A 240,531-nucleotide genomic window follows, 5' to 3' on the forward strand; every position below is an offset into this window, starting at 1 on the left:
AATGTAATCAGCCTTGCACCAGGTATTTGACTGGTCTATCTCTACTCCAAATATGGGACTCATCCCAAATTATATTAGGGACTCAGCGTTGTTCCCTATAAGCAGTTGACAGATCAGCCTTGGTGAGGGAAAGACAATATTTTTGAGCCCCTGCGTATCCTCCATCCCTGCTACTATGACCATTTGATCCATGAGCCCATTAAACAAGCCCCATTCATAAAAATTCTTATATGTATCTGATTATTGAGTACCTCCTTGGCAACAGCGGTAGGCAAAGTTCTTAATCCCTATGACCCATCCAGGGTGCTTGGTTATAAACAGGAAAATCTGACTCCGGTTAACTTAAACAGAAATAGATTTTATTGGATTGCTTTGGGTTGCTCACATTGTCTATATGAAGGCTTGTAAACGAGTCTAAGAAAAAGGCAGAAGCCAAGAAAAGCTTATAGCCGAGAACAGAACAGAGGTCATGCCAGAGAAACAATCAGGTCAGGACGCTGCGTCTGACAGTCCAGTTTTTGGATGCTTGATGCCATTTTCACTGCTAGACTTGAAATCTGCTGCAGCCTCTGAGAATATGCTCCACCTGTTGCCATGTCTTTGATTACTTCCACATGAGACTATATTCCTGGCAGAAGCATCTGTTTGGACAAACATGAGCCACATACCTCCTGCCAAAGAGCCGGGATAGGGATATCTGCCCACTTTACACCTAGTGGGAGCTGGGGTCTTGCCTCTTATCAAGTCCTAAGGGATGGGGGTATCCCACCATCTAGGAAGGTAGCTCCCAATCCTGGCAACAAATCGGCCATACCTTCCAAACCTCAGTTTTCTCATCTGTACAATGAAAAATATCCCTTTTTTACTGTTATCCTTTGCTATGTTTTAACCTAATATACTTTTTTTTAACCTAATGTACTTTTAATCCTTATCCATTGCTATGAGGATTAAATTAAATAATGCATGTGACATACAACAAATCTTGGTTGTTGTTATTTTGTTTCCATTTGTACCTCAGTATCTTTATCTCCTTGTCCTAAGATGTTTTCTGCAATTCCTAACCTTGGAACTGTCCTTTCCTTCAATTCCTGCTCCTAGACTGCTGAACACTGCTGGAAAATTTGACAAAATCTTTCTAGTTGATTCTGTTGCAAGTGAATAGTTTCTATATTCAGTGCTACTTGCATACCTCTTGTCCAACTCTGCTCCCATTTTCCCAAGCAAATGAACTTGTCTCCTTAGAGACAATTCCTTCCCCTCCAACTACAAAGTTATGTATGTCTACCCCAATCATTACTATCACCCCCAACCCCAAGTCTCAAATGATGTCAAGTGTCTCCTCCCTTTAAGGGTTAATCCTTTGTCTACACTCTTCTGCTTTCTCTGGGCCCTTGCTTGAGTTTTCATCCCCTGGATTTTCTCTATCTCTCAGTCCACTGGTTTCTTTCTTGTGGCTTGCAGTATCAAATGCTGCAGAGATACTTTTTTGTACTCATTGGACATCACTTGTTCTGGAATTATTTAAACAGAACACTTACTGTTTTTGTAGGTTTGATAAATAACTTTGTAAAAATTGAAAGCAACATAGAAAAATACGAGTAAAAATCCCTTGAAATCTCTAACCCAGAAGTAACCATTCTGAACATCCTTCTTGAACCTGTATCACTATCAAATATGTGTATTTTATGTCTGGTTTTACACAGAGAAAATTTATGTGCACTTTCTTTCCTGTATAATCATTTTTTCTTTCTATGCTGAATCACCTCCACCAGAATACATACATGCTGTTATCTTACTGTTATTTCTCCCATTAAAAAACCCCCTCTGTTATCACATTCCAATTCAACTATTACCTTATTACTCTATCCCCCTTGATAGAAACATTTCCTGAAAGAATGATCAATTCTCACTGTATTGGCTTCTTCTCAGCCTAATTTCTTCTTGTCAGTTTCCTTTGTGGCTTCCTCCTCACCTTCCCAGCGTTTACACATTTGAGTATCCCAGGTATCTGTCTTTAGATCTCTTCTCTTTTCTATCTACACTCATTTTCTGGGCAATCCCATGGGTTGTTCTGCATATCATTTTTATTCTGTTGACTCACAAACTTATATCTTGACCCAGGGCCTCTCTGATGACCTCCAAACTCTAAATTGCCTACTGGACATTTCCACCTCTGTGCCTGACAGGCATAGCACACCCCGAACTGAACTTTTGAGTTTCACCCTCCACCCCCAATCCTGCTTCTTCTGCAATATCCCCCAATCCCATTCTAATTACTCAGGCAGAAGACCTTGGAGTCATCCTTGATGCCTCTTTTTTGCTCACATCCCACATTTAAACCACCAGTAAATCCTGTTGACTCTATCTTCAAAATACATTCAATTTCCAACCACTCCTCATCCTCTCCAATGCTAACCTCCTGATCCAAACCGCCATCATATGTCCCTTGGGTTATTACAATACCATCTTTACCAGTGTTCCCATGTTGTGGGTTGACTTGTGTCCCCCCAAAAAAGATATGTTGAAATTCTAACCCCCAGTACATGTGAATGTGTTCTTATTTGGAAATAGGGTCTTTTCAGATGTAATCAATTTATGACGAGGTCATAATTCAATTAGGGTGGACCCTAATCCAATAAGACCGTTGTCCTCATAAGAAGAGAAAACAGACACAAGGAGGGCGAACAGCTCTGTGAAGAGTCAGAGACACATTGGGAGAACATCATTTGATGATGGAGGCAGAGACTGGAGTTAAGTGGTTGCAAGCCAATGAACACCAAGGATTGCCAGCCACAGTAGAAACGAGAAGAAAGGCACAGAAGAGACTCACCAGGTTTAAGAGCTGCTGAAAGAGAGTAAGCCTGCTGAAACCTTGATTCTGGACTTCTAACTTCATGTACTGTGAGAGAATAATTTTCTGTTGTTTTAAGTCACCCAGTTTGTGGTAATTTGTTAAAACAGCCCTAGGAAACTTATCCACCTTGCTTTTTCTTCTTCTCCTCTGAAGACTGTTTTTCACACAGCAAAAAATATATATAATTTATCTGATTGATGATGTCACTCAAAAACCTACATTTCCTCATAAAGTTAAACATAGAATTACCACATGATTCAGCAATTCCACTGCTACATATATGCCCCAAAGAATTTAAAGCAAGGATTCAAGTTATACTTGTACACCAGTGATCACAGCAGCATTATTCAGAATAGTCAAAAGGTGGAAACCCAAATGTCCATCAACAGGTGAATGGTATATTTTGTTTACAACTAACAAATGGTAACAATGGAATATTATTCAGACTTAAAAATGAAGTGCTGATGCATGCTACAACATAGATGAACCCTGAAGAGATTATGCTAAATGAAATAAGCCAAACACAGAAGGACAAATATTGTATGATTCCACATACACGAGGTACCTAGAATAGGAAAATTCATAGAGACAGAAAGTAAAATAGAATTTACCAGGGGCTGGAGGGAGGGTGGAATAGGAATTATTATTTAATGGGTATAGAGTTTCCATTTGGGATTATGCAAATGTTCTGGAAATAGTGATGATGGTTGTACAATATTGTGAATGAATTTAATTACACTGGATTGTACACTTAAAATATGGTTAAAATGGAAAATTTTATGTTCTGTATATTTTACCACGATTTTTAGAAATGCATGAAAAAAAGGTGGTTATTACTACATGTAAAGGAAAACAAACAAACACACAAACTCAAAACAAAAGAAACAAAAAAATCTCCAATGTCCTCAATTCACTCAGAGCCCAAGTCTTTATCTTGGCCCTAAGCCTTCTCAGGCCCTAAGCAATTTGGCTCCTGACTACCTCTCTGACCTTCTGTCTCCCTGAAACACTCTTTAACCACATTGGCATCTTAGTTTCTCAGCACATTTTAACCTCAGGGCCTTTGCACTTGCCGATTCCTCTGCTTTGACTCCTACTCTCCTATCCAACTCCCATCTTCAACCCATATCTACATAGTTCTCTCCTTCCTTCCCTTCAGAACTCTGATTAAAAATCACCTCATCAGTAAGGCCTTTCCTGACTCCCCTATATAAGATTACATAACAATCTTTCTATCTCTTACTCTGCTTTACTTTTCTCCATGCACTTCTCTCTGCATACTTGTTTATTGTCTGTATCCTCTCATTTGACAGCAAGCTCCAGGAAGCCAAGGACTTTGTTTTATTCACTGCTCTATCTAGAGCAGTGATAGTAGTAGCTGCTCAGTAAGTATTTGTTGAATGAATGAATGACTATTATAACATTCTTTTGTAACTTGCAAAATACACTTCTTGCTCCTTAAAAAAAAAAAAAAAGTCAAGGTGTACTTAATCAAAATTGTGTTGAAATAAAGGTATTTATAGAAATAAATGAATTGGATCATTTGAAACTTCATTTATAAATTCTTTATGTCAGTTTTTTTTTTCGGTGGGGAGAGAGGGGTGTTTAGTCCCCTGGTGCTATTGTTTTAAATGTTTTCAGGATGTGAAAACTTTTGAGAAATGATGTTGATCCTTTCTCCAGAAAAATATTCAAATAACACACAAAGTTTTGCATGTAATTTTATGGGCGCTATGGGCCACCTGAAGCCCATCTATTGAACCCTTTTAGATCTATAAACCTATCATATTTTATAGTTAGACTGGGCCTCCTATAATTCAAAGCCTGAGCTCTACTGAGAACATCATCTTCACTGCTAGGCCATCTTAGCTTATTCAGCTTCAGTGGGAAGTGTAGCTTAAGATTTGATCTCTCTGCAGGTCAGTTCTTTACCTTTCAGCATGATCACTAACCTCATTTGCTCAAGCAACAGTTTGACTTTATATTTATCACACATAATTCTAAGTTTTAGAAGAGTTACTTTGTGGTAAGTATAACTGTTCCCAAACTTAGAATTACATGTGATAAATATAAAGCGTTCAGACTCAGCACTTGTGAATTTCTAGATAAACTGCTGAGTACACTAGTAAATTCTCACTCATGGTCCTACAACATGCACACAGAGTAATGACAATTTAGGATATACAAAAACCAAATGCTGTACACTGCTCAGCCTTCTGTAGCCCTTCATGCTATGGAAGCTACTTTCTCTGAGGTCACTAGTAAGTCTTTAATTGCTAAAACCAATGGCTTAGAAGTCATCCTACTCAACCTCTCTATATCATCTGACAATGTTGATCACTGCTTCCTTGACACAATTTTCATCGTTTTATGGCTTCCTTGACACTTGCTTCTCCTCATTGTTTTGCTGCCCACTCTGGCCTCACCCCAGCCTCTTTCCTTGTCCCATCTTCTTTATCAGGCTCATACCTGGATGTTCCCTTGGACCCCTTTCCATTTCAGTGTATACTCTCTCCCTGGGCAGACTTACCAGGACTTAATCATCATCTAAAGGTGAATGGCTCCCCAGGCCTTCAGCGCTACCTTCTTCTTCCAGAGCTCTAGATCAGTATTTCCAACTGGAGTACTGTGTGTCTCACAAATTCTAACTATTTAACACATCCAACAATGCCCCAAACCTGCTCTCCACGTCCTTATCTCAGTTCGTGGCAGCAGCATCTACCCAGTCACTAGGGTTAGAGTCACACATCACACCTCCTTTCTGTCCATCACTATGGCTGGCTTGGGTTGTTGCATCAACAGTCAACATAACATGGTGGTTAAGAGTAAGGACTCTGGAGCTGGATTGCCAGGGTTCAAACCCAGCTCTACTACTTGTGAGTGGTTGACCTTGAGCAAGATTCTTAACTGCTCTGTCTCAGTTTACTCACATCTAAAATGAGATGAGTGATAGTAGCTACCTCCTGGGGTCTCTGTGGGGATTAAATAAGTTTGTATTTGTGAAGCATTTAGAACAGTGTCTGTCACAGAGTAAATGCTACATAGGTGCTTGTTAGTAAATTGGTTACTGGTTTGTCCCTACTCTAGTCCATTCTTCACACCGCTAACAGAGGTTTTCGAGGGGCTGCCAGTTACTGAGTGGTCAACCAGAGGTCAGTCATTATGCTAAGTGCTTTATGTACAGAATTTCATTTAATCTTCATAACTACCTGTCAGGGAAGTGCTATTATTCCCATTTGAGAGATGAGGAAACTGAGGCATTAAGCGCTAATGTACTTGGCCCAAAGTCACACACTATAAATTCCAGAGTTGGGATTTTAATTCAGGTCTGTCTATTCCCAGAGCCATAGTTCAAAACCAGGAAGCCATACTACACTGCTTTCCCAAGGCAGAGTTAGTCACTGCATAGACTTCAAAGATCCCGCACTGCCTATGCTGTCATGATCTATTCCTTTACAATTTTATTCCAACTTAACTTTGTTTCCTGCAACTTCCCTCTATGTGGCTGTCCTTTCCTTCCTCTTTCCTTCTCTCCTTCCCTTCTTTCCTTCCTTCTTTCTTTTCTTCGTCAACATTTATCGAATGCTTGAATGCCAGGCACCACGCTAAATTAAAGAAAACGAGAGAAAAGAGCAATTTGTCTTCAAGGAGCTCATAGTCTGACGCAAATTATTATTGACAATACAGTGAGGAGAGTGCACCAGGGGGATGCGGGAGCCAGAATGGGTAAGGGAGGTAAGGAGATGGGAACAGTTTCTTTGAGGCAGGGACATTTAGCTGCCTTAAAGGATATTCTGGTCAGACAACTTCTTGCCATTCTCTAACAGCCCTGAATTCTTTTGCTTTTTGCCTTTGAGATCTCTGGAGGTATCTTTCTCCCTGTCAGATAGTTGTTTAAGACTGTATTTGAAAGCCACTTTTTCTGGGATGCCCTCCTTCCCTTCCTAGTCAGCTGAATGTGTCCTCGTAGATACCTCAGTTACAGTGCATATCACATTGTAATCTAGATATTGGCCTATCTGCCTGTCTATCTGACTGGATTTTGATGTCCTCCAAGGAAAAGACAGAGTCTTATTTATTTATTTATTTTTATAAATTTCTTTATTTCCTTATTTATTTTTGGCTGCATTGGGTCTTTGTTGCTGCTCGTGGGCTTTCTCTAGTTGTGGTGAGTGGGGGCTACTATTGGTTGTGGTGCGCAGGCTTCTCATTGCAGTGGCTTCTCTTGTTGTAGAGCACGGGCTCTAGAGCGTAGGCTCAGTAGCTGTGGCGCAGGGGCTTAGTTGCTCTGCAGCATGTGGGATCTTCCCGGACCAGGGCTCGAACCCGTGTCCCCTGCATTGGCTGGTGGATTCTTAACCACTGCATCACCAGGGAAGCCCTATTTTTGAACTGTCCTTCATTCCCAAAGTGGCATGTCTGGCATATCATAGTGTTCAGTAAAATTTTGATGAATGAAGAGTTATTTGCCTATTTACAAAAGAAAGTGTAAGAGTTACTTCTGATTCAGACTAAAACTATTCAGATTATCATTCTTAGTACCTTAGCACAGTACTCTGTAGAAAGTAGGTTTTCAATAAATACTAAGTATTTGATTGTTCTGTCAATGAACTATCTGAAGTAATGCTAGGAATAGGAAACTTATTATTAAATTTAATTCTGTAGATAAACTAAGATTTTCAGGCCCAACTGAGTCTTGGGGCTCTGGCATAAGAAAAATTAAGAATTATTGGTAATAGTATTGAGGATTTCCTGTCTTCTCTGGGTTGAGTCATGGTTCCAGAATCTTGCGCACGGTTAAGGTACCAAGGTATGGTGCTGTTGGGAGCTGGATGCCACGGTCTACAGGAGTTGCTGCCAAGAGTCTACCATTCTTCCATCATCAAAGAGTCTACAAATAATAACTGCTGGAGAGGGTGTGGAGTAAAGAGAACCCTCCTACACTGTTGGTGGGAATGTAAATTGGTGCAGCCACTATGGAGAACAGTACGGAGATTCCTTAAAAAATTAAAAATAGAGCTACCATATGATCCTGTAATACCATTTCCCACTCCTGGGCATATATCTGGAGAAAACCATAATTTAAAACGATACATGCACCCCAATGTTCCCAGCAGCACTATTTACAATTATCGAGACATGGAAGCAACCTAAATGTCCATCAACAGATGAGTAAAGATGTGGGGTGTGTGTGTGTGTGTGTGTGTGTATAATGGAATATTACTCAGCCATAAAAAAGAATGAAATAATGCCATTTGCAGCAACATGGATGGAGCTAGAGATTATCATACGAAGTGAAGTAAGTCAGACAGAGAAAGATAAATACCATATGATGTCACTTATATGCAGAATCTAAAAAAATGATACAAAGGAACTTATTTACAAAACAGAAACAGACTCACAGACGTAGAAAACAAACTTATATAACCAAAGGGGAAACAGGCGGAGGGATAAATTAGGGATTTGGGATTAACAGATACACACTACTATACATAAAACAGATAAACAAGGACCTACTGTATAGCACAGGGAACTATATTCAATAGCTAGCTTCAATAGCTTGGAAAAGAATCTGAAAAAGAAGATTCTATATCTACATGTGAATCACTTTGCTGTACACCTGAAACATTGTAAATCAACTCTACTTCAATTAAAAAAAAAGAGTCTACCATTCTAGTCTATACTTGGTAAAGGCCCACAATCTCTTTTGCAGCTGCTCCTGGTTCTGTCTTCCTAGGCACACCATGCAGTTATTATCTCTCTGTGGTTGTGCCTCCTTCCTGGGAGCCTAGCCCTCTCTTGCTGTCTTTTTTCTCCTGACAACCTTTACCTCCAGTAGAGGGGAATTGTTATGGAGGGCAGCAGGGTATAGTGCTGAGCTGAGAGGAGTCCTCACTCCTTCTCCTATTCTTCTTCTTTTTTTGACCCTGATTACCCTTTCACCCAAGGTTGAGGCTTTTTTGTACAATAAAAGTCAGAAAGACTCATAGCCTATGCCTGTTTTCCATCATGCATCACCCCTGTCCTGAGGAAATAATTGCGGAATCCCTACTGGCATGAATTAAGAGGAAGGGGAAAGGGGAAAAAACACGTGGAAAAAAAAAAAAAGCCAACAGTAGATGTTGATAACTAAGAGTACTGTCTCGGCCATGGTTGTCCCCTAGTCTTTGGACATCCTCAAAATTGTGAGAATTAAAGGACAAGGTACTGTACGTATAAGGGGTTTAGAATAATGTTTGTTACATGGACAGTGAGTGCTTAACAAATGTTAGTTATTATTATCCAGGGCTCCTCTACTCAGGGAAGGACCTTGGTTAGTGTCCCAAATCAGGTCCTCCAGGACAATCACTCCCATGCTCAAAGTAGTGCCAAGCTGTGTGTGTGATCTATTCTCCATTCTCCTCGAGGACAGTCAGCCTGGGTGCTGGATCCATGTCTGGTCTCCCTGAGGGTAGAGATCCAACCGTAACTCTAGAGGATTCTCTTTCCTCCCAACATTGGTTACCCTCTCAGCCCCACTCCTAATCTCCAGGAAGCTAAGTCACAAGTCCAGCTGGTACCCACAATCCTGGTTTGGGCCCAGGTGTTGTTGCTGGCCTTTCTGGTAGCCCCGGGACTAGATAATTACATTGAAATTCAGAAGCAGCATGCAATTCTTGGCACTGATGTCTTTAATTAAATTCAACAAGCATTTATTGAGCACCTAGAGCATGTAAAATAGGATTCCTTTAAATACATGTGGCCCTTAACTATTTAGTCTGTTTTAGTTACTCAGTTTGGATTAATGTTGATCCATCATTGAGGGTTTTATGAAGAATAAATATCAAAATGGAAAAACGTTTGCACAAATCTTTTTTTTTTTAATATAGTTATTTATTTTATTTATTTTTGGTTGTCTTGGTTGCTGCTTTCTCTAGTTGTGGCGAGCGGGTGATACTCTTCGTTGTGGTGCGTGGGCTTCTCATTGTGGTGGCTTCTCTTGTTGCAGAGCACAGGCTCTAGGTGCATAGGCTTCAGTAGTTGTGGCACGCAGGCTCAGTAGTTGCCGCCCACTGGCTTAGTTGCTCCGAGCTTTGGAGATTTTCCTGGACCAGGGCTCGAACATGTGTCTGCTGAATTGGCAGGCAGATTCTTAACCACTGCGCCACCACAGAAGCCCTGCACAAATCTTTGAAAATATAAACGTCTTGTGTGGATTATTGTTGCTACAGTATTAATATTAATTGCAATAACAGCACTGCTGCTTCCCAGGCTGGCGGTAAAGAGCAGCTGTAAGGCCCACAGGCGCCAGACGTAAGAGGTCAGGGGAGGTGCCTTCAGCACGTCCGGCCCAGAAGGGGCGGAGCCTTGAGGAATGTACGCAAAGCCCGCCCCTTACTCCGCCCCCTTCGTCGGTGCGCGTAGGCGGTTACCATGGCGATGACGTATAGAGGGCGGGGCGGGGCGGGGCTATGGAGAGGAGGAGGAAGATGGCGGGAGGGCGGCTCTGAGGAGACCTCGGCGGCGGCGGAGGAGGAGAGAAGCGCATCGCCGCGCCGCGCCGGGGCCCATGTGGGGAGGAGTCGGAGTCGCTGTTGCCGCCGCCGCCGCCGCCGCCGCCTGTAACTGCTGGATCCGAGTGGGAGTGAGGGGGAGACGGCAGGATGAAGTTCGCCGAGCACCTCTCCGCGCACATCACTCCCGAGTGGAGGAAGCAATACATCCAGTATGAGGTACCGGCAGCGGCCGGGTAGTGGGAGGACTCGGAGGGGCCACCATCTCGCCAGTCCCGACCTCCACCGCCGCCTTCCGCTCCTGCTGCTTCCCCGCGGACTTTGACCCGGTGCGGCGGGGAGCCACTGCGGCATCCCCGCCGCGGCCGGCCCCCTCCGGGCCCCGCTGACCTTCCCCTCCCCCGCAGCCCCGCTGCCGCCGGAGTAACGGATATGCGGGCGGCGGACCGGGAGGGACGGCACAGCCGGTCGGGGCTGGGGAATGGTGGTGGGAGGGCGAGCCGCAGGTGGGGGAGTCGGGGTGTAAGGGTAGCCTGGGGTCGCGGCGGTTCCGCGCTAATCCCCTCCTCCCGCTCACCCTGACCTCTGGTTCCTACCCTGGGCGAGCGTCTCCTCGCCAAGGTTAGGTCTTGTTTCTCTCTGCTCACCTCTCACCAAGGAATCCTTCTCTTCCCAGATAAGCCCCTCTAGTGATTTCCTTCATTCTACAGAGCCCTTCAGCTTTCCCCCACTTGCCCACTGTTGACAAAGGCTTTGTTAACAGCGTTGAAACTTGATTTAAATGTGTATCACACATGCGGTGGTTACAGTATGCAAACGTATCGTAATCAACTATTTTGTTTTGATAAAAAGACGGTGATTCGTTTTTTCACTAATTTAATGAAGTATATAAAGTAATCATATCTTTGGTTTTGGCTCTTCTGTTGTTTTGGAATGGAGTGAAGGGGAAGAGGAAGGAAGAAAGAGAAGGGAATTATTAAAATTTTAAGGTTTTCTTTCCTAAAATTTTTGTTAGCTAGGGAGAAAAGTACCATCTTGTAAACAATGTACTTTGAAAACATACCTGTGTTATTACAGAAATCATGGCCCTCCTCACCCTTAATTTCTGTGATAACTGCTCCTGAAGGGTATTTAATAGATAGTGATAAGGAACCTTACACTAATAAAAAGAAAAGTGAAGATAACGAGCTCATTTATATTTTCAGAAGCCAAGATACCTGAAGGGCTTTAAGCATTGCAATAGGTTATTCTCAGTGGCTGGCAGTTCAGCTCCTGGATAGAGAAAGACTTAATCTGTAACCTCCAGGAATTCACATCTATGTTATGTGCAGGAACAAAGAGTATAAAATCAATATGAACACAAATATTCTAGCTAGGTTTTATAAATTGAGATATTTCGATTTTCTATTTAATTTCTGTTTTAAGTTCATTGATAGGATGTTTAGGCAACAACGCGGGTTTATTTATTCGTATAACAGTTGTAATAATTGAAGAAAAGGAAAGGGATGTAAGTAGGTTAAACAACCTTGAAGATTGTAAAATAAATTCACATTGTAACATACAGTATTTGAGTATTGCCAGAAGTGAAAGGCCTAAAATTATGAGTGCTTTCTTTAAACTTAATTTTCTTGTAGTGTTTTGTGGCTACATTTTGTAAGAATGAAATAAGGGATTAGCTTTTCAGCCTGTAGAGTTTTTGATTTATTGTTTCTAATAACATTTGGTCAGTTTTAAAACCTTGGCTAGAGTCCAGATGATGGTTTTTATTGAAAGGAAGGTATTGGTCTTTCATCTTTCTAGTAGTAATTTTCAGCACCACTGCTAGTTCTTCATAGAACACAGCATGCTGAAGCAACATCTTATACTTGTTATATAGTATGGAATGCTTCATTTGGGGAGAAGTAATAGTGGCTGATTGTATGCTATGATTCATTTTAAGTATTACAGCACTTAACTGTTTCACAGAATTGTATTAATCTGGAATACAGTTTCTGGGGCTGGAAGGAGAAGCATAAGATTTAGTTTGAAGATGAAATTACCTCTTGATTTATAATGTCAGCTTTGTGGCTGGAGTCATTCTGGGACTCTTCATTCACATACTCCATTTGGACATTAGTCCTAAATGGTTACTTTAGTTTGGTCAGAGAGGAGAGGAACACATTTCATATGTGTGACTGCGTTATCTTTCCTAGGCCAATTAGAAATTATTTTTTGAAAAATTCATTAACTGTTGAAATTTTATTCTGCAGAGGGTCCCTACTATGTGACTCCTGTTGTGGAAAAGCTCATTGTTTGGTAGGCAAAACTAATAAGGAGCACTTTTCTTTGTGAATTGGAGCCATTAAAGACATTTTTTATAGGGTTGGGGACTGTGTGTTGTATACTATTTCTCAAGAGCTGGTGCTGTTCCTTTAAAAATAGTTAAAGGGGCATAAATAAGCGTCTTTAGAGTCTAGGAATTTTGGCAGCTTAAAACTTTGGGGAAAAAAGGACATCATAAAAGATGTTAGCATTTACTAGAGAAAAGAACCTTCTCATAGTGCAGTAACATGTTTCTCATATGTGAAGATGATGCTCTTGAAACACTTAGTAGACCAGACACTTGAATTTGTTTTTCAAGTACTGGTGATGAAATTTGGGTGTATTACTCCTGATTTCTTGTGTAGGCTGCTTTCTAGTGCTGTGAACAACTATGAACTGTTCAGCTTCTTTGGTTTTATGTCATTTTGCTATATTAAATTTTACTTGCAATAAGCAGAGAATTAGGTTGAAGCTGAAAATGTTGTTTTACATCTCCGATTATATGTATTATTGTGTACACACGGTCATACAATAAGTGCTAGTTCTTATACACGTTCATCATGAGGCCATGGGGACAGTCTTTTTGCCTTTCCAGGGTTCTTTCCTTTTTCATAAAATAAGAATATAGGGCCAGAGCTTTTCAAGTTCTGTTGTAGTTCATAGGTTTTTTGTATTTTTTAAAATTAATTTAATTTATTTAGTGGCTGCGCTGGGTCTTCGCCTCTGTGTGCGGGCTCTCTCTAGCTGCGACGTGCAGCTTCGTTGCGGTGCGTGAGCCTTTCATTGTGGTGGCTTCTCTTGTTGCGGAGCACGGGCTCCAGGCACGTGCCCTCAGTAGTTGTGGATTGCGGGCTCCAGAGAAAAGACTCCGCAGTTGCGGCGCACGGCCTCAGTTGCTCCGCGGCATGTGGGATCTTCCCAGACCAGGGCTTGAACCCGTGTCCCCTGCATTGGCAGGCGGATTCTTAACCACTGCACTACCAGGGAAGTCCCAGTTCATAGGGTTTTTTTTTTTTTTTTTTTTTTGCGGTACGTGGGCCTCTCACTGCTGTGGCCTCTCCCGCCGCGGAGCACAGGCTCTGGATGCGCAGGCCCAGCGGCCATGTCTCACGGGCCCAGCCGCCCCGCGGCATGTGGGATCCTCCCGGACCGGGGCACGAACCCGTGTCCCCTGCATCAGCAGGCGGACTCTCAACCACTGCGCCACCAGGGAAGCCCACCCCCATAGGTTTTTGATTTAACTTTTAATGGATTTCGTTTTTTGGATTGTTAAAATTATTGTTAGTGATCCATCAATATCCTGAAAATTATCAGTTTCTAATTTAAAAATGAATTGTGGCGTTCACAGACTTGGTCTTCATAGGCAGAATAACAGAGCATAAAAGAATAGAGCAACATGGAGAAACCATATAAAGAAAATCAGTTTGATCCATTTGTGAATAGTTTTTACAAACAACAAACATAAATGGGAAGAGACTACTATCCCTGTTTCCAATAATCTATTTGAGTGTAAATCTTGGCATATAAGATAAGACATCAATAAAGCTTTATAAGAGTACTTTTTTTTCTTTTAATTTATTTATTTTTGGCTGCGTTGGGTCTTTGTTGCTGCATGCGGGCTTTCTCTGGTTGCCATGAGTGGGGGCTACTCTTTGTCGCGGTGTGTGGGCTTCTCATTGCAGTGGCTTCTCTTGTTGCAGAGCACAGTCTCTAGGCACGCAGACTTAAGTAGTTGTGGCTCGCGGTCTACTGAGCACAGGCTCAGTAGCTGTGGCGCACGGGCTTAGTTGCTCCACAGCATGTGGGATCTTCCTGGACCAGGGCTCGAACCCGTGTCCCCTGCGTTGGCAGGCGGATTCTTAACCACTGCGCCACCAGGGAAGCCCCAAAGAGTACTTTTTAAAATTTAGTATCAGTGATTGTATATTTTAGAGTTCTGTAATTGATTAATCAAAATTAATTTAGACCAGTTTCAACCAAATAGGCTAGTATGACCATGTTAATATTTTACAGAATATTAGCAAAAGAAGCAAATATATTTGGTGCCTTAGGCTGCTGACTTGTATTTTCTTCCCTAGGGTCCTGTGCTGCTTTGGTTTCTCAGGAACCAGGAATGGTTTTTTCAGTGTACGCTGTAGTTTTGTAAGGTACTAAAATAATGAGGTATCTAAATTTCAGGACTTTAGAGTTAAAAGGGAATTGAGAGATTATCTGCCTCCTTGTTTTTTTTCCAGGCAAGGAAACTAAGGTCCAGAAAGGTTAAGTTATTTATTTGTCCAGGATCATATATAGATAGCTAGTCTCTTGAGCACAGATGTGTAAGCATTGGGAGTCAGGTCACCCAGACTGTGTGACCCTGACGAAATCACTTCCTCTTTCTGGGCTTTAGGTTCTTCATCTGTAAAGTGAGAGAATTGGACTTGACGGTTTCTAAGCTCACAGCCCTCTATTTTCTAAGGACCCATATAGCTCCAAATTTCTGTACATTTTTATGGTTTCATTATGTTTTACATATGAAGAGGACAGAACTTAAAGCATTACTATTAATATCATCCTTTTAAATTAATAGTCTCCTTTCAAATAATTTAAATGATATTTTAATCTGTGACTGGAAAGCTGACCCAGTGAAGCTTTTATTTAACTTAAGTAAAAAGTGATGGTCATAGTTTAATTTTTTGTTGCAAGATTTGGGAAGGGATTTTCCATAAACTGTATATCCCTTATTTTCAAGTGTAAGGAAACACTGCCATAACATTATTGTGATTTTCATTTATAGAACTCTCCCATGAGAACACTTGTGTTGCAGGCTTCAATTTCCCAAAGGTATTATGTTGATTAGTTACGGTTAACTTGCCTTGCTGGAACTTGTTTGAAATTTCCAGTTTGGCCACCCGATGGGGCACAAACCACACTTCTTCTTTTAGGCACTTCGGCAAATGAAAGTACAATATAGCATATTTAAAATAACATTTGTAAATGAGTATGGCAGTAAGATGCCTGGCATATACAAATGTTTCTTAAGTGAGTGAATGAATGTTGTATAAAACAGGAAGTTATTACTATTCTTTATTATCTTTGTATAATAAAGTACGTTAGGTTAAGTGTCCTGGAAAGATTACACTTGTCCATCCATCCCTGAAGGTTGGTTTTGGATCAGTTTTTGAGTGAAGGCCCAGATCATAAGAACATAAGACTCTTATTTGACCCGAGGTGACCATGGAAAATCAGTCCTGACTTCAAATCCAATCCTAATCTGAAAAGCATTTGAGACTGATTGAGTTGTGCTGGCTAGATGTTGCAAGTATATTTGCATCATAGCCCCCGAAGGAGAGTACCCAACACTCCCATGGAGTAAGAGAAGGTAGTTTTAGAAGGCTTAATTATATTCATTTTTATGCATATGACAAGAAGAAATGAAATTTTACTTATATTGAATAAATGGATTGATGCAATGACCTTGTTTAGGAGGTAGTCTGAGGGAAAGAGAGACAAGAATTGCTAATAGTTTTCTCACTTGTTTGTTCACTTTCAGCAAATAGCAATTAATCCAGTTTATGGGTGCATAGTTAAGATGAATTTATGGATATTATTTAGTTTTGACTAAACTAACTCTTATAAAATGGATGTGACTTAAAAAGACTCTTGTAAAGAAGCCTCAACAGCAGTACCAGCCATAACAGCATAATGCAAGCACATGTGAACAACAAGAAAATGGCAGAGCTGACAATTCTACTTCTAGTACTAGCTTTTTGTCAACCAAATTACAGAAAAAACAATGGTACTTTAATAGACCTGACAAGACGTTTGCCAGAAAGTTTCAAAATAATTAAGATAATTCTTTGAAATAAGATTTTACATCCTTTGTCATCCACAGTGAACACCCTAAATGTATGTTATGTGTTAGAGTTTTCTGCCTTTGTGAGGTCTGTTTTCCAGCTTATAGCCATTATAATCAAGTTTCAAAATTAAGTGAATCCTGAAGTTTGAACTAGGCCTTTGAGATACTAAAAACTAAGATTTTAAAAAGTAATGAACTTTTTCTGTTAGGTTGTTCTTTAAAAGTATTGTTATTGATAATTTCTTAAGAGAAATTAAAAATATTTTCACATTATTCACAAATGAAAGTTTAAATTATTTATTTTATTATTGTCTCATCTTTTAAAACTTCCACTTAAAAAAGTTCTGAGTTTTATAATGTACACAGTTGTAGAAGGAGATAATTTATAAACAAAGGTACATATATTGGAGGCGCATAGTAAACTTTTTTTTTTTTTTTTTTTTGCGGTATGCGGGCCTCTCACTGCTGTGGCCTCTCCTGTTGCGGAGCACAGGCTCCAGATGCGCAGGCCCAGCGGCCTTGGCTCACGGGCCCAGCTGCTCCGCGGCATGCGGGATCCTCCCGGACCGGGGCACGAACCCGTGTCCCCTGCATCGGCAGGCGGACTCTCAACCACTGCGCCACCAGGGGAGCCCCCCTTTTTTTTTTAATAGTGATATGACATAAAAATAGTTTGGAAGATTTTTCTCAAGTTGTATAGCTTAACTGCAGGTGGTTTGTGGGTTGCTTGGTATTTAATTGGCCTTTGGGATTGAGAGATTGTCAGAATTCACTAGGATTCTTGCCCAGTTGTATTTTCCTTTTCAGTTCTTCCCCTTACCTAGTAAATGCTAAAAGAAGCCAAGTAGGGCCTTCCCTTGCGGTCCAGTGGTTGAGACGTCACCTTCCAGTGCAGGGGGTGTGGGTTCGATCCCTGGTCAGGGAGCTAAGGTTCCACATGCCTCGCGGCCAAAAAACAAAAACATAAAACAGAAGCAGTATTGTAACAAATTCGATAAAGACTTTTAAAAAAACGGTCCACATTTAAAAAAAAAAAATCTTTAAAAGAAGCCAAGTAGACAATGTTCGTGAACAAATGCCTTAAAAAATTATTCATTCATTCAACAAATATTTATAGGGGCTCTATTATGTCCTATAGGCTGATAGATTTGTCATTAAATTCTAGCTCTTTTGTTGTCTTAAAAATAGAAAAAAACAAAAAGCAGTATTTTATTTTTTATAAATTTATTTATTTATTTTTGGCTGCATTGGGTCTTCGTTGCTGCGTGCGATTTCTCTAGTTGCGGTGAGCGGGGGCTACTCTTCATTGTGCGGGCTTCTCATTGTGGTGGCTTCTCTTGTTGTGGAGCGTGGGCTCTAGGTGTGTGGGCTTCAGTAGTTGTGGCACATGGACTCAGTAGTTGTGGCTTGCGGGCTCTAGAGTGCAGACTCAGTAGTTGTGGTGCACGGGCTTACTTGTTCCGTGGCATGTGGGATCTTCCTGGACCAGGGATCAAACCCGTGTCCCTTGCATTGGCAGGCAGATTCTTATCCACTGCGCCACCAGGGAAGTCCCAATAAACAGTATTCCTGTGTGTGTGTGTGTATGTGTGTGTTTGGTTTTATATTTTAGTCAGCATAGTGCTTTCAAAATTAAAAATGGTGTAGAAAGGGAAAATTGTAGATTGTGGACTTGGAACATGGTGAAATTTGGATCACTTGTGTAAATAATATGGATTCATAATATGGATGAATTCTCCCTGGCTTTTCAAACGTTTTATGTTATATGCCTTTAAATTTAATTTCTTTATAGGAAGAAATTTGGTTACCTGTTTCTTCCCATCACTAGGCAGGTGTGGTATCTATGGGGACTGATCAGAAAATCCTTAAAAAGTTGTTTATTATAGGTCAGAGGAAAGTTTAATTAACCTGCTGTAAGCATAACTTACAATTTTCATATTGTCTGTAACAGGAGGGACAGTATGTTGATTAAGAAAACATAGTCATTCCTTATTGAAGATGACCTGCAGTATTTGGAAAGACTGTAGACCATGAATAAGGAGATGTAAGTCCTTAGACCCAGTTCTGTCACTGAATAGTCATAAATAATTAGTGAACAAGTGATTTTTTTGAAGATTGAAGGGGGAAATGTAATCATACAGGAAAATGAGAAGCTTTTAGATTATTGTGTGAATTACTTATTTAAGCTAAATTGGTAAAGTTGTAATTCACAGTAATCCAAGTGCTTTGTGTGCTTTTTCTATACCTAAGAGAAGTCCTTTAACTCTTTGGTCTTGGGACCATTTGAAACTCTTAAAAATTATTGAGGATTTCAATGTCTATTGATAATATGCTACATTAGAAATTAAAACTAAGAAATGTCTGAAACACAAGAGTATACAAGCACACCTCTACTAGCCATCAGAGACATGACATCACGTTTCATTTAGCCTCTGGAAAACTCCACTGTGTACTCATGAAAGAATGAGAGTGAAAAAAGCACATGAAGTTGTAGTATTATTATGAAAATAGTTTTGACCTTTTGGCTCCCCTGAAAGGGTTTCTGAGAGTTGCTGCCTTAGAGCACAGGACTCCTTTCAGAATGTTTGGAGATGGCCTGAGAAAAAGCTCTCTAGTCTTAGGAAGCACGTAAGAGGATAAAGGAAATCCCATAAGTGAGGATTCTCTGGTATATCCCACCTGCACAGGATGATAGAGAAAAGAAAGTTGTCTTTCCTGAGATTCCCACTTTCATTCTCTCTTCTTTGAATTGAACTAGTGGAAATGTGGTCATTTTGTCATTAAGGAGAAAGGAATTAACATTTATTGACCAGTTAGGAACCAGGTGTCATCAGTATGTTACTTCATTTAATCTTCACAACAGTTTTGTGAGATAGATGATTTATTATCTCCATTTTACTGATGAGGAAACCCAGGCTTAGAGAGACTAGTCAATTTGTTCATGCCACACATCTAGTAAGTAGTAGAGCCAGAATTTGAAATCAAATTTGTCACACTTTGGAACTCTTGCTTTTTTATATGCGAATTGTAAATAACAGTGGTGGCAGTAACAGTGCCAGTAACAGTAGCAGTAGCAGGAACAACAGCTGTTATTTATTTTATTTTATTTTTATTTTTGTGGTATACGGGCCTCTCACCGCTTCGGCCTCTCCCGTTGCGGAGCACAGGCTCTGGACGCGCAGGCCCAGCGGCCAACGCTCACGGACCCAGCCGCCGCACGGCACGTGGGATCCTCCCAGACAGGGGCACGAACCCGTGTCCCCTGCATCGGCAGGCGGACTCCCAACCACTGCGCCACCAGGGAATCCCCATCAGCTGTTATTTTTTGAGTGCTTATTTTGTCAGTCACTGTGACATTACTTTAAAAACGTTTTCTCTTTATAGTAAGCTGTTTAGGTAGGTTGTTATGTTAGTTATGTTTGTAGATGGGGAACCTGAGTCTTAGAGCCATTAAGTAACTGATTATGTTGAAACTGCTAATTGTGGTTAGCAGAGATGAGACTGAAAGAGCCCCTGCTTTTAATTCCTACATCATACTGCTTTATGAAAAATAAATAAATCCATCCATTTATATGTAAGTACATTTAGGCGTAGTCTTACCTGTTCTCCAGCACCTGCTGAAGTAATGGCTGGTCTATTTTTAGTCCCAGGTCTCAGTCTGCATGGTTTGGAGGTAGTAGAGTATGGTCTGGAGGTCAGAGTTCACCTGTGTTAATTTATTTTTTCCTCAAGATTATCAGTGTAACTATTATGAGGTAGGCAGCTGTTAAATAGAGGACCTTATAAAGATGAGCCATAAGAAAAAAATAATGAGATATAATGATAAGTGTAAGAAGAGGAAGATAAAGAACAGCGGATATAGCTGTTGCTATGCCACAGTCATGGCTTTTGGCTTTTAGATTCTTCCATAGATCATGGAACGTTAGACCTGTAAGGAATTTCAGATACTAATTAAGTCCAATTCCCTTTTTTACTTGAGTGGGAAATGAGGTCCAGAGAGGTTGTGATTCAGGGACACATGGCTTGGTTAGTGGCTGAGTGAACACAATCACCCTGATTCATTTTATTGTTTAACTATTTTGCATCATATGCTTATATGTCAATAACGCGTACAGAGAAGAAACTCTGAAGCCAGACTGCCTAGGTTCATATTCCATCTGGACAGTTTACTAGTTGAGTGACCTCAGGCAAGTCATTCTACCTCTCTGTGCTGCAGTTTCCTTATTTGTATAATCGGGACAGTAATAGTAGTTACAGGACTTTTTAAAAACATCTTTATTGGAGTATAATTGCTTTACAATGTTGTGTTAGTTTCTGCTGTATAACAAAGTGAATCAGCTATACGTATACATATATCCCCATATCCCCTCCCTCTTGAGCCTCCCTCCCACCCTCTCTATCCCACCCCTCTAGGTGGTCACAAAGCACTGAGGTGATCTCCCTGGGCTATGTGGCTGCTTCCCACTAGCTATCTATTTTACATTTGGTAGAGTATATATGTCCATGCCACTCTCTCACTTTGTCCCAGCTTACCCTTCCCCCTCCCCATGTCCTCAAGTCCATTCTCTAAGTCTGCGTCTTTATTCCTGTCCTGCCCCTACGTTCTTCAGAACCATTTTTTTTTTATTCCATATATATGTGTTAGCATATGGTATTTGTTTTTCTCTTTCTGACTTACTTCACTCTAGTTACAGGACTTTTGTGAGGATTATATGAATTAAAATATGAAAAGTGCTTAGACAATGCCTATGCCTATATTTGCTATTAAAATTATTTAGTTAATGCTAGGTTAACAGTACCTTTGTGAGGGAAACTGAGCCTCAAATTTTGTCCCTCTGGGCTTGTCCAGTTCATATTTTCTTGGAAAATGGCTTTGTTGATTTTAGGTATTACTCCTGTTATCTGTGATATTTTTATTAATAAATTGTCCTTTTTTATATACAGTAAGAAATTCAGGTGGGAACAATTATATGGTTTTGAAATAAATTAGTTCTCCTTGGTTACTTGTAACTTGCATTCATTTCAGTTATAGACTGTGCCTTCATATTCTTTTCTTTTTTAAAAATTGGGGTGAAATTCACATGTGCATTCCTAAGTATGTTTGAATAGCTTAAGTGAATCCTTTGAGTTTTCAGAGACTGTCTAGTTTTAGTTCTTTTCACTTCTGTAATGGAAATTTAATTTTTAATACTAGAATTAGTTTTAGAGTTGAAAAAGACCTTCTCAAGCCCTCTGTTTCACAGATGAATAAATCGAGGACAGAAAGGCCAAGATATGTGGTCAGTCTCACAACTAGCTGATAGGAGAGCCTGGAATAAAAGTATTGACCTCCTGCTCACTGCTATACCTTGCTGAGGCTTATCACTGCCATATAAACATTTCTTTACTTTTAATTTTAAGAATAAATTTTCTTTGTAAGAACCCATATAAATTTAAATGTTCTTGTTAATGATTACTTAAATACTCTGTTAATAACATTTATCTGAACCTAATCCATTAGTTCACATTAACGACCTCAAATAGTTCGTGTGTGTGTCAATTAAAAGACTAAGTAAGTTAAGAGACTCAAACCTTAAAAATGTTGTTTACTCAACTACAGAAAATTAGCCATTGCCCCATCTAGGTAGAAACCTATTGTAGGTGAGGAGACAGGACTGAGGAATTATGGTAAGGCTTGAGGAGTTAGGTAGAGATGAGAGCAAGACTCAGGAAAGTTGAAAAATCATTTGGGCATTTCTCTGTAGCATATCTGTTTGAATGTTAACACAGGTTACATGTACATGAAGAGCACCTCCCCTCCCCCCTGCCCCCCATCTCCCCATCTCTTATGCTGCCAAGCCAAAGTCAGGGCACATCTGACTAGAGGAGATTAGAATATGTATTAAACCAATTCGTTAAGTATTCATGAGTGTCCCCTTCCTTTTTTTAAAAAAATAATAAAACAATGATGATGATAAGAACAGCCAATATTTATTGAGTGTTTCCATTGTGCCAGGCATTTTACATTTAATCCTTACCCTCTAAGGTAGGTTTTGTTATCCCTGTTTTAAGAAGTCGCTGAGCCTTGGATTGAGTAGACTGCCCAAGGTCACATAGGTAGTGAATGGTTAAAACCAGAATTCAGACACAGGTTTGTCTTATTTCAGAACCTGGATTCTTTTTTGTAAGTTTATTTACTTATTTATTTTTGGCTGTGTTGGGTCTTCATTGCTGAGTGCGGGCTTTCTGTAGTTTCAGTGAGCAGGGGCTACTCTTCGTTGAGGTGCTTGGGGTTCTCATTGCGGTGGCTTCTCTTGTTGTGGAGCACGAGCTCTAGGCGTGTGGGCTTCCGTAGTTGTGGCTCGTGGGTTCTAGAGCGCAGGCTCAGTCGTTGTGGTGCACGGGCTTAGCTGCTCCGCAGCATGTGGGATCTTCCAGACAAGGGCTCGAGCCTTTGTCCCCTGCATTAGCAGGCAGATTCTTAACCACTGCGCCACCACGGAAGCCCCAGAACCTGGATTCTTAACATGGTGTTACATGGTCAGGATTTCATAGAACAGAAAGTTTATGTTACTACTTGTTAATGGTTATTTATGAAAGAAAAAAAAGGTTAATGTATACATTTTTGAAAGTTTCTTTGGTTTCGGTAGAGATGAAAAACTGGGAAGAAAATTGGTAACTTTTTCCTTTTTCTTTTGCACTTTTGTTGTACAGCCTTATTAGAATTTCTGAATTGATTTGTAAGCATAATGTATTAGAGAAGAAAATGTTTTAGGGAAAGAAATTACTATCAAATGCAGAATTTTGAAATTCCTCCTTGACCTTTCTTACTTCCATTTTAGAGACAGTGTTATTTAATATGATAGGTTTTATGTAAGGAAAACTTATTAAACCATTTTTTTGTTTGTGTTTATTTTAAATAAATTTGTTTTATTTATTTATTTTTGGCTGCACTGGGTCTTTGTTGCTGTGTGTGGGCTTTCTCTAGTGTGGCGAGCGGGGGCTACTCTTCATTGTGGTGCGGGGGCTTCTCATTGCAGTGGCTTCTCTTGTGGAGCGCGGGCTTCAGTAGTTGTGGCTCGCGGGCTCTAGAGTGCAGGCTCAGTAGTTGTGGCACACGGGCTTAGTTGCTCCACGGCATGTGGGATCTTCCCAGACCAGGGCTCGAACCCGTGTCCCCTGCATTGGCAGGTGGATTCTTAACCACTGTGTCACCAGGGAAGCCCTAAAACATTGTTTAAACAACTTTATGTTTAAAAAATTTTAGCAATGATATCAATAATTAATAATAATAATTTAATGCATATTTTGTGAACCTGCCCTGTTAAACACATAGTATCCTATTAAAGTAACATCTGCCTTCTTGGAATTGACCTATATACACTAATATGTATAAAATGGATAACTAATAAGAACCTGCTGTATAAAAAAATAAATAAAATAAAATTCAAAAATTCAAAAAAAAAAAGCAACACCTCCCTTCCAAGTTGTGTAATTGCAAGCATACACAATATTTTAGTAGTTAGATCTCTTTTTTTCTCATTAGTATTTGAAATTAAATAAAGATATTATTGGTAAAGGTAAAGTAATACCATTAAACTTTTTTTTTTTATTGGCTGCGCCGTGCGGCATGTGGTATCTTAGTTCCCTGACCAGGGATCAAACCTGTGCCCCCTGCATTGGGAGTATGGAGTCTTAAGCACTGGACCACCAGGGAAGTCCCTATTAAACATGTTTTAACGTATCTCTTTTTATTGCTTAGCACAGTGATTTATGTAGGTGCTTCGATATTTATACTTTAAATAACAGAAGTTGGATGAGTTGCCAGATATAGGGGTTGAAGGAGGGAAGAATTTAATATAGATATAATGGTTTATACCTAGGGAAACTGGTAGAGGAGAGCTACTTATGGGGGTGGTAAATTCATGAAATTAGATCTTAAGTATGCTGATTTCATACACAAAATGTCTATATGTAGAGATAAGTACTAGCTGGAATTTGAAAAATTGTATCAAAGATAAGATTTATTACAATTGAGATAGTAATTAAAGAATTAATTCACTAAGGGAAAGTATGTAATGCAGAAAAATAGAGACATAGAGGAAATCTTGGAAAAAACGTCATAGGAGTTAAGGGTCTTAAGGATAAATGGACTATCAGCAGTAACATACTTTGTAAACAGGTTCATGAGAATGACGATTAAGGATAGGCCTTTGGATTTGATAAACCTTGCTCATTAGTGAATTCTGAACGTAAATTGTCTTCTGCTAACTTTATTCCAGGTTTTAAGAGGTTAAAGTCATTGAGACAACATATGTGTACTTTTCATTTGAGAAATTTGTCTGTTAACAGAGTGAGGAAAATAGGATAGAACCTTTAGGAATGAGTAGGATAAAGTAAGATTCTTTGGAGGATATATGGGATCCATTCATCTTGAAGGCAGTAGAGAAAGTAGCTTTAATTTTATCTAAATTTTTTGCTTTAATTGCATTTCCCTCATTTATTGGCTGTGGACTTTTAAACAGTTATTTTATTTCTCTGAACCTCAATTTTCTTGCATGCAAAATGGGGATAATATTTACCTTTCAAGATTATTATGAGAATTAGCTATAATAATAATATGAAAGTGCCAGCAAGGGCCTGACCTATAGAAGATGCTTTTCAATAAAGTGTAGCTGTTAATTTCTGTCTTCATTAAAAATAAGCCATAGGAGTAACTTTTATTCATTTATTCAGCAGACGTTTATTTTAGGGTGTTGGTACTCAATCTTTTAGTATAACAAGACTCCTTCAACATCATGAAATTTCTTGGAAACCAAATGATGGTAGCTGGACTTTTAGAATCCATTGCTTGAGAAACCACATTTTGACCAATTACTGCATTTTGTAGATTCTAAGATGCACATTCCTTGTTCCACATTCCTACGCCTTTGAAATTGAGATTCATTTTACAGATGTCACATAGTTAATTGGTAATGTTTTTCTTTCTTAATGGTACGTAAAATAATGGTGCAGTGATACATAAATTAATGGTGTGTCTTAACAATTGACGGTATCTTAGACTCGATGAAATATGGTAGTATTTTATTAAGTACAAATACCTTCATGTATTTTGACAAGTAGTAATGTATTTGTGGGAAACATTATTTAGCCTACAGAGAATACCTAGTTTATAAGGTTTTACAGTATTGAAATTGGAGCTATGAAGTGGTCTGAACCTGATGGATTAGAAACCATTTTTATAAGTGTACAGGTGTATTGCAGAAGCTTTGGGTTCCTTTTTTTGTTTTCTTTCAGATAAACAGGCAAACTAAGAACAGAGTGAGAATTTTATGTTGCCATACTATTATATTTGGTCAAAATTCGACATGTTTTACCAACCTGTATAAACCTTATATATTAAAGAGGACTGGAAGCCAAACACACTAAGAACTTTTCTTGTGGCTAGTAAATGAAAGAGGTTTGAATCTTATGTAGAAATAAAAGATAATGAAAATTAGGAAAAATAAGAAATGACTTTGCATTTTGGTATTTCATGAAACTGGAAATGCTATAAAATAATTCAATAAAAATAACATGGTTACTTAAAAAATTAACTGATGTGCTCATTTTGGATATTTAGGCTTTGAAATAAAGCTTTTTTTTTTTTTTTTTTTTTTTTTTTGCGTTACGCGGGCCTCTCACCGTTGTGGCCTCTCCCGTTGCGGAGCACAGGCTCCGGACGCGCAGGCTCAGGGGCCATGGCGCACGGGCCCAGCCGCTCTGCGGCATGTGGGATATTCCCGGACCGGGGCACGAACCCGTGTCCCCTGCCTCGGCAGGCGGACTCTCAACCACTGCGCCACCAGGGAAGACCTGGATATTTAGGCTTTGTGTTGCAAAGTCTGTGCAATTGACAAATGTACTTTGAACCTGTACTGTGCTAGATGCTGTGGCCCATAAGAATTGAAGTGAGACTGCTCTCTGCCCTCAGAGAATTTACAGTTGTTACCATAGTAAATGTAAGAATGAGCCATACAGATTTAATTAGTTATAAAAGAGCATTTGTTATCAGCTTTATTTTATTGTCAGAATAGAATCCTTAGACAAGGAGGATGCTGATTTAATCTATCAGATTTATTCCGTCCCAGCTCAGAAGTGCAGCTATGTGACTTCTCAAGGGCATTCAAGGGTATAAGTTAAATTACAATATTGGTGGCTGTGGCTTATGGGAATGCAGTTTTGCTTGTTATTGCTAAATAAATCACTTACTTGAAATTGTCATAGTTTTCATTTCCATAGTTTTTGTATCTTTATAGGAATAAAACTTTTAGGTACTTTGATCAAGACAAGCCAGAGATGTTGGTTATGATCTAATAACATTACATTCTGTGATATAAAAATGTTTTTCAAATCTAGCCTCATGTATTAATTATCTGTTGCTCTATAACAAACTACCTAAAACTGCTGAACCAATAAGAAACATTAATTGTCTTACACTCTTGCTGTGTGTAAAGAGTTTGGAAACAGCTTAACTGGGTGATTCTGGCTAAGGATATTTTGTGAGGTTGTCGTCAAGATGCCAGTCAAGGCTGCAGTCATCTCAAGGCTTGCCTGGGGCTGGATCCAATTCTAGAATGGCACACTCGAATGGTTGACAAATTTGTGCTGGCTTTTTTCAGGAGGCCTCAGTTCCTTACCACTTGGACCTCTCCATAGGGCTGCTTCAGTTTTTTCATGGCTGGCTTTCCCCAGAGTGGGGAATCCAAGAGAGAATAAGATGAAAACCACAGTGCCTTTTATGACCTAGCCTTGGAAGTAGTACTCGGTCATTTATGCAATATTCTATTGGTTATAGAGGTCAGTCCTATTTAGTATGGGAGGGGATTGCACAAGAGCATTACTACCAGAAGTTAAGAATCATTGGGGGTTATTTCAGAGGCTAGTTACCACACCTGATATAAAAATCTAATGATTTAGAAAAGTTTTGGAAATGAAAGGAAGAGTATCAGAAAATTGAGAGGCCAAAATTAGAGGTAAATCTTAGAAAATAAGATTTCACTCCAAATAGTGGGCTATGTGTCTTTTTCTCAAAGAAGCGTGGATTAGAGAATGAGCAATACTTGGGCAAGATGATACTTTAATAACCTTTCTGAATTTCAGATCTTCAGTGGTAAAATGAAAATCATATTTACATTAAAGAGTTGTGGGCCTCTGTTAAAGTAGTGTGTTTCAAATACTCAAAACGATATCTGATAGTAGGCATTCAGTAAAGGTAACTATAATTACTTTTATTATCGATCAATATTTGTGGTCATCATATCCTCAGCTCTCGTGTACTCAAAGCAATCTAATCTAGTTTCTGCCCCATTACTCTACTGAAACCATTTTTTGAAGGTCACCAATGAGCTCCTGATCCTCAGACCTAATTATATCTCTTCTTAGTCTCTTCTTGATCTCTAAGCAGCTTTTAATTTTTCTTTCCTTTAACTTAAGGATATATTTTATTAATCTTACATATGAATAGTTTAAGTTATAGGCTCTAATGTTAGGCATTTTAATGTTAGCTATTTTTGTTTCTTTATAATTCAGTTGCAGCATTCCAATTAGATAGATAGATAGACAGACAGACAGACAGATGGATAGGTAGGTAAATAGGCATCTGTATTCACCTTCCAGCTGAAGAAACAGAATAATTGTTAGTATACTGAACCCTTCCTTGATAGCTGTTTTATTTAACTCAAATGTTCTCAGTTTTCTTTAAAATTTTTCTTCCAGTTTTACTGAGATATAATTGACACATGGTGTAAATTTAAGGTGTGCAGTGTGTTGATATGATACATTTATAGATTGCAGATGATTACCACTATAGCACTAGCTAACTCCTCCATTACATCACATAATTACCATTTCATATTTTTGGTGAAAACATTTAAGATCCATTGTTGCAATTTTCAAGTATATAATACAGTATTATTAGCTATAATCACCATGCTGTACGTTAGATGCTCAGAACTTGTTAATCTTATAACTGGAAGTTTGTACCCTTTTACCAGTATCTTCCCATTTCCCCCACCCCCCAGCCCTGGGTAACCATCATTCTACTCTTTGTTTCTTTGAGTTCGGCATTTTTCAATTCCACGTTTCAGTGATATCATATAGTATTTGTCTTTCTCTGACTTCACTTAGCATAATGCCCTCAAGGTTTATGCAAGTTATTGCAAATGGCTGGATTTCCTTCTTTCTCACGGCTGAATAATACTCCATCGTGTGTTTGTGTGTGTGTGTGTGTGTGTGTGTGTGTGTATCTCACATCTTCTTTACCCATTCATCTGTTGACAGACACTTAGGTTGTTTCCATGTCTTGGCTATTGTGAATAATGCTGCAGAAAACATGGAGGTACAGATATGTCTCCTCTAAGCAGCTTTTGATAATTTTTAATATATCTTCCTTCTTGAAATGCCCCTTTAATTCCTGTGGCACTCTATACATCTGGTGTTTTCCTTATTGTCTTCTCTGTTGCTTTGTATTCCAAAAGATTCTGTCCTTGGTCCACTTACTTTCTGAAAAATTTCATTTACTTAGGGCATAGGCAGTTTCAAATCACCTTATACACATAATTTCCAACTCTTAACCACTAGCTCTGACCTATTTTCCAAACTGTAGATCTCTGTTTTCATCTGTCTGCTGACCATCTCAGTTGTCCTGTGGATACCTGAAGTGGTTTGTTAACCCAAACTCCTGTCTTTTCTTTGCCCAGGTTTTTTCTTTGGTGTTTTTGCAGCTCGGTTAATAGTATCACTAAGCCTCTTTCTCTAGGTTTACCTATGCTCAAAATCTTAGAAATCTTTAATTCCCTTAGTTCATGTTTAGTTGTTTGTCTAATCTTCCTATTTTGCTTCTTGGTATCCCCCTCTTTCCCATATATCACCTTCTTTTTTTAAATTGCTACTATGTTAGTTAGGCCTTCAATATGCTTTGATCATTTTTAAAGTATTTAACATATTATATTAAAATGTATCTATTTATATGACTGTCTTTTCCTTGCTTGATCCACCATTATTTCTTTAGAGCCTGGCATAGTGCACAGAGTAGACATGCAGTAATGTTCATTTAATGACTAAAACTTAGTAACTTCTTTAATGATGATATTAAGTAATCTAGAAATGTTTATGATGAGCCTTTCTTATACAAGTACAAGCAAGGTGGCTAAAACCCTGACTTTACAGTCAAATGGTGAACAAGTGACACACATAAATAATTAAAACATAAGGTGGAAATATTAAGTGCTATAAATGGTTTCAAATAGAGTACTACAGGATTTCAGAGGAATGAGTAAAGACTTCCAGCTGGAGGAATCAGGACAAAACATAAAAGAGATTAAATTTGATCTGGACCTTGAAGGATGGTTAAGATTTGGAAATTAGATTGAAAAGATGGAAGTAGGGATAGGGGATTCCAGGTAGAGCTAATAGTTGTAAACAAAAGGCAAAGATGGAAGAAATATTGAAGTCTCTAAAGTGAGTAATAGGTAATTCATTTTGACTTGAGGGTCAGGTTGTGAAAATGAAATTGGCTTTCTTCAGTTCGGAAGATAAGCCTAGAAACATAGATTGGATCATTCTGGGTGCCTTATAGGCCAGCAGAGGAATATGGGCTTTATTTTGTGGCCATTGGGAAATCCTTGTAAGTTTTTAAGAGGAGAGTCAGACTGGTGCTTTGGAAAGATTGATATGGCAGTTGTTTGTGAGATGTGTTAGAGAGATGAAAACCTAAAGGTTGGTAAATCAGTGAAGAGTCCGTTGAAATAGTTCAGGTGAATGGATAGGAGAGAATGAATGTAAAAGAGGTTGTGGTGGTGGCATTGACGAATCAGATCACTAAACTTAGGAGTGGAAAGGAGGAGAATATAAGAATGTTAATTCAGCTAGGACAGGGATTTTTATTTTCCTTGTGATGTATCCCAGGTGCCTAGAACAGGCTTGGCACATAGCAGATACACAAATATTTGTTGAATGAGTGATACAATAGCTGAGATTGTGAATCTGTGTGATGTGGATACTGGCAGTGACATTAACAGAAATAAAGACATGAGAAGAGTAGGCTTTGGGAAGAAAATGAATTTTGGACATTTTGAGTATGTGTTAGCAAACGTGTGGCTGAGGATACAGATTTGGGAGATATCCACATAGAAATAGTAAAAGCCACGTCAGTGGATATCAGAGTATGTTAGTGAGGAAATTTATAAATGTGAATATAACGGGACGTATTCCAAATTAGTTCTTCCTATTATAAATTATATACATTTTATACATTTAACAAATTCAATAATAATTTAATGTTGTAACAACTTCTGTATATTGAATTGCCTTTGCTGATGGGGTACATTTAAATTCCATGAAAATTTTGAGTCATGCATAATGCTTCTAAAATACTACAGCCTTTGGATTGTTAAGTATGTACAAGAATACATTAATTTAAAATTTTAACATACTAGATTAAAAAAATTTGTATACGAGTTTCTTTTTACAGATCATTTCTATCATCTAAAACAGAGCTAGGTTAGTTTATTTGGGGATAGAAATGAAGATTAATTAGATGGTCATTCTTTGTACAGGACATATGAGAATGCTCAGTGCCCTCTTTTGAGGTTTATAATTTGATTTACAGAACTGTTCTTAGCACTTTAGTATCAGGAAAACATGACTGATTTCTAGATGACGAGACAAAGAAACCAGGTCAGATATAACTCACTTGCACATTATTCACATTATTTCTGGGGTATGTAGATCAGGCATAGTGTACATATTTTTAAGTATATATCAAAATTATAATAGTACCATTTGGAAAAACCTTCAGAATAAAAAAAAGTCTGATGTAAATTTTATCAAATAATTAAACACTGTTAACAGGGATTATGATTCCTTTAAAGGTTTATAATAAATATTCCTTGTCCTTCCTCTTCAAATGCCTGTGTTTATATTATTGTTCATTAATCCAATAATTAGATTGCCATATGCTGACTTTGAATGAATATTGAAGCAGACAGATGAGAACAACATAGATTAGATATTTTATTGATGGAGATGGTAATATTTATAGTATGTTATATGTGCGGCTAATAGTGAGTTGATAGGAAGTAGGAATCTTTCTAGCTTCTGATCCTTGTTCTGTGAAATGGTCTGTAAAACCCATGTGTTTGGAAAGGAGATTAGAGATGATCTACTGTGGGTTACTAAAAATTAACAACGTAAGAAATTTTTACTGGCGGTATTATTGAACATACATGTTAAGTTCGAACTATACCCTATTTTATACACTAGATATGTTGTAGAAAGTTTAAGTAATAAAATTAGGAGTCTTTGTTATTTAATGCGTTCGCAGATTGGGACTGCCTATATTTTCTTGGGAATCTATAGGTTTCTTATAAGAATTAAAAACTGTGTGTGCTCATGTCAGCTATCATCAGAAAATATAATAGCATATTCTAAATCATCTAGTTGACCATCTTTTAAGCTGGTAATGCCAGGAGATTGCAGTGCCTCTATTTATGTTTGTTTGGTCATGTTGGCTCCGGGTACTATTGTACTACTTTGTGAAGAGTTAGTTAAGAACTGAGGCATATCTAATGCATAAATGATGTATTCATGTCTAGTAGACCGCCAAATGATGCTACAGCCCACTACATGACATAAGTTTTGTGGTAGTTCACATTCTATTAGCTAACATTCTTTGAGCATCTTCTATGTTCTAGGCACTGTTCAAAGTACTCTTCATGTATAATAATGAAGCATAATTAATATAAGGATTTGTGTTTTAAATTCATACAGTAGACCTGTGAGGTATGTGTAATTACTATTCCTGTTTTACAGATGAAGGTACTGAAGTATAGAGAAGTTAATTTTCCTAAGGTTACACAGCTAATAAGTGGTAGAGTTGGTTTTCATACACGTTGTCTGACTCCATAGCTTCTAGCCACTGACTATACTGCCTTACAGTAGATCCCATCTGACGCAGTTATCTGGGCATTCCAAACTCAGAACAGGTAAATTGGCATTGTATTCATGTTATCAATTGAGATTTTGTTTCAGCAAACATCTTGTTTTCTGTCATGTTAATGTTGTTGATTGAATAATACTGGTTTTATGGTTGTATTTGGATTTAATTTGTAAGATTTTACTGTCATATGCATTGCTATAAACACTAAGAGTTTTGTCCTAGTTTATATATATTTCAATAACATCATAACAAAAATAACTTAATTTTTGTAACTCAGACATTACAGTAGAGATGCTGATTGCATCAGAATTGCTTTGAATCTTTTTTTGTTTGTTTGTTTTGCTTTTTTTTGCTTTTTTTGGCCGTGCCATGTGGCTTGTGGGATCTTAGTTCCCTGACCAGGGATTGAACCCTGGGCCCTTGGCAGTGATCAAAGAAATCTTTTGTAATGCACATGAATACATATTGATTTTATTTATTATACAAATTCAGAGTTTCATGTACAGTATTGGATTTTCTTGAAGTAAAACAGCATGAATTGAGGAAACTTTGAATTTGTTGTTTTGTGCATTTGGAGGTACTGCTCCCAACCCAGGTGACTCATATTACAGACGAACAATCCATAGGTATTAATATAGACAATACTTTGTAGGATTTTCCCCCACTGGTTCCCAGTTGGGGGCTATTCTCTAGTCACTGACAGGGAATGGTATCCTATAGAGTTCTTATAGAGCTCTCTAGAGTCTATTACTATCAAAAACATAGAGGGTCTCTTATTCAGAGGAAAACTGAAGTAGTAAGAAGCAAAAAAAGAGTTGTCCCTGATTTTACCGAGAGTTATCTTGACTTAAATGAAATTATGATTTATTTTTATAACCAAAATGAATACTATCGGGCTTCCTTGGTGGCGCAGTGGTTGGGAGTGCGCCTGCCGATGCAGGGGATGGTGGTTCGTGCCCCGGTCTGGGAGGATCCCACGTGCCGCGGAGCGGCTGGGCCCGTGAGCCATGGCCACTGGGCCTGCGCATCAGGAGCCTGTGCTCCGCGGCGGGAGAGGCCACAGCGGTGAGAGGCCCGCGTAAAGCAAAAAAAAAAAAAAAAACTATCATAATTTTTCTCTTTATAAAATTTAAATCATCTTTTTAAAACCTTAATTTGGTAAGCTTTCCTTTTGCAAATTTAATTCATTTTAATTGTGTACCAGAGATTCTACTTAGTGTGCTTTTTTCAGTGTGCTGAGAAACCCTTTTGAATTCAAGAACTATTTATTGAGCTCCTACTGCATACAAGCTACTCTGCTAGCCATTGGTGGTTTATTTGGTTACTGATAACTTCATTTGATTTTGGTAAACATGCCTATCATACTTCAGAAGTTGAAAAACTTCATTTAGATGTTTGAGTCTCTGGTATTACCTGCTTCCATGATAGCTTTATTTCCTTAAGTATTCTCTGGCTGGATTTTTTTGTTCCTTTCTTCTTATATTTTTCTATTTCTAGAGATTTACTCTGCTCTAAGCAATCTATTCATTTACCCTCTTAAAATATTCTGTGGAAGAACCATAACATAACTACTACTCGGCACTTGTTTTTTTTTAAATTTATGTATGTATGTATGTATGTATGTATGTATTGGCTGCGTTCGGTCTTCATTGCTGCCCACGGGCTTTCTCTAGTTCCGGAGAGCGGGGGCTACTCTTCATTGCGGTGCGCAGGCTTCTCAGAGCGCAAGCTCAGTAGTTGTGGCACACGGGCCCAGTTGCTCCGTGGCATGTGGGATCTTTCTGGACCAGGGATTGAACCTGTGTCCCCTGCATTGGCAGGCAGATTCTTAACCACTGCGCCACCAGGGAAGCTCCCTACTCTGCACTTGTATAGGACTTTAATATAAAATTCCAGTCTGTGAACTGAAATAAAGACTTTCTGATGTTTGATAAGATCTGAGCTAACTTCTTTTTTTAAACTGGACGTTAGTGGTTCCTGAGACATCTGAAATAGTAAAGAAAGTAGTGAGCATATATACATTTTTTCTTAAAAGAAGTTCTAGATCTTTGTTTTATTCACTTAGGGCTTTTGTATATTATCAGACTGGTTAGGGTTAGTCATGGAACTGACAGGTTGGTCATTAATTTAAAGTAAATGGTAATTTCATTGGGGAAGAATGTAATTTACTAGACTTGAATACAGAGTGGGTTACCTTGGAGGTTTGTTTCTTCTTTTTTGGTTTTATATGCTTGAATGACTCTAGGCCGGTGGTTCTGGGGAGGTGATTTTTGTCCTCTAGGGGCATTTGGTAGTGTCTGGAGACATTTTTGGTTGGTTGCTGCTGGTATCTAGTGAATCTCTAGATACCAGGGGTAGTGCCAAAAATCCTAATATGCACAGAACAGCCCCCACAACAAAGAATTATCTGGCCCCAAATGTCAGTTGTACTGAGGCTGAGGAATGCTGGAGGCCAATTTGGGAATCACCAGTGGTTGGTTAGATGGTATTTGAAGCTATGGGATAGGTAAAGTCACCTAAGCTTATGACTAGCTCTTCTGCTCTGGAGTTTATCCACTTAATTGATTCTACCATTTTGGTAGGTATGAAGAAGTACTTTTCATTCCTGTCCCAAAACCACTTATCAAGAGACCAAACTGCAACCATCTAAATTACCTAAATATGATTGTTAGTTAACTTATTGGTTTGGAAAAAACAATAAAAGCTCTACTATCTTTATAGTCCTGAACTCTTTTAACAGAGGACTTTCCAGACCTCCACTGAAAAGTATTTGTATCCAAGGTGAAAAGAATTCTGGAGATTGTCTACACAACAGTGTAACTTTACTTAACACTATGAACTGTGCACTTAAAACTGGTTAAGGGCTTCCCTGGTGGCGCAGTGGTTGAGAGTCCGCCTGCCGATGCAGGGGACACGGGTTTGTGCCCCGATCCGGGAGGATCCCACATGCCGCGGAGCGGCTGGGCCCGTGAGTCATGGCCGCTGAGCCTGCGCGTCCGGAGCCTGTGCTCCGTAATGGCAGAGGCCACAACAGTGAGAGGCCCACGTATGGCCAAAAAAAAAAAAAACTGGTTAAGATAGTGAATTTTATGTTCAGGTATATGATACCACAATTTAAAAAAATTTGTATCCAGCATTTTATATCTTCTTATGCAGTGTTCCATTGTATTCCTCTAGGACTGTTCTCAGTTTCTATCACTATTTTTTTTTTTTAGTCAAGAGATTTTATGATCTCTCAGGTGATTTTTCATTCTTTTCCAAATGCCCCTTAATTTTTAAAGTATACACATTAGCCCTCATCTTAAAGATGGGACAATACTGGGTTGATAAGAAAGTATAGTATATGGGTTTTAGCTTATTAAAGTATTTCACTAAATTCTCAATTTAGGGAACCGTATGTAGTCATTGTCTGGATATTGAAAAAGAAGTAATTGTTTAGCTCAAAATGCTTTTACTGTAAAGATTACTCATGATTCCATGTATGTTTTCTTTCTTTCTAATAGGCTTTTAAGGATATGCTGTACTCGGCTCAGGACCAGGCACCTTCTGTGGAAGGTAAGATGCATTAATCTCTACATTTAGCCACATAAAACTTTTTAAGAAAAGATATTTTAAACTGAACAGTATAAAACTAATATAACCTGCCCTACTATATAAATCTTTTTTGTTTTTTATAATATATATTATGATTACTTCGTGTTTCAATGAAACTTTTTTTTTTTGTTTAGCTCACATTTACTTTATGATGGATCTCTTATAATGTCCTCAAATCACCTTAGCATTGTGAATCATAGATATTGGTTTAGAGTTAAAGCTCTTATCTGTGTCATGCTCCCTCCCCCAAACAATGTATTTTTATATTTGTCTCTATTGTCTATTCATCCATCCATCCATCATTCAGTAAATCCTTAGTTTATAATTAGTCTGGGCAACACAGCTTTTTCTTTCTATTTATGTCATGTCTTTAGACTGGGACTAGTAAAACAATGAACCATATTTACTCTGTGTGTGTGTGTGTGTGTGTGTGTGTGTGTGTGTTTATAAGCATGTATATGTATGCCTGTGCAGAGTTTGGCAGTCATAAAATGACTCACCTAAGGATAGTGGTTATCTTTCCAGTTATCTTTATTGATCCTCTGTTACCTCAGCTTCTACTCACTAGCTCATTCTTTATGGGTTTAACCTTTGATAGGTTTGGAGAGTTGTAAGTTAAAGTTGTAGTTCTTGTGTCAGTAAATAATTAGCTAATTCGACAACTATTTCTTGAGGGAGTGTTCCTTCTGAGGCTGGATAGTCTTTTAAAATTTTGCATCACATATTTTCAGGAGAGATGAATATGAAGTTGTTTATTAAAACTACAGACCTGTAATTAAAAATCTCATTGTCTTTAATGACATAGAAGTGTATATCTTTCAGCTCTAACTGTTCTGAATTCAAAATATGCTTCCTTCAGCATCTCAAAATCTTTACTAGGGTATTGGCACCTGGGTATTACTTTTATAATATGTCACTAAATTTTGGATTATATTTAATATATTTAACATAGTTAATATAATTCTCTAATATTTAACTGAAGACAAATGTTTAGTTCTTTATTAGGTTATTATCTCTTATTTTATGTGTCTTAAAGAGTACCTCCTCAAAATATTTTAAGAATGTAAGAAAAATGAAATTGCGTGGAAGTTAAGCTGGTTTCCTCACCCTGTGTTACTTGCGTTAATATTGGTTCTTTTAATTTTATTCTCAAAGTTGGACTACTTATCCTTAATTTTTTTTTAAAGTTTTACCATCTGGTTTGTAACAAAGATATTCTGAGATATGTTGAAAGTTATGATCTTTATTCATCCCTCCATGCTGGATCATGTTGCTAGTAATTCTCATATACTTTTAGCTGTTATGGGAGAAAAACTGAATTCTGTCAAAGTATGCTAAAATGACAAATATTTATAGTTAATAACTTTTTCTTTATCTCATTGTCCAGAGACATTAACTTCTTTGGACCCTGTTATAAAGGGAGTACTCTAGGCTGATCATGCAGATATATGTACTGCTTTCATAAGGGAAATATTCTGTACTTGTTCATTCTTTCCATTCTCAGATAAACAAACTAAACCCATGTAGTTTTTGTCTTCTTAAAATGAATTTTTCTCTTTAGAGAAACTGGGGAATTGAAGGTATTGGAAGGTAGATTAAGGAAACATTCTATGTAGTATTGAGGTTAGAAAAAGTTATTTAAAGGGACTATAATTTTGTGTCTCATTTGCATTGTGATACTATATTAATTTACTCTCTTTTATATGGTGTTAAATTTAAATGATAATCATTTCTGTCATTCATTTATTCTTGCTATTGGGTTTGTATTTCTAGATTTTTATTTAGCAGTTATCTATAAAATAATGCAACGTCAGCAGATTTATCACAAAGTCCAAGATAGGACTTTCAACTTTTAACAATTTTTTAAAAAAATATAAATTTATTTATTTTTGGCTGCATTAGGTGTTCGTTGCTGCGCACGGGCTTTCTCTAGTTGCGGCGAGCAGGGGCCACTCCTCGTTGCGGTGCGCGGGCCTCTCATTGCGGTGGCCTCTCCTGCCATGGAGCACAGGCTCTAGATGCGTGGGCTTCAGTAGTTGTGGCACGCGGGCTCAGTAGTTGTGGCACACAGGCCCAGCTGCTCCGCAGCATGTGGGATCTTACCAGACCAGGGCTCGAACCCGTGTCCCCTGCATTGGCAGGCGGACTCACAACCACTGCACCACCAGGGAAGTCCCAACTTTTAACATTTTTAAAGGAAAAAAATGTTTGATTGGCCTTGATTTTTTTTTTTTTTTTTTTGCAGTACGTGGGCCTCTCACTGTTGTGGCCTCTCTCGTTGCGGAGCACAGGCTCAGCGGCCATGGCTCACGGGCGCGCAGGCTCAGCGGCCATGGCTCACGGGCCTAGCCGCTCCGCAGCATGTGGGATCTTCTCGGACTGGGGCACGAACCCTTGTCCCCTGCATCGGCAGGCGGACTCTCAACCACTGCGCCACCAGGGAAGCCCTGATTATTTTTTTGAATATTGTCTTTCTCTCTCTTCTTCATTCTCCTCTTTTTGTATACCTTAAGTTTTAGTAGACTTAAGACTTTTGGTGCCAGTAAGCAAGTTTTTTGTTTTAATCTTAAAACTGGAGTATACCATAAATTGGTGATTTTCAAATCTGCTACACAATTAACTCAGTTTACTTGTGTTTTGTTTGTATGATACTTAGTACCTTTCTCAGGCCAATTAAAATAGGATATGGGGAGTGGAGCCCAGGCATTGATTATAGTCTTTCTAGGTTATTCTAATAAAATAGCCAAAGTTGAGAACCCTTGCCATAAATAATCTTTTTTTAAAAAAATAAATTTTATTTATTTATTTATGGCTGCGTTGGGTCTTTTGTTGCTGCATGCGGGCTTTCTCTAGTTGCGGCGAGCAGGGGCCACTCTTCGTTGCGGTTCGCGGGCTTCTCATTGCGGTGGCTTCTCTTGTTGCAGAGCACGGCTCTAGGTGCACGGGCTTCAGTCATTGTGGCACAGGGGCTCAGTAGTTGTGGCTTGCGGGCTCTAGAGTGCAGGCTCAGTAGTTGTTGCACACGGGCTTAGTTGCTCCGTGGCATGTGGGATCTTCCCGGACCAGGGCTTGGACCTGTGTCCTCTGCGTTGGCAGGCGGATTCTTAACCACTGCGCTACTAGGGAAGTCCCCAGCCATAAATAATCTTAAAGAATTTTAGACCAGTATTGTTAATGCTAAATTTTTTCAGGCAATAACTAGCCAGTAGGTTTATAGGCTTCTTAAGTTCATCTATAGTCTGATTATTCTATTAGCATTTATAGGATGTTTATTTTTTAAATGTTTATTGCATTGAATTGAATATAAGTAATAGCTGTACTGATTATTTACATATATTAAATCGTTATAACTTAACATTGTTATTAGAATTAAAAAACATTTTTGTTGAATTATTACTTAAGATTAGTTATAGTAAAATAAGTAGCTTCATATTTTCACAGTACTTTTGTTTAAGATCGAGTGGATTTCTGATTATAGTGAAAGAAAGGTAACTTGAAATGGATTCTTAAAGAGTGAAGTGGTTTATTTGATAAAAGTACATTAGATAAAAGGCACAGTATATGAAAGTTTTTGTTGATTAGAAGTTGACTATTATTTTTTACACTAGTGGATTATTTTCTTATAATTTCAGGATAGTGCCTTTATTCTTCATAGATAAAGTGGTGCTTTTTTTCCCATTTAAAAGTAAACTAGGGCTTCCCTGGTGGCACAGTGGTTGAGTCCGCCTGCCGATGCAGGGGACACAGGTTCGTGCCCCGGTCCAGGAAGATCCCACATGCCGCAGAGCGGCTGGGCCCGTGAGCCATGGCTGCTGAGCCTGAGCATCGGGAGCGGGAGAGGCTGCAACAGTGAGAGGCCCGTGTACCGCAAAAAAAAAAAAAAAAAAAGTAAACCAACCAAACAAAATAATTTCAGTGTATTAAGATATCAAGGAGCATTTACTTAAAGTTGCTTTTATTATTCAAATAAATAAACATTCAGATTCTTGGTTATTTTGCTTGGTTATTTTGCTTCATTCGTCCTTTGAGAGTGAATTTCATGAATCATTCATACATTGATTCATGAAAAATAAAGGGTCTCTACTTTTATTTAAAATAAGTGTCTTATGGTTATAGCTAGGAAATGCTCATATTCTGAAATGATATATTTAAAGTGCTAACAGGCATTCCTTATCAATTTATATCTAATCTCCTTTGACATATATCATTACCTACGCTTCTGTGTAATCTTTGTTATTTTTGGTAGGCATTTACATTTAGAAATATGACTAAGAAGGTGAATTAAAATTCTATGTTAAAACTAACACAATGCATTGAATTTTAAATAATGGCATAGATAATTAAGAATTTTACTATTTATTTTATCTTTTTCTACAGAAAGAATTGTAGGGCATATGTGACCGTAGAATAAGGGTATTAAAGTGACTAAAATAGTGGATATATATTTTTTTCTGTGGAGGAGCAGGCACACTTAGGACCCTTAGAGTCAGTGTTTAATGAAATAATGTTTTGAGGAATTTTTGGAAATAGATGCTAAAAACCTTTCAACTATATTGTGTTTTTATAGTTCCTGCTGTCAATGTGGTATTTGGTATTTGGGTATTTGGGGCAGATTAAATTAAGCTGCCAACTGAAAGTCCCAGCATCAGTGAATCAGTCACATCTTGATAATCAGAATTGTTTCGAGGCAAGACAATTTATTATAGATATGACAACAGAACTCCTAATTGTGGTACCCATTTGACGTAGTCAAATTCTGTCAAATTTACTTAGGTAAATATTAACACCTGTTTTTGGGGAAACTTCCTCCTTCCTCAGGATATTTTTGATACATATGATTTTCATATATATATATATAATATATAAACTTATACACTTCATATAATTTATACACTAAATTTATTTTAGTTTGTACTCTGAATTATTTTCAAGTAAAGCTTAAAACTTTATTTTGCCATCTTCTTTTTAAAATGTAGTATCTTTTGTTTAGAAGCATTAATGTTTTCCACTCTTGTGATGCAAAAATATGAGAATCTGACAGTCAGCCTAGGTCACAGAATTAAGAAATCGACACTTCTAATTGAAAGAGACATTAAAAGATCATTTTGCTTCACCCTCATCTTAGATTTGTACAATCAGAGACCATGTTAAGGTTGCATGGATCAGTAAGAACAATCAGGATTACTAATGCTATATATGACAACAAAAGGAGAGAGAATTCAAGAGATTAATACTGAAACATAAAAATACTTTTTTTATATTGACTTTATATTTTTATCCAAACGATATCTTTGAGTTAAATTTTTAATTGGACATTTCCTTGAGTCTCTGTATTTTTAAAAGATTTATAAAGCATTACCTACTTTGAATAATACTGAACTACTTGACTTGTTGGGCAAAAGCTAATTGTGTCTTTCAAGAAATCTCTTTCTACTAATTTTTTTATTGCTCCACATAATTCCTAGAATTTTTGGGAAAGGTTTATAGAATTAAATAAAATAATTAGATAACAGTAGTTATAGAGGTTAGAATAAGGGGAAAATAAAGATAAAACAGTGATATAAAGCTCCAGTAAATTTAATATATAGAATAGATACCATAAAGATCCTGGAAGAAAAAGCACATCAGGTAAAAATTAAGGAAATCTGAGTAAATTATGGACTTTAGTTAATAATAATGTATCATTATTGGCTCATTAATTGTGACAAATGTACCATACTCATCATGTAAGATGTTAATGACAGGGGAAGCCGGGGGGTGGGGGGGAGTATATGGGAATGCTTTGTACTACTTTTGTAACTTTTCTGTAAATATAAAACTATTCTAAAATAAAAAGTTTATTAAAAAAGTAGATGCCATAAGATTTATACAGTTGCCAGAAACTAATTGTAAATTCAGCCCTGACTTTGCTGGAGTTCAGAGGATAGAGGAGAGCATGATTAATTTCAGAATTCACATAAGGTAAATTTATACCAGTTACTCAGAAAAAGATCAGCTCTTACTGAACATGAGATCTGAGAGAAACTCTTCCTTTGCACCTTCGTGAAGAGTATTTTGTTTGGTGTGGTGGATAGTATCCCCAACAGCTATTTTACAAAAAGCATGACAGTAAGTTTCATGAGGCTGCTTCTTACAGTCCAAGGGTATAATGTAAAAATTTATTACTCTGACCTACAAGGCCCTAAATAATGTGGTCCTATGTCTGTGACCTCACCTTCTGCCATTTTCCCCCTTGTTTACTAGGCTCCAGTCACATTGCCTTTTGTTGTGTACCTAAATCAGCCCAAGCTTGCTCTTACAATAGGGCCTAAGCTCTTGCCTTTTGTTTCGTTAGATCGTTCCATAGCTGTGTCCTTCAAGAGGCCTTTTGAATACCCAATCCTATGTAGCCACGCAGTCACTTTGTATTACATCACCCTATTTTATTTATTTATTTTTGCATACAGTTTTTTTATATCTTGTGTTTTTTCATTGATTTATTAATTTTGAGATAAGTCCTTTGAGACCAGAGATTTTGTCTTTCTTTTTGGACCATTTTATACTTAGTATCTAAAATAGGCACATACCTTACATATTTACTGAGCACATCAATGAATAGGAATAAAAATGAATCCTTTCTCTCAATCTTCCTTAAAGCCAAAGTACCATTTATTTTAAAATTCACCTAGTTTGCTCCTTTGTTTTTATTTATTTTTTTTAATTTTTAACTTCTCTTGATTTTTAGATGCAGAATTTTACCTTCTGGTTAGATGGCTAAGCATACTGTTTGTTGTTGTCTTATGATGCTGACTGTAATTTCATAAGATATAGTCTGAGGTGACACACATAGCATTTCTTTAAAACTGAGCGAGAAGCAGATGATATGAGATCTTAGTTTATAAAGATTTTTTGGCATTGTGTTGTCTTGATGCCAAGCATAGAGTTTCCTTTGATTGCTGAGAAATCATATTTTATAAGCTACTGGGTGACTGTATATTTTTTGTAAGACACTAAACCACTTCTTTTTGTTTGGGTATGTTTCCTTTCAAAGGTACATGAAATAGGCATAGATCTGAAAAATACATATATGAATTGTTGGAGAATTTTTTCCATATATGTCTACTTAGTGGAATATATGTTTTTATATTATTTGAATTAAAATGGAAAGACCTAGAGGTGCTTTGGTTGTTTCCCTTTCACATTTTGCCTCTTTTGTTATTTTATAAAATATTCCTTTTGATGGGGAGTATATAGCTAATGTTAGCCTAATATAGCTCTCTGATTCAGTTAGCTTAATACAGCTATCTGACTTTCTAAAATGGAATGAATAGATATATTTAAGGATATAAGTCACTGACCACTGCTGCGTTAGTCTCTGGTTTTCGGCCAGTTCTTTTTAGTCCCCCATCCCCTTCCCCAATCTTATGAACAGGTTTGTTGGATCATTTTTGCTTAGGTCTCCTCTGCATATTCAACCTGGTTAGCAGATGTTTTACAGTCTCCCTAAGCTCCTTAGAATTCAGCTCTTAGTGGCACTGAAGATGAAAGTATGCTTGTAAATTATTCATTCTGATTATACGCTTGAACGGACAGAGTCCACTTCAGGCATCTTCTTCCACCTCACCTCTCTCCATAGGTCTTTGTTGTTTTAACAGATGTGAGCTTCAAGAGGATGGAAGACCGAATTGCATTTCTAAAATACATGAAGTAGTTTTCGCATGTATAGGATTACTGTTAAATCTATGCATTCATAATACATTACTTTTCTTATGTTGTTTTTAATCTTGTGTCTCCCCTCCCCCCAGTTTTCCTTTTTGCTATCCTGTATCACTGTCTCTTTAAAAATTTTTTTTCTGACCTAGAAATAAAACCTTTTGATATTTGTAATAGGGAGAACTATATGTAATTTGTTACATTTTCAGCTGGGCAGTGGCAGGAGAGTATCTTTTCTAAGTTCCACTTTTCTATTAGTGTTGTTTTGTTTAGTCACTTACTGTCAATTTTCAGAAGTCCTTCTGCTAGTAGTAGGTTTATATTGCATGAGAAGACTATAGATGAGTAGAGAGTTTAACCTCCAGAATGAAATGCTGGATTCATTTGTAGCCACTGCAACCTTGTTTTGAAATAAAGAAATACAGGTGGCTAAGAAGTGGAAGTTGAGACAGGAGCCAAGCCAAAAAAATAATTGTCATCTCTTTAAGAATGATATATTTTCTATTCCCCATTAACTTCTTTTAGAAGGGATCAAAAGACCTGACTGATATTCAGAGACATATAATGGAGTTTTTTCTTCTGAAGGGTGTGCTTATTTCATGTTTACTTTGGAAAAGGATTGCATATTCATTTGTACTGTGGAAATGACAACTTCTAGGTAAAAAATATTATCACCTTCAAAAATGTACTTGTGTATTCTTTAAAGATGTCACTAACCTCAAACTAGTTCATGAATAGGAAAGATGTGCTTCTGGATAATAAATAACATTACTATTCGAGTTGACAAAATATCTACTTCTCTTTCACAGAGAATTAAACATAATTTAATGCTCATTGTTAGGACATAAGATGACAATATAAATAGGTAGTAAATTATGTGATTAAAAATATGTATCAACTTTGAGTAGCATATAGGTGGGAAGCTAGAAGAAATGAAGAAGTGCTTTGAATAGGCTTTTAATCCTTTCTTTGCGACACTGCAGAGTATTTAAAATATTTTCAGTGTTTAAAATTTTCCTTTGCGTATAAAAGTCAATAACACATAAGGGCACTGTGTCATTTGTCACATAGTGGTATTTCTTTTTTTATTGGTAAGTTTGAGGGAAGGTCATAAAGTAGAGAAGGAATAAATATAAAACATTAAGTCATGAAGCAGAAATGTTCTGGGAATTATTGGTGTATACTCTACATTGTATATAAAGGGTACTATAACACAGGAGTATTGAATATGATGATTTCAGATAGAATTTTCTAAACTAGTGTTAGAAAACTGGAACAATTGTTAAGGCTTAAAGTTGACAGAATTTAAAGTTAAGGGAAGTTTTTCTTTATGCTCTTATTTCTTTAGGTAGAACCACCTTAGGTTTTTAGTAAAAGAACACCAATGAGAAAGGTAGAAAGAAGCATAAAAAGCTATGATCAGGGTCTTCCCAGGTGGTGCAATGGTTGAGAGTCCGCCTGCCGATGCAGGGGACACGGGTTCGTGCCCTGGTCCGGGAAGATCCCACATGCCGCGGAGCGGCTGGGCCCGTGAGCCAAGGCCGCTGAGCCTGCGCGTCCGGAGCCTGTGCTCCGCAACGGGAGAGGCCACAACAGTGAGAGGCCCGCATACCACCAAAAAAAAAAAAAAAGCTATGATCAGAGAGTAGTTTTCCAGCACTAGGTTACATCATTGAATAAAAGAAACAAAAATTCCTGACCTCAAAATGGAAAAGATGCTCTAAAAATCATTTAGATTCTCAATAATGTTTAATTATTGAGGCAATATGAAGAAGGAATAAGGTATTCAGTGGTTGAAAGAGTAGATAATCCCCTTTGTTAGTTTTCTGTGTCTGCTGTAACAATTTATCACAAACTTGGTGGCTTAAAGTAAGAGAAATTTGTTCTCTCACAGTTCTGGAGGCCACAGTGTCAATCAAGGTATTGGCAGGGCTGCACTCCTGGAATTTTGGGGGGATAATCTACCTCTTGCAGCCTCTGGTGGTTGCTGGCTTCCTTGGCTTGTGGCCACCTCAGTCCAATATCTGCCTCGTCACTTTTTTTTCTCCTCTATCTATTCTCTGTGTATCTAAGGACATTTCTCATTGGATTTAAGGGCATCTAGGTAATTCAGGATGATTTCATCTCAGGATCCTTAATTACATTGCAAAGACCCTTTTTCCAAATAAGATAACATCACAGGTTCCAGAGGTTTGACAAGGATAGCATTTGCCTCCGGTGGGGGTGGTCGTGGTCAGTTTTGGCCTACCATATCCCTAATCCAAATTGAAAAAAAAATACATTGTGATTAATGTTCTTCCTTCAAATTTTGTGCTAGAGCTAGAGCTACAACTGAGGCATTTGCATTCATATTCTAATCTACCCATGTTGAAAGGAGCAGTCAAATGATGTCAAAGAAAAGTTCAAGTATGATACCCAGAAAGTGAAAAGCTGTCCAGTAGATAGTCAGGCTTGAGTGTATAAAATATAGTATAGGACAGTTTATCTGCCTCTAACCAAACTATCTTTCTTAAGAATTTCTTTTATATTTCTGGTATCCTTCCTGGGGGAAACAGAAAGGCAAACCTCTTCCTAGCATGCAGGTTAAGTGTCCTCTCCTCCCCCCAAAATTTTTATTATGGAAAATTTCAAAGGTATACAAAAGTAGAGAGAATGTATACAGAATCCCATTTATCCATCGCCCAGCTTCAGTCCTTATCAATTCAATGCCTAGTCTTGTTTTATCCCCCTTGATTATTTTGAAGCAAATTCCAGAAATTATATCATTTCTCTGTAAATATTTCTTTCTTTTTTTAAGGTACATTAAAAAAAATTGAAGAATAGTTGATTTACAATGTTGTGTTTCAGGTGTACAGCAAAGTGATTCAGTTATACATATATGTATGTACATATATATATTCTTTTTCAGATTCTTTTCCCTTATAGGTTATTACAAAATATTGAGTATAGTTCCCTGTGCCCTACAGTAGGTCCTTCTTATTTATCTATTTTATACATAGCTGTGTGTATGTGTTAATCCCAAACTCCTAATTTATCCCCCCGCTTCCCTGTTGGTAATCATCAGTTTGTTTTCTGTCTGTGGGTCTATCTCTGTTTTGTATATAAGTTCATTTGTATCATTTTTTTTTTTTTAGATTCCACATATAAGCGATATCTGACTTACTTCACTCAGTATATTAATCTCTAGGTCCATCCATGTTGCTGCAAATGGCCTTGTTTCATTCTTTTTTATGGCTGAGTAATATTCCATTGTGTATATGTGTGTGTGTGTATGTATGTATGTGTGTGTGTGTGAATATATACACACACACACACACACACACACAGCACGTCTTTGTCTGTTCATCTGTTGATGAACATTTAGGTTGCCTCCATGTCTTGGCTGTTGCAAATAGTGCTGCTATGAACATTAGAGTGCGTGTATCTTTTCGAATTATGGTTTTCTCTGGTGTAAATATTTCTAAAGGATAGTTTCTGCCCTAATTACCAAAATACAGTTATCACACATAAAAAATATTAATAGTAATTTCTTAATATTATTAAGAATATCAGACAGATATTTAATACTATTAAGAAATTTCTAGTAATATATATTTTAAAAAATTTATTACTTTGACTAGAGATGCAAATAAGATCAATCATATGATATACTGTGATTAATAAGTCTCTTAATTCTCCATTGATCAATAGTGGTACCATCCAATATGGTAGCCACTAGCCACAAGTAGCTATTTAAATTTAAATTAATTACAATTAAAATGAAATAGTGTGATCTTCAGTCACACTGCCTACATATCAAGTACCCAGGAGCCACATGAGATTAGGGGCTACCATACTGGACAGCATAGAGCATTTCACTCATTGAAGAATGTTTTATTAGTTAGAGCTGATCTATAGATTTCCCCTCCAACTCTTTTATTTTTCTTGTGTTTTCTATTTTCTTTAAAAAATGTTTATTATCATTTTTACTTGATGGAACAAACTGGCTTGCTTGGTTTTTTTGGTCTCCCAGAGCCTGGATTTTACTGATTGTACTCCTGTGGTATACCTTAACATGGTATCTGTTCTCCGTATTTCCTGTAAATTTGTATTTAAATCTAGAGACTTGATCTAAATCAGGTTAAATATTATGTATATATACTTTTTCCCAAGAACACTTTATAGGTGCTGGTGTGTACCTCTTTTAGGAGGGATATATAATGTCAGATTGTTTCTCTTTGTAATCTTACTAGCTATTGATGATCATTGCCTAGCCCCAGATCCATGAATTTGTTAAGGTTTACAAAATGGTGATATGTATATTTTTAAATTTTATTATTATTTATTTTATTTATGTATTTTTGTCTGCATTGGGTCTTTGTTGCTGTGCGCAGGCTTTCTCTAGTTGCTGTGCGTGGGCTTTCTCTAGTTGCTGTGAGCGGGGACTACTTTTCGTTGCGGTGTGTGGGCTTCTCATTACGGTGGCTTCTCTTGTTGCAGAGCACGGGCTCCAGGAGTTGTGGCTCGCAGGCTCTGGAGCGCAGGCTCAGTAGTTGTGGCACACGGGCTTAGTTGCTCCGCGGCATGTGGGATCTTCCCGGACCAGGGCTCAAATCCGTGTCCCCTGCATTGGCAGGCGGATTCTTAACCACTGGCCACCAGGGAAGCCTAGTGGTGATATCTTAATGCTCTTGTGTTTATTAGCCAGCCTTCTATAAAGAGAAACTTACCTTTGTTAACTCTTTGCATAGGAAAGGTAGGATGATTGCCTAATTCTTTTATTTTATAGTTTTCAAAATAATATTGCTGCTCTAACATTTTCCAAAGATGACCAGTGAAATGTTTTTAAGTGTTTTAATGAATTAATATGTTTAAACCTGTTTAGTATGTTTTGGTCCATTGTAGTTTTTATCCGTATTAATGATCTGATTTTTAACTTTGACCCAGTAGGAGCCTTTTCAAGTGGTTTCCTCATTCCTTTTGATATGACCCTCATAGTCTTTGATAGCTTCCTTTCTGTCTGATATGACACAACTTTCCAGACTCATCTAACATATTTCCAGCCTGGGAGCTGGAATCAACCATTTTGCCAAGGAGTCTTGATTCTTTTCGTGATAACCAAGGAGTCTTAATTCCTTTAGAAGCCACATATAAGCACTTCTTTCAGAGTATCATTGCTACTGAGTTATTCATTGTTTTAGGCTTTGTTTTTCAGTGGGGAGAAATATATACATACATACCCACATATGCATAAATACATATATGTATATATATGTTTATATTTTAAGATAAAATACCTCATTCATTAAAACTTAGATTCTTAGTATACTTTAGACTTGAAAGTGTCTGCTACAGCTGAAAAGGTGAACTGTGATGAATTTTAGGATTGAATAATACTCTTTAGGCATGGGAACCACAAGTACACCTCTTTGGCATTAGAGTATTGGGGGTAGGGAATCTGCCTATACAGATTAAATTTTCATTTTCTTTATTGAAGTTTGAGAGGGAAAACATAGTTTATCACTATGAGACTGAGTGCCAATTTGTGGTTCCTGATGAGAAATTGATCAGCTATGTTCTTGTTACAAAAGGTGCAATCAGTGAGATTGGAAAAGGAAATTGAATTTATATTGGTGTGTTATCACATGCAATTAACTTCGCATATACTCCCGAGGCACATGAATCTTGAGGTTGAAATATCTATACTTTGAATCAGGGCATTGCAAATCTAGTGTGATTAAATATATTTAAGAGTTTCTGTTGTTCCACAATTGGTGTGCAGTTCTAAAGTATGTTCTTATTAGGCTATTCAAAAAGGAATCTTTTGGTCATTATAATGGGAAAGTGAAATAGCTGAATTTGTGCATTTCTTTTATAAAGGATGGAGCAGAATAAGGAAATTTATATTGTATGATTTATTATTTTTATACTCTTTATTTTTTCTTTATGACATCTCTGTCATCTTAGTAGAACGAGGTTGTTATCCTTTTAGAAGACTACGACTGGTCTTTCTACTTAAGGAAAAATATGATACCGTTCACTCATGATGTGGTAAATAAGTTGGGGTATTTATAGCAGAGAGGAACTTTAAACAATACAAGAATAGCACAGCATATTAGGTAGATATCCTCAGGAACAGTTTTATCTGTTGTGTACACAAAATAATCTTCATAAACGAAGTAGTAAGGGAATGATTAATGGAGGAGTTGAGATTTGATTTGGGTCTTGAAGCATAGTTATAGGAGTTGTAGGAGAGGGCCTTCTAGGCACAGAGAAGCAACAGGACAAAACCAAAGGGGTGCAAGTACATAAGACGTTCGGGGGGATTCAATAGAACACTTTAAATGAAGCAGAGGGTTATTATAGGAGAATAGTGAACTCTAAGGATGAGCCCAAATTTCCAAGAAGCTTAAATTTTTTAAAAAGTTGGACTTTATTTGGGAGACCAGTATATCTTAACATTTGGGGCTGTTAGTCTAATGCAGGTGAGAATTTAGAGATCATTGTGAATGCTTTGCTCTAGTTTAGCAGTATCCAAAAATAGAAGTCCAGAGGAATGCAGGCTTTAGGTATGGTGGTACCATCCAGTCTTCAGCTCTGCTAAATATTTTTATGATTCCTGTAATTGTGTCCTCTTCCATGTTGGGAGTCTTCCAGCTGTCTGCCATCAACAGTTAGGGTCAGGCTTCCCTGGTGGCGCAGTGGTTAGGAATCCGCCTGCCAATGCAGGGGACACGGGTTCAAGCCATGGTCTAGGAAGATCCCACATGCCACGGAGCAACTAAGCCCATGAGCCACAACTGCTGAGCCCACGTGCCACAACTGCTGAAGCCCACGTGCCTAGAACCCGTGCTCCGCAACAAGAGAAGCCACAACAATGAGAAGCCTGTGCACCGCAATGAAGAGTAGCCCCCCCTCACCACAACTAGAGAAAGCCCACGTGCAGCAGTGAAGACCCAAGGTGGCCAAAAATAAGTAATAAAATAAAATAAATAAATTTATAAAACAAAAAACAATTAGGGTTACATGCTCCCTTCAAGATATTGGAAAAAGCAGATTCATAATTAAAAAAAATTATTATTGAAATATAGTGATTTACAATATTGTTAGTTTCAGGTGTACAGCATAGTGATTCAGTATTTTTGCAGATTATATTCTGTTATACATTATTACAAGGTAATGGGTATAATTCCCCATGCTATATAGTATATCCTTGTTGCTTGTCTATTTTGTATATAGTAGTTAGTATCTGTTAATCCCATACCCTAATTTGTCCCTCCCCCTTCCCTCTCCCCTTTGGTAACCACAGGTTTGTTTTCTATAGCAGATTCATAATTTTTAATTAGCTACATGACCCATTCTGGGTCATGCACAGAAGCATTTTTTTTTTCTGAGATAAATTGACGTAAGATAAAATTAACCATTTTAAAGTGTACTGTCATCCAGTGGCATTTAATACGTTCACAGTGTTGTTCAACCATCACCTTTATCAAGACACAGAGCATTTTTAAATGGAATTTACTTAAACTGAAAACGAGGTTTACTACAAAGTAATTTTTGGCAGATGTTTTTGCTTGCTAGTTCTTCAGTCAGTCTATATTGTAGAAATATATTTCTTTTTAAATTCTCCCTTGCATTCATATTTAAGTTTTATAATTTGGGGGAATCAAAGAATTAACTTAAGGATAGAATTTTTCTTGTTTTGATAGTAGTTGGAAAATAAAGAAGGTCAGAAAACCTGAATAGAATTTTTGTTCACTTTTGAATAGAACGAAGTAGTTTAACTTAGAATTGTTTTTTCAAATTAGAACTATGAAGAGAGGCATTTAGAGTTGGTAAATTCTAGTTTTTTTTTTTTTTTTTTTTTTTGCAATATGCGGGCCTCTCACTGTTGTGGCCTCTCCCGTTGCGGAGCACAGTCTCCGGACGCCCAGGCTCAGTGGCCATGGCTCACGGACCCAGCCGCTCTGCGGCATGTGGGATCTTCCCGGACCGGGGCACGAACCCGTGTCCCCTGCATGGGCAGGCAGACTCTCAACCTCTGCGCCACCAGAGAAGCCCCGGTAAATTCTAGTGTTTAAAGTGCCTACACAACACCATCTGAATAGGGCTTGGGGATATAGGACCTCATTCTTCTCTGTTCTTACTTATACGTTGTGTGTTATGGACCTAGAAAGGTGAAGGTTGTGCTTCCTGATTTTAGTTTTCTTTTTCTGGTTCTTACCCTAACTCTCCAAAAACTCTATACATTGTTAATTTGGAACATCCCAGTAGAAGCAGAGTGTTGATTGTTGCAAACATGAATTCTGGGCATTTATGCAAAATATTTTAGATTTTAACTTTTAATTCTTAGAAGAGGTCTTTCGGGGTTCTGATTTTGCTCGTGAATGTCTTTAATCTGTATACTAATTTTTTCTCATGGTCACTTGTTCCTTCTGTGGAGGTGGTAGTGTTGGTGCTAAAGTAGTAACATGAGGAGGATGGCAGTGATATTTCTAATTAGTGTTTCTTAGTTCTTTTAGGACCCCTAGTGAGAAACAATTAGGTCAAATTAATTTAGAAAAGCTAAGAAGACTATTTAAGGCACTATATTCAGTCAGTATGATACTATGCAGCTTAATTGAACATGTATTTACAAATATGAATTTTCAGAATTATCAGATGGGTTTAATAATTAGCCAGTAGTTTTTGCCTGCTGTTCCTATAAATAGTAGCATCTCAGTTTCACATCTTTTATGATTTAAAAGACTGAGTCTAAAGAAGTATCTTTAATTTCCTGCTTTTGTTTCACTTAACAAATACTTAGTGATTATGTACTGTGTTCATTTGAGGTAGTGCAAAGGATTGGAAATAGATAATGGTGATGGTTGCACAACATTGTAAATATACTTAATACCACTGAATTGTACACTTAAAATTGGTTAGAATGGTAAAATTTATGTTACCATATAAAGAAAAGGAAGAAAAATCTCATCAGTAAATATATATTTCTGGCATGATTTCTTTGTAGTTATGAAATTTTTTAGTGAAGATTTTATTACAAGATTATTTTTAATCCTATACTCCTGGTGTAACTGATTCCTACTTTTAGCCATAAGTATTTAGAAGAAGAACAGGAAAATATAATCTCGTTATGACTTTTCTTAGTTTTGAAAGTCCTAGCCATGGCAGTCAGAGAAGAAAAAGGAATCCAAATTGGAAAGAAGTAAAACTGTCACTGTTTGCAGATGACATGGTACTATACATAGAGAATCCTAGAGATGCTACCAGAAAACTACTACAGCTAATCAGTGAATTTAGTAAAGTCACAGGATACAAAATTAATACACAGAAATCTCTTGCATTCCTATACACTAACAATGAAAAATCAGAAAGAGAAATTAAGGAAACAATCCCATTTACCATTGCAACAAAAAAAATAAAATACCTAGGAATAAACCTACCTAAGGAGGCAAAAGACACTGATGAAAGAAATCAAAGACGACACAAACAGATGGAGAGATATACCATGTTCTTGGATGGGAAGAATCAACATTGTGAAAATGATGATACTACCCAAAGCAATCTACAGATTCAATGCAATCCCTATCAAATTACCAGTGGCATTTTTCACAGCACTAGAACAAAAAGTTTTACAATTTGTATGGAAACACAAAAGACCCCCAAAAGCCAAAACAATCTTGAGAAAGAAAAATGGAGCTGGAGGAATCAGGCTCCCTGACTTCAGACTACCGTAATCAAGGCAGAATGGTACTGGCACAAAAACAGAAATATAGATCAATGGAACAGGATAGAAAGCCTAGAGATAAACACACACACCTACGGTCACCTTATCTTTGACAAAGGAGGGAAGAATATACAATGGAGAAAAGACAGCCTCTTCAATAAGTGGTGCTGGGAAAACTGGACAGCTACATGTAAAAGAATGAAATTAGAACACTTCCTAACACCATACACAAAAAAAAACTCAAAATGGATTAAAGACCTAAATGTAAGACCAGACACTATAAAACTCTTAGAAGAAAACATAGGCAGAACACTCTTGGACATAAATCACAGCAAGATCCTTTTTGATCCACCTCCTAGAGTAATGAAAATAAAAACAAAAATAAACAAATGGGACCTAATGAAGCTTAAAAGCTTTTGCACAGCAAAGGAAACCATAAACAAGCCAAAAAGACAACCCTCAGAATGGGAGAAAATATTTGCAAACGAAGCAACTGATAAAGGATTAATCCCCAAATATACAAGCAGCTCATGCAGCTCAATATCAAAGAAAACAACCCAATCAAAAAATGGGTGGAAGACCTAAATAGACATTTCTCCAGGGAAGACACACAGATTGCCAACAAACACATGAAAAGATGCTCAACATCACTAATTATTAGAGAAAAGGAAATCAAAACCACAATGAGGTATCACCTCACACCAGTCAGAATGGCCATCATCAAAAAATCTACAAACAATAAATGCTGGAAAGAGTGTGGAGAAAAGGGAACCCTCTTGCCCTGTTGGTGGGAATGTAAATTGATACAGCCACTTTGGAGAGCAATATGGAGGTTCCTTAAAAAACAAAAAATAGAACTACCATATGACCCAGCAGTCCCACTGCTGGGCATATACTCTGAGAAAAACATAGTTCAAAAAGATACATGGGGGGCTTCCCTGATGGCGCAGTGGTTGAGAGTCCGCCTGCCGATGCAGGGGACACGGGTTCGTGCCCCGGTCCGGAAAGATCCCACATGCCGCGGAGTGGCTAGGCCCGTGAGCCATGGTCGCTGAGCCTGCGTGTCCGGAACCTGTGCTCCGCAACGGGAAAGGCCACAGCAGTGAGAGGCCAGCGTACTGCAAAAAAAAAAAAAAAAAAAAAAAAGATACATGTACCCCAGTGTTCATTGCAGCACTATTTACAATAGCCAGGACATGGAAGCACACCTAAATGTTTGACAGATGAATGGATAAAGAAGATGTGATACATATATACAGTGGAATAGTAGCCATAAAAAGGAACGAAATTGGGTCATTTGTAGTGATGTGGATGAACCTAGAGTCTGTCATACAGAGTGAAGCAAGTCAGAAAGAGAACAACAAATATTGTACATTAATGTGTATATATGGAATCTAGAAAAATGGTACTGATGAACTTATTTGCAGGGCAGGAAAAGAGACACAGAAGTAGAGAATGGACTTGTGGACACAGGGTGGGAAGGGGAGGGTGGGACGAATTGAGAGAGTAGCATTGACATATATACACTACCATGTGTAAAACAGATAGCTAGCGGGAAGCTTCTGCATAGCACAGGGAGCTCAGCTTCGTGCTCTGTCATGATCTAGAGGGGTGGGATGGGGGCTGGGAAGGAGGCTCAAGAGGGAGGGGATATATGTATACATACAGCTGATTCACTTTGTTCTACAGCAGAAACTAACACAACATTGTAAAGCAATTATACTCCAATAAAGAAAAAAAGATTATTGAGAAGTATAAAAATTTTTTTTAAATGAATGTATTATTTAAAATATCATGCCATTAAAAATTACAAACTATTTCATAAAGATAACATTTAATTTTCTAAGTCATAAAATTAAACATTTTGTTTTTATACAAAAAGTTTCCCCCCAAATGAAATGAAGTCTAATTTGCATTTACAAGAAATCTTCTAATACCTGTAGTCCTAACCAGCATGTAAAGCGACAAGAAAAGCAGTTTTTCTCTTTTTTTTCCCCTGGTTAATATATGTTTTTAAAAGCTTTATTGTGGTATAATTGATATTCAAGAAACTGTACATATTTAAAGTGTAGAGTTGATGTTATGATATTTGTATACACTGATGAAACCACCACTTAATCAAGATAGTGAACTATCACTCCCCAAAGTTTCCTCATACCTTTTTATAATCCCTCTTTCCCACTCCACCCCATCCTACCCCTCCTCAATCAGTGATCTGCTTTTTTTCACTATCAATCATTTGCATTTTCTAAAGTTTTATGTAATTGTATTTATTTATGTAGCATGTACCCTTGTTTTGCTTTTTTCATTCAGCCTAATTATTTTGAGATCTACAGTGATTGTTCCATCTTACATTCCCTCTTACAGTGTATAAACATTCTGTTTTTCCTGTGTCCTCACCAATACTTGGTATAGTCAGTCTAATGTTAACTATTTTAATAGGAACATAGTGATATTTCATTGCAGGTTAATTTGCATTTCTCTAATGACTAACAATATTGAACATTTTCCTTGTGCTTATTTGCCATTTGTATATCTTCTTTGATGAAGTGTCTGTTCAAATCTTTTGCCCATTTTTAAAATGAGGTCGTTCGTTTTCTTATTCGTTAGTTTTGAGAATTCTCTTTATATTCTGGATACCAGATCTTTATCAGATGTAACCTTTGCAGAGGTTATCTCCCAGTCTGTAGCTTGTCTTTTCATTCTCTTACAAGTGTTTTCTCCAGAGTGGAGTTTTAAAATTTTGATGTAGTCTAATTCATCAGCTTGTTCTTATATGGATCAGGCTTTTGGTCAACTCTAAGAATTCTTTGTTTAATTCAAGGTACTGTGGACCGAATGTTTGTATTCCTCCCAATTCTTATGTTTAAGCCTAATCCTTAGTGTGATGACATTTGGGGTGAGGCCTTTGGGAGGTAATAGGTCTTGAGAGAAGAGCCCTCATGAATTAGATTATTGCCTTTATAAAAAGAGACATGAGAGAGCTTGCTTCCTTTCTCTACTCTCTGCTTTGTGAAGATGCAACAAGAAGGCACCCTATTGCAAGCCAGAAGTAGTCTCACCAGAATCTGAGCATGCTGGCACCACGATCTCAGACTTCCCAGCTTCCAGAACTGTGAGAAATAAATTTCTGCTGTTTAAGCCACCCAATCTATGGCACTTTGTTATAGTAGTCCAAACTAAGACACGAGGTCACAAATATTTTCTTCTATGTTTTCATAACTAAAAGCGTTATAATTTTAGGTTTTGCATTTAGGTCTGTGGTCCATTTTGAATTAATTTTTTGTATATGATATGATTTATGGGAAAAAAATTAACTTTTGCATACTGCTGTCAATTATTCCAATACCATTTTTTGAAAAAGCTATCCTTTTCTTCAGTATATTGTCTTTGCATGTTTGTCAAAAATGTGTGGGTCTATATTTCTTGATTACCAAAGCTTTAGTAAGTCTTGAAATCAGATTGTGTTAGTCCTCCAGTTTGTTCTTTTCCAAAGTTGTTTTGGTTATTCTACGTCTTTTGCAATTCCATGTGAATTTTATAACAAGGTGTACATTTTTATTAAAAAAAAAAAAGCCTGCTGGGATTTGGGATTATGTTGAATCTTTAAATTTGGGGAAAATTGACATCTTAACTATATGCTGTCAGTTCTGTTTAATCTTCCATATGATGAATAAAGTATATCTCTTCATTTATGTATTTTTAAATTTCTTTCAGCAGTGTTTTGTAGTTTTCAGTACACAGGTTTTTTACATCTTCAGTCAGATTTATCCCTAAGTATTTAACATTTTTTGATGCTACTGTAATGGTTTTGTCTTTCCATTTCAGTTTCTAATTATTTGCTGTTAGTATACAGAAGTACAGTTGACTTGTATATATTGATCTTATATCCTGCAACTTGGCTAAACCCACTTCTTAGTTCTGGTAGCTTTTTTGTAGATTCCATCAGATTTTCTATACAGACCATAATGCCATCTGCTAGTAAAGACAGTTCTACCTCTACCTTGCCAATCTGGATGTCTTTTGTTTCTTTTTCTTGACTGATTACACCAGGTAGAATCACTAATATAATGTTGGATAGAAGTGGTGAGATTGGACATCTCTTCTACTGCTCATTTGATGAGAGTTTTTATCAAGAGTAAGTAATGTTACTATTGGTGGGAATGTAAGTTGGTGCAGCCACTATGGAAAACAGTATGGAAGTACCTCAAAAAAACTAAAAATAGAGTTGCTGTATGATCCAACAATCCCACCCCTGGGCATATATCCAGACAGAACTATAATTCAAAAAGATACATGCACCTGTATGTTCATAGTAGCACTATTCACAATAGCCAAGTCATGGAAACAACCTAAATGTCCATTGACAGATGAATGGATAAAGAAGTCGTGGTACATACATACAATGGAATACTACTCAGCCATAAAAAAGAATGAGGGGCTTCCCTGGTGGTGCAGTGGTTAAGAATCCGCCTGCCAATGCAGGGGACACAGGTTCGAGCCCTGGTCTGGGAAGATCCCACATGCCACAGAGCAACTAAGCCCGTGCACCACAACTACTGAGCCTGCACTCTAGAGCCTGTGAGCCACAACTAGTGAGCTCTCATGCCACAGCTACTGAAGCCCGTGCACCTGGAGCCCATGCTCTGCAACAAGAGAAGCCACTGCAATGAGAAGCCCGCGCACTGCAACGAAGAGTAGCCCCCGCTCGCCACAACTAGAGAAAGCCTGCACATAGCAACAAAGACCCAACACAGCCAAAAATAAAAACAAGTAAATTAAAAAAAAAAAAAAACAACGAAACAATGTCATTTGCAGCAACATGAATGGAACTAGAGATTATCATACTCGGTGGAGAAAGTAACAGAAAGACAAGTGCCATATGATATCACTTATATGTGGAATCTAAAATATGACACAAATGAACTTATTTATGAAATGGAAACAGACTCACAGACATAGAGAACAGACTTGTGGTTGCCAAGTGGGAGGGGAAATGGGGGAGAGATGGACTGGGAGTTTGGGATTAGCAGATGCAAACTATTATATATAGAATGGATAAACAACAAGGTCCTACTATATAGCACAGGAAACATATTCAATATCCAGTGATAAACCATAACGGAAAAAGAATATAAAAAAAGAATATGTATATGTATAACCGGAACACTTTTCTGTACAGCAGAAATTAACACAACATTGTAAATCAACTATACTTCAATAAAACTTTTAAAAAAGAGTAGTAGTGTTAGACTTTGTCAAGTGCTTTTTCCACATCTGTTGAGATGATCATATAACTTTTGTTTTTTTAGTTTGTTAACATGGTGAATTAAATTGCTTGATTTTCAAATGTTAAATCAACCATTCATTCCCAGGATAAACCCCGTGTCTTAGTCTGTTTAGGCTGCTGTACCAAAATATTATAAACTGAGTGGCTTCTAAACAACAATTTTTCACAGTTCTGGGGCCTGGGAAGTCCAAAATCAATGACCTGACAGATTTGGTGTCTGTTGAAGACCCGCTTCCTCTTTGACAGTCATTTTCTTACCGGAACCTCATGTGGTGGCAGGGATGAGGGATCTCTGTGGGTTCTCTTTTATAAGAGCACTAATCCCATTCATGAGGGCTCAACCGTTAGGACCTAAACACCCTCCAAAGACCCCACCTCCTAATATCTTCACATTGGGCATTAAGATTCATATGAATTTGGGGGGGGGACAAAAATATTCGGTCTATAGCACCCCACTTTGTCACCACATACCTTTTTTATATATTGCTGAATTAGATTCACTAAAATTTCATTAGAATTGTTACATCTGGGACTTCCCTGGTGGTCCAGTAGTAAAGAATCCGCCTTCCAATGCGGGGAACGCAGTTTTGATCCCTGGTCTGGGAACTAAGATCCCACATGCTGCGGGGCAGCTAAGCCCATGTGCCACAACTACTGAGCTCGCGTGCCTCAACAGAGAGCCCGCATGCTGCAAACTGCAGAGCCCATGCATCCTGGAACCCACGCGCCGCAACTAGGGAGAGAAAACCCACGCATCACAGCAGAGAGCCCCGTGCGCCGCAACGAAGAACATCTCGCATGCCTCAACGAAGATCCCATGTGCTGCAATTAAGACCTAACTCAGCCAAAAATAAATAAATAAATAAATAAAAGTAGAATATTTACATCTATATTCATTAGGATATTTGTCTATAGATATCTTTTCTGGTAATGTCTTTGTCATGTTTTGGCATCAGGGTAATGTTGGCATCATAGAATGAGTTGGGAAAAAATTCTTTTCTCTTTAATTTTCTGGAAGGGTTTCTATTGAATTGGGATTATTCTTCCTTAAATGTTCGATAAAATTCAGCAATGAAGTCATTTGGGCCTGCAGTTTTCTCTGTGCAAAGGTTTAAATAAGGGTATTTAGATTATCCATTCTTCTTGAGTGAACTTTGGTAGTTGATGTCTTTTAAGGAATTAGCATATTTAAATTGTTGAACTTATAAGTATGAAGTTGCTCATAATATTCCCATATCATTATTTTACTAGCTGTAGAATCTGTAGCTGTGTTACCTTGTTCATTCCTGTTACTGGCAATTTGTGTCTTCTTTTTTATTAACTTACAGTCTGGCTAGAGGTTTATCAATTTTATTGTTCTCCTCAAAGAACCAGCCTTCGGTTTCATTGATTTTTCTCTCTCTGTTTTGTTTTGTTTTTTTTTGGTTTTCTATTTCATTGCTTTCCTTGTTGATCTTTATTATTTCCTTTTTTTCTGTTTACTTTGAGTTTAATTTGCTCTTCTTTTTCTAGTTTTTTAAGGTGGAAGCTTTATTTCCAGTGTTACCCTTTTCTGTTGATCAGCCCTTCTGATCAGCATTTTAATCAGTGTCTTTGTTGATAATGCTAATAATAGTATTTCAACCACTTATTGAGTTGGAAAGAGTAGCTAATATTATGAAGTATCAATTTGATCCCATCTTAGGCTAAGATGGTGGCCTAAACAAATCAAGATACATGCTAATTAAGAAAAATCTCAAATCTTATATTCAGTGCCAAAAAATCAATTTGGGAAGTATGGGATAAGGGAGATCAACTTTAGTGCAGTATTGCTTAAGAGTAGTCAGTAGGATCCACAGTGCTGGATAACCAGGTATAGTTATCTGAATGTAATGTGGCCACAGAAAATCTAATTTGAGCAAAATCTTTATTAATGTAAATATAGTGTTTAGAAAAAAGAAGGTAATAAACCCACTCTTCTTTACTGAATTGACCATTTCTAGAATCTCGTATTTAATTCTGAGCACCACACACTAATGGATTTAGACTCATTAGCACTCTTGGCCAGAGTAAGCAGATTTGTAAGTGGACAAACCATGCCATAATGAGTCTTGGAATCATAAGATGTTAGAGTGTTTATGGATCTTGGAGACTGCTTTATTTTTCAGTTTAAGAAATCAAAGTTAGGAGCTGTCTTTTGGTTAACTCAATGTTACACACATAATCAGTGGCAAGTGTTCGATTTTCAGTTTCCAGAGATCATTTCAGCATTCTTTCCACTGACCCATCTTGTCATCAAAATATGGTCAGAAGAGGTGTGGGAGGTTTTGAAATGAGGAAAGATCAATGATCAACAATAAAGTGTTGTAATAAAATTGTTTTAATCTTAACAAAAAAGATTGAGCTATCTGTGTGGTTCCCGGTTCCTGTAGATAGTCAGTGGGAGACTGGACTGAGCATCCCTAGTGTGAAATATTGTAGATGGATTCATGTGTCAGGTAAGCTATAGGCTATATCAGCTGCAGAAATCTTTCTGAGTCCATTTCTTCTTTTGGTAGCTGCCATAGTCACTCTTACGAGCATTCTCATACTGCTGCCATTTCCCCCAATACTAAAGTAGTGCTGCCACCAGCTTGGAATTCCTAGGGGTGACTTGTGAAAGACAGGCACTTTTTTCAGTTGTAAGGCAGGCTTATCTCTTCCTGTCCATATTAGGGCCATTTTCTTTTCCCTTTTTTGGATGTCAGGCATGTTCTTTGGGAAGTTTCGTTACTTCTACTTTATAAGAAGAAACAGGTTTTTCTCTCTGCTTTGTTTAGAAGATGACTTCCTTTCTTCCAGAGCATTTGTGCTTCTACCCTAGCCCTGTTTCCCAAGTTGAAGTCTCAATTTCATTGCTCTTTATATGTATTTGAGTGCTAAAATCAGTACTTTCTAATGGTGACATTTAGCGGCATATATGATAAATATAAACCGACTCATAGATATGAGTAATGAGATTTTAGATGTTTCATAAAGAGTGTTTTCTGATCTGTTGAATTATTTTACGACTTATGAGCAGAAAGTGTTTTGTGGCCAAATAAGGTTGTAAAACATTTAATAAAAATAGAATTTTCTACTGTTCTTTATTAATATTATTATTATTTTTAATTCTAGGGCATTTTAGGGCTTTTCTTACTTACTATTTAGTTTACATTGTGACCATCAAAGAGGAAGAGATATAGTATTTAATGTTTCCCAAATTTATTTGACCTTGAAACCCTTTTTTCTTTTTAGGGACTAAAGTTCTGTGAGGCACTTTGGGAAAAGTTGACCTTGTCTGTTCCCCTTAATTTAGAAGATGAGGTTACTAGGACCTAGAGAGATGAACCAAATTTCAAATTTCCAGGGTCACTAGTTAGTGATTAAGGAATTACAGTTCTTCTGATCAATTTTAGGACTCTTGCAACTAAAAGGTAGTGTACCATCTTTTTATATTTGATATATTTCTCATTGTTATTTTTTCCCCTACCTCTTACCCATTCTTTTTCCTTCTTCCTTACTTTTTTGCTCTCTTGTCAGTCCTCTCTCATTCCCTTACATGTTTAAGACATTTGAAATTGTGGTTTTATATGGCTTTGCAAATCATTCTTTTTCTCTTAGAATTAAGCTTTCATTTTTGTTGGTTGAAACCTAAATATATTGTTTTTCAAAAGCAACCTCCATTGTGCAATTTTTTTTTTTTTTTTTTGCGGTATGCGGGCCTCTCATTGTTATGGCCTCTCCCGTTGCAGAGCACAGGCTCCGGACGCACAGGCTCAGCTCAGGGGCCATGGCTCACAGGCCCAGCCACTCCGCGGCATGTGGGATCCTCCTGGACTGGGGCACGAACCCGTACCCCCTGCATCGGCAGGCAGACTCTCAACCACTGCACCACCAGGGAAGCCCCCATTGTGCAATTTTTAAAAAGCATCCTCAGAATTGTAGAAATCTTCAAATGTATACGAATCATTTTAATTTTCTGTAACTTCTAACTGTGCAAAGTGTGACTCTAAGGTTACTTTCATTCTAACATTTAATGTAGGGGCTAAATATGGACGTTTTCATTGGTTGCTGAGGTAAGTAGGTATATGAAGTAATTTGGGAGCATGAGTTGCTTTGAGGAGTGTAGGTCTGAGTGAAGGGTGGATCTTATTGACATTTAAAATTAGTTAACTTGGGAGGCTGTCTTTTCTCCTTGCCATTTACAATGAGAAAAATGAAATAAAATGTACTTTGTTTTACTAAAATAGTAATGCTGATATATGTAAAAATATTTTTAATGTGAATAATTTTTATTTTCTGGGTATTATAAATTACACTTGTTTAGTTTTTTTATGGTGAAATATAAGTATCAATACCTCCTCAAGGTACAGTTCCAACTTTATAACTGTGGAACACTGAGTAGGCTCAAATGCTTATTGTGGTTACTTTTTAATTTAATGAAGTCTTTGACAAGTAATTAAAATTCGGGGTGCACTGGATGTTGCTTGTCAATACTTGTTTCTTGGTATCTTTGGCCTGTAGACACTGTCTGACTTGTCCATTTTTATGAGAATTTAAGTTACAGTAAACATGAGTTAGTTAATTTAGTGGATGGTGACAATAGGATATTGGGGAATAGTGAGCCAGTATTTGGAAGAAAACGAGTTGAGATTAATTTCAATTCAGAGGCACAATTGTTAGTGCCATTAATGGATTAAAAAATATTGAAGAGGGCTTCCCTGGTGGTGCAGTGGTTGAGAGTCCGCCTGCCGATGCAGGGGACACGGGTTCGTGCCCCGGTCCGGGAAGATCCCACATGCCGCGGAGCGGCTGGGCCCCGTGAGCCATGGCCGCTGAGCCTGCGCGTCCGGAGCCTGTGCTCCGCAACGGGAAAGGCCACAGCAGTGAGAGGCCTGCGTACCGCAAAAAAAAAAAAAAAAGTATTAAAGAATAAAACACTTTGTTCCATAGGTATAAATAAAAGCTGTCTATTGATAAATGTAATGAAGTGAATTTGTAACTTTTTGAAGAACTTGTTAACTTGTTTTGTTACCTTACAAATTCATTTTTGTCAGTTGTGCTTTTTTATACCTTGTTAAAGTATGTTTGTGTTTATTTAAAAATAATTACACAGGGAGCTCAGCTCAGTGCTCTGTGATGACCTAGATGAGCAGCATGGGATGGGGGAGGGGGTGTTGGAGGGAGGTCCAAGAGAGAGGGGATATATGTATGCATATAGCTGATTCACTTCGTGTACAGCAGAAACTAACACAACATTGTAAAGCGATTATAGTCCAATTAAAAAAAAATGTATAGGACAACCTAAAAAAAAAAATTGTGCTTTTAGCATAGTTACTCCAATCCTTGGCTTCTATCCTGCTGTCGTATAGATTGTGAATGTAGTCGACACTTTAAAGATTATAGAGTAGGATTCCAGATTATTTTATGTGAATTGATAAAGTACTTATCATGAATATTTCTTAAATTTTCTGTTATGGTAAATAGTTATAGATGTTATTCATATAAACTGAGCTTTTTGTGGGTCTTTAATAATTTTTAAAAGTGTGTAAGAGGTCGTGAGACTAAAACAGTTTTTAAATTATTGGTCTAAGCCACTGTTTGATTTAGGAATGAGCTTGTGACCATTTTGCCAAATAAAACCTGAGGTGAGGATTTCTACAATATGGATTTCTGTGTAGGTTTCCTTGCTTTTATAAAAAGAGATAGAAGAGAAGAAGTAAATTCTTTTCCACCTAGATATTTGTTGTGTGGTGATATTATGCCTGAAACTGCTGCAGCCATCTTCTTATTATGAGGGGGAACAGCTGACATGCTGAGGGTGGCTGAGCAAAAAGATGGAAAGAATCTGAATCCTTGATGATGTGATGATGTTGACCTGAAATTAATTCTGGAATTGCCCTACTTCCAGATTTCTTGTGATGTGAGATAATGAATTTCTTTCTTGTTTAAGCCATTTCTTCTTTAAGTCTTATTTGCAGTTAAAAGCATTTATCTGAAATAGCTTCATTCTGACCCAGCAAATTCACTAGTATTTCTATTTATAGCGTGTATGTTTTAAATACCTGAGACATATTTCTGTGTCAGAAACTTTATTTTCAGAGAGAGGAATAGGGATGTGGATATCTGGATAAACCAATTACTTTTGCCTTCTTGATTTTGTGCATCCTAGTTCTATGGTTTTGGAATGCCCTTTGTTTTGAAATGTAACAAAAAAACTCCTACTCCCAGCTAAATGTCATGTCTTTTTCTGATCTTTCTTCATTTGTCTTCTCATGAAACATTTATGTATAATTTTCTTATAGTACTGATAATATCATTATAATTATTTTTGTACTTTCTTCTAATAATTCAAGAATTCCTGAAAGATAGGGCTTTATTTTATTCAGCTTCATATTATGGTTTCCGATACATAGTAGATAGACCATTATAGAAAATGTTTTAATAAAATTGTGGGGTACTGTTGGGCAACTGGCTTGGCCACATCTCACTGAACCAATTAGGTTAATCCTTAAATAAAGTGACAAAGGCCAGGGAGTTTGAAACCATTGCCTGAATTTTTGTACTGGATTATCTCAGAAAAATCCTGAGGGATATACTCACATGTATGTCCTTAAACATGTAGAGGGAGATATGAGTGGTCAGCCATGGGCAGACAAACTTTATAGAGGAAGATGTAGGGAGATTTGAGCATATGTGAGAATACATAATTTATAAACATAATCAACATTATGAAAAATGGTAAAATAATAGTATGGAGAGAATTTGTAGACTGGTAGGTAAGAGAGTTAGTAGGAGGCATTGAGTGATATAGGTAGTGTGGTATAAGCAATTTTGTCTAAGAAATAGGAATAAAGAGAGTGAGCCAGGTTTGAAATAAGTCAAATAATAAATTTGGCTTTGTGTAACATGTATGTAACTGATTAAGATGAACTTTTGATAGTTCTTTATTTGTTGTTAAAGTTTAAAATAGTTTAAAGTTTAAAACCTCATGTTTATGTTAATGTTTATATTTGTCTCTCTAAATAGATTATTAGCTTATTGAGACTGGCAGCAGTGCAACTTAAACTTCATTATGTCTCCTTTGCTTTGCTTTGAGGATTTAGTGAATGCCAACTGATGAATTTTGTTGATCAGCAAAGCACCTGATAACCTTTCACTCAGAGGCTAATAAGTATGCTTGGCCTCCCAAACGTCTTGTTAAGAGTGGAATCAGACTCAGTTTAGTTTCAGAATCTCAGAACATTTTTAAAAAGAGGTGTGAGCCAATAAGAAGGAAGAGAAGAAATTTATCAGGAGCTTACCTGTTATCAAGCCCTTATAATGAGCTTGCTCCACAAATAAGGTAATGATACAGTTTGCAAAATAAAATAGTATAATTCTAATTTATTGTTATAGTTACTACTGTTGCTGTTACACCCATTTTTAGATCCGTTGTAAACCTCCTGAATATCACTCTGAAGAAATAATTCTTTTCTTTTTTTTCCAGAAAATCTTGAATTATTTTGTGTGTGTCCTCATGAAATGTGTAATACTTTGTGTGCTGTATGTTTTTTATAATTGAATTTATTTTATTTTTTTATTATTGGGGTATAGTTGTTTTACAGTGTTGTATTAGTTTCTACTGTACAGAGTAGTGGAGTTCCCTGTGCTATACAGCAGGTTCTTATTAGTTATCTATTTTATACATATTAGTGTATATATGTCAATCCCAACCTCCCAATTCATCCCACTGACACCCCCCCCACCCCCAGCTTTCAATAAGTTTTCTTTTCTTTTCAATAAGTTTTAGAAGTAAGTAAGGAGACAGTTGTGGAACAGGTTGCTGTAGATGTTTGTTGATAATCTAGTGTACTGAGAAAGTAGCCTTCCATTCCTAATTTACTGAGTGATTTTTATCAGCAATGAGTGTTGGAGTTTGTCAAAAATTTTTTCTGCATCAATTGAGATAATTGTACTTTTTTTCTTTTTTCTTTTGTTAATATGGTGAACTACATTGATTTATTTTTAAATGTTAAACCCAACCTTGCATTCCTGGGATAATCCTACTTTGTCATGGCATTATTTTTTAATATTTTGCTGAATTAGATTTGCTAAAATTTAGTGAAAGATTTTTGTGTCTGTGTTCATGAGGTATATTGCTCTATAGTTTTCTTTTTTTGTAATATCTTTGGTTTGGGGATCAGGTAATGTTGGCCTCATAGAATGAATTGAGACTTGTTTCCTCTTCTTTTATGTTGTAGAAGAGTTTGTATATCTAGCCCTATAGTGTTCTGTATGAGAAAATTTTTTCTTTTTTTACTATAAGTTAAATTTTTTGCATAGGTATTATAGATATATTTCTTCTTGAGTGAGCTTTGGTAGTTTTTGTCTTTCAAGGAATTTGATCATTGCCTCTAAGTGGTCAGATTTATTTACAAAAGGTGTTCACAGTATTCCCCTTAGTAACGTTTTAATGTTTCCAGGATCTGTAGTTACAACTCCTGTTTAATTTTGATATTGGAAATTTGTATATTATCTTTTTTCCTGATCAGTATGAATAAAGCTTTATCAATTTTATTGATGTCTTCAAAGTACAACATTTTGGTTTCATTGTTTGTCTTTATTGTTTGCCTGATTGTATTTTATTGATTTCTGCTCTTTATTTTCTTCCTTCTTCCCTGTTTGGGTTTAATGTATTCTTCTTTTCTTAGTTTCTTGAAATGTAAGCTTTTGTCTGCTAAAAACTTTGTTGCTTTATTTGGCTCCCAGAAGCAGTCCTCTGCATGTGTAAGTCCAGGTTCTTGGCTTCATGCATGGAACATCAAATAACAAACGTACAAGGCTCAGCGGCTACAGAAGGTAAACTCACCACTCTAAGGTTCTTCCCTCTCTGGAATTAGGTCCTTTTCCTTCAGTTTTTGCTTTTTCAGCAGCTGTTTGCTCCTTGGTAGTGATTACTTATGTATATTATTCAGTTTACCAGTTTAATGTGAGGGTGCTAGTTGGCTTCCAGCTACTCTTCCAGCCCAGAAGTGGACCTTCCTTAAGTGGATTATGTTTGAGTGTTCAGTAATTTGGTCGTCTTCTAGGAGTGCATATTGGTTCCCAAAAGCAAGTTATTCCAAGCTCACCTAATTTTTTTTTTGAAGTTAGTTCTCATAATTGAATAGCAGAATGCCATAGGCATACAATCTCAGGAAGACAGTTTTTTAAACCTTTTATGCTATGCCTGTGGCCAGGATGGAAAAATATAAGATGAATGGTAATATATTTAAGGGGATTTGTAGCTGATTGAAATACTTATAATAAAGACTATTGACAGATTTGTGCCAGTTGTAAGGGAAAGTTTTAGTTTAATATTTTTAGTAATTATTTTAATGAAAACAAGGCATGGTTTAAAATTTTTGTTTTGTGAAGGAATAAAAAAAATTTGTTTCTCTTGATGGAAGACACCTAAAAAAAGATCTTGATGAGTTAAAAAGATCTTGATTGTTTTTACCTGACTGTGTACTTCAGAACTACCTGATTTAAACTACAGATTGTTTAAAACAGGGGTCCCCAACCCCTGGGCCACAGACTGGTACCAGTCCACACAGCAGGAGATGAGTGGCTGGTGAGTGAGTGAAGCTTCATCTGCCTTTCCCCATGGCTCGCATTACTGCCTGCACCATCCACCCCTCCCCCCACCCTACCCCCCACCCCCCATGGAAAAAGTGTCTTCCAAGAAACTGACGAAACTGGTCCCTGGTGCCAAAAAGGTTGGGGAACGCTGCTTTAAAATATAGAAATACTTGGATTCCAGTCTGTATACGTACTGCATCAAAATCTTAAGGATGGACTGGGTTGGGAAAAATTTTTTCAAAACAGGATTCTAAAGATTGTGATGGAGGGACTTCCCTGGTGGTCCAGTGGTTAAGAATCCTCCTTCCAGTGCAGGGAACGCGTGTTCAATCCCTGGCCTGGGAACTAAGATCCCACATGCTGTGGGGCAACTAAGCCCGTGGGCCACAACTGCAGAGCCCACGCGCTCTGGACCCCAAGCGCCACAACTAGAGAGAAGCCTGCATGCCACAAGAGATCCTGTGTGCCACAACTAAGACCCGATGCAGCCATAAATAAATATTTAAAAATGAACAAAAAAATAATATTGTTTTTCCATTGTTGCTTTTAATAATTTTTCTTTGTCTTTAATTTTTGTCAATTTGATTACTATGTGTCTCGGCGTGTTTCTCCTTGGGTGTATCCTGCCTGGGACTCTCTGTGCTTCCTGGACTTGGGTGGCTATTTCCTTTCTCATGTTAGGGAAGTTTTTGACTGTTATAATCTCTTCAGACATTTTCTCGGGTCCTTTCTCTCTCTCTTCTCCTTCTGGGACCCCTATAATGTGAATGTTGTTGCGTTTAATGTTGTCCCAGAGGTCTCCTAGGCTGTCTTCATTTATTTTCATTCTTTTTTCTTTATTTTGTTCCATGGTAGTGAAATCCACCACTCTGTCTTCCAGGTCACTTATCCGTTCTTCTGCCTGTTATTCTGCTATTGATTCCTTCTCGTGTCTTTTTCATTTCAGTTATTGTATTGTTCATCTCTGATTGTTTGTTCTTTTATTCTTCTAGGTATTTGTTCTTTAATTCTTCTGGGTCTTTGTCAAACATTTCTTGCATCTTCTCCATCTTTCCCTTCATTCTTTTTCCGAGGTCCTGGATCGTCTTCACTATCAGTATTCTGAATTCTTTTGGAAGGTTGGCTGTCTCCACTTCATTTAGTTGTTTTTCTGGGGTTTTATCTTGTTCCTTCATCTGGTACATAGTCCTCTGCCTTTTCATTTTGTCTATCTTTCTGTGAATGTGATTTTTGTTCCACAGGCTGCAGGGTTGTAGTTATTCTTGCTTCTGCTGTCTGCCCTCTGGATGAGGCTATCTCAAAAAAATAATAATGATTGTGATGGAAACTTCCAGTTAAGAATTATGAATTATATGTAGTGGTATGCTGAAGCTGTCTCACATAGGCTTGTGATGATTATCTGCATCTCTTCCCAATCCTGTGTTCAGTGTTGGTAGCTTGAAATTGGCCATGATGGGAGTATTTACATTATAGAAATTGGCAAATGCTACAGATTAGTCCCGTCAAATTGGAGAACATTTACCAACACACTACTAGTTAAATGTAATAGAATGGGTTAGATGTGAAGTTTAAAAAAACTGTAGGATGGAAGAATGGGAGCATAATTACAGTTAATATTAAAAAAAAACCCTTAGGGATTTACCTGTTTCTTTGATTTGAGCCAGTAGTAAGATATAACTTTCAAAAAACGTTAATGCTTTATATTAAGTTGTGTAGAACAGACAAAAGTAATAATACTACTATGCAAAGCCCTAATCAGACCATCCTTTTCCTGGAGTATGAGGAATGATTATAGGTGCTATGTTTTTAAAAGGATATTGAACTTTTCTAGAAATGAACCACTAGTATATGGAAATGAGTTTGAAAACTGTTCTAGGGGTAAATGAATGAAGAAAAGTTGAGCATAGAGTACTTAGAGTAGCTCTGATGATGAACAAGAATAAGAATTATTTTATATGACCTAGATAAGTTAGAACTTGGATTGGTGGGTATGGAGTGGCATATTTTGCTTGTTAGAACTTTCAAATAATTAAAATTACCCTAAAGTTAAACTGACTGAGATATACTGAGTTGGGAATTGGTTGTCAGGTGGTTACTATACACAGTTATTGGAGGGAATTTTTGCATTTGGTAGGAAGCTGGACTAGATCAGTGATTTTTAACCATGGTTGCGTATTGGAATCACCTGGGGAACATTAAAAACAAAACAAAAAAACCCTCAGTATACAGGCTGTATCCCAAATTGACTAAATCAGAATCTTGGGACTTGGGCATCTGTATATTTTAAAGCTCTTTAGGTCATTATTATGTGAAGCCAAGTGTGAGAATCCCTGGATTAGACAAACTGTAATATATTTTCCAACTTAATTTTCCAACATAATTTTGACCATTGGATGGTAACACTTTGTTTTCCTGGAATAGATTGTGAATAATCTACATTTATAAAATATTTAGAAGACCTGGGATATATAGGTATCTGGGAAATGTGTAGACATAGACTTATTGAATCTAAGAACAGAGGGTCTGATTCTGGAAACACTAGTGAAACATTTGTACGATAATTTCATAATGATTAGTATTAAAATAATTGATTTAAAGTCCAACATGTTTAAGTTGAAACGTATTTAAAAATTATGGAACAATAAAGGAAAAAGTTGAATATATTTAGAGTTTTATTTCCTATTTCACATTTTTAAATGTGATGACGATATTAGCAAGATGTTAATCATTGTTGAAGCTGGGCTTTGGGCATGTTGGGGCTTATATTATTCTCTACTTTCTGCTTTATTAATTTTGAAATTTCAATAAATAGTTTTTAAAAACCCAGACTAATGCTATTCTTATAATACATTGAAAGGGTATGCATAGCTGGTTTGTCCTGAAAACATAACACATTAGAATTCAGTAGTTTCCTCTTTTAAAATTGCTTACTATGTAATTTTATGCTGTTACAGTCTTTCTAGGAAAAACAAATTATTGGTACATTAGATTGTTTGATTGGAGCAGAGACCTTTGGAAGCTCACAAAGCTCCATGAAATTCTGTCAATGAGAATATTAATACCTGAAGTAAGAAAGTAGATTATATTAGCTAATAATATGCAGAGAGAGAATGTTTCCCCTATGGCCAGAAAAACCTCTGGAGTGCAGAGCTCAGCGTTAAGAATGGTTGTGCTAATTCCTGCTTCTTTTTTATGCATTAGTAGACTGTAGGGGTCATGCTTAAAGTAATGAATGAAATGATGAATAAAATCCCTGTTCCCCTGGGTGGAGGTGGTGTGAGGGGAAGACTCTTTTTCCTTCCCCTACCACCCTCTCTTGAGTTCCTTTCTTGATTTCCTTTTTCCTCTACTTCTGTGCCCACTGCCTCTCTGTATCTCTCTTTCTTAGTATTTTTCCCTTTTACCTGCCCCTTCTCTGTCCTGATATCTGGGTCTATCCTTGCCTGTCTTTCTCTTTCTTCCTGACAGTTTCTCCTTGTCTCTCTGACTCACTCTTTCCCCCTTTTTCTCTCACTTTCTTTCTAATGCTGTCGTACCCTTTCTGATCCTCTCTTCTGTGTTTACCCCCCATCTGTCCATCTGCTTCTGTCTGTTTCTCTCTCCCGCCATCAGTATCTCCCTGTCCTTGACTGTTCATCAGTCTGTTTCTCTGTCTGTCTGCCTTTTGGTCTTTCTCTTCATCTGACAGTTTGTCTCTTGTTCATCATTTTGTCTCTCCTTATTTGTCTTTCTCTCTTTGTGCATCTGTCTTCCTCTCACCATCTGTCTCTGTCTCTTCCTGTTTTTGTGGTTTTCTTTTTATTGTTCTCTCTGCTGTGTTCTGTTCTAAGCTCTCCTTGTTGCTCACGCTCTCCCAAACCTCCTGTCTGTGCCTCACTCTCTTTCTCTCCATTGCTTATTATCTGTTACTTGTTCACTCTCTATTAATAACCTTTTACTCATTCTTTTATAGAGTAGTCATTGTTAATATTTTATGTACCTGAGGTGCCCAAACTGTGCACAGAGATATTTTACATTTCTGAGGGAAATACAGCATTACTTGACATCTGTTGGAAACTGCTCAAACTACTGGCACTAAGTAGTTCACAATTTCATTGTTAGATCTCACTGCCTTCCTTTTGATGTTATATATTTGTGAAGATGAATTTTCAGTGGCTTTTGAGATAAAATGCAAGTACTGTATGAAAACTACTGAAATCAGGGAATGAAGATGGTGGTGTCCAATGTGATATCAGTGTTTGAGAAGGTAGGTAGTGCCCAACACGACACAAATACTTATTAACTTATTTTGACCTAACCATTTAGTAAATGGAAAGTATTAGGTGTTTTCCTGGGTCTGAGGTCACCATGATAAAATTACTGGGACAGATTGTGGTATGATTCAAGTAGGTTCTGAAACTGTTTCCAAAGTGGATACAAACCGAGGTATATTATGTGACCCATGGTTATAATGGGGGACTTGATAAAAGCACAAATCCCTTGTATGGAACACACTTCAAGTTAAGAGGTGAGTGTAATTCCTGAATATAGTTCCTGAGTAGGAAAAACTCACTTCTCCTGTGTGTCACTACTTGCCCAGAACACTTCATTTCTGATGCTTCTGGTCACCAAATGTATGCCTCCCACCCCCTAGCAGTTCTCTGTGATACCAGCTAGTTGTCCTATAATTCCATTCAATTCTGACACTACCTATTTGGAGTTAGTGTCAGATCCCACAAGTTAAGGACTCAGTCGCATGAGACTGGCCCAACATTCCCCCCACTTCAGACGCCAATCCCAGGTTGTCATCTGTTCTTCTGACTGAATGACTATAAATCAGGGTTCCCACAACCCCCTCCTTGGGTCCTATAATTTGCTAGAGTAGCTCACAGAACTTAGGGAAACACTTACTTAATGTTTACTGGTTTATTATAAAAGGATATGATAGAGGATACAGATGAACATCTAGATGGAAGAGATACATAGGGCAAGGTGTGTGAGAAGGAGTGCAGAACTTCCATGCCCTCTCCAAGCACACCAGTCTCCTAGCAACCTGGAAGCTTTCTGAACCTCGTACCTTTGGGATTTTTATACAGACTTCATATCATGTAGGCATGATCCATCACTGACTCAATTTCCAGCACTTCTCCCTTTCCTGAAGGGGAGGGAATGGGGCTGAAAATTCCAAGCTTCTAATCACAGCTTGGTCTTTCTGGTGATCAGTTGCCATCCAGGAGCCCACCAAACATTGCATCATTGGCAGAAAAGATGTTCCCATCACCCAGGAAATTCCAAGGGATTTAGGAGCTCTGTGTCAGGAACCAGGATCAAAGGCCAAACATTAGAACAGAAGATGCTCCTAATGCTCTTGTCACTTAAGAGATTGCAAGGGTTTTAGGAGCTCTGTGCTAGGAACCAGGGAAAGAGATATGTGTGTGTGTGTGTGTGTGTGTGTGTGTGTGTGTATGTATATATATTTTTTCTATTATTTCACAGTTCCCAAAATGTATCATCTTAAAGTTTTCCTATTGACCTAGAGCAGAACTTTGGTAATTATGTGATTCTAATCACTCTTAGTTCTTAGAGTACATCTCTTTTTTTGGTTCTGTGTGCAATTTACTACCCTCTATGCCCAAAGACTTAACAGCCACTTTTCTCCAGTAGTTGTCCTGGTATACTAACCATCAGCTGTAGGTCTCCTTGGATCAGCTGTAATCAGAGACCAAATTTAGGGATGTCACAGTGCCTGTGTGACTGTGGAATAAATATGTCTTACCACCATCATTTCCTCTTGATTATAGTGTTAGACTGTCTTTGTTCAGGTGACTCTGCCAACTTATGTTCTATCTTTTTATGGCTGTCAGCCTGAGTACATCTATGTTGTATTTATAACAGTTCTTTAGTTTTATATCTGAAATCTTTCTCTCAGGATAAAAGGTTTCTACTGGACTTTTACTCCATCAAATTTTGTTAATTTTTGCAAGTTCACATCAACAATCATTTGTTTGGCTTTGAGATTATGCTTTATGTATTATAATTAACTCTGAGATGCTTTCCAGTTACATAATTTATGGTTTTATGATGGCAGATCTATAACGTTTGCATTTTTCTAGAAACTGATGCATATTAAATTCTTTTAACACTGGCAATTACAAAATGCATTCTTGAATTATTAACTCTATTACAAAATATTACTTTTATTCCCCAGTAGAACCTTAGGACCTTTATCTTTCACCCTCCACTTTTTATATGGTTGTTGCACATTTTGGTTCTACACATATTTTATAAATTTATTTATTTATTATTTATTTTTGGCTGCATTGGGTCTTCTTTGCTGTGTGCGGGCTTTCTCTAGTTACGGTGAGTGCGTAAGCTTCTCATTGTGGTGGCTTATCGTTGCGGAGCACGGGCTCTAGGCACATGGGCTTCAGTAGTTGTGGCTTGCGGACTCTAGAGCGCAGACTCAGTAGTTGTGGCGCACGGGCTTACTTACTCTGCGGCATGTGGGATCTTCCCGGACCAGGGCTCGAACCCGTGTCCCCTGCATTGGCAGGCAGATTCTTAACCACTATGCCACCAGGGAACTCCCACCTTGATATTCTTAAAAGGGTATTTAAAAGTCAAAATAATCCTTCTGAATACTTACTGTTTCATTTTCAATTCAAAAATGAAAGGATCTTTAAAATAGATTATTTATAAAGTCCTTCTCTTATAAATCCAATATCTGAATGATCAGTGAGTCTGCGTTATGGTTTGTTTTTTTTCTCTTGGTTATCATGTTTTCTTGCCTATTTCATTATATGCAGAACATTGTATTGATATATATAAAAGAAGCTTAGAGAATTCAGATGATGTCATCCTTGACTAGGGAGGATTCTCCCTTTTCTCTGTTAGGCAGATAGGTGAGTGGCTGAGTACCTCAATCCAGTCAGGGATTGAGCCAGGTTTGAGCTTGGGTGCACTTTTCATAGTTTCACTAAAACTATAGTTGGTCTTTTTCCTAAGCCCTGGTGATTTTGATTGAGAACCTGGCTTATCTCTGTCCCCTTGGCCCTGAAATGCTGTAGGAAATCAGCTCTGCTTTTCAGAGGTTCTCAGCCCTCCTGCCACCCATGTACCTTTAAAACCTGGCAGATGTCTTGAGGAGCAAGTGTACTGATGTGAGTTATGTACTTGAGGCAAGGCCCCTCCCTCTGTCAGGCTTTTGTGTCCTAAACTACTATACCCTCAAGTTTTATCCCATATAACTACTAGAAGCTTTGTGGGTTTCTTTTTCCCCCATCACAGATTCCCTGTCTGGGTCAAAGCCAATCCATAGCCCATGCCTAAGTCAGAAATTAGTGAGTTTGGAAACAAAAAAGCAACTGGTGATCATCAGCTCTACTCTGAACAGTTTTCCTTGGTCTATAAGTCTTTGTGGCTCCCACAGCTCTCTGTTACTTGTACAAATAAGATTTTAAAACTTATCCAGCCTTTTCTAGTTGTTGCATTGTAAGTGTTTGTTTTGACCTACTACATTCTTATTGAAAGTAGGAGTTTGTAATTATTTTTTTGAATTAAAAGGATGCTATAGTGAGTCATTTTTTAAAATATAAGCTTATTTCTCACATATAATACGATTTAGATGAATCATTTATCTGTCCTCATATACATTTTTTGACCTTTACTCTAGTAAAATCAGTCATTTTTTTGTTCCTCAAGATACAGAATATATTAATGATTGCAGAGGTGACTTCGGTAGGGAAGGGTAGCAGCAGATGTAACATAAATTTTGCAAAGGAGCTGTTGGACAGATGTAATGAGAAAAGACAAGTAAGCGGGAATTGAAGATTGTGCTCACTGTAAAGTAAGCATTTTTGAAGATTTTTGAAGTCAGAATATTCTAAAGAATCAAAAGTTCCAGTAAGGCATAGTTTCTCTCCTCCAGATGCTTTATTCTAATTGGGAGATTTGAGTTTAGGACTGAGTATATTTTAAGTGCCATTTGAAAAAAGGACATGCAACAGGTAAGTTTATTGATAAGAAGATGGTAGGGAGAAACAGTATATATAATTGGTCTGGCTGAAAGGTCAAAAAATGATATTTTCTTATACTAGTTCTTTCTTAGTAGTTAAATCATTTTATTAGTCTTTCATTCTTTTAGCATTATTTATTGAGTACTTGTCCTATGCGAGGAGATAAAATTGTAAGTAAGACAGATAACGTCCCTGTAATTGTAGAGTTTATAGTCTAATAGAGAAGCATCAGAATGGTACTCAACTCTGTTTGTAATAAGGAATCTGAGAAAGTACAGGGTTCTTTGTGAGTGTATGGTGGAAAATTTGATGAATTGGGGGGTGGATAATTTGAGAGGGTTTCTTTGAGGAAGTGGCCTTTGAATTGAGGGATGTAGAGGAATTAACTGGCAAGGAGTATAATTAAGGAGTTTTTATACATTGTAGGACTGGGTTCAAAGATATATCCCAAATGTGAGAATACCTAAAAATGCAGTCTAAACTAATAAGAACCTGCTGTATATTAAAAAAAAAAAAAATGCAGTCTAGACATCTCTCACAAAAGTCTCTGCTATGGAATTTAATCAAATAATTAATTTACATTATTCTTGCATACTACAAAAATGTGTACATTTCTTAAGTAGAGTATGTTACATGATTTTCATTGCAGCAGGCAATCTTGTGGGACATACACCTTTTTTTAGGTGTTTAACAAATTTCTTAATAACTGGAAAAACAATGTAAAAATTTGACTTTAGCAGTTTACTCATTTATCAAATACATAATGCATATTATAAATTTGATACCATCTATTACAAAAGTTAAAATTTATTAGGCTCTACACAGATAGGCCTTAATATTGGCAGCCATCAGTTAATTAGTCATCAAAATAAATATAGATTCCACTGGAGTTTTGGAAATTTATTTTGGTTCTAGCTCTACCTTGTAGAAACTTTCCCATATTAGGGAAAGTTTAGATTGTTAAATTTACTTTTTTTTTGGCTTTGTTTTATTTGGCTAAGCAAAGGAAGCAGCTATAAACTTTTCTGCAGAAATAATTAAATAAACCTTTAGAAATCAAGATTAACCTGTTCAGTAGGCACTCTAGTATAAATTCTGTTGACTTTTATACCAACTTTGTTTCTGCTACCCTTGTAAATCACCTCGAATTGTATCCTATTGAAAGTTGTGGGTTCCTTTGTTTTTTTAATTGATGTTGGCTACGTGTAAGCTTAATAGCATTGATGCTCTATGTGATTTTTATGACTGCTTAAGAATTGTATAATGAATTGATTTTTTTTTTTTTTTTTGCTGTACACGGGCCTCTCACTGCTGTGGCCTCTCCCGTTGTGGAGCGCAGGCTCAGCGGCCATGGCCCACGGGCCCAGCCGCTCCGCGGCATGTGGGATCTTCCCGGACCAGGGCGCGAGCCCGTGTCCCCTGCATCGGCAGGCGGACTCTCAACCACTGCGCCACCAGGGAAGCCCATGAATTGATATTTTATAGATAGTTAACTAATATGCCCAGAAGAGACAAAAGGAATATACAAATGATAGATATAAGATTAACTGATGTACAGTAGAAGCCTTATGTATCATTAACAGATAGATGGTAGTGTTTAAATATTAATCAAAAATATTTGTTGAGTGCCAGACATTTGGATGTTACTTCTCCCTTAAAGGATCTGTTTATTTCTTCAGGGAGATAAGGCTGTGTAATTAGATGACTACTTGGGCACTCCATGTTTTTGTAGTTCTCTGCCTGGAATGACCTATCAACGTGGATATACAAATAGTAGTATTAAATCAGATTGAATACAGTGACTTATTTTCTTGGACTCTTATTTTTCCCTTTTTTCTGCTACATTCTTTCATTGTGCAGAAAAATTTGAAATATTCCTCGTTTCATAACTTGATTCTTCCCCTCTGTGAGCACCCCAGAATTTATCTTCTAATTGCCATGTTCACCTTTACCACATTGTATTATAATTAGGTTTGATCATGTAAGATAATTCTATAAGATATCTCTGTGTAAGATAATTTTGGATGTTTTTTGCTTCTTTTATCTATAACACAATAATATAATATTAATGATCGATTAATTTGATCAGATGCCTTTTCAGTATCTATTAATATGATCATATGGGTGTTCTATTTTAATTTGTTAGTATAATTGATTATTGATAGATTTATTGATGTTTTACTCGCCCCCCTTTACATTTCTAGAATAAACCATGCCTGGTAATAGTATATTAATTACTCTTTTGAACGTCTCTAGTTTTATTTTATGTGGGTTTTTCTACCTATATATGTAAGCAGCACACAAGTTACTTAGGCTCTCTGTGCCTCAGTTTCTTCACCTATAAAATATAGATTATAGTAGTTACTATTTCTAATTTTGTATGAAGATTAATTGAGGTAACATATGAAAGTCCTTAGAACAGTGCCATGCCGATAACATGCTCAGATAAGTTTCAGCTATCATAACTATCATTTTTTCCCTAAGTGGGGGGTGAATGAGATGGTGAAGCCATCTGATCTTGAATGGTAACTTTCCAATCACTTTTCAATCATTTCTATAGTAATTTGACTATTCAAATTTAGTACTTATTATTGAATCATTTTGGTGATTCATATTTTGTTGGAAAGTTATTCATATTGTTTACGTTGACAAATAATGCCATACAATCACTTGGGGTATATGTTTTATGTCTTTTAAACTCTCCTCTATCTGTGCTTATGTGTCCTTTCTCCTTCTTCGTCTGTTTTGCTATCCCTGTTTTCCTAATAAGTCTTTTGGATTTATTTAACACCCCCTACACCTTTTTTTTTTTTTATTGGATTAATTTTATCTTTTATCTTTATTGTTTAGGCTTAATAGGTTTTGGTCCAAATTAGTCTCTTTTGCTTTTTATTGCTTTCTACATTCTTTGAAATTTCCTTTTGATATCTTCTTTTAACCAAGGGTTACCCAAGAGTATGTTTCTTTTTTTTTTTAAAGATTTAATTTTATTTATTTTTGGCTTTGTTTGGTCTTTGTTGCTGCGCACGGGCTTTCTCTGGTTGTGGCGAGCAGGAGCTACTCTTCGTTGTGGTGCGCCAGCTTCTCATTGTGGTGGCTTCTCTTGTTGTGGAGCATGGACTCTAGGCATGCGGTCTTCAGTAGTTGTGGTGCCAGGGCTCAGTAGTTGTGGCACGCAGGTCTAGAGCGCAGGCTCAGTAGTTGTGGTGCACGGGCTTAGTTGCTCTGTGGCATGTGGGGTCTTCCCAGACCAGGGATTGAACCCGTGTTCCCTGCACTGGCAGGCGGATTCTTAACCACTGTGCCATCAGGGAAGTCCCAAGAGTATGTTTCTTAATTCCTAAGTAGTTAGAAATTGCTTTGCTTTCAAGTATGTTTTTTATTTCTTTTAAGCATTTTTTTTTTTGTCTATTTCTTTTATTTGTTTGTCTTTTGCTCTATTAGCTCCTGATGTAGAGAGCAGGAATTTTACAGGATATGTTCATGTGTGGGACTTTTTTCTCGTTAGTAGTGAGTCCTTTCAGTCTGGACATCCAGGTCTTTATATAATTTGTTTAAATTTGTTTATATATATGTGTGTGTTTATATATATATATACACATATATATGTGTTTAGATTTGTTTAAATTGTCTCTCCCTTTAGACTCCTACCATTTGCATTTTAGGTCTCCTGGATATGTCTTTAAAGTGTCATGTTTTTACTCATGTTTTCTGCTTCAGACTTTTTGTTCTGGGCTTAGAGAGATTTTTTCCACTGTCTCTTCCAGGATACAAATTTGGGTTTGAGTGGTGAACATCAACTGAATCATTAATTAGGAAATCATGTTTTTTTTTTTTTTTTTTTTACAGATTGAAAGAATTTATTATTCCTTATACAGAATTTAGTTGTCTAATTATGTTATTCATTGTTTTATCTTTCTCCTCCAGCATTTTATTTCACTGAGTCTTCTTATTATTCTATATGCTGATTATTCTACTTGTTATTTGCTCTACTGGATCCCTTTGTCTTTGTGGACCTTTTGAATTTAGGTCTAGCGGTTAGACAGTATGAATTGGTGGGAATCCTGTGGTTGGTTGAAAGCAAATGAGTTCCTACCCCCATGGATCTACAGGGGTATAGACAGGCAGGTTATTGTCAGTTTTCTTCTGATGCAACTAGAGGAATACTTTTATTTGCTGTTCTCTCTGTATTCTCTGTAGGGATACTCAATCCACCCATTTATTTTTGTGAGGTTAAGGAGGTGTGGATCACTAATACTAGGCTGATGTTGATCTTTTACGTTTCCACAGTGTTCTAAATGCTGAGGGCCTCCCAGAACGGCCTGATTTTTCTTCCTCTTCCTAGACTCCAGTGCTCTTCAACAATTGCATATCCAGCCCATGAGGGAGAAGACCACACCAGTTCTCTCTGCAAGGATCTCAACAGTTATCAAGTCCTGAGTTACACTCAATTGCCCATGGGTGACAACAGTCATATGTTTCAGGAAGGTCAAATTACTTGGAGTTAGTAGGGAGCAGAAGGAAGCCTGCATTCAGGTTATCCCTGTTCCCAGAATCAAATTGGCTAAAGTCTTGATTGCTGAAATCATCACTATCCATTCAGCTTCCCCACTCCCCACCTACCAAGGAGAAAATGACTTAACAGTGACCATATACAAGTTTGGAAAGTTGAAAGTATCTTTCTTGAAAAGTATTTTATGTTTTCCAAAAGGTATGGCCTTGGATTGTCCAACTTACAAATACTTTTTTGATGTTCTTCCATCTTACTTAAAGTACTGATATTATTGATAGTTACCATATTTTCTCAGTGACAGGCCTACATATATGTAGTTATGTGTGTGTTTTTACTCACAGGAACTGACAAACTATGGCCTGTCTGTTAAATGTTTAATGTCTTTAACATTAAACATACTTTAAAGTATCCACCATTCTTTAATAGACATTTTCTCAAAAATGAACAGAGTATCACTTCAAGAAAAGCAACTGACAATATTAGTTACCAATAAAAAATTTTGAGCTTTTAAGTGAAAATAAGAATTTGGAAAAACTTTTATCTGCCAGTGTAAGCTTGACAGCTTCCCACTACTTAACACTTTTCTTTTGAGACCAGACGTAATATTAACTGATGTCATTTTAAAATGAAATGTGTCAACTTTTGGAAGATCTGTATAACTCAGTGAACTAATATTTTCCAAATGACCAGTGCATGTTATTACGCAATGATGATTGGATATAAGATCTATTCAAAGTAGAGGGTAGACAAATGGATTTTAATGTTAACAGTATGAAAAAAGATACTTACACATTGCAACTAACCTTTAAGACAAGTTACTACTTGCTGACTTTTGGTGTGGTGTCAAAAAAGAATATACACAATTATCTGAAAAGGATATTAAGATACTTTTCCAACTACATATGTGAGAGACTTAATTTTCTTTAATCATAATATATTGCAACTGACTGCATGCAGAAGCAGATAGGAGCATCCAGCTATCTTATATTAAGCCAGGCATTGCTTTTTTTTTTTTTTCTTGTCCTTAACCTTTTAAGTCACGAGTTTAACATTATCTGTCTCAGCTTTGAGACTTATAAGTCACATTATATGTGACTTTAACGTGCAACAGAAAAAATAAAACCAGCACATCATGAATTCATCGAGAGTTGTGTATTTTTTTTACAAACATGTTCCAGAAATTATTAATAGTTTTAATCTGGCTTATCCTTTTTTGGTATGATGAGGCTAAATAAATTATGGCAAAGAAATAAGTATTTTATGATTATCATATTTTCCTTAGCATATCAGACACTTTAAAAAGTATAATGCATTGAAATGAAATAATGCAAACAAGGAAGAAATATTACCCTTTTTTTAAAAATGCTTGCTTATTATTATCATTATCATCCCTCTTTTATAGAGCAGGGAAACTGAAGGGAAAAAGTGGCATACTTCTCACAGTTTTACTCTTTCTTACCTGTATCAAGTACTTTGCTCTGTAAAACTCATTGCAACTTTTATTACCAAAGAATCAAATAGGACAGACATGGGTTTTTTTCAGCTCAGTGACTACAACACTTTCTTTATGATGTGTAATGCATTCAGTAACATACCAGAAATTGTTTCTTTGGTTTCTTTAATTCTTTACTAATGTGATTTAATTATCACTTTTTCTCCATGAATTACAGACAATGTTCATATATGGACTACAGGGAACAGGTTAAACTTGTATCAGAAATAAGTGTATTATCTCTGTTTTGTAACTTGATGCATTCCCATGTTCATTCTCTGGTCTTAATAGGTGACTGGAGTTTTACTCTCACCTCCTAAATGTCATGAAAACTTAAGTATGTATCAGTATTACTCTTACTAGCTTTTCATGTTGAAGATGCTGTCATTCTTCTTTTATTTTGTAAGGGGTTTTGGGCTTAGTTAGGTTTAGCTAGTTTGAAGACAATAAATCAAGAATTACATTACGGTCAAAAAGAATCCTTAGTTTAATCTCAGCTTTGCCTTGAACTAGCTATATGATTATCCGTGGGCCTCAGTTGCTTTATCTGTAAAATAAGAGAAATGGATTCGATGCTTGATAAAGTCCATTCTAGATTCAAAATCTTATGTTTTGACTGTTCAACCAGAAGAGTTGAGAGGGTTGTGAATGTGTAGTTCTAGACATAAGCCTTGAAACTCTCAATCCATAATAATTATAATGAGGACCCTCGTTAAGACTGATTAGCTGTCTGCTAGCAGTGCACTGGCAAATACACACGTGGGCATAACATCTTATAATGGCCCATATAAATTAGCCATAATTTAGAGAAAATGATAAGATAATAATAGTAGTAATCCTAGCTTATATATTTAGTCATTCCATCACTTTGAGTTATTATAAACATTCTTCTCTGATGAGATAAAATAGGTTTATAAAAGACTGACAGGTCTATAAAGATTTGTTAAAGTTATTGTTTTTTATCCCCTTCCCATATACATTTTTTTTTTGAATTTTAGAATTTTATTTATTTTTTTATACAGCAGGTTCTTATTAGTTATCCATTTTATACATATTAGTACATATACATATTTCTTTCTCCTAAATTTATTTTAAAAATAGTTTTCTCTTAGCCCTTAGATGACTTATCTGCCATGTACACCCTTAAATCAGTCATCCAAAACTAACTGAACTACAGTATCACAAATTTTGCTCTAAGGCTATTTCTTAGGTTTTAGTTAGCCAGTAGATGGTAGGACTTAACAAGTTTCCTGAATACATTCTGGATTTCTTCACCAACACTAATGTAATGGTTTTCATTAAAGTCTTTAACCATTATTTTCACTCTTAGTATTAACTAACTGTTATGTAATAGATTATGGGGGTAAAAGTTTTGGGGAGGTGAAGCCCATTTTGAGACATGCTCTGCCTATTTAATAGAGCTTTATAGTTTTCTTTGCAGTAGGAAGTGACCTGTTAATTTTTAATTTCTTTACCTTCAGAAAGGCACATTTTGTTAGGAACATTTTATCTTGTTGATAAAATTTATAAGGCCAGGCAGCTAATAAAACTGAGGGCTGTAACAAAAAAAGAAAGACAGAAAACTAGGAAAAAATGTTTTTCTTTCAAATTAAAAAATAGATGCACTCACTGAGCAGAAAGTAACAAAGGGAAAAATTTGGACTTTACATAAGATGCTGTGTTAGGATATCTTCCTGGTTTCCTTGCTGATACTTATACATCTTAAATAGTGTTTTAATTTTTTTACTCCAGGTGGTTTGTATATTTGAAAGTATTTTCCGTTTGGGGGAAGTTTTTTTTTAAACCAAGAGATTAAATAATTTTGATGGTTTAAATTAGAATTCAATTGGAATTGTTCTTAGTTCAGTTTTTCTATTATCTGTATCAAATGGTGTGTATGTGTGTTTGTGTGTGTGTGTTAGTGTAATATAATTTTCAACAGTGGTACTTAGATGACTATTAAAGAAAGTGTTTTGACTGTTTATTTTGGATCAGGATAGTATGATGGAACATGGTGACACAGGTAAGTGTGGCTTAAAAGTTAAGACTTGTTCTCTGCTAAATGGAATCAACCTATTCTGGTCACAGTATTAGTTGTTTTTGTCGCTTTTATAATTGAAAAATTTACTTTGTCTGCATAGCTCTTAAAAGTAAAGCCCTCATGAGGGGTTCAGATATAGTGTAGTTCTGTTTCTAAGATGAATGAAATATTATAAGTGCTCTCTCTAGTAATAAATATTGTGTAAGAAATGATTTTCAAATAAATTTTAAATGTCACAACATATCATCTACTTCGTTATACTGTACATAATCTACTGTAATATTGAATATAGTGAAGGAACATTGATGAATGAATAAAGGCTATTAATATTTCACGTTGTACTTAGGACAATGTACAGTTTAGTTAAATTGCTGGGAAATTGTATAAAAGGATTTCTTTAATTTCCTAAACATTATAGTCCATGTTAATATCAGTAGTGCTAATTTTGTATCAAATCAGTCCAAATTTCAGTGTAACATAATGAAGGTTAATTCTCATTCACACAAAATCTAATATGGGTATGCCTGATCAGGACATTCTCCTAGATAAGTTTTTTCCAAAAAGTGATTTAAGGATCCAGGCTTCTTCATACGTATTTCTACCATTTTCAGTCTGTGATTTCAGATGTCACCACAGAAACAGAGAGTGTAGGATACTGTGTGGGAGATTTTAATTGCCCAGGCCTAGAGGTAGAATATATCACTCTCACCTGCATTCTGCTGATCAGAACTTGGTTATGTGACCCTGCCTAATTGCAGAGGAACTCAAAGATATTGTTTATTTGTGTGCCAGGCAGAAGAGAAGATACAGTTTATTGGGAAGCACTAACATTCCCTTCCACACTGATATTTAGTAAACTTGTTTATTTGTCAAAGTTGTGGTATTTAGTAAGCATATATTGCATGCCATCTTATATGGAATATAGTTTTCTTTAAATGAAGGAATCAAAAGAAATCAAAGAACTTCACAGTTTTTGGGAACAAGAAAATACACACTGAATGATTGGAAAACAGTTTTTTGAAAGGTACAAAACAATATAGTTCAAACATAATGTGTGTTTGCCGATCAAAAATGATCAGAATGAATTGAATGCAGTCAGGGAAAAATGAATTAATACCTGATTCACACTGGTTTTAAAGGTGATATGAATTGAAAGAGGAGAACATAGAGCTTTACAGTTGAGAAGGATGAAATCTGGAGGAAAGTTAGCAGATAGACTTGCAAGAACAGGGATTGTGTAAGAGAATCTGAGTTGGAGAGGTATGTTAGGGTCTTGTCTAGTGGATTATAATGTTTGATTTTGATATTTAATAAATATTCATGTGTTTTAGCATCTTTCTAACAGTTTTGTTTCTTAGAAGTCAATAGAGCCAATGTATGGTTTATGAAATGATAAGTGGTTCTGACAGGAGAGAGTGCTAGGAGATAGGAGAGAAGCTGCTTTTTTATATGGTAATAAAGTTTATTAGATTATCTTTCAAGAAATATTAAAAGGAAAACAAATTTAGTTATATAAACCAAACCAAAGCATAGTGTCTTAGAGAATAAACCTGATTAATGGCAAATGTAATTATGCAGTGACATAGGACAGAATTTCTGAAGCCTTTCAAGTTCCATTGTATTAAAGCAGTAGGTAGTGCGATAGTCCTTTAGCCTTTTTGGAAGCTTTTCTTTTTTGGTAGATGTGAAACATAAAAAAGACTTGAGGAAATAGGCCACCATGGTGATTATTTATCATCTAATAAAAGAAATTTGAAAACTGTTTACATAAAGTAACTTTTAAAAATTAATGAATTAGAGCAATCTAAGGTATGATTTTGTGTGTAGGATATGAAAATGCATATTATGATTTAACATTAGATCAGTGATTTTCAGGTGTGGTCCCTGGACTAATAGCATCAGTATCACCTAGGCACTTGTTAGAAATGTATATTCTTAGACCTCACTTCAGCCCTATTGAATCAGGAGGTGGGGCCTGGCCATCTGTGTTTTAATAAGCTCTTCATGGGATTCTGATGCATGCTAAAGTTTAAAAACCACACACTTAGAATGTTATTGTCCTTTTTTGTACTAGCCAGTAAGCAAAATTGTATACGTGTTATTCTGTTCAAGAGATGTACCCTTCTAGAGTGCCTTATTAATCAGTTGTACTGTCCATTTCAGAATATTTAAAAGGTGGAATTGATCAGAGAGTAAAACCAGAGCATGTGGTAGTTAGATGTCATTAGAATTTAGAAGGAAATTACTCCATTTCAGTGCTGACACTGGAGAAATCTAGGTTGTAAGATTTCTTTGTTTTCTGTGTTTTTTCTTTTTGGTACCATTTGTTGACATTTAGCCAACAAGTATGAGAGTGTTGAGTTTGCCAGACTGAGGGTAGACTTAGGTAGTTGTTAGTAATTGGTCTGGAATGTTACTTAGGACAGTATCAAAGTGGGTCTTTGAGAGAGGTGAGGAAAGAAGTTGTGCCTATCTTGAGTTTGAGCAGGGATTGGAACAGTCATTTTACTATTGGTTATGTGTGTCATAGTTTGAAAGTCATTGTCTTAATAAATTGTGTCTTTCTAAGACACATTATTAGGGCTTAGGTTTTTTTTGTTGTTGTTGTTTTATTTTTTTATATACAATGAACATTTGAATAGGAACGCTTAGAGAAAGTTAAGCCTTAAACTAGAAACATTTATATTAAATTTATACATTCAATTGTATGTTTTAAATTATTTTAGAACTCTCATTTTAAGAAAGGACTAAAAAAAATTGTAGAAATTAGTTGAGAAATCGGCCAGTGGTGAAAATGATCTGATGTATAATGTAACTTAATTGAACAAAAATGTAATTTTATTGTTTCTAACTGATAAATTCATTTATGCTTATTAATCTGGGATTTGACTGTTCTTTGAAAAATCCTGCCTGAGAAAGCAAAAAGTTTGACCCTCAGAACACTCGTCCCAAAATAGAGTTCAGACTGTTTTTCAACTTGACACAGTTGTCTCTCTTGCCTTGCTTTCCTCCTGAAATGATGTTTCCATTTTGGGGATGGGAAGAGCTATGATTATTTATAGACTAGTGTGTTTTGGACAGGTGGTGTGCTTGCACACATCAGTGGAATTATCAAGTGTCCCCCAAGGCCTTTAATGTGAATACATTTTATTTTATCATCACTCTTTGTATTTTTAAGAACAAAATAATTATGTTGGGTGGGGAGAACATTCTCTTTAATTTTATATTTTAACACAGCAGTTGTCCTCTATATATTAGGGATTTTTCAGTTTTGGAATGATAAAGTTTCTGGTAAACCACAAAGCTTTGTCATTGAAAAAATTTAAAGGCTGCTTTGTATTTTCTTAAAGAGCATATAAATTATAAACATCTTTCCCCCTTTTCCACTTTCTGCTATTTGACAGGAGTTTTTTAGGGAGTCAGACCCTGTAGAAACCTAAAGCATTAATAAATTATTGAAGCTTTTCATATCATGTAATTCCAAAATTATAATAAAGTCATAAAGTATCTGTTGGCAATACTACATAACAAAAATGTTACAACTTAAAAAACTCCTGAAGTTGTAGCATGTGGACATATTTTTCATCTCTAAAACCATCGTTATTATCAATTAAGTAACCGTAGAGTCAATATTCCAATTATTGTACTAGGGCCATTTTGCCACAAAAGGCACCAAAGAAAATTCTTTCAGTCACTGTGTATATGATAGCTGTCTTCTCTAGTAAGAGTGCACATAAGGAACTGCTTTCACTTCCTCCTTGTAGTAGGCCGGGACTCCTTTCATTTTCTTCTGTTTTGAGAGTCCCTGCCTCTTGAGAACCTACTCCTATCTGCTTAGGGACTGGATGGTATAATATAGTCCCATTCAGAAAACTACTGATGGTAAAATAGTCTCCTCCTCTTTTCTTCCCCTTACCTGTCTTCAGCTCCTTTCTGGAATCTCTTTGTTCTCTATCCTTCAGGCCCTGGTCATTTAAAACCATGTTTAAACGCAGTTTTCTGCTTTCTTCATTATACTGAATTAACAACTCATTGTAGGATCATCCAGATGCTTTGACTAGAGGTATTTAGCATGCCTCTTGAGGCATTTGGCTATTTCATGATTTGCATCACATGGTTAAAAACCTCTTTCTATCTGGATAATGTACGTGACCATAGTGTTTAACAGTCTTTTCTGTTCTTACAGTTCCTACTTTACCCTTCTTTCTACAAACAAAAGTGGAAAGAAGAGTGGATTCTTTCCTGAGTATGTTAACACTTAGTTTAATAAAAAAACAGAATTGTCTGCTAAATTTGGTGGTGAAAAAAAATGAGTAAGCCATGGTAGGTGAGAAGATTAAGTGTCTACTTTAATAAGATAAATATTATAAGAGGAAAGAGAACCAAGTGCTGTGAGAGTAAGAAGATGACATTCTGCCTTGAGCCAAGTTTGGGAGGAGATCAAAGAATGTCTAGAAGAGGTGACATTGAAGCAGGACCTAGAAAAAAGGCTGATTTATCCATTAAGCACTGTAAGTACAGTGCCTAGGGCCCACAGTTCTCTTAGGAGCCCACAAAAAATGTTTCCATTTTAATTTACTTTAAAATCAGAAGAAAAAGAAAGCAGTATAAGAATAATGAGGGACTTCCCTGGTGGCTCAGTGGTTAAGAATCCGCCTGCCAATGCAGGGGACACAGGTTCGAGCCTTGGTCTGGGAAGATCCCACATGCTGTGGAGCAGCTAAGCCTGTGTGCCACAACTACTGAGCCTGCACTCTAGAGCCCGTGAGCCACAGCTGCTGAAGCCTGCACGCCCTAGAGCCCGCACGCTGCAACTACTGAGCCCACGCGCCGCAACTACTGAGCCCACATGCATAGAGCCCATGCTCCACAACAAGAAAAGCCACTGCAATGAGAAGCCCACATGCTGCAACAGAGTAGCCCCTGCTCACTGCAACTAGAGAAAGCCCGTTTGCAGCAACGAAGACCCAATGCAGCCAAAAATAAACTAAAAAAAAAAAAAAAAAAAAGAATGAATATGTAATAATAAATCCAGCCTGGATTATATTCCTCTTTATACTAATGCAATTGTAAAATATAATTTTCAATATTTTTTAAAATAGAGGTAGTGGCTTACGAAGGCAGAAGTGCCTGGGTGGGACTTGGAAAAATTAAAATGTGGCCTGCCTTGAAGGGTAAGTAAGGGTTTGTGGGTGCTAGAGGCTGAGATTAGCAAAATCCTGAGTAGGAAGTTGATAATTAAACCACAGATTCACTTTAAGGAACTTTAATAAATGTGGTATCTCTTACACATGCTGCTACTAGTTGAAGTGCAGTGATGACTAGAGAAATAAACAGTACTTAGCTAGAATAAACAACACTTGGTATGCTAAACCCCAAATAAAGATGCCATTAATTAGTCAAAGAGATAATCATTATGTTGAGAGGCAATATCTACTTTAATATTTCCTTAGTTATCAATTTAATGTCAGTTTTTCAAAAAATATTTTAAGATGTACACATCATTGGTAACAGAAATGTGGTTAAAATGTGGTGGTATGGAAAATACATCTTTGATTCTAAGAAGCACTGTAGTTTTTTGGTTTCACAAATGCATTGTCATGAAACTCACATCTCAACATAGCATGAACCTCCATGGTGAAACGAGGATTGACCGTTTCAGACCTTGATTTTATTCACTGTCATAAACTATAACCTGTCAGTGTGGGATAGTTTTAATTATTATTTCTATTTTACAGATGAGAGAAACAGTCAAAGAAATATTGGAGTATCTTTTCCAGGGTCAGACATTTAATAAGAAAGAGGCAGGGCCAGGATTTCAACCCAGGTAGTCTTCATTCCAGAACCTTTGCCTCCTAACCATTATACTTCCAAGTTGCTAAATTCAGTTTTGGACATGTTGAGTTCAAGGTGTTTGTGGGAGGGCCAATGGCAGATGTTCAGTATGGTGTATAAGTTTGGGGCTCAATAAGTAGTGAAATTGTTGTCGAACCCAAGTTCGTGTGCCCGACCCACAGTGAGGCCAAACAAACCAAAACGTGGAATTGGGAGCGGAGAAAGGTTTATTGCAAGGGCCATGCAAGGAGAACAGGGCAGCTTGTGCTCAAAAGACCTGAACTCCGCAAAGGGTCTCAGGGAAGAGTTTTTAAGGGAAGGTGAAGGAGGGGAGTTGCAGGGTGTGTGATCAGCTTGTGCACAGTTCTCTGACTGGTTGATGGTGAGGTAACAGGGCAGCGTCACAGGGGTTAACATTATTAGTTCTCAGGCTCCAGTAGGTCTGCTGTGTGCTCATGGTCATCAAGTAGTTAACTTCTTCCATTTGGTGGAGGTTTTAGCATCTGTAAAACAACAGTTCTACTGGCCCAACTGCTATTTTTTGTCGCTGCATGTTCATATCCTTTCACTCAATTCTTGAGGCAGGCTTATGTGACTCAGGGAAGGCCTGATAGACTACAGCTTTTCTACAAACAAGAGTCAGGCAGAGGATATGTGAGACGGGGGTCTGTTGCAGGAAGGCCCCACAGGATCTTGCTGGTGACAGTATGGGCCAGAGATGAAGATTTTGGTGTCTTAATCACATAGGTGGTGGACTTTTAGTAGGAAGAACCAACCATGAAGATTAGTATCTTGGAAACCAAGATGGAGGGATAGGGTGTCAAGAACTATGAGTGGTCAGTATTGTGAAATGCAGTGGAGGGGGTCTCATAAGATAAGGACTGAAAAGTCTATTGCCTTAGCAGCAACAAGGATATCATTGGTGTCTGTGGAAAAAGTTAACATTTTATTTAATCAGCACTACCTCTTTCATATTAGAGGGGAAGTTGGAGCACAGAAAGATTAACTTCAGAGTGTGACCTTATTTGAAAATAGGGTCTTTGCAGATGTAATTAGTTAAGGATCTCGAGAATCTTGTCTATAGTGAGCCAGTGAGGAATGACAGAGATGCAGCTTAGTTCCCTTGACTACTCATGAGGGAGAGTTGATCTTTAATGTGTTTTTATTGTGGCTTCATTGAATAATGCCTGTTGCAGTGCAGAAACACACTTAAATTTGGAAGTACATGTTGTCAGACAGAATGTGTCTGTTCTGTATTTAATAGTCCACGTCTGTTTGAAAACTAATCAAATAGTGTCTTTTTAAATGGTTTTAAACAGATTTGGGTATTCCATTATGGCTCTCTCTAGACATTAACTTGTTGAAACTTAAGAAAAATTGATTTCCAATTAACACCAGATTTCATAAGAAAGCAAATATTAGCTAAATAATTAATTCCATGAAATGACATGTATTCCAAACAAAAACAGGCAACATCTGTTAATTCAATTGGGAGGACAGGATTGAGTTTCGTCCTTTAATTTTTAAGTTTTGTTCAGAATTTTTATTTCAAGCATCTTTTAAGGACATTTATTGATCAATACTGTGTCACACCAGAACTTGAATAGTGTAGAATAGATTATACTCAGAATAGTTCAGTTGTATTCTAATTATTTGAAAATTTGTTATTCACATTATAATAAAATATTTCAGAGGATTTTGAAGGTCCTCTAGTTTCAACTCCCATCCTTTGTGTGAATCTCTTTTACATTATTACTGAGAGGGTCCTATAACCTCCTTTTTATACCTCCAGGGATAGGGAGATTATTACCTCTGAGAGGCATGCAGCAACCAGTCATGTGTGTCTACCATATACTAGATGCCAGAGATATGATATGGCAGTGAACAAAATAGACACTTGCCCTGTCTTCATGGAGTCTGTAACCTAGCAGTGATTTCGAATAAGTAATTAGAAGTACGTAAGCGCTGCAAAGAAGAAATACAGAGTGCTAGAAGAATTTAACATAATCTGGGAGCGTCAGAGGATGTTGCCTTAAATTATTAATGTTTTAGCTGACACTTGTAGGATGAATTAGCTAGGAAAAAGGTGGGGAAGTTTTTCAAGTTGAGGAAACAGCATGCACCAAGATCTTGAGTTGAGAGCATGGCACGGTCAAGGAACCTGAAATAATTACGAGAGGGCATTCTCCTCATCTCTGCAAGAACCTAGCATGCCTCTTATGTATTGAGGACTAAAGGAATTCTTTAAGGATTTGCAGCTTTGGAAGGTCAGCATGAGAAATGGTGAAGCGCTTCTGTTAAATGAATTTGTAAGAGTCAGACCTCAACAAAATAGGGACAGGATGTGGAGAACATAAGAACACCTGTGAGACATCTGTGGCCTCCCATAAATAACTGGGGTCAGGGATGGGGTGGGGAATGGAGGCCAAAAGGAGATATGAGACATTATGCAAGTGAGGGCAACAAGCAGTAAATAGTGGAGTTAACACTAATACACTTCAAGCTGGTAAGGCTGGAGAAAATTTAGGTTATATATTACCTAACATAGCATTTTCTGAAACAAACGATTTGATTTAAGCTATTTTCTTTCTCTTTGTTTCATTTCCCTCTTGCAGTAGTGATAATATAAATTGATACTGTTATTTGATTGCTAAACATTTTTTTTTAATTAATTAATTAATTTATTTATTTAGGGCTGTGTCGGGTCTTTGCTGCTGTGCACGGGCTTCTCATTGTGGTGACTTCTCTTGTTGCAGAGCACAGGCTCTAGGCCCGCGGGCTTTAGTAGTTGTGGCTCGCAGGCTTTATAGCGCAGGCTCAGTAGTTGTGGCGCACGGGCTTAGTTGCTCTGCGGCATGTGGGATCTTCCTGGACCAGGGATCAGTTCTGTGTCCCCTTCATTGGCAGGCAGATTCTTAACCACTGCGCCACCAGGGAAGCCCTGATTGCTTAACATTTTAAATTTATTTTTTAAGTTAACATACTTAAAGGTGTATGTATGTTTTTGGGGTGTACAGTTCTATGAATTTTAACACATGTATAAATCCATGTAACTACCACCACGATCAGGATACAGAACAGCTCCATCACCCCCAAAAAACTCCTTGAGCTATCCCTTTATAGTCACACTCTCCTCCTACACATTACCCTCATCAACCACTGATCTGTTTCCATTACTATATTTTTGTCTTTTTGAGGATGTCATATAAATAGAATAATACAGTATATAATTTTTGATACTGGCTCCTTTCATACAGCGTAATTCCTTTGAGATTCATGCAAGTTGTTGCTTGTATCAATAATTTATTCCTTTTTATTGCTGAATAGTATTCCACTGTAATGGATATACTACAGTTTGTTTCTATTCACCTGCTGAAGGAAGTTAGGGTTGTTTCCAGTTTTTGGTGACTATGGAAAAAAGCTGCTTTAAACATTTGTGTACAGGTTTTTGTGTGAATGTAAGTTTTTATTTCTCTAGATACTCAGGAGTAGGATTGCTGGGTCATTTGGTAAGACTGCATTTAATTTTATAAGAAACTGTGAAGTTGTTTTCCAGAGTGGCTGTACCATTCTACATTCCTGCCAGCAACACATGAGGTCGAATTGTTCTACATCCTCACCAACGCTTGACATTGTTAGTATTTTTTATTTTTACATTTGAATACGTATGTAAATGGTATCTTGTGGTTTTATTTTTTAGTGTCTTTATTATAACTTATATAACATAAAATTTACTCATGTAAAGTGTATAATTTAGTGGTTTTTAGTATATTCATAGAGTTGTGCAACCATTACCATAGTCTTATGTTTAGAACATTTTCATCACTGTGGTTTTATTTTGCATTTCTCTAATGGCTAATGGTGTTGAACATCTTTTTATGTGTTGTTTGCCATCTTTTCCTAGTCTTTTGCCCATTTTTTATTTGTATTGTTTATATTCTTACTATTGAGTTTTGAGAGTTCCTTATATATGTATTCTGGATACAAGTCCTTTGTTGATTATGTGACTTGCAAATATTTTCCCCCAGCCTATAGCTTGTCTCTTTTTTAAATTCTCTTAACAGCATCCTTCGCACAGTAAAAGTTTTTAATTTTGTTGAAGTTCATTTTATCAGTTTTTTCATTTTTGGTATCGTGCCTAATATCTTTTTGCCAAACCTCTGGTCACAAATATTTCCTCCTTTGTTTTCTTCTGAAAGATTTATAGTTTTATATTTAGTTCTGTTATCCTTTTGAGTTTATTTTTGTAGAAAGTGTGAGGTTTAGGCCAGTTCATTTTCTTAGGTATGGATGTCCAGTTGTTCTAATATGATTTGTTGGAAAGACTCTCTTTTCTCTTTCGAATTGCCTTTGTACCTTTGCAAGAAATCAATTGGCCATATTTGCTTGGGTCTATTTCTGGACTCTATTCTGTTTCCTTGTTCTGTGTGTATATCCTTTTGCCAGTACCGCACTGTCAACATATGATTATGTCTTAAAACTAGATAATGTGATTTCTCTGACTTTGTTATTCTTTTTCAAAAATTTAATACTTGTTTCAGTCCTTTGACCTTTCCATATAAAGTTTAGACTCAATTTATCTGTATTTATCTATCTACCAAGAAAGTCTCCTGGCATATTGATTGGAAGTGTGTTAAATCTATGGAGCAATTTAGGGAGAGTTGACATCTTTACTGTTTAGTTTTTCAATCCATGATCAATGGTAAGTCTCTCCATTTAGGTCTTCTTTTACATATTTTATCAGTGGTTTATAGTTGTCAGGATACAGATCCTATACATACTTTGTTATATTTATGCCTAATTATTTCCTTTTGTTAAAGCTATTGTAAATGATACTGGTTTTTTAATTTAATTTTACAGTTCATTGCTGGTGTATAAAAATATGCTTGATTTTTAAAAAGTGTTGACCTTGTATCTGTGTCTTTGAAAACTCATTCTAGGGGTTTTTGGTAGATTCTTTGGCATTGTCTATATGAGCAATTATGATATCTGAGAATAGGGGTAGTTTTATGTCTTCCTTTCCAATTTATATGCCTCTTCTTCTTCTTCTTTTTTTTTTTTACATTATTACATTGATAAGGACTTCTAATATGATGTCAAATAAGTGTGAGAGTGACCATCCTTTTTCCTTGTTCACATCTTAGTCTTCACCATTAAGTGTACTAGTATAATGTTAGCTGCAGTTCACCTCTGCTCCACACCCCTCTGCCCTTCAGATGCCTTTTATTAGGTTGTGGAAGTTCCCTTCCATTTCTAGTTTGCTAGGAATTTTATTGTTGAAGGACATGAAATTTTTTCAGTTACTTTTTCTGAATAAAATGATATGATCGTGTGGTTTTTATTTTTTATATTGTTAATATGGTGGACTACATTGCTTGATTTTCAGATATTGAGCTAGTTTTGCATTTTTGGTATCTACCCTACTTGGTCATGGTCCTTCTGTACATTGCTAGGTTCAATTATCTAATATTTTGTTGAGGGTTTTTTATATCTCTATCCAAGAGAGATATTGGTCTGTAGTTTTCTTTGCTAAATGTTTTGTAGAATCCACCATTGAAACCATTTGGGTCTAGAGATTTCTTTTTTGGAAGGTTTTTAGTGATGATTCAATTTCTTTAGAAGTTAGAAGAGTCTTCAGGTTATCTAATTCCTTTAGGGTGAATTTTGGTAGTTTGTGATTTTTCAGGAATTGGTCCATTTCATATAAGTTGTTGAATTTACGTGCATATAGTTATTTGTATTATTCCTCTGTTAGCTTTTTAATGTTTGGGGTCTTTAGTTATATCCTCCATTTTATTTTAAATCTTGGTAATTTATCTTCTTTTTTCTGTTAGTCTTGCTTGAGGTGTTTTTGTTTTTTAATCAGTTTTATTACCCTTTATAAAGAGCTAGCTTTTGATTTTACTCAGTATTTCTGTTGAGTTTTTTGTTTTCAGTTTCAATGACTTCTGCTTTTCTTTTTTCTGATTGCTTTGGGTTTATTTTGTTCATTTTTTAAGTTACTTAATGTGGAAGTTTAGATTATTGATTTGAGACCTTTCTTTTCTCATATAAACATTTTATACCATAAATTTCCCTCTAAGCACTACTTTGCTGTATCCCAGAAATTTTGATATGTTGTATTTTCATTTTCATTCACTTCAAAATATTTTCTAATTTCCCTTGATGCTCCTTTTAGACCTGTGAGTTATCTGGAAATATGTTTAATTTCTAAGTGTTTGGAGATTTTACTGTTATCTTTTTATTATTGATTTCTAATTCTTTTATAGTTTAGAGGAACATATGTCATATAATTTCATTTCTTGTAAATTTGCTAAGGCTTATTTTATAACCCAGGATATGATCTATCTTGGTGAATGTTCCATGTGCATTTTGAAAAGAATAAAAATGTATAGTTGTTGGGTAGAGTGTTCTTTAAATTTCAAAGACCCAGTTTGTTGATGCTATTGTTCAGTTCTTCCATATTCTTTTTTTTTTTAATAAATGTATTTATTTTATGGGTTTTTTTGTTTGTTTGTTTGTTTTGTTTTTTTTCGGTACGCGGGCCTCTCACTGTTGTGGCCTCTCCCGTTGTGGAGCACAGGCTCTGGACGCGCAGGCTCAGCGGCCATGGCTCACGGGCCCAGCCGCTCCACAGCATGTGGGATCTTCCCGGACCGGGGCACGAACTGGCGTCCCCTGCATCGGCAGGCGGACTCTCAACCACTGTGCCACCAGGGAAGCCCTATTTTATGTATTTTTATTTTTGGCTGCGTTGGTGTGTGCGGGCTTTCTCTGGTTGCGGCGAGCAGGGGCTACTCTTTGTTGCAGTGCACGGGCTTCTCATTGCAGTGGCTTCTCTTATTGCGGAGCACAGGCTCTAGGCGCGCGGGCTTCAGTAGTTGCGGCACACAAGCTTAGTTGCTCTGTGGCATGTGGGATCTTCCCAGGTCAGGGCTCGAACCCATGTCCCCTGCATTGGCAGGCAGATTCTTAACCACCGTGCCACCAGGGAAGCCCAGTTCTTCCATATTCTTGCTGATTTTCTATCTGCTCATTTTATTGATTAGTGAAAGAGATCTGTTGAAGCCTCCAACTATAATTGTGGATTTGTCTATTTCTCCTTTCAGTTCTGTAAGTGTTTGCTTCATGTATTTTGAAGCTCTCTTGTTAGGTGCATACACATTTAGGAATTGATAAATTCTTGATGAATTGACTCATTTTTCTTTATATGGTGTCTCTTTTTGTCCCTGGTAATTTTCTTTGCTCTGAATTTTACTTTGATATGGAAACTTAATCTTCCTTTTGATTAGTGTTTGCATGGTGTATCTTTTTATATCCTTTTACTTTAAAACTATATCATTATATTTAAGGTGACTTTCTTGTAGACAAAATATAGTTGGATCACTTTTTAAAACCCATTGTGACAATCTGTCTTTTAACTGATGTGTTTTAGATAGGTCATTTACACTTAATGGGATCATTGTTATGTTTGGATTTTGATCTACCATTTTATTATTTGATTTTTGGTTTTTCCCTATGCTTTTCATTCATTTTCCCTTTGCTGTTTTTTTTGGGGGAGGGTGGGTAAAGGGCAGGTTATTTGATTTTTTTTTTTTTTTTTTGCGGTACTCGGGCCTCTCACTGTTGTGGCCTCTCCCGTTGCGGAGCACGGGCTCCGGACGCGCAGGCTCAGTGGCCATGGCTCACGGGCCCAGCCGCTCCGCAGCATGTGGGATCTTCCCTGAGTGGGGCACGAACCCGCGTCCCCTGCATCGGCAGGCGGGCTCTCAACCACTACGCCACCAGGGAAGCCCTATTTGAATATTTTTAGTATTTTATTTTATCTATTGTATTTTGTACTATATATATTTCTACAGTTTTGGATTTTTAAAAATGATTGCTCTATGAATTACAATATATAAACTTCACTTTTCACAGTCTACTTAGAATCAGTGTTTTACAATTTTATTTGGAATGTAGAAACCTTAACACCAAATAGGTCTCTTTCCCTTTTCCCCTTTATGCTGTAGTTGTCTTATTTATTACATCAACATACATTGAAAACCCCTTCAGACAAGGTTATAATTTTTTCTTTCAACTGTCAAACATTTTTTTTTCAACTGTCAAACATTTTAAGGAACTCAAGAGAAGTATAGTTCGTTACGTGTATCCAGATACTATCATGTCTGTTCCTTTTTCTTCATTCCTGAGTTTCCCATTTTCCTGATGGTATTATTTATCTTCTATCCAAAGAACTCTCTTTAGCAATTTTTTTTTAAGAGTAGTCTGCTGCTGACAAATTCTCTTAGGTTTTCTCCTGTTGATATTACTTTTATTCCACCTTCATTCCTAAAGGATATATATGCTAGATATATTTTCTGAGTTGACAGATCTCTTCTTGGTGTATTTGAAAATATTACTCCCTCTCCATGGCTGGTCTCTCTGATTTCTGATAAGAAATCTGCAGTCATTAAAATTATTGTTACTCTCTAAGTAATCAGTTGTTTTTTCTCTTGCTACTTTCAGGAGTTTATTTTAATCTTTAGTTTTCTGCAGTTTGATTATGGTCTGTTTGGGCATGAATTTGTTTGGATTTATCCCATTTGAGGTTAAAGGAAAACTTTTTCTACTCATAACTCTTCTGACACCAAGGGTTTTCCACATCAAGCAATTTTCTAATTCTTTGTGAACACCACCTGGTTTCCTACAGTTGAATTAAGTTCTAACACTACCTTCCTGGTGTTAGCACAAAACCCATATGTAGGTTAAGGCCTTAGTCCTACAAGACTGTCCCCACTTTAGATATCAATAGCAAGTAGTGGGTCCCCAGGTTACCCACACTTCTGTCTGATTTGACTACAAATCAAGGGTCTCCACAATCCCCTCCTCAAGTTCAGTTATTTGCTATAACAGCTTATAGAACTCAGGGAAACACTACTTACCACCACCAGTTTATTATAAAGGGTACAGATGAACAGCCAGATGAAGTGATATATATAAGCAAGGTCTGGAAGCATCCTGAGCACAGGAATTCCCATGGGATAGGGGTGCACCGCTCTCTTGGCATGTAGATGCACTCACCAATCTGAAGCTTGCTGAACCCCTTCATTTGGGTTTTTTTAAGGAGGTTCCATTATGATGACATGTTTAATTAAATCATTGGCCATTGGTGATGAGTACCCAGTCTCTTCCCATCTTGGAGGTTGGGGGTGGGGTGGAGTGTGACTGAAAGTTATAACCCTCTAATCACATGGTTGGTTCCTTTGGCAACCAGCCCTAATCCTTAAGCTATCTGGGGTCTTCCAGCCACCAGTCATTTAAAGTGGTTTGTTATATATATACACTAATATGTATAAAATAGATAGCTAATAAGAACCTGCTGTATAGCACAGGGACCTCTACTTCACTTCGCTGTACAGTAGAAACTAACACAACATTGTAAAACAACTATACTCCAATTAAAAAAAAATAAACAAAAGAGAGTTGGGGGACATGGTGGGGAGCTGGGGGTATATTCCCAGGAAGGCCCCGCAGGATTCTGCTCAGTTTCAATATCACCCCTCTCTAGCCATGGGACTCTCCTTACTGATGCTTCTTGCATTAACCACAACATAAAAGAAAACTTACAATCCTTATTGTCAAGAAAAACTCAATTCATCTGGACTCTTGATATTATTTTAATATGTATGTGGTTGATTTTATAATGATTTTTATAATGATTTCTGAAGATATTTTCTCTTGATTATATATTTTTGTTTTGTTATCCAACTTTCTTAGTTTATCTACACAGTTTTACCATTGAATGAGAAAATAAGCTGACATTGTTAAATGCACACCCAGGGAAATTCTCTATGCTAGATGTTCATATTGTATTCCTTTAATCCTCTAAACAACCTTGTGAGGTCAATATTATTATCTCTGAATTGTATCTGAAGAAACTTATATCTATAGATTAATAATTTGCCTAGGTTCACACAGGGAATACATTGTGGCACTGAAATTTTATATAGACCTATATGAATTCATAGTCTGAAGTGGAAAAGACAAAGAATTCACCTTGGATATCAGGAGAAATGATGGAACAAGGTCAATATTGGATTTTATAGGGGTAAAAGACTTATTTGGGCAGCAACAATGGAGGCACTGAGGCAAGATGTATATTACCAAATCTATAGGAAAAGTGGGTCATGACTATATCACAAAAAACATTTAATTTCACATACAATATTAATATTAGACTACTTACTAAAATAGGAAAGTGACTACATAGGGGCTAGACAACAAAAGTAATAACACTGTGGCAAAGAAAATAAGATGTAGCTATCCATTCCCCCACCCCGCGCCCCAAGTATCCTACCCCAGAGGCTTAAGTGGACAAAGAGAAGAGGTTGGGGCTATCCAAAAATAAAGTGGTTTGTTATAAATTACAAAAGATGCTCCTCTCACCCCTGTCACTCAGGAAATTACAAGAGTTTTAGGAGCTCTGTGCCAGGAACGAGGAAGGAAGACTAAATATATATTTCTTAGTTATATCACAGCATCATATATTTGTTTTTGTAACATAATTTCAACATCTTTGTCATCTTGGAGTTGATGTCTGTTGTCTTTCTTATGAGTATTGAGATTTTCCTGGTTATTTATACGCAAGGTAATTTTGGATTGTTTCTTAGGCATTTTGAATATTATGTTATAAGATGCAGGATCATGCTTACATCCTGTGTGCGTGCGTGTGTGTGTGTGCGTGTGTGTGTGTATTTTTAAGATTACTGGTAATCTTAACAATTTATTCTCATGGGGTTATTGTTGTAGCCTATAAGGAGCTTTTATCTTAGTTTTTGTCTTCACTGACTATTAGGATATGCATTGATTTTTACGAGATGTTAAGAGTATGGGAAAAAAAGGAAACTGATTTTAAGGCTCTTATTGTTCAAAGCTCTTATCCATTAATTTGTTAATGAATTGCTTATTTGTACTTTTTAGCCCATAAAAGTTCACAGGTGAATCCACTGTTTAGTTTGTAATTTACTTTGCTTTAATTGTTGTATTTTTAATGTTCTTAAATATAGGGATTATTTGCTGTTTCTTTAGTATTGATACATACTATTTCCCACTCAGTAAATACTCAGTGAATAAGTTATCTAGAATTTGGATAGTGAAGGGTTTTTTTTTAAAGGTAATAGTGGAAGCTTTATTACTAATTAAATATGATGTAATACAGAAATACTCTGATTTTAATTGAACCCTACAAGGTAGAAACAATGAGCAGATGTACCCAGAAAAGTTGAGACCATATAACCATAAGAGATAAGAAGACTGGCCAGTGCCTCAGTTGCCATGACTTTCCAATTCCCATGAGGCACACCTCTAATCAAGATTTTTATGGGTGGGTCCCTAGCTTTTCAACCCAAATCCTTATGTCCATGCAGCAAACCTTCCCTTATTTAAAGTTATGAGACTCTCTGTTCTTCCAAATCAGAAGAGCATACCAAAACCAGGTTTCCACTTAAAATTTGCAAAGAAAAACATCCTTATTTGAATTTTAATATTAAAGTTTGGTATAAAGTATATCTTTGATAACCTAGTATAATAGAGCACAGGTTTAGAGTCAGTCATACCCCAGCTTGGAGCACAGTATTACCATTTACCAACTGTGGGATCTTTTTTTTTTTTTAATTTTTTTCAAATTTGTTTATTTTATTTTTGGCTACATCAGGTCTTAGTTGCGGCATGTGAGATCTTTTGTTGCGGCACAGGGGCTCCTCTCTACTTGTGGTGCATGGGCTCCAGAGTGTGTGGGCTCTGTAGTTTGCAGCATGTGAGCTCTCTAGTTGAGGCGCATGTGCTCAGTAGTTGTGGCATGTGGGCTTAGTTGCCCCATAGCATGTAAAATATTAGTTCACTGACCAGGGATTGAACCCGCATCCCCTGCATTGGAAGGCGGATTCCCAACCACTGGACCATCAGAGAAGTCCCTAACTGTGGGATCTTGAATGAACCACTGCTGAATTTCAGTTCCTTCGTCTGTGAAACATTTATATGGTATCCAGCCAATACTCTACTGGAGCTGGCTTGTACCAGCTCATAAGAGCTGATTAAGTTTTTTAAAATCTTATGAGCTGATTGTTAAATACAGTCATCATTAAAAATTAAATTATGTAAACTTATAATTAAATAACTTATGTTAAAAGCAATGTCATATAAATGCTCAAAACTCATCACTTCCTAATTATTTTGCTATACTGTACTATTATTTATGTCTGCTGTATCTGTATGGTGAAATATATAATGATGTGCTATTGCATATCTCTTCCCAGCTTTGTGTTTGGTGCTTTCACATTGGTAGCTTGACAGAAATCGGTCACGGTAGTATTTATACCATGGAAATTGGTAAATACTATAAATCACAGCTTGGTTTATTGTTTTGTTGATTGTCTAGATTTAAGAAAGTGACAGAGAAAATGCCAGTAAAGCAGATTAAACAGTCTGTTGCCTGTTGTTGTGAGTAACACAAAAAGAAATTAAAGAAATATTCTAAATTACTATCTAATTCAGCAAAGAAGTTGCTCATTTCATTGATGAACAAGTGTGAGGTTATGACATATGTCTTTGTTGTTTTACTTTCCTCTTATTCTTTCACATAAATGAAAATATGAAACAACATTAAGGTTGGAACTACACTCATTCATAAGTTGCAACCCTAGGTTGGCTTCTTATGACATTTGCAAAATCAACAAGAGCATTTTGTCAGAATCACTTGGCTCTATGGAATTTATAATAAAGAGTATTGCATATTTTATTGATATTATAATTGTAAATTGTGTCCTATACGTCCTTTATATTGGTAAAATTTATAATAAACACATATAAATTTCACACACATACACGCACACATTGAGAACTGATTATTAGACATTTATTAGTGAAACACTGTGTCTGGCACAGAGCAGACATTCATTAAATACTTTCCCCTTTCCTTTTCTCCCCTTTGGCCTTTTCAAACAAAATACCTGCCATAATTAGAGTAAGCAGGGTTGGTGAAAGAAAATCTTAACATTGGCTTTAACTTCAAGGTTAGTATATCCTCCGGTATTATCACTTTCACCATTATTAAAAACATACCTTAGTTTGAAGGAAAAATGTGGGGTGAGGGAGTATGGTTTTCTTTTGAATTCCATATCCTGGGAGCTTTCAGGTCTAAAAATACCAATACTTCATTTTATTTCAAAGAGGGACATTAGAAGCTTAAAGAATATATTTACTGAATATTGAAAAACAACTATGAATTGTAGCACTTATCAACATTTGCTTGAAAATGTTTTCCCAAGAAATGGGAATAATTTAAATTTTGGTTTTAATTTTGAAACTTTTCATTCTTTTTCATCCTTTGTCCCCCTTCCAGTATTAATAAGGAAATGATTTTATAAAAAGCATTTCAGCATTGGGTACAGCACAGACTGATTCTCATTTTCAGTCACTCGAAAGATATATTATGGATTATTTGACATTACATTTTCCATCATTATGATGGCTTTTCTTCCCATTTTTAGTCTGGAATAAAACATTTTTTTAAGGCTCCTGTTTTGTTTTTTGTATGCATTCAGAATATATTCTAAGAGTCATGTAGTCAGTGTTCTCACTTCTGTCCCTTGATCTAGTTTAGATAAGAGAAAAGCAGCTGTATTTCTGTAGTGCATAGCTGATTGTGTTCCAGCTCCCAAAGGAGAGGAACTAATTGCTGAACATAGAGAAGATAAAACATTGAGATACCTTTCTGTGTGTATTTAATATGCTACTAATCAGGGGAAAGTAAACCTTTACACGTTTTAATCCTATTATTTCCAAAAGAATAACATGGAGTAATAGTGTTTCCGCCTCACGTATGTTTGAAAATATATACGGGAAGGGTTGAATTATATTTGTATCTTTATGGAAAACCAATTAACCACGCATATGTGGGTCTATTTCTGGGCTATTGTATTCCATAGGGTTTGTCCTTATGCCAGTGTAGTATTTGTTTTCATGATTATAGCTTCATAGTAAGTCCTCAAAATTGGACAGTATAGGGCTTCCCTGGTGGTGGCAGTGGTTAAGAAACCGCCTGCCAATGCAACGGACACAGGTTCAATCCCTGGACCAGGAAGATCCCACATGTGGCGGAGCAACTAAGCCCGAGTGCCACAACTACTGACCCTGTGCTCTAGAGCCCGTGAGCCACAACTACTGAACCCCATGCACCTAGAGCCCGTGCTCCGCAATAAGAGAAGCCACCACAATGAGAAGCCCACACACCGCAACAAAGAGTAGCCCCTGCTCACCGCAACTAGAGAAAGCCCATGCACAGCAACAAAGACCTAACACAGCCAAAAATAAATAAATGAATAAATAAAAATTTAAAAATTGGACAGTATAAATCTTCCAGCTTTTATTTTCATTTTCAAAATTCTTTGGCTATTCTAGGTTTTTTGGCACTCCCAAATAAATTTTAAAACCTACTTGTCAAGTTTTGCAAAACAGCCTGCAGGGATTTTGTTTGGGATTGCATTGAATCTGTAAGCCATTTTGGTGAGAATTGACATATTAACAGTGTTGAATATTGTAATCAACGAACATGATATAGTTCTCCACTTACTTAGGTCTTCCTTACTTAGTCTTTGCGGTGTTTTTAGTTTTCCATGTAGTTTTAGTTTTCCATATTTGTATGTACAGGTCTGGAACATATTTCACTAAATTTATCCCTAAGTATTTCATGTTTTGATGCTATCATAGAGAGTAATGTTTTAAAATTTTATTTTCTAATCATTTGTTGCTAGTATATAGAGATATAGTTAAATTTTGTATATTGTCCTTATAATCTGAAACCTAGTTCAGTTCAGTTATTAGTTCTAGCAGTGCTTTTGTAGATTTCTTAGGATGTGGTACATACACGTTGTGTTGTCTGTGAATAAGAACAGTTTTAAGTTTTTTCATTTCTGATCCATATGCTTTATATTTTTAAATTGTTAACCCACAGTTACAAGGCATTTCTTACTCATTTATGTATCTTGTCTAATCATTGGTAAGTTCCTTAATTTGAAAGCATATGACCAAATTTTCTTGATGTTAGTAACTAGAGGAACTCTGGTATAGCTTTTCTAATGAGACCAGTCATTCAAAACATGCCTTTCATATCAGTACCTAATAAATAATACTTGGAATGAATTTATTAGAAAATGAGAGTTTCTAATTTTTACAGAAAACTGAGGCTCTTTTAAGCTATGTCTTTTACCTGCTACTGTTTAAAAAATTAATACATTTTATGTTAGATTTACTTTGTGAGCATTAACATCAGTTTTATATATAAAATAGCAATAAAAGAGAAGCCAAATCTGCTGAAAGCATTTAAAAATTTTGTGTGTTCTTCCATGGTATTATAGTTGTCAGAATGCATTACTGTTTTATACATTTCCTAGAAAATTAAATATAGGTCACTTTCAGAGGTAGAATAATTTAAATGAACCAGTAGTTCAATTTGTAGTGGCAGTCCCTCTTTCCTGTAGAATAGAAAGAGCAGATGGCAATAATCATTGAAATAAATCTCACCAACATGTCTATAATTTTAAGTGTGTAAGGGATGGTGAGCTCATCTTTCACATAGACCGTTGAAAATTGTTTCCCTCAAGAGGAAGAAGAAAGGAAGAGTTAATGTCTAAAGGGAATAAATGTGTCGCCCGTAAGTCTGGGGATATGAGCTTCGACCCTTATAAATACAGAAAGCAATGTAATGATAGCATCATCTGTGACACTTAGTAATGGAAAAAGAGGAAGGAGATAGTATGAGTATGCGTGAAAATAAGATTGAAGCTTCAAGTGAAAGTTGAATGTTTATGTCATTAATATTTACTTGCAGACTCAATTGCTAACCGTGGATGGCAGAAGATACAATGTATTGGAAAAGGAACTTTGGTTATAAATAAGAACAGAAGAAATGTGACAAAATAAAGGGTAGTAGTTAGCTTAGAAGATGACAAAATTTTTTAAAAGATTATTCTTTTCTCTTTTTGGAATTATATGACTAAATTTGTTGTTCTCTTTGGTATACTTCTGTTGTAGATGCTAAAATTATTTGGATATTGAAACTTTACCATAAAACATTAGATGATATTGGTATCTCCCTATTCTTATCTTGATCTTTTCGGAGGGTTTTAGAAATAGCAGTTTTTACCAAAGTCTTACGTGCTTGATTTTTGGCATTTGAAACTTGCCTGATTTTCATCTTCTATAGTAACTATTACTGTCATTTTTCTTTGAAGACTTTAGGAATTTCCCCATTGCTTGACCACACACCTTGGTTAAACAGCTAGATTGTGGTGAAGACGCTTGATTGACTATAATTTTAACCGAAGATTAACCAATTTTGATTTAACAGATCCCAGAGGAAGAATGCTCTTCCACATACTGCCTCTGAAATGTCTGATTGTGTAGGAAAATTGAACATTCAGTAATTACATTTTTTAGAAATATAACAATTTCCAAATCACAGATCTTCTGGCTTGTCACTGGATCATCATAGACAGTATCAATGTACTTTTAAAGAGTGCTCGAATATATAAAGATAAGGTTACTGATAATGATCTTAAATAGGCACAGTGAATCATAGAACTAAAAATTAGTTCTCCAATTTGCTATTGAAACATTAAGTTTTAGAAGTTGATAGGCGTACCACATAGAAAAGAAGTAGCAGGTATCTAAACGTTGCTTTTAATGATTTAAAAAACAAAAGTAGGAGTTAGTTTAGCCGTGCCTTACTTAGAAAGAATACTGTGGTTAGCAGCAGAATCTGAGTTTGAATCCAAACTCTGCTACTTAGTTGACTTTTGGCAGATCTCTTTGAACCTAACTTTGCTCTGTACAAAATAGTAATTGGAGTTCTGACAGTTCAAGATTGCTGTGTGCACAGGACCTAGCAAATTGTAGACACTGAAAAATTATAGTTGAATCTCTCCTGAAAAAAAAGTAGAACAAATAGAACATGTAAAGGTAATCAACTTTAAAGAGGCAGTACTGAAAATGTAGAACTGTCACTTCAGTTGTACTACTAATAAATAAGCTCAGAGGAAAACTAATTTTCTTCTTTATTTTGTAGTAACATAGTCTTCATTTCATCACTTAATTTTGTATCATTTGTATTGCTATCAATTTGATACATCTATAAAATCAACATAACCGTATTTTGGCTGAGAGAATGTAATGTCTTCTACTTTTAGTTTAGTTCTAGCTAGCACAGTCCTAAGTGTATGTTCATATGTGTGGTTAACAAATGGGTGAATATGTATTTGAAATTGCACTATTATTTCCTCAAATTGCACGTTATTTCCTCAACTTTTATTGTGGGTCCTGTAGTTCTCTTACTATTTCCCACCACTGAAATCTGTCTGTCCTCAAATCTGTCTGCCACTCTTGCTTTAGAGCCTTTGTCTTTTCTGTTCCTTTGTTCTCACATCTTTGCAAGGTTAACTCCTTTTGTCATTCAGGTCTCAACTCAAATGCCACTTCTTCAGAAAGGTGTTCTCTGACCATCCATTCTAAAGTCATTCTCCCTGCATGTGTTACACTATCATATTACTCAGTTTCATTTTCCTCATAACCATTATAGTATTCTGAAAGTATCTTTTTTAATTTAATTACTTATTTATCCTTTGTATAGAACATGAGTTCCATAAGAGCAGGGCCCTAGTATGTCTTACACTATGTCAGTGACCCCTTGTGGAAAAGTTAATATCATTTATTTTGACTATTAGTTTCTTTATGTCCAATATACTTGTTGTATTCCTGTTAATTGATAGGTCTGTAAGAGCTTGTTTTATATATTGTTCTCTCTTGTTTTGTATACGTTTGAAATTTTCTACAATATAAAGTGTTATAAAGGATAAAGCATATTTATATTACAGAAAAATACTTAATGTTGTGGAACCCAATTTTGTCCTTTACTCTTCTCCTTTCTTATATTTTAAAATAACTTTGTAAGAGTAGGCTCTTCTCCTCCCTCAAAATTTTTCAGGGCTCTTTTTTCTTTAAAAAGTCTTTTGTTTTCTCCTCCTCTCCCATACTCCCCATTTCCCCAATATTTTAGTCCAAAAGTCCAGTGCATGGTATTGGAGTCTGAATGGGATGAGGAGGACACCTGCATGGACAGGAGTGGATTGCTGTAGCCGTAGAATACTGGTTACACACAGGGGATTGATCAAATAAGTAAATATGTTGAAGGTAATAGGAGCTAGGTATCTAACTTATAGGGAAGGAAATTTCAGATACGGAGAAGAATAAAACTGGAATGAACCTTATGGTTTTGGGTTGGCATTGGAGATATTATGATGAACTCATGGTTTTCAACATATATAGATAGACATGGTAGGTGGATGTGTATACATATATACCTTAGTTCTGTCTACTCCCAATAACAGTGAAGTACACTGAGCATCCAGATGTTAGTTTCTAAGTATAATTAGTTCTGCTCTAACACTTGTTTTGAAATTATGCGTTTGTTCCAATGCAGTTAATATATTAGGGAACAGGTAGAAAATGAAGTGAATTTTGTGTTTATTTATGTATGATTTTGCCTTAGGTGAACTCAGAATACTACACACAGCTGAACCAAGCTGTGTAGAGATACACAAGATGCACGCATGTGCACACCTCAAACATTTACCAGCTATCTCATTTTACCACTTGTGTTATCCACCACACCAGTCCACATCTGTTATAAACTTTCCGTAATTTCATACAGCTAGCCCTCTTTACCAGTTCACAATAATTCAAAAACTATAGCCCTTCAGACAACCACTTCCACGAGCAAATTTGAGATCTTTTTTTTCTAGGTAAAATGCTGCGTTTACTGCAGCATTTATGTATTTCTTAGCCATTTAACATATATAAAACTGTGATACTATTTTTATTAGGTTCCTGTTTTTTAAATGTGCCCTGATGAAGGTTTTGAGTTTTGTGCTCCTAATCCCACTTTACCCATCAGCCTTGTGGTTGTTACTGAACAACTTTGCATAGTGTAGTGATTTTGGGGAACTTGTATATCACCGTGCAGAAGTGACTGAACCTTTCTTCACTAAGACAAACCAGAATTCCTTGGAGAAGTGGTTGATTCCAAGGCTGGGAGAGAGAGTGTACAAGATGAGCCTAGAATACTCTGTTGTGCCTGAAAGTAAGGAAGTGCTTGAAGAATGATGGGGACATGTCAAAGTGACAGAGAAGCCTGGTCCAAGAGGCTTCCACTGGCCAAATCTAGGACATTTTAGGCGTCAAAGTGAATAACGATAGTAACAAATAGAGATCCATAAGTGCATACTGATATAAATTTTAGATTGAATACATTTGATTCTGATTAAGAATAGGATATTTACACGGTCTCAAGCTACCTCTCTATAAAATACTTCTTGATTACAAAGGGGGAAAATGAAAATAAATCAGTAAATTTAAATTTTGATTAGGAATAGGATATTAATGTAGTCTCGAAGTACATGCTTCACAAAATGCTTATTAATTACAAAGGGGAAAAAATTCATTTACAGTGGAGAAGCCTACCACTTAAGGCACCACCTTAAGTAATCAGTTAACATTACCCGTAATTGGACAAACCTAAGTCATCTGCCATCTGATCAAATGCAGTAAGGAGAACACAGCATCAGTTCTGTGAGGTTCCTGCTGAAGATGCATAACTTGAATCTAATCATGAGGAATCGCCAGATAAACCCAAATTGAGAGACATTTTATAAAATAACTGCGTGCAATCTTCTAAAGTGTAAAGGTCATTGAAGTCCGGGAAAGACTGAAGAGTTGTTTCAGATCAAAGGAATCTTAAGAGACATGGCAACTAAATGTAATTCTGGACTGGATCTTTGGAGAAACTTGAATAGGATCTGAGGATTAAATGATAGTATGTATCATTATTAACTTTCTGATTTTGTTGTTTACATTGTGGTTATGCAGGAAATGGTATTATTAGAAATACATTCTAAATTATATGAGGATGATGTCATCATTTTGAAACTTATTCTCAGATGGTTCAGGGAAATAAATCATTTTTCTATTTGTTTGGATTTTTAAGTATATTCACAGAGTTGTACAGCCAGCACCATAGTCAATTTTGGAACATTTTCATCACTCCCCCCAAATCCCTGTACCATTAGCACTCACTCTTCCCTCCTCTTCATCTCTGTCAATCCTAGATAACACTAATCTGCTTTCTGTCTCTGGATTTGCCCGTTCTGGACATTTAATACAAATGCAGTCATACACTATGTGGTCTTTTGTGACTAGCTTCTTTCACTTAGCAAAACGTTTTCCTACTTCATCGATGTTGTAGCATGTATCAGTACTTCATTCTTTTTAATTGCCAAATAATATTCTATCAGTTGATGGACATTTGGGTTGCTTCCACCTTTTGACCATTATAAATAATGCTGCTATGAACATTTGCATACAAATTTTTGCATGCCTTTAAGTTTTCAGTTCTCTTGCATATATGCCTAGATGTGGAATATTTTTGGGTCATAAGGTAACTCTGTGTTTAAGCAGCTGTACCATTCTACATTCCCATCAGCAGCGTATGAGGGTTCCAATTTCTCATATCCTTGCCACTTGTTGTTTTCCAAATTTTTGATTATCACCATCTTAGGGATGTGAAGTAGTATATGTCATTGTGGGTTTTTTTCTGTACAGGTCAGTGCTGATGGGAAGGATTGAAATTTAAATTAGCAAGAATGAGATAGTTTTGGTAAATCACATTACTTTTCTGATACACACAGTATATTATGATATCATGAAGGAAAGGAACACTGAACCTGGTGTGTAATAAACATGCACTAGTTGGGTATGTTTAGTTGTCAAATATAATTCTAAGTAGGAGATAAACTTTTGTGCTTCTGGTCCAGGTAATGAAATATACGTTCAAAAAATTTTTTTAAAGAAATTACACTCAGAAGTGAGTTGTAAAGTATTTCCAGCAGTTAAAAAAAAACTTTTTAGTGAAATTGTTATCTGAAAATAAGTGTGGTAAATAGGTTTACAGTGCTGGTGGCTTAAAACTAAGAACACATTTGTTCTGGAGGGAGGAAGTGATTTCAGGGGAAAAAATGTAAGTAAAAATTACCAGTAAGTTTTCATTTTGTATCCCCAAATTAACATGTTTATATCTTATGCCTTTTATTTCTTATTTTGGGGTGAAAAAATGAAGGAATGAACAATAATCTACAAATTTATTGGCTACTTTTATTTCCTAATAGCCTTTAACAAAAGTTTTATTTGTAGCCCTGTTTAATATAGGTTTTGTTATCAAATAAATTTGTCCCCTATACATGGTGGCCCAAGAGTCATGACGCTCCATATAGTTTCTATGTTCTAAGGAAATTGTGTATATTATCTCCCTTAACATTTACAAACACAGGGCAGATAATATTTTTATTCCCAGTTTAAAAATGGGGAAACAAGCCTAAAGAAATTAGGAAATTTGTACGTGGGCACAAGGCTAACAAGGGGCAGAGCTAGGGTTAGAGCCTAGGTCTTGAGCTCAAACTTTTAACTGCTACAATAACCTGTTTCTCAGTGTTCTTAATGAGGTGATGAATGTAAAAGCATTTTTTATCACAAGAAACTTAAAAAAATTTTTTTCATCTAAACTGAGTGTGTAGAGGTTTGGCTTGAGACTCAGGTTTACCTATGAAGTTTTATTTAGTTTGAGTACTACATAAACACTAGAGATTGTACATTATGTTTTGTTCATAGCTTTCTAGGAGGATCTCCTTCATTCATAGAAGATTCATAGGTCTGTTTCCGGATTCTATGTGCCAAAAATAAATGGTCAGAATTGATGTTTCTTTATGAAACCCTCAAGCCCTATAATTCTGTTATAACCTTCTTTTGGGGAATGCCACCTGAGTTTAGATTGGAAACATGACCAAGATTATATTTGTGCAGTTCCTTGTGACTCTGAGGACAAAAGATGAAGAGGATATTGCACAATTAAATCATAATCAGGTATTTCCCTCTGCAGGATTTATGCACATTACCCTTTAACAGAATTAAACAGAAAATATTAAATGTAAGTCTGAAGAGTATATAAACTTTGCTACAAGAATTAAAGGCTTCTCATTTCACTGAATATATTCCAGCCTATTAGACATTTCAGATTCCTTCTTTTAGTAACTAGAGCCATTTCTCAGTGTCCTTAAGGCTCTAAGATGTTATTGTTCATAATGATTCTCAGAATATTGCCCAATAAAAGAACTTTATTTCCCTCTATGTGAATAAAAATTCTATGACTAAAGATTTCAGTAAGTTCAGAAAAAAGCAGTGCTTTTCACTGTCTAACATTCAGTAAGCTCAGTCAACTGCAGTCTACTTGGACTAATTTGTTCCAAGCATCCTGGAACAGGGACGAATTGCTGCTGTATTCTCTTCTCTTTACTTCAGAGATTTTAGCATTCTGAAGCAGTAAGTCTTAACTTTCTTTAAGGTAAATAAATCACTTTACATATTTTATGAAAAATGTAGATAGATGTCTCCTGGAATCTCTAATATTTTACATCTAGTTTTAGAAGGAATTCTTTATAGTTTATCTGTGAACTTCTGGTTAAGAATGCCAGTTTTAGGAGTGTCTTTGACTTTCTTTGTGTCTTTATTTTTATGTCTTGGGAACTCATTTTGAATATTGTTTGTCCCTTTCTAAAGGAGAATTCCCACCCTGTTGCTTCTTAGTAATATTGTATTATTTATATTTTAATACCAATTTTCCTTAATTTGATGCTTTCCAAATGTTAAACAAAAGGTCTCATTTTCTTATGAGTCAGTGAAGTACTAATGCATGTTCAGAATTTAACATGGAGGTTATAGAGTTAAAACACTGTACGCACAAAGCGTCCTCCTGTTTTGCAGAGGAGCAAATCATTACTTTGAGGTTGACAAAGCAAAGGTAGGATTAATACCTCTTACTCTCAAATTAAGTGTAATCTTATTGGAATAATTATTCCAATATCTTTATTGGAATAATTATCATATAATAATAATTATCTCTCCTAGTACTTATTGAGCAACAAGTATATGCTAACATCAGGCCCCTGGAAGAAATACGGCAGCCAAGACACAAAAGTGGCCTTGGCATAAGACACAAAAGAAAGCTAAAAGATGTTTAGATGAATTGAGTTTATAATAAATAAGTCACCTGAAGACAATTACTAAAGAGTTTACTCATTTGTTTTAATATCTAAATTGTATAATAAAGTTGCCTAAACTTTAGTAGTGGAAGTAGTAGTAATAGAAGTTAAGCTTATACTGTCTTGACTCCCCTAAACATGTGCTGTGATTCACTTGGTAACAGATATCCTAAATGTAGGTAGAAATTATTCATCTCCATGGATGTATGATATGTTCTACTTTAAGTGTAGAAATGATTATCAGTTGAGTTCTTTCATTGCAAGCAATTGAAGTTGAATGAATGAATAAAATGGGAATTTATTGAAAGCTGTTATGGTGGTGCATAGAATTGAAAGAACAGAATAGCTGGATCAACTAGAAAGAAAAAACAGGTCAGCTTTTGGTGCTTCCAGCACTAGGCTGTGGACTTTTAGAGCTTGTCTCTCAAATTATCTATGGTGAAGGACATCTATATCTGTTGGTTTTTTAATTCAGTATTCTTTCTTTTAAATAATTATTTTGGTTTTGAGCTTATTACTGTGTTTATATGTAAATACTGTTTAATTTAGATAGTTTATTACTTCATTAATCAGCTTCTCTCTACAGCTGTCCTTGGGATAGCTTTTTGCTTCAGTGTTCAGTTCCTTCATGGATTTGTGTTTTCTCTTAGGTTTTTGGCTTCTGAAGATGTCTCTTACTTTCTTTCAGCTATGCATGTAAATAAATGGTTTTTAAATTTTATTCAGCATTTTTAGGTGTTCTGTACTGTGAAAGGTTCTCAGCATGTCTAATCTGCTTTGCTTCTAGAAATACATCTCAGTCTCTTCATCTTCACCTTCTTGTTAAAAGTTCATCAGACTATACTACTCCCCTACTTGTTATCTTTTATAGGTTTCACCTAGCCCTAGTCTTATCTGCTCCCTGCCTTTGCCTTCAGGTTTATTTTAGATTACTTTCACTTGGTGTGGTCCAGCAGTACTGGATATTTTTCTCAAGTCAGCCATACTCTCAACTCTTGCATATATACTATGACTTCTTCCTTCCCCACATCCTTTCATTTCTTCTTTATATCTCATCTGAAGTGTGATTTCCTCAGAAAGACTTGCTTGATCACTTTACACTGGCTTAGTGCCCGTTGTCATGCTCCCCTAGCATCCTGTGCTTTCCTTTTTATTACGTACTTTGCTCTTCTAATTACTTAATTAGTATCAGTTTTCTCTGAAAGTGTAGAGACTATGTTAGCCTTCTTGATCACTATATTCCTAGTCAATAGCACATTGCCTGGCACATAGTAGATATTTTAAAAATATTTACTGTTTAATATATAACATTGATATTTAACACTTGTTATTGGACTGTCTTATTAATTAAATAGTATGGGGAATGCTATTACAATTAAATCATTCTCTTGACTAGGTTTAGTTGTTTTTTATTTTTTAATTGGTTTGCCTTCAAACCCTAGACATTTTGAATTAATCTTTTTTATTTTGAAATAATTTTAAACTTCCAGAAACATTGCAAAAAGAGTACAGAGAGTTCATGTATACCCTTCATCTAGTTTTCCCTGATGTTGACAGCTTACTTAACCGTAGTGCAATTATCAAAACCAGGAAATTAACAAGTTGGTACAATACTGTTGAATAAACTACAGACCTTACTGGAATTCTACCAGATTTTCTCTTTGTGTCCTTTTCTGTACAAGAATCCAATTCAGGATCCCACATTACACTGAGTTGTTTGTCTGTTTAGTCTCCTTCAATCTGTAACATTTCTTTAGTCATGACTTTGACACTTTGATGAATACTGTACTTTGATGAGTTATGTTTTTTTTTTTTACAATATCTCTAGGTTTACTTTTGTCAGATGTTTTTTTCATTAATAGATTCAGATTATGCCTTTTTGTCAAGAATACCACAGAAGTGATATGTCCTTCAACAGTACATGATGTTGATATGTCGTATTTTATTGGTGATATTAACGCTGATTACTTGCTTAAAGTGTCACCCAGTTTCTGCACTGTAAAGCTACTATTTCTCCCTTTGTATTGATAAATATCTTCCTGCTCCTCAAACTTTTGCCCACTGATCTTAGCATCTGTGGGTGGGTCTTGCCTGCAACAGTTTAACACTGTGGTATTTGCCTGATGGTGAGTTTGTATTTTTCTCATTCCTTCTACCTTTATTAATTAAAATTCTTCTATAAGGGAGAGTTGCCCTTTCTCCCACATTTATTTACTTATTCAATTATTTATATCAATATGGACCTGTGGATATTTGTTTTATTCTATGAATTATCATTTATTCTATCATTTACTTTATTGCTTTGGTCATTGGGAACTTCTTCAGGATGGTTTCTGTGTCATTTTGACATCCCTCAATCCTTTTGTGAGAATTTCTTATTTTTTATCACAAGATATTCCAAGGTCATCTTGTATTTTCTGTGCTCCAGCCCTGGAATCAACCTCCTTTCCTAAGAGCCCTGACTCCTATTAATTGGGGAATGGTACTTAGAAGTCAAGATCTGAGTGCTGGGTGTTCTCATTGTCATTAGAGTATCGTTTTCCTATACTCTGACAGCAGATAGAGCCAGGAAGTGTGTGTGTGTGTGTGTGTGTGTGTGTGTGTGTGTGTGTGTGTGTGTGTTAACCCTTGCATATATACGTATCTATACTGCTATGTCTATCTACCTATGTATATATTAACAACCATGAGTTCACACTGATATCTCTGATTCTACTCTAACCCATAAGGTTCATTGTAGCTTTTTCCCTTTTCTAGCCCCCTAAGACTTAGTTCCCTTATATCCTTTCTCCTATTCTATGCCTGAAATTTACCTGATACTCCTTGTCCCAAGAGACATAGACTATTTACAGTCAATAATTTAATGTGTTAAATATGCTCAGGGTTGGGCTTCCCTGGTGGCGCAGTGGTTGAGAAGTCCGCCTGCCGATGCGGGGGACACGGGTTCGTGCCCCAGTCCGGGAAGATCCCACATGCCGTGGAGCAGCTGGGCCCGTGAGCCATGGCTGCTGAGCCTGCGCGTCCGGAGCCTGTGCTCCGCAGCGGGAGAGGCCACAACAGTGAGAGGCCCGCGTACTGCAAAAAAAAAAAAAAAAAAATGCTCAGGGCTGTTCTGGCCAGTAATATCTCTGAGAAGGGTTTTTGAAGGGGGTAAGTGTCAGGGAACAAGGGAGATAGTGTGCATATGAATGTTGGGGCTGGGGAAAGAGACAGTTTTCGGGTGCTGAGGGGGAAAATGTTCAGGCAGAAGTACAGCTCATGTTAAGGTCCAAAGGTAAGAAAAGTATGGCTGGTTCAGGGAACTGAATATAGTTCAAGATAGCTATAGGGGTTGAGACATAGAGGTTCCAATTTCATACTAGAACTAGTTTCATAGTAGTTGGAAAAGATGCTTGATATGATTTCAACCTTCTTACATTTATTAAGATTTGTTTTCTTGCTTACCATATGATCTATCCTGGAGAATGTTCCATGTATAATATATACTTGAGAAGAATACGTATAGGCATACCTCGGAGATATTGCAGGTTTGCTTCCAGACCACCGTAGTAAAGTGAATATTGCAACAAAGCGAGTCACAATTTTTTGATTTCCTAGTGCATATAAAAATTATGTTTATACTATACTGTAGTCTGTTAAATGTGCAATAGCATTATGTCTAAAAAATGTACATACCTCAATTTAGAAAATACTTTATTGCTAAATATATGCTAATCATCATCTGAACCTTCAGCAAGTCATAATCCTTTTGCTGGTGGAGGATCTTGCCTGGATGTTGATGGCTGCTGACTGATTAGATTGTGGTTGCTGAAAGCTGTGGTGGTTCTGGCAATTTCTTAAAATAAGACGACAATGAAGTTTGCCTCATCGATTGACTCTTTGTTTCACAGATGATTTTTCTGTAGCATGCATTGCTGTTTTACCTACAGAATTTCTTTCAAAATTGGAGTCAGTCCTCTCAAATCGTGCCACTGCTTTATCAACTAAGTTTAAGTAATATTCTAAGTCCTTTGTTGCCACTTTACCAATCTTCACAGCATCTTCACGAGGACTAGATTCCATCTCAAGAAACTATTTTCTTTGCTCATCCATAAAAAGCAACTTCTCATTCATTCAAATTTTATCATGAGATTGCAGCAATTCAGTCACATCTTTTAGGTTCCACTTTTTTTTTTTTTTTGTGGTATGCGGGCCTCTCACTGTTGTTGTCTCCCCCGTTGCGGAGCACAGGCTCCAGACGTGCAGGCTCAACGGCCATGGCTCACGGGCCTAGGCACTCCGGGGCATGTGGGATCTTCCCGGACCAGGGCACGAACCCGTGTCCCCTGCATTGGCAGGCGGACTCTCAACCACTGCACCAGCAGGGAAGCCCCTAGGTTCCACTTTTAATTCTAGTTCTTTTGCTGTTTCCATTATAGCTGTTAGTTACTTCCTCCACTGAAGTCTTGAACGCGTCAAGTCATCCCTGAGGGTTGGAGTCAACTTCTTCCAAATTCATGTTAATGTTAATATTTTGACCTCTTTCCATTAATCACAAAGAATGGTGAATCGTTTCCAGAAGGTTTTCAATTTACTTTGCTCGTATCCATCAAATGAATCACTATTTATAACAGCTGTAGCCTTACAAAATGTTATTTCTTAAATACTAAGACCTGAAAGTCAAAATTACTCTTGATCCATGGGCTACAGAATGAATGTTGTGTCAGCAGGCATGAAAACAACATTGATCTCATTGCACATCTCCTTCAGAGCTCTTGGGTGCCCAGGTGCATTGTCAGTGAGCAGTAATATTTTGAAAGAAATCTTTTTTTTACTGAGCAATAGATCTCAATAGTGGGCTTAAAATATTTAGTAAACTATGTTGTAAACAGATGTCCTGTCATCCAGGCTTTGGTTGTTCCATTTACAGAACACAGGCAGAGTAGATTTAGCATAATTTTTAAGGGCCCTAGGATTTTTGAAATGGTAAATAATCATTGCTTCAACTTCAAGTATTCTGCTGCATTCACCCCTAATGAGAGAGTCCCCCCATCCCTTGAAGCTTTGAAGCCAAGCATTGACTTCTCTCTAGCTGTGAAAGTCCTAGATAGCATCTTCTTCCAATAGAAGGTTGTTTTTTCATCTACACTGAAAATCTGTTTTATAGTATAGCTACTTTCATTCGTTATCTTAGCTAGATCTTCTGGATAACTTGCTGCAACTTCTACATCAGCACTTGCTACTTCACCTTGTACTTTAATGTTATGGAGATGGCTTCTTTCCTTAAACCTCTTGAACCAAAACCTCTGCTAGCTTCAAACTTTTGCAGTTTCCTCACCCCTCAGGCTTCATAGAGTTGAAGAGACTTAGGGTCTTCCTCTGGAGTAGGCTTCGGCTTAAGGGAGGGTTGTGGCTGGTTTGACCTTCTTTCCAGATGAGTGAAACTTTCTCCATATCAGCAATAAGCTGTTTTGCTTTCTTATCATTCATGTGCTCACTGGAGTAGTACTTTTCATTTCCTTCCAGAATTTTTCCTTTGCATTTACAGTTTGGCTAACTGGCACAAGAGGCCTAGCTTTCGGCCTTTCTTGGCTTTTGACAAGGCTTCTTCACTAAACTTAATTATTTCTAGCTTTTAATTTAAAGTTAGATGTGTGACTCTTTCACCTGAGCACTTAGAGGCCATTGTAGGGTTATTAATTGGCATATTTTCAACATGGTTGTGTCTCAGGGAATAGCACAGCCTGAGGAGAAGGAGAGAGACTGGGGAACAGCCAGTTGCTTGAGCAGTCAGAACACAAGCAACATTTTTTTTTAATTTAATTTAATTTAATTTATTTTTTATACAGCAGGTTCTTATTAGTTATCCATTTTATACACATCAGTGTATACATGTCAATCCCAATCTCCCAGTTCATCCCACCACCCCACCCCCCGCCACTTTCCCCACTTGGCGTCCATACGTTTGTTCTCTACATCTGTATCTGTTTCTGCCCTGCAAACCGTATACACAACATTTAATGGTAAAATTTGCTGTCTTATATGGGTGCGGTTCATAGTGCCCCAAAACAATTACAACAGTAACATCAAACATCACAGATCACCATAACAAATACAATAATACTGAAAAAGTTTGAAATATTGTGAGAATTACCAAAATGTGACACAGAAACATGAAGTGAGCAAATGCTGTTGGAAAAATGGCACCAATAGACTTGCTCAATGCAAGGTTGCCACAAACTTTCAATTTGTAAAAATGAACTATCTGCAAAGTGCAGTAAAACTAAAATGAGGTATGCCTGTATTCTGCTGCTGTTGGATGGGAAGTTCTGTAAGTCTGGTTTGACTTGTTCAAATCCAATGTTTCCTTCTTGATGTTCTGTCTGGATGACCTGTGCATTGTTGGAAGTGAGTTATTGAAGTACCCTACTGTTATTGTATTGCTTTCGATTTCTCCCTTAGATGTGGGGTCCAACCCCTTCTCTCCTCTGGGTGAAGCTGGGAATTGGAGTTGGGAGTTCCCTCCCCATTGTCTGGTGCTTGACCAGGGGTGGGGTTTATGGTGAGAGTGTGTCTCAGCCTTTCCTAACGATTTCAAGTGGGTGATGTGGGCATTTTCTCCTTCACTTGGTATGTGAGAGTCACTCAACTAGTTTCTGATTTCTTTCAGAGGAAATTGCTCTGTGAGTAGCTATAGATTCAGTGTGTCTGTGGGAGGAGGTGAATTCAAGAGTTGTCTATGTTGCCGTCTTGGACTAGAACCCTCAATCCATGTTTTCTTTTAAGACAGATGCAGCTATAAAGTATGCTTTAGTTGTTTAGGTGGTAAATTTATCTATATGTAATTAAGAGCCCAAACTGTGATTTTTGGATCAGAAATTAGGTAAGGGATGTTTCTTTAATTGAATTGAATATGTTCTTTTCTCCTCAAGAAAATAGAAACTTTACCACCTTCCATTACCAAGCCTTCTATTTAAACATATAAAATCACTAAGCTTTTTAAAAAATTGATTTTAGTAGCCAGTTTATTTCCTTAATTTAATTGCTTTATATACTTTTCCTTTGTTATCTCATCTTAGTGTGATTCTGGAATGCATTTTTAAAAAATTTTCTATCAGTCATTGGAATAGTCTTTATCAGTGGCTATTTTTCTGCTCTAATTTGAAGAATACTAAACAGTCTCAGAATATAGAGGAGGAGGGAAGCATATAAAATTCTGGCTTTGAGTTAATTGGAGCTAAGAGTTTAATTTTTTTTAGTTGATATGTTGCTATGAAATCAGAATAAAATTTGGGAATATTAGGGAAGCTTTTCAACAAAGATGTAATTTACGGATCTTAAAAGATTAACAAAGAGTACAACATACTTGATTTTTCAATGATTTTTTGTTAGAAAGCTGTGTGGCCTAGCTTTTTATATCTAACTGGAATATTGATGTTATGTCATTATAAATGCATTCTATCTTTAGCTACCTGCCTGCCACATCAGAGGGAAATGAGATAGCTACATAACTGTCATTCTTTGAAAGCTTTATTCTTGGAATAAGTAACCAGAGTGGTTATAATTCTTATGGTTTGTTCTTGTATTCATCTTTGTAAAAAAAAAAGAAGACTGAAAATTCAGTTAAACTAATACTTCTCAGGCAATCATCAATCATCAGATATCTTGTATTTGGTTTGTTTATAGTAAACCCAGTCTTAATAATATATATGACCTGTTCGTTGCTTTACAGAAGTGAAAAAACTATGATTAGTAATAATTCAGCTAAAGGTAGATTTAAACTACATAGATTTGATTAATAAAGTGGCTTTAAATAATGGCATATACTTTCTAGTTATGTGAAATAATTAGGCTAACAGAATTAGCAAATGGAAGTCATTCAGTAAAGAATAGATAATTCTCTTAAAAATATTATCTATATACAAATTAGCATTTTGTCATATTGGTTAAATGAAGGAACAGTGCTGGAAAAAAGTTATTTTCTATTGTCTTTTAGGGGAATCCATTTCCAGATCTTCCATATATACTAATTCCTGAAATTGATTTGCCTAGGTAATTGCCAGGCAGTTGTCCAGGATTTCTCTTTCAAATGGTCTTTCTCTGGTTTTATAAAAGAAAGGCTTGTTTATTATTAAATCTGAATAGCCTCTCTGGCTCCCAAACAAAGGAATAGTCTGAACTACTCAAATGGTGTAGATGTTGAGAAAGTGAGTGATTAACAGGGAAACAAATCTTTTTGAACTCAAATTGTTTTCACTGAAATTGAAGAATGGCTTATTTGTTACCTTATATATTATTAAAACTAATTTTTAACAATAGATCCCTATGCAGTTTTTGGAAAACACTTGGAAGGAGTTCAAAGAATTGACATTGCTAGAACATACTTTTATTCCAGTCTACTTATTTATGTGAACAAGATTTCTCAGAACTTACATCTATAAAATGAAGAATAAGGATAGCAATGCCTCTTAATTGTCTCACTCTACAATATTCTTAATATTCTAGCAAATAATGTAATATTCATCATTTTAGCAAATAATGTAATATTTATCTTTCTAGCAATGAAGTAACATTTATCAATGGATATGTGAACTAATTGGGAGAAAAAGTTTTATCCAATTAAAGATGAAATTTATTTGCCAATTGCCAATAGCATTTTACTTTTTATATCTCATGTTTACCAAGCTTATTACATGTTTATGTTGTATTGATGTAGTATGTTCTAATAATAGTAATAATAGCCCAATCCAGAAGAAATTTTAATATTTGAGCTTTATGGTTCAGAAAGTTTTTGTATTTAAATTTTCATTTATATACATTTAATGGCTAGGAACTATAATAAGATAATCAATAAATGACTTTCAAATCCAAAAATATATTAGAATAAATTTTGTAATCTAAATAGAATGGAAATACAAGTTCAAGAAGAAAATGAAATGATATAAAAGTGTTTGATAATGAATGGATGACAGTTATCATATTGCTATGGCATTTAAATTCCATTAACTATATTTAAAACAATGTCATACTAATTTAAAATGCAAATAATTATAATGCATCACAAATTTCATTGTTTATAACTATTTAAATGTGTTCAAAGTCTTTCGTCATAACTTTAAAATATTCAAGATAGTTTTTCAAAAGTTTTGCTTTACCACTGAATTATGCCCTTGTTGGAATTATTTATTGCTATTTCATATATTGGTGTTTTTTGACTAGCAGACATTAGGTAAGCATTCATTGGGGCTGATAAATAGTTCCAATTATATCAAAGCTAGTGCTAATGAGATTAATTTCATCTCAATTATATGTCACTAATGTGAATTAAAAGAATTTTTTGTTGTTGTTCTACCAGGACTATTTAAAGAGCACATTTAGTTAGATATTATATGATGAAATGTCAAGGTAGCTCAGAAAATCTTGTTTAGGACCACTTCATCTTAGTGGGATTCAGAATCATTTTGCAGAAATTAACAACTTTAATTGCAGAATATGAAATTTGGAACTTGAGGAAGACTTAGAGATTTCCTATTGAAATGCCCTCATTTGTCAAAGAGAAAACACAGAGCCAGAGAGTCACTTACTCAAGCTAATACAGGGAGTACGCAACAGAACCATATCCAATCTGTCAGTAAAACCTATAGATTTTATCTCCAGTATCTCTACTGAGTTTCTGTACTTCTTCTCAGGCTCCAGTGCCCTCACCCTTGTTCAGGCAATCATGATCTCTCATCTGATACCTACTGTACTAGATCTGATTAGTCTCCCCACATCACCTCATTTACAAACCATATCTGATCACAATTATTCCTCTGCTTAAAATCCTTCAAAGATGTCTCATTGGTCATAGGAAGAAGGCTAGTCCTTTGTTCTGCAAGGCCTGACTGATCAGGCCTCTGCTTGCCTGTCTAGCCTTAACTGCCACCACTGTCCCCTTTGCTCCCTGGATTCCAGTCACACAGGCCTCTTCAGTTTCTCAAAAGTACCATGCTCGTTTCTTTTTACAGTATCATGTTATATGCTGTTCCTGCTGCTTGGAGTGCTTCTGCTGCTCTAGCGAATGCTTACTTATCTGTCAGATTTCATCTCAAATGACACTTTCAGAGACTCCCACACTGCCCCTCCCCCAGTCCTTGCAGACTAGATTGGTCCCACTGCTGTTTTTTTCTCATCTATACTTTTTTCTTCAAAACCCATACTACACTTTGTATATTTGTGTGAGTATTTGATTAAAGTCTGTTTCCTTGGGTAGAGTGAGGGCAGAGTTTATGTGTATTTTGCTTATCATTATATCCCTAGCACCTGCCTCATTGCCTGGTACATGCAAGGAACTTAATGCTTGTTGAATGAATGATGCCCGATTAGTTCTATTTCTACTTCACCAATGATTTTAGAGTAACATTTCAGTGTTTGAAATCTTCTTTGCCATATGCTTTATATAACTTACCCATCTGTTGATGAAGTAGCATTTGGGAAAAAATAGAATTTCAAGTTATTTATTCCTAATTTGTAAATCACACTTTAAAAAAAAAAACTCAGAACACCTTTTTTTTTCTTAAAAGCATGAAACCAATAGTGCTAAATGTTCTTCCTATATTTGATGGAACCTAGTCACATGTTAATTTTTATTTATCAGCTGTCTTCATTTATGTGTAGTTTCTGAGAAACTAAGAAGCCATAGAAACTATTACATATGGAGTGTAATAAAAATGCAAAGAGATGGTGGTAATATTAAAGTTCGTGCCTCTCAACCACAGAACCATATTACTGGAAATTGTAATAGATATTCTTCACCCCCTTCCCCATCCTCCCCCAGCCATTCCCCCTCCACCCCCAAGAAGGATTGTGTTCTTGTAAATAACTTAAGAAACACAGTATACTACTTCTCCTTCTTGAAGAATAATAACAATGTTTGTTAGCATAGTAAAGCTTCTTTTGCCTTAAAGCAAAGTTTCTCACCTTTGGTGATGGTGACATTTTGGGTTGGATAATTCTTTGTTGAGGAAAAGGGGAGAGAGAAGATGATATACTGAGTATTATAGGGTGTTTAGCAGCATCCATGGCCTCTATCCACTAGACTCCAGTAACACCCTCTCAGTTTTGACAACCAAAAATGCCTCCAGACATTGCCAGATGACCCCCAGGAGACAAAATCATCCCCAGTTGAGAACTACTACATTAAAGGGATCAGTTTAACTCTAGACTCATATTTCCAAACTTATTTGAATTCCTTGAAGTTCTTCTCCTTCTTTCCCTTCATCTACATACTAATGTCCTGGGAAATGCTATTTTAAATTATCTTTTAGTAAAGCTAAACTAATTCTACCTTTTTATTCTACTTTTTTAGACTCCCCCTTAAAACTCTTCAAAACTTTCCATTGCACTTTGAATAAAATTCAGACTCCTTAACGTGGCCTTCCTGCATGTAAAGGCCTTTGCCTACTTCCCTAACCTTATTTCCTATCACATCATGCTGTCAGTCCCATTGTGACCTGCTTTCAGGTCCTCAGGCACCCGAGTTTCTTTCCTAATGTGCTGTTCCTTCTGTTGGTAATCATTTTGCCCTTGCTCTTCCTTATCTTTTAGGTTCAGGTTTCAGATTAAATGTCATCTCCTATGGAGAAGTCTTTTCTGACCATCTCTTACCCTGCCAAAAAGGATAGTCATCCATCCCAATACCTACCTTCTATCTCAATACCCTGTTTGTTGCCTTCACAATACTTTACAGTTTGTAATTATTTGTTTATTTGTGTGGATTTTTTTTTTCTGCCTTAGTCATTAGAATGCAAACTCTGTGAGGGCAGGCACCACATCTATCTTGTTCATCATTATATATTCAGCATTTAGTACAGAGCCTGTCATCTAACAGGCACAATAATTATTTGTTGAATAAATAAATAAATATGCTTTAATTTATCAGTGTGTTTCTTTTATAGGGTTAACCTTGGAGTTAAATTATTTTTATTGAGATATAATTCAGATACCATAAAATTTCACCCGTCAAAAGTGTGTAATTTAGTGGTTTCTAATATATTCACAAGCTTGCACAACCATCACCACTATCTAATTCCAAGGCATTTTCATCACTCCCCATCCCCGCTTCCCCCAGCCCCTGCCAACCACTAGTCTACTTTCTGTCTTTATGGATTTGCCTGTTCTGGACATACCATATAAGTGGAATTTTATAATATGTGGTCTTTAGTGTCTAGCTTCTTTTCCTTTGCATAATATTTTCAAGGTTCATCCATGCTGTAGCATGAAATACTGCTACATTCTATCTTATGGCTGAATAATATTTTTTTATATGGATATGCCATGTTTTGTGTATCCATTCATCAGTTGCTAGACACTTGGATTGTTTCCACTTTTTGGCTATTATGAATAATGCTGCCATGGGCATTCATGTATAAGTTTTTGTTTTCACTTCTCTTGGGTATATACCTAGAAGTGGAATTGCTGGATCATATGGTAGCTCTATATTTAATTTTATGAGGAACTCCCAGACTGTTTTCCCAAGTGCCTACACCATTTTACATTCCTACCAGCAGTATATGAGGGTTCCAATTTCTCTTCACCCTTGCCAACACTTAATATTGTCTTTTATTATAGCCATCCTACTGGGTATGAAGTGGCATTTTTGTTTTGATTTGCATTTCCCCAATGACTGATGATGTTGGAATGTGCTATTGGTCATTTGTATATCTTTTTTTGAGAAATGTCTATTCAGATCCTTTGCCCATTTTTTAATTGGGTTCTTTGTCTTTTAATTGTTGAGTTTTAAGAGTTCTTTATGTATGCTGGGTATTAGATTCTTATCTGACATATGGTTTGCACATATTTTTTCCCATTCTGTGGTTGTCTTTTCACTTTATTGATAGTGCCCTTTTATACACAAAAGTTTTTAATTTTGATGAACTCCAATTTAATCAATATTTTCTTTTATCACTTATGCTTTAGGTGTTTTATCTAAGAAACCATTGCCTCATCTAAGGACATGAAGATTTATGCCTGTTTTCCTTTGAGAGTTTTAATACTTTACAATTTTATATTTAAATCTTTGATCCATTCAGTTTTTGTATATGATGTGAGGTGGGGGTGCAACTTCATTCCTTTGTGTACAAATATTTAATTGTTGGAGTTTTGTCTTTTTAAACTTTAATAAAGAATCATAATTTTCTCAAAATTATTATGAAACAAGTATGTTTCATTTTTACAGTTAAAAAAAGTAATGTATGGAGCACATACTATGTACCAGACATTATGTTGGGCATAGGATCTGTAAAGAAAAAAAGATAATTCTTACCTTCAGTCTCTCACAGATCTGGAAATTAAGAAACTTGAAAGTATTGATAGTAATAAAAATGTGAATGGAACATATAAGATATTTGAAGAAGTTACTAGTGGTTTTAAAGAATTGGTTTTTGAGAGATTGCATGTGAAAATAAGATGACATGGTAAAAAATAAAAATATTCCTGAAAATTGCTGTAAAAAGCACTTGATGGTGGTTGCTATGCAGTAGGAATATTTTACCTTGATTAGTACTCATCCATAAATGCAAGGTAAAGATAAGACCATAACAGAAATGACAAAGAAATCTTTCACTCATTCTCTCTCTCCCTCCTCTCTCTCTCTCTTTAGTATAACTGAATGAATTAATATTTATTTAACTAAGAGCAAAGGGTTCTTTACAGCAGTGCTCTCTGAGTCATTCTTTGCCAATTCTGTGTTTTTTCTCACCCCTTTGTCTTCCTTTTTTTTTCCTCTTGATGCTAATCTTATATTTGTTGATATATCTTGCTAAGATTTGCACTTATTTACAACAGCTTTCTTTGAACTGAGTTTAGTCTTTTGTGACTAATTATTGAGTTAATAGTTTTGTGACTAATTGACATTAGGACATGTTAGATTCGTTGTATTAGTCTGCACGGGCTACCATAACAGAATACCAAAGACTGGGGGTCTTAAACAACAGAAATTTATGTTCTTAAAGTTCTAGAGGCTTGAAATGCAAGATCAAGGTACCAGCTCTTCTGGTAAGACCCTTCCTGGCTTGCAGAGGGCCTTTTCGCTGTTTCTCACATGGTCTTTACTCTGTGTGCACGTGCAGGGGAGAGAGGTGGGGAGGGAGGGAGAGGGACATCTCTGATGTCTCTTCCTCTTCTTATAAGGACAGGAGTCCTTTTGGAATAAAGCCCCACCCTTATGACCTCATTTAACCTTAATTACCTCGTCAGTGTCCTATCTCCATATCCAGTCATATTGGGATAATTTGCGTGGAGAGCACAATTCAGTTCATAACACCCATGTAACACATTGTAGTCACTTTGATATTCTTTATTTTACAATAAGAAAGTACAGTTAGTCTCTGTAAAACTTACATTGTTGCTGGAGGGGGTGAAAAAAAAACCTTACATTATCTAGGCTCTCTACACCTATATTTCCTCACCTATACAACAAGAAACTTGGACGAGTTGATTTCTGAATGCTGAAATTCTCTGTTCCTTCAATTTAGTTACTGATTTCTAATATTATTCAGCAGATAGATTTTAGGAAGCATCTTATAATAGAAATTCATGTTCTGTAAATCAGCATTCTACCAACTCATTACTGAAGTGAAAGTCTTAGTCATTCTATGTACCTCTAAATTCTGACATAGATATTTTTTTCAACAAGCTATGCTGGTTAGGTTTTTACTATATTCTTTTAAACTAGCTATGCTGGTTAGGTATAATTTAAAGAATTGAATGTGACATGTTTCTTTTTTCTTCCAGTTAATAATACCTTTTATTTATACAATAAAGTTTATCCTTCATAAATACATTTCATTGTAATGGATACAATAAATACAACATAATAAGTGTAGACAGTAAAATGTGAGAATCCCTCTCATACTTACTCCTCTTTCAAAGGAGTTAACCACAATTAACAGTTTAGTATGCATCCTTCTACTCTTCTTTCTATGAATGTACATATGAATATTAATTTATATTTTTTCATAAATGAAATCATACTGTATATATTCTGTTATTTAAATTTTTTCCTCAGCATTGTGTCTTGGGATTTTCATAAATACCAAGATATATGCATATCATATTTAAAATGGCTGCATGGTGTTATATAATGTTATTGTAATTTATGTAACTGTTCCCCTTTTGTTGGATATCACTTTGTTTTCTTTATCACTATTAAAAGTAATGTGCAGAGATTCCTTTAGAATATACTTCCTACATGTGGGATTAAACACATTGAAAATTTTGATAGTTACTGTCTTCCTAAAAGGCTTTACAGATTTACATTCCACCAACAGGGAGTGATAGTGTTCATTTACTTTCACCACTGCCAAGATAATACCACTATTTTAAAATTGCTTCCAATCCAATGGTTGAAAAATTATATTTTCATTGTTTTAAAGTTGCATTTATCTGATATCTGGAATGTTGAACATCCTTTCACTTGTACACTGTATATTTTTCCATAAATTTCTCTAGTTTACCCATCTTTCTTATGGAGTATCTTTTTAATATTGATTTGTAAGAGTTTTGTAAAATATATTTTGCATGTGAATTCTTTATTTTAAATGTTGCAGGTATGTTTTCCCTGTCGTTCATCTTTTAACTTTGCTTTTGGTATCTTTTGATATGGAGATTTTTCATTTTGTGAGAATGTCAGTCATTCTCTTTATCCTCTCTGTTTTGTGTACTGTGTAGGAAGCTTCTTCATGTAGAGTTATTTAATTTTTTGTAGTATTTTATGTTTCTTTAACTCCATTTGGAGTTTATTTAAGTGGGTAGCCAATTCACCCAACCTTACTTGCTATGTAGTCCATTCTTACTGATTTGATACCATTTTATCTCAGTCTAAATTTGTGTTATGCCGATCTATTTCTGGACTCTCTATTCTCTTCTTTTTGTTGTGTTTTCCTAATTTCTTTACCAATAGTGTACTTCTAATTACAGTAGATTACTGTGTCTTTTGAAATCTGAGATGACAAGAACATTTTCCTTCATTTAATTTATTTTACACAGCTATTCTTGCTACTTTTATCTATAGTTTTTTTCCTCTTCTCTCTCTGTTTGCTATTACTTCTTAGTGTTGCTGTAATCTTACTCGACCCTCTTCTGATTTGTGGCTGTTAAGTTATATGTGAACTAGAAAACTAGATAACAGACTGCTGGTATTTTAGATAAAATAGTCTCTAGATCGAGGAAATGAAGAATTCATATGACATTGATTCGTGGGTAGAATGTTCATGCTTTAATACATAAAATTTATTGCACGCGTTTTAATTTCTCAGAGGCTTAGATTTTTTGTTGTTTCTAGGTTCTTAGTAATATTTTGAATAGTTGATGTTGCTGAATATGCAACATCATATAGAAACATTCATATATGTTAAAATTATTTTTTTAATTGAAGTATATAGTTAATTTACAATACTGTGTTACTCTCAGGTATACAGCAAAGTAATTTAGTTATATATGCGTATATTCTTTTTCAGATTCTTTTCCATTATAGGTTATTACAAGATACTGAATATAGTTCCCTGTGCTATACAGTAAATCTTTGTTGTTTATCTATTTTATATATAGTAGTGTGTATCTGTTAAGCCCATACTCCTAATTTATTCCTCCCCTGCAAAATTATTTTTTAAACAGAAACTACATTTAAATCACTTTGAGGGACAACTTTCTTTATTTCCATCATTTTATGGTAATGAAAGTTGTCTATTAATAGGGAAACAAAGTAAATATGACCAAGCCCACTTTTTGCTTTGGGGTTTTCTTCTCTAACAATACAATAGAGAACAAAATTAAAATTAAAAAAAAAAGAGTAGGTAAAGTAGAGTAAGATTTACTCTTATTCTATATCAACTAGAACCAGATGTATTATAAGAGCAGCATCTGGAGAATTTCCTGGCTGTCCAGTTGTTAGGACTCTGTGCTTTCTCTGTGGGGCCCTGAGTTCAATCCCTGGTCTGGGAACGAAGATCCTGCAAGCCACACAGCATGGTCCCCCAGCCCCACCCTGCCACCAAAAAACAAGAGCAGCATATGTTACCATGGAGCATCTTTAACTCAAGGTCAGCTTTAAAAAAAGCTTTGACCTGCTTTATGGTTTGGAAAAATAATTCTCACTGGCCTTGGGCAATTATAGCCTTTATTGTACCTAAATTGCTAAGCTTACATGAGGTACTTAAAGTAGCTGTCCCTTCTTTACTGCACAATCAGTAGAATCCTGCATTGGCTGTTCCGTTCTAAAGCATAAGAAATAGAGAAGTAGTAGTGCTATTTTTTTTTTTACATTTGTATATTCAAATTAAATGAATAGATTCAACATGCTTTTTTAAACTTCGTTTTAAGCTTTTGTTTTCTTTAAAATATCTCTGGTACTATGAGTTTGTGTGTATGTGTGTTACATATTACTTAGGGAAATACTGTTTCTCTTATTACTGGACAGGTGAATTATTTAAGGGTTTCCAGGATTGCACTAAGATTTGGAGCATCTGAGGGTTGTAAAAGAACCTGTACTTTTTGTAGACATTTCAAGCTTAGAGTGCCCCAGAGATCCAGAAATAGGGTAGTTCTAAATTATGATTAGCATCTGGAGTCTAGTCAGAGCTTACTTGGGCAAGAAACATACCCTTTTTAGGCTTGGGGTTCCTGAAGCTATATATATCTATACTACGAGATTCAGTAAATCAGTATGCTATATGACAGCTCACAAAGTGGATCCTGCCTGCAAAGACATATATTGATTGGCCCACACAGTGTTTTTAAAATACCTAGATTTATGGCTTCTGACTGAAAAATTGGAAGATCTGACAACCTGAGCAGCAACTAGCTAGATGGACTTGTGCTCTCCGCTTCACCAGAATCCATACCACTACTTATCCTGAATGTGTCAGTTGCCATTTGTCACCATACTTGCACAATTACCCACTTACTTAACTCATTTATGTTCCTACCCAGCAACTGAAGGTTTGGAATATCTAATTTATAACTATCAGTCTACATCTCTTTCTCTGTGTCTGGTGCAGCTAAGGTAAAAATGAGTAGATAGCAATTTAATATAGTTAGAACAATCAACTCATTTTTTCCAGAAACACATTACATATTCATGTCTTCATTATCTGTTGCATTTTGTGAATGCAGTACTTAATCCTGAGATACTTTATTTACTCTCTGCTGAATCCTACTCACTTCACCTCCCAGCACCTAGTTTCCCTTGATCACCTCTGCAGTAGTGTCTTCTGAAGTCTTAGGAACACGTATTTTGTCCACCACTATAAGTTTATTATAGTAGAGATTCAGAAAACTTCATTCAATTAAAAAATAATTGTGTTCCTGTGAAGAGGCCTTTGATTAGCCTTTTCTTAATATAGTTCACAGTTCATTTTTTTCAAAGAAATACATATATTGACATTCAAAGACTAAGAAAGTAGTAATTTAAATTTTTATTTCCATAATTTTCCTAGTTGGCCTTTGGACACTAAATTTTAATATTGTTTTCCTTGCTTTCAGTTACAGATGAGGACACAGTAAAGAGGTATTTTGCCAAGTTTGAAGAAAAATTTTTCCAAACCTGTGAAAAAGAACTTGCCAAAATCAACACATTTTATTCAGGTAAGTAGTTGTTTGGTACAATATACAAGAGACAATTTCTGCTGCTAAGGAAGTAGGAACTCTACCGTGTCATTGTTGAAACTTCTGATCATTTTAAAATTGGGGCTTTTCTTACTATATTGCAATTAAAGGATATTTTCTTTAGCTGAGGTAGGAATGCATCTGGTACTTCACTGTTTGAGCCTTATATGGTCATTGCCTAGTTCTCTTGCAGTTGCAAGGATTTCAGGACCTCATTATGACTCAATACCTTGAGCTTCACTGTGGCCCAGTCCAAAGCATTAAAGAGTCAGAAACTTGGTTTTATCATTTCTCTCAGAGCTGAATGACACAGTTGCAGCTTATTAATTATGTCACTTTTATGCCTTTCCGTTGTGTGGAACACTCATATCTGTCTCTCTAGGGTATGGTCTCCAGAGTAGCATCTACAAGATGCTCTTGAGAAGAAAAGAAAATATTAGAACTTCTATTTATTTATGTCTGACCCTTTAAATTGTTGTTTTTTTAATATATGTTTACTCCCCTACTCCTTTAACATCTGTTTTTTCATTGCATAGAACTCACCTTTTTTGACTACCTCATTCTGTTCCATTTGACCAGGCCCCTCCCCGAATTACTTTCATTTCCATCAGTCCTTGAGCTTTTAATCCCTTTACCCTCATTGCCTTGTGTTGATTGCCTCTGCCTGGCAAAACTCCAACCGTGGACCAGTCCAACCTTTTACCTTCTTCATGCCTACCCCCAGGCTGCTTAGGACAGCCGGGGGAAAAAAAAATCACAGCAGAACAAATTTGAACCACTGTAAATTCATTATTGCATTCTTAACTGTGTTCTCAAAGCTGCCTGTGGATCCTGATCAGTGCCCTTTTTCATATTTCAAAGTGCTTTTCTAAACCCTATGCCATTCTCTTGAATTCTCTGACCCAAGCATCTTCCCCATCATGTTCATTATACCTCCTACTTTACAAATAAATATAAAGGCCTTCAATTCCTGTTGGTGTGTAATACTTATGCAGATCTGTGCCACTCCCCTCCCACCAAATACCTATAGATATTCTTACCCTTATTTATTTTCCTCCAATATTTGTAGAAAAGATATACCTCTTCAATCTATGGAAAATTCTATAACTACTGACTGAATTTCAGCTCCTGGAGACTTTGTTCCAGAAATTATTTCCTCTAAGAAAATAACTTTCCTCTAACTTCCCTTTTCAATGGATTAGTTTCCTTAGCAAGTCACTCCCTTTAAACAGAAAATAAATAAATAAATAAAGGAAGCAAGGACTTCCCTGGTGGTGCAGTGGTTAAGAATCCGCTTGCCAGTGCAGGGGGACGTGGGTTCGAGCTCTGGTCCAGGGAGATCCCACATGACGCGGAGCAGCTAAGCCCGTGCGCCGCAACTGCTGAGCCTGCACTCTAGAGCCCGCAAGCCACAACTGCTGAGCCCGCATGCCACAACTACTGAAGCCTGCGCACCTAGAGCCTGTGCTCCGCAACAAGAGAAGTCACTGCAGTGAAGAGTAACCCCCACTCGCCACAACTAGAGAAAGCCCACGCGCAGCACCAAAGACCCAACACGGCCAAAAATAAATTAATTAATTAATTTAAAAAAAATAAAAAAAAATAAATGGGATCACCTCATCTTGAAAAAAAGGGAAGCAAATATCTTAACTCTGTGTTCTCCTTCTCATCTTTCATTTATGGCTGGATTTCTTCCTAGGCAGAGGAAGTAGTTTATGCAAAGGCACAGAGCTGTGAAAGGGCATAGCATATATGCACGTCCTTTTCACTATGTTACAAGCACTTAGAAGGCAGAGACAAAACAGAAATATTATTTGAAACCATGCAAATGCAAAGATTTTCAGCAAGGGAAAAATGTACAGAAGGAATTAACAGTGTTCAAGGACAAAAATAATTTCGACAATTAGGAGGTAAGAGGATAAAGAGGAACCAGCAATGTAGACAGAGGAGAGGGCAGCCATATAATGTAGAATGAGGAAGAGGAGACTAAAAGAGGAAGGCATTTGCAGTGGAAAGAGTATTTCGACTGAGAAAAGTCTATTGGGTATGATCTAAGGTTGTAAATGAGAAATATAAAGGTCAAGTTTATTAGCATTTTTCTTTTACTATGATTGTTCTGGGAAGGATCTCTGAACCCAACTCTAATTGGATAAATTAGATTACAAAAAGTAGATAAAGCTTCTTGATTTACAAAGAAAAATATCTGCTCTTAACAATAGATACATACTTTATATATTTTGAGTTAACAGTAAAAAATACATACAAATTATGACCTCATTACACAGACAGATGTGTGTGTTTTATATGTTTGCATGCATCTGTATATGTGTGTATGTGCAATATATTTGATTAAAAATATTTTCTCATGAAACAATACTTATTCTTACTACTTATATTCTGTATTCTCTAATTGTTTCTATTTGATTTTTTAAATGCTGATTTATGATACACTAAATTGCTTTCATGATCTCATATTGAGTTACAACCCTCAGTTTGCAAAATGGTATTTTAGACTTGGTTACTTTTCAAAGATAATTTTAGACTTTCTACTATTAAAAATTTGGGGGCTATGATTTAATGACTTCCTTTCTCTGTGCTTATTGGCAGAGCCATTAGGGCATGTCTCTTGATGTCATCAAGGAGTAGGTACAAATTGGTAGTCTTCAGACTGACTTTTTGCCAGGTCAGGAAATGATGGGTAATATGAAGACATGATTGACAGAAGTAGAATTGGTGCTTGTCCTAGATTGTGTCATTTTTCTCCTTATTTAGCCACTTTCTCCATGGCAGATTGTCTTGTATACTACAATCCTCAGATACTAGGGCACATGAAGAACTATAAATAATATAGGGGTGAGTTCATCTTATAAACCCTACCTCCACCCAGTTACATCTCACAAATTATTTAATGGTCAGTTAAAAATGGTTATTTTTTAGGTGAGATATAGTATTGACTGAAACCTTGAAGTACCCCCTGCCCAAATGCTATAAAAGCTAAACCAACAAAACAGAATGAATACTACTAAAATATGGATGTATTTATTTTCATAAAAGTCTATTACCTATCAATTACATTTTGGATTTTTGAACCTTATTATTTTTTTTGAAAACGTTTACCATGTAACCTTCCTTGACCTCTACGTACTTACTTGTAAAATGAGCAAATTGATTCCCAGCCCTCTGGGATTTCACATGTAAGGAGTCAGAAGCTATTTTCAATATTTCACAAAACCTAATGTAAGTTATTTTATTGTTCTTTTTTTATTACATATTTTTTGGCTAATAAGATATAGGTATTTATTTAGATTTATAGATAAAATCTTCAAACATTTGAAGACCATGGGAAGAGAGGGAAATTTTTTAAAGGAGGTATCCTTTTGGTGATAACATTGCTGATCACTGACCTAGAGTTCTCCCAGGTGTCTTCTCGCACTGAAAATGGTATCAGTCAATACAAACTGAAGGTTGTAGTGCTAGAAACTTTTTTTTATGATGACCAGTAATGTCCTTTTCCATTGGGAGTACAAATTACTTCATGTCACATCTTTCTCTTTTCTCGAACCAGTTTGCTTTCTCCCTCCATTCAAAATATTTGGCTTCTAAGCAGTATTTCTATGCACCTACATTTTTTTTTTTTTTTTTTTTTTTGCGGTACATGGGCCTCTCACCTTTGTGGCCTTTCCCGTCGCGGAGCACAGGCTCCAGACATGCAGGCTCAGCGGCCATGGCTCACGGGCCCAGCCGCTCCGCAGCATGTGCGATCTTCCCAGACCAGGGCACGAACCCATGTCCCCTGCATCGGCAGGTGGACTCTCAACCACTGCACCACCAGGGAAGTCCCAATGCACCTACATTTAAAAAAAACTCTTAGACTACATCTGTTGCTTTTAATATTCCACAATTAAAACAGGCAAGCCCTTTTTATTGGTTGGAATATTTTAAATATCTAAATGCTTTTTCCTTTGTTTCTAAAGGAAATAATTTCAGGGTTTTTATCTGGCTTGTCCTAATTTTTGACTTCAGATTTTATGTTAGGAACTCACAACACTGTTATGTGCTTTTCCTTTCTTTACCAAAAAGGAGGGAGGAAAGGTAGGAAATCACAGTAGTGTTACTCATAAGTAGGAAAATAATGGTAATAGAAACAGATTTATTTCTTGGCTGTAAAATATTTTCAGTCTCCATGTAAATGTAAGACCAATTGGATAATAGTTACTCAAAACTATTCCTATTATACAGTTATTCCTGTAATCCTATTATACAGTATCTTGCTATATGTTTACTTTTCTTTATTCTTATTGAATTTGAGGCACTGTATAATAATGAAACATAAGAAACTCTCTCACTGAAATACTAAATGTTCATTTCACAGGTGATTATATGTGTCTAGTACCCACAACTGTGACTTAATGGCTAGTTTTGTTCTTTGCTTATTCATGTGTTAAAATGTGGATTAAATATATTTAGTTAAGTAGGGTGACCATAGGTTTGTAATATTGTTTAAAATTCTATTGTCTTAGCGTTTCTTCCTACATCATTACAACAAAATCAGTTACTTTTTTTTTTTAATATTTATTTATTTATTTGGCTGCATCGGGTCTTAGTTGTGGCATGTGGGATCTTCATTGTGGCATATGGGATCCTCTGCTGCGGTGCCTGGGCTCCTCTCTAGTTGTGGCGTGCGGGCTCCAGAGTGTGCGGGCTCAGTAGTTGTGGCGTGCAGGCTCTCTAGTTGTGGCATGCGGGCGGCATGTAGGATCTTTGTTCCCCAACCAGGGATCGAACCCACATCCCCTGCATTGAAAGGTGTATTCCCAACCACTGGACCACCAGGGAAGTCCCCAGAATAAGTTACTTAAAAGCTATTAAAGGATGGGAGGTTAGGGGAAGTTGGGGAAGTGAATTAAAGCAGCTAGAGTGGCTTGCTTTCTTTCTAACACATCTGATGAAAATTAAAATTACAATTATTTACGTTCTATGTACAATAAATGTTGCTTTCTTCATTTTCTTTAAAAAAGTGATCGGGGCTTCCCTGGTGGTGCAGTGGTTGAGAGTCCACCTGCCGATGCAGGGGACGCGGGTTCGTGCCCCGGTCTGGGGGGATCCCGCATACCGCGGAGCGGCTGGGCCCGTGAGCCATGGCTGCTGAGCCTGCGCGTCCGGAGCCTGTGCTCTGCAACGGGAGAAGCCGCAGTGGTGAGAGGCCCGCGTACCGCAAAAAAACCCCAAACAAAAAATCAAAAACAAGCCATGGGAAACCAACCTTTTCTTTGTCTTTTCTTCTTTCTTTCCTCCTCCTTCCCTCCTAGCTTTTCTTTTCGTTTCTTTCTTTCTAAGACTGAAAGCATGGGCAATGCCCATAGTCATGGGGTAACAGGTTTTTAGGATGGCATCTTCACAAAAAAGCAGACTATCATCTAAATTAGTGTTCTTTTAAACAATTGTAGGTTGCAACCCAATAAATGACTCACAGGGTCAATAAGTGACCCACAGGGTCAGCACATTTTTTAAAAATATGAATAGAATATAGTAGAATGGAAAATATCAGAGTACATCTAATATATTTCTTTACTAATTATATCTTTAAAAAAATTTATGATATTTGTTATTGTAGAGTTGTACAACGTACTGTGGAAGCGAACATGAAGAAGCATAAATGGAAACGTTTAAATTTGCCATATCCTCTTGGAGGAGTGTGTTCGGGAATGGCTGTGTGGGGAGTAGGGAGAGCTGGAGTATGGTGTTCTAGGACAAGGGAAAAACCTATCCAGATGTGTAATGCATTAAAGTCCGTGACATATTTGGGGGTGAGGAGGATAACAAATAGTCAGCTGAGGCTGGAGTTGTAAGAAAATAAGGAGTGTTATTGATTAGAGAGAAAAGTGGAATGGAAGAATAGGATGCTATTTTCACACATGGAGGTTTTAGACTTAAGTATTTGAGGTTGTCAGAATTTCAGGTAAGAACTCCAGAAAAAGCCGTGCAAAAATAGGATGTAATGCAACAAGATTAACTATCCTGAATCACCTATAATGGGTCAACATTCTTATAAACTTACTTTGTATTTCAGGTAACAGTGAAATCCATAAATTGAATCAGAAAGATGATAACATTGAAAGACAATAAAAGTATTCTAAGACATTAACTTTATCAAGAAATGTTCTTCAGTTGCATAACATGATAGCTTTGCTATTTTGAAGATACCTTGTATTTCTAAAATAACTTTTCTAAAAGTAAAAATATGTATACAAATCTCGTTAAAACTAAAGATCTTGATAATCTTTTTTTAGCTCTTTGAGGGACACATAGGTACTTTGAAAGTCTTGAATGGTTATTGGAAATTTTTATCAAATATTTTATTATCAGTGTATGAGAGCTTATGGCATTAAACAAATATTATTAAGATAATAATCTGTTCATATTTAGAGTGACTTGATTCACTGGCATGAATAGAAATTGGAATTTATTGCCAAAATAGGCTGTTTTCATCAGTATTTATAAAATTGCTTAGGAATATTCATTTTTATTTTTTATAACTGTATTTGTAGATTTTCATTCATAGACCAAAATAAGTTTTATATACACATTTAATACCTCTTTTTAGGTTCTGTGCTGTTCCATGTATTTGAGCTTTTTGGAGATCTAACTTTAGAAAACTGAGGTATCATTGCAAAATAGACTTGGACACTTGGTGTCAAAAGCAGTGTTTCTCATCCTTTTTAAACCTATGCCCCTTTGATAAGTTAAAAAATCTCACACCATAACTGTAGTAATATTGAATTTTTTTTTTCAAGTAACATATGCTTTATCCTCGACACTCCCACGTAGAGATTCTCTTTCATTATGCTCTTCTAGACAGTCGTGCCTTAAGGAAGAGAATCACTAATTTAAAGAAAGTAGCAAAATACCCTTGAAAGTTTTATTTTTCCTTATTTCTACATAGGAACTTGGATTACTAGAGAGAACTTTTTTCCTACATATCCATTCATTCAGCAAACATGGATTGAACCTACTATTGCAAAGATGAAGATGATAGTCCACACAAAAAAAGTGTATGTGAATGTTAATAGCCGCATAATTTATATAGTAAAAAGACTAAAAACAATCCAAATGTCCATGAACTGATGAACATTTAAACAAAATGTGGTGTATCCATACAGTGAAAAACAGTTCATCAATGAAAGGAACAAACTACTGATAATGAAAAGTAGTTTCATACAAAATGAATGAACCTCAAAATCATGCTAAGTTAAAGAAGCCAGACAGACACATAAGACTACATATTGTATGATTCCTTTATATAAGGTGTCCAGAAAAGGCAAATCTGTAGACAGAGAAAGCAGATCAGTGGTTACCTGGGGGTGGGAGTGAGGATCAACAGCCAGCAACCATGACAGAAGTGTATGAGGTAATGGAACTGTTCTAAAATTGGATTGTGGTGATGATTGTACAACTCTACAGATTTACTAAAAAATCAGCAAACTTTATGCTTACAGTGGGTGAATTTTATGGTATGTAAAACATACCTGAAGAAAAGATATTAGGGGCTTCCCTGGTGGTGCAGTGGTTGAGAGTCTGCTTGCTAATGCAGGGGACACGGGTTCGAGCCCTGGTCTGGGAGGATCCCACATGCCGTGGAGCAACTAGGCCCGTGAGCCACAACTACTGAGCCTGCGCATCTGGAGCTTGTGCTCTGCAACGAGAGAGCCCGCGATAGTGAGAGGTCCGTGCACCGCAACGAAGAGTGGCCCCCGCTTGCCACAACTGGAGAAAGCCCTCACATAGAGGCGAAGACCCAACACAGCAAAAATAAATAAATTAATTGATGGACTTCTACCCCCAACATCTAAAAAAAAAAAAGGATTTAACAAAAAGAGTAAAAAAATTGTTCATCATAAAAGATGAGGATTATAGAACCATTGCCCTCAGAGAGCTCACAGTTAGTAAATAAAGCAAAAATATAAACAAAGAATTGTATGCAGTGTTCTATGTATGCATATATGTAGTCCCATGAGAGCCTTGAAGGAGCTTCAAATTGTGACTGAGAGTTGTTAGACAAGAAGAATTTTACATAGAAAATGATATTTATGATTAACCATGTAAAATGAGTAAGGAGTTTGCCAGATGGAGAGGCTGTTTGTTGGCTTATTGCTGGCATACAGGTTCTTTTTCTATCCATTTTTTGGGGCTTCTTACATTTTTAATATCCTTGTACTGAAAGATGTAAATAATTACAAAATTTATGTATTGACAACTCTGGCTAAGGAAGCTAAACAAATAGCAAACTCATGTTTTAATGTTTTAACAACAAAAGTTGATCATTCATGCTACTTAGGATATTCTGGCTTTTCGATCTTACTAAATTACCTGAGGCTTTTAATTAGCATAATAATTTATAGTGGACTTTGGATAAACCTTCACATTCTTTCATTATATATGTGTTTGTATTTGTGTATAATATTTTTGCAAATAGCTATGAAGTGGTTGGGACGTAAATACTTAAGTTGTTTGAACCTAACTACTTAATAGAAGTGTTTGGTATATTTTTCGGCCTAGGAGCATCATGAAAAAATTGCTGAGATGTAAAGTGCACTGTGAACCAAGAAGTTCTATACTGTTTTTGATCATGAGGATAATAAGACAAACACATATGCAATAGAAATGCTTAACTTGTATTTTAAAAAAACCCTAGATTCATTTTCCCTTTGACTTAAATGTGAAATTTGAATATAGGTGAATAGTTCCATTTCTTACAATTATGGAAGACTACAAAACACTTAAAAGCTGTATAGCAGTGGTCCCCAACCTTTTTTGGCACCAGGGACCGGTTTCACAGAAGACAGTTTTTCCACGGACTGGGGGGGCAGGGGATGGTTTGGGGATGATTCAAGCATATTACATTTATTGTGCACTTTATTTCATTATATATTACAACGTAACAATAATAGAAATAATTATACAACTCACCATAATGCAGAATCAGTGGGAGCCCTGAGCTTGTTTTCACTTGACACTCACTGATAGGGTTTTGATATGAGTCTGCAAGCAGTTGATTTTTTATGGTCTCTGTGCAGTCAAACCTCTCTGCTAATGATAATCTGTATTTGCAGCCGCTCCCCAGCACTAGCATCACTGCCTCAGCTCCACCTCTCATCAGGCATTAGATTCTCATAAGGAGCGCGCAACCTAGATCCCTCGCGTGTGTAGTTCACAGTAGGGTTTGCACTTCTATGAGAATCTAATGCCGCCACTGATCTGACAGGAGGCGCAGCTCAGGCAGTAATGCGAGTGATGGGGAGCGGCTGTAAATACAGATGAAGCTTTGCTGGCTTGCTCGCTGCTCACCTCCTGCTGTGTGGCCCAGTTCCCTGGGGGTTGGGGACTCCTGCTGTATAGGATATGCAAATTATCAGGTACAAAATAAAACATATACTTAATATGGCTATAGACATAAAAGAAAGTATCAAAACCATGAGCAAAGAATAAGAAACTATCAAAATTGACTTTTAAAAATAACCAATTAGGGCTTCCCTGGTGGCGCAGTGGTTGAGAGTCCGCCTGTCGATGCAGAGGACATGGGTTCGGGCCCTGGTCCGGGAAGATCCCACATGCCGCGGAGCGGCTGGGCCCGTGAGCCATGGCCGCTGAGCCTGTGCGTCCGGAGCCTGTGCTCCGCAACGGGAGAGGCCACAACAGTGAGAGGCCCATGTACGCAAAAAAAAAAAAAAAAAAAAAAAAATTAGAAATTTTTAAATGACAATATAATTACTTAAATTAATATCTTAATCAATTAAACTGTAAGTTAGTTAGACCTTAAAAGAGAATTTATAAACTGGTAGTGTTGAAGTAGTAACTCAGAATGCAGCACAGAGATAGAGAGGAAAATACAAGGTATGTAAAAGACAGAACAAGAAGGTCAAGAAGTGATAGTTGATATCTGTTATTTGCTTTTTCCCATTCCATATTTCCTTTGCCCTCAGCCAGTACCTTAGTTGGTGAGGGTTCTTTACTGGGTGGGATAACCGAAACTTTAATTCCTGAAGGGGCTGAATCCTTAGTAATTCTGTCTTTTTTTGATTGCTTTAGTTTTCCATTAACTTCTGTTATTGGTCATGGAAGTACTAGGATGTGTTCCAGGAAGTCTCCTGGGTGGCAGACACAATGCTCATTGCTACTGTTGTGTTATCTATTCCCCTTGGTAATCAGAATCACTTTAACTAGTAAACACCTTCTTTGCCTACTGGTTCAATGGTATGATGAGTCCAAAAAAGGCCAGGTGGCAGTCTCATCTTCCAATTCAACAGAACCATTGTTGTATTCCTATGATAGAAGCATTTCCTCTTGAGGACTAACCAACAGGCAGAGCTCAAGTTGCAGGTTGAGTGGATTATTAGATATAATAGTGAAAGGAGCCACTCCTACTTCCACCCCTTCATTCCTAGACTGAATTTTGGCTGTGGTTAGGATAGAACCAAATAATGGTCTCAGTACTGCATTCTGAAAGACAGAACCCCAACCTTTGAGAGTTTTGTCTCCCAACTCATTTCAGTAAGCCTTTATGTTAGGCCAGCTATTTCTGGGTATGTGATAAAACCGTTTTATTCCATAGATATGCTCATTGCTTTACCACCTTGAAAATGGATAAGGCATTCCAGTTGATAGTGGTGCTAGCAGAAGCATTAGAAGCAGGGAAGGCACATCCGTATAAAGAAAGCACTTGTTCCAAAGAGGACAAATCTCTGCCCCCTGCATCCAGTGCATGCAACCTGCCGCTAGGTGGTTAGTCAGTTCCAATGAGGAATGGTATCATTTCTGGAGCTCATTGCTAGCCTCTGCTGCCAGGTAAGTAGCTGCATTATTTGATGCATAGTTTCATACCAGGTGCTAGAGGCTGTGTTGATTTGCACCAGTGATAATACCACATCTAGAATAGCAGCTGCCTTCAGGGTGACCATTATTGATTAAGTTTAACAATAATCCACACTCATTCTTCAAGATTCGTCCAACTTCTGCACAGACTAACCAGATGAGTTAAATGGAGATGTGATAGATAACATCATCCCTGGTGGTGGCACTAATCTCTGAAGTTCCCCTAGGGATATGTTTGTGCTTTTGGCTTACTATCTTGATAGGGAGAAATTCCAGAACTTCCACTAGCCCTTCCTCTCCTGGGTCAGAGTCAAATGTGGAGATTCCACCAGTAGCCCAGTATTTGTATTCCAGTTATACATTCCAGAACTGGAAATATAATCATAGTGTGAGCCTGTGAACCAACTGGGTCCACTGAGTTAAACTTGGGCTAATATTCCATCTATCACTTGAACAACTGTATATCTCCATTTTGACTGCGGGACCAAATGGCATTTGGAGTCTTCAGAAATTTGCATCAGTTCAAAGTATGTGGTAGGCATAATTCTAAGGTGCCCTCCAAAATCCCTTCCCCCTGATATACACATACTTTCTCTCAGTTATTCAATCAAACACTAACCTAGGTGCTGCTATAAAGGATTTTGCAGGTATAATTAAGGTCTCAAATCAATTGACTTTAAGAAAGTGAGATTATTCCAGGTAAGCCTGACTTACTCATGTGAGCTCTTAAAAGGGAATGAGCTATTCCTGAGGAGAGAGATTCAAAGCATAAATACTCACAAGGTTGTACAACCATCACCACAATCTAATTCCAGAACATTCATCACCCCAAAAAGACCCTGTACCCATTAGCAGTCACTCCTCATTCCTCCCTCCCCCCAGGCCCTGCCAACCACTCATCTGCTCTCTGTCTCTGTGGACTTGTCTGTTCTAGACATTTCATATAAGTGGAATCACACAATTTTGTGGCATTTTATGTCTGGTGTCTTTCACTTAGAGCATTATATCTTCAATATTCATCCATGTTTTAGCATGTATCAATACTTCATTCTTTTTTTATGGCTGAACAATATTCCATTGTACATATATACCATATTTTGCTTATCCATTCATCAGTTAATGGACATTAGGTTTGTTGCCACTTTTTTGACTATTATGAGTCCCAGTTTGTGTTATGTGTACAAGTTTTTGTGTGCATGTATATTTTCAGTTTTCTTGGTTATATACCTAGGAGTGGAATTGCTGGATCTTAAGGTAACTCTATGTTTAACTTTTTAAGAACTGCCAGACTGTTTTCCAAATTACAGTGCGGCTGTACCATTTTGTATTCTCACTCTTCACGGCTTTTAAATTCTGTGTCTTCAGTCTTCATCTGTAAAAAGAAAGGGTACACTTGAGGTTTTGCTGAGGGGAAGTGTGGGGTAGAATGAAAGGAGGGTATTACACTGAAACATGTTTTTCCTATCTAGTTCTAAATATTAAATGTAGCATTTTTTTCCCTAGAAATTTTAGGGAAACAGACTAATTAGTAAAAATTCAGACGTCAGTGAGAACTTTTACCAGCTTTTTTATCTTGATGATTTGACAGTTCTGTTTTACTTCTTACAGAAAAGCTCGCAGAGGCTCAGCGCAGGTTTGCTACACTTCAGAATGAACTTCAGTCATCACTGGATGCACAGAAAGAAAGCACTGGTGTTACTACACTGCGACAACGCAGAAAGCCAGTCTTCCACCTGTCCCATGAGGAACGTGTCCAACATAGGAATCTTAAAGACCTTAAACTGGCCTTCAGCGAGTTCTACCTCAGTCTTATCCTGCTGCAGAACTATCAGGTACTTCATTTTTTACTGTGGAGGATAGAACCTTTAAATGATTGAGAAATTAAAATAAATGGAATTTCCTTGAGCTCTACTAATGGGTCAATCCAAAAAGGGAAATTCTTAGCATGTCATTATTCTTTCTGTTCTTATTGGGATTTCAAAGGTTCTTAATTGGCTAAAAACCAGGTTATCAGAGATGGTAAAATAATGTTAACAAAACTTCTGTTTTTGAAGATCAGTTTTCCAAAACCTTTTTGTACGGTATTCAGGAGTAGCCCTTGACTCAAAGAGTAATAGTTTGCTTCCTATTTTTAGAGGCATCTCTAAGTAATGAGTAGAAATAAGAAATAATGTATGTCTACCCAACCGCTGCTGGCTATGTAAGAACTTTTATATTCCACCACAGCAAAATTTCCATGAAAGCAGCTGTATAGTTAACTTTCCTGCAACTAACACTAATAGTGTAAAAGATACTGACTTTTCAACTTTCCACTGAGAACCCTTTCAGTTTTATTATCCACAGGCTGCAATATGACTGTATTTAAAACAAAAACTAAAACAAAACTTGGGAAAGAAAAGAAATTTTAAAACCCAACCTAAAAAGTTGAATTACCAGGTATGCTAAATTATGGAGATGCTTGGCATTTATTCATTTGTAATTCTTTATAGATTTGTTCACATAGTTAAATCTATAAAGAATATATTGAAAAACAGATTATTCATTAAATAATAAACATTTAAATGGGCAAAAGCATCTCCCTAATCTTTAAAGAGACCTTATGTGCTATTATTTTTCCATTTTATTCTTTTGATTATTACTTCTAATCTGGTTAAGATCATCACAGGATCATACACTATATAAAAACTAGAGGTTATATAATACAAGTATTACCATGGGTAAATATTGGAATTTTAAAATAAAAAGTAATTATAGGGCTTCCCTGGTGGCACAGTGGTTGAGAGTCCGCCTGCCGATGCAGGAGACACGGGTTCGTGCCCCGGTCTGGGAAGATCTGACATGCCGCAGAGTGGCTGGGCCCGTGAGCCATGGCCACTCACCTTGCACTTCCGGAGCCTGTGCTCCGCAACGGGAGAGGCCACAACAGTGAGAGGCCTGCGTACCGCCAAAAAAAAAAAAAAAAAGTAATTATAGTGCCGTATCTGTAGTAATCTAAGTTTAATGCATGTACTTATTTCCATCTTTCCCTTTCATAATTCTGCTTTCTTTTTTGGTGATTTAATATTTTAACATTTAACATTTAATATTTTAACATTCAACATTAATATTTTAACATTTAATATTTTAACATGTTAATATTTAACATAATAATATTTTAACATTAACATTCAATGTTAATATTTAACATTCATATTTAACATTTAACATAACTCAGAAAATAACTTTAGAAGAATAGGAAAGTAATTATATAAGATATATATGATGGGAAATTCCTTTCCTTTGAAATTTACCCATAGCTTTATAATTTATCTTTAAAAAGAAACAGAAATGTGTTTCTTCTTGCTTGTAGTGATATAAAATATTAACATTTCATATTCCTGTGTAATATTACACAGGAATTCCTGTGTAATATTACAGGGAAATACCCTTGTTAAATTTTACTTTATTAACTTTGCCAGAAGTTTTTGTTTTGGGTCATTATAAAAAGCTTCTTGAAAATAATTGTTAATTATAAAAGTTACAGGGAAATACCCTTGTTAAATTTTACAGGGAAATACCCTTGTTAAATTTTACTTTATTAACTTTGCCAGAAGTTTTTGTTTTGGGTCATTATAAAAAGCTTCTTGAAAATAATTGTTAATTATAAAAGTTCTGATCTGTCCTTTATCCTTTGAGACTGTCTATCCTGTAAGAATACATTTATTTTGAAAATGATGAGAAAGGAAAATGAATTGAAAGCAGTCTCCAGGAAGATGGCGGAAGAGTAAGACGCGGAGATCACGTTCCTCCCCACAGATACACCAGAAATACAGCTACGCATGGAACAACTCCTACAGAGCATCTACTGAACGCTGGCAGAAGACCTCAGACCTCCCAAAAGGCAAGAAACCCCCCACGTACCTGGGTAGGACAAAAGAAAAAACTAAACAGAGACAAAAGGATAGGGACGGGTCCTGCACCAGCGGGAGAGAGCTGTGAAGGAGGAAAAGTGTCCACACACTAGGAAGCCCCTTCGCGGGTGGAGGCTTCGGGAGGCGGAGTGGGGGAGCTTGGGAGCCGCGGAGGAGAGCACAGCAACAGGGGTGCGGAGGACAAAGCGGACAGATTCCAGCGCAGAGGATCGGGCCGACCGGAACTCGCCAGCCGAGAGGCTTGTCTGCTCGCCCGCCGGGGCGGGCGGGACTGGGAGCTGAGGCTCCGGCTTTTGTCGGAGCGCCGGGAGAGGACTGAGGTTGGCGGCGAACACAGCCTGCAGGGCGTTAGTGCACCGCGGCTGGCCGGGAGAGAGTCCGGGGAGAAGTCTGGAACTGCCGAAGAGGCAAGAGACTTTTACGTCCCTCTTTGTTTCCTGGTGCACGAGGAGAGGGGATTGGGAACGCTGCTTGGGAGAGCTCCAGGGACGGGCGCGGGCTGCGGCTAAGAGTGCGGAGCCCGGGGGCAGACGTGGGACGCTGGGGCCGCTGCTGCCGCCACCGGGAGGCCTGTGTGCGAACACAGGTCACTAGCCACGCGCCCTTCCAGGGAGCCTGTGCAGCCCGCCACTGCCAGGGTCCCGGGATCCAGGGACGACTCCCCCGGGAGAGCGCACAGGCGCGCCTCAGGCTGCAACGTCTCGCCGGCCTCTGCCGCCGCAGGCCCGCCCCACACTCCGTGCCCCTCCCTACCCCCGGGCCTGAGTGAGCCAGAGCCCCCGAATCAGCGGCTCCTTTAACCCCGTCCTGTCTGAGCAAAGAACAGACGCCCTCCGGCGACCTACACGCACAGGCGGGGCTAAATCCAAAGCTGAGCCCCTGGGAGCTGTGAGAACAAAGAAGAGAAAGGGAAATCTCTCCCAGCAGCATCAGAAGCAGCGGATTAAAGCTCCACAATCAACTTGATGTACCCTGCATCTGTGGAATACCTGAATAGACAACCAATCACCCCAAATTAAGGAGCCGTGTGGATGAAAGGCTCTTGGTGCTGCAGCCAGGAGTCAGTGCTGTGCCTCTGAGGTGGGAGAGCCAACTTCAGGACACTGATCCACAAGAGACCTCCCAGCTGCACATAATATCAAACAGCAAAAATTTCCGAGAGATCTCCATCTCAACGCCAGCACCCAGCTTCACTCAACGACCAGCAAGCTACAGTGCTGGACATCCTATGCCAAACAACTAGCAAGACAGGAACACAACCCCACCCATTAGCAGAGAGGCGGCCCAAAATCATAATAAGTCTACAGACACCCCAAAACACACCACCAGACGTGGACCTGCCCACCAGAAAGACAAGATCTAGCCTCATCCACCAGAACACAGGCACTAGTACCCTCCACCAGGAAGCCTACACAACCCACTGAACCAACCTTAGCCACTGGGGACAGACACAAAAAACAACAGGAACTACGAACCTTCAGCCTGCAAAAAAGGAGACCCCAAACACAGTAAGATAAGCAAAATGAAAAGACAGAAAAACACACCGCAGATGAAGGAGCAAGATAAAAACCCATCAGACCTAACAAATGAAGAGGAAATAGGCAGTCTACCTGAAAAAGAATTCAAAATAATGATAGTAAGGTTGATCCGAAATCTTGGAGATAGAATGGACAATAGAATGGACAAAATGCAAGAATCAGTTAACAAGGACCTAGAAGAACTAAAGATGAAACAAGCAACGATGAACAACACAATAAATGAAATTAAAAGTACTCTAGATGGGATCAATAGCAGAATAACTGAGGCAGAAGAACGGATAAGTGACCTGGAAGATAAAATAGTGGAAATAAATACTGCAGAGCAGAATAAAGAAAAAAGAATGAAAAGAACTGAGGACAGTCTCAGAGACCTCTGGGACAACATTAAACGCACCAACATTCGAATTATAGGGGTTCCAGAAGAAGAAGAGAAAAAGAAAGGGACTGAGAAAATAGTTGAAGAGATTATAGTTGAAAACTTCCCTAATATGGGAAAGGAAATAGTTAATCAAGTCCAGGAAGCACAGAGAGTCCCATACAGGATAAATACAAGGAGAAATACGCCAAGACACATATTAATCAAACTGTCAAAAATTAAATACAAAGAAAACATATTAAAAGCAGCAAGGGAAAAACAACAAATAACACACAAGGGAATCCCCATAAGGTTAACAGCTGATCTTTCAGCAGAAACTCTGCAAGCCAGAAGGGAGTGGCAGGACATATTGAAAGTGTTGAAGGAGAAAAACCTGCAACCAAGATTACTCTACCCAGCAAGGATCTCATTCAGATTTGATGGAGAAATTAAAACCTTTAGAGACAAGCAAAAGCTGAGAGAGTTCAGCACCACCAAACCAGCTTTACAACAACTGCTAAAGGAACTTCTCTAGGCAAGAAACACAAAAGAAGGAAAAGACCTACAATAACAAACCCAAAACAATTAAGAAAATGGGAATGGGAACACACATATCGATAATTACCTTAAATGTAAATGGACTAAATGCTCCCACCAAAAGACACAGATTGGCTGAATGGATACAAAAACAAGACCCATATATTTGCTGTCTACAAGAGACCCGTATGCTAACACATATATATGGAATTTAAGAAAAAAAAAATGTCATGAAAAACCTAGGGGTGAAACAGGAATAAAGACACAGACTTACTAGAGAATGGACTTGAGGCTATGGGGAGGGGGAAGGGTAAACGGTGACAAAGCAATAAAGAGGCATGGACATGTATACACTACCAAACGTAAGGTAGATAGCTAGTGGGAAGCAGCCGCATAGCACAGGGAGATCAGCTCGGTGCTTTGTGACCGCCTGGAGGGGTGGGATAGGGAGGGTGGGAGGGAGGGTGACGCAAGCGGGAAGAGATATGGGAACATATGTATATATATAACTGATTCATTTTGTTGTGAAGCTGAAACTAACATACCATTGTAAAGCAATTATGCTCCAATAAAGATGTTTAAAAAAAAAAAAAAAAAGAAAGCAGTCTCCAAATCATGGTGTATACACGCAAGGAGAGTTTAAGATGACCCATTAAAGTATGAAAAAAAATATTAACAAACAGGCAAGCAAGCAAAACCTAATTTGGAGTGACTGCTCAATTTTTTTTTTTACTGATGGTGATATATGGTCAAATTTGGGAGACCTCTGATTTAAAGAACCTTGCAAATCCACAGTTTCGTGCTTTTTTGTCTGTTGATTAAAGAACAACAGGATTTGAGAATATAGAAAAGTATAGTATTTTGATATTGTAGAAATGCAGGAAAAGTACAAGCTCCTACCCGTTATCAGCAAAACCCTGTAAGTATGATCACTTCTTCTTTTCCACTGACTCTTTGCACACCCATCCCCAAACAGAATGGATGGAAACAAAAGTTAAGAAAGATAGATGATTATCCATTTCCTGTGCTTGTTCATACATAGCAGGGGGAAATACATAGCTATACCAGGCCTGCAAAAAGCAAAGAACTAATAAATGTATTCAGTTCATGATAAATCCAGAGGATTTTCTGAATATATGCTTTTGATCAAAGAAGCAAAATAACATAAATTAACTATTTTGAAAACAGTTGTACATAGGAAAATGGAAATAAAAATGTTTTGAGTTTAAGACTTCCATTAATTTACATGAAATAGAAATAATAGGGTTCATAATCCAGAGTTTCTTTGTATTACTGATAGCATACTACCTTGAAATGAATAAATGAAATAAGAAAGAAGAGTCTTATCTTTTTATAGTACATGCTTTTATGAAAGCATTGCCATTTCCCTCAGTACTCAATCTTCAGTCAACTCAGTCAACACAAAGGGCTTATTATTTTTCATCTTCTCTCATGGTGGTGGAAATTATAGTAGTGTTTCTCATTTCTTTCTGTAGAATCTGAATTTTACAGGGTTCCGAAAAATCCTTAAAAAGCATGACAAGATCCTGGAAACATCTCGTGGAGCAGATTGGCGAGTGGCTCATGTAGAAGTAGCCCCATTTTATACATGCAAGAAAATCAACCAGCTCATCTCTGAAACTGAGGTACAGGAATCTCACTTATATACCACATATTTTCAATAATATTAATGTCTTATTTTTAATGAAATAACTCCTCATTTTTATTCTCCTTTTGTTATTAGTTGCTTGCTTTAAATACATACATTCTTACTCATGATTTTTTCTTCTGCTTTATTCAGTATATATTCACCAGGGGGTTATCAGAATACCATATGTATAAATGGTTCAGAATTATTTATGCAATACTCAAGTTCAGTATAACCTGTGTTAAAAGTTAACAATGTGTCTTTTAGGCTGTAGTGACCAATGAACTTGAAGATGGTGACAGACAAAAAGCTATGAAGCGTTTACGTGTTCCCCCTTTGGGAGCTGCTCAGGTTCGTATTTGTTTCCAGTTGTTTGGTTGGTTCATTTTACCTATTGAATAATCAACATGATCTGTTAGCTGATAAAATATACTAGTTTCATTACTTTAAAAAAGGTTTCAGCCAAAGTTTATAAGTGTTTATTACTATTGCTATTTTCACTTTAAAAAATTAGTTGCCAGATCTCACTTCATAATAAATTGTAATGTCTTCCCACCTTTCTCTTCTTATCCTGTACTACTTCTCTTGTTTATTCTTACTGACATGCTAACTTCGTCAGACCAACTGATTAAGATGAGATATTTATCTGATGATATGGGAGTGGGAGGGCTTCAGATAGTCTGGGCTACTACATACTTTCCTCTAAAATGCAATCGTTGTGCCTAAAAAAGCATTTGTTAAATGATATCTACATAGTAGTTATACCAAAAGACATTTAAGTGGTATCTTCTGTGTCATAAACTAAATCTCAGTAAATTTAAAAGGATTTAAATCATAGAAAATATGTTCTGTGACCAGAATGGAATGGAAATGAATAACAGAAAGATCTTCCTCATCCCAATAAAAGGTATTTATGAAAAACCTAAAACTAATATCATACTTAATGATGAAACACTGAATGCTTTCTCCCTAACTAGGGACAAGTGTATTCACTCTTACCACTTCTATTCAGCATTGTACTGGAGATTATGGCCAGTGTAGTAAGGTAAGAAAAAGAAATAAAAGGCATTTAGATTAGAAAGAAAGAAGTAAAACTGGTGGGGTTTGTTTCGTTTGTTTTTTTTTGCCAATGACATGATGACCTATTTAGAAAATCCAGTGACTCTATAGAATAGCTACTAGAGCTAATTACTGACTTTATTAGCAAGATTGCAGAATACAAGATCAATACATAGATATTTAGGGTTAAATCTGACAAAAGATGTGCAATACTTTTACATTGAAAACTATAAAACACTATTGAGAAATTAAAGAAGACAGATACATGAGAGAAGTTAGAAAACCCAGTATTTTTAAAATATCATTTCTTCCTAAATGGATTCATAGATACAACACAAACTAACTCAAAATCTCAACAGGGCTTTTAAAAAATAATTATTAAGCAAATTTTTAAATTTATATGAAAGTACAAAGGACCAAGAATAGCCAGAACAACTTTGGAACAACTAAGTTGAAGGATTAACACTATGTGGTATCAATCTTATTAAAGCTATGGTAATCAAGACAGTGTGTTATTAGTGTCAGGATAGGCAAATAGATTAATGGAACAGAATAGAGAATCCAAAAGTAGACCAATAAATATATGAACAATTAATTTTCAATAAATATGCAAAGGCAGTTCACTGGAGAAAGGATAGTCTTTTCAACAAATGGGGCTGGAGCAATTGGCTTTCATATGCTAAAAAAAAAACCAAACGCACAACTTCCATACATTCTTCATACCATGTATAGAAATTAATTTTACATGTACCATTGACCTAAATGAAAACCTAAAACTACAAATTTTTGAAGAAAATATAGGAGAAAGTCCTGGTGACTTTGGGTTATGCAAAGATTTTTTAGAAATGACACCAAAAGCACTTCACCAAGATTAAAAACTCCTGCTCTTCAAAAGACAACGTTAAGAGAATGAAAAGCAACAGACTAGGAGAAAATATTTTAAAAATATATCTGATAAAAGACTTGTACCCAGAACATATAAAGAACTCTAGTACTCAATAATAAGAAAACAAACAACCCAACTTAAAAATCGTCAGAAGATCTTAACCAAAGATGTCTGGGTGGCAGATAAGCATGTGAATAGATGCTTAGTATCATTAATAGGGAAATGCAAATAAAACCACAATGGGATAACACACACCTATTAGGATGACTGAAATTAAAAAGATTGACATACTGAAACTTGGAGGACCAAGAACTCTGATATCGCATATGCTGCTGGTGGAGTATAAAATGATATAACCACACTGGAAAAGAATTTGGCAGTTTCTTAAAAAGTTAAACCTTCGCCTGCAGTGAGATCTAGCCATTACACTCCTTAGTATTTACCCAAGACAAATGAAGCATATGTTCATATAAAAACAAACGTTCATAGCAGCTTTATTCATAATAGCCTAGAACCGGTAACAACCCAAATGTCTATCAGTAGGTGAATAGGTAAACAATGTGGTATATCCATACAATGGAATACTACTCAGCAATAAAAAAATAAACCTTGATATATGGAACAACATGATGCATCTCAAAATAATTATTCTGAAAAAATAAGCCAGACCAAAAAAGAATATATATATTATGGTTTTGTTTACCTAAGACTCTGGAAAATGCCAACTAACATATAGTGGCAGAAAGCAGGTTTGCAGTTGCCTGGAGGTGGGATGGGATGTGGTAAGAGGAAAAGAATTACAGAAGGCCAAAAGGAAACTCTTGGGGATGATAGACAATGTTCATTGCCTTGGTTATGGTGATAGTTTCATAGGCATTTACATATGTCAAAATATCAGATTTTGTACACCTTAAATATGTACAGTTTATTGTATGTCAATTTAGTCAGAAAAACAGTTAAAAAAAAACACACATGAGGCTTCCCTGGTGGCACAGTGGTTGAGAGTCCACCTGCCGATGCAGGGGACACAGGTTCATGCCCCGGTCTGGGAAGATCCCACGTGCCGCGGAGCGGCTAGGCCCGTGAGCCATGGCCGCTGAGCCTGCGCATCCGGAGCCTGTGCTCCACAACGGGAGAGGCCACAACAGTGAGAGGCCCGCATACTGCAAAAAAAACCAAAAAAACACAGGCATATTATAGTCACACTGCTTGAAAATTAAAGAAAAATCTTAAAAGCATCCAGAGAGGAAAGACACAAATTTTATACTTTAAATATGTGCAGTTCATTGTATGTCAATTATATTTCAATAAAGCTGTTAAAAATAAGGAAATTAATTTTGAAAAATTAAGTCTTTAGGACTGCATGTAGAAGGGATAGAGCTAAAGAAAACATGGAAATGGTTATCTCTGGTGAGGAGGGAAGGATTTTGGATCTGGAAGGGGTAAGGATTTCAAAGAAATGGAAATGTGCTCTTCTAAAGATGGGTGATAGGTTTAGGTACCTTTTATTATTGTCTCTAATAGTCCAAATACATTATTTATATGTATATGTGTGTGTATACACACACACACACACACACACACACACACACACACACTTTTGTAAATATGATAAATTACACAATTAAAAAATTTTTTTTTGAAAAAGACAAATGACCATCTTCCTTCTGAATGCTTTCAGTCCTAAACTAATATAGAGTTATCTATTACTGATGAATAATAAGTCAGAGTAAGTCTCAGTGTTTTTTTTCATTTAAAGTGTTTTAGAAAACATTTGAAGAATCTTAAATGTAATATCACCTACTACAATTTCTCTTATAACATTCATAGCAAATATTTAAATTGATAAGATCATCTCTCCATTTTTCTCATCTATTTATGTTTAAAGTATCAGGCACTTTTATTTATTTTGGAAAGCAGTAGATTTCTTTTTATTATTTTCTAAATTTAAAATTACATTTATAATAGAGAAAAATAATTTTTGCATGTACACATTCTGGAGATTCTTTTTCTTTTTTTTTGGCTGCGTTGGGTCTTTGTTGCTGTATGTGGGCTTTCTCCAGTTGGGGCAATCGGGGGCTACTCTTCATTGCGGTGTGTGGGCTTCTTATTGCAATGGCTTCTCTTATTGCGGAGCACGGGCTCTAGGCATGTGGGCTTCAGTAGTTGCAGCACGTGGGCTCAGTAGTTGTGGCATGAAGGCCCTAGGGGGTGTGGGCTTCAGTAGTTGTGGTGTGAGAGCTCTAGAGCACAGGCTCAGTAGTTGTGGCACACGGGCTTAGTTGCTCCATGGCACGTAGATTCTTCCAAGACCAGGGCTCAAACCGGTGTCCCCTGCATTGGCAGGCGGATTCTTAACACTGTGCCACCAGGAAAGCCCCCATCCTGGAGATTCTGACATGAGTGTATATTTAAAAATTCACTTTAAGGTACTCCAATATAATACTGTAAGTACTCAGAAAATGAGTATTCTTATTTTTATCATTGTCTTTAATTATATAGTACCAAATATGTGAACTCTAATTGAGTAATACTGACTTACAAAATTTAAATATGTACACACTGTAAAAGTGAAATTGCACTTTAATCTCTCCTATAAGAAAACTCAGTATATATATAATTTGATGCCTGAGATTCTAATTCTCTTTATTTAGTGACACAGATTTCTGTAAAATAATTAGAATAAACTGGCACTTCAATTCTAGTGTTATTGGATAATGAAGGATGATTCCCTGGTCCAGATTTACAAAACTTCAGATCATAAAATATGTTCATGGTAGAACTTTGAGGCTTATAGTGCTAATTTATTACACTGTATACTAAATGTATTCAATATTTTGCCCTTTACTCAAAATGCTATTTTTCTGTCCACAGCCTGCACCAGCATGGACTACTTTTAGAGTTGGCCTATTTTGTGGAATATTCATTGTACTGAATATTACCCTTGTGCTTGCCGGTGAGTAGTTTAAATTTTGAATTAAATTATTACTAATCTGCTTATGTCATATTCTGTCCCTCTACCAAACTACCAAAGCTACTGAAAGAGAAATCTGTCAGGGCTAAGTTTTTTGTTTTTATAAATGATGGGAGGGTGGGTGTTGGTTATTTTGGTTTGTTTTCCCCTTTGGATATAATTATCCCTTTAAACATTGCTAGATTGTGACTCCTTATTCTCCATCATTTTCAGCGTTTAGTTATCAATAACCTCAGCTCCCTTGATCACAGATGAGAGTAAATAAGATTTTACAAAATTTATGCACTAAGGTCATTTACTTTGCTTTTTGGAGACACTCTCACATCCTTTCCAGAACCTATTTACAATTACTTCGCATGTAATTTTAAGAAAATTAATTATATAATATTCTATTCTATAGCAGTTAAAAATTGTAAAGAGGTAGGAGGAATTGCTAGAAACAAGTACATTCCCAACATCAAGAAATGATGTAACAACAAGGGAGGCATAATCTTACTAAACCTCCCAACAGAATTTGACTTACCTCTCAGCAGCATTTTGACATTGTGGATCATTCCTTCTTGAAACTCTTCAGTTGATTTTGATGGGAAACCACACTCTGCTGGTTTTCTTATTAAACTTTGCTGGCAGTTTTTTCCCAGACTCCTTTCTAGCTTTCTTTTGGCATCTAAATGTTAGGAAGTACCACTGGGTTCAGTGCTCAGATCTTTCTCTGTCTACATTCATTTCCTAGCTAGGCAATCTTATTGAAGCCTATGGCTATAAATATCATCTATATGCTAATAACTCCCAAATTATATACTGTTTCCTCTGAATGATATCTGATTGGTTACTTAGATGTCTAATAGGCATCTTAAACTTATGTGAACAAATTTATTTTATCACTAAATGTGCTTTCTCTTCCATATAGCATCACCTCTCATCAGTTTCTCAGGCCAGAAACCTTTAGCCTCTCTTTTCCCTCATACCTCATCTCCAGTCCATCAGCAAATCCTGTTGCTCTGTCTTCAAAACATGCTCTGAATCTGACCATCTCCACCAGTGCCATCCTTGTCTAGCAACCATTTCTTTCTTAGTACACTGCAGCAGCCTCCTGAATTTGTCTCCATACAGCCACTCTTGCCTCTCTATAGTCAACAGTATCTTTTTGATGCAAGTTAGATCACGTCACTCTCCTCTTCAAAATCCATTAAATGGCTTCTCTTACAATAAAATTGAAAGTTCCTACTATGGTATGCAAGATCTCGTCCCTTTGGGCCTTTCTAACTTCATATTCTGTCATCCTCCCCACACTCAGTTTCACTTGGTTTCACTGTTTCCATCCACATTTGTTTTGTTACTATTCCTTGAACACACCAAGCCCATCTATGAGCCCTTTCAATTGCCTAAAAGGCCCTTCCCCAAGATGTCTACATAGCTTACTCCCTCACTTCATGTAGTGTCTACTCAAATGCCACCTCCTTAGTAAGGCCTTCCCTGATCAGCCTACCCTAAAATAGCCTGTTCTATCCCTTTAGCCTACATTAGTTTTCTTTGGAGCACTTGTGACATATTTTGTTTCATATTATCTGCTTTCCCATTGGAATATAAATTCCTTAATGCCTTGGCTTTTGTCTCTCCTGTTCACCATTGTATCTCCAGCACCTAAAACATTGCCTGGGATATAGCAGGGTTCAAAAAATGTTGGTTGAAGTTTGAGTGGATGGAAGAGAAGGACAGAGATGAAATGATATACAGAAAACACACAAACAGCAAAAAAACACATATCTCAAAGATTCTTGAATTTGAGGGCTTTTACTTTAAGGGCAGATAATCCTGGTATACCCCAAGAGTCTGTGTACTTGGGGCTTCCCTGGTGGTGTAGTGGTTAAGAATCTGCCTGCCAATGCAGGGGGACATGGGTTCGAGCCCTGGTCCGGGAGGATCCCACATGCCACGGAGCAACTAAGCCCGTGCACCACAACTACTGAGCCTGTGCTCTAGAGCCTGCAAGCCACAACTACTGAGCCCACGTGCCACAACTACTGAAGCCCGCATGCCTAGAGCTCCACAAGAGAAGCCACCGCAATGAGAAGCCCTTGCACCTCAACAAAGAGTAGACCCCACTCGCCACAACTAGAGAAAGCCTGCACGCAGCAATGAAGACCCAATGCAGCCAAAAATAAATAAAAATAAATAAACTTATTTTTTTAAAAAAGAGTCTGTGTATTTGTGCTTATAATAACTGTGAGTCATTAATAAAGGATTAAATTCTGTTCAGTGAAGTCTGCACAGAAAATGACTTAGAAATAGATGTTATTGTATAAATATCCATTATAATCTGTTTTGGACTTTTAGTAATTATAATGCTGCTTGAACAAGGAAGGTTTATATCACTGTCACACTTAAACTATTCTCGATTCCAGGGACTATGTATTTTTCACTTTTGTATTTCAAGTTCCTAAGGCAGTGCCAGACATATAGATGTTCAAGAAGTAATTTACTGAATTCATTATTCCTCATAAACATTCTTCTTAATTAAGATTGTCAAATTGCATATTACAAAATTATAGCCCAGGTTGTAATGGCTTTTAGATAGTGTGTGAACTTTACGTATTAACAGTGTATTTTCATTTGTATGTTTAGAGTTCTCCTTCCCACCAATTTTACTAAAAATTAACTGTGTTATTGTCTACTGTAAGCTCATGTTTTAATATTGGTATACTTTATGTTCATATTTAAATCTAGCTCTGTGTCTTCAGGGATGAATGCAGTTTACTTATATAGAATGCATGGAAATACTACAATAAAAAGCCCAGCCCTAGATTATCAAGCTAGCTGTTATGGAAAGAACACTGACTTATCTACAAAAGGCCTTGCCTGGTTGCAGTCCCAGCTCAACTGTTTCTTAATTGTTTTGGCTTTAAAGACATGACTTCTCTGAAACAATTTCCTCATTTGTTAAATGAGCTTAATACCTTACAAGAACAGGGTTGTATTAGAATTCATTCAACAAGTAAATTTTATGTATCTATGATTATGCTTGATTATGCTTGATAATCTTGAGTCTAAAGATAGATAAGAGAATTCCTTTCCTTATGAAGCTTATTACACGAGGGAGATTAAGATATATTAAAACGATAATAATACACTACAAAATAGAAGTGTTTTCTAAGCAGCTCAAGAGAACAAGTGATTACTTTCAAATGAGAGCATCAGGGAAGACTTTACTCATCTGTGTGTGAAATTTTTTCTTTTCTTTCCAAAATGAGCATGGTGTTATCATCGTCACCATCATTAAATAAGACATAAGAATAGATAAATAAACTTCATTCTTTTTATGTGAATGAATTGAAATGAAGTTTTCTTAAATTCAGGGGCAAGTTGGGGTTTTGTTTTCTTTCATATGTATAGCCTACATTTTTGTGAGATGATCTGATTTATTTTCTAATGTGTGTGCTTTATGCATTTAGTGTTGCGTATTTATGTTCTCTCACCTCAGAACCCGTCTTTGTTTAATCTTTGTGTGTCTATGGGGGGAGGCAGGGTAAATACAGTTAAAGCCAGCTGTCTATCCTTATTTATCTCCCAGTGGTTGTGTAAATGATAACAGAGTTGAAAATTGAGAGAGAAACACAGCAGTAGTAATGCATGTACAATCATGATTCTTTTTTTTTCAAACATTCACATTAAAAAAAATAATGTGTGGGCTTCTCTGGTGGCGCAGTGATTGAGAGTCCACCTGCCGATGCAGGGGACACGGATTCATGCCCCGGTCCAGGAAGATCCCACGTGCCGCAGAGCGGCTGGGCCCGTGAGCCATGGCCACTGAGCCTGCGCGTCCGGAGCCTGTGCTCCGCAACGGGAGAGGCCACAGCAGTGAGAGGCCCGCGTACTGCAAAAATAATAATAATAATAATAATGTGCATAATTGCTATGGTTTCTCAAGGGGACATGACCTGATATTTAATAATTTGTCTGAAATTCACATATTCCAGATATTTAGTGTTATGAAGATGAAAAGTTACCTGTTCAGATTTTTTAAAACTTGTTCTTATAGTTTCCTAGTAACCTGTACTGAATTGATATAATAATAATATATCATATTTCACTTTCTGGTTTGACAAAGACAAGAGTTTGACCATTTAAACTGCCTATAAGAGAACCCTTCTACATTGTTGGTGGGAATGTAAATTGGTACAGCCACTATGGAGAACAGTATGGAGGTTCCTTAAAAACTGAAAAAAGAGCTACCATATGATCCAGCAATCCCACTCCTGGGCATATACACAGAGAAAACCATAATTAGAAAAGATACATGCACCCCAGTGTTCATTGCAGCACTATTTACAATAGCCAGGACATGGAAGCAACCTAACGTCCATCAACAGAGAAATGGGTAAAGAAGATGTGGTACATATATATGCAATGGAATATTACTCAGCCATAAAAAAAGAATGAAATAATGCCATTTGCAATAACATGGATGGACCTAAAGATTGTCATTGAGTGAAGTAAGTCAGACAGAGAAGGACAAATATCGTATGATATTGCTTGTATGTGAAATCTAAAAAATTGGTACAAATGAACTTATTTACAAAACAGAAATAGAGTTACAGATGTAGAAAACAATCTTATGGTTACCAGGGGGGATTGACATGTACACCCTACTATATATAAAATAGATAGCTAATAAGTACCTACTGTATAGAACAGGGAATTCTACTCAATGCTCTGTAATGACCTATATGGGAAAAGAATCTTAAGAAGAGTGGATATGTGTATATGTATAACTGATTCACTTTGCTGTACAGCAGAAAGTAGCACAACATTGTAAATCAACTATATTCCAGTAAATTTTTTTTTTTAAGTGCGTATAAGGGGCTTCCCTGGTGGCGCAGTGGTTGAGAGTCCGCCTGCCGATGCAGGGGACACGGGTTTGTGCCCCGGTCCGGGAAGATCCCACATGCGGCGGAGCAGCTGGGCCCATGAGCCATGGCCGCTGAGCCTGCGCGTCCGGAGCCTGTGCTCCGCAACGGGAGAGGCCACAACAGTGAGGCCTGCGTACCGCAAAAAAAATAAATAAGTAAAAAAAAAAATAAGTGCATATAAGAGTGTGAAATAGCAAGCACTCATACACTAGTGGTAAAGTATTAATTGTCACAGTCTCTTTAGAGGATAATTTGGCAGCATATGTAAAAATTTTTTAGTACAATCACTTTGATTAAGCAATTTTATTTCTAAAAGTTTATCTTATAAACATACTTGTACATGGGTGCAAAGACATATATGAAAGGGGGGTATTCACCACTATTTTGTTTATAATAGCAAAATCCTAGGAACAGCTCAAATGTCTATCAGGAACTGTTTAAGAAAATAAATGACATTACCCCTATACAATGGAATACCATGAAGATATGAAAGTGAATGAGTGGAAGTGGCTATAGTACTTCGGAGAACTGTTTGGTAGTATCACCAAAACTGAATATAACTATGCTGTGTTGTTTCTACCTTTTGGCTAATGTGAGTTTTGCTGTTGTGAACATGCATATACATGGATTTGTTTGGGTACCCATTTTCAGTTTTTTCGGATATATACCTAGGAGTGGAATTGCTTAATTATATGATAATGCTTTTTAACCTTCTGAGGTACCACCAAATTGTTTTCCACAGAGGCTCCATCATTTTCTGTTTCCACCAGCAATTTATGAGGGTTCCATTTTCTCCACATTCCCATCAACACTTGTGATTTCCCTTTTTTTTTCTTAATTATAGCCATCCTAGTGGGTTTGAAGTAGTATCTTGTTATGGTTTTGATTTGCATTTTTCTAATGACATTGACCATCTTTTCATGTGCTTATTGGCTATATGTATATTTTCTTTGGAAAAATATCTACCCAAGTCTTTGCCCATCTTTAAATTGAGTTGTCTTCTTATAGCTAAGTTACTAGAGTTCTTTATATATTCTGAATACTAGACCCTTATCAGATATATAATTTGCAAATATTTTCTCCCATTCTATAGATTGTCATTTTACTTTCTTGATAATGTCCTTTGATGCACAAAATTTTTTAACTTGGTGAAATCCAGTTTATCTGTTTTTGTTGTTGTATTATTCATGCTTTTGGTGTCATATCTAAGACTTCCATTGCCAAATCCAAGGTCCTGAAGGTTTACCCTTATATTTTCTTCCAAGAGTTTTATGGTTTTAGCTCTTATATTTAGCTCATTGATTCATTTTGAACTAATTTTTGTACATGCTGTGAAGTATGGATTCAACTTCATTCTTTTGCATGTGAGTATCCAAATGTCTCAGCACCATTTGTTGAAGAGAATATTCTTTTTCATTGAATAGTCTTGGTTCTCTTATTGAAAATCCATCAGCCATAGATGTATAAGTTTATTTCTGAGCTCTCAATCTATTCCATTTGTCTATATATCTTTTTTTATGCCAGTACCACACTATTTTGTAGTACAGTTTGAAATCATAAATTGTGAGTTCTCCAACTTTGTTCTTTTTTCAATATTGTTTTGGCTCTCTGGGGCCTCTTACAATTCCATATGAATTTGAGTATCGATTTGACATTTCTGCAAAAAAAGGCCATTAGAATTTTTATATGGATTGTATTGAATCTGTAGAATACTTTGGGTAACATTGCCATTTGAACAAGTCTTCCAATCCATGAACATGGGATTTCTTTCAGCAGTGTTTTGTAATTTTCAATGTACAAATCTTTCACCTCCTTGGTTAGATTTATTCCTTGGTGTTCTATTCTTTTGTTTGCTGTTATAATTGGAATTGTTTTTTTAATTTCATTTCAGATTGTTCATTGGTGGTTTATATAAGGACAACTGAATTTTGTGTGTTGATCTTTTTTTTTTTTTTTTGGCTGTGTTGGGTCTTCATTGCTACATGCGGGCTTTCTCTAGTTGCGGCGAGTGGGGGCTACTCTTCGTTACGGTGCTTGGGCTTCTCATTGTGGTGGCTTCTCTTATTGCGGATCACAGGCTCTAGGCGTGCAGGCTTCAATAGTTGTGGCATACGGGCTCAGTAGTTGTGGCACACAGGCTTAGTTGCTCCATGGCATGTGGGATCTTCCTGGACCAGGGCTCGAACGCGTGTCCCCTGCATTGACAGGAGGATTCTTAACCACTGTGCCCCCAGGGAAGTCCCTTTGTGTTGATCTTGTACTCTGCAACTTTGTTGATTTTATTAGCTCTAGTAGTTTAATTGTGTATTCTTTGGGATTTATACTTATTATTTTTGTTTCCTGACTGTTATATATGTGGTCTTTGGTTAGGAATCAGGATGTAAGACCATATATATATATTTTTATTTTCAACCTCCTAACTAATCTTCTTGCTACCATACTTGTTCCTTTGCAGTCTGTCCTTCACATGACAGCTAGAATAGTCCTTTAAAATTATTAATCTGGTCATACCAATTATGTGGAAAACCTTTCATTGGCTTTATACATCTGAGTAAAATCTTAAGTCTTGACAAAGTCCTACCTGATCTGCCTGTAGGTAACTTTTTGCCACTTTACCTCTCATTCATTCCAGTCATAGTGCCCTGGCCTTCTTCCTGTTCCTGGACTACACAAGGCTTATACCTATCTTAAGGCCCTTTGTACTTTCCCTCTACTTGGAGCCCTGTTCCTCCAGAGAGTCACATGATTGAGTCTCTATTTCCTTAAGGTTCCTGCAAATGTCATCTTCTGAGAAGTTTTCTTGATCACCCTACCTAAAATAGCACCTAACATTCTTTATCTCTTTACGTTTTTTTCCGTCAAAATACTTATCTCACTATCTGACATTATACAGAATAGAAGTTGCCTGAAGACAGGTATTTTGTCTGTTGTTCATTACTGAATCTCCAGCTTTTAGAATGGTGTCACACATAATGGGCACCCAATAAATATTTGTCAAATTAATGAAAAAATGAATTTTCATCAAGTAAAAAGAAACTGATATATACTGAATATTCAAAAATGGGCCAAACGTACTGTTTTAGGCATTTAGTATACATTGTTCAGATTTAATCTTCTTAACAAACTTACGAGAATAGATATTCTCCCCATTGACCAACAAAGAAACTGAGACTTAGAAAAATTTAATAATTTGCCCTAGTAAAGCTAGGATTTGAAATCTGGTCTGTAGTATTTGACTCCAAAGCAAAGGCTTAAACCTTGTTATTTTTAAATTATTAAATGTGCTATGTGCTATAGAGAATACAAAGATAAATAATAAATGGTTATTTAAGTATATAAGATGTATATAATTAAATTTCAAATGAGTAGCGCTAACAGTAAATTTTATAGTTATTTGGAAAATTGAGAAATTGGTAGCCAAATTGAAATGTTTGGCACAGAATAGGCTCAAAATGAAACATATTGATTCAATAAATTTATGAACAGATGAGAATCTGGTTCTTAAGTAATAAGTAGAAATAGAATTGGTCAAAAGAAAGAGCAAGGCCATTTTAGGTACAGGGGACAACATAAGCAAAATTAGTTTGTTAAAAGGATAATAAAATTTATCAGGAAATAAGAATTTAGGGGCACTATAAGTTTGGGAAACTTAATTGGAGATCAGATTATGAAGAACTTGAATTGTGAGGCCGAAACGTTTGAATGTTATAATTATTGGCGATCTATAGGATAGTAGTGATACTGAACGTTTGTATGGGCATATGAGCAATTGAATGTAGTAATTAAGAGTATGGGCTTTGGAGCAAAACTGTCTGAGTTAAAATCCTGGCTCTGCTTTATCCTAGCTTGGTAAACCTGAGCAAATTACTTAACCTCTCTGCTGTAGTTTTCTCATCAATCAAATGGAGATAATAGTTTTTAACTCACAGAGCCATTGTGAAGATTAGATGAATTGTTATATGTAAAAATACAATCCTTAGCACATAGTAAGCATTCTATAAATACTAATTGTTGTCATTTATATGACATTTCAATTTTCACATTGCTTTCATATATACTCTTTCTTATAATTTTCATAGTAACGCTGTGAGCTAGGCATTACTATATCCAGTTCAGTGATGGACAAAACAAAGCCAAAGAAGTTGTGTCATGCCAGAAATCCCCAGCTGACAGAACTGATCTGATGGTTCTAAATTATTTCACCATGGACTAATATGCTGAAAGTCAAATTTTAGGAAAATTTTTCTGGTGGAATTTTGCAGAGTGAAATGAAGAAGAGAAAGAACCTCTAAGCAAGTTTATCAGGCTCTTGAGATAACCTAGGTTTATGTTTTATTTATTAAAAATTCTTATGCCAGGGTTATATCCTTGAGAATTAAGAGAAAGACAATTAATGGAGACATTATAAATTTTCTAACTAACCAATTAGTTGATATTCTTTCAGCTGTATTTAAACTTGAAACAGATAGAAGTATTTGGCCCTTGATAAGAATCTATCGCGGTGGCTTTCTTCTGATTGAATTCCTTTTTCTACTGGGCATCAACACGTATGGTTGGAGACAGGCTGGAGTAAATCATGTGCTCATCTTTGAACTTAATCCGAGAAGCAATTTGTCTCATCAGCATCTCTTTGAGGTAATCAAAGCAAGACATAAAATCCCATGGATATAGTTTACATTAGCCATATAGCTGGTTTAGTGGGTACTAAAATCTATTTTCTATTTGAAGAGGATTGTTGATGTAATAATTAAACATTTTTCTTACCTCTGTTTTATTAAAGATTTTTTAAGTAATGGTAGAGATAAAAATAATTTTCTTTCTTTTTGTCTTTCCCATCCTTTATCAGATTGCTGGATTCCTCGGGATATTGTGGTGCCTGAGCCTTCTGGCATGCTTCTTTGCTCCAGTTAGTGTCATCCCCACATATGTGTACCCACTTGTCCTTTATGGGTTTATGGTTTTCTTTCTCATCAACCCCACCAAAACTTTCTATTATAAATCCCGGTTTTGGCTGCTTAAACTGCTGGTAAGTCCAGAAATTTGTGTATCATTTTTAGAGTGGTATATTGATCATTGGCTTCCTCCAGAATGAAAACAAAACTCCTGTATTGCACAACTTCAGAAGGCATGTTCACATTGTAGTCTAAATGAGTGGTACCCCAGCTCCAGGGGCAAAGAATGCAGTATGGCGGGTACACCTGATGTTGTGCAGTAACAGTGGCCCTAGGAAAAGCACTCATGCATTTTTTCCTCCAAAATGGAATATGAAGTATCGAGATATTGAAATGACTTTGCAAATTAGTAATTCATAATTAATTACTTTAAAGATTAATCAACTGTGATAACATGTAGAATTTTCCCTTTTTTTAAGTGGTAAAACTATTACTTTCCTGTTAAATTGCTATAAGTAGTCAATCAAACATTTTTATTTTATGAAATATTGGTTCTCTAAAAGCAGTAGGAATATCTTGTCAGATCACCAAGTTTAATTTGAGAAATTGACTTTATAAATTCCATTTCTTCTTCCACTTTACCTATTTCTTAATGATCTCAAAATCAAGCAGTCTCAGCATTAGGATATAGAATTTCCTGCAAAAATGGTAGCTATGTTTTTTGGGATATTGTAGATTGCTCTGGAAAGGAACTTCTGCTTACTTCCAAATTTAACCAGCTCTATTTTGAAAATCAATTGGGAATGCTTTCGTATAATTATTTCTTAGATTACAAATTACAACTAACAGTAGAGTGATGGTTAGTAATTAAATTGACCAATCTCCACAGACTTCCAGAATTCTCATAATTATCGTCTCACTTTTTTTTCACCTTATAAAGTATATTGCCTTGAAAACTATAGTTTTAATTTCTTTTTCTTTTGTATGCCCCTTAGGTTTAGGATAATTTTTGTTGTTGTTCTTAGCAATATGCTCTCTTTAGCATTAACTAAATTTTTACAATCTGAAGAAATAAAATATGACCTTCCAATTAAAAAAACATAGTAAGCAGTCAACAAATAAAAGCAGCCTATGTTCCAATGTAGGCAGGTATTTATAGCAATCTGAAAAAGAAAATGGCCCAAATCTTGATTTTTTCCCCCCAAAGTTAATTGTTCATTTATTTGTATTTCTTCTTTCTTCCACTAGGATTTTTATCACAAACTGAGAATCTCCCTCTTTTCCACCAACTTCATTCAATATAAATAAATAAATAAGCAAGCAAACAAGGAAGCAAATCATTCCCTTAAAGTATAGCACCACTAGGCCTAATTTTGAGTTTGAATTCTGAGTGTGGAACTTAGATGTTCAAGCATGTTTTAGTAAGTCATAAGTTATACCATCACCTTTAATGTGTTTTGTCATCATCTAGAAAACATGCTTTTTAGATTTTTTTTTAATTTAAGACAAAAGAAAAAATTGAGCCATTTTTTTCTCTTGAAATTTATACTAAAAATAAATCATTTCCAGTTAGTACAACAATATTAGATTACCTTTCTTATTTTGAGATTGTCATTTTATTTCTAGATTTTGTGGAGTTTCTAAACTGTTATTTGCATAAAAAATGTTAATATTCTTCTGGTTACAAGGAAATAACTACAAGATTATAAACACCTATTTTTCCTTCCTAAATTATTGTGAAATCTCTATAAAGTTATTTTCAAATGAGATTTGAAAGACTTAGAAAACTCAGTTGTTAAGATGATTGCATCATTACAATAACAAAATAATACAGTTGTGTACATTATGTGCTAAGTGAACATTTCCCCATTGCATCCTTCTTTGTTTAAATAGGAAGTGGGTATGATTCATGAATGACCAGTTATTCTTATTAGCAGAACGATTCCCCATTGAGTAGACATTTATCTGTGCATCTGTTGTGTGTTAATAAATGAGGACTGTTGATGGAATGGGTTGGCAGGGGTGTAATAAGAAATAAGAGAATAGTAAAATATACTCTCAGAAGCAGTGAAATACGGAAGCAAGCATTGTGATTTGGTATGTTTGTAATAATTGTAAATACTAAAAATGTTATTTATAGAATATTTTACTATTAATTGACCTATTGACTTATTTTAATTCAAATCTCACTGAGAAAATTTACCCTTAGAGTTATTTCTAGTGATTTAACAAGAACGTTTCTACCCTAGTTATGTTTTTCTGATACAGCTTTTCTTAAAGCTTCATCCTAAAGTAAACTACATTTCCCTTTTTCTTTTTTTCCTTAATTTTTGGTGGAAAAAGAACATATGTCACTTGGCCATAGTGGTAGGCACTGGGCACCACTTATATTCACATTTAAATTTGAATCTATGGAATTGATATGTTACTCCTCTCCCCAAAAGAAGCTAAAAAAATTTTTTTAAGAAATTGATTTGTTTTGATATTAGTATTGTATGTCAGATTAATACAGTTTATTTACATTCATTAGGTCATATATCCTCTCTCCAGATCTGTATTTGTCCTACTTGGAAATCCAGTTAGGAAGCATAAACAATGCCTCAGATTTTCTAAACAAAAGTATCAAGTTATTCTTATAGAAGGCTGCATAAAGTTTTTAAATTATAGTCTTTTGCTATATTATTTTGGAATTGGTTTTTCCAGTATTTTCTTTAGTTGTATAATAAAAGTTTTACACGTGTCTATTATAAGAATAGATTAGAGAAATGTTCTCATTTAATAATGTACTATTCTGGACATTTTATATGTATCAACTTATTTAATCCTTTTAATAAACCATGAGGTTGGAGCTACTATTAATCCACAGTTTATAAATGAGGAAACCTAGGTTCAGGGAAGTTAAATAAGGTCACAAAGCCAGGATGTAATGGAGATGGGATATGAACCCAGGCATTCTGGCTCCATAATCTGTGTTCTTAAACACTACCATTTAACAGTTAGACCTGGTGGTCACTTTATCTACATGTTTAACTTTGATTAGTGGATCACCTAACAGGAATCTTAAAATCAGATTTGGAAAGAATGTGATTATCCACAAGTAGAAATTAAGACTTCATCTCCTTAACTGTTTATCTCCTTAACTTCATCATCTTAACTTAGAAGATAACATACATTCTTTGTAATAACTTGTTAGTGGTCTTTTTGTGTATGTGGGTAAAACATCAGATATCCAGGTTGTCTGTAGCTTTCTTAATACAGTTACTCAGTGAATTGTTATCATTTTATTAAATCACAACAAAGTAGAGGTTGAAAGACCTTAGCCAGAATAAGAAAGGAAGGAGAATTCTCACTCAAAAAGGGGAATTCAGGGCTTCCCTGGTGGCGCAGTGGTTGAGAATCTGCCTGCCAATGCAGGGAACACGGGTTCGAGCCCTGGTCTGGGAAGATCCCGCATGCCGCGGAGCAACTGGGCCCGTGAGCCACAGCTACTGAGCCTGCACGTCTGGAGCTTGTGCTCCACAACAAGAGAGGCTGCGACAGTGAGAGGCCCGCGTACCGCGATGAAGAGTGGCCCCCGCTCCCCGCAACTAGAGAAAGCCCACGCACAGACACGAAGACCCAACACAGCCAAAAATAATAAATAAATAAATTTTTTTTTAAAAAGGAGGCATTCAGATAAATCTAAGATGAATTTGACTATGTGTTAATGTCAGGGAGTTAAGTATGATCTGTTTATTTTCATTTCCACTCACCCTACCTCTGACCAAACTACTTGTTCCTTTCTTTGTATTTCCAGGGTATTTTGTATGCCTATCTGTAATAGCAGTTACCACATGGTGCTGTCATTATTTCTTTAGGTATTTATTATTTGACCAAAGGGATTGTGGGTCTTTAAGGATACAGGCCATGTTTTATTTATTTAGTACCTCCACAATGCCTGACATATAGTAAATACTTAATAATCTTTGTTAAATGTATGAATGACTGTAATTATGTTCTTACCTTCATTAGTTGTCTTATACCAATATTTACCACTCCCTTCTTTCTTTCTTTTTTCATCTTCTCTCTTCTGTAAATTTTCCCTTCCTTCCAATTTTTATTTTATGTCACTCTTTTCCTTTTCTAGTGCATCCCTCTATCTCTTTGTTTCTTATTTAATACAGTGTCCTCCCCTTCTGCTCTTACAGAGGTTTTCTGTAATAGCCAGGTTTTGAGGCTGGGTGTGGCAGGTTGTGACAGTAATGGTAGTCTGTCTAACATCAGTGAGAAATGAGAAGTTTGCCCTAGGCTACCAGTTTCACAAAAGTCCATGACTAGACTGAGTAAGACTTCCTGATCCTTTGTTGTTATATCCTAAATTATTCTCTTGTTTCTGTCTCTTTGAATCTTTTAAATCCATTCTGTACCTAGAGTTTCTTAAAATATTATATAAACTGGTACCAGAACCTCTTTGTGCATAAATGATTAACATCTCAATCCCTAATACCTCCTACCCCACCCTACCCTGAAAAAAAAAATAAAGTTTGCTGTATCTGGAGCCTATGGTTGCAAATGGTAACATCTCATCTGGCTTACTGAACAGCTTTCTGAAAGAGTAAGCGAGTGATCAGAGATTGAACCGTGGACACAAAATATATCAGCTCCAGAAAGTAATGTCTTAAAGCCTGTGTTGTGTCCTGTAGACCCCTGGTCTAAATTCCAAAGCTCCAAGACAATACCTGTCATAGATAGTTGACACCCAGGATTGATTTGTAATATAGTCATTTATTATTTCCCTGAAATAATCAAAGGAATTATTTAGAGAAAGAATAGAAAGAACCAGCCAAGTCTGAGAGAAGAGAGCCATAGTCTCCCAGGCTGGATATGTCCATTAAATGAATATACCTAGATGGCAGAGAGCTATAGCTTTAGACTCATTTTCTCAAAACTGTTGCTTAGCCAGAATTCCTTGTTTTAGGAGTCCATTTTCACCTGTGTAAGATAGAAAGGGTCTAACAGGGTGAGGAGGAAAGCTGCCTTCATCCCATCTTCACTTCACTCAAGGCCTTTCAAGGCAGTCTGTACAATTTGAGCTTATTTCTGATGATTAGTATCTAATTCTTTCTCTCTCTGCAATGCCAGAATTTTCCTTTGCAGTAGTAAACAGGCTTCCACAGAATAGAGTCAGGAGGAGTTATTGTTATAGGTCTTCTGTAAAATGGGGATATGGATAACACCTAGCTCAGAATTGTTATAGTTAATGGATTATAAGAAATGCATTATGAGAAAAATACACAGAGTGGATTAGTGCTCAAGACATGTAACCTGAATTTATTTATCATTGTTTTTGTAACAGTAGGATGTGGGCTGATTTTTGTGGCATAATTTGAAGACAAATACAATTATCACCATGGCATTAGTGAAATGAAAGTGACTTTGGTTAGAGAATAATACATACTTCAGACGAGGCGCTATCCTCCCCTTCCTGTCCTGTGTAGGCAAAGAAGAGCTTTGTATTCAGTTAGCTAAGATGGGAGAATATTCCAGAAATTATCATAGCACATGGGTCTCCAGCAAAATTTAATTTAGACTAACGCTAAATGTCCTCTCGGTGCATTTGTGCCATTCTCTGTGCTTTCCACTTCAGCTCTTCCCACCTCTCTGCTTTCTGTTTTCTGACTGTAGCTATTCCTGCCTTCCCCCTGCCCCACCCTTTTAATTCCTTTCTTAGTTGTCCATTCAACTCATTCCCTTCATTACTAATTCTCAACCTAGCCACTGTTGCCAGGTCCCTGTGTTTGTGATTGGTTCATTGGTTTCCATTTTATCAACTAAAGTAATCATGCTGCAGGGTCAGACATGAATTAGAGAAATTTAATATGAACTTTCTTGTTTCTGTGTTTTCTGATTTTTTTTCTTTCTCCCAGTTTCGAGTATTTACAGCCCCCTTCCATAAGGTAGGCTTTGCTGATTTCTGGCTGGCCGATCAGCTGAACAGCCTGTCAGTGATACTGATGGACCTGGAATATATGATCTGCTTCTACAGTTTTGAGCTCAAATGGGATGAAAGTGGGGGCCTGTTGCCAAATGATTCAGAAGGTAGGGTATGAATGTGCATCCACACTACTGAACTGCCAGTGTAAACCAAGAAATACTGGGAATGATAACTGAGAAATTTAAGATCATCCAATAATATTACAAATTTAATTAAATGTACTTGGCACTCCTTTAGCAATCTCTTTATCTGATACAATTTGGCTCTTAAATTATATATTATAATTTTAGCTATTCATTTGCCAGGAGATTTACAACTTACACTTAAAGAATTCTAAAACTAAAAAACTTCTAATACATTGGTAATTAAATCACAGATGCTTTAGTGTCAACAATTGCTATCACAGTATTGCTTTACTATGATCAAAAATACTGATAATTTAGAAATTAGATCAAGTGCTTTGAGAAAGTCATAGATGTTTTTTAATTCTTCTTGGGGACCTTATTTTTCTTTTGGCTCTTTTTATCACTCTTTGTTTATGCCAGGTGTTCAAGTTACTAAGGAATTTTGCCTTAATGACAAAGACCAACTTTAGACAGATTATGTAACATCTGACTAACAAAAGTTAATGAAGCCAGTGCCAACACATTTTCATTGATGCCAGCAGATCACAATTCTATTGTATGTTGAACCACTCTGATACATTTCCAGAATTTGAAGAAAATTGATTTACGAACTCTATTCTTCTCATTTTAAAAGTATAAACTCTGCTGTTTGTTTTCTTTGTTCGTTTTATTTAAAGAACAAGAGTGTGAACAACCTATAGTGGATATATTGTAGTGGTTTGGAGTTCATGAAATTGACTGGAGTCACCAGTGATATATATAGGTTTTCCAGATGTTTCAGAGCTAATTTTTTTCTCCTTGATTAGTGTACTCATCTTCTAATTGTCTTATAGTTTTACCACACTCCAAAGAAGGTGATTCCAGAATACATAGTCAGAAATCTGAGCCAGCAGATTTTTCTAAGTTCCCACTGTGTATTTTACCTTCTCTTCTCAGCTTATCAACCACTAAAAAGTTTAAGAATATAATAGTTGCAAAGAAAAAAGTGATTCTGAAACCCAGGTTCCTTGCTTTTATGGACTTCCTAGTGGTTACAATATATGACTCTAAATGATGTGAACAAGTTATTTTTTTTTAATTGTAGTCTTTTCTTCTTTGAAATCTTCACAGAACCAGAAATTTGCCACAATTACTCATATGGTGTGCGGGCTATTGTTCAGTGCATTCCTGCTTGGCTTCGCTTTATCCAGTGCCTGCGCCGATACCGAGACACAAAAAGGGCCTTTCCTCATTTAGTTAATGCTGGGAAATACTCCACGACTTTCTTCACGGTGACGTTTGCAGCCCTTTACAGCACTCACAAAGGTATTCATTGATTGTGAAAAGATTTTTCAAAATCTGGATTTTCACCACTTGAATCTGTTTCTTACTCTGGTTCCCTTTCCATTTGTCATGCTTCTTTTTTTTCCATTGATGCTCCAGTCCCGTCAGGTATACTACTTTGTTCTTGAACACAATTTTAGTCTCATTTCAGTATTTACTAACAAGTACCGTTAAAAAGAATCAAAGTCATCTGGAAGAGAAAGGATTTTGATAACGTTTGAAGTCCTGAATTTGTTTAATGGGTTCAATCCAAGACACCTTGGGTTTGCATTTGGTTTTTTAGACTTCTTGTTCATTAATGAGGTTAGGAAATGCTACGTGAAGAAGATTCCCTCTGGCAATCATGTATATTTTTAATCGCTTTCCTTCACCAAGTAGTAAGGATTGTTTCCAGCCTATTTAACTGCAAATTGAGTTCTCTGATCTCTCTAGTTTCTTATCTCCATGGCAACCAGTTATTACTTGAGACTGTTCTTCTGTTGGGAGGAGAAAAAGGCTTTTAGGTTCTGAGCCACATACAGGCACTCCTTTTGAATTTTTAACCTTCTCCTAAGAGCTGTCAATCAAAGATCTCACTTCCTTTTACTAAAATGCCTTCCTTCTTTGTCTATTTAAATCAGTATCAGCCTACACCTTAGAGGCTGCACTCTCATCTGTGAGTGGTAAAGAAATGTTACCAATTGAAATTATTACAATTATTTTTAGATACTTTGATAAAAAGTTCTTTTTCTGTGATTTTTTTTTTTTAATTGAGATGCTGTATTTAGGAGCCTTAGCTAGTGCTCCAGAACTGCTGCTGTGTGTCTGATGGTCTTGAAAGATTAGGCTGGTTGTTTTTTGTAAAGCTTGTGATTTGGTCCAGTAGAACACTTTCCAGTAATATTGATAATGCAGCCAATAACTTTACCACTGTGGAGGCACTCTTGTTAAATGATATAATTTAACTAAGTACCTCAGTGAAAGAAATACATCCTGAAGCTCCCTTAATTTTTTTTTTTTTAACTCCTCTCTCATGTGCACCTACTGTTTGGCTAGCTCCTCAGACTCTCCATTGTACATGCTTACCCATTGGTCGGCCTGGGATACTGGTAGATTTTGTACTCAGATTTTGCATTTTACCCTTTCTGCAGGTCTCTCCCTTCAAGGATTACCCCTTTAAATTTCTAGCTATTCCATCAACCCTGACTCTGTCCTGGAGGCAGTAAGACTGATTTTTCTGTGACTGGAGTAGAGAGAGGGTATTGGGAGCACCCTCAGGCAAAAAGCCACAAACTCACAATTCTTACTCTTTATGCCAACATCTTTTCAAAGTAAGCTCAGGCTTTTTGCCTGCTTTTGGTGGCTTTCCAGTGCCTTCTAATAGTTTTTTTTTTTTCCTTGAAGTATAATTGACTTAACAATATTATATTAGTTTCAGGTGTACAACATAGTGACTCAGTATTTCTATATAATACAAAGTGATCATGATAAGTCTAGTTACTGTCTGTCACCATAAGAAGTTATCACAATATTATTGACTGTAATTACTATGCTGTACATTAGATCCCCATGACTTATTTATTTTATAACTAGAATTTTATACCTCTTAATCTCCCTCACCTATTTCACTCATCCCCTAACCCGCCTCCCTTCTGGCAACCACCAGTTTGTTCTCTGTATGTATGTCTGCTTTTGTTTTGTTATGTTTGTTCTTTTTTTGGTTTGGTTTTTAGATTCCACTTATAAGTGAAATCATATACTATTTGTCTTTCTCTGTCTGACTTATTTCACTTAGCATAATACCCTCTAGGTCCATTCATGTTGTGGCAAATGGCAAGATTTCATTCTTTTTTATGGCTGAGTAATATTCCATTGTGTGTGTGTGTGTCTCTGTGTGTGTGTGTGTATACCCTCCACATCTTTATCCATTCATCTATCAATGGACACTTAGATTGCTTTCATACCTTGGCTGTTATAAATAATACTGCAGTAAACACAGTGGTGCATATGTCTTTTCAAATTAATGCTTTTATTTTCTTCAGAAAAATTCCCAGAAGTGGAATTCCTGGATTGTGTGGTAGTCCTATTTTTAATTTTTTGAGGAATCTCCATACTGTTTTCCATAGTGGCTGCACCAATTTAAATTCCCACCTACAGTGCACAAGGGATCCCTTTTCTCCACACCCTCTCCAACACTTGTTTTTCATTGTCTTTTTGATAATAGTGATTCTGACAGGTGTGAGGTGATATATCATTGTGGTTTTGATTTGCATTTCCATGATGATTAATGATGTTGAGCATCTTTTCATGTGCCTGATGTCCATCTGAATGTCTTCTTTGGAAAAATTTCTGTTCAGGTCCTCTGCCCATTTTTTAATCAGGTTGGGTTTTTCTGCATGTTGAGATGTATGAGTTACTTGTATATTTTGGATATTAACCCCTTACCTCATATATCCTTTGCAAATATCTTGTCCCATTCAATAGGCAGCACTTTCGTTTTGTTGATAGCTTCCTTCCCTGTGCAAATGCTTTTTAGTTTGATTAGGTCCCGTTTATTTTTGCATTTGTCTCCCTTTCTAAGGAGACATATCCAAAAAAATATTGCTAAGACTGATGTCAAGAGCATACCGCCTATGTTTTCTTTTAGGAGTTTTAATGTTTTGGGTTTTACATTTAAGTCTTTAATTCATTTGGGGTGTATTTTTGTATATGATGTGAAAAGGTAGTACAGTTTGATTCTTTTGCCTATAGCTGTCCAGTTTTCCCAGCACCATTTATTGAAGAGGCTTTCTTTTCCCCATTGTATATTCTTGCCTCCTTTGTCATAGTTTAATTGATCATAAGTATTGGGTTGGCCAAAAAGTTTGTTCGGGTTTTTCATAAGCTGTTATGGAAAACCCGAACGAACTTTTTGGCCAACCCAATACATGGGTTTATTTCTGGGCTCTCTGTTCTACTAATCATGTATCTGTTTTTGTGCCAGTACCATATTGTTTTGATTATTGTAGCTTTATAGTATAGTTTGAAATCAGGGCACGTGTTACCTCCAGCTTTGCTCTTTCTCAAGATTGTTTTGGCTGTTTGGGGGGGGTCTTTTGTGTTTCCATACAAATTTGGGTTTTTTGTTTTTCTAGCTTTGCAGAAAATGCCATTGGTATTTTGATAGGGATTGCATCGAATCTGTAGATTGCCTTGGGTAGTATGGTCATTTTAACAATATTAATTCTTCCTATCCATGAAAACTCCCCAAATTTTAACTCTTGGTGAAGAATGCTATTTTTCAGTCCAGGCATGCATCATGATTCAGAAGGTTGTTAATAGAGAATTTCTAAGTCAGGCAGTTAATTTGATACATGCTACCCTATGGCTTAATAACCCTTTACTTTTCTCCCATCCTGGGTAAAATTGAGTACTGGTTTTTCTTTTCTTTTTTTTTTTTTTTGGTTGAATATTTTAGGATATAACATGTCTTTAACTATACTGATACCATTCAGTAAGAAGCTGAAAATCTGAATTCCTCGAATCTGCAAACACTCCAAATCTGAACACCTAAAGCTAGAAGCAGTGGTTTGGATAGTATTGTCCTTAGATTTTTTTTTGTTGTTCATGTACCCATTCAAATAATCTTTTAAACTATTGATATATTGCTTTATTATCTTTATTTTATTATTTTAAATTATATTACTTTTCAGACATTTTTAAGTTTATGTCTGAAATTTTTTGTCTTAAATTTAAATAATTACAAAAAAATCTTTTCCAGTAAATTTTAAATATTCACATTTTTTTTTAAAGCTGCTAAGTGTTTCTACTAAGTGTACCCAGGTAATCTAAATATAGAGGCATTATACCATGATTTAATTTTTTTTAATGAAGCAATTCTACAATAGTCAGAAATTTTACATCTCTGTCCCATTGAACTTTATTTTAGTATAATATACTTTTGTTTTAATGACTTTTGTCTGATACATAGCATGTAAATTGAAATTAAATTATTAATTTCCTATTAGTAGGAAAATTAGTTACTAGGAAGATAAATTCCTATTATTAGGAAAAATACTTGTTAGAATAATTTTTTTCTTTCTGTGTTGTAATTATCATTACTCTGATTTTATCTATAGTTGTCAACATAACATTACAAATTTTAATAATTATTACACAAATATTTCTTTTTTAAAAAATATTTATTTATTTATTTTTGGCTGTGTTGGGTCTTCATTGCTGCACACAGGCTTTCTCTAGTTGCGGCAAGTGGGGGCTACTCTTCCTTGCAGTGTGCGGGCTTCTCATTGCAGTGGCTTCTCTTATTGCAGAGCACAGGCTCTAGGTGCACGGGCTCAGTAGTTGCTGCTCGTGGACTCTAGAGCACAGGCTCAGTAGTTGTGGCACTCGGGCTTAGTTGCTCCGCAGCATGTGGGATCTTCCTGGACCAGGGCTCAAACCTGTGTCCCCTGCATTGGCAGGCAGATTCTTAACCACTCTGCCACCAGGGAAGTCCCAATGTTTCTTAATGAGGTAAATTTATATTACTTATTACTCTTCCATTTTTCAGTTTTTATATAAGTAAATCCTGAGAAACTTTGTTAGCATTGCTATATACATAAGAATGGAAATTTTGTTGTTGCATTGTCCCTCAGTTTTTTGGACAAATTCTGAATTATATGGCCCCCAAAATTGCATAGTAAACTATTATTAATAATTATTTTTTGTGATCTATCAAGTTTTCTTTGTTGAAAGCAAAGAGTTGAAAATAAACTGAGTAAAGAATTGAACATAAACTGAATGAAAAATGATTTGTTAACTAGTCACTAGAGTCATTCACTTTCTCTTTTTCTGGAGAGTATACCAAAACGCTTGAGTAGGACCAATCATACATTTAGTTTTAAAGGCTCCTTGTTTAGTTCAACATACTCAAGAAACAATTAGGAAAATTAAAATATTGTTAATTTTAATACACTTTTCAATGCAGTGTTTTTGATGAAATGCTTTAACACATTTTTTAAATGTATTTTTGAAAACAAATTTTGGAGCTGCAGATTACACTCATCCAATTTATAGAGAATATCTGCTATATACCCTAATTAGAAAACCAGTCAGCCAAATCAGAAAAAGTTCTGACTTTACATACCTTAATTTAAAATACTTTACTGTTAGGGGATATCTGTATGTGTATGGCTGATTCATTTTGTTGTGCAGTGGAGGCTAACACAACGTTGTAAAGCAACCATACTCCAATAAAAATTTAAAAAATAATAATAATAAATAAAATAAAATACTTTACCATTAAAAATGCTAACCATCATCTGAGACTTCAATGAGCCTTCTCATGCTTTTGCATTAGAAACATCAAAGATCACTGATCATCATAACAATTATTATAATAATGAAAAAGTTTGTGAAATATTGCAAGAATTAACAAAATTTGACAGAAATATGAAGTAAGCAAAAGGAAAAATAGTGCCTGTAGACTTGCTCAACACAATTTGTAAAAAACACTGTCTGCAAAGCGCAATAAATCGATACACGACAACAACAGTTTTGAAAGCGTAGTAAATCGATACACGACAACAACAGAGTTTTGACTGAAATTAATATACTTATGTATACCCCTGTGTAAACACCTCATTTTTTAGTTTTAATTCTGAATTAGGTAGGGAGGTGAGTGGGTAAGTAGGTGCATAGATTAAGAATTATTGAGAATATTCTATGTATCAGGCTGTGCCAGGCAGTAAAAAAAGAGCAACAAACAAGACACGATTCTTGCCCTTAAGAATTTATGATCTAGTAGGGGAAATAGGTAAAAAGGCATTCATTGGTTGCACAACAATGTGAATATAATTAAAACTTCTGAACTGTACACTGAGAAATGGTTAAGGTGGTAGATTTTATGCTGTGCTTTTTAGCACAATTTAAAAAAGAGAGACGTTAAAATAGAGGGTAAAGAGATGGCAGGGTTACCAGAACAGCCTACATACAGCTTAAGTTCCTAACCCAGCCTCTAGGCCTCAGGAAGGGAAGCGTAGAGAAGACTTCCCAGAGGTTATGGTTAAGCTGTATCTTATTGTCTATATTAAGTTAGGGAGGATTCCACTTATCCCATTATGTGTCAGATCACAAGTCCGTGTAACTTATGAGTGATAGAAGTGTTACAAGTGTTACTGTTTCCCAGTTTTGTTCATCTTTATCCGTAGGGCGTTCCCCCACCCCAACCCCAGATAAAACCCTACCTTTAAAGCAGAGATCATAGTATCTGTTCTGTTTATGTCACAGATTTGTTGTAAGGATCAAATAAGGTAGCGCACATGAAATCAAGAAATTCTGACTTGCTGTACAAGTGGAATTTATCTTTAAATGAAATATAATTCTCTTTACTGTCTAGAGCTAGTATATGTGTGTCTTCCTTTATGGAAAGTCTTTTCACAAGAAACACTTAGGATCACCTTGAGTGTGTGTGTGTGTGGATAAGGGTGTTGTACTGGGTAAGTATCAATTAGGAATGTGTTTGGTTTTTTATTCAAGTAACACAGCTGTTTACTGACTGAACTTGATTCATGTGCCCACAGTCAAACTTTTAAAAACACAAGCATTTTTTAGAGGGACCATTGGTTGTAGTTTAATGATATCCCTAAAATTAAAAAAAAACACTTTTTATAGTTGCTACATATTAAATATTTATATCACTAAATTTTTTTACCAAAAAGACAAAGGAACCCATGACAGAAAATTTGACATTGAATGGTGATCAAAAGCAGAATTTGATTTCTATTGTTTCCTTGGACAATATTCCAAGAGAAATGTATCAGAAAACATAGACTAGAAATGATCATTAAGTTAAAAAGAATAGATTCTGCATGGTTAATGAGGTTGATCTTTTTCAATTGAATGTGTATGTGCTATTGCAAAGGATAAATTTTCTCGGTGGGGGGAGAAGTGTAGAAAATGGTGAGGTAACTTTGTTCAGACTCAGGAATCTGAGTCTTTTCAGAGAACTAGCCTACAAGAGTTACCATAGTAACAGCATTATTGGAGGCATTTTCAAGATTGTTTCAAAGGTTATGTCTTATGCCACATGATTTGTAAAAATGGAGACGCAAGGGTTAACGCTATACTTAGAATCACTTTTTAAAAGGTGAGGGAGGGGGGTTAGGCCCATTATTGGGAGAATAAGTATGATAATACTGCAACTAGCCCTTGTAGTAAGAAGGAAACACTTTAAACATTTCAGTATATTTTATTTTCTATCTTTGATTTTAGAAACAAAGGATTTAGCTCTCAGCCAATCTTATTTTAAGAATTCGCATTTCGTTACAAGCCTAAATTAGAAGCCAATTCCTACAAGTTTTTTGTTGGAATTGCGAGTGGAGGAGACAGGAAAGTACTTTAAATGGTTTTTGTGTGTCCTTGAGGTTTCTTGGCCTTGGCAAGGAAAAGCCTGTGGGAGGTACAGTAATAAAAAAGCCATTGTGTTATTATTTCTAATCTATTGATGGGGAGAGAGTACTTCATTAGATTTTCTGGTTTTCATTTACAGTTTCTAACATTCTAAAATATTTATAAATTCTTAGTGGATTTTGCTCTTTGCTGTTCTCTGAATACATAGAAGAAAAAAAAACTTCTCTTAAAAAATACTTCATGTTTTACTTTAGACTCCTTTGTTAGCATTTGTTAGCATTTACTATTAGACATTTTAAAATACTTGGAAAAAAAGAGATACTCTCTACTCACTTAAAAGCCGAGTTCATTTGTATTTCTTTGCTTGGTTGTTTTCCAGTGCCCAGATCTCGTATATCTTCTAGATCTCTCCTTGTTTAACATTCTGTAAGGGGTGCTGTGTCCCCTAATGAGGATTCCTCAGCAGTAGTTCAGTGCCTTCAGTGCAAATAGTCATTTCATTGTTTTGGGTGAGCACACATAGTCCTGAAGTGCTTCCTCTCTGGGGGTATGGCCAGTTTGTTATGCTGTTTCTACCCTGAATAATGAGCTGCTATGCCACAATTTCCAAATTTTAGTCTTGTTATACTATAGTAGAAATGCTTTTTTTTTTTTTTTAATCTCTAGGGAAACTTTTGTTCCATAAACTTTTTAAAGACATACACAAAATTTTTTAAAACAACTCATTTGAATAAATGCTTTCATTTTGGACTTAGTATTGAAAGAAGCTCAAATCTTTAACCCTTTTGAAATTTGATACATTTCGCTGTAATTTCTCTAGCTTAACTAATAATGCAGAAAAGAGATAGATTATTTTATTTGTTTTTTTTGTTTTGTTTGTTTGTTTGTTTTGCGGTACGCGGGCCTCTCACTGCCGCGGCCTCCCCAGTTGCGGAGCACAGGCTCCGGACGCGCAGGCTCAGCGGCCATGGCTCACGGGCCCAGCCGCTCTGCGGCATGTGGGATCTTCCCGGACCGGGGCACGAACCCGCGTCCGCTGCATCGGCAGGAGGACTCTCAGCCACTGCGCCACCAGGGAAGCCCAAGATAGATTATTTTAGAATTCACCATTTGTCAGTATTGGCTTAAATCCTGCTGATGCTATAAAATCAGATGTGAGGTATTGTTTCTTTCTGATTATTAAATGGACTTTAATAGTATTTCTTGAGTAACTTATATCTACTTGGCATTGTGCTGATTTTTTTTTTTTTTTTTTTTTTTTTGCGGTACGCGGGCTTCTCACTGTTGTGGCCTCTCCCGTTGCGGAGCAACAGGCTCCGGACGCGTAGGCTCAGCGGCCATGGCTCACAGGCCCAGCCGCTCCTCGGCATGTGGGATCTTCCCAGACCCGGGCACGAACCCGTGTTCCCTGCATCGGCAGTCGGACTCTAAACCACTGCGCCACCAGGGAAGCCTACATTGTGCTGATTTTAAATGATTTTATAAATATTACACTAACAATCCCATTTATATTTCACCTTAAGTTTCTTTTAAAACATTAATTATAGCTTTGAATAAATTATATTTTTGTATCATCTTTGTCATATAAAAGAAGCTTTTTAAAAAAACACTTGTCCTTATACCCTGAAGCTGTTTTTGTTGACTTTTCTCTAATCACCTTTGTTTTCTTAATTGCTCTTATAACTGATAGATGTAATTTGTTAGCATTTCTATGTAAATTGTGTTGCTTTTGAAACACTCATGCACAAAAATTTAAAGTTTAAAAACAATCTTTATTATTGTTTAGATACTGCTGGAGGATCTGTGATGTTTAAAAGAACAAGGTCAAAATTATTTATGAATTCAACTTATGGAGCAATTTGTCTAATTGAAAAAGAATTTAAAGACAAGTACTTGCAAATAAAATTTTTAATTTTAATTTATATATTATTTTATATTATATATAATTTTACATGAGGCTCTTATTGGTGAAAAGTATAAACATCAAGAAAAGGTATAGTGTCTAGGTATTTTCAGCAAAAAGAAAAGAAAAAAAGAGAAAAACTGAGCAGGCAAATGAATTATGAGGCCTAAGTTCCTGCTAGGTATATGTTACTCTAGGGAATATAAGTAGTAGATTATACATGAATCTCTTTCTTTCAAAGTTTCATAATATAATACAATAAGTGTACTAATCAGATATTGCTACATAATAAACCACCCCAAAACTCAGCAGCTTAAAACAGCAGTAATTTATTCTCCTTTATATATGTGTATTTATTTATTCTCCTTTATGTTTGCGGGTCAGCTGGGAATTGGTGGAACTAGGCTGGGGTCTAGATATTCTAGCTGAATAGCACGGCTTTAGGCCGCTGTTGCCATTGGGTTTTTGGCTCTTTCCTGAAAGTTGGGTTTGAGTTTGTTACATGTTTGTTCATTTTCGGGTCCCAGCCGAAGGGGCAGCAGTTATCCAAGGAAAAGCTCTTTATGTGGTACTAGCAGAAACAATTACTATTGCACAAACACTTTTTAAGTCTGCTTGTCTCACATCTGCTAACCTCCCGCTGGCCAAAAGAAGTCATATAGCCAAGCCTAAAGGAAGTCTGCCCATCCTGAACAGACAAAGCAAATTATTAAACCCAACATCAATGGAGTAAGAGTCACGGAAGAAAGGAGTGGATATTTTTAAACTGTAATCTAATCACCACAAAACAAATTAATTTTAACTGATTTTTTTTAATTGGAAAAGGATATAAACATAATATTGTAGAATAAACATGGCTAATAAACATGAAAAATGTTCTACTTTACTAGTAGCAAAAGAAATGCAAATTAAAATCATATTTAATCAAGGAAGTGATGATACAAATTGCTGGCAAGGATGTGGAGAGATGAACACTCATTCTGTTGATTGAGTATAAATTGGTAAGCAATTTGGTAATTCTATCAAGAGTATTAAAATCATTCATACCTTTTGACTTAGTAACTCCCTTTCCATAACTTTTTCCTAAGGAAGTGATTAGAGAAGTGGGTATAAATGAATATATGTTCACAGCCCTATATAGTAAAAATTGAAAGTAATCTTATGAATGTCCAGCAGTAGGAGAATAATTTAATTACAGTGAGTTTATGGTACATGGAATATTATACAGTGGCTGGTCAAAAGTCACCCAAAGCACCTGCAAATAGTAGATGAAGAATAATGATATTGGGCTTCCCTCGTGGCGCAGTGGTTGCGAGTCCGCCTGCTGATGCAGGGGACACGGGTTCGTGCCCTGGTCCAGGAAGATCCCACATGCCACGGAGCGGCTAGGCCCATGAGCCATGGCCGCTGAGCCTGTGCGTCCGGAGCCTGTGCTCCGCAACGGGAAAGGCCACAAAGAATAATGTTATTATTTAAAGCTAATAATTATTGAATACTTCTATGAGCTAACATTCTTTTAAGCATTTAACATATATTAACTCATTTAATCTTTGCAGCAACATTATGAGGTATTAGAATCAGAGCTGAATGGTAGTTAAATTGGCAAAAGCAAATTTTATTCAGGAACTGTTGCAATAGAGGAAAAGTGATCTCAGTACAGAACTGGGCTCAATTCTGAATATAGAATGGACCAGTGGGGATTTATAGCCAAGGAGCAGGGTGGTGGTCAATGAGTGGAAAATTGCTAAAAGGAAACATCAAGGGTAAGGGAGGATTTTGGCTGAACTGACTTGACAGGAGTTTTGCTGAAATCAGATCAGGGTGATCAGATGCCAAAGGTGGAGGATGAAGAATTTGATGAGAGATTGAGGTGATCAGATATCAAGGGTAAAGGGTTCTCTCTGAACTGACTTAGCAAGATTCTTGCTACAACTGGGTGATGCATGCTTGACAAGGATGGACACAAAGTTTCGGTCTAGGGAACTTAGAGGAGCCTGACTATACTTAGGTCAAGGAGAGTCTTTATCCATCCATCACTTCTGCTGGGTGCTACAGACTGACCCTGGAATAATGTGGGAGGGAATTACGGAGAGATGTGAATACCAAGGGGCAAGGAACATTGGATGCCATTGTAGAGAATGGCTACCACACTTTGTGTCTTGCCATTATTATTCTCCATTATTCACTTGCTGTGGAAATACACATGTACTAAATGACACTTTCGGAAAGGAGAGAGAAATCCAAGTCCTCAGTCTCCAAGATGGTTTCTAAAACTACAGGGTTTTTGCCTTCCAGTAACCCCCTACGCCCAAGATTCATATCACAACCACCAGAAACCCTCTGGTTATCTTAAGAAAGATTTATTTAAAGGATGTTGAGTAGCTTACAGAAATTCCCACAGGCAGTGAAGACATCACAGCTTGTATTCCCAACACTACCAATGCTGGACACCAATGTTATCTCTAGAACTGCAACTACGAGTACCTCTAGAATTAGGATGTGGCTGCTTCTCTTTGCCAGAATAAATTCTGTATGGTCCAAAATAAAAAGGAGAGTCTTTGTTGGAGGTAATCACTTGATCGTCATTTTTTAGGTGAGGAAATTCAAAACAGAGAGGTTAAGTTACTTGCCGGTCGTACAGCTATGAAGTGGAAGAACGTAGGTTGTGAATCTGAGTACAAACAGTATAGCTCCAAAGTCAAGTAGCAAGTAGGTGACCATGCTAGAATTCACACCCAGGTCTTGTGATTATTTTTCTCTACCATACTGCCTTCTAATGTTATAGAATGACCTGAACTCTTCCCAAAGGTGAAATGTTAAACTCGTAGTAAACAAAGGAAGATCAGATAGGGTAGTGTGCTATCCCTACAAGTGCCAGATAAATTTGTGTTTGGGGAAGCACAAAGGTACATTGAGAGAGAATAATTAGACTGTACTTTTATATGGTTAGGCCCACTTTGTGATCCCTTTGTCCTAATGGCCACATTCGTGGAAAACCAAAGACATTGCCAGGAACTAGCTATCTCACATTAACAGTCACACGCTTTTATTAGTAAGAGCAATGTGGAGTCACCTCAACTATATAAATAATTTCTCTCTGGAAGAAAATTGAAAGTCTTTCTTGAATCGAAGGGAGACAAACACTAACATATTGACATTGTTGCAAGTGATGGAAGAATGGATTGACATGAATAATTTGTTTAGAGTTTTATTCTTTGTTAGGGTCATGAAATTCACTTCCTGAGAAATACCAGAGGTAATTAGGTATTTGTTAAAGCTGGCTGGCTATTTCCTTAATATATATTGTTAATAAACATTCCAGCATGCTTCCTAGAATGTAGCGAGTAAAATATGGAAACAAAGACCAGTAAGCCAATACTTAGTTTCGCTGGTAGTATTTTGAATGAGGTATAAGATGTGGTTTTAATTGAAATGTTTAGAGTGAAATTTTTCTTATATTAAAAGCAGTATTTTCTTCACATATTAAAAAAATAGTGCTGCTACTTAATAGGAGGGAAAATAAAGCATCTACCTACTGCTTAAATATCACATTGATGTGTTACATTTCTTTGTTTCCTCATGTGGGATTCTCAGGGCTCTCTGTAAATACTTTTTGGTTGCCTCTGAATAATACCCTAGAGCATATTTCTTTTAAAAGTAGAATTGTACTGCTTGCAGCTGTTTTAACTTTACCAGGAAGTCTTTTCAAAAGAAATGAACATCCACCAAAGTGGAATATTGAAGCTTACACAACGTTTCATAGCTGGTGTAGAAAACCCTGAATCACTGAAGAAGGATGAACTGAAAGTCTAGGATCCGTTGTATAATCTTCCTCTTCCTTCTCAGTTATGAATATATGACTAACTATGTTTCCTTCCTCAACTAAAAAAAAATTAATATTTGAAATCAATGTTTATAATTTATCCTTCATTTAACCTTCTGTTGCAGAAAGTGGAATGTCTTTGCCTAGAAAGCCAGATCCATCTCTCTGCTCAATTTAATCAAATCCTCTGCCAGTAAGAATTTTAAAAGCACCATCTTAATGAATGGCAGTGTTTCATGTTGAGAGAAAGAACATGGGCTTTGGAGTTACCACGACTAAGATAATTTAGGAATATTTTACCATATCACTAGACAGAAGGAGAAAAGCCATGTGACTGATCATCTAGATAGAGGCCAGAGACATTCATTAATTAAAAATATACATAAGGATACTTCTTTTTTTTTTTTTTAAGGATACTTCTTAAATATAGCAAGTACTATGTATACGTATAGGATCAGTATATACACACATATATACACATATATGTATACACACACACACAATCTATCGATCAGCATCCCACACTAACCACTAGAATCATGACTAGAGGGGAAATGTTAGAGACATTCTCATTAAAATCTGGACTAACATGAGAATATCTGCAATCATCACTATTATTTAGCATTCTTCTGATTATAATTATAAAATGAAAAGAATATTAAAATTTTAAATGAATAAAATAACATTTATAGGTAATATGATTGCCCAGTGCTCTCAATTTGTTTGCCCTTTTATGAACTTTTTATGGTGAATGTACAGTTCTTTTATAAACAGGAAAATAGTTATTTTCATTAAAAAAAATTAAAATGGAGTTGGCCTAGACTGTCTTTCTAAGGCTCCTTCAGCTCTTTATATTCTGTTATTCTAATAGAGCTATTTGTCAATATGTAGCATCTTGGCACACATTATTTCATTTTGAACCTGATATTAACCCTAAGAGAAAGTAGATGTTATTATTATTTTAATATATCAGGAAGGTTAAATTGCCTGCCCTGAGTCACATGGCAGTAAGTAGCAAAACCATAATTCTCAGTCTCTGAATCCATTCCTTTTTCTACTTTAAAAAGTTATTTCCAACAAGGCAGCATGATGTAATGCTGGGATCCTCAAACTTCGGTATTTGTGTGAATCACCATGGATTATTACTTTAAAATGCATAATATTGGGCCCACCTTCAGTCTGATTCACTAGGATTAGGGTGATGATCCAGAAATTTATACATTTTTAACATGCACCTCATGGTGCTTCTACTAAAGGTGATTCATTGGCCACACTTAAGTAAACATTAGTAGACCATAAGTTTGTTTTCTACATCTGTAACTCTATTTCTGTTTTGTAGGTAAGTTCATTTGTACCCTTTTTTTAGATTCCACATATAACGATATCATATGATAATTGTCTTTGTCTGACTTACTTCACTCAATATGACAATCTCTAGGTCCATCCATGTTGCTGCAAATGACATTATTTCATTCTTTTCTATGACTGATATTCCATTGTATATATGTACCACATCTTCATTATCCATTCCTCTGTCGATGGGCATTTAGGTTGCTTCCATATCCTGGCTATTGTAAATAGTGCTGCAGTGAACATTGGAGTGCATGTATCTTTTTGAATTATGGTTTTCTCCGATGTATGACCAGGAGTGGGATTGCTGGATCATATGGTAGGTCTATTTTTGGTTTTTTAAGGAACCTCCATACTGTTCTCCATAGTGGCTGTACCAGTTTACATTCCCACCAACAGTGTAGGAGGGTTCCCTTTTCTTCACACCCTCTCTAGCATTTATTGTTTGTAGATTTTTTGATGATGGCCATTCTGGATGGTGGAGGTGATACCTCATGGTAGTTTTGATTTGCATTTCTCTAATAATTCATGATGTTGAACATCTTTTCACGTTCTTTGCCATCTGTATGTCTTCTTTGGAGAAATATCTATTTAGATCTTCCACCCATTTTTTGATTGGGTTGTTTGTTTTTTTGATACAGAGCTTCATGAGCTGTTTGTATATTTTGGAGATTAATCCCTTGTTGGTTGCTTTGTTTGCAGATATTTCCTCCCATTCTGAGGGTTGTCTTTTCGTTTTGTTATTTTTAATTAAATCTCAAAGTGAATTGATACTGTGATTGATGAGATGCTTCCTAGGTTAAATATTTGAATAGATGTTTCAGAAGTCCTGGTAAAGTTTGGGATAATTTAACTTTTACTCTATTTCTGATACCCAATTTGAAAGAAAATGCGTCAAATGAGGTTTCTATAAAAAGACATCACAGTCTTGGATTCTGAGATTAAGAATTGTTTCAGATGGCTTTTTTAGATCTGATGTGTTATACTAGTTTAGAGTATTGGCAGGTTGTGTGGAAAATGGTGGAAGAGATTTTGGCATTCCATCTTTCTCTGTGCATACCTCCTATTATATATACTCTCACTTCCTTCTTAGATCTGTTAATTGATCATAATGTAGAATATATATTGTCATTTTTTGCTAACATTTATTTTTTTATCTATATTTTATTCAACTTATTACTGTATACTGCTCTTATGACTACTTAAATGTTATACAGTCTTTTTTGTTTGTTTTTGTTAATATTGATATTCTTTAATAGACTTATTTTAAGTAAATAAAATAAATACTTCAACATTAGTAACAAATTACAATTGATCACAATGCACAAATGTATGGCAACACTGTGTTTGACAACACTTACTTAGAAGACGTTAGGATGCCAGGAAGGGGAAAAAAACAACAACAACATGGTTTTCTAAAGAACAAAACCAGATCAATTGATTTTTTTTTTTTACTTTCTTTGATTTAAGCAGTAGGCTATAGGCATGGGGGATGTAGAAGTTCTTATCTACTTTGTTTTAAGTAAATTTTGAACTATTTCACAGTTCATTTTTTTTTCCTTTTTAACATCTTTATTGGACTATAATTGCTTTACAATGTTGTGTTAGTTTCTGCTTTATAACAAAGTGAATCAGCTATACATATACATATATCCCCATATCTCCTCACTCTTGTGTCTCCCTCCCACCCTCCCTACCCCACCACTCTAGGTGGTCACAAAGGACTAAGCTGATCTTCCTGTGCTATGTGGCTTCTTCCCACTAGCTGCCTATTTTACATTTGGTATTATATATAAGTCCATGCCACTCTCTCACTTCGTCCCAGCTTACCCTTCCCCCTCCCCATTCCCTCAAGTCCATTCTCTACGTCTGTGTCTTTATTCGTGTCCTGCCCCTAGGTTCTTTATAACCTTTTTTTAAGATTCCATATATATGTGTTAGCATACTGTGTTTGTTTTTCTCTTTCTGACTTACTTCACTCTGTATGACAGACTCTAGGTCCATCCTCACTACAAATAACTCAATTTTGTTTCTTTTTACGGCTGAATAATATTCCATTGTATATATGTGCCACATCTTCTTTATCCATTCATCTGTCAGTGGACACTTAGGTTGCTTCCACGTCCTGGCTATTGTAAATAGAGCTGCAGTGAACATTGTGGTACATGACTCTTTTTGAATTATGGTTTTCTCAGGGTGTATGCCCAGTAGTGGGATTGCTGGGTCTTATGGTAGTTCTATTTTTAGTTTTTTAAGGAACCTCCATACTGTTCTCCATAGTGGCTGTATCAATTTACATTCCTACCAACAGTGCAAGAGGGTTCCCTTTTCTCCACACCCTCTCCAGCATTTATTGTTTGTAGATCTTTTGATGATGTCCATTCTGACTGGAGTGAGGTGATACCTCATTGTAGTTTTGATTTGCGTTTCTCTAATGATAAGTGATGTTGAACATTCTTTCATATGTTTGTTGGCAATCTGTATATCTTCTTTGAAGAAATGTCTATTTAGGTCTTCTGCCCATTTTTGGATTGGGTTGTTTGTTTTTTTGATATTGAGCTGTTTGTAAATTTTGGAGATTAGTCCTTTGTCAGTTGCTTCATTTGCAAATGTTTTCTCCCATTCTGAGGGTTGTCTTTTCGTCTTGTTTATGGTTTTCTTTGCTGTGCAAAAGCTTTTAAGTTTCATTATATCCCATTTGTTTATTTTAGTTTTTATTTCCATTTCTCTAGGAGGTGGGTCAAAAAGGATCTTGCTGTGTTAAATCTTACACAATCTTATTTCCATTTTTAATTGACTGTAATTTTAGCTTGTGTCTGTGGCTTAATTTTTTTCAGTTTAACTAAGAAAAAGTTTCTACCCTTATGAATGTAGTACCTGAAGCTTTTTTACAGCTTCATAAACTAAGCACTTGAAACGGTGTCAAAAACTTTTAGAATCCTTGTATTTCTTTGTAAAATAATTATGGTCAGTAGCATTCCATTTAGTTAAAGAAATGACATTGTGTCTTTTTGCAGGAGAGGAGGGAAAAACACATACTTTTATCCATTCCAGAATTATTATTATTTAGTTATTGATCTTTTCAAGGAATCGGCTTTTTGTTTCATTGATCTTTTTCCTCCATTTTTCATTTCAATTTCATTGATTTCTGTGTTTATCTTGATTACTTCCTTCCTTCTGCTTGCTTTGGATTTATTTTGCTTTTCTTTTTCTAGGTTCTTGAGGTGGGTTCTTAGACTATTTATTTGATATTTTTTCTCTTTTTCTAATGTATGCATAATTATATGTATAATGCTATGCATTTTCCTCTCAGCACTGCTTTAGCCAAGTTCCACAAATTTTGATATGTTACATTTTCATTTTCATTTAGTTCAGTGTATTCTTTAAATTTCCCTTGAGACTTTGTCTTTGATCCATGAATTATTTAGTAGTGTGTTGTTTAGTTTCCAAGTGTTTGAAGATTTTTCTGTTATTGATTTTTTTGGCTTATCTTGCTATATGTTCATTGGGCACTTGAAAAGAATGTATGTTCTGCTGTTGTAGGGTGGAGTGTTTATTAGATCCTATTAGTTAATGATGCTGTTGAATTCTATATTGTTGCTTATTTTCTGTCTACTTGTTCCATTAGTTGTTGAGAAGGAGAGTTGAAATCTCTATAATTGTGGATTTGTCTATTTTTCTTTTCAATTTTATCAGCTTTTGCTTCATGTATTTTGCTACTCTGGTTGTTTGATGTAGACACATTGAGGATTGCTACATCTTCTTTGTGGATTGACTCTAATATACTTATATAATGGCCCTGTCTGTTTACACTAATTTTCTTTGCTCTGAAATCTACTTTATTTGATAGTAAAATAGCCACCCTGCTTTCCTTTGATTATTGTTTACATGATGCATATCTTTCCATACTTTTACCTTCAACATAGTTATATTATTATATTTGAAGTGAGTCCTTGTAGACAGGATGTAATTGGGTCATAGTTTTTAATCCCCTCTGCCAATCTCTTTTAAGTGATATATTTACACTATTGACATTTAATGTAATTATTGATGTGTTAGAACTTAAATGAAGTATGCCATTTTCTTTTTTGGTTTTCTGCTCTCTCTGCTTTTTATTTCTCTGTATTTACTTGAATATTTTTAAATTCCATTTTGATTTATCTATAACATTTTTGAGTGTCTCTCTTTGTATAGGTTTTTTAATAGTTCTCAGTATTACATTGTATATACATAACTTATCACAGTGTCCTAGTGTCATCATTTTACCATTTTGAGTGACTTATAGAAACCTTACCTCCCTTTACATCTCTTTACCCTCCCCCATTTATAATGTAATGGTCTTAAATATTTCCTCCATACATTTAGCACCATATCAGACAGTGTTATAATTTTTGCTTCAGCTGTCAAGCATACTTTGGAAAACTCAAGAGGAAAAGTACAGCCTATCATATTTACCCATATTTTTGCTTACTTGGTTCTTTCTTCCTTCTTGAAGTTCTAAGGTTCCTTCTTTTATTATTTTCTTTCTGTTTAGAGAATTCAACAATTCTTTCAGGGTAGATCTGCTAATATATTCTGTTAGTTTTCATTTATCTGAGAATGTCTTGATTTTCCCTTCCTTTCCTGAAGGATATTGAGTATAAAAATTTGTATACATTGAGTATAAAAATCTGAGTTTATAGTTCTTTTTTTTCCAGCTCTTGATAAATTTCATGCTACTTTCTTCTGGCCTCCAGAAGATTTCTGATGAGAAATCCACTGTCAATCATATTGTTTTAACCCTGGCCGTTAAAGTATTGGGTTTTTCTTGACTGCTTTCCAGGTTTTTATCTTTGTCTTTAGTTTTGAGAAGTTTATTATTTTTTTTTTGCGGTACGCGGGCCTCTCACTGTTGTGGCCTCTCCCATTGTGGAGCACAGGCTCCGGACACGCAGGCTCAGCGGCCATGGCTCACGGGCCCAGCCGCTCCGTGGCATGTGGGATCTTCCCGGACCGGGGCACGAACCGGTGTCCCCTGCATTGGCAGGTGGACTCTCAACCACTGCGCCACCAGGGAAGCCTGAGAAGTTTAATTTTAATGTGTTTTGGCTTTAGATTTATTTTATTTGAGGTTTGCTCAACTTCTTGAATCTGTATGTTTATGTCTCTTATCAAATTTGAGGAGTTGTCAACCATTATTTCTTTAAGTACTTTTTCAGCCCCTCCCTATTCTTTCCTTCTGGGCTCTGATGACACAAATGTTCGAACATTTTTATGGTTCCACAGGTCCCTGAATCTCTTTTCTTTTCTTTCTTCTTCTTTTTCTTTTTTTAAATATATTTTCATTCCACTGTTCAGCTTTGTTAGTTTCTATTCTGTTTTCCAGTTTGCAGACTATTTCCTCTGTCTTCTCTATTCTGCTGTTAACATCATTCACTGAGTTTTTTATTTTCGTTATTGTATTTTTCAGTTCTAATATTTCCATGTGGTTTTTCTTTATGTCTTCTATTTCTTTGCTGAGACTTCCTATTTTTTCATTGTTTCAAGCATTTCATAATTGTTCATAAAAGCATTTTCATCAAATAATTCCAGCAGCTCTCATCTCATTTTTGGCGTCTACTGATGGACTGTTTTCACTGAGTTTGAGATCTTCCTGGTTCTTGGTATGATTAGTGATTTTCAGTTGAAAGCTGGACATTTTGGGTATTATGTTATAAGACTTTGCAGATAGTCACACACACCTTAGTTACCCTTTGGATTCAGAATGTTTCCTGCTTTCACATGGTAGCACTAGCTGCCAACTAACAGCTTTGGCAGCATCACCTTCTTTGTCACAAATACTAGTGTATTTGTGTGATTATTTGAAGATTTTGTTCTGTTTTGTACATTTTTATTAAAATGAGTGGGAATTATATGTGATAGTACACTTCATTATTGAAAAGAAATGTCTCGAATTTAATACCATTAAAGCAAAGATGGAAATCATTAGGCATACTGAAAGCAGCGACGTTTAAACGTCATTGCCAACACTCATTCGATTTGAAGAGATTATCCTGTGTTCTGTTGTAAAGAGTAAAAACGAAAAATGTCTGTAAGATGTTGGGAATAATGTCATTAAATATTATGTCTAAAAGACAAGGAAGATATAATAAGGGGTTTTATTTTCTTATTTTTAGTTCTCAGGAAACAAAATCCTCATATAACATGTACATCTGTTACTTGTCTTTTTCATATTCAGCTATATACAAGTTTTTAGGGACACATTGTATGTGTAGGCTGCCAGAAACCATGTTGCCTTCCCCAAGTATTTGTTGGAATGTAAGGCATTGTAGAGAAAGTTTAAAAATGAGTAAAACACAGCACTTGCCCTCAATTCAATTTGGCAAAAATTAATTGAGTTCCCGCTGTGTGGAGTGGAGTACATAGGCCTTGGAAAAATGCTGGCATGAGATCTTTCCCTTAAAGACATTACAATTTAATAGAAAATACAAACACATATACAGTTTACTCCATTGTAAAATTAAATTCTTTTTAAAATGCTAGATAGGGTACAGTTTTATAGGAAAGAGAGAAAAAGTATGTTTATATCATAGTAAAAGATAGTATAAGCACAAACAAAATGTTTTATTAAAAAAAATCATAGGAAGGAGATATTACCCTCTTTCTAAACTTACACATGTTAATTTGTCCTTTGCTAACTTTTATTATTAAATTTTTGTCATCTCAGAAAAGGGTATTAACTTGAAAAGGGTTTTCATGATAACTCTCATTGCTTTTCTCGAAACCTCCAACTCAGTCTTTCCCTCTTTACTTTTACAGACTACCTTTGTCTCCTGTACCCTGAAAAACTTGAACCTATCAGGAGCCATTTTCCTTCAGCTATCTTCTGCCTATATACATACTTATTTAACCCAAATCCATTCTCACCATACTTTTCCCAGACTTTGGAACAAGGTTTCCCACCTTAGTGCTCTGACCTCATTTCCTCCTGTCTCTTTCAGGATCTTGCTCTGGCAGTCACCCCTTTTCGTTCCTAAATCTTCAATCTCTTCGTCACTACTGGCCCCTTCCCTTCAACCTATATATACGTTCAACAGTCTCTCACCCTAAAAAGGCTTTCCTTGTCTCAGTAAGCCACCTGGTCTAATCTCTTTCCTTTTCTCATTCCTGTATCTCAAAACAGTACTCTGCCTTTCCTCATTGTCTCTATTCTAATAGCCACAATGACTTTATATAATAATTTATTCTATACATTAATTATACATTAAAATAACATTTTAGATATATTAGATTAACAAAATATATTATTAAAATTAATTTTACCTGTTTCTTTTTACCTTTTAAATTATGATTACTAGAAAATGTAATATTATATATGTAAGTCTTCCTCCAGCTTTTCATGTAGCTGGCTTCTTCTCATTACTCAGATATCAACTTAGAGACCTTCTCTGCCTGAACACTATCTAAAGGAATTCTGCCAGTCTCAATCATGTCACCATGTTCTGTTTTCTTTTCTTTTTGTAATTTATTTATTTATTTTTGGCTGCACTGGGTCTTTGTTGCTGCTTGCATGCTTTCTCTAGTTGTGGCAAGCAGGGGCTACTCTTCATTGCAGTGTGCGGTGTCTTCTCTTGTTGCAGAGCACAGGCTACAGGCATGCAGGCTTTAGTAGTTGTGGCACACGGGTTCAGTAGTTGTGGCTCGCAGGCTCTAGAGCGCAGGCTCAGTAGTTGTGGTGCACAGGCTTAGCTGCTCCGTGGCATGTGGGATCTTCCCAGACCAGGGCTCGAACCCATGTCCCCTGCATTGGCAGGTGAATTCTTAACCACTGCGCCACCAGAGAAGTCCCCATGTTCTGTTTCCTTCTTGGCACTTTTCACTGTCTGAAATTGTCTTGTTTACTTGTATATCTGATAATTGTTTACCCCAACTAAAGTAGTAAGCTTCATTAGGGTAGGAAATTTGCCCATTGGTGAATAAGATTCACTACTGTGTGCCTGGTATCTAGAATAATATCTGGCATATAGTAAGTAGGTGTTCATTTGTTGAATGAATGGTTTCTATTCTTTGATATGGCTCTCTCTGCCTCACAAACCTGGTTAACTCAAGACTGTTAACTTTCAAGGCTCAGCTCAAGTAGCACCCCCTCCAGGAAGCCTTTCCTGGCTGTTCCCGTCCTGAAAGCCTAACCTATTGATTCCTCCTGTATGCACAGTTCCACAGTTGCACTTTCACATTGTGCTTTTGTTTATTTTACATGTCTCCTCTTTCACACTTAGTCCTTAATAGTTCTTCAGTACCTTTCTGTTCTCTAAAATATACCTGGTTACCTGGTAGACATTCAGCATATGTTTGTTGAATGTAGAAGTAAACAGATTTTTCTTTGCAGCTGATCTTAAGTATTATAGCTATATAATAAATAACACAGCTTATAGTAGTAGACACTCAGTAAGCATTTGTTGAATGAATAAATGAATTCCTGTGTACTTTTTTATTATAAAAACAATATAGCAGCATTAAACTCTTGTTTAAATCATTTATAAAATATCATCACCCTGATGGTAACTGTTTTCTTTAGCCCACTTTCTTCCTTTTTCTTTTAGTTTAATTATACAAATAAAACATGGATATGTATATATGGCTATAAAAACAAAATTCAAATAATACATAAATACATAAAGTTAAAATGAATCCCTTTAATAATCTTACTTTCCTCATCAGGGATAGCTACCTCTGTATTTCTATAAACATAAAGTTATATACAGTCTGAAATAATAATATGTGTATACTTTTTAAATTCTGTTTTCCACATACCTTAGAAATATTTTTAATGTTACTTAATAGTTTTGTGGAACTATTATTTCAAGTTGAGTTGGACTTAGAGAAACAGTGCTGTCTAGTACAAAAAAAGTTCCTTGGTTAAAGATTCCTATTACTAGTTTCCTCATTTATCCTTAGGCCTAATGATTTCCATTTTTGTCTCAATCATTTGAAGATTATGAATTTTCTATAGTCACAGAGTTGGAAAGAGGCAGAGTCTGGATTCAAACCCAGATCTTGTGACTTCCGATACAGTTATCTTTCCACTTACTGACTGTCTCGCTGAACTTCAGCTTCCTTAACTGTAAAATGGGAATATAATGTCTGTCTTGCCTGTCCTAGGATAAACTGATAGCCAAACTCACTCATAACTCTGCTTACCTATATAGGTTTGAGCTTTGAAAACAGTGTCCCCAGTCTATTTTATTTGTTTCCTTATTTAATTTCAGATTAAAACCTGGTAAGCTCTTACCAGAGTAGAAAGGTTTTGGTTGAAAGAAAACTGTTCACTTTGTTTTTACACAGTGCCACTTTTTCATATTTAAAGTATCCTTCCTGAAATATGACTCACAATGATGTCCATATGTAATTTTTCTGATTTCTCTCTCAGCACTTTTCCCAACATATTATTTTGCTTTATCCTTCCTATGATGGTTAATGGGTACAAAACTCTAGTAAGCTTATTTTATTTGTTTTAGATTCACTAGATACCAATTACCATACATTTGTCTGGTATTAATTATGCTTCTAACATGGCCGGTGTGTAATAGAAACTTAGTGTGGAATACCAATGACTTGATTTTCTGTGATTCTGAACATTACTAAAGTGGGCTACCAGAGTTAGCCAACAGAGAATTAGATGTAATTGCTTGCCTAAAGTGATAATATCTTCCCGGTACAACCTCTGAATACCAATGAAGGCAGATGATTTCAGGGAGAAGCACTCCTCATTTGGGAGATGGAAATGATCACGTAGGGTAGTAATTTAAAAAGACCAAAATGTAGCATATGTAGACGAAATATTTGATTTCTTCAAATCATTGTTTGAAGAAGTTCATAAGATAAAAATTACTTATTATAAAATATTCTGTTAAAGTGTATTTTTTTAAGTCAATAAGTCCTTGTATATGTTTCATAGCAATTTCATAGAAATGATATGGGCTTAGAGGAAGGCAGTTTAGCCCATTGTCCTTCTTTTTTTTTTTTTGCGGTACGCGGCCCTCTCACTGTTGTGGCCTCTCCCGTTGCGGAGCACAGGCTCCGGACGCGCAGGCTCAGCGGCCATGGCTCACGGGCCCAGCCGCTCCGCGGCATGTGGGATCTTCCCGGACCGGGGCACGAACCCGTGTCCCCTGCATAGGCAGGCGGACTCTCAACCACTGTGCCACCAGGGAAGCCCCATAGCCCATTGTCCCATTTTAAGAATTATATTCTGAGGATACAACTTGTTCTAAAATCTAGAAGAAATAACAAAATTACTTTTAGTTTCATTATCAGTTCCTTTTAGGTCTTTATCTCTGTGTTGATCTTGTTTTGAAAATACGACAAGAGTGAATTTTATTTTGTTGCTAAATTTGCTTTATTCTTTGCAAACCTTAGTAGATGAGTTATGGAATTCTTTTGAATGCAACCATGATGGTAATTATTGAACAATACAACTCGGCTAGATTCTATATCTGTGTATAGAATGAAGTGAACAGGTATGTTAGAACACATCCAACTAAACCTAGATAATAAGTAAATATTTTGTTAGACCTTTTAAATGATAATTCATATAGCACAATGTTATAGAATAAATATTAACCCAATTTGCTCTTGATGAAGAAAAGATTTTGTGAAAATAGTTTAAACCTGAAAATGTGTTTATATCCAAGCTTGACTGTTCATTAGAATCAATTGTGGACCATTTTTAAAACTTTTGTTTCTGTTCCCTACCACTGACTTTCCAGGAGAAGGTGAACAGTGGTGTGCTGGTATATATTTAAAAACTAGCTCTCGGGTGGGGATGGGAGCACTGATTTTCAGTGTTTGCTGATTTCCATGGTGTAAATACGGACTGCTACCATAGCCAATTTCAAGCTACTAAGATGATTAACATGGAATGTTGGAAAAAGATGTATAGTATTTCCATTATATAGATAAAATAAACATATATAACCTAAAAGAATAATATCAAAATTTAGTAAAGTAATTAGGAAGTGATGAATTTGAGTTTTCATTACCTTTGTTTTTAATATAGCTAATTATAAGTTTATGTAATTTAATTTTTAATAATGACTATGTTTAACAACCAGTTTGCAAAGTTTTTGAAAATTTGACAATTGATTCATAAAGCTGGTACAGACTGATGCTAACACAACACTGGAGCTCAGAGATATCTGTATTTTTTTAACCAACTAAGTAATTCTGATGAAAGCAACCTGCCAACCCATTATTTTTCTGAAATACAGATCTAATCCTAAGGCCCAAGAAGGCATTCCACAGTCAGACCCAAAATGTCTTTTCCAGCTTCATTTCAAATCATACCCACTCCCTCACATCCTCTGTGTTTCACCCACACTAGACTTAGATTACTTGCAACTTCTCAAAAATACCTTGCAGTTTCCCACCCTCATGGCTTTTCATTATCTTCTTTTAGCCTTGAATAGCCTTGCCTCATCTGCCTGACTTTTACAACACTATTTATCCTTCTAGAAATAACTCAAATGCTACTTCCTCTTATTTCCTACTGCTGGAAACAGTCCCATTCTTCTTGATATTCTCATAGTCTTTTGGGTTTTTTTGTTTTTTTTTTTTTGCGGTACGCGGGCCTCTCACTGTTGTGGCCTCTCCCGTTGTGGAGCACAGGCTCCAGACGCGCAGGCTCAGCGGCCATGGCTCACGGGCCTAGGTGCTCTGCGGCATGTGGGATCCTCCCGGACCGGGACACAAACCCATGTCCCCTGCATCGGCAGGCGGACTCTCAACCACTGCGCCACCAGGGAAGCCCCTGTTTATTTTATTTTGATCTCAAATTTAGCATCAATAACAAATGGCTGTTTCAACTTACTAGATTATAAATGTCTAAAGGGTGCCTTTGAATAATACTGTACTTAACATTTTACTATCTAAAAATGATTAGTAAGCACTTGTTTTTTTGTTTGTTTGGCCGCACTGCATGGCTTGCAGGATCTTAGTTCCCTGACCAGAGATTGAACCCAAGCCCCAGCAGTGAAAGCACCGAGTTCTAACCACTGGACCACCAGGAAATTCCCAGCACTTGTTTATTTTAATAGGAAGGATTATGGATAATGCATGATACATCCTTTACTTTCTAAGCCTTTGGGAAACTAACCACAATTTAAACTTTTTTTGAATTAGATGACACCTTTTTTCCCTGATGATTGAGGACCATATTAGTAGTAGTTATATACCTATATCCTACAACCAGAGAATACAAAGAACATCACGATGACTTTCAAACTTGTCAAAGAAAAGTTTCATAGAGAATATACAGAGCACTGGAGAGTGAAAAAGACTAGGTTGTGTAACTACCTTTGCAAATTATTATTATTATTCTGATTTATTGCACTTTATAGTGTTCTCAGCATAAAACCCAAAGTTACATTATAGTGTTCCCAGCATAAAGTCACATTAAGCCTTTGCATCATTAAATAACATCCAAAAGAAGCAAACATATCATTCTTTGCTTTGTGATTTGAGAGAAGTTTGCTTTCATATATGTTCTTAAGGATACATTCGTCATCAATCTGTTGCTTTCTGGCATTTTACCTAGAATTAAAATTATCCGATTGCTTTCACAATAAGTATTAAGATCTACATATATGAAGGAAATGTTGTTCTAAAGTAAAAACAATCCAAGAATTTCTTAAAGCAAATGCAGCACATTCCTTGTTACTGGTGTTTCATAAATTTTTTTCATCTTTGACCCTAAGCTGCCACCTGATGGCAAAAACTAAAATGACAACTTTTGTAATATTCAAAACCTCCATTGCAGTTATTTGAAATTTTATGTTTTCACCATAAAGCCTCTAAACTCTAAATGCACATTTGTACAAATTTTGTGTATTTGATGAATGTTTGATAACTATTTGAACTTCAGAAGAATCAGATTTATTATTTAACTTTTGTTAGACAATGATCCTACTAAGGAGATTTCTTTTAAAATCTTATTTCCTTTATGGAGCTGGAGAAAGAATCTGTTTTTAAATTAGTTTTATTTAATGAAGAGTTTTACCTGAATCTAGTAATTTTCTCTTTCCCTTTTCTTTCTTCAGAACGAGGTCACTCAGATACCGTAGTGTTCTTTTACCTGTGGATCGTCTTTTGTATCATCAGTTCCTGTTACACCCTCATCTGGGATCTGAAGATGGACTGGGGTCTTTTTGATAAGAATGCAGGAGAAAACACTTTCCTCCGGGAAGAGATTGTATACCCCCAAAAAGTATGTACAAAGAGTCCTTGGGTTTATTTAAAAAAGAAAAACAAAACAACAACTCAGGTGTACCTATTACAATATATACCCAATCCCAACCTAATATAATTAGAGAAAATACTTACCAAAAAGTACTAATCCATTCAGTCAGCAAAAATGTATCAGATGTTTACTATATGCTAGACGCTATAGGAAATAAAAACAAAGTAAAATTGTGGTTCTCAAGGAGGCCTTAATCTATATTCTAAACAGATAAGTAAACAGATTGCAATACAATGTGATAAAGACTAGAATAGAGGAATAAATAACTTACTGTCATTTATGATTTATTTTGACCATGCAATTCCCTCCGTCTCAAATGCCCTCTTTCCCCTTTGTTTACCTTGCAAACTCTTGCTCCTTCTTTTTAAGTCAGTTTTTACTTTCTCTAAGAAGCCTTACTTATTTCTCCAAGCATAATTAGCCATTCGTACTAACCCCATTTTACCCTATACAACTTTCTGTTGTGGTAGTCGTCACACTGTATTTTAATTACCTGTTTAGGTATCTATATCCCTCACTATCCAGCATAGTCCCTGGCATACAGGGACTTAATGTTTGTGGACTGAATGAGCAGCGCTATGAAAGCACGAAGGAAAGGGGAGTGCCTGACTTTGCTTGGGTGCATCAAGAAGGCTTCTCCTTTCATTTATTTCAATCAATTTTCCTAAAGTTCCAATTTAATCCAAAAATATATGGATAATTATGTGGGAATTATTTTAGCATCTTATTTATATATATATGAATAAAAGGATGAGAGAGGCTGAGTTAAAAAGTCAAAAGGCCAAGAGTATCTTTACTCAGATATTGAAAGAAATTAAACAATGAACTGGGAATCCTTATAAGTGAATTCTAATCCCAGCTCTCTCACTAACTAGCTGTATAATTTCAGGCAACCAGACTACGGTGTATTCTTTTCTATAAGGTAGGGTGTTATAGTAGATTATCTCTTGATCCTTTCCCAGTCCTAAAATTCTGTGATGTGGAGGAGATTATAAATTGGGTCACTAATACTTTATACTGTGTCAGAATGTCACCAGTACCTCAGAATTGCACTTTGAAAATGCGTGAATGTGTAGTATTTAATTGGTGATTAGGGAAGGCTGTTTTCAAGTGTGAGGATTAAAAATAAATGATAGGAGAGTGAATACGAAGAATAGTATATTAGGGTAACTTTGTATAAACAAATGAAGGCAGAAAAGGAGATGTTTACTGACAGTGATTTTTTTTTAACATAAGCTGTAGCAATCCCAATGTGCAAATTTAGAATGTATGACCAAGATACTAGATATATCTTTATAAGTCTCATTTGAAAAGAAAATCAAAAAAAGTAATAGTAAGCACAAGTCAGACAGCAGACATGCATTCAAGTAAAGATGGCCTTTTGTGTTCACCAAGTGTATGTGCCTTATTGCTCTTTGAACTGTTCTTGCCTTACTGAGAGAGATAATACATTTATTTCTTGTTATAATGGTTGCTTTGATGAACTGTTTATATCTTTATATAAATATTCGTTCCTCCGTTTAAATAGTTCTAACTTTTTGATTTCTATGTAATAAAACTAGTTAATAGAATCAGTTTTTTTGTTATTATATATTTTCATGACCCTAGAAAATAAAGTATATGCTTTTGTACATTATGCTTTGCAAATGTATAAGAAAAATGTTCTAGGGGATCACCATACCCCTTTCAATATTAAAAAGGCAAATACTGGAATAAAATTTATTCTTCTTAAAAAAGGAAGAAGCTATTTGCTGAGTCCAGTGGTACTTCATTTAAAAATTAACACAGCTATATGTACCTTAAAATCAGTTCCTCGGCATTAACAACGCATACTATTGAGCACCATACCCAGGTCCAGGAAGCATTTTTGTTATCTCCATATTAAAACTTAACTTTTCTGTGTCTCTTGACCTCAAGTTAAGTGTATTCCTCCCAAAAGACCTTCAATTTTTGGTAACATCAGCTCCCACATCAGTGAAATGTGGATCCACTTGACTGGCTCTTAAAGACACATGAAATTGTAGCTCTTCACTGAGAGGCCTAATAATGAGTTCACTGCATGTGGATTTATCCAAAAATTACATTATCGCTCTATTGGATGGATGGGGGAGGGAAGAGGGAGATATGTTAATGTGTTAAAAATCTTCATAAAGTTCATCATAGTAAGCAGTGGATAATGTCTAAAATTGATTAATCAAGATATAGCAATATACACACATTATTTAGAAATGTGGAAGATAAATAATAGAAGAAATAGCTACAAATTTTGAAAATGTTTGTCTCTAGAGAATGGGACAAGAAGGGGACTGCTATTTCTTTTGTTTAATAGGCTTCTGACATGACTAGTATTCCTTTGTTAAATTTTTTAAAATAAAATAAGTGCTATGGCTTAATACATATCAGTTCTATTTCCCATAAGATGTCATAACCTTTAAAAACATATTTTTAAAGAGCTAGATATCCAGAGATTAATAGTGAGAAAATCCGTGAATTACAGTTCTGGTCTATTGGCAGTTTGTTTACTTAAGACTTGTGTAGGTAAGCGTGGACTCTCAAATACTGGATACTAGTACCTGGAAAGATTAGTTGAGTGCTGTCTTCCTCATGTGAAAATGGAACATTCCTTAAATTTAACTATGTATGTGAAATCCAAGCTTAATTTTATTTACTGACATCAAAAAGCAAGGCAAAATTTTTTCAGATGGAGGGTAAGGCAATTTGAGAATAAAAGTGCAAATAACAGAGTTAATAAATCTGCTAATATTTTCTAATATTAACTGTTGAGTCATTAGTGTATCACATACACATTAGAGTATAATTTCAGTCAGATCAAGGATTTCATCTGGTTTGTATTTCTGGGGTCTAGAAGAGAGCCTGGTATACAATATGGGAATGAAGTTTATTTGTTAAATGATTACTGAAATTCAGTAAAACAATATTTATAAATTCATTTTAAATATTGTACCATTTAAGGAAAAAAAACTAAATTGGTGAAATCTTTCTAAAATATAAAACTCTTTAACCTGTGCTTGTCAGTAGGATATGTGACTCTTGTTACTGTGCTAAGTGTGCTTATTTGTAAGAAACGTGATGGTAAGTGTACTCAATTTGCTTATTATTCCTCAGGCCTATTATTACTGTGCCATCATAGAGGATGTGATCCTGCGCTTTGCTTGGACTATCCAAATCTCAATTACCTCCATGACTTTGTTGCCTCATTCTAGGGACATCATTGCTACTGTCTTTGCTCCCCTTGAGGTTTTCCGGTAAGCAAACTACTGAAAAGTTTATCAAAGATTCTTTTTTACCTAAAAAGTTGCTCAATGCTTATAAATCAGAATTTATTAAAACTTATACTTGAAAAGCTTAAATTTTCCAACTTTTCTCAAACTTTTCATCAGCCTCAGAATTGGAAAATCCTGGTTGAAGGACTAAGAGATTAATTCTTACAAAGTTAAAGTAACTGCTGATGATGACTTAGAAGCTTTTTTAGAACTGGGCTCCATTTGAACATCCAAATGGCTAATGAACATACGAAAAGGTTCTTAACATGCTTAGTCACCAGGGAAATACAAATTAAACCTACATTTGAGATATAGCTACTCACCTCTGAGGGCTAAAATGAAAAATACAGACACACTAAGTATTAATGAGGATGTAGAACAATGGGAACAATTGGAATTCTCATACACTGCAGGTAGGAGGAAACTAGTACAACAGCCACTTTGGAAAACTCTTCGTCAGTATCTACCAAAGCTGTGCATGAACACCTGGGTATATAGTAAACAGGAGTGCTAACCTAAGGCTACCAAGACCCACATACAAGAATGTTCACAATAATACTATTTATAGCAGACCAAAATGGAGACTACCCAAGTGCCCAGCAATATAGAGTGGATAGATAAATTGTGGTATTTTCACACATGCAAGTCTATCCAATAATGAGAACAAAAGACTAAATAACAACATGAATGAATCTCACAGAGCAAAATATTAAGCAAAAGAAGTTAGACACAAGAGTATGTCCCTGTATGATTCCAAATTTATAAAGTTCAAAAGCAGGCTAAACTCATCTATGGTATTAGAAGTCAAAATAGTATTTGCCCTTGTGGGACAGTGACTGGAAGTGGCACCAGGAGAACCTCCTTGGGTGAGGGGTGGAGTAATGTTCTGTTTTTTGATCTGTGTGCTAGTTACCTGATGGGTTCACTTTGTTAAAATTCATCATGCAGTGCCCATCAGATTTGTTCACTTCTCTGAATGTGTGTTGTACTTAATAAAAGGTTTTTAAATCAAAAAAAGAAAGGAAAGAAAGAATTGGGCTCCATTGGAAGGGTCATGAGTGGAAATAAGGAGGTAAAAAGTCTTAGAACAGGAATTAGAATTAAAATCTTTTAAGAATCGTTTTTTGCAATTTAGCAATTTGGGTTATTCAGCCCAACCTTCTCAGTGGAAACACTAAAAATACCAGATAAAATGTTTTTTTAATCTTCCTAAAAACATTAGTGATCTGACAAGATAGCCCAAATGCTAAGTGAAGGCAGATATCCCAGGATAAGCAGAACACTAAAGCCAATTTTGTGCTAAAGAAATTTGCCAGACCTAGAGACTTTGAGATTCATTTGTGATAGCCAATTCAAGTTTGTATGCACCTAATAACATAGCTTGAAAATATGTAAAGCAAAAGTTGACACTGCTAAAAAGTAAAAGTAGATAAATTTACAATTTTAGAGAAGAATTTTAACATACTTTTCTCAGTAGTAAACAAGTAGTCAATTAACCAACTTGACCTAATTGACATATTTAGAGGACTGCATACAACAAGTACTAAATACAAATGCTACACATGGAACATTTACCAAAATTAACCATATTCTAGGCTGTAAAGGAAGTCTTAACAAACTTCAGAGGAGTAAAATCACAAAAAGATATCTGAAAATTCACAAATGTTTAGAAATTAAGCATCACATGTATAAATAACCCATGGTTGAAGTTGAAATTGCAATGAAAATTTTAAAATATTTTGAATAGAATGAAATTGAAAATGTAACAAAAGAAAAGGTAAAATATAGCTAAAGCCATGCTTAGAGGGAAATGTATAGCCTTAAATGTATATATTAGAAAAGTATACAGCTCGATATTAGAAAAAAGATTTAAATAGAAAATCAAACCTCAAAAAAAGTAGAAGGAAGAAAATATAAAGAACAGAAATTAATGGAATAGAAAACAGACATATAATAGAGAAAATTAACAAAGCTAGTTAGTTCTTTTAAAAGACTACTAAAATTGACCAAATGTCTAAATAGTACTGATCAAGGAAAGAAGGCACAAATTACAAATATCAAAAATGCTAAAGATGTTTTTTAAAAGAGCATGACAATATTATGAGCAACTTTGTGCCAATAAATTTAGAAATTTAAGCGAAGTGAACAAATTCCTCAAAAAAGCACAATTTACCAAAACCGATAAAGAGGAAATTAAAAATCTGATAGGTTTATATGTAGCAAAGAAAATAAATCCATATTAAAATTCTTCATACAAAGAAAACTGCAGGGAATTCTTCCACATATATGAGGAGGAAATATCAGTTTTACACAGAACTCTTTTAGGGAAATGAGACAATGAAAGGAACACTTCCCAGTTCATTTTGTGCAGCCAGTATGACTTTGATGTCTGAACCTACAAGGATATTTCTCATGTCCAGGGATGCAAAAATCCTAAACAAAATATTGGGTAATGAATCCAACAATATATAAAAAGGATAATACATCACAACCAAGTTAGGTTCATTCCCAGAATGTAAGATGTAATATTCAAAAATCATTTAACATTTAAAAATCAATCTATGTAACTCACCACATTAATGAATAAAGGGGAAAACAACCCTCAACAAATAAAGAAAATGCCATTGAGAAAAGTCAATGCCTGTTTATGAAAAAAGTAAACACTACAAAAAAATAAATAATAAAAAAAAGATCATATTTAATGGTAAAACACTAAGTTCTCCCTGGAGATCAGGAATGAGATAAGTATGCGTGCTGTCACCACTTCTATTTAACATCATACTGCAGATATAGCTAGTGCAATGAGGAGAGAAAAAGTATAAGGATTAGAAAGGAAGAAATAAAACTATGATTCATTGGTGACATGACTGTATATGTAGAAAATTCAAAAGAATTTACAAATAAGCTATTAGAATGAATATATAAGGTTAACATAAATTAATGTTCTAAAAAAGTCACGAACAACTAGAAAATGAAATTTTAAAAAAACATACCGTTTTGAATAGCCCTGGAATGTATCAAATACCTAAAGGAATAAATTTTTTTTTTTTTTTTTTTGCGGTACGTGGGCCTCTCACTGTTGTGGCCTCTCCCGCTGCGGAGCACAGGCTCCAGACGCGCAGGCTCAGTGGCCATGGCTCACGGGCCTAGCCGCTCCGCGGCATGTGGGATCTTCCCAGACCAGGGCACGAACCTGCGTCCCCTGCATCGGCAGGTGGACTCTCAACCACTGCGCCACCAGGGAAGCCCTAAAGGAATAAATTTAATGAAAGATGTATGTATGTGAAAATTGACAAGCCAGTTCTAGAATTTATATGGTAGCAGTAAGGATCAAGAATATCCAAGACTATCCTGAAAAGAACGAAGTAAAGGACTTATACTCTCAAATATCAAAACCTATTATATAACTACCATAAGTAAGACAGTGTCTGACGAGACAAAGAAGAGACAAATAGGCCACTGCAATAGAATAGGGAGTCCAGAAACAGATCCACACATTCATTGACACTACCTGATTTATGACAAAGGTGGCTATATAACAGTGGAGAAAAAAAGGTTCTTTAATAAATGATATTGAGTCAACTGGATATCCATATGGGGGAAAAAATAAATCTCAACTTCCACTGCATAATGTATGCAAAATCAATTCCAGGTGGATTGCAGAGCTAAATATGAAAGGTAGATCAATAAACTCTCTAGAAGATAACATAGCGGGGCCATACAGGCAGCTTTAGGTATACGGTGATTTTTTATTTCTTGTTTCTGAGTGATAATTACACATTGTGATCACTTTATAATAATTAACCAACCTGCACACTTAAAATTTGCACACTTTTATATATTTATGTTGTGCTTTAGTTAAAATGCTTATTAAAAAAAAAAAAGGCAGCCCAAAAGAAAGGATTATCTTTAAAGAAATGGCTGTTAGATTCACAGCTGACTTCTCAACAGCAACAGTGGACGTCAGAAGTCATTAAAATGGTATCTTAAGTGTGCTGAACGAAAATAACTCCCTACCTAGAACTCTTTACCCAGTGAAAATATCTTTCACAAATGAAGATGAAATAAAGATATTTTTAGACAGGTGTATAGCTTTCCTCCGAGTCAGGATGGGCACATATATCAGGATGGCCTGATAAAATAAGATTGAATCTGGAAGCAGTATACTTGTTGCTGTCAGTGCTCTCTCCAAACCATTTGTCAACCCTCCTTCCCCTCTTCACTTTCTCAGATGTCTAGGTTTGGGACCTGAAATTCTCCATCACCAATAACGCCTCCCTGCAAATACTCCTTTCTCTTTCATGTATGCTGCTTTATACATTAAAAAAAAATTTTGTTCTAGTAAAAAGAGGGAACTCAATTACTTTTTTTTTTTTTTTTTTTTGCGGTACGCGGGCCTCTCACTGCCATGGCCTCTCCCGTTGCGGAGCACAGGCTCCGGACGCGCAGGCTCAGCGGCCGTGGCTCACGGGTCCAGCCGCTCCGCGGCATGTGGGATCTTCCCGGACCGGGGCACTAACCCGTGCAGACTCTCAACCACTGCGCCACCAGGCAAGCCCAATTACTTTTTTATTCTTGATTTTTTTTCTCTTTAAAAAATTATCTGCGGGGCTTCCCTGGTGGCGCAGTGGTTGAGAGTCCGCCTGCTGATGCAGGGGACACGGGTTCGTGCCCTGGTCCGGGAAGATCCCACATGCCGCAGAGTGGCTGGGCCCGTGAGCCACGGCCGCTGAGCCTGCGCGTCTGGAGCCTGTGCTCCGCAACGGGAGAGGCCACGGCAGTGAGAGGCCCGCGTACCAAAAAAAAAAAAAAAAATCAGCTTCATAATAGAATCAGATGTTCTATCACCCATTTAAAGCAAAAGCAAAAAATCTCCTTTGAATCTTCCTCCAACTACTGCCCATTTTTCTGCTCTCCTTTACAGCAAAGCTCTTCAAGAGATGTCTGTACTTGCTGTCTCTGCCCTCTGACTCCTCCCCCATTCTCCCTTTAATTCAACTCAAGTCTTCTTTTCCCAATACTCAAACTGAATTGCTTTTGTTAATAATCAATAATAATAATAGCAAACACTTATGTGTTGCCTTCTATGTACCTGGCACTGTTCTAAGCCCTTTACATGTATTAACTTAGTGAATCCTCACAACAGTCTTGTGAGGTAGGTACTGTTACTGTCTCATTTTACTAATGAAGCATAGGTTAAGTAAATCATCCAAGGTTATTACACCTAGTAAGTGGCAGCATCCATGATTTGAATCTAGACAGTCTCCCAGAATCTGTGCTCTTAGATCATACTGCCTCTTTATCCTCTTTATGTAAATCCAGTGGTTAGTTCTCTGTACTTATTTTACCTCTCAGCAAAGCACTTTCTTCACTTGATTTCTCAGAAACTACACTCTTCTGTCTCACTATCTATTCCATCTCAGTTCCTTTACTGGTTCTTCTTCCTCTTCCCAAATTGTAAATATTGGAGTGCTCCAGGGTTTAATCCTCTTTAATCGTCTCTCCTCCACTTATATTATTCCTAAGCCCATGACCTGAAATACTGTTCTTATGCTGTCTATAGTCCTAGACTCTCTTGAACTGCAAACTCATGTCCATGTAGCTACTGAATTTTCCTCTTGGATATCTAATGGCTCTGGCCTAATAGGAACAACCCAGATCTCTAGTAAATGGTGTCACCATTCACTGAGAACAAAAACCTGAGACCACTCACATCCCATGTCAGTAAGTCCTGTCAGCTTCATCTTCATAAATAAATCCCTAGTCTGTCTGCTTCTCATCACCTTTGTTATCCCCAGCTGTATCTAAGTCTCCATCATCTCTTTCTAATTGGTCTTCCTTCAGATGTTCTCATCTTCCTTTGGTCTATTCACAATTCAGCAGATAGAATGATCTTTTTAAAACAAATCACATCATTCTCCAGCTCAGAACTCTCCTTGTTTTCTATCACACTTAAAAATCTAAACTCTTCACTATGGCTTATAAGGCCCTCTATGGATCAGGCCCCTTTCTTTTCTACCTCTCCATCTTCATCTGCCATTTTAACCTTCCTGTTCCTCTCCAACCCCACTGACCTTGCTGTTGTTTTAACACACCAAAGTCCTGTCCAGCTTGGGAGCTTTTGTACTTGCTGTTTCCTCTGCCCGGGATACTTTTCTGTAGGACTTTACCTGACTTGCTTCCTTGCTAGATGCCATCTCTTCAAAGAAACATGTTCTATACCCTTGCCCTGCTTTATTTTCTTCAGAGCACTTACCGTTAGCTAATTGTTTACTTGTTTATTATCTGTCTCTGTCATTAGAAATTGCACTTATACAGGAAGAGGCTTTGTCTCATTCAGTGCCTTTTCCTGTCATATTGTAGGCCTTCAATAAGTATTTGTTCAATAAAGGGAAAGAATGAGTACTCTGAAACTGCATTCCATGAGTCCCTTTCCTTTGCCTACTCCTTTCTTGTCCCCTTCCCCCCACACACCCCCACACCATCTTTTTTCTATTCTGTTTTAGTATTCTAGTCCTTAATTCCTTTTTTTGTTTCTATGAGTGGAAACTTGTTATACTGGGAGGTCTACAGGTGATAGTATGTTCAAATTTTATAAGTAATTTGCCTATTCTACCCCATTTTGCTAAGGCGATTTGTGTGGAACTTCTTCCGCCTGGAGAATGAACATCTGAATAACTGTGGTGAATTCCGTGCTGTGAGGGACATCTCTGTGGCCCCTCTGAATGCAGATGATCAGACGCTTCTAGAGCAGATGATGGACCAGGAAGACGGGGTACGAAACCGCCAGAAGAATCGGCCATGGAAGTACAGCCAGAGCATATCCCTGCGCCGGCCTCGCCTTGCTTCTCAGTATGTATAGCTTCCACTTCTGTGAGATGAATTCCCTTCAGGTTTTAGTACTGGATAACATTTAAGTTAAGAAGCTATCAAGTTGAACCAGGTGAAATTGCTGGCGTTCAACCGTGTTTCACCACAAAAACCAGCAATAACAGCAGTTTCATATGATCCAACCTATATATAGAATGTCTTAATGAACACATAGTGTAAAATGTCATTAATATGCTAATTAATACTTAGTAATTTGGCATTAAAAGTACACTGGGGAAAATTTGTTGGAAAATAATTTACTTGACTCTTCAGTATATCTTGTATAAAAATCATTTCCAAGTTATAAACTTTAGCAATCCTAGTTCTGCCACTTGCCATCTATGTCATCTTGGCCGAATCACTTAATTTCTCTATATTATCCCTCATCTCTAAATTGGGATTAATATGGTCCTGCTCATAGGGTGGCTGGTTAGATTAAATTTGTGATGACATGGGATTTAGACCAGTTTCCTCACAGAAAGAGCTCGATAAGTGTAAGCTATTATTATTTTTACTTTTTTACTAAATACCTACAAAAGTATTTTTATCAGTCATTTACTTTGTATATTCCTAAAAGTAACAATAAATGTAGGGTATATTGTTGCTGCATTTGAAATTTAGAGACAGTGGCTAGCACAGTGGATTGGAGTGAAGGAGGAGACAGGTTAAGCATGAGCAGTTTTCTAAAGGATAAGGGAGTGTTTGAATAGGCTAGAGGCACAGTAAAGACATGAAGGTGGAAATGAGGGGCAGAAAGAAAAGCCATGTGACTAAAACTAGTAACAGATAGTAAGAAAATTTAGCTGAATAGATGAAGTATGATTGTAGAAGGCTGAAAAGTACAAGCTTGATCTTGTAGGCAGGAAGGAGTCACAGAGAATTTTTTCATAGAATGACATTATGAAAGTAATATTTTCGTAAGTTTTAATGGCACTGTGCAACATATATTGGGAAAGGGAAAACTCAAGGCCAGCTCAACTAAAAGACCAGTGCAGTATTCTTAAGTATGGAACATTAAAGACTGGAATTAGGATGGTTACAATAGGACTAAAAAGAAAATAAGGAAACATTTTAAAGGAAGTAAAAAAAAAAAAAAAAAAATAGGAGGTGGTAATAACCCACAGGGGCGCAGAGTAGAAATTGCCTGAGCTTTAGATAGAATTTAGAAGTTCTCTGAAGAGGAGAAGGTAGAGAAAAGAAAAGCAGAGCAAGGAACTGAGTCTTAGGGAATAAACACAGGCAAGAGAAAAAAAGAACCAACAAAAGGGGCAGGAAAGGAATGGTCAGGGAGGTCAGCAGGAAGAACATCAAAACAAAGCATGATATTATTATATACAGCAGGAAGCAGAGTTTGAAGAAGCAAGAGGAGGGGATGTGGAGGCTGGTGGAGTCAGCAAGATAAGGGCCACAAAGGGCTAGAAGGCAGTGCTGTGGGCGGTCGTCTCATTGAGTTCCTAATTTGGAAAGTCTAATCCTTGTTAGTTACCAGCAGAGGGCAACCTAAACATACACTCTTTTTGTTTCAGAAACAAGGGAGCTCTTTGGCAATAGATGTTTACGTTCAATTTCAGGTGTTCAGGGGAAGAACGCTGGGATACTAGATTGCCACCAGAGGAAGACATTTAGAACAATGGAGCAGGTTATATGTAATATATGTAACAAGAGAGCAGGGAATCTAAGAAGTTCTGAGATTGAGTACTGACTTTGTGACTCATGCAACCTTTAGCACATCCTTAACTTTTTGAATGTCTATTTTCACCTCTGTCGAGTAATAATAATAATACCCACTTCACCTCATGGGACTTGTGAGTTGCAGAACATTTTGACATTATCTAATCCCATTTTTCATCCCATGCAGGAATGTCTTTTACAACATCCTGAATAGTTGGTCATCTTATGCTGATTGACAGTCATCAGTGATAGTGAAGTTTATAACTATACGAGGCACCTGCTTTTATTGTTGGATAATTATTGTGGTAGATAGCTTATGTTGAAATATGCTTCACTATAATTTCAACCAGTTGATCCTGATTGGGCTTTCTAACATAACTTCGTTTTCTGCCTCTTCTATGTATACTTTGTTAACTGTTTGAAGACAACTGTCATGTCTCTCCTTAGGTCTTATCACCTGCTGGCCAACTCTCCTGGTTTTTCATGTGTACCTCAAATGATTCTTCTATCATCCTTATCATAATTCCTTATATTTGTTTAATGCTTTACTGGTGTTTTTTATATCCATTTTCTCACTTGATATTCATACTATCTCCATGAGGTGAAAGCAGTATTTTGTAAAATAGGTATTATTATTCCTGCTTTACAGAGATGAAAATTGTCACTCAAAGAGGTTAAAGAGATACATCATAAAATCAAAGTCCCTCCATTGCACATGACCTGGCATTGTTTTTGTTTCCTTCCTCTGGTTGCAATCTAGTTTCTTAGTGTTTTTCCAGTAATACCAACAATTGAATACGAAACTCCAGGAACAGTCCATCTGGTGTCCAACAGTGTATGGTGCCTGTGCCTGGTATTTTTAATGGTAGTAAGATTGGAAATGTACCTAATACTTTGGATGTGTTTGTATTTTAGTAATGGACTAAGTTTTTTTTTTTCCTGTTATTACCACTAGATCCAAGGCTCGTGACACTAAGGTATTGATAGAAGACACAGATGATGAAGCTAACACTTGAATCCTCTGAAGTCTAGATTAACATCCTTGGTTTTCCTACTCTACAGTTCTTTCCTCGACCAACGCAACCTCTAGTACCTTTCCAGCCGAAAACAGGAGAAGACATATAACACATTTTCCGAGCTCTTCCAGATCGGATCCTATGGACTCCAAACAAGCTCACTGTGTTTCTTTTCTTTTCTTCTGGTTTAATTTTCATTTTCTACTTTTAAAACAAATATTTACTTCATTTTGCCAATCAGAGGACATTTTAAGGAACAAAAACATAGTATCTTATGGATTGTTTACAATCACAAGGACACAGATACCTGTCAGGATGAAGAACAAGCATTGCAAGGACCCTCTGATGGGACGGTACCGAGATATCTCGGCTTCCGCTTGGCCCGGTTTTGACTGGTTGAAACCGGACATTGGTTTTTAAATTTTTTGTCTGTTTATGTGGAGAATTTTTTCCTTTCCTTCATACCCAGCGCAAAAGCACTGGCCGCACTTGCAGGGAAAGTGCAACTTAGAGCAGTACCTTCATTCACGAAGCTACTTTTTAATTTGATGTAACTTTTCTTATTTTGGGGAGGGTTGCTGGGTGGGTGGGAAATATGATGTATTTGTTACATATGGTTTTCTCATTATTTATGAAACTTAACCATAAAAGAATGATATAACTCCTGTACAATGAAGGTGATAACAGTGAAAGAAGACAGGGGAAACTAATGTTGGACAGCATTTATGAGGGTTTAGTCCACAATACCTCTTTCATGAGACAACTTGCACCAGTTTGACTTTTTCTTTCCTTTCTTTTTAATTTTAAGCCAAAGTTTTATTACTGATTTCTTACGTTGCTGCTGCTTTAGAATCCTGAGCATGTCTCTCATAACAAAGCATCCACACACTTCCACACAACCAGTTGAAATTTCTTTAAGAGCTCTGATACTTTTTTCTTTAAAGGAACAGATGTGGAATACATTTGCCCATATTCCAACCGTAACAACTGAAGTTATGCCTTATTAAGCTTCAGCATGCAGGGTAATTGAAGTACAGCCTTTACTAACTCAGAATTAGAAGACAGAGCTATTTCAGAGACTCTCTACACCCTCATTGGATAGTTTTTCTTATCGGCCCTCTTACTTTAGCCAGAATTTGATCAAATTCAAAGTCTGTCTTGGGGAAACCATGCTTTTGAGAGCATAGAACAAATTATCCTTCCTCTTTTACATTACAGTGATAAAACAGACCTTAGCAGCCATTTCTCCCAGCAGTTTTTTTTGTTTTTTGTTTGTTTGTTTGTTTTTTTGTGGTACGCGGGCCTCTCATTGTTGTGGCCTCTCCCGTTGCGGAGCACAGGCTCCAGACGCGCAGGCTCAGCGGCCATGGCTCACAGGCTCAGCCGCTCCGCGGCATGTGGGATCTTCCCGGACCGGGGCACGAACCCGTGTCCCCTGTATCGGCAGGCAGACTCTCAACCACTGCGCCACCAGGGAAGCCCTTTCCCAGCAGTTTTAAAGGATGAACATTGGATTTCATGCCCCTCCTATGATAGAAAAACTGCTTTTAAAATTTGGGGGTCTTGAACTTGGTTATACACAAAAAGTATTTCTTAGAAATTTCAGACTATCATGGTCTGTACATAATGCTCATTTTCACTTCTTTGTCTAATTTCTTTCCTATTTCCTAAGTCATCCAGATAAGCCCAAAAGCCATAAGGGATTTTACTTTCTTGAATGTGGTTGGCATTAAATTTAGTATTATCACTTAGTATTAAAAACATGGTTACTACCCCTTAGTATACCCTTTTGTCATCAGCTCTTCTCCCATGTATCACAAGTCTTTACTCATCCCTGTCGTAATTCCAGTAGATTAATTAAAGTTCCTGTTACTACCAAAATTCTGCCAATTAACTGACAAATAGTTTCTTTTTAAAGGAGGTTTTCTTTTTTTCATCTTTATTCTTACAAGTTCCCCAAATCTGTTCCCTTCCTGAATCGAGGTTTTTTTTTTTTTTTTCCTGAAAAATCATAAAACTTTGTGGCCTTTATTGTTTTTTTTGTTTTGCCAAGCATGTTCCTTGGCCCAAAACTGAAGAAGAGAAGTTTAATTTGGGGTTTTTTTTTTTTTTTTTAGTTTAAATAAATTGAATCATTTATGATAATCAATGGTAACAATTTAGTGACCCTTAATAGTTTAAAGGTCACATTATTTATACTTGGGATTTTTTTCTAACTATTCTGGTTTTGTACTTTAAAACTATGGGGGAAATATCACTGGTCTGTCAAAAAGTAGCAGTAATTATTCCTGAAATACATAGATAAGTCCAGTGGACCAGTCATTTCCTGTACAAATAAAATTGGTGGTACTAATGTGTATCCAGAGCAATTTGAGTTGTCAACTTCATTCTTACTAGTAAACCTATATAGTGACACACAAAATCTTACAGTTGACTTCTGGTATTTGAATTCTCCAGTGTTTTTACTTCAGTGTATCCTATGACCAATTTGGTCTTTCTTCAACTATTATGATTCTAGGCCCTAATCAGTATTATTTTTTTCATAGGTAATACAATGTTAGAATGTATTATTTTTCTGATGTTCATCCTATCAGCATAGTCTATTCAAGAATGATAAGGCTTATGTAACTTTCAACTTACTATGACAGTTACTCAAATATGTATTTAAACACAACAGCTTTATGTTCCTCCTAAAGCTGTAAAGAGAAAAGAGGGCTTTTCCTCATCAGGAGAAAATGGTTTGGGAGACAGAATATATATTTAATTTTTTTTCTCCAAAAAAGGCATTGTGCATTTTTCTCTCCTAAGTTCTATATGCCCTAGCCGTTGTGAATGCTATATCCTACCTAAAATTTTATTGGAGCTTCTTGTACGCTGAAACTCTCAATAGAACTCTTAGGAAATGAATGTCACAGAGTCATTTTAAAGGAGCAGCAATCTAACCAAAGGTAAAACTTCATCTGATTTTAGGTTTAGAAATTCTAGCTTTATTTTATTTGAGAATCACTCAATTTGATATCAGTGAAAATACTCCCCAAATTAATGAAAAGGAAATATAAAAAACGAATAAAATTCCTTTTTCATTTTATGAAAGAAAGTATGGAAAGCATTGATTTGTGTAGAGAAAGTAAAAGACAAAATTGGCTTATTTTCTATGCACAAATATGCACCTATTATTAAGGCTGCCTATACTATTAAAATGGAGTCATTGAGGAGGATTTCATACCAATACAGAGAGACAATAAAATGATCAAACATTACGTCATCATTAGGTTATAATAGTTATTTCTAATATTGGAAAGATGTTGAAAACCTATGTGCATCTTTCTTTTCTGGCATCAGCCATTTTTCTCCTTAAGAAACCTGCTTAACTTTAAATTCAGAAGCAATGATGTGAGAGGAGAATGCCAGTCACCTCAGCAGTAACATGTATGAACCCTTAAAGAAGGAAAATGGAGCCCAGCCCCTAGGATTTGTGGCATCCCAATATTCTCAACATGAGAGTTCTAAGATTTTAACAGATTTTACTAGAAGTAACTTGTTGCTATATGGTATCCTTCTACCATGATTTGACCAAAGTACAGTCATGATAACTAGACAAAGCAGTTCATCCTTTCTTAACTAAGGCAAGTTAAGAATAGAAAAAAGTAGCTTATTACTGAGCATACAGGCATCAGATTAACAGACATTTAGTTGAAGAGAAATAAAATAATTGTGGAGATAGCAGAGAAGAGCAAAAGGATGTTGGACCTTGGCAGCAGGGCAGTTAGGAAAGTATATGAGCTTGATGGCATGGAGGTGACAATGCCTTGCTGTCTCTCCTTTCAGTGGTTATACAGCTGGTAAGAGACCTGCCTGTGTTTCCCTACCATCTTTCTCCACTACTTTGCTTTATTCAGGAAATAGTTCTTTATGCCCAAGTGCAATTTTCTAAGCAATGACTAGAAAAATTTCTTAATCTAAGAAAAGTAATTTAGAAAATAACTCTATCCATGGCATTATTTTATTCAAAAACTTAGGTTTTTCTGAAGTGATTGCACTTTATTTGGTAAACGAATTTCAGATTATTGTTTTCTGTAATAGTTTGCATGAAATTTTCTAGCCCAAAAAAATAAGTACTTCTTGCTATACAACATTGAAATTTTTAACATTAAGATAGCTTCTCAGATTGAAAAAAGTTATGTTGAATCTAAGGCTTTCTCAACTACAAAATCCCCATACTTTTAACAAATCTAATTTTAAAAGCCAACAATAAATAAGATCAGTGTCACTAGGTTAAGACAGTAAAAGTTCTAGTAGAACTTCAGGAAAAGTTAGGTAAAGAAGAGTAAATCAAATTTATGGGCTTAATTCATTTTATGACACATCTAACTTTTATTTCTTGCTTTGGATGATTAGCTGAAACAAGGAAAATTAAAGACATTTTGTAAATAACTTAAACACACTTCATTTCTGCATTTCAGGTATCAGTCTTGATAGCAAATCTTAAAAGCTAACCCTCTGCATTGTATTTTCAGTCTATACAATGTCAGAGCACAGTGGGAATGTGGGATAGAGTTGATTATATTAGAGCATAAGAAATTTGTGCTGGCCAATGCTACAAACCATTAATTCAACCAGCATTAAGCCACACTACTCACCAAATATGGAAAAGTAAAAGCATTTCATTAGATTTGGAAGAGCTTAGTTTAAATGATATGAGAAGTTTGCCTGGGAATGGAGAGGAGCCTGCTGATGGGAATGGCTCATAATGCCTTTCTGGTATGAATTAGAAAAACTCTGATATTGAGTTGCCCCTTAAAAACAACCTTCCAGAATGAATTTGCTTACTCACTGTGGAAGAGGAAGTCAGAGGGACAAGATGAGAGTTTCCCCTGAAGAGAAGAAAATCGTTATACTGCTTTTCATCTAAAGCATGTTTCCTTGTAGCAGACCTTTGGTTCATTTTATTATTAAATCAAAGTCACCTTCAGTTTTGTTTGTTTGTTTTTGTTTTTTTATGGTGCCATCAACCTAAGGAGGACAATCAAATAACCAACTGTTTGCCTTGGATTCAGTGTGTCTGCTAATTACACAGTCTCATCTTGTATACCTTCAAACCAATTACTTCTACCATGTTACCTTAGTTCTTCCTATGCCCTTTCCTCTGTACCACCACACATCAGAGGGAAGACTTACTACCAGAAAGATGTGGACTCCTACAAAAGCGAGGATTCCATCTCACTATCCCTTCATCATTATCTCTGAAGTCCCTACCCACACTTCCCTGATTGTCCTGTAGCAACACCAGCGTGATGGGAATAGGGAGGAAGATTGTGGGGAATCCTGAATGATCATGATGTTGTTATTCTTTTGAACTGTAAAGTGAAATTGTGAGCCACTTACGTTTGCAAAAAGAGCAGAACTCTTAAGCTTTATCACATTGTGAAGATTAATATCTTGCTGTTTTCCAGATTAACACAGAAGCTTGTATCCATGAAGAGTATTTAGGAGGGCAATAGGGTGTAAAAGGTACCTGTCTTTTTGAATCCTCTCCCTCTACTTATGTTTCCTTCACCACCCCCACCATGTTGTGTTGGTCAAATGATACTATTCTATGAAACTCTGAACTATAGTTGTCAAAAGTAACTATGGAATGTGATTAGTCCTCTGTGGGTGCTGCTTTCCCTCTTTTTTCTCCCTTGCTTTCTTTCTTACTCTCTCCACTCTGGTAAATGGAAAAGGTGACGTCAAAGAATTGATGCTTGCTTGAACTCATGTTGTATCTGTGACTATGCTATTACCTGTCTCCTTTTTCCTTCTTTCTTACATGGGTAGAATTCTTACAAAGTGTGGAGTTCCCTTCTTGAAAGTAGGTTAAATGCACAATGTGGTACTGTTTTATAGTTTGTAGATGGTTGTATAAAACAAAAAGTTAATGTGGTTATGTGTTTTTAAAAGAAAACAAGTGATTGGTTAAAAAAACTCTGTCCTTTTTTCATTATTACAAGCTTTCTCTGTTTTCCAACAGTTTGCTGACTCCTTTGTCACTGGCGAATGGTTTGTGTGACTCTGTTTTTCTCTCTGGGTTTCTTGGATCCTGAACATGATTCCTCTTAGGACTAACTTGTATAAGGGTTTAGGGCAAACAGACTTCAAGGGTGAACATTTTTTTAAACTCTTTTACTAAATGGAAAAATAATCATAAATGGCCTTTTTTCTTTATGTAATATATGAAGTGTGACTCTAAAGCAATGGATTGATGCAACAGGTCTTTTTTTTTAACTCACACAAAGAATCTCAAATACCAGATGAAATGACCTGTTCAGTTGTATCTTGGCGATCCAGACACCTGTTATCACTGCATACCCAGACCGTGTATGGGAACATAGAATTTTCTGTGGAATTCCTGGATCAGTTATTACTCCTTATATCTCTAGGAAAAGTTATGAAGTTAACTGACCCTAGGATGAGTATACTCAAAATGGAAAGAGAAAAATATTTTATTGACTAAGCCAAAAAGCCTTTTCATTTTATTTTAATATCAGAAGTTCTATTCTTACTACGTTTCTATCTAGGCTAATATGATAATGTGCAGTTACCAGGTTAAAGTCAAGATAAGCTGTGAGGGGCTTCCCTGGTGGTGCAGTGGGACATGGGTTCGATTCCTGGTCCGGGAAGATCCCACATGCCACGGAGCAACTAAGCCTGTGCTCCACAACTACTGATCCTGTGCTCTAGAGCCCGCGAGCCACAACTACTGAGCCCGCGTGCTGCAACTACTGGAGCCCGTGTGCCTAGAGCCCTGCTCCGCAACAAAAGAAGCCACTGCAATGAGAAGCCCGCGCACCGCAACTAAGAGTAGCCCCTACTTGCTGCAACTAGAGAAACCCAGTGTGCAGCAACAAAGACCCAATGCAGACAAAAAAAAATTTTTTTAATAATAATTAAATTTTTAAAAAAAGATAAGCTGTGAATATATATGAATCACTGGATACTCAGCAGCCCTTTCTATAATCTGATGATAATAATACATGCTCAACATTTGTATACCTATAGGCATATAAATACACTATAGTTTTCTTTTTGTTTTTTTTTTTTACTTTTTTGCGGTACACGGGCCTCTCACTGCTGTGGCCTCTCCCGTTGCGGAACACAGGCTCTGGACGTGCAGGCCCAGTGGCCATGGCTCACGGGCCCAGCCACTCCACGGCATGTGGAATCTTCCCGGACCGGGGCACGAACCCGTGATTAGATTTTTTTCTTAGTTTATGAGAATAATAATGATTAATTTTACACATTTTTGGTTTTACTTAAATACATAAATTTTATTAAATATTCATGAAGCTATTTTTCAAAAACTGATTTGAGGAATTTCTATAATTTTACAGTTTCTGACACTTCTTTTTCTTACTTTCCCACCTTTTCCCTAAGGAAATTAAGGAATTTTTGAATTCTTAAAAAATTAATTTAGTATGTGTTTACTGAGTTCCTATCATATACTAGGCATTACTTTGATACTTAATTTTAGTTAAAATTGGTTTAATAACTATTATAGTTTTATGGAGACAAGCAGGGAAAGATGATAAAATTACTTCTAAACTACTTATCTGAAACCACTGCCAAAAAAGCCAGACTGTCACGTTACTAGGTATCAGCACCCCAGGATAAGCTGAATTTTCTATCACCAAGTTAGAGATTCTTTTTTACCACTTCCCAGGCAAACATCAAATCCTATTATTTGGGTTTTTTTTTTAACTCATCCTTTTAAAAATAAAAGTATTAGAACTGTCAAGATTTGTTTCTTCAGAACTTTCTATTGCCAAAAAACTGTCCTTATAATTCATCTTATAATTCACTTAGGAATGTCTTATCTGAACGGATGTAGTTCTTTTTTAACAACTGGGGGCAGCTTCCTACACAGGAAACAAATTTAAGTGATATCATTAAGTAACACATTAACATCAAAGTCCAGTGTTTACCTTTATAAAATGAAGTTTTTCCCCAAATATTAATATATTTTTATAGACTGCATAGCTGAATGAGAATGAGGATGATAATAGCATTCTGCCTTGTTCCAACTAGGGCAGCCCTATGGCTTCTTTTCTGCATAAATGAGTAGAATAACCAAAATCAAATGATTTTTGGCAGTAGATTTACTATGCTACTCTTCTTAAGGAAATGTTTCTAGGGTAAGGAGACAACCAAGCAACTCAAGAGAAACAGGCAAGAGAATCAAGGAAAAACATATTAATAATATTAACTCCCAAATATATTGCCACTTTACTAAATTTCAAAATTGCTATATTTGTGGTTTCTCAAACACTACCTTCTGACCAGATGAGCCAATAAAACTTAAAATTTTAGTCAGTTAGGGCTCCTGTAGCACTTCTATGAGGAAGTATCAAAGATAGCTTAGAAACTTCAGTTTGCCAAAGATTGTTCCTGTCAACTATTGAATTTAGATATTTTTTTCTGCAGTTCCATAGATTCCTTAGAAAACTTTAAGCCCCTCCCTGGCAGCTTTCGTTAAAAGACTTGCTGGATAGGGTATGTGCCCTGCTGCCAGCTATTGTCAGTGTTCATGAGGATATACGCTGATTTCCTTCTGCGGCCATGCCCCAACCTTGACTAGTCTGGGGCTCTAGCAGTAATACAATTCAGGGGAGAGGAGACATTCTTTTTCCAAATGTGCTCTGTTGTCACCAGGAAGTCACACAAAATCATATTTACTGAAATGTGTCAAGTACCTAGTAGATAGTAGAGGCTTAATAAATATTTGTTAAACTGAAAGGTGACTTCTAGTTACAATGGACACTGCAGAAATACAAAGCATCCTAAGAGACTACTACAAGCAACTCTATGCCAATAAAATGGACAACCTGGAAGAAATGGACAAAGTCTTAGAAAGGTATAACCTTCCAAGACTGAACCAGGAAGAAATGGAAAATATGACCAGACCAATCACAAGTAATGAAATTGAAACCATGATTAAAAATCTTCCAACAACAACAAAAAAAAATCTTCCAACAAAAAGTCCAGGACCAGATGGCTTCACAGGCGAATTCTATCAAACATTTAGAGAATAGCTAACAGCGATCCTTCTCAGAGGAAGCAGAGGAAGGAACACTCCCAAACTCATTCTACGAGGCCACCATCACTCTGACACCAAAACCAGACAAAGATACTACAAAAAAAGAAAATTGCAGACCAATACCACTGATGAATATAGATGCAAAAATCCTCAACAAAATACTAGCAAACAGAATCCAACAACACATTAAAAGGATCATAAACCATGATAAAGTGGGATTTATCCCAGGGATGCAAGAATTCTTCAATATATGCAAGTCAATCAATGTGATACGCCGTATTAACAATTGAAGAAGAAAAACCATATGATCATCTCAATAGATGCAGGAAAAGCTTTTGACAAAATTCAACACCCATTTATGATAAAAAACATAGAGGGCATAGAGGGAACCTACCTCAACATAATAAAGGCCATATACAACAAGCCCACAGCAAACATCATTCTCAATGGTGAAAAACTGAAAGCATTTCCTCTAAGATCAGGAACAAGACAAGGATGTCCACTCTCACCACTATTATTCAACATAGTTTTGGAAGTCCTAGCCATGGCAATCAGAGAAGAAATCAGAGAAGAAAAAGAAATAAAAGGAATACGAATTGGAAAAGAAGAAGTAAGACTGTCACTGTTTGCAGATGACATGATACTATACATAGATTATCCTAAAGATGCCACCAGAAAACTACTAGAGCTAATTAATGAATTTGGTAAAGTTGCAGGTTACAAAATTAATGCACAGAAACCTCTTGCATTCCTATACACTAACAATGAAAGACCAGAAAGAGAAATTAAGGAAACAATCCCATTCACCATTGCAACAAAGAATAAAATACCTAGGAATAAACCTACCTAAGGAGGTAAAAGACCTGTATTCAGAAAACTATTAAGACAGTGATGAAAGAAATCAGAGATGACAAAAACAGATGGAGAGATATACCATGTTCTTGGATTGGAAAAATCAATATTGTGAAAATGGCTATACTACCCAAAGCAATCTACAGATTCAGTGCAATCCCTATCAAATCACCAATGGCATTTTTTTACAGAACTAGAACAAAAAATCTTAAAATTTGTATGGAGACACAAAAGACCCTGAATAGCCAAAGCAATCTTGAGGGAAAAAAAACAGAGCTGGAGGTATCAGGTTCCCTGACTTCAGACTACAGTGATCAAGACAATGTGGTACCAGCACAAAAACAGAAATATTTATCCATGGAACAGTATAGAAAGCCCAGAGATAAACTCACACACCTATAGTCAACTGATCTATAACAAAGGAGGCAAGGATATACAATGGAGAAAAGACAGTCTCTTCAATAAGTGGTGCTGGGAAAACTGGGCAGCTACATGTAAAAGAATGAAATTAGAACACTCCCTAACAGCATACACAAAAATAAACTCAAAATGGATTAAAGACCTAAATGCAAGACCAGACACTATCAAACTCTTAGAAGAAAACATAGGAAGAACACTCTTTGACATAAATCATGGCAAAATCTTTTTTGACCCACCTCCTAGAGTAATGGAAATAAAAACAAAAACAAGTGGGACCTAATGAAAATTAAAAGCTTTTGCACAGCAAAGGAAATTATGAACAAGACGAAAAGACAACCCTCAGAATGGGAGAAAATATTTGCAAATGAAGCAGCTGACAAAGGATTTATCTCCAAAATATATAAACAGCTCATGCAGCTCAATATTAAAAAAACAAACAACCCAATCCAAAAATGGGCAGAAGACCTAAATAGACGTTTCTCCAAAGAAGACATACAGATGGCCAAGAGGCACATGAAAAGCTGCTCAACATCACTATTAGAGAAATGCAAATCAAAACTACAATGAGGTGTCACCTCCCACCAGTTAGAATGGGCATCATCAGAAAATCTACAAACAAATGCTGGAGAGGGTGTGGAGAAAAGGGAACCCTCTTGCACTGTTGGTGGGAATGTAAATTGATACAGCCACTATGGAGAACAGTATGGAGGTTCCTTAAAAAACTAAAAATAGAATTACCATATGACCCAGCAATCCCACTACTGGCCATATACCCAGAGAAAACCATAATTCAAAAAGACACATGCGCCCCAATGTTCATTGCAGCACTAATTTACAGTAGCCAGGTCATGGAAGCACCCTAAATGCCCATCGACAGACGAATGGATAAAGAAGATGTGGTACATATATACAATGGAATATTACTCAGCCACAAAAAGGAACGAAATTGGGTCATTTGTAGAGACGTGGATGGATCTAGAGACTGTCATACAGAGTGAAGTAAGTCAGAAAGAGAAAAACAAATATCGTATATTAACGCATATATGTGGAATCTAGAAAAATGGTACAGATGAACCAGTTTGCAGGGCAGAAATAGAGGCACAGATGTAGAGAACAAACATATGGACGCCAAGGGGGAAAAGCGGCGGGGGTGTATGTGTGTGATGAATTGGGAGATTGGGATTGACATATATACACTGATGTGTATAAAATTGATGACTAATAAGAACCTGCTGTATAAAAAAATAATTTAAAAAAAAAACACCAAAAACTGAAAGGTAACTTCTAGAGCCTCTTAGTAGATAAGCTACTGAGTACATTTAGGAGGTAACTGGCTTTTTTTAATTGCTACAGAGGCTGTGCCTCTTAGGAATGCTTGCTTACTGGCAAACTGGTCAGTGTTCTCACTTTGATCCTGTGCCGAGAAGTTGTGTGAAAACTTGTTCCCGATGCTCCCTCACTGATAATTAGCAGATGCTTCTTCATCCTGTGGACTTTCTATTCCACCCCACAGAGAACAGACCAGGTCCCTCAAGGGCAGAGTAGTCACTGCTGACCCTCATTTCCCACCACAGGCAAGGCCCATCTCACATCAGTGTACATCGAGTAGTGTTGGCACCATTTATAGAGGAGAAAGTGTTCAGTGACTGGCTGTGGACACTGCAGTAATTACTGAACCTGGGATTAGGTCTCTGATATGACTGGCTTGATAGCCCACATTCTCTGTTTCTCAGAGGAAAAGAAAGAAGAAAAAAAATTTTCCTGCTTGGCAGGGGCTAGGAAGTGGCTTGTGAATTACTGCTTCTTTCCAAAGCTATGCCTGATCAGATCACAACATAACCATTTTAAAGAAAATCAGAGAACACTCTCCTCCCTCCCACAAAACACACACGCACACAACTATAGGTTCTTCAACAAGCTGGGTTCCCCTGATTGTTGCTGAGAATTTGTCTTCCGCCCCTCCAGGGACAACAACTCTTGGAACTGTTTTTTAACTAAACAGTAACAACAAATGAGCTCCCTAATCGACTGCTTTTCACAGGAGTCCTCTCCCTTGAGCCAGCCACCTTCCTTCCCTCCCTTCCCTCCAATTTTTAAAAGTTTTATCCATGGTGAATTGGGATGGTATACTGGGGAAGGCATGAACTTGCAATGTATCGGGCATTGGAGATGTAGAGAGAGTAGCTATAGCGCAATGAGATTGGATGGCTATTGCTAAGTGCCGTTGATGTCTACAGAAGGATCATGAACAGCTGAGGACAAGTACCAGGCAATTGAAAGTCAGATGTGGAACCAGAGGGCCTCTTTGTTTGCATACAAAGAAGCTCTCATCTCCTACAGCAAGAGGGGGAGGAAGGTCCAAGCCCAGGACTTAATAGAGTAGCAGACCTTCAAAGACAGTTAAACACCCAACAAAGGCAGGTCTGTTATGCTAGGTCAGGACCACTCTTGGGAAAACCTGACACATCAGATGCAATGTCTGGTTATTTTGACTCCTCAAACCCCTAAGAACAGTCTGAGCCTATAGACATACCTCCCCATAATCCTCACTAGCCCTCCCCATCCCCATTCCATGATTCCATAGGAGCTGGAGGAGATCCTGAGGGTGCTGGAAGAAAGGGACCAAATGTAAGATTGAATAGAGAAGAATTTTTGACTTGGAAGTGCTCCCCAAGATGCAGAATTTAATTCCCTAGCAAGAATTCCAGGAGTCAGTACAAACCTGCTACTAGCATGGCTCCTAGAAACATGGAAAAAGTGATAGTCCATGTTGAGCAAAGTTAAAATTCCAGAATTGCTACAGTGGACAGTGAAGGAAGTGGCTACAAGGCTCAGGGAAGTGGGCATGCTGGATACACAATGGCTGGAAGGCCAAGAGGACATACCGTGGACAAAGGTCATAAAGAATGTACTGGTCAGAGCTACACCAGCCTCACTAAAAGTTCAAGGTGACTCTCTGCTATGAAGATACCATTACAGAACTGTGTAGACTGATAGCAATAGGGATGATAGGACTCAGAAACAACAGAGGCCAGGTGGCAGCAGCACAAAACCATCCAAAGTCAGTCATGATTACTGTAATGACTGGCAAGATCAGACGGAGTGGCAGCCAAGAAGGTCAGAACCACGGAGAGTTATAAGAATGGTTACTAGAATAGTGTCCCTAGAGACGAAATAGATGGGCAGTTACCCAAATTGTACTACCCAGCTTACTAGCGGAAGAAATGAAAGATGGACGAGCGGGAAGCTGAGGGCAGTTGCCTGATAAAAAGGCACATCGCTTGCCCAATTTCTGAACCTGAGCCAGTTTTCAAACCCAGAACTATTGACGGAAGTGGCTGGGTCCACAGGAGGAAAAACACTGCAATATCATGGCACATATACACAGCACTGATTCCCCTAGGTCTTCCGCACAGGCACCTATGGCTATTTGCTCAGGTAACTGTGCACTAGGGAAAAGGGAATAATACCCAGACATTCTGAAGACTGTTGGACATAGGACCTGAGTTATCACTGATGCGCAAAGACCTGATTCATCATGGCCTCCACGTTAGCGTGGGTCCTATGGGCGGGGGCCAGATAATAACTGTAGTCCTGACCGATGTCCAGCTTACAGAGATCCACGGCACCCCTGGGCCCACCCAGTGGTCCATTACCCAGTCCTCAAACATATAATTGGGGTGACCTAGTTAGCAGCTGGGCCAACACCCACATTGCATGGTTGGTCTGCAGAATAAGAAGTATCATATGGGGAAAGGCCAAATGATGTCTCAAATTAACCCTCTCCCCAGGCATAAATAAATAGATAAATGTAAAGTCATATTGTGGGAGACAGGAGAATGGAGATTATTGCCACATTCTATCCCTCTGCTCCTCCTCTCCATCCTTGTTTGACCAAGCTGGGCCCTGAAGAAACTGGATGAATTAGGAAGGGTCATTGTAGACCACCACAAGCTCAATCAAATATAACGACAGACACAGGCACAATGCCAGATGTGGTATCTTCATTAGATCAACTCAATACCACCTCAAGTATATGGTCTATAGCTAGTGACTTGGTGAAGGCATTCTTTTCTCTTCCAATAAAAACAGAGGATCAAAAACAATTCACATTTCTGAGAAAATGACAGTATACATTAACAGTTTTGTTCCAAGGCCATATTAAGTCCAAAGAGATCCAGATCTGCTGGACATCCACAGTACATCACATTGATCCACTGCATTGATTACATTATATTGATTGGGTCAGATGAGCAAGAGGTGGCTAGCACACTGGAGACCTTTATAAGACGCGTGTTCCAGAGGGTCAGAGCTAAACCCTGAGAAGATTCAGGAGCCTGCCACATCTGTAACATTTTTAGAAGTCCAGTCATCAGGTCCAGTAACCAGGACCTCTTCTCCAAAGTGAAAGACAAATTATTGCATCTTGTACCTCCTACCATAAAGAAGGAAACATTCCAGGTAAACCTGTTCAAGTTCTTGAGTCAGCATATTCTACACCCAGAGATACTGCTCTGACTCATGTACCAGGTGATGTGAAAGGCTGCGAACTTTGAATGAGTCCCAGAGCAGCAAAGGACTCTGCAACCAGCCCAGGATGCCATGTGAGCAATCCTGCTGCTTGGGCCTTATGACCTGACAGACCCTATGGTGTTGTTGGAGATATCAGTGGTGGGGAAAGATACCATGTGGAGTTTGTGGCAAACTCCAATGCGAGCCCCCAGGCTCTGGAGTAAGACCATGCCTTCTGCAGTGAAGGATTATATGCCTTTGAATAACAAGTTCTAACCTGCTAGTGGTCCCTGATAGAGAAAGAATGTCTAACCATGGGTCACCAACCAACCTTGTGGCTAGAACTGCCCATCAAATGCTGGGTCCTTTCAGACCCAGTGAGTCAGATTGGGTGGAAGTGGTACCCCCAGGACTGAGCATTAGGAGGGTCAGAGGGCACAAGCAGGCTGCATGAACAAGTAACCTAGACCCCCCTCTCACCTACCATGATTGCCTGAGAGCTCCTCCCTCAGGGCACACCTATGGCTGTATGGGACACCCTGTAAAACCAAATGAAAGAGGAGAAAAAAGCCTGAGCTCGTTTCATGGATGGGTCAGCTCCATATGTGGGTGCAAGCTGCAATTGGACAGTAGGTGCACTGCAGCCTCACACAGGGGTAACCTTGAAAGACAGTAATGAAGGAAAATCCAATTGTCAGAGCTTTGAGCAGTGTACTGGTCATCCACTTGGTGCAGAAAGGAGAAGTGACCCAAGGTTAGACTATATCGTGGCAAATGGCCTGGCTAGCTGATTAGGAAAAACGGGAAGATCAGGGATAAGGGGTCTGGGGTAAAGGTCTGTGGATGGACTTATGGAAATGGGGGTGAAGTGGGAAAATCTTTGAATCACATGTTAACATCCTCAGACAGCATCCACCATTGATGAAGAACTAAACGACCAAGCAGACAGATGACTCATCCCACTGACCTCAGCCAGCCTCTGTCATCAGCCGCTCCCGTGTTGGCATGATGGAAACATGAACAAAGTGGCTGAGGGGGCAAAGATGGAGGCTATTCATGGGCCACAAATGTAGACTATCACTTACCAAAGGTAATTTGGCTTCTGCTGCCACCAGAGTCATCCTGCCTGCAACAGAGACCAAAACGGAGTGCCCATTATGGCACCATACTAGTCGCTCTTCCTCAAGAGACAAAACCATCCAGCTGGTAACCAGTTGACTACATTAGGCCCTTTCCATCCTGGAAGGTTCAGAAGTTTGTTCTTTACCCTCAGAGGAATAGATACATATTCAGGTTATGGGTTTGCCTTTTCCTGACCACAGAGGGTCTCAACCAGCACCACCATCTGAAGCCTTTCAGAGTACTTTATCCACTGGTATGGGATTCCATATAATACCACCTCAGACCAGAGGGCTAACTGTAGCATGGGGGGTGTGAGAGTCAGCTCATGACCATGGAATTCACCACCTAGAAGCTGCCAGCCTGAAAGAGCTGTGGAATGGTATACTGAAAGCATAGATAAGTGCCAAGCAGAGGCAGTACTCTGTGAGTATGGGTGTCACACTCCAGGATTCCATACATGCATTGAATCAAAACCCTGTATATGGTACTGGGCCCCCAAAGGGAAGGACACAGAGTCTGAGTACCAAGGTGTGGAAGCAGGAATAGCTCCACTTAGCATCAAGCTCATTAATCCACTTTCTGCTTTCTGTCCCCTGACTCTGAGCTCTGCAGGACTGGAAGTCCTGGTCCCACTGAATTATGAGCTAGGGTACTTTGGGCTTCCTCTGTCCAGGCACCAGCAGGCAAACAGAGGAGTCATGGTTTGGTAGAGTAATTGATCCCGATCATCAGGAAGAGGAGGGCTGCTATTATGAGCAGCGGGGACGGGAGGAGTATGTTTGGCACCCAGGTGTAGAAAACAGATGTTTCAAAGAACACGTATATCATTTATAATTTATAATATATCATTTATAATCCTTCAGGATTATCGGATTCTAGTCTTATTCCTCAACTCAAGCTGTTTTGCAACTCTTTGTTAAGTTATAGGAAATGTAACTTCTGTCTTGTCCAGTAGTGATTTTAATGGACTCTCTTCCCACTGTAGAGAAAAACTTTGTCTCTACCTGCAGTTCATCCCAACTTTCATTTATGCCATAAACGTCTGTGCTTTTTGGCTTCCCTGAACTTTTGTATATATACACATATCTCATTCATCTTTGTATCTGTTGAAGAGTCATGCTTTTGTCTTTTTTCTGGAAAGAAAATTCTTTTTTAACACAGGTGACCTGGGCACTCTTGATACTCCCTTGATACTCCCAATTGTGCCTGTAAACGGAGAGATACAGAAACCTCAGCCCAAGGACACAGTGACCAGGGCCCAGGCCCCTTGGGGGTAAGGTCTGGGTCATATCATCAGACTAGCCTCTGAAGCTGGGAGAGCTGATAACTGACGAGGAGAGGCATCTAGAGTGAAGGAGCATCGACTGTGGCCCAGAGACCCACTGCATCAGTGGGGGGCTGGCTTGTCCTACTAACCTCCCTCGGGAAGAAAATCTCACCACAGTCCTGGAAGAACTGCTGTCTGGACATGTGTGGAAAAGTGAGCCAAATGACACAAAGGGTGAATTAAGGTGGACACAGAAGTGCCCCGCCCAGATCTCTGTCCAAGGAAGGACTCGCTTCACAGGTGTGGGGGCACAGGTAAGGGGGCTGCTGTGAGCAGTGTCTCTGGTTGACAGCTCCTCCAGTGTCTGCCTCAGTGGCAGACAGCTACCTCACTACAAACCATGCCCTTTCTGGGGCAATCAACGTCCAGTGACTACACGAATCCACGTGGAGTGACTGTTCTTTATGCCGGGCATATAAATGCTCAGCCATCTTGTCCCAACACGTGACAACTCTGAGGGGCAATATTCACCCCAGGGCCTCATGCTGGATTGGCCAAGTGTTTGTCGGCCCCTCTCTGTGGTTCAACTTCTTCCTCCACCCATCCTGCTTCTCCCTTTAATTTCACAGGTGTAGCTCTCTAACAAATATTGTATACCCCATGCTTCCTCTCAGCACCTTCTACTGGAGAACCTACCCTGGGGCACTAGTCCCCTTGCTTCTAATCCATCTTCTCTCTGCAATCCGGAACTTTGTTTTGTTTTTGTAAACACACATCCAACCATGTCATTTCATCAGTGACTCAAAATCATCAGTGACTTCTCAGACCACGGTATTTGTTCCCTTAGACATGCCAGGAGATATGAGAAGCCAAAAATTTTACTCTTCTGAAATTTTAAATGCTACCTACAATCTGTCCTATATATTGTAGGACACGAGGCTCTTAAGAATCCAACCTCCTTCTGCTAGTCCGTATTCATTTCTACCCATCCTTGGAATGGAAGCTTCAGGAAAGCCTGTCTCCCTGCCTCCATGCATGAGGCTGATTCTCCAGAGAATTTCTCCTCCTGCCCTTCACCTGCCCAGGAAAAGCCAGCAAGCACTTTCACTTTCCTTCAGAAAAACTAACATGCCCCTGTTCTTACACTCCACCAGTACCCCCTTTAGAGCACTCCTTATCTCTATCAAGTCTGGTCATTTGTCAGTCTCTACCCACCACCCCAAATTTCCCCCCCCATTCTAGACTGTTCTTGAGGACAAGGGTGCTATCTAATTTTCTCTCCTCAGTGTCCAACCATAATGCCTGGTTTACGCTAAGAAATATCAGCGTAATTGAAAACATGAGTTGAATAAATTTGGCCAAAGGTAATTTGTGTATATGAATGTTAATAGCAGCTTTATTCACAATGCAAAAAAAACTGGAAACAACCAAATGTCCATCAACAGGTAAATGGATAAACAAATTGGGTAAATTGTCTTGGTCTGCTAGGGCTACCATAACAAAATACCACACACTGGGTAGCTTAAATAACAGAAATTTATTTCTCGTCCTGAAGGCTGGTAGGTAGAGATCAAGATGTTAGCAGATCTGGTTTCTCTGGAAGCGTAACTGCTTGGCTTGCAGACGGCTGCCTTCTCGCTGTCCTCACATGGCCCCTTCTCTGTGGACACATCAAAAGGTAATTTAAATTTTTTTTTTGTTGTGGTACGCGGGCCTCTCACTGCCGCGGCCCCTCCCGTTGCAGAGCACAGGCTCTGGACGCGCAGGCTCAGCGGGCATGGCCCACGGGCCCAGACGCTCCGCGGCATGTGGGATCCTCCCGGACCGGGGCACGAACCCGCGTCCCCTGCATCGGCAGACAGACTCCCAACCATTGCGCCACCAGGGAAGCCCCTCAAAAGGTAATTTTAAAAGAGGATATAGTCATGCCTTTCATAGAATTATAGATTTTATTTGTCATTAATTAATAGAACCCATACAGTGTTACAACCTGTTCAGAAGAGAATCTGAAACGCAGGCAAATATATAGACATCTGGAATGGTGAGAAAAATTTACAAATAAATGCAAAATCAGCAAAACTGGTCAATATTCATGGGTCATTTCCACCAACTATAATTGGCACTCGTATGGACGAAAATAATGTGCATTACTGTCAGTTTTTCTACAATTTATAGAATTGTAAAATAACTCAGATAACCTGAAAGGATGCAGTAGACAGTGTACCCAGTAATGCTTTTTGGACCATTTCAAAGCTTTTTGCATTTTCCCCTATACTTTAACTCCTCCAACCCAAATTATGCAGTTATTTATCAGGTCATTTGACATGATTAAACACACACACACACACACCCCAAAATGTTTTGTTCTCAACACCCTAGAGAAAAATCCTTTTCAGCTTTCGCCAGTTAGCTAAAACCAGAAGCCTGGCTCAGGTCCTGGGGCAGATGGAATCCACCTCAGTTCTCCTCTTATTTCGTCTAAATCTTCACAGGAATGGCCCAAACTCAGTAAGAGATATTATTAGCAGTATCAACGTTAGCAAGAGAAAGATTGTTTTTGTCTTAGATGCTCCATACTGAAGAAGTTTTAAAAGCTAAGCACCTTTTTGGTGACTTAGAGGGATGTACCAACTATGATTTTCACTGCTGCTCTCCTGGGGGCAGAAACAAGTCCCCAGGGCCCAGCTCCTAAGACTGCTGCAGAAATGGAGCCAGACGTTGCTGGGAAGATGTTGGTGAAGAGACTCAAGAGCGAGAAAGGGGAGGAGGAGAGTAGAGAGGTGATTCTGGGTGAACAGCATCTTGGGGGAAAAAGAAAATAGCCATGGACCATGCAGAGAACCTTTCCAAACATGGCTGCTTATGAAGGGGTTATGTGGGGCTCAATGGGTCAGGACTTTGCACGTACAAAATCAGAGCTTTCAAGGGATGGCAAACCCTCAGACACTGGCACTCCCAGAATGCTTTCTAAGAAGTTATAGAGAATCCACTTTAGCCTGATCCCTGAGCCCACTGGCCCTATGGGGACTCCTCTCTCCTCAGCTCAGTAAAGGTAGCACCTCACACCCTTCCCCAGCAAGCTCTGAAAAGGGCCACCGTGTCACAGCCCTCTACACACTAAACATACCTCTGCAGGCAACCCCAGATTCTCCTTGGGGCGGTATCTTCTCTTTGAACACCCTAACCTCCTCCAGACCCCATCCACCCCTTCGCTCTCCACCATAGTTCTTAAAACTTGTTTTGGACCCAACCTCTTCTTACCTTTTTGTTACCAGCTGATTCTTTTATTACTTCTATGGCCCTTAAGTCTGTAAAGATTTCGTCCAACAAGCCAACCATATTTATTGCATGATAATCCTTGTCCCCATGACAACCCACGTTGTCATACTGAGTTGATACAATACCAGTCAAAAGCAAAGACACTTCTCATGGTAAATGTATAATTTTCTTTAGACTTCTTTAAATATGGGCTATAGCTTACGCTCCCCTCCCCATCAGGTGTCTAGGGACCCCAGGTTGGGAAACCCCGCTCTGAGGATTAATGTTGAGTGACTGCAACCAAGTCTCCCTTGCTCTCCCTTTTCTCAGATGGGCAAAGTGAGGCTGTTAGTTTTAAGGTGAACTGACTTAGTCAAATTGACAAAGAATCAGAATGGAAATTGAGATTTTTTTTCAGTCTCACCTTTTTTGGTCTCTAACTCCTCTTAGCATTAGATTTTCTTAAAAAATAAAATAAAATTTAGCTGGGATGGTCTGCCACTTGCCCCCAAGGGAGTCTTTTCTGCTTGCAGCCTGGCCCTCTCTATGGGATCCTAGAATTTGCTGCACAGCAGCTGCCTGCTCCTCCCCTCTGGGTCAAGAGACCTAGACCACCCTGACAAGAAAGAACCTGAGAGATTGTCTGGTCCAGGTTGTCCCAAAGTGTGTTCCTTAAGATGTTAATTGCTATTTGGGGGGAAACAGTTTCCATGGTCAATTACTTTTGAGAAAGGCGAAGTTAAGCAAAGGTAAACTGGTTCAGTTTTGTTTTGTTTCACTTCAGGACTTGCCTGAGCCTTTGAAATGCCTTTGGGCCTAATGACCTGCCAGGAGGATGAGATGGCATGTATTATCGCCCAAATTTATTGGACTTGAAATCTCTTTTTCACAGGAGACCTACTCATACCCCACAGGGCCCTGGGGTTCTGAGAAGCTTAGTTTGGGACCTGTTAGTCCAGCCCAGCATTTCCAGATGAAGAAACTGAACTCCTCGGAGTGACCAGTCCTTGGACCCACAAGTAGACGTGGTCCCGCCAGAGCTGAACCCAGGTTGCCAGAGACTAATCCTGAACTTTTCAAATTGGGGTCTTTTCCTCTATACCTCACCCACCACATATTTAACCCAGGAAAAAACCTTTCCAATGGCCCCCGGAAGTGGAGGGAATTTGCTCAGAGAGAGGCTGCTTCTGAGGCTCGTTTGTGTCCGGAGCAAAACCTGCCAGGCTCGTGGGGGCAGGAGGGAATGGCGAGGCAAGAACCCCTGCAGGACGAGGTGTTGCACAGCCGGGGGCTAGAAAGGGCTCCCCGAGGCTTTCATAGACTCTTGTATGTCTTAATCCAGTTATTGAATAGTACTGAGCATTTTCTGTCTTTTCTCAAGATCAAAAACTGTCACAAACATGACTCCAGCTCTCAGTCAACCTCCAATACCTTTCTCCCTGCATCTGCTCTCATTTAGTTAATGAGAAAATTGACTTGGCCAAGATGACCGTGGTTATTGACAGACAGGTGAAAGCTAGGTGTCCTCTCCTTATACTGATGACGGCCTCCCACAGGCCAGGCATGGGAGAGTGGGAGGGAGAGTTTTAAAATATTTGCCTAAGCCCAGTCATTTCCTTATGATTAGGATTATGAAATGAAAAGCTACAGTTCGGGCTCACACGGGAACAGACGCCCAGCAGACTCAGAGTGGCCCTCAAGGGCAGTGAAGTCTGGAGTCCGTCTCTCCAGGGAAGGTCCTGTCCCATCCCAGCAGCTCCCTGCCTGCCCGCCTGGGGGAGCAGTGCAGGCTGACCCTGACCAGGTAGGAACCACGCCTTTGACTTTCTTGGGTCTTAGTCAATTCAGGCACGTGTGGCAAAGGACAGCATGGCATACGTGTATTCACACTTGTGTGTTGGCATGTGCAGAGCGGCATGACTAGAAAACTGAGTGGCTGCTCTCTGGAGGTGCCCAGTTGTTGTGTTGCCTGACTGTTATGTACCTGCTGTCTTCTCTCAACATATTTTTGCATGCTTCTCTCTTGTTATTTTCTCCTCTCCCCTTCCCCATCTATTTCTTCTTCTGAGAGCTATTTTATCTCCAAGTTTCCAGGCTCATTCAGAATTGAAGTGTAAGGTCCACGCCACTGTCTGTGATCAATGGCCACTTTGGGGAAAGAGAGGAGGGGCAGGTGCAAGGAGGCCTGAGCATCAGGCGTAAATGGCAGTCATCAGGAAGCCCAGGTGCCGGTCCTCGCCCTGCCAGTGACCGACTTTCTCACAGGCCCTGGGGCAGGATGGGCCATACTGAGGGAATTAACCAAATCCTTTGAAATGATCTTGATGCTCTTAGCAGCAGTGGCCCCCTCTTCTCCTCTTAGGCATCCTTACTTGATAGGGATTTTTTCTTTCATTTAACCACGTGGCATCTAGTCAATAGCTTTTATGTGCCGGACACGTGTTGGGGCCAGGAACGCGCATGTGGATCAGGAAGCACTCTGTGACGTGTCAGATGTTGACAACTCAATGTGATAAGTGCTTTGGCAGAAGCGGGCCCAGGATGCCCTAACCCAGGTTGGGAGGAGTGCAGAGGATGCTGGGAAGGTGTCCCTGAAGGGGCGACATTTGAGCTGAGTGTGGAAGGTCTAGGAGGAGACATCCAAATTGGGATGGGATGTATATGTGTGTGGAGTGAAGCAGTGTGTGTCAGGCTGAAGGAAAGATGGGCAAAGGTGAGGAGATGTGAACCATTGTGGCCAGTCGGGGAAACTAGAAGCAATTCAATATGGTGGGTGTGCAGGACAGGCTGTCGGGGTAGTGAGAGCGAGGCTGGAGGGACCCCTGTGCCATAAGAAGGAGTTTGCCTTTTAACCTGACGACTTGGGCTTCTTGAAACTGGGCCTCAAAATCACCTGGGAAGCTTATTAGGAAACAGAGTCCTGGCCTAACTCCAGCTAAGGAATCAGAATCTTCAAGGGTGAGACCTGAGCAACAGCCTTTCGAGCAGAGTCCCAGGAGAGTCTACACAGACACCGGTCAGAGTAAACCTTGGGAAATAGTGGGAGGGTTCCAAGCAGGGGAGAGGCAGGCACATAGGAGACCAGTCCCGACACTCTCTTGAGCCTCTGCTGGAAGGAAATTCTGAGGGCCTGAGGGGAGGCCCTGGGCAGTGAACAGTGTCCCCAGGAGTCGCTGCCAGGATCAGTTGCCTGAGTGCTCCTCCGACCACGTGCCCCATGACCAGGACAGGAGCGACCAGGAAATTCTGCTTTCCAGCTGGACAAGGTCCTTCAGGCAGTACAGTGGAGGGATGGCAGAGGCATCCCTCCCATCCATTCCCACCCGACCTGCTCTAACGCACTGACCTCAAAGGACTGTTTCATCCTTTCCCTCCATCCTAAGTGAAACCCTATTTCCACATCCCACAAGGCTCCTTATTCAAGCTGAGTGTTCAGAGCACACTGGGGGAGGGTGGAGAGGAGGAGTGAGGCTTGTTTTTTCATCCAGGCTAAGGGGAAGGAGGCTTCCTGGGATGGTGGGTTTCCCTAGGTGATTCAAATGGAGGAAGGGGACTACATGATTGCTATTTACTATATATTCATGTGCCTCCTAGATTTCTCTCCAAAGGTTGGTAATGAAAGTGTCTGATACACAAGGAAATAAGGCAGTTCCCCAGCCCAGAAACGCGCCATGCTCAAGGCTAAGGCCTGATGCAGACCACCCTCTAGGGACTCCCACCTCAAAGGACGGGGTCCAAACTCCTCACCCCAGGCCTAGAGGCCCTCAACCAGGGGCCAGCGCAAGCCCTGCGCTGCAGCCTCACCCCAGCCCCAGACTTTCCCAGATTAACTTTTACACTTAACGCTTAAACCAGGCAGTTTCACACCTCAGTGCCTGTGTTTATGCTAATCCCCCCCTCTGACGTGCCTCTCCCACCCCTCCCCCTCTGTCTGGCTAATTCCTGCTCATGCTGCAAGACCCAGCTCTCCGTGATACCTCCCGTCCCACCCAACACACATCTCAATCTTGCTATTCCTGTGAACGACCCACACCTCTTCGCTATGCTAACCTTGATGGGACCACTTACACAGTAAGTTTAAGCACCTGCCCCTCCCCCACTCCACCTTGACCGGAAATTCCTCAAGGGCAGGGTCTGTGGTACTACATTTTGTCTCCCCAGTGCCTGGCACATAGTAGGAGCTCAAGAGATATTTGCTGAACCAAATAGAAACCAGATGAATGAGAAGTGCCCTCAGACATGTGAATGCCATGATAATTTAAGAGCATTCTAAGGATTTGCTTATTGGTGTTTTTAGGACGGGTGCCTCTGTATAGCTATGACACCCCATCCCCCTGTTAAGTGCAAAATAACAAACTTAATGAGTAAATTGAAGATGATTATTTGCATCTTAAAAGGTGGAGGGCAGGTCTCCTTTAAATATTAAGCCCTTGCTAGAACTTTCAGAAACTTGCCTTACAGATCATTAACGTCTGGGGGAGGGGTGGGAGCCGGAGTCCTGGAGCTGGAACCTCTAAGAGGCTGAGCTCCAAAGTTGCGTCTATGAAAGGAGGAAGCAAGGCAGAAGGTCTTGGACCCAGACAGAACTGGGTTCAGACTCTGGCTATACTAGCTGTGTGGCCTTGGGCAAGTCCCTTAACCTCCCTGTACCCCGATTTCCATATTCCTAAAGTGGGGATACACCATACCTACTTTGCAGGGTTGTTGTAAAGATCTAAAAGGTCCTACCTAGAATGCCTTCCCTCATAGGAGGTCCCCAATAATAGTAATAGTATCGTTGTTGGTAGGGTTGACATGGCATATGGAGGGGAAGAAGGAGTCTTTTGAGGTTTACAGGATTTTACCTGGGCTGGCAGAATAGGAAGGCAGAAAGGATCCAGAAATGTAAGGGCCAGACCATCATGGCAACATAATTTGACTATCACAGCACTTCACAATTAGTCTTACTTCTTTAAACGGAATCTTTCCATGTTGAACACGCAAAATGCTGGCAACAGCACTGTACTGTGGGGTTAATGTGAGGGTCTTGGACTTATTAGCTCTGTGACCTTGGGCAGATCACCTAACTCAGTTTCCTTATTTGTAGAAAGGAGACAGTAAACAGTACCCATCTCTTAAGGCTGCAGTTTGAGACAAGGAATGTAAGGCGCTTAACCCAATGCCAGGTGCACAGGGCGCCCTCCATAAATGGTACCAGTTACTGTATTATGAAGTGATCGGTACTAACAAGCACAGAATGGTAAATGCCCTGTTGGAAGAACCGCTTCCTCTGGGAATATGTTAACTGCAAGAGCACTACCCACGACTCTGGAGACCACCTGTCCCAGAGCTGTGTGACCTTGGGCCTGTTCTGTAACACAGGGGGTTTGCCCTAGATAATCTCCCCGGTTCCTAAATTAGCCCAAGGTTAGTCCACCCACAGCTCCCCAAACACCTGCTCTCAGACCTGTATGCTTTTGCCCTGCCCAGATGCCCCCTTCCCCCTCTTCTGCAGGGTAACTCCTACTCACTTAAGGGCAGGCCTCCTTACCATCCTTCCCTGCCACCCTTCCTGGCTCTGCGCAGCAGTTAGCGCACTGTGTGGTCCTTACTGTTGCAGGTCTGTCATCTAGGTGGTGACTGTAGTGCCTCAGTGCAAATAGCAACCGCGCTTGAGAGAGAAACTTGTTGGCAGAAGGAAACGATCAGCACTTTTCCTTTGTAGAGATTTCCGGAACCTCCTGGGTCCTAATTCTCTTACTGTTTCCCGTTTGTTGTGGAAAAATAGGTTTGGATATAGTTGGGGACCTGTCCCCTCCCTCTGGGCGGAAAGAGAAAGCAAGCCCAATTGGTTGGGGCCACAGCTGCTGGTAAAGTCCTTTGCAGCTACTTCATCCCAGGTCTGGAAAAAGTGACAAGGGATCTTCAGGAGTGCCCAGAACCCCCGAGAATCGGTCCCCATTCAAGGCGACTGCCAGTGCAGGCACCTGGCTCTCCCCTAAGCAGGACAGGATGAGGGAACTCTCGTCCACTACGGGTCCCCTCGCGCCGCTGGAAAGCGGAAACAAATGACCTTGACCTCCAAGGAGACGGCCCCTCGGAGAGGGCGACTCCTCCGGAAAAGTTGTCTAAACAAAGGGCATTCCTCAGCTTCCACCCAGACAGCCCACAGCCGAGCCTCCTCCCCACGCCCCGGGTGTAGGGTTACACTCCTTCCCGCGAAGCTCTGGGAGAAAGTGGTGTTTCCGCAGCTTTGGCTCGCGTGGAGCCGCGTCCCACGGCCGCGCTCTCCCAGAAGCCTCGGCTGCGGGCGCTCGCCGGGCGGACTGGGCTACCCGGGCCGGGAGAGGTTAGGTCCGGCGGCCCGGAAGGCAGCCCCCGCCCCGTCCGAGTCCCCAAACTCGCGGGCGTGCTTGCCGCTTAGACGTCTGGAGGGCATCGCTCGCCGCCGCCGGGAGGGGCAGCTCCGCAGGGCGCGGGC

At 37.1% G+C, this 240,531-nt stretch overlaps 1 protein-coding gene across 2 annotated transcripts; it reads left to right on the forward strand.

The window, feature by feature from the left end:
• The first annotated feature begins 10,328 nt into the window (after positions 1-10,328).
• Positions 10,329-213,690, forward strand: XPR1 (xenotropic and polytropic retrovirus receptor 1). 2 transcript variants are annotated; one of them, XM_082658471.1, is made up of 15 exons: positions 10,329-10,566; positions 35,948-35,999; positions 131,883-131,984; positions 144,483-144,706; positions 150,712-150,861; positions 151,131-151,214; positions 155,683-155,764; positions 165,137-165,327; positions 165,539-165,718; positions 171,491-171,662; positions 172,794-172,988; positions 200,527-200,693; positions 203,853-203,992; positions 210,641-210,862; positions 213,507-213,690. In XM_082658471.1, exons 1-15 carry the CDS (start codon positions 10,498-10,500, stop codon positions 213,565-213,567), a joined length of 2,091 nt encoding a protein of 696 aa, XP_082514597.1. In that variant the 5' UTR covers positions 10,329-10,497; the 3' UTR covers positions 213,568-213,690. The 2 variants fall into 2 exon arrangements, with proteins under 2 accessions (XP_082514597.1, XP_082514598.1); XM_082658472.1 differs by lacking the exon at positions 172,794-172,988.
• The last annotated feature ends 26,841 nt before the right edge of the window (positions 213,691-240,531 follow it).

This window comes from Grampus griseus (genome assembly GCF_964374135.1).
Source record: "Grampus griseus genome assembly, chromosome: 1".
NCBI lineage: Eukaryota > Metazoa > Chordata > Mammalia > Artiodactyla > Delphinidae > Grampus > Grampus griseus.

Bases quoted from the DNA above. Each gene is read 5' to 3' on its own strand.
- XPR1 (XM_082658471.1), top strand. From the start codon at position 10,498: ATGAAGTTCGCCGAGCACCTCTCCGCGCACATCACTCCCGAGTGGAGG. The intron at 165,719-171,490 runs GTAAGTCCAGAA...TCTTTCTCCCAG, and splicing joins TTTGGCTGCTTAAACTGCTG to TTTCGAGTATTTACAGCCCC. The intron at 172,989-200,526 runs GTATTCATTGAT...TTCTTTCTTCAG, and splicing joins CCTTTACAGCACTCACAAAG to AACGAGGTCACTCAGATACC.